A 262,459-nucleotide genomic window follows, 5' to 3' on the forward strand; every position below is an offset into this window, starting at 1 on the left:
CCAGCTTTTTTTTGTCATGTAACTTCTTGCTTCTTCTATTTTGTGCAGGAGAGCTTCCCTTAAATACTTATTTTTCCTCATCCAAATTCCTACATTAAGTACCTCCTTGTCTACAAAATCCTTGTAATTAAGTAGCTTGTCTCTTACAACTGTGCATGTATGATAATTGCCCTTCTCTTAGTTCTCCCTGTTGACTATGTGTTCATCTATCATCCCTTACCATCAGCTCAGATAGAGTTTGGAGAATTCTATTTTAGAATTTGAAGGACCTGCAGGTGCTACCACAAGGTAAATAGCTTAATAAGATCATTCCTAGGATACATTTCCCGAGTCTTCTAATATATTCAGCAAGGTTTATTACTCCTTTCTCAATACCAGTAAGCATTCTCTTACATATTAAAGAACTGTCTGCCTATGTCTGAGAATCTACAGACAAAATCCTTGAGACCACCCTTCCTATGGTTCAGGGGCTGGAAGGAGGGAAATGCTAGTTCTACTTCAGAGATAAAACTGATCCGCTCTGGCAAGTTGAGACCATCAGTAGAGACCACTGAAGATGGGTTCCTCAGTCACCTTCTGTTATGATCTACCCTTAAAATGATTTCCAAGCTGGCAAAGTGCTTGCAGTCATCACTACTTTCTCTTTCCATTAGTCAAGGGCTCCTTTTACATACAGAACTCTACTGTAAAATATAAAAAGAAAATAATAATATGGCTGCAACTTGAGCTTGATTTTTTTTTCCCCTCTGGTTGGTTTAAAAGCACCTCTATTATAAATGATCTAATATGTCCATTGGGTGGTATCATTAAAATATTATTTTAATCTCTATTACAATGTATTAGTACGTTCCCATAGAAACTTTGTTTAATGTAACAAAGTAACAAACGTAACAAGGAGGTTTTGTGGAAAAAAAATATGACTGACCATAGTTATGGTCTGTAATAAGTTTGTAATGTCTTCCTATTCTCAGGCTCCCCAGGAGGGGAAATCAGGATAGTGCATCTCAGCAGATGGGAGCATAAATCTGGCTAGGAAGAGAACACAAGTGAGAAGCGTGTTGAGTCAGTCTCCTTCAAAGATGCTCATCAAAATCTTAAGGTACAAAGTTGAGATGTTCCCAGTCCATAGAAAAAGCAAATAAAATAGAGCAGCAATAACTGTTCTTGCTCTTCCTCAGTTTTATGCCTCCCAGGGGCACAGACAATCAGGCAGATAAGTTGTATTTTTACACCACTTTGCACCAGCTGCACTTAACTAGTCTGATTTTTACCTGTCACTAATAACACCACAGAGAACTAAAATGAAAGAACTATTAAAAGCCTAATGTCTTTTTCATATGTAGGTTGTTTGCATTTTTCATGCTTATTTTGAGGCCTTACATGAAGCAAAAAGTGGGGGTGATAACTCATTACCATGCAAAATCTACAAATAGAATATGATGAAAATAGGATGTCTTCGAAAATACAGAATTTAATTCACAAGGCAATTTCAGCAAGAAGGTTCTTTGAGGAATTTTGAAAACAGTCCAAAATGAATCATACAGATTTTCAAAATAATGACAAAAAAGGGTTTTCAGAGAACACGAATTATCAAAGTTTATAGCACTTTAATAGGCCATCACCTTTAAGTTGATTCTTCCCCTTTTCCCTTCACGCATTATTTTTTTTAAATGAAAAGCTGCTTATTTTTCAAATTAATCTCTAAATCCTTCGGTCAATTAGTTGGCAATAGCAGAAAGGTGGAAAAGCATCTTATCTGGACAGACAAGGAGAATTTTAGTCAGAGAGGGGTTTTTTTGACCAAGTCTGTTTGTCTCTAAAAAAATTAATGTGCTCTACGGGGTGATTTTAGATTAAGAGTGTATATGACTATAGAAGATCAACCTTAACCCTAGGATTGAGAGGTAACTGTGAAATATATTTTCTTGTTTTACCTTAATTTCAAGGTAAGACATTTGTTAGACATTTGATTCAGGGATGTTGTAAAGCTTTGCAGCAGTGTAACAAAACAGGATGCCATCACCCACAGATCAACTGAGAGACAGCGTTCAATTTTTGCAAAGATGGTAAAAAGCAAGTACAATATGACATAGGGATCTGAGCTGGGGAAATAATTCTATATTTCTGCCTCTATTCACAATTATCTGAGAAGGCCTTTAAGGGGTGAAAGACCTTTCTGTGTATTTGTGCAGAGGATGAGGAGAACAGCTGGGACAAGACAGAGGGTGAAGTGTGAGCTGCCCGCAGGGCTGACGAGGGCCACAAAAGAGAGAGTGTGGGGAGTGATGCCAGGCAGGACCCTCTCCTGCAGCAAAGCTGCTGCCTCACACATGGCAGGAAAAGCGAAAGCTACAAAGGTGGAGGGAGAAAATGAGCTCTCCTGTCAGCTCATGCTGCTGAGTGCTGGCCTGCGGGGTAGCAGTGTGCTCTTTACATGCCTGCCTGCCTTGCCTGTGCCTGCTGTCACACTGGGTTTTCCATTAATTATTTTTGCTGCCTTTGATCACTGTTATTGCTGTGAAATTTTGTACCCTATTAAGCTCCTGATAAAATGCCTGTTTTTCTCAGTGCAACTGGATCTGGCCACTAAAAACTGTTTAGAAGTCACAGCACTTGTATCAAAGATTCACAGATGTGAAACTGAAATGGATTATGGGAATACCTGGGGTATTTTTTACTCAAAGCTGTGAACGGCTCTAAAATCTCATTCCTCATCATCCATACAGAAAATCTTGGTACCTGAGTTTGGTAAATTTCTAGACTATAGCCACAATGTAGTACTCCTTCACATGCCTGATTTTGCATGTAGTTAATGGACAATAAAATCTAGAATACAAATAATCCTTCACCTTTCCATCACCCATGTCTTTCCTGCTGTCTGAAGATACTGGGATTATATAAAGGAGACCTCTGGCATTCATCATTCACATATGGAGTTGTTCAAACTGATTAACACTGGCAAAAGTAATCCCTGGGTCCTCCTTGCTGCTTGACAAGAAGAGCACAATGGACTTCAGGCTACTCTATAGAAGCAGTACCAAAAGCATTCATGATTTCAAACAGGAAATAGATAATATTAAATGTATAATTTCACAGCAGCTTGTTTATCTGAGCATTCACTGGGCCAGTGCATCCATAATAGGAGCACACAAATAAGCCGTCCTATGCAGGCAAGGATGAGGAGCAGAATCCTGAATCCTCTCAGGTGCCTGCTAGGTGGTCAGCTGGGAACATGGAGTATGTTCTGAGAGCAACCACCTTCACTGTATTTTTCAGTGTACAAAATTACTTTGTAGCTATGAAATAAGGGCAGTGTTAGGGATAACACTGAGCTTGGCTGTGGGGCACAGTGGAAGCTGGATAGTGGGCTGGTACAGTGGTTTGCCTGATTCTGTTTCTTCTGTTAGATGCTTGCCAATGTTGCCTGATGAATAGTAGGGAGAAAAGAAATCTGAAAAAGCCCTAAACCAAGTGAAAAATTAGAATATTAGAGTATTTCTGCTGCCAGTTTGTCAGACAATCCATGGAGTTACTGCACAAGGTTTAAAAAGTAGAGAGAATTCTACATATAATTTTTAGTATGCAGATAACCTCTGAATCTAATAAAGCTTTTCACCAAAATGGGATGTTACATGCAGACTGTTTTGTTACATTTGCTTCTGCAGAAAGGCACCCAAAACCTGTGCTATTTGTGCTACTCTGTTTCTGTGGAAACTGGGTGTTGAAGCGAAATAGAAAAAACTGGGGAGAGAGAATGAGAGGTGAAATGTTTTTGGCTGAAGTCCCGTTGGCCAGTCACAGTTTGAGCTGGGGTAAGTCAGACAAGCCAGCCCTCAGTATTGAAGTCCAGAGTTTTCTTTCCTCCTCTTCTTAACTTGTGGTGAGGGAGGAGCCTGGTTCAACAGACACCATTCAGAAAGTAGTTGCTTAAGCAATTTATCTGGGTTTTCCCCTGATTTTTACTCATATTAAAGAAGTAATATTTACAAATATTTTATGCAACAATAATTTTAGTCAATCAGGAATGTTAGAGAATAGCTACCTAAAGCGGTAGAGCAAGATTTGCTCTGAAAGGAGCCTTCCATTGGTGGACATGTTGCACAGTCGCTGCTCTTCTGAAAAGCACCATCGTATCCTTGAAAGGGCAGTCTCCTCTTCCAGGACTGAAAAGATACCTTTTCATCTTTCTAGGGCTTCCAACACATGCATGTTTTTGATGAATTGCTATGAAAGACAGCCTTGACTAATAAACACGGCTCCTTATTTTCTGCTCCCGGATAACTGGTTCACTGCCAATCATACTGCTTTTCCCAAGAATAGAAACCTTTCTTTAAAATAATATCTAAATTAACATCTTTATATATTGTGATTTTTTTCTGTTGTTGACCAGGATTTGCTTGCTGCCTGTGGGTGTGGGTCCAGGTAAAAAATCTACAATGATACAGTTGGGACTGATGGCTTTATTCTGTAGAAATAGAAGCAGGGGTGGATCTGTTTCTACCACATACACACAAAAAATGACCAGACTATCATTGCAGTCTGGTGCTCCAGGTTGGAAAGCCTGGGCATCTTCCTGTCTAGCCTCAGTAAATGCTGCTACAGAAAATTAAATGGAAATGTGCAGCACATAACATTGTGTCCAAAGTAATTCTGGAACAGATTCCGCTGAAACAGATAAAGCAGTTTGGAAGAATGGAGATTCTGGAGGAAAAGTTAACTAAGAAACTGACATTACCTTTTCAAATTCAGGTATAAGTGTGTGAAGACCCAAAAATTTCAGAATAGTTTCTTACAGATAGAAGGGAAAAGGAAGGGCCAAACTCCCAGAGAGAGTACCTGTACATTTTCAGGTTTTTGCATGGAGCGATGAACATCTACTTCTTGCTCTGGTGCTGCTTCAGCTTCTTAGTAAGACCTTAAAATCTATTCCAGTCTCCTTCTAATCTCTATGCATGGGAGTTAGCAATCAAACATGAAGAGAGTTGACTGGAACAATTCAGGGAACCCTGTAGCTCTTTTCTTTTATATGCTTGTAGTGTGTTGCACTGTGCATGAAAGCAGCAGAAAGAGAGAAGAGAAAAAAGCAGAAAAGCAGGGAATTGTTACCAGGCACTGGTGCTGCCTTCATTCTTTTGTGTATTAATGTTTTCATAAACTACAGCTGAGTTGCAGGTCAACCTAACTTTTCAGTTTTATTTTACTTGTAAGCTATTCTGCATTTTAGAACAGTGTTTATTGTTTACAGTTGGCAGGCCTGATTGCACTTCTTTTTAGATTATTCAGGCTTTGAGTTTGACAGCTTAAGAAATATCTGTTTGTTGAACTGCTTACTGCTGTTCACTGATTTGTAATGAATAGGAAGTTCAGGCCACGCAAAGACATTATGGATACAGACAGAACATGCCAGAAACACAATACATTGAAGCAACACTCCATTAACCCAAGTTAGGTAGTGCAGAAAAGTGATCACATTTATATCAATATATGCTTTAGGAGACAAATTAGCCTTTTATTCGCTGTAATCCATAAAATTCTCCAGGCACAGAACAGAAGGCATTAATCAGCAGCTATTTGGCTCTACACACCACCTTACAATAGGGTCTGGAACGGCCTTTTACAAAGTGAGAAAGTGTGAAAAACTCTCTCCAGTGCAGTATGAAAGTCCCATTTGAAAATCACGATAGCTGAGCTAGGTATACAGCCTCCACAGAAACACTGTGCTCACTGCTGCACTGTCACACCACACAGCAGCCCTGTGTGGGCAGTTTCTGTACAGAGGCTTTCCAGAGACACACTCCTCTGTAGACAGAGTGTTCTTTCATAGGTCCATTAAGTTTTCATGCCACTGTTAGTCACTGCAGGTCTACAAATAATAATTCCACTCATTTTCTTGGTGCTAACTTTTCCCATTACAGAAATGCAGTTGAGGATAGAGTGGCAATTACAATGTGAATAATCATGTACAAATACATTGCATTTCCAGTGCTTTCTCTCTTGCTAATAACCATACAATCTAATAAACCACCAAAGCTTCTTAACACATTTTTGAAGCATCCCTCTACAGAGCTGTTCAATCACATACTTCCTTAGATACATTCAGAAGAGATCCCTTAAAAAAACCTTCCTAAGGGTGTATTTTTACAAAATGCATTTACATAGTGTGTGAACAGCATCTGCATCCTCTAACAATACAAAGTATTTGTCATTGATCTGATACTGAGAATAGATGCCCTACAACACACTGCAGACAGAGTTTTAGAAGGGTTTTGCTCCAGGTATCTGGAGCAGCTCCAGGTAGCTCAAGGTAACCAGCTCACAGCGCTGTACCAAGTTAAAAGAATTTAGGTTCAGGATTTTTCATAACTTTTAAAAAAACTGTAAAAATTACAAGGGCAAGTAGCTTGAATCCCCCCATGCTCAATAACAGCATATTGATAAAGGTATGCTCAGTTTTTGTCAGCAAGGCTTGCCAGATAAACACACACTCAACAAGCAGGCAGCTTGAGTCACTGCATGGCTGCAGCTGAGACAATGTGCCTTAAGCAAAGCTGCAGCTCAGGCTAACAAATCCATGATTTGCTTTAAAGAACAAGATGGTGAATTCTTATTTTCTGCTTTAAGTCTAGATGGTTCACATAACTGACATAGAGACAGGTGTACTTTTACAGTTAAGAATACCTACAAAAGATCTTCATTTATTTTACTTCAGATTTATTTGTACACATTGGTAAAAATATGAACAGATTTAGACGTTGGGAATAATGCAGTTCAGCTGGTCCGTGAGAAAGTGAACAAGATGATCTTGAACTTGGTGCAAATGAGAAAGTATTATCTTAGAATCCTAACTTTGCAATTTTTCTTGCGTCTCTCAATCAGAACAAAGGCATAAGATTCAATGTCCCTTTTGAAACCTCTCTTACATATAAATCACAATATGTTCATTAGCTGAAAATAATTTATCTGCAGATAGGTTCCATTAAAAATAAGACAATGCTGAACTATGAAACCACTACTGTGTTTCATGAATAGTAAATCCAGTGTAGGTTGGTTTTTGATAAATTTGTATTCTGTGTTCCTTACAACTTCCCACCATGATGCCGTCAAAATATTCTTCCAGTCTTTCTCTCTGCTTCCTGTACTTCCTTCCAATACCCTCAGCTCCCTTCTATATCTCAGATGCCTTCCCCCCACCTTGTAATTCTAGTAATTTGTACATGATTCTAGTCACTTGTACATCATCTGTACACCCTCTGCTTGCCTTTTCCCGGCTTGTTGCCTGGACCACAGTAGGCGAATGGGTTGACTCATTCAAATTCTGCCAAATAGAGTAGAAAGCTTCTCAGTTCTCCTTCATTTGCTGTCAAGAGACACATTAGTAGTGGCCATCCCTAGTGTCCTCACAGTAACTTTGAGACTTAATAACTGGCAGACTAACCCACTGCCAGCTTCATTTGAAATCAGGCAATTATTTAAAAATATATCAGAGGGAGACCAACTCTTCATACAAACCTTGTTTTCTTGGAAAATATGCATAAAAAATACTAATAGAAATACTACTAAAAATTAAAACAGGAATAAAAAACCAATTAAAGTAGTTTTATGGATGTTTCATGTGGATATTTTAATTAGCTTAGCATATAGGATTGCTTGCACTTAGTAGAAACAAATAATTTTCCACTTTAGGAAAAGAAATTAAGAAGGAGATTAAATGAGTTATGAGATGAATAAGTTATTTAGCGTGAAACCTCTAAAAACTTAACAAAAAATTTCTGGCTTTTCAAATGTTCTGGTGATAATATTTCTTGACATTTTAAAATTACTGTCTTGCGAGCTGTAGTACTTATTCAAACGAGAGCAATTTGACATATATCTCTGTTTAGGTTCCACACTTTTGGCCCTACAAAAGGATGATTTTCCAATTTAATTAAATGCTACTTGATTAAAGAACTGTGTCTGTGGTTAACTGAGTGTCTGTTCTTCATTAATAGATGTCTTTGTTGTATTGCTTAGGAAACAAACAAATGCATCACGACAACGAACAGGATACTTTTCAGATAGATTTTTTGCAAAGTCTTTGGACATTGCAAACAGAAGTTGGGAGTTAGGGTACCATAACCTCTTTAGTTAAACTTTCCTTAGAAGATGAGTGTAGTAAAAATAGAGATGTTTAGAGTCTAAGTGCTTAAATATAGAGGGTGAATTGTTGCTATATACAAAGAGGAATGATTATCCAGAGGTCAAACGAAGAAACCCCCCAAAAGGAACTCTTAAGAAACAGGAAATTAATGGTACACTACTTTAAGGAAAACAGGGAAAAAATCTAAAGTGTTTATGCTCTTTTACTGTCTGCTGAGGAAGCATGATTAAGCAGTGATTAAGTTTAGAAAAAAAACAGGTTTTTATACACACAGTATTCAACAAACACATTATTAATCTAAAACAGTCGAAACTTTCTCAAGTCCAGTCTAAACTGCAAAGTGTTGTGCTGCACAGTATAACGAAACTCTGGTTCATTAGTTCCTCCAGATCAGAGACCATACCACAGCACAGTATAGCTGCTTTCTGGCCTCATGCCCAATTCCTATTCCACCCTGTCCTGGGTTGCAGTGTATTCCATTACCATCCTCATGAGCTGTTGAAATCAGGTGGGGCAATGTTTCCTTGCCTCCTCCCCCCAGACTATCTTTCTGTTAATGGCCCATCATTGTCCTGCCGCATGACTCAGAGATAACTCCCTCTGGACTATCTTCTGTTAATGAGCCTCATCAACACTTGGCCTCATGACTCATTACCCCATTGTGAGATGCTCCACCCAGAGGGAGGAACCAAGCATCCCATCGTGGATATAATCTGAGACTGAACACCAGAGACAACCCTTTCCACTGGATTTCCAGAGGACCAGAGCTACACAGCCACCACTGGACCTTCTGAGGAAGAGCAGACCCCTTTACTACAGGATCACTGCTTCAGAGGACTGCAGCCACCATTCTACCAGACTGCTACCACCACCCTGACTAACAGGGACTCAGGTTGTATCTTGACTCTGTCAGTTTGAACCAGCGTTTTCTTTTACTTTTTTCCTTTTCTTTAATTTCCATTAAATTGTTATTCTGACTTGGTGCCTCCCACTGGTTTGTTTTCAAACTAGTACACACCCATGAAACCAGGTAGTGGACAAGGTCAAGCCTGGCTGGATTTCATTTCAGTGTAAGGCTGAGAAATAGCTGGGGATTCCGGGTCCTGAATTTCAGATCAACTCAGCGGTCTGCTGGCCAGTGAGACTGTAATGCATTGCTACATGGCAGAGTGTAATTCAAGGTCCAAGATCACAGATACTGTTCTCAGCTCTGTAGATCCTGAGTAACTACAGATTGTCCTAACAAATTTAAGCTAATTTTAACTTGTTGGCTTGCATTTATTCAGCAGTGTAGCCTGCTAATTTTCTAGGTTACTAGTTCATCAATTCACTAATTTAGCGCAGAGTAACCACAGGTTCCCAATAAAAAGCTGCTGCTATAGTACCCAGACTAGTTCATTTAGAGCTAACACAGACCTGCTTGTGCAAGTTGCACCTGGATCTTTGTCGGCAGAGGGCATTTAAAAAAATTCAGGAAGGCATGTTTGTTCCTGATAACAAAAACCTAAAATTACTATGATGAAACTCTGAACCATTTCTTCTCAGAGAGGGGAAAAGTTAAGAGTTACACAAAGCCACTGATGTCCAAAAATAGGACGGGAGAGGAAGCATGGCTTATACTTTTATACCTTGCAATCTCTTCCTGAAAAAGTCATATTCGGAAATGTTCTTGAGGTCCCCTGAGTCTAGTCTTATCTCCCTAGCTAAGCAGATAAAGTAACTTGATATCCATCCCACCTATTTAGTGGAGTGAACATCAATTGCAGCATGTGCACTGTGATACTATTCTGTGGCCTTGCACACTTCAAGACAATTTCTATTTCTGTCTGTCTGCTTACTCATTTTCCATGAGGGATCATATAGCAGTTTAAGTCCCTGTTTTCACATTACTTGCTCCATTTCTGTGCAGCTATTTCATTTAAACAATACAAAAAGAGAGTTCTGGGACAGCTGTGTCCAGGCATGCTGTGAGCTAGCTGGAGCTAGCACAACCTTCTAGTGGTCCTCTAGGGGGAGCACAGGAAAAAAGATAATTCAGGGTGCCAGACTCTTACAGATAAACACTTTCTGTAAGTTTGATAATGAAAGAATCAAGCAGGGAGTCATTCAATGCCAGAAAAAGAAAATAAAGTACATCAACTTGTCCATTCACATTGCACAGCTTTTGAGGCAGAACAATTTGTATCAGATTTTAGACTGGGGCAAAAAGGGCTGTACTGTAAGAAATTCCTGCAGCAGAGGTAGTGAAGTGGTAACTGAGATATGGAGCAGGTTTCAAAAACAACCAAATGGCCAGAGACCATGACATTACCAAAGGACAGACTGACACAGAAACAGAACTGATAACAGAGCCACTGCATAAAATGGATAGAATTAAACATCACCACAATATAACCTGTGCAGGTATTAATTAGTGTGGGGGATAACAGATGGCATAATATGACTGATCCTTTGGTTAAGAACAGGAGTTGTAAATTCTGTCTCCTTTTCCCCTTGGGACCCTTATTCTATTAGGTAGGTGCATGTAAAATCCAATATAAATTCCAACTGGTGAAAATTTACCGATGCAATTAACGATTTTCTCTCGGCATGGTTTAAATGGTAACTATTAAACTTACTCAAAGCTGGGATTAGATGCTTGGCGAGAACCAAGTGCCTGTATTTTTATCTACACCTGAATTCTGTGAGTGTCACACAAGTACTAGCATTAAAGCACTGTTACAGGGAGTGTCCATAATAAGTCCCACTTGCTTGAAGTGAAGAAATAATTTTGTATTTCCTGTGTCTGATCTCTTGTCTCCTTTAGTTCACAGGATGCCTTCCAGCCAAAAAGATAAGAATCAGATTTATTTTTAGCTAGACTTAGCATTATAATTCAGGATCCTTTTAATGTTCAACTGTGTATTTTCCTTGTTCTTGCTTGATGAGTCTTACAAATGAGTGAAATATGAGGAACATCACAGTAGTCAGTGAAATTGTTGTAGAGAACTCCCTGTATCTGTTCTACAGCTTACCATCTCTCTCCATTCAGTAGTTTGCTGATTGCCCTCTAGACTAAAATACTCTTCTGCCAGATACCGGGAAAAGTTGTTTTCTCTTCCAATCTAGTATCTCCAACTGATTAATATATTCTCATAGCACTGCTGTTTGAAACCTTAACTGGTAAACATCCCTTTTCTCTGACAGCTTCAGTCCCTCAGCAAGGGCCTCCCTAACCATCACAATCTCTGTGTAAGAGCACATTAATATGAAATACTATAGGCTCTGTACACAGGCAGCATGGGATACAACTGTTTCCGAACAGAAAAAAGAGATGAAATGAAAGCACAGTAAGGACATAAAATATTAATTTAAGGCTCAGCATGATACGAAGTGTTACAGGGTGACACTTTTTTTCCTTTCTTCTCTCTGTGGGCCAAATCAGATACGCATTTGGTGAAAGGTACCCTTATCCAGCAACAATTAAAAAACCCCAACAAAACCAAAACAACAAAGATTCAAGGATAACTTGCTGCAAATAAACCTTGGACATGGGCCTAATGTGCATCTTGAGTTCTACTGAAAAAGAAGATGGAACGAAGTAGTTGCCAATAGTTTAGAGAACAACTGGAAAGTTAAAAAACATATTACAAAATCAAGAACAGTTTCTTGAGTTGCTCTTTCCCCTCACATCCAATAAATTGTAGCACCCACGTTTTTACCCTGTTGTATATGATATACAGGGGACATGTATTTCACATAATCAGGTTCTTCAGCTGGTTAGGCAATTCCAGATTTTAAAGAGTAATAGCCAATCATTAACTCCTGAAATGAAAGACCATTTGGACATGTGTAATTCTTTCATATGAGGACTAGCCTGACTCTAGAGAAAAGGATAATAGTATGCTGGCAATGCAGACTTCCATTACAATGGAGATTGATTTCACTGCAAATAAGATTTTTGCATACTTTTTTTTTATTTGCAGGTAAATTCCCAGTACTATTTCATACAGTACTTTAGTTTGTAACAGAATTCTTAATCTTGAACTATGTATTATTTTGGGGAAAAGAAAGGACAAGGAGCCTCATTCAAAAATTTGATCAGGGCAAATAAAGATCATAGTCTCTTAGAACTGTTTAGGTTGGAAAAGACCTTTAAGATCATCAAGTCCAACCATTGTTGTTATAACCAGAACAGTCTTAGATAAATTGGTACGTACAAAAAACCACCAACATCATCGTATTTCCGCATGGATTTCAACTACAGTTCAAAGGAAGAGACAGAAAAGGCACTCTATTCTCCTGGGTTTTCAATGATAACAGGCATGCTGTGAGTGTATTGTGTTCACAGTATCATTTCTTGCTTCTGTTCCCATATAAATGGTCCAGTGCACTGTTCCACTGAATGCAAATAGTGCCAAGCATATTGGTAAACATGTTGATTTCGACGTATCATACCATCAACTAATCAGATGCACATTCTATCACCATTTTGCAATTGTTTCTTGTCATTCTGCTTTTTCTGCAGTTTTCTGCAATTTTCTGCTTACTTTAAGAATAATGCGTAAGTTAGGACAGAGGAGGAGGTTTTAGGAAATGGACTTATATGCCTATTGCAACTAGTGTTTGAAGAAAAGAAAAACCCTTATTTTCAAAACAAGTTAAAGTCAGGTATCTGAACAAAGAAGAAATCATTGTCCTACACTGGATTTCTTCCTGACTAGGAACTGATATAGCCACAATCCCTTAGTTTTGTGGTTTATCTGTACCAGGGCAGTCCAGCTAGTAAGGCACTGAGGGTTCTGGAAAATGGGTAAAAATCTTGATGGCTCAGAAGTTACTGTAAATAGACAGACTTATTGTGTGAATATATTTTAACAGTATAGTGATTTTAAAGGCCTGACTTAACAGTGCAATGAAGACATACTCTTTGGTGACAATATTTACGTTCTTAATGTTTATTATAATAGTTTGCAGCTCTGAAGGCAAAAGCATGTGAATTTTTCCTACCACAGTCATTTGTGTTACTACAATGAATGGCAAAGTAGGCGTAAAACATGATTAAATCAAACCCAAAAAATCAACCCCATGGAATTAATTTCCAAGAAACAATGCACAAGGCCAAATTGCAGTAGATTAATTCTCTGTGCTTTGAATGAACATAGCTGACTGTTTATAATATTCTCACTGTGACTTGATGTTACACATCTTACAGTAGGAGCATGGGGAATTTCCCATGCCTAGAGGTGGATAATCAGTCTTTCTTCAGTTCTTTGAAAATAATGAGGTTCATTCACGAGTGCTCTTTGTGAAGGCTAACAAGGTTGGCTAACAAGTTAAGCTATTCCTGCTTTTATTTTAACAACTAGCTGTAAGATTTTCTGCTTTTGAAAAAATTCATGTTGCTGTTTTACATGGTTTAGATATGTTATAGACCTATCCAGATGGAATGAAACTGAAAGGCTAGTTCATACCAGTTATGAACCAGGCTGGTAATGCCTATGACTCTTGAAGCTGGCTGACATTTTACTTTGTAAGATCCAGTTACTGTTAACTTTGTAAAACTTTAATCATATGGAATGAAATATCCCATGCCGAGTGATGAAATAATTCATATTTTTTAAAGAATGCTGTTTTGATAATATGAAAAGAATCCTCAGCCACTTCTCAGAAATGCCCCTCTAGCCCAGTAGCTCCTTGGATTCAGTATGCAATCAAAACTAATTAAGCAAAAGATGCAATGTTCTGTGCATTAATGGCAAACAATAATATACTGATAATTGTAGCTGCTAATGCACATTGCCTGTGTAACTGAGCCATCCTTTACCAAATGGTTGCTTCCTATTAAACAGGACAAGTTTACTCTGCTGTCAAGATGAAGCTCTGGAACTGTGTCCAGACAAACTTGTTTGGCCAGTGCTTCTTTACTGGCCATTCCCCTCACAAGAGTTTATTGCAGAATGCATTGTAATCCAGAAGTTTGTAAAGGAACACTGGTCTTCACTGAGTGGCAGCAGGGTAGTGGCTGTTAGTTTCCCAGACGGTGTTGGCGAGGGCGTTGTAGCGAGGTCACACTGCAGGATGTGTGAAGAAAGGACGTTTGGGGTACTACTGACATAACATGGCATCATCCTACTAGTCAGCTGGTGTCTGATTTTTCTGAAGGCTGTGAAAACATCTTGCATCAAGTAGAAGAACAGGGGAGCTTAAAGGGAAGAAAGAAGCTTTATTCTTCTCGAGAAAATTAGTCCATTGCTTCCTCTTACATGAAGCTTAAGCTTACGGTTTGTCCCTTATTGTTTTTGTGATTATTGTTTGTGTAGTCCAAGTCAAGAGAAAGCGAAACAGGGTAAGCCCTACATCTGATTTCTAATGGATTCTCATCTCACTCGTTGGCAATCCCTACCTTTGAGTAGGAGGCTGAGATTCATAGAAAGGGGCCTTAATATCAAAGACGTGCCATTGAAATCCTTATGAAAATCTGGTTAAATTTGGGCAAATTATGAGACTTTGTAAAACAGCATTTTGCACATGTTGGAGACATATGAGAGTTTAATACTTGTCTGAAAATATTCCATGCTTGCTTAGCAGATAAATCTCTCACATGCACGACCAGACTGCATAGCTGCCAATCAGAAAGAAATAGTAGGACTGAGTCCAAAACACCACTGCATCACTGCTGAAAAACTTTCCCTATAATTGCTTGTGTTGAGGTTGAACAGAAAACTGAAAGCAGCTGCTAATCTTTCAGTGATCCCTTCTTCCCTTGCTGACCTCTAATCAGCATGAAGGAAGAAACCATCCAATTTAAACAGAATTTCAGAAAAAACAGTGTATTTGAAAAAGGAGATGATGCAGGTCAAGATGAGAAGGGCAAGCTGGGTAAAGAGCTGGAAACCAGGGGTAGAGTCTAATGAAGAAATTTAAGACCAGGACCCAGGAAACTGGAGGTAGTTTAACTGAAGGGGTGTTTGGGAACCTGCTGGAAGTAATGGGGGAAGTTAGAATGAGTCATTCTGAAAACCTGAGTGCTTCAACACCAGAATAAATATTTTCATAAAAATATTTCCAGCCAGAGTCTGTTTTAATTCTATTTCAGATCTGAGTTAAGTCATGCCAGTTCATGCCCTATTTTAGACAACATTCAATACATATCTGGGTTGATGCAGCTATTTCTGGGCATAGGTTAGTCTCTAATTTCATGCCAAATTGGTGTTAAACCGGTCTGCTTCGTTCTTTGTCTTTCTTCTTTCATTAGTAATCCAAATTAACATGATAAACAAGAGTTCTCTACCAATGTAAACTCTCTGTAGCTGGCATGCACTGTACCATTTAAAGATGAAGAAAATTAGTCAGGTGAGTCATGTAATTTGCTTTAGGAAGGGCACAATGAATCAGTGAATGAGCCAGGAATCTAAACAGGAATTTCTGACCTCCTGGTTTTTTTTGGAAATCCCGACTCATGCTTCCTGCTATTTTTTCTCCTCACACTACCGAGATAAAAAATCCACTCTTCTTGTTTAATTTGTGCAATGCTCCTACTAATGTTAAGTGGGTATACTTAAGCACTGGTGAGCCAGTAGTCTTGACCTTACAAGAAACTCAGCTTGTTAGTTACTGTTGCTTAATCCTTCCTATCTGTAGGTTTGTTGTCTGTGTTGCTCAAAACCAAGCTGGGAATTGTCCTTTGCTTTGTTTACATACTAGAGGAGGAAAAAAAACCACTTCGGTAGACAGAAAATTCTTCAAGTGAGCAAGAAAAAGACAGACTCATTGTTTGTATGCGTACTTGGGTGTGTCATACCAAAAGAAATTCAGAATGGGGGTGGGAACTGAAGGAACAAGAGACAACAATGAAAGGCGAGAGGATGAGAAGGCTAGACTTGCATATTAATGAGGGCTCACCCGGTAATTGGGAATTTCCTTTCACTACATTTTTCTTTTTCCTTTTTCCACCACTTACCGTTTGGTTGGGTTTTTTTTCTTCCTCTGCCTCATGTGTTATTTCATGTTTGTTCCATTCTGTGCAAGAGCAGTGTGAAGTTGGCTCATATCCTGATTTCTGAGAAGTGCAGAAATAAGGATATGAGCCTGCGCTACTACACAGTGGGAAAAGCAGTGCTAAAAGGAACTGGTACAGAAATCAGGGCAAAATTTTCTAACATCCCTCTGCTGAAGGAAGAATTTTCAATTATTCTCAGAAGGATGACAGCATCATGTTTACAGGACTGCTGCTAGGTAACTTCTTATTCTGTACAAAATGAAAAGTTAATGTCTTCATGTGTAAGGGGCATATTTCAAAGCTAGGTCAAAAGGAAAAACCAAACATCTGTGGATATCAGGTGACTGCTCCAAATTATATTATAGGCAGGCAAAAATACCATTCCATAATTTGATACTTAATTCTCCTTCTCTCCTGATGTTTGCACATAAGATCACCTAAATCTGCTGTTGTCCCTCCTTTCTGCATAGGTCATATCACCTGAACCTCACCTTTCCCAGAGTGAATGAGCTCTATGGTAATCCCTGCAACAAAACAGACACTTGTTCCCATATAGTGTTCATAGAGAGGCAGATGCCTTATGGCTCAGTCCACCTTTATGTTGTACACTGATTTTGCAAATGCTGCTTTTTGCTGGTTAGTCTTGTCTTCTCTCTTGGCTCATCATTTCCATTAGAAAAATACATCTATTTAAATAAAGATGGGAAATTTCCCTGAAATGAGTGGATTCAAATAAACGGGCTAGATTCTTTCTTAACAAGCACATAAATAAAATTATTCTTGTAATTTTTTAAAAATTTCATTTACTATTTGTGCTCTCAGGGACTTAGTCTATTGAGTCTGAGAAATAGGGTGGGGGTTTTGGGTTTTTTTTCATTTTCTGAAATATATTTAGCCTCTGCTGACCTTAATTTACTTTCCAGTCAGTTAATTGCACATGGTAATCCTCTATACATAGAGAGTCTCAGTGATTTTTTTGCACTTCTGCATGATCATCCTCTGAGTGACTCTTGGCACGGTAGGGGAGGAAGAAAAGAACAAAACCCTGAAAGAATACAGTCCCAAAATATGTTTCCACTAGAATTGAATGAAATTGTGTGTGTAATATACACCCAGCTGGTCCTAACAATTCCTTTCTCTGTGTGCTGGCAGATTGTTCCCTTGTCCTGATTATGTTGTTGACTTTACGCTCGTGAGGGAAATTCCTTCCTGACTCCTGATCTGGTGGATTTATAATCCTGTTGATGTAAGCAAAGCTCCCTGTACTTATCTAAGACCCAATTGTCCAATAGTTCTACATATAAAACTCCTCTTAAAGTAAATAGGATGGCACACAAGTCGCTGAAAAGATGATCAGGACCCTGGTATGGTTTCTGCTCTAGAACCATAGCCACAAGATAACCTTAATGCAGCACTGCCCTGACAAAGAAAAAAAGCAAGTCTCACTGTTTTCTCCATCACCAGCTGCTTGTCTCTGTCATTCTCTACACAGGAACAAGTATTCATGCAGGCCCACAATTTACCCAGTGAAGTTAGAATTAGTCTGGAAACAATGAGTAAATACATAATCCGCTTTTTAAACTTTCAGCTATTATTAGTTTTCATGCACCTGAACTTTCTCGGCAGAAAGCCTTCAAAATTTCAATAAAGCCTTCTGTTACCTAACCTATCCCACTGAACTAAAAGGCTAACTACAGTAAGGGAGAAGTGTGACCTGCCAGTGTTGTGTATTACTGGCAGCAGAAATGTTTTTTTCCTGTGTACTTTTATGATGGAGGATGGGACACAGAAAATGTTTTGATTTAGAAATGCAGCTGGGATGTCTTATGAGAGCTGCAATTTAGAAACTTCATGGTCCTATTGTTTTCTGTTCACCAGGCTCTCTAGTCAGACAAAAAAGCATTATACAGTGTAGTGCCTCCTTTTTGGGTTGTCTAGCTTTATCTTTCTGTGGCTCTCCCCTTCCTAAGCTGAACTAACCAGACCTAGGGATTCAATCTTCTGTCTAGATGAAATCTCAATGATCCAATTACTTAAGACCAGCAATTACTGCTAGTTCCCTTCACTCTCACAATGCCTTGACTGCAGCTGCTTTCAGGATCTTCATCCTTATGGATTCTTTGTGTGGCCATTTAGAGAGGTGGTTCTGCCTCAAATTTGAATGACCGTCCTGTTACCTTTCAGTTACTATGCCTTGGAATTCCAGTCCCACGTGAAGATAAGCCAGACAAGCCTCACACTTAGACTGGAGTTTAGGATATTTAACGAGATCATAGTTGGCCCCGGGTATTAAGGTAGAGATGGCACAAAATTTCAGTCATAACACTGTCAAGCATTGAGCCACGCTGCGCACAGTAAGCAAGAAAGGACAGCGTTCAGGGGGTCATTATTATGCCAAATCTGAGCAGTGTCTGATACTATAGACAACAAGATGCCGTTGGCAGGAAAAAACCAATTGCCAAGACTTGTCCGTCATGATAATCAAACAACTTAGGGAGAATCAGAATTAAGGAAATCTAATTTCCCTGGATTTGACCATGAGGTTAATTGGTTCTGGCATCTCACCCCACAAAGGTTTCGGGACAAGCTAAAGCTCATCTCGCCCCAGCTGCTGCCGTGGAGAGAACATGACGCCTCTCTCCTCTGCCCCTTGCCACAGCTCCCAACGTGGCACAGCAACAGGGCGGAGCGCTCCGCTACTCCGACCAGGACCCAAAACTTGGCAAAATTAATTCCGATTTCGCTCGACAGACCGACGAAGCTCCTGGACGGCGGCCGCGGAGCCGCTCCCGCCCCAGGTGCGCTCGCCCGCCGCCACCTGCCGCGCCCCGCCCCGCCCCGCCCGCGCCTTTCCGGCCGCGGCCCCGCCGGCGCGCCCGCGCCTGCGCAGCGGCGGCGCGGGGCGGCGGTGCCGATGCTGCCGGACGGTGCCCGGCGCGCGGTCGCGGCTGGCGGCGGGGCCGGGAGCGGGGCCGGGCGAGCCGGGGAGCGGCGCGCCCGCCGAGCAGCGCCCGGCGCGGGGCGATGAACTCGCGGAAAGGTACCGCGCTGTGCCGCCGGGCGGGAGCGGGGTGTGGGGGGGCTGCGCGGCAGCCGCCGCTGCTCACGCCGGCTCCCGTCTGTTCTCTTCTCCCGGCAGTGCTGGCCCTGCAGGCCCGCAGGCGGCGGCCCAAGCAGTCCGCGGCGGCCGGCAGGAGGGACAAGCACCTGGCGAAAAAGTGAGTACGGGGACCCCCGACCCGCCGGGACGGAGCCTCCCCCCGCGACCCCTCCGTTGTCTGTGCGTCCCTCGCGCGTCGCTCCCAGCGCCCCGCAACGCCCCTGCAGGCGGTCCCGGCTGCCCGGTCCCGCCGCCCGCGGGACACACGGCGGCTCCCTCGGCAGGGCACTGCACCCGCCCGGGCCCGGCCCTCCCACGGGGGATGTCGCCATCCCCAGCCCGGGTGCCGGGCTCAGCATCCTTCGGGCAGGGCCTCCCAGTGCCCCCGTGGGAACCCGCGCCAGGCGCTCCGGCTGCCGGCCCTGAGAACCCCCGGTTTGTCGGGGATCTGCCCAGCCCACGTGTTCCTCTTGATTCTCTCTCCAGTTCTCTCATCTTTGTGGTCTCGTTTCTCAGTGCTTTCTGTTCCGAGGTTTCTTTCTGCAGCATTGTCCCATCTATAGACAGTCCTTTTCTCATCCTCTTCGGTACCATCAGGCTATTTCCCCTTCCCATATGTGTCTAATCGTCAGTGATGCTGATATCCGTATCCCTTTGGTTTGTTTTAAGTCTCTGTTAATCTTACAGATAGGAACAGAAGTCGCTCTCTGTTTCCCCCTCCTTGTCTTCTGCTAGCTCTTCATGTTCTTGTCACTGTCAATTGATCTTTTTTCATTCTCATGATACTTGTTTTCACTGAACCCCATAGGAACATTCTTCCATCTCTATCGTGTTCACACTTTGCTCTTTCCTAGGACAATGTGGCTTTGGACTATTTCATTTTTTCTCCTTGAAGGATTACATGCTTCTGTCACTAACTTTCACTGTGTTTTGTTCAGTGGGACTTTATTGGTGACTCATTAAGTTGCCAATTGGCTCTTGTCTTTGTTTTGGTACTTGGGGATCTAGTCTACCTGCTTTGTTCTGACAGGGAAATATGTCCTGTTGTCACTCATTCCCCTCTCCTCCTAGTTCGTCAGTCTTAGAACTGGAAAGCAGTGTATGGTGGATGGATATATATGTGGTGGGGAGAGATGTTGCTATGTGCTATGGCAAATGATTCAAGGGGCAAGGTCTTTTTCTTTATGACTTCTATTGGAAGAAATAATAATATATCTCTGATCATGAAGTGTCTGGTTTGTTTTTTTTTTTTTCTAGTTACAATGAATGGGTGCTTTTTTCCCCTTTAAGATGGGTAAAAATAACATCGGATGAGGTGCTGGTGTAGCAGTGATCAGACTTCAACAGCTAACTTTCGTTCACATCCTGTTCCACTAGTGCTATTTCCTCCAGCATTGTGTAAAAGCTGTGTTATGCTTTCAGTTGTTTGAATTTGGAGTTACTGCAATGGAAACAAACAAATGTTATGTGCAAGATATGCAGTAATTGATTCCCTTGTTTCCAGAAACCTTTTGGAAATTCAGTTGGTAGTGTTACATGGATTTGTTTTTTGCCAGTTTGAAAATGGAAATAGGTTAAATTTCATTGTAGCTCTAGGTTCAGAGTTATTTTTGAAATTTTCAGTTAAGTCTTAACCACAAGGTTGTTAATAAACTTCTATTCTTAGGTGATAGAACATTTAATACACTTCTTAGTGGAGCTGCTTTGGGATGTTTTGCTGAATGAGTTTGTTAAAAGTTTGCTTTCACAGACAATAAGTACAGAACTGGTAGTCTTTGTTTTTGCTGAAGAAACTGGCTGCTGTTAAGTCGGGGTGCACAGTCAGGAGCTGGCCATTTGCCTTACTGAGTCGGCATTTCTAGATGCAATGCTCCAATCTGGTCAGTTGCCTCATGAAACAAGTGGTTTTGCTGTAGTTGACAAGAGCCATCTTGTCAACTCTTCTGCTACGTATGTTTTCCTCTGCAAACCACTTTTATGCTCTGGAGGCCTTCTACTCTGTTTTATGCTTCTATATGAAAGCAAAACTCCTTTCAAGCTTTTAAGTCTCCTTGCAAATAGTTGAGGCCCCCAAAGTAAAGCCAGTATCAGATATTCTTTCAGTATCTCTTTTGTCCTCTTCCTAGCCTTGCTTTAAATTCCGCTGCTACAGCATATACTAGTGTTTTAGAGGAGTATGGTATCTGTGATGCACATCAAATGTACAGTATATGGAAATGAAAATATTGATTTGAGGGGTGGAGAATCTGTGGCATAAGTTCCTTGCAGTGAACTTGTTCACTACATGAAAATTGTGAATTAGTTTTGAATCCAATGCAGGTTTTTTAGGTTTTTGTTTTGTTTTCTTCTTCTTAACTGTGATTCTTAGGAACACTTTTCTCTGCCAGGTCATAGCTTTATGAAGTAACTTCCATTGATGCTGGTAACAATGTGCTTCAAAGGGAACTGCAGGAATCCTCCTGTAAAACTGGCTAGGAGAGTTATATCGTTTTGTTGCTTACTTGCAGGCTTTTGTTTGAAGAGTATTAGGATGATGACACAAGAAGAAAAAATTTTGGTACTCAGAATAGCTTTTTGTTTGTTATGACCTTATTTGCCAAAGAAGGCTGTGAGATTGGTCCTCAGTAGCTGCTCAGTGTTGACCCCCTAAGTCAGTGATGAGAACTGGTGGAGGTGAATCTGTATTTTTTTTGCAACAGGGTGGAAAAAAAAGAAAATAGAAGCTAAGTGTCTCATATTCTGAAGAGAAAGCACTTTGTCTTGAATCAAGACTATATCTATAGTTGCATGTAATAATAAAATTTACTTGATACGGCCTTACTTTGAAATCAAACATCCAGGCTATTGAAACAGAATATCTCACTGTATTAAGATAAGTTAGCACTTGATTTTGGTTGTAATAGATGGACTTGCATGAAGTGTGTGCAAACTACTTATGTATTTTTTTAGCTGGATAAAAGATTAATCAAAATTGTTAATTTGGGTCCTCTGCAATTTATTTCTCCTTGAAGTGGAGGTCTGTGTTGAGAGAGGTCTGTGAAATAGTGATTTTGACAGATGCCTGAGTCTGTTCAGAGAGAGATAAACGTGCTTACAGACAGACAAGCCTGTTTACTGTCCTTCACTTAGTGCAAACAGATGGCCTCAGGTATATTACCTTTTGCATTCAGCAGAATGGTAGGCTCTTTGTGTTCAGACTAGTGCTGCCTTCAACTGGGGTGAACTTCTACCTTGGATATTTTTTTTTGCTTGACTTTATTTCTAAGTGAATATGACAAAAACCAGTTAGAGTTGTCCTCTTTAGCACGTCAACTGTACATTTTTATCCGAAGTTAAAAGAAAGCATTTTGTAAGTAAGAAAAAATCCAGATGATGGTGTGTGGACCTATGGCGAGAGGATTATGTGTGCTGCATATTTTGATAGAAATATATAAATCCAAATACAAAGACTGATTTTGGTTTTGTTTTTAAGCAGCACTTTAGAACAGGTGATATAGACCATGTGATACTACTTTGTAGTGGTGCAGTATATCCATGTTGGTTAACATGGGAAGTGCCAGATTTCTGTACTATGAACTTCCAGATATCTAATTTCTTGAACCCACAAGTATTGTACAGCTATCAAGGTTTAGGATATATAACATTATTATGAAATCTTAAATGTGTAAAAGTAATTCGCTGCTTTTGTTTGTTAGTGTTCCTCTACCACAGTGTTTTTCAGCCTCTTTCAGTAAGTTTCTTTTCTTAGAAGCAGCATCTGTTAGGTAGTTCCTGTTCTCATGAGTATTGACTGAATGTATTCTGGGCCCTGACCAAAGGCTACAGATGAAGCTCTTGGCCTTTCTATGTGAGAATGACCATAAACTCTCACAGTCTGCAGTGGTGTTGTATCTGCCCCTCAAGTGTAATGTTTCTGAAGTTGTTGCTTGGTTTTTTCTTTTTCTTCTTGGGATGATTTACTGAAGAATGTCAGAGAAGCTAATGTTAAGTTTTTAAAAGCTTTTAAAGAGGAGGATTAGGAAAGATTGAGAAGGATAGAACCCAAAGTTATGCCAATATCTAATGAAAGCGAATGAGGTGACCTCAGTTATCTACAGAAGAAAGGGACAGGACTGATGAAAATGTAACTATATAGCAGTTGTATTCATAATTGATCCCTTCCCTTTTAGCAGTAATTGCTTTTGTTGTGATTCTACCAGATTGTTGTCTTTGCAATCTAACCTATAGTTTTATAATCAATAACTAATTCTGTTCTAATTGCCTATGGGGACTTTGGGAATGAGCAGTGTTCTACTAGGCTGCTTAAAAAAAATTAAAAATATTTATTAATATCTGAAGAAACAAAAAAATTGTCTCTCTACCTGTCATTACAGCTCCCAGTATTTGTGTTTTTAAAGTACTGCGTCTCATCCTTCATATATTTGAAGTTACAGCCCTCACTTTCCAGTTTTCATAGCAAGACTTCTTTTTTTTTCCCCTTCTCTACAACTCTTATCCTTGTTTTCTCATTTTTCACTTCTAATCTGTTAACAGTTACAGCACATGGTAAGTGTGAGAAGGATGGTCCTGTCTGAAGTTGGCAGAGCTTTGACAGCAGTCTTCTTGTGTCTGCTTTCTACCCCAGTAATACACCTTTTAGGATGAACTCTGCTTTTGGAAACTATTATGTTCGGATGGATTTCTGATAGTGTGCAGAAAGTATGTAGAGAAGTGGCTGGAAAAATAAGCCTGATATAATAAAGCACAAGTTACAGAACAGAATTGCAGCAGTCTGCATCTGAGCCTAAGGTAACTATAGAAGAAGTTTTTGTATTTAAAGGAAGATACTCTGAACAAGCTTTTTGGCTGGAAAAAGGTGGTCTAAGTTTCAAAGTGTACCTCTGTAAAGGTACTAACTTTTTTTGCATTTCTTGTGTACTGTTTTTATTTTAGGCTGTACATTGGGAAATCCTATGATTAAAATAGTGTGCATGTCTAAGTAACACATTCTGGTTTTATCCAGCAAAGCAGCTGGCAGACTTTTGACTTTTATATCGATGTCCTGCATAATGAAGTAATGTTCCGCTAAGGAAATGTCTCTGAATGTTAATGCTAAAGGAATCCTATCTTGAGCTTCTTGGTTAAAGGCAAACCACTGAATAGACTCTGGTGAAATAATGCTTCTTGACAGTATTGGTGCCTCACTGTTTTTCCTCATCAGAAGTTAGTCAATTAAAAGTCGATAATTTGAATGTAGGAGGTTAAAAGAATCAAGGGCTTCAGTTGCCCTGAGCTACTGTCAATGCTTAGTTTGCAGTTTTCTAAAATGCAAGGGAGTATTCCATAGTTAGGGGTCAATTATATTTTCCTATCCCTGAGGAAAAAAATTTTTATCTCTACTGTTCTTGTTGCAATGATAAAGGTCAGAGCTGTCTAGCTACAGCATATGTACCTTATATTCTGATGTTAAAATCAGTTGTTTGTTATTTTTCAAACTGTATTAAAATTGTATTGGTTTCATATTCATGTTTCTAAAGAAAGCTCTCTTGGGATGTATTTCTTCCCTTTGCTTTGCTCTGCCTTTTCTTGTCTCATGTTTCACCCCAGTAATTTCTCTGTGTAATAATTGTTTGTCTCCTGCTTGGTACCCTCCTGTTGTTGCTCACCTGTATGTGATGTTATTCCTTTATCACAGACTGGGACATAGATGTTTGTACAGAATCACTATAGAAGAGGTTCTTAGGTAGCTGCTTGGAGCCTGGAGATGGGTGTGATGGAATTGCTGTTTCTGTGACTGGTTGCCTGAAAGGTTGGTATAAGGTGAACAAATGCATGATTGAGGGGTATCTTCAAGAGAGAAGGTACAGTCAATAGAGAGGGTGACTCCTCCCTCTTCTAGAGTGGTTAGGAAAGAAACAATTCCATATTCCTTTCGTTGTTTGGGATTCATCCTGCTGCCAGGTGGGCAGTTACACAGGCTGCGCCCACTCTGTGTGCTTTAAGGCAGCTGGTTTTATTCCTTTCTCCTGCCAGAGTGGTCACTTAGCACCTTTGGAATTTGAGATCATGTGCCCTGTAGAAATAAAACCATAGGACACTGAATCCTAGGAAAAGAAAGCATAAGTTGTTAAAATCCACGTAGAAAGTAATTAAAAGAATGCCAGTTAAGTGCAGCTGAGACTTTAGTTAAGTAAGGTACTTAACTAAAAATGTAATAAATAAAGCCAACTTTTTTTAATGGCTATTTTAATGTTTGAAAGTTAAAGTTTTAAAATAAATAGTGTTTCTCTATAAATTGTGGTTTACATGTATGGTTGTTATGTAGTTCACATCTTACTGTTTCAAAAAAGATTATGGAGAACTAAAAACTGCTCAAAGAAGGAGATAGTAAAGGTGATTGAGGATATTGGGCAGCTTAATTTATGACTAGTAGTTTTCAGATATGTAAAGCTGCTTAAGGAATGTTTTGATATGCCTGAAAAATCATTACAGGTATAGAAGGGGAAGAAGAAATAACTTGCCTTTATTCATTACAAAACAGTGAATGACTTCAGTGGAAAAAAACTCCAACCCAACTTCTTTTTGTACAGTACAAAAAGCAGAATGTGGCTTTGCAATATGTTGTAGAGTCCAAGTTACAGGTGGGTTTAAGAAGGATAAGACTGGTAACTAGAACCATTAGTTTTTAAGAAGGCTATTGTCAGTGCAGTGTGATCTTCCAAGCCCCTGTTTGCTCAAGCCCTATCAAGTAAATTTGTCCTAATAGAGAGTGATCCACTTGTATACTCATCTCTAAGCATATGTTTCTGGCACCCACTGGTATAATACTGGCCTAGGTACTCGTTTGACCTAGATTAGTGTGGCAGCCCCTAGATTTTCAAGGCCACCTCTGTGGATCACTTGCAGCATCTGACAGTATGCACAAGCCTGACAGGATCTGTGAGCCTAGATCCAAGCAGGGTGATCTAATGTGTAGCACTTCTGTACCTGGCTCAAGAAGGAGCCGTAAAACTGGAGTTAGCTACTAAATCTGCACAGTCAATCAGTAGAGGTGTGTTTGAGAAGAGCTTTCATGCCCAAAACCAGTAAGGTAATGATGATGGTGGGGGAGGCTTTCCTAGGAGTGAAAAATAGTGAAGAAATGGGCATGCTTGAAATGCTACTTTCCTGTAGGCTTTGATGCCATCTGCAGGTCTGAGTTTGATGTCAAAATGAGCCTGGGATTGCTTTAAAGTTGTGAATCTAAGAATTCAGATTATTTCATCAGTAGCTGTGAAAAAGTAGCTCTATTTTAAGGTTTTGGTTCCCATGCTTATGTAATAGCTCAGTAGTTCACTCACTTGTGAAGTAAGAGTTAAGATGCCTGAGGAATTTCAAACTTCTTATTTCAACTTGCCATGTGCAAGTGTCAATCACAAGATAATAGGCCGTGCTAGGCTTCGGTGTGTAAGGGATGGCCAGTGGCTTTACCACCCTTCTGCAGAATAAATAAGAGCAACAGACTGATGGAGTTGGAAGGTGAGTGATGAAAAGGGAAGCGTTGCTATCAAGTTTCACTAATAAACAGGTATCAGCATGCTGCTTGACTGCTGCCAGGTAGCTCTGAGTTACAAAACAAACACATGGTGATTTGGTTAGAATGAGGCTGTATGGGTCATTAAATGATTTTTCTTTTTAGCACAGCGGTCCCAATTCATCATTTTTATGAAAGAGAGAGCCCTGAGGAGATCAGAGGCTTAAGCTTTCTTTCAAGTTCTCTTTCCTGGTGTCAGAAGGCACAGTATGACAGATCCCTTTTGCCAGAATCTATTCCCAGGTGAATGTTGTAAAGTGTCAGGGAAACCTGGATACAGCCAGGAGCTTCATGGTACTATTAGGAGTTCTGGCTCAAAAGAATAAAATCATCTTAAATGCTTTTTCAGATACTATTATCCATTTACTTTTTTTTTTTAAGGTCGTCTATTGCTTGGGGTGACCTGTTTTGTATATTAGTAACATGGTGTCCAGCACATGTTGGTGTCCAAGTCCGTGATGCTGGTCCCTAGACATCTAATTAAATTCCACTCAAATGCTTAGAGCATTGCCTCTCTTTTTAATGTTAATTAGAGATTTTAATGTTTATTTTTTTGTTTCCCAGAAATGTTTGCTATATGGCAACATGTAAGTTAGATTGTGTCAACAGTGTTGAGAAGTTGACACACAGCGATTTTGGTATTTGCTTCCACACTGTGCATTTCATAGAGACACTCTTCAATCAGGAATGAACAGTTCTGGGAATTGAGCGCTTTGTGATGAACTCAGCAATGCTGCTGTGGGCAAACATAATTTGGGCACACCAGCCAGTCAAGGCTCTTGAAGAAGCTGGATGTGAAAGCACATGTGAGTCTTGAGTGGGCTCAAAATGTGAAATAGAGTGGCTCAAAATGTGAAATAGAGCTATAAAGAACTATGCTGAAGCTACCAGTATATTTTAGATCACCAGATACCTGTTACATAGCTGCTTTGGTGTTTAGTATGGATCAGTTACTTTTAAGTGTTGTGTTCTCACTGCTAATCCAGGTTGCTTGTAAATCCGGAAAAAAACAAGGTTGAAACTATATATTCCAATAGACAATACCTATTTTTCTTCAATTGTCTAAAACAAGTGCTATTGAGAATTGATTTTTAGTTTATCTAAAAATATTGCAATAAAGTTTGACAAATTTTCGACATATTGTATAAGAAACATGGTGCAGGAAATAAAAATATTTATCCTGTTTCTATAGTTGAAAAGTAGTATATTTGTATTCTCTAGTGTTTATTTCTGAAGCCAGAAAATCAGTTTTGTGTAATGAGAATATTTGTCTTGGGAATAAAGATGTTACCCTTTTAAAATAATCATTTTGATCTAATTTTTTGTTTCCAGAATGACTCTCAGTAGCTTGTGTCTCACAGGGTGCCATATCTTGTCCTAATTGTAGCATTATGAAAGCTTGAGATAAAGTTTAAGTAGATCAGACTCCTTCTCTTCCACTTGTACCTTCTCTGCAGTAGCAGCTTGTCTTAATCCTTGCCTTGTGCTTCGCCATGCCAGTGAATACAGAGAATTTTTAATAGCTGCAACTAAAAGGAATGTTAAAATAAACCACAGCTGAATACATATATTGAAACAAAATCACAGATTTATTTTGAAAGTTTTGCTGTTTTCATTACAGTTTTTTCTATACATCAGTGTGTGGGTTTACTGTATGTATCAGTGTCTAATGAGCAGAATTCATATTGTAGTTAAAATTCTAGGGCTCTCTTAATGGCTTTGTCTGATATTCTGCCTTTGCTAATGATGAAAAAGGAATGTGCTAACTTGTAGTCTATACATGTAAAAAGGAATAATTCACTCTCCTAATTGTGCTGCAATCTAAATCAAACAATTTGACATATTTGCATTGCTATGCTGTCTTCTTTCCCACTTTAAAACAATCAAAATTTTAGACAAGTACGTCAAGTAGTAAAGCAACTTTAAAAATAAAACTATGAAACTGTAAAAGAAGGTCCTCTTATGATGGTTTTAACACCAGAAAGTTAAGTGTCAGCAAATAATTATCTTTTCAGTTTATTTGTGAGATGCATAGATTGCTAAAAATCACTTTATGTGATTTCTTCAATAAGTGGGAATTTTTATGGAGGACATACATTTAAGTAGAAGAATGTGACTGAGGTTTTAAATCAGAAAGTGGCATTATATATGTGTTGACAGTGTCTCTCAAATCTATACAGTATGTGTTTAATTATGGCAAAAATAATGAAAATAATGCAAGAGTTAGCAAAAACTTAAAAAAGCAAACCAAACCACATGGGACCTCTGAGAGTTGTTTCTTAGCATCAGGACCTGATGGGCAAAGTGCAGAGAACGTGCTTGTCTTGTTAGTTTATTCAGAGTGTTTTTAAGACACAGTGATGTTAATATGCAAGGACAATGGAACTGAATGTGTGCCAGCTTCTTCCTAATTACAGTTCACAGCCCGAGGTATTAAGTTGAATTGAAACTGTGCATGGTTTAAATTACTATGTTAAGCTCTGAACTGTGGTGCACCAGATGCTGGTATGTTTGATTTAGCAATGATTGTTGCAAAGCAGCAATCTCCAGCAAGAAGAATCGTAATTCTCACAGTCTGCTTTTCAAACTTTTTCTCAGATTTTGTTCTGTAGTGTATTTCAATTTTGATGCTGTGAAATTTACATTGGTAATAAAGGAGCTGGTTTAAAATAATACTGCAAAGCTAAGACAAAGATTTTATTGCTTTTCAGTGCTTGTATCTTTAGCCAATTTTTTTTCTCCACAGTTTATGCCAATACATTATACTTCGTATTTCACAGTTCATTTGCATTGGCATAAGTAATAAGCAATAGCTATGTATGTGTATGTACATAAAATACTGCCTTAACATAAGGAACTTAATTTGGGAGTCTTTAAATATCACTTAAACTCAGTAGATAAAGTCCCTTAGCACTCTACAGAGGTAATAGTCTCATAGCAGGGATGAAGTGTGTAATCTCTTAGTGTTCCAGGAGAGGCTAAAAACCACAAAGTAGAAAAATTGGTCTCTTCTCACTTCTTTGCGTAGTATTATCACCTTTGTTCTTGGGTTTGCTTCTTGTGGTGTTCCCATCAATGTAGGATGATATTATAAACAAGTGAAATAAAAAGGAGCAATCTGCCTTGTTTTTAAGATAATATAATTTCCTTCAAACTGAATTATTACAGATCATGTGGAAATAAAACCTAATCAAGAATTAAAAGCATGTTCAACCCATTTCACAGCATAGAATTTAATTTTGGCTTTTATCAGCAGTGATGGAAAGCAGCAAAGCTGTGATTTGCTGCCAGTAAATAGAATATACCTAGAATATCAGAATGAAACATCAGTGAGCATATAGTGACATTGCCTTATCTTAGCAGATACACATGAATATAAAGGGGGGGTGTTTGGAGAAAGGAAATAGAAGACAGGGCAGAAGCCAGAGTCAGGGGACTATTGCTTTAGCAGAAGATGGAAAGACTGATGTACAATGTAGGGTGTCACTGATGGGGAAAAAATGTGCATGTACTCCAGTTAATGTGAGCAGGCACCCAAAATGCTCTAATAATTCTGGGAAAATTGGAAATGGAGACTTAGTGAGGTGAAGAGAGAATGTCTGTGTGTTTGTATGTATAAATAAAATGGCCTGCTATATCCCCTCCTAGTAATACATTGTCCTATTTAGAGGATGATACATTAATTCTGAAACTCTCTCTTTTTATGGAGGCTGGGAAGGAGGAATCCAGTGACCATTCCAGCTGTGTCCTTTCTCATCCTGAAGTTCTTCACTGTTTATCTCCCACGTTTGCAGCATGATCTGCACCCACCAGCTGCTGAGGTATTCTATTAATGCAGCTTGGACCTGTATTTCTGTGCAGGTTAAATAGCTGCTAATGGATTCATCTGTATCTGCCCTTCCAAATCTTGGAGTCTCTCCTCACTGCTTTGTTGCACAGGTTTCAGAGAGGTTGCTATAGTCTTAAAGGGCCAATCAAATAATTATTGAGAGCTGAGTTACAGTGATATCAGCATTTGCTTCCAGTTGCTTACAGACAAAATGATACATACCCAAACTTTGTAGTACCTGCTCTTTCTCCAGTGCTATGCCTACTCTTCTGGGGTGGATGCTTTTATTTGGGAGAAGGGAGGGATATGGCCAGACATCAGCCTCCTGGCCCTGCTGAAAGGTCTGAGGTTGATGTTGGTAGCTTTTTACTCCTTATTCTGAAATCCACTTGAATAATTTTTGTGTGATTCTACATGTTGTTTCTGTGCTGCCTTGTAAATCCATGTTACAATGTATGTGAAGCCATCCAGATTTACTATATAGTGGTGTATTTTACATCAGTTTGATGCCTGTTCTTTGTTCCTTCTGTGAGTGGTTTTGCCCAGCTCACAGGTTGCAGTTCTGCAGCCAGCAGCTGACCACTGGTGAGATGTTTGTAGCCCCAAGTCTCTGTATCATCCTGTCACTTTCTAGTCCTCTGCAGTGGCTCCAGGTCTTGAATGCTTGATACTGCATTTTATTCCAGCATCTTAAATGGTTATTTACACAGAATAATTATTATTGCTATATTATGTATAACAATGGCTGCTACACGCACAACTGTAAAAGGTGAAGCAACAGCTGAAACAAAGTAGGTAATAGTCCTGTGATCAGTGGGCTGTTTCTGTTCAATGCTAAAACAAATCTCCAGGCAGGCCAAATCTTCAGACAGAGAGTGGTAAGTCCCAAGGCTCACCTTAACACAAAGTCTGTGGCCCATTACAAACAATGGCAGCAGTGTTTTTTATTGGCTCCATGGTCTTGCTTAGTGTGAACTGTGGTGAGCAGTCATCACTGTTCTCTGTTCAGGTAGCCTGGATGCAAATATGCTGAATACATAAAATTGCTGTTCTGGACTTGCATCTGCTCAGGTGATTTCAAAGCTGGCAAGAGGCAGTTAGGAAGTGACGAGGCATAAATTTAGTGTTGATCTGGTGATGGCTGAGTGAAGTGGCATTCTGGGCCTTTTTGCAGGAAGATGGATGATGTGGGAATTCAAAAGATGGTACTTAAATCAGCACATCTGAGAAAGTATTTGCAGAAAGTACAAGCAGAAATTTTATGAGGAAGGGAAGACCTATGAAGATTGGATCTTGTTGAAGTAGTATCTTTAAATATTGGTGGTTTGCAGAGTAGCTTTTGATTTATTTACATTTAACATGTAGTTATTCAGCACCTCATTAGAAAGCTGTTATTTCTTCTCACAATAGAACTTTTGTACCTGAAGTCATGAAAGAGGCTCTAAGGGCTTTGAGGTATAAGAAGACAAAACTATGTAGCATTGTGTATTGAATAAACATTTTAGCTAAATATTGAAAGGGCTTGAATGCATTTTCAAGGTATTATCTTCCTTCATTATAGAAATACTTAGTGTTCTAAAGTAGATCAGAAACATGGCGGCAAATAATGGAGAGATTTTTTGAGTATTTTAGAGAATGATATTATAAGCAAAAGACCTGGTCTGTGTATCTCCTCAAGGTTAAGGAAAAAAAAAAGCTTTTTTCTTTCCTGATTATGACATCAGTATAATTTTTATATAAAATGTGTAAAAAAAAAAAAAGTGGAGTAATAACCAGTCTTTCTCTATGTGTATGTGAATATATATATTTGTGGGCTGTACTATAATAATGCCATTGGCCTTCTTGGCCACCTGAGCATGCACTGGTTGATGTTCAGCTGCTGTAGACCAGCACTCCCAGGTCCTTTTCCACTGGGCTGCTTTCCAGCCACTGCCTGAAGCCTGTGCTGCTGTCTGGCCTTGTTGTGACCAAAGTGTAGGACCTGGCATTGGTCTTGTTGAACCTCATGCTGTAAAAAAAGCTTGGATGGATAGACACATGAAAATTATGTAGGTTTTTTTAAGCAGCAAGGTAAAAAGAAAGTCTTTGTCCATTAGAAATAGGGATGTAGAAGCAGAAAGGATGAAAATTACAGTCTTGTCAATTAGCTTTTACTAATGCTGCGTAATAAGCACCAATGTTTCCACAAGATACTGAAGATGGCTGTAGTCTGAACAGAGAGCAGGGTTATCTGTAACTGTAGGACTCTATTTTGTGTGTAGGTTTGGGTCACAATGAGCCTGTGTGTGCCTGGCTGGCCAAGAAGGCCAATGGCATCCTGGCTTGTACCAGCAATAGTGTGGCCATCAGGACCAGGCAGTGATTGTCCCTCTGTACTTGGCACTGGTGAGGCCGCACCTTGAATCCTGTGTTCATTTTTTTTTCAGTGCCTCACTATAAGAAGGACATTGAGGTGCTGGAACGAGTTCAGAGAAGGGAACAGAGCTGGGGAAGGGTCTGGAGCACAGGTCTGATGAGGAGCAGCTGAGGGAGCTGGGGGTGTTCAGCCGGAAGAAGAGGCTCCGGGGTGACCTTAATCACTCTCTACAACTGCCTGAAAGGAGGCTGCAGACAGGTGGGGGTTGGCTTCTCCCAGGGAACAAGTGACAGGACCAGAGGAAATGGCCTCAAGTTGCGCCGGGGAGGCTTAGGTTGGGTATTAGGAGAAATGCCTTCACTGAAGGGGTGGTCAGATTGCCAAAGGAATGGGCTGCCCAGTGAAAGAATGGAATTAGCATCTGTGGAAGCGTTCAAAAGGCATGTGGATGTGGGCCTTAGTGACATGGTTTAGTGGTGAACATGGTGATGCTAGGTTAATGGTTCCAGCTGATGATCTGAAAGGTCTTTTCCAACCTAAACAATTTTGTTATATGAAATAGCAATGGAAAAGCTGCATAAATACTAAGAACTTCTTGTCTAGTTTTTAGTTTCTTTTATAACTAAAATGCACTTGCCAGCAGAAGTGTTTTGAAAGTTGGTTTCCCTTATATTAGGACTTGTTCTGCATTTTGTTTTCTGTATTTAGGGTACTCACATCACCTTGACGTGAAACGTACAACAACAGACCTACAGTAAACTGAATACCAGAGAGATGGGAAATATGTTCCTCTTCTCTATTTTGTATTCAAGAAATTAAAAAAGGTAATCTTTATAAATAATTTCAGAGGAGAAGTACCACTACGAAAATCTATGTGTTTGGAGAGTTTTTCAATATTGCATTATTACATAACAAACCAAATGATTTTATGATGCTGTTTTATTCTGCCCATAGAAATAATTTTATTATAAGGAGTGTGTACTACCTTAGGCTTAGTTCTGTAAGTAGTCCTTGGGGATTTCCTTTGTTTTGGGTGGAAAGCACTATTAGATTTTTTTATACTGGTGAAATACTGTATCTGATGGGTTTTGGGAAACTTATTGTAGAAGTTGATGTTCTCCTGCTGGCTTTTATGATTATTCAATATTGTTGAAACAAGCCACTAGGTGGCAATATCAATTAAAAATTTTGCACGACGTGCAATTCAAGTTTTCATCTAAAATGGGGCACTAAGGAGTTTGATTAAAGTGAAAACATTACAATTTGTTGTATGCAAAATTTTCTTGATGTAGAGAGGAAGTGTTCTGCCAAAGCACTTGGTGTAGGTGATTGGTGACTGAGGACACCTGGGTGTATTTGCTTGGATAGAGAGGAAATGTGGTTTCCCCTTTTTGTATGTCTGCAATGTTTGTTAAACATTTGCAAAGGTGAACTATTATCATACTACTTCTTGATGAAACTTGTTTTAACCTACCAGTTAGAATCAGTTGGGTCGTATCAGTGTTACTTAAGAAACAAATCCTCACTGGTGTGAACATGAAACATTTAGAGCTAGTTAATTTAAAGTCAATACGAATTTACTTATGGCAAATTAGAGTGAATGAAATTATGAAATATTTAATTGTCTGTTACAAATAGACACTTATTAATGGATGTGCTGATTATATCTCTTTTGGTGTAGGTGCCGCTGCACTGCACAGCACACAGGCTGGGTTTGTATGTGAGAGAGAAGACTGAAGAGACTTGTCATTAAATAGCTTGTGAGCGCAGCTTAGCACGTATAGAAACCATATCCCGTGTCACAGGGCTTGTCTTAGTCTGGTCCTTTTATTTAGATATGTATATCCTTTTTCAGGAAGATGCTTTTGTTGGTGTTTCTGCTCAGGAACTGTTCAAGCTCCTGTTTGGGTTATTACTTTGGTAATATATATAATGAAATTGCTGGAATGCAGTAACAGTGGCATTTCTGCTTCAGTGTGGTTTCACTGGAGCTCCTGTCTGCCTGCTCCATCCTGCCTGTACCACTCCACATGCATTTTTGGAACATCTGTGTAGTATGCTGTTCTCTTGTTAGGCTTTCTTCCTGGGTGCTTTAGTTTTTTGAGGTTTATTTCCAATGCTTTGGCTTGTCAGTAATGGGCATGTCAGTAACCCTGCTGTGACCATTAGGTATTTTTGAAGAGGTAGTGCTGTCTATTACTTTAATACTTGGTCTTTATTTTGTTAGGATTTATAATCATTTTATCAGGCAGTGGCTAGACAAACTAATTTATCTTGGAGTGATTCATATTTTGCCTTTCTCTGTTCTGTTTGTCTGCCGTGTAATTAGGGTTTTGCAGTGACTCTGCTTCTCAGTCCTTATGTCATGCAATTTTTCCTGATCTATTTCTGGTGTGGTTGATACAGCACAAGCATTCCCGTCAAGTGCTGCTTTTCAAGTGGTGTTGAGAAATCTTGATTTGGTGGTCTTTGTGCCCAGTGAATTCTGTCATAGATCAGACTGGACTGCTTGTTAGAGAGGTTGTGAGTGGTGCTTCCTAAAGTCTGTGGTAGTGTTTCAGTAAGTACGTGTCTAGTATATGACATCTAGGCAATTAAGGATCATGCCCTTAAGGATTGGATTTTTTTGGGTTTTTTTGTTTGCTTGTTTAAGTTTCTTTGCAGGTTTAACTTCAGATTCTTTTCTATTTTCTTTTTAAGATAAGTAATGACATCATACACGGTGGTATTGTCACTGTAACTTGGTTCTGTGCGTGTGCTGCCTCTGTAATTGCAGGCAGTTTAATCTTACTCTATTACAGTAGACATTCAAACACTACTGGGATAAAAGGAAAATCTTTCCAAAACTTTATTTTGTGGTAAGACCTATGCCTGTAGAGTCTGCTGCTATTAAGGTTTTATTAAGTTTAATAATTTATAATTTATACACTATGCTGTCAGAGGCTGTGTAGAAAGTGCCTCATGGTTATGGGCTGTCTTAGGCATAAGGATCAGTAAAGCCACGTCAATATTATATCTGGGATAACTGAGCAGGGAATGTAAATGCTAAAATTCACTTAGCAGGCAAAATGCGTTGGCAAATGCTGTTAGAGGTTTTTAGACTCTGTCCCAGAGTCCAGTGCTGACTTTCTTGCTGTTTTACCTCTTACTGGTATTCATTGTTGCATGTTTCTGTAGGTGAAGTATCCTGGTTATGTTTGAGGCCTGTGTTAAGTGCAAGGCAGAAACTTGCCTGTATTATACATTAGGGTGTATTGTCTGTGATTGTGTCAATTTTGAATCCTGGTGGTATTTCTTTTGCTACAAAGAAACATACTATAATTCTCTTAGCTGTCCTTTTTCTCAGGGCGTATTGTAGCAAGAAATAATGTTAGTCATTTCTGCTTAACAGTTTTTCTTCCATGTGTGACATGTACTTTGCACAGCGTGTGTCCATGCCCACCTGGCATTCTTGTTCTGAGTGCTTTGCTTTCTGTGATGGTCTGGTGTCTGTGTTACCACAGGCTTACTGTATCTGAGTCTTTTCAAACGGGTCTCCTTTAACAGTTTTCTGACACTTTTCTGTGATTTTCTACCTTAGTGTTGCTCCCTTGCCTCTTCAGGCAGCTCCTGGTTTCTATAGGGACAAGGACAGCTGTGACACAACTTGAACATTCCTTGTACTTTAGTGTCTGTCATGCTTTCCTTGTTGTGATTTTTTTTTTCTGATATTTTAATGGTCCTTCATTAGAATTTTCTTTTTCTACTGAGGAATCCCATTAAGAATGAGTCCTGAATGCCTTTGTTCTTATAAAAGCTGGGTCTTCTTTTACTGGTTTCAGCTGGGTTAATCACTAAGCAGGTCCCTGATCACATTTATATCTGAGAGAGCTTTTTTCCTTTGGAAACAAGAATCCTTGAATAAGTTAAAAAAAGGCAAAAACGTAGCAAAAGTCAACAGATGGACTGCTTGAACTACCTGACTCAGCAAGTATCCTATCAGGACTTGTGCTCTGTAGACAGTCCTGTGCATTTCTTTAAGGCCATCAGAAAGTGAGATGCTTTGAGGGATCTCTGGTTTTTCTGTCTGCCTCACATGCTGCAAATGCTTTAATTCCCTTAATTTAAGGCAATTGTAACATTTTTTTTGCAGTGCTTTCCAGTTTGAAGTTTATAGATTGCACATGCTTTTTTCCCCTATGCAAATAACAGTTTTGTTATTTTACCTTCTGCTTCTTAAAGGCAGAGTAAATTCTGTAGGTGTGCCCTTGGTTTCTGTCTCCCAGTGATCCAGCAAAGCAGTACCTGGTTTTGTGTCTAGCAGCAATACAGCCCTGGGGAGCAGGGATTGCAGGCAGCTTCTGCAGTGAGGGAGATGTGGCTCCTGGGGAGGAGGAGATCCTTGAAAGCAGTTGAACACTCAGCACCCATGCTAATTGATCTGTTGTTTCTTTAAAATCACCAGAAGTGTGTAAAAGAGTTCACTGCTTCTTCCTGTACCTTACTGTTTGTTCTCAGGAGGTGCTACCAGTGTGTGTGTGTTTGTAGACCCTGAAATAAGAAGTGTTTCTGGTTCACCTGTGTTCTAGTGGCTCCTTAGTTGTGACCTGACAGGCAGGGAAAAATAATTTGCAGTGACTTTGCAGAACTACAATTAAACACAAAAGTTGACAGTGAGTTTTGGTGGTGGTCTGAGAAATTTTGGAGGATGGCAGTGGTCTTTGCTCCAAAATCATCTGAATCATCTGCTCCCTGTGTGGATTTTCATTCCTACTCAGTACTGCATGCTTTTGAGAAATGGGTTCAGCAAAGTATGGATCTATTTTTGATAGCTGCAATACAAAAACATTTCTTTGCGTGTAGCAGAATTATTTTCCTTACTTGTTTTTTTACTTTGAAAAAGAAAAGCAAATGTAATGCAGTTTGGCTACAGGGCTCATTTTGTAAAATCCTGAATAAAAACTAAAATAGTGTTTCTATTGTGTTGAGTTTTCTCCTGTCTTAGACAAATTATCCACGTAGCCTAGGCCCAAGATCTTGTCTTGAAAGATAATCAAGTTATATGCTACAGAATCTATTGTGTTCCCATTAAATTAAACTTTGTTTCCATGTGTGTCCCAAGTAATTATTTGTTTACAAGGTACATGTTGAATTTTACTTCATTTTTCCTGCAATAAAAGGTGACTGCTCTGTCAAACATGAATGAAGTTTGACATATAAAGAGCTGTGTAAATGGTAAGTCATGTTTACAGGGTTAAAATTGAAATTTTAGCTGGCAAAGCAGCCAGCTATCTGTGGGCTTACGAACAATTTGAACATAAACACAAATGCAAATAGTAAAGGGAAGTCAGTCTCACAACCACAAAAAAAAAAAAAGCTGCATCTTTTAGTACCCTTTAGTGCATTTTTTAAATTGGACCTTTTGTTTTTCTTTTTTTTTTCTTTATCCTCCCACAAAGGTTTGGCAGGTCTGTGGTAGCAAGCAGAATACTGGCCATCAGTCAGCTGCATGCTTGGGTTGACCTCTTTACTACTTTTGTTTGCATTGCATGACTGATAAAATCAGTCAAAAATGCACTATATAGAATGTTTTGCAGAATTAGGTATTTTGTAGTTTGTTACTAGGAGCATGGGGAGTATATAATAAAAATGCAACTGTCCTTGTAACTGCCATGATATAGTACACAGCCTGATTTTTTTCACTTTAAGAATGAGCAACTTAAGTAATGTGCTAGTCTGAGGTAGGTGAAAGGTTCCACCTGTTGTCCTGTTCAGATTTTCTGTGAGTTCTGTCCTCTTCTACAGTGAGGTTTTCTTTGAACAAAACTTTCCTTTTTATTCTTCAGCATAGAAATTACATTTGGCTTTGGTAGATTTAAGAGCCAGAGGACACTGGCTTATGCTTTTGTCTAGAATAGTCTGTGAAGTAAAAAGGGTCTCACATCTTTGTGCTGTGGTAGGTTTAAAATACAATTTTAATTTGCTTTAAACTGCATCAGCTAATGTAAGTAATCTCCACGTTAGCATGTTGAGGTGCTAAAATGAACTTTACATGCTAATAAATCCCTTGATGTGCATATAAATCAGTCCTAGACTGAAAATAGTAGCGAATGCTAAAATACCAATTTTTGTAACTTCTAAGGACAGGTAATATTCCAGAGAAGTTGCGTGTTTCAAAATCTTCCAGGTACCCAACAGGCTTTGCAAGCGAGAACTTCTTCTAGCCTAGTCTTAAAACCAAATCAGGAGATCTGGGTCTCAAAGACAAACCATGAAAATGCATTGGAATTGCCTGCTGGGCAGGGAGTGTTGAATTAGCACCTCTGGTTTGGGCAGGTGTCAGAGTTTTGCTGTCCTGTGTCAGGAAGGTGTATTTGAAGGGTGTTGGAGAAGCTTGCAGTAGCTGGAGTAAGAGAGTGGTGGGGAAAAAGGTTTTTAAATCATAGGAAATCAGGTTCTGGTTATTATGTAATTTGTTTATGACAGTGTTCTTGTGATTAGTTATTTCTGCAAGTATTTCTACACACCCCATTGAATTTATTTAGTGAACATATGCAAAATCTCAATATTTTAACAATTAAAAAATATAATCCAAATTTATCTTAATAAATATTACTAAATGTGAAAATTAGTGTGGGAAGGAAGCTGGAAAGGGTACTTCCATCTTATTTAAATTGTGTAGCTGGTTAAATTTTTCCTAAAATCACCATAAATACTAATCAGAATTGTCATTAAGAAAAAACACTCCTGGACAACCTTGTTATTTCATTTCCTGCTGTGGATTTACCTTGTGCTGGAGAGGGAGCTATGCTGCTGTGAAGATTTTTCTTGTGCTGTGCTGCTTTGGAAAATGGCTTTTGTGTTCTGCAAACCTGGAACTTGTGTCTGTGTGACTGTATTTGTGACTCACTGCCACGCTGTGCTGGAATGGCTGTAGAAAGCAAAGCTTATGGAAATCTCATCACTGTGGTTTTAAAACTGGAACTTTAAGCAAGAATTAGGTATTCCTATACTGCTTTATTTTGGTCTTTAGACTACAGGTCTATCTGCATATCTTAACTGCAGTGATCAGGAGTGTGGATATGGCTTTGAAGATGTGGTGTTTCAGGACAGCAATATGTGTTCTGGTCCACCAGGGTTATAATTTCAAAGAGCTGTGGTTGAATTCTATGCTGTTCTTTAGTTTGTGTGGTATTATTTAACAATGCATTAAGAAGTGACTAGTGTGAGTGAAGCTAATATTGTGTTATTTAGTTTTTTGAACACCATTAGGGTGATGTAACTGCCTTAGACGTGACATTTTGCACTTGTGCTGAGGTGAAAAGTATGGAGTGGGCAGAAATGGTTGAAAGGCTTTGTATTCAGTTGTGTGAGAAGAGCAATCAAAGTGCTATTTAATCTTACTATATCAAGTTAAAACACCAAAAACTACAATGGGACACAGCTTAATTTTAATACCAGAAGAACAGGGAGAGAAAGCTAATTTACTTTAAATAAATTAGATCACTAAGGAGGCTGCTTGGGAATTATTTAAAAAAAAGTAATCAGAGAAATTGGCATATTTAGTTTTTCTGGGTCAGATTTGGGGAATGAAGTTTTAAACCAGGCATTAGGGCATTTATTCATATTTGTGGAGGCTTCCATGGAAATATAAACCCAAAGCAAGTATGAATACTTAGCTATTTATTTAGACAGTGATGGGAGAAAAAAAAAATCTGACTTGTAAACAAAAACTGTACAGTAGCTGATAGCAGGCTGAAACATGAGTAATTAAAATGCTAAGTCAATGTGGATTATTCTAGGATGAGCCAGTGTGAATTTCCTTCAATATTTGAGTGTGCTGCTGCTGGTGATGAACTGAAATCAAGACCTTTGGTAATTTAATAAATCCATATAAGGAGATGAATATGATTAGATTTTTATAGTCTCAGTCTTGTAGTGATTTTTAGCTACTTGCAGCAATACATGTATTTGAATCAAGTGTTCTTGAATCATTATTTGAAAGGCATCCATAAACCCTTGAATCATTATTTGAAAGCCATCCATAAACCAGACAATTTTGTTTTTACATGAGGCCTACATTTAATTTTGTTTTGGGCTCTACATGTTGTTCATTTCTGATGTTACTTGTAGCACATTTGATATTCTAAATTTAACATAGTGGTGTTTTTTGTAGTAACTTAGGCTAGGTAAATTCAAAGCCTTTAGCAAAGGTCACGTAGGAATATAACCTCAAGATTCATGAAAGCGTCAAGCTTCTCCTTTAAGTGACATGCCAGAGGTCACTTGGAAAAACATCTTTTAGGCAGACAAAGGAGACCTTTCATTCACATCTCAGACATCAGCTGATGGGGCTCTCCAAACAAATTGTTTGTTTATGTGCATGTCATTTACAGTTATTAAATTACCAAATGAAAGTTAAATACTGTCTTAGGCACTCAGAATATTTGTACAGTCAGATGCTCCATCAAAGCAGGAATTACTTGTCAGATCTAAAGCAGATCAAAAATAAGAGGGTGGGTTCAACACTTGTGATGTTTTAAACAGAACAAATGTTATTTATTTTTTTATGCCTTCAAGTGATAGATCTGTGTACTGCAGAGTTTCCAAAGTAGAATTGTTTGTCAGACTTATTTGTGGATTGACAAAGCTTTTATTTATCTTCTGCTATATGTGTTTTAGAAATTATTTGCTCATTTTGCCTACTCTTGATACTTAGTTAGAGATGACTGAAGATGTTAGTTCTGCTGTATAGTAATATTTTTACATTAACTGTATAGTTATAAACCTGAAGCCCTAATACATCATAGGAGAAAGCAAGCTTTTCCAGTGCCTTGATAAGAAAATAACTAATAATAGCCTGTAAGTAAAGGGAAAAGATAAATTCCTATAAATGTTCTCAGGGTGTTTAAATTTGGAGCAGTATTTGATTTTTAGTCTGCCTTGCAAGGGAAAAATTTTGATTTGAACCTCATTACTTCAAAGTTTTTATCTGAAGGATTTCCCTGCTGGCATTGATTTCAGCTTTCAGAACACAGGCTACTGGTATAAGGAAGAGGCATTTGTACAGGGACTGCCAGGCAGGGTCATTCTAGAGCACAATGCACAGGGTTGCAGAGACACATTGAGCTATCATATTGTACATATGTTTCTTGTTGTAACATTGAGAGTGATGTCTTTTTTTTGTTTCATTTTTTTCCTATACCTGTATTTCATTTTGCAGGAGTTTAAAGCTGATGTAGTGACTTACCTTTCAGATAATGGGAAGCTCTGTAATTGTTTTCTGTAAATAATACTGAACATTGTGATAGCTCACCATATGCCAGCTCTCCAACAGAGAAAAAGACTTTGCATTCTCTAAAATTGCCCTCTTAGTAGGTTTTATATTCTTTCATTTGCCTCCTTCTTGAGAGAAATTATGGCTGAGGGCTCTTGAAGCCTGTTGGACATTTCTCACTCAGGGTAACTCATAAACTCCCTCATCAGTATCAGCAGTTCTGAATTTTGAGATGTGCCCTTCCCACAGGAAAAAATACCTCAAGCACAAACCCAAGTCTGGGGATTGCTTGTGATATCTTAGTTCAAAAAGAATGACAGTTTTTCTACATTATTGTATTCCTTGACTGTAATGATTAAATATACAATAGTCAATTTATTTTTAAGTAATTAGAGGAAGTATTGCTTTGAAAATGAATTCCCTTAAATGTGGCCTTCCATGCTTTGATTGATGATCTACAAATATTAAAGCATTATCCTGTGAAACCCTGTATCACTAGGTTTCAGAAGTTATATTTCTGCCTTTTTACTTACCTTCTTTATTTTTAATGGGATGTAGATTAAATGCACTGGTCAGTTAAGACCTCATTGAAGAGGCAGGACCTTCTGAGATTCAGGGTTGTATGCAGACTATGTGGACGTAAAGCCATTAGAATCTACATAAACCTTTTGACATAAATGTTGCAGATGTCCCTAACACTGATATCTCTGACAGCTGCACTGAAGACTCAGGGGTTTGAGTAATTTCATTCTATGTCATTTTTTTTGCTTCTAGATCTGTTCTCCTTGAACTTGTTTTAATTGATTGTCTTGATGGTAGAAAAGCAAGGACCTTGAACTGGTTTGTCCTGATGATACACACTCATCCATGTGTTGATGACTATTACAACTTGAAGTCTTCAGGGGCTCTTCTCAGTGAGCAGGTAGTGCTTATGACGGTGACAGTGCTATGAGATTGTTACATTTAATTAGCATAATTTGACTTAAAATAGGACTTTCTGCTCAAGAATGAGAAGAGAAGCAATCAATAGACAAAAAATTTTTGATCTTCGTTTATTAGCTGGTATTTTTTTCTAGAAAATCATTAGGTGTATGACCTTCGGGTTGTTTTTTTTTTTTTTTAAATAGGTATAGGTAAAGTTGTTTAACCTTTCTCTTGCATGATTTGGCTAGCCACATAGTTAGAAATTCTGCATGCCAAATTTGTCCTTGAAGTGATGCTTAGCACCTTCTTTGACAGAGGAGTTTATTTTAACATTGGATGTTGAGAGTAGATTCAGAGTGAAGGTTGGAGTGGGTGAAGGCTACTTTGATCTCTGTAGTTATTGAAGAATCTGGGAAAGAGACCCGTGATCATCTTTTGGAGAACTAGGTGAATAATTTAGCATCTTTTGTGGTTTGGGTTCAGCTGTAGAGAGGAAATGTTGACTGGTCATGCGACTGTTGATAATTACTAGCTGCCAGTGACACTGTGCAGTTGCCTACTTCATCATACAGAAGTGTGTGATTCAAGAAAAGCATTAGAATATAAATGAATGGTAGCAGTTTCTCCATATTGCTGCATACTTAGAGGCAAAAAGCAGACACAGTGTTAAATGTATGCACCGTTGTTTTAACGGTTAAATAATACTGAGATCCTACTATTCAGGCATATAATTAAGTGGATACAGAATTCAGTAGAGATTGAAAGAAATGCACATTTATTTAAGAAATCAATGTGTAGTCATTTTGTCATCTAGTGAAGTCGTAAAACCAGTAACAGGAAGGTATTTTAAAGTACATGGTTCTAGAAGACACAGTCATTTAATTCATAGTATTTTCATATTCCTGCTCTCAGAGGCATTGCAGCAAGATTATTACCAATCCCTTCTCCTTCAAATTTTGCATAACATTAATTCCATATGTTAAAGAACACTGTGCTGCTAAAGATACCATATTGCAGATGAAATTGTGTTAGACTGCCAGTTCATTCCACGTGAAGCTAGTATGGAATCATGAAAACTCTTAGAACAATTAAGAAAAACCCCAAAATCCCTGAAAAACCCCTGGAGTGTGTGATGTTGTGCTGTGACTTAAGATACAAAATGCGGAAGAGCATCTTAATTGAGGCTGGGAGCAGTATATCTATATACTAAAAGGCAGCTTCTCAAGTGCGTAGAATTTATGTGAGAGAGGAAATAAGTATGCCTTATCTACCAGCTTGATCACTGCAGGATCATGCCCATTAGTCCTTCCAAGAAGCATGCACAGTGAATTCTTTTGACTGAAGTATCCTTTTAAGATTTCTTCATCAACATTTGCTGCTAAGCTGATCCTGATTATTTTTTTCCTTGTTATCTACATTTGCCCACTGTGTTCCTCCCTCATGTGCAAATCTGATTGCATCATCTGTCTCTTCATATCTGTCAGCATTGTAAGCCTTCCCCACTCATTCCTTATCTCCTGTAGATGCTCCATTCTTCTTCCCATGGTATTCCTGTCCTATAAATACCCTTCATCACCAACATTTGTAGCTGCTGCACTCACCTTTTTCAACATCCTTAGCCATTTCTGCCATCCTAGCTATAAGGAGTTGAGGGATGATGGATATGGTTGGCAATTGCATTACTCTAATGATAAATGTTGCCTGTGTAGATGCACTTAAAAATGCTTTTATCTCACCATGCTTGCCTTCTCTTCCCCCATGGTATACTCCTTGTATTCTTAGCCCATAAGCTCTTGGTTCAGGGAATCAGTCTTGTCTCTAGGTTTTTATATGGAACAGTATGTTCTAACCCTAACTGAGGGTAATGTAATGTAAACTCTTATAAGAATACTTCATTATTATGTAAGATGTTTTGGCTGGTGTAAATGGGATCCTCAGTGTTTGCTGTGAATTGTGTTTGATGGCAGTGTTGGAGCTAAAATACGAAAAACTGGAGTCTTAGTAGGCTTTAAAGTCTGTCACAAATGCTCCATGGCTATAATGCTGAAGGAGATAAAAATAAGGACTTAGCATGAAAATGTATCTTAAAAAGGCTTTAATACTATAATGTAGGTAAGTATTTGGAGCGCACTTATCCTACCATTTCTTTGTGAAGGTACAGAAAGTACTTACTAATGTGTGAAGAAAAAGAAAGTGATTTTAATTGGAAGGTACTATAATAGTCCTCAAAAGGGAAACGTCTGGCATCTCCCTGACAGTTGACACTCTCCAGAATCACTGGAAAAATGTGCATTTTGGATTTTGAATGAATTTACACTACAGTGTTGTGTCAATAAAACACAAACGTATCCTGGTACTTATTGGGCATGACCGTGGCTTTTTGAGGAACTGTGTGCAGTACAGCTGTCTCTGAGATGAAAGGAAAGTGGTGCTTCAAGAACATAACCAGCGCCAAGTGTCCTCTGCAGCGTTTTGCTCACAAAGAGAGAGAAGGCAGTATTATAATCAGTCTGCCTTGAGGAATGCCGCAGGAAAAAGATGACTAATGATTTTTTTTTTAAACAGTAAAGCAAACTGCAAAGGAACAGGGATTACTAGAGGGATTTAAACATGGACTGTAATAAAATACTGATTTCAACGCCTTTTCCTCTCTGCCACACTAATGAAAGTTTTCATTGTACTTTGTCAAAATTGGTCTTACAGGGCAGAACTCAGGTCAGTGATGAACATGTCCTCCTCTTCCAGAGAGCCAGTCTAGCTTTGTGGGTATAGCAAGACTGAAATGGTTCTTGTCTCAGCATTGGAAACCTGTGGTGAAACCTGCTGTGAGCTCTACACATGGAAAACACTGAACTGACCGACAGGGTCAGGTGAATTGAAGTGAATATTACTTAATCAGGAGCAGTATTTCAGGTAGCTGTGGGATATATAGCTTTGTGTTTAAAAATGGAAAACACAGCTATTCACCATGCTAGTTTTCCTCATTCATACATAACAATTTACATATTCTTTTCATATTCAGTAGAAGGTTGCTGCTTTTTGAGTCAGTCACAACAATGCCACCACATAACAAAACTATTTGAGAAAATGAACAATATAAAGGAGACTAGTAGTTTAAAATATGTTTTCTCTGAGCACATTCTCCCTGGGTAGATCTTAGGAGGTTAACACACAGCTTAAAATATATAGATAGTCTATTTGGTATACAAAAATAGTCTTAAGAACAAGGTAAAAAAAAAGAGGAGTCCTTGACATGATTCAAGACCACGTACTCACAATGAAGTTAGGAAAGAATGAAGTAAGGAAAGGAGTAAAGGCCTGCCAGAGGGCTTAAACTGGGATTGTGACTAATGATACCACTTGTGAGTAAATACATGCAGATCACAGGTTTGCTTTTGGAATGTGTTAGCAGCTAATGATATGCAGGATTTTATCTCTGCTAGTAACCCCCTAAGTGCAGTTACATTTCGGTCTCATACTTGTGCCAGTTTTAGCATCACCAAAACCTCCTTAACTGGCAAAGAGAGACAAATCTTGGCTGTAAAGTTTGAAAAACTTAAGGCAAAATTTGTGAAATTAGCAGCAGTCTTGAATATTTGATTGTTGTGGCTGTCCAAGGGCAAGAGGGAGGAGGCAAAAATAGGCTCTGCCCCAGTGGCACATACACCAGTGCTATACAAGGAGGGCCAAATTATCAAGTCAGGCATTTCTGGTGTTTTGTAATGACTTAAGTGACTTGCAATGACTGAAAATCCCACACCTATGTGAATCCTCTGCTCTTTCAGGCTGTTTTGCAAAACACTGATCCTCCCATCTCAGAGGAGAAGTTAAAAAAAAAATAACAGAAAAGAAAAAAAAAGAAGGAAACAAAATCATCCAGTTATCTTCCAGCTGACTAGTTTTTGTGGGTGCTGTGCCAGAAGTGCACAGAAAGTAGTTAGAGTATGGTTGTATTTTGTGTGTGTTTGTTTTTAACTCTGATTATCTCATGCAACTATTCTTGCTTGGACACTCAGTATGCGTATACTGTTGTCAGGAGTGTAATGGAGAGGTAATTTAAGCTGCTGTGGCACCAATCTGTATGCATGGCAGTATCCAGGTATGAGCCAACCTGTGCCATCACTAGATGGCCTCTCATTAGCTTCTTCAAAGATATTTCAGTGATCTGACACTGCAGGTTAATTGGCAGAATAAAATAATTTATACTTTGTGACATGGTTTAATAATAAAAGATAGCTACAATTTAGGTAGTATTTTCACTTTAATGATTGCACTCTTGGTTTGAATTCTAACTGTATCTTTATATTTTAAAATGTTGCATCATTTTTTTTAATATAAACTTTTATTACAAAAGTGTTAAGTCAGAGCAAAAACCACTACATGTCAGCACTCTGGGATAGATTTTGCTACACAGCAAAAGATGACATCTTTGTTGATTGACCTATTTCTCTTTTGCTTGTTACTTGGACTGTGGAAGATTCAATTTTATTCTATCATGCAGCTGCCTTCTAGTAGATTTGTTAAAACCTTAGTTCAGTGAATGGTTACAGGATTAGGTCTTCTATTGTTTAACTGTTCTGTTCAGACACTTTTCAACTGATGTTTACTAAAATGTGCCCTTTTATAAGATACTTTAGTCTTTCTGATGAGGATTCCTTGAACCTGCTGTGTGTTTAAAACCTTGTCTTCTGTCAGGAGTTCACATGCTCTATATATGTGAGCAGATAGTGTGGTATTAGCTTCAAAGTTTAAAAAAAAATGAAATGCACAACTGAGTCAAAAAGGGTCAGTAATGGTTGCTGTAACTGTGGCAGTATCCAGAGTTTTTCAGAGCCTGGCCCTGGCTGCAGAACACAGACTGGGGCCATACCTGTTCTGGAGCACTTGTGCTCTGGAAACAACACAGTGACTACATTGATGATTATGTTGTGCTGCCAACAGTAGCAATATATTTATCCCCCATGAAGTTTTATATTTTCTAGGACAGTAAATAAAAATACTGATTCTACAATGGCCTTTACTCTACCCATCACAGGGGGCAATTTGGGGGTGTTCCATATTTAAAAAATAAAGGTTTTAAAAAAATCACAGGTTTTAAAAATTTGGCTTGGTAACCAGAAGTTTCATATGTATAGGGATTAGGGGCATTATAGGTCTGAAAATGTTCTTACAGTCCTGTATGTGTCTCTTAATCCACAAATATATCTGCTTAGATTTATCCCATTTAACTTTATCAGCCTGAGTGCATTTCCATCAGTATTTAAATTTCCCTGTGCTGTTGTGTACTTCTTTGCCTATCTTGCCATAGTACTTAAAAAAAATCAAATACCCCTTTTGTTACTTTGCATAAATATAAGAATGATGATAAGGAAACACAACAGAAATTTCTTTGGTTTTCCCTGTCTGCTTTTTAAAAATTATTTTTTTCAGCCGACATGCCTATGCACTCTTCTTACAATTTTCTTTGAACTTTTATAAGCACTCCATTTTTTCTCCACTGATACTCTCCCTGGTTAGTTGTGCCTTTCCTGTCTTCAAACTTTGTCATATCCATGTTATTTTCTTTTTCAATGAAGATGAAATGTTAATGTGACTGATGACTTGTGTCTGTATAAGGATTTATGTGCTGGTGGAGGGATATTAGTACCTGTACTAATATTTATCATGTATGGATTGCAGTGAATAACAGTAATTTAAAAAATTACAGCTGAGTGACTCTACTGTTCAGCAAACTAAAAAACCATCCAAGCCGTAGCCTTCTTTCCCTGTTTATACCTTATAGAAGGAAAGTGAGTTGGTGTCATTAATACACAAAGATGGGTGATGTTGATTGATATTTTAATCCCATGTTAAATGACAACAGAATTTGGTAACTAAATGGGTGAAGATTATATGAATTGATACAACTACCTGAATCTGTACAGCAAAGGTGGGATCCACTTGATCTCATGTGGATATCTTCAGTGTAGGCATCCACATACAACCTGGTTACACAGACATCTTTATTGTTGGTGGAGAGATGCCGGCACCTGGGGGAAGTCAGCCTGTTTGGGATTAGATTAACCAAGTAATGAGTTGAACTCTGTCCAGAGTTTGCAGCAGTTTCCCTGCCTATGGTAAAAAGAGTTTGGTAACTCAGATGAAGACACTAATAGGCAGAATTAGTTCAATCTGTCTAAAAGTTAGTGGCTGAGAATTGTCATTATGCCTGTTCAGTCAGTGGAACAAGTAGAACTGCAGGAAAGCCATTTTTTATCTCTTAAAAATAATGCTGATATCCTCAATGATCTTGATAGTACACTAGGGATTTATACACCTGCACATCCTGGGTTTAGTAGCTTTTACAACTGTTCCAGCTAGATTTTTACGAGGATCTTTGGACATAGCCGAATGTAACGTAAAATAATTTAATTTACACTTCTTCTGGATCTGGCCTTTTCTTTATCTAGTCCCCTTATGTGCTTTCTCAAGCATATTAACAGAGGAATGAAATAATTGTAATAATTCTCCTAGAGGGATAAAGTCTGAATATTTTGTCACTTTCAATCACTTTTCCTAATGATATTTCTAAGAAAAAATAAACCAGGGCAATGTTAAGTCTTGCCTTTTTTTTATTCTTGTTGGAGGAGTGGTTTGCTGACTCATTTTGTTTGGAAGTTTTTCCAACTTTAACATAGCAATTTGGGGGTGTTCCATATTTAAAAAATAAAAAAAGCAAGCTCTTTTCCCTAGTCTTCTATATAATAAGCATGAAGAATAACTATATAATAAGCATGAAGAATAACTAATCAAAACTCTGAAGACGATCCAATTTTTAAATCTATGTTTTACTTCTTGTTTCCATGATGTTATTGTACTGCCTTATTCACAATGGGCAAAAGCTGAATTTCTAATGTAAAAAAAGCACATGCTGCAGGTTCTCTAAATACACTTTGTACTCTCTTAAAGTCAGGTTAAATTGTACTCAAGATACCATATTTTCCACTGTATAGAAATCTCCAAAACATGGTTTTAAATGTAAGGCGATGGGTGCAACTTGCGAATCTGCCATTTCCTGAGCTGCCCTTGTCATTGCTTAGTTGCTTGTTTGAGTAGAAGCAGCAGTGCAGGCATGGAGGGGGAGTAGTAATGTCCTTACTGTCATGTCCTTTTGGGGGGAAAGCAAGTGTTATTTTCCAGTACATATTCTGGGGTACTGTGTAGACTCTGCACAGAAACGCACACGTCAGTCTTCCTTAAAATATTCAAAATGCTGCTGTTGTCCTTCTCCTTAACGACCTCTTATCAGCTCACTTAAGTTGAACACATTTGCTGCATTTAGTGTTTTCCCTTGTAAGTTTTAGTCCTCATCTTTTTTTAGTTTGCTTTTCTTCCTACACTCTGCTGAGCTTTCTCATCCTTCTTTGTCTATTGTCTTCAGCTGTCTGTTTTCACCTTGGCAACATACCTTTTCTTTGTCAATGTTCCTTCTCTTTCTTCCAGAAATTTTGCTGTATTTTTCTCTTGCTTAATTTTTCTCTGCTCTCAGTGATTTCTGCCCATTTTATTTTACTCCATGTGTTTCCCAACTGTCTCTGTACTCTTTTTAATTTCTTTTCCTTCATGTAGTTACTAATTAACATTTGAAGCCATATTGGTGATTCTTATAACTTAACAAAATCACATTGTTTAGAATCAATTTGTTAGATGGTCTCTTCTTATGATGCTTATTCATAGTTTCTCATTATGGGTGTTAAATACCAGGAGCAAATAAAGATGATATAAATGTATTCACATTCCATGTTTCCCAAAGGTAGGAGGAAGTAGTAGTGGCATTTAAAAATACATAATCTTTGAAGTGTGTTTCCTTCCTTGTATGGGAGCCAGGGTGATCATCGGTGAGGTTTGTCTGGACTAGACTTGCCAGTCCTGTTGAAACTCGAGTGATCTGATTTTCATGCACATATCATCTGTGACTGTAAACTTAGATACTTTAGGGAATGGTGAACAGGATAGTGAAACTGGAAGAGAATTCAGATAATACAACTTTCCATGCTATTTCATCAGGTTTTTTATCTTATTTAACAAAGTTTTCAGTTTGTTCCCCTGTGTTTATATGAAGGGAAATGCTCTAAGGATGCACCCTTGCTCTGAGTCCTCAGCAAAACCTACAATAGTAGCTAGAGTGTTACCTGTCATTCTGTCTTCCCATTTTCTTTTTCCTTTTCATGTCTTTGTGATTATCTGCATTGGTCAGTTTCTAAAACAGTTTATTTTAGTTCAGTAGGGTTTTACTTTTATGGAAGATGTAACTGACACTATTGGCAGCCGTTCAACAGTATATTGTTTAGATGTTGCTCTAACAACTGCCAAACTTAGGACTGTGTTGTTGAAAACCTGTCTTGCCACCACTGAAGTCTGTGCCTCCTGTGCAGGGAAAGATGTGTAGAAGTCCTGAGTTCCTGGTTTGAAGATGCCATCAGCTGGGTATGAGCACATGGCAGTGATGCCATTTGCTGGCTCATTCATGGCAGCCACCAGCGCTGGGACCAGGAGTGGAGCGGCTGGGGGTGCAGGGGAGGCGAAGGCTGGGTGCCAGGCTGGGTGATGTCCTCCTGCACCTCTAGCAGCATGGCTCAATAAAATCTGCTTCATGCAATCTAGGAGAAGATGGGAGGTTCCAGAGGGCTATGACGTCGCCACACATTTGCAGAGTGGAGGGTGATTTCTTGCCACCTACATCACTGTCATACATGAAATCCCTATTTGTGCTTGGTCTTTGCATATTAAGTGCTTTAATTAATTAATTTTGAGTTAAATATTTTTAAATTGAGTCTTAAAATTAACCCATCAGCCCAGGTACAAAAATCCAGTTCCATTATCAGTGTTTTCTGTTGTTCAAAATAGTTTATTAAGAGAGTTGCACCCTTCCCAATTAAAAATTCCCCAGTTAAAAATTACTAACTTGCCCTTTTCAAACTTCAAACCACTGGTACACCATACGAGCTACCTTTCCTGTGTTTACTGTATACTTTTACAAGTGTTTTGAGGTGTGTTGGGTGTATTTTAATACTTTTTTTTGGTGTTTTCACTTGCATTTTGATTCCAAGGCCAAAAAAACCCCCATCCAGTCTAATAGCCAGCAGCTATTTTTAGCTACAGAGCCATTACTCTGCAGGCAAGCTCCATGGCAACCTGAATACCTGAATTTTAATGAAGGCATTGTAACTCCCTTATCTCGACCAATACCCCCCCCCCCCCCCCCCCGACAACGATGAGCCATTGGTGGACGGAGATGATCCATCAAAGGGAAAGCACCAATCGCTTTGGACCGAAGGGGCGGGCTGTGGGCGGGCTGTGGGCGGACTGGGGGCGGAGCAAAAACTATAAAAAAGACGAAGCGGAGAGGCGGTGTCACTTTTCCCCTCTTGCTCTGTCTAGGGTATGTGTGGGCGACATCGGTGCTGGGCATTAAAAGCCTTACCCCTTTTAAGGGGCTTTTAGTAATTTTTTTAAAGTCAGCCCAGCACTGCAAGTTCTTTTTCTCTACCTGAGGTCTAGTGCTGTCTCAGCCAGAAGATCTCACATCCCTGCGCTCCTGGGGCATACCATCTACTGAGCCATAGGATCCCAAATTTTTATATTTTTCTAATTCCTGTAATTTTTCAATTTTTCTGTTTTCAATAAGTTAATCTTTTTAAGAGTTGTCTCATTCCTCACAATCACTGTGTCTTCACTACAGAAGAAACTATTTGTAGCCAGCTTTTTAGGCAAGACAATAGCAGGTTTCTCATATGATTGCTGAATTAAGTGATGGGGAAGTCAGATGGAGAAGAGGAGAGGGTGTAAAAAGAAAAAAAGTAAAAAAGTAGAGCTAAAAAAAATAACCTTGAAAGTCTTAATGTTTAAGAGGTAGGTTTGCAGGCCAGCCAAGAACACTTGTAATTTTTCATCAGCAGTGGCTGATTATGATATAATGTAGATGAGATATTAATGAACAACAGGAAAAAAAAGGCAAGCAGCAGAGATGTAAATAGCCTTACCAATTGCAGGATCAGATCTCATCAGTTCTGGACAAACCTTTGCTTTATGTAAATACCTCCCTTCTTGGGGTTGCTTTCAACTCTCTTCTTTCCTATAAAAATATTTTGTCCTTAGTATCCAGAATTTTTTTCTGATCAGATTTTAAAAAATTTCTTCTTCCTTTTCTCATATCTTGCAGCAAAAATTTACAGATATTTCTCCAGTTTCCTTTTCAATCATTTATTGTTGTTGCATATGTATAATGTTTTTTTTTTTTTTTTAAATCATCCCATTTCTTTGAAGAACTGAGCAAAAACAAAGCAAGGGGATATTTTGACATGTATTTGAACGGATGTTGTATGTTTTATCTATAGAATTAAAAATATTCCTAATAGAAGTCCTTCAGGAGTAGAAGGCTTTCATAGCACTCCCTTACCTGGAAACACCTCATATTTTCTCATTCCATTTTTGTCAACATAGTATGTTCTTTTCAATATTTCCAATTACAGATATTCAGTACATGTATGTATTATGCTGTAATTACATTCAGACTTCACAAAGGCATCTGAAGAATTAACGGTATTTCCGTTCCTTACAAAGTGGGAAGTGTAAGCTGGCTGAATGCCAACTTATCAGTGTTGGGTTGTTTAACATTTGTATCAGTTTAAAGAAATACTTTCCTGTGTTACTGCTATGTCTACTGCACTAGAGAGAAGCCCACTAGAAAAATCCCCAGTATTTTCATGTTGCTATGTAAATCCAGAGCACTGGCCATTAAAGAGTGAAAATGGTATATGTGAGAAAAACACTTAAAATATAATTAGAAGGTTCCTCCTTTCGTGGGCACTGCATGCGTATTTAAAATTTGTCATCGGTACAATTTTATCTCCAGTAATAATTCTGAAATTTAATTTTTCTGTGTTACAGCTTTACTGATGATACTGTTTGCAAAAGATTAAACTTGATCAAGTTGTAATTTAAGAATAGGTAGATCCATTTACTTAACTAAAAATTTTAAAGTAATAAAATGATGCTATGTTAATGGAGAATCATATTTGTTCTCAGGTGTGATCATTACAGCTTTATCGTGGTTACTGGGGGTGTGTGTTACAGTAGACAGTGATTTCCTTCTATGCAGTGTCTCAGGGGTCTTTTTTGCTGTCAGTGGTCGTGGTTATGGCAGCAGGAAGGCACAACCATGTGCGAGAGGCAGGGATGGTTGCAGTCAGTGCACGTGCATTTCTAAAGACTGGAAAGCGGTGGTGCTTTCATGTTAAGTTTCTTCTGCCAGTTGTGTGCTTTACCTCAGAGATAGCAAAGGTATGAGCAGGTGCCACAGATCCAAAGCCTTTTCCTTGCAGTAATTGATGTTGGTCTGACAGGCTCTAGCAGGATTTCAGAGCTTGCTTTGGCCTTTCGGTTGTCTTTTCTACAAGAAACAAGCTGCAGAGAACATACTTGAAGGATGGCTGACTGGTCAGATACAGAATTTCGAGGTTTGTTTAATGTTGGGAAGGTTGCTGTGAGGCAAATCCTTTCTATTTCATTCAATGGTCACTGGTTCCAGAGCCTCTACGACTGAGTGGACGTGGTCAGGCTTATTTACACAGGAGTTGTACTATGTTCAAATGTAGGAACTAGAAGTAAAGCCAGGAGTATACGATGTTATTTGGTGAGTGTGGCATGGTACAGCTGGCATCATTATCTTGGTTTTGGCACTTTTAATGGCTGCTGAGGATGCTCCTCTTGCTCTTATTCCTTCATGTAAAGCCACTTTCTTTTTCCCTATTCTGCCCCTTGTTTCTATTATAAACAATATGGAACATTTAATGGGAAGTTTGACAGAGACAACTCTGTAACCTGTCCAGTGTTCCTCAAGACTTAAGACTTTGGGTAAGCTGATCACCATGTGGATCCATGTCCCAGTGGGACACAAGTCACTGCTAAAGTGGAAAGATTTTTGGCTTGCTTTGGGCTTGGAATAATGTGCTTTTTTGATGGAGCTTTTCCTGAGAAGTGCTTGTACTCTTATGAGGCCAGGAAGAGATGAAACAAGTCCTTCTCATGTCCTAGAGGAACAGAGCTGAGAATGTTTTTGCATCCGAAAATTCAAGGAGTATAAGAGCCCGATGATCTGCTGGATAAGAAATGTCAAAAACCTTGCAAGAATATTTGGAAAAACCAGTTGTGTAGATACTGTGATGATAATCACAATATAAAAAGTTATTGAAAAGCATTTGGTGAATATGCTAATTATTTTAATTTTAAAATATTTCTACTATAAGGATTCCTAGCTGTAAATTTTGTAACAAAAAGTAAAAATATAAAGCTTTTTAGAACAGTGTGAATGATTCTAAAAAATATGACTGAGAAGAAATTCTAACCTGAAGTTTAAGGTTATAACACGTATTCAATACTTGTGACCTCGTTTAATCCTTTTGGGTAAATCATGTAACTTCATCTCCTAGGAGAGGGAGGAATCAATGTGTGCGAGATTTTATGAGTCATTGCTTTAGTCATTGCTTTGTAAGGTTTTCTTTAAAACTGGAACTGTCATTCTGCTACATTAGAGCAATTTATTTTTTTTCTTGAATTTTGAAAAAAACCCCAAAAGCACATAATAACAAATGATGGAAAAATAATACTAATAATGCTAATTTTGGATTAGAAATCAGAAATCATTCACTCCATCCATTGAGTTAAGATAGTAAAGATAGTAGAAATGATGCAGTTTGAGGGTGTCTAACACTCATTTTGCTGGAAGTTGAATTTTTTTCAGCTTTGGCAGAAAAGCTGTCCATGTATGCTTGGCAAACCACTACCTCTAGACAAGCTTTGGAAAATACAGCAGATGACTTACTTTATTTTATCTAACAGAATAATAAGTTCTTAAATCACACTGTCTGTAGCTACCTTGTGTCCAGTTATTTCTGTATGGAAGTATTTTTTTTGCCTAGTAATAACTGACTGGCAGCTGATTTTTAAAGGACAGAGGATATGTTTTAACCTACTTACAATATTTTGTGTTGGATTGTTGTTGGTTTTTTTTTTTTAAACCCTAAAATGAATAAACTTGTAGGAATAAGCTTTTTGCTTTCTAGCGGCTCTAGGAAATGTCCTTAACTCTGTCCCTTCCAAACAAAATCTTTCTCATAAACCTTAACTACTTACAAATAATGAAGGTCAGTACATCAATAATTAGTAAATAACAAGCACAGATATATTTGGGGTTAATAGTGCTTTCCTTGGTGTGCTTACTGGTATTTAATCTGACAAGTAGTTATGCAAAATGAACATTTTTTTTTTCTTTGCAGAATGGCTTTCTGTAGAAGCACAGATTTTCAAAGAAACTTAAGTCAGAGTTGGTTATTGGCATGAGATGAGAGGAGGGAGGGAAAGAAATAACGTGGTGCTGGGCATACATCTGGTACAGCAAATGCTGCCAGACCCAGCAGAACTAGGAGAATGAAGAATTCCTCTTATTGTCACCTTTGTATTTCAGTAAGCACTTCATTAAAGAATATTACAGTCTGGCAATAGATAAAATGCCAGATTATGTCAACGAGGCTTAGTTATGTGGGTGACTAAAAGAAATTCAAATTAATAGTTAGCTTTAGCTAGTTAAATACAGTTAGGTAATTCTGCTTCCCTGTGTTCATAATGGGCCATTTATTGACTAATTGTAGCATGTTGTAATGCTTTTTGTCTTAAATATCTAATGCTTCCTCAAATTTATCTACAAACTTCCTCCAAAATTATTCTCTCATATATATATATATATGCGTGTATATATATGTATATTAAAACTGTAAAGCTATATTAAGACACTATTAAAAATTCTTCAGGGGTGTAACTTACGTGAATTATGTATATTTACGTATTTGGAAACTAATTATTTAAACGAGTAAAAAACAAATTCATCTGTGCATTTTGTGTGGTTTTTTCCCTTTTGGAGAAACAGAAACAAAGTTGACTGTATGGTGGATGTTCTCAAGCTTGTTTTCACTCTTGTGGTCTGCAGTGTGTATTTCCTTCCTACCATGTTTCACTCCTTTCTATATCCTGTGTTTGTCGGTGTCCTCCTCGCGGTGAAGATTCAGTAAAATGTTAAGTACTGGTGTTGCTATTTTTCTTGAGTAAAATACCATTGTTCTGTAAGTTCTCAGTAAACAGTCTTCCATTTTCTTCTGCAAAAACCAGGCATCAGCTACCATTAAATGTATCTACTGTCTTTCAGATCAGCTTTGGCCTCTATATCTGTTAAGGAGAATAGTGCTAGCAACTGTCAGTGTCATCTGGATATGAACGATGTCTGTCTTTAAGAATTAGGGTAGACTTAACTCTTGGGTGCTAACTGGGAGTAGCAGCCATTTTGAAAAAAGACAGGTTTTTCTCAGAATATTTTCTGAAAGTATTGTTTTTCAGCCACAGCTCATGTCTGGAAAACTGTTTAGAAGGATCACAGTGATATTACTATGAATATGAATATGTTTTTTAAAAGTACCTGAGCATGTGATTGCAGTAGTTTCAAGTATATCAGAAATGTAAAAAGCAGAGGCTCTGAGATCACTAAGAGAAGATCAGAAGCAAATACAGTTTCTCAAAAACCCCAAACGATACGGTACTATTAAGTCCAGTTAATGTACTTGTAGATACTGAGTAAATCCATCTTCCCCTTTATGCAAGGGAAAATGGAAGACTTAAAAAAAATTTCCTATTTATTTTTTCCTCTCATTAGATATTGACTCCTATTATGTATGTCTGCCAAGATGAGCATGAGTGGGACCCAGCTGTAGTTGAACTTGTGCAGTGTATAGAAAGAAAGGATCTGTACTTCCTGTTTTATCTTTTATCTGGTCCCTAAGACTTGTGTGTGGGATGAGGGAGTGTTTTTTCAAAACATACTTTACATTCAGAGCAGTAATTAAAACATGACTCTTACAAAAATGTTTAAAATTTAAAGTGCATTTCAATATTACTGACTTCTTCTTATACAGGTCTTTAGGAAAGGAGAGAGTTTGCTTTATCATTTTGAAGTAAACAGTTTCTTAAAATGGTGATTTTAATATTTCAAGTATGGCATAACCTTAAAAGTTCTATTGTAATTTCCTCATGCTCTGAGCAGAAATATTATTTAACATATTGAAGAGGAATAATACTAAGAATAGTAATGTAATCTCCTCAACAGGAGATTGCAAACAGCTGGTTTTCTGTCACTTACTCTTCAGTGAGGCAGTCACTGGCTTGTGTATCAGCATTGATGTGAATGTTATGCATGAAAGACCTGAAGAAGTCCATAAAGCTACTATTTTTTTCTTCACTTCAAAAGCTTAGTAATATCAGGAAGAACAATTTATTTTAGGGCAGTTATACTCATTATGGTTCCATACTACTCCATTTAGTATTCATATGCTTATCAAATTTAGGCATGCTCTGGATTTGTGCCATTTTGAAACCCCTGTTTCAACCACAGAGCTTGTGATTCTAGCAGTCTTTTAGAACTATTTATTTTAAAAGTACATGATCTAAAAGATATAAAGCAGTGAACCTCTCAAGCTGTGTGCAAATCTGTCTAATTTTGTCTGGTGTCCAGTGCTTCATCAGGGGAATTTAAATTTATTGCCTTCTTTTGTGTTGTTTAGCATGTCACTTGTTACAACAGTTATCCAAAGCTCAAAACATAGATCTGTCCACACCAAATCACGTTACTGATACCAAAGTTCTTAACGCATTTCATTACTTCAAGGCTGAAAAATTACTTAGAATAGGCAGTTTGATTAATTTGATTTGTTTAATAGTTTCAGATCTGTCTTCATAGATTCATTTGAGAAGCAGGACTATTTCTTTTAACAGTAACACTGGAAGTAGTCAACTTGCAGCAGGATGAGAGTTTTATAGGCAAACTGTAAGAGCCAAGCAGCTGTAGCTGTGATATAAGGATGGAAGATTCAGTGGAGAATAGACTAGGATGGATATTGATAAGGAAGTACATGTTTAAAGACAGTGTAGAAGAAAGGCTAAAATCACCTCAAGCTTGTGTCCCAACATACACACCACACAGAAAATGGAAGAAAAGCTCTGAACCTGCTAGTGTATGATCAGATTATACTAACAAAATGTGTGTGGATGAGCCTACCTATTAATTAAAAACGAAGTATCTTTTTCTTGCATCTGTTTAGTATAATATTTATTTTAAAAAGCATATATGGAAACTATGTATGGCAGGCTTTACACTGCAAAAAATTGAAGGTACTTATGTTTAGCTGCTACTTTGTCTCTTCCTTTGCACCCAAAAGGCATGGGGGTTGCGGGGGGAGAAAGCTGTATTAGTTGAGTTCTGCAACAGTGGATCTCTGCCCTGGATAAATTTAATACATGCACTGTCAGTAAGATATTTTAATCTTGACTGATGAACATGTTGTAGACCACTGAGATAATCTGTTTGTGGTAGACATGATTAAATTTTTAGTGAAACAGTGACTTCTGTCACTTGACTTTGAAATTGTGGTGACTCTGATAACTACCCATATGTCATAGGGAACAGTTTGTGCAGTGCCATATACCTTGTCCACACTTTTCCATCTGTGCTTCAACAGCAGCTAGGGTTTTTTATTTTCTTTGATTGTGGAGAGCTCTTGTGTGGTATTTTTATTGATAAAATAAATAAACAAAACTCCAGGCTAATTCTGCTCCTCTGATTTTCTTTTCCGTCTTATGTATATATTCCTCAGAGATTCCCAGTTCCCATATCAATTTTTTTTGTTCTTCTTTCACACCGTTGAAATAAAAAAATTTCTCTTCTTTAAGAGTTTCTTCCCTTCTGAAGTTTTTTGTTCTAGATTTGGTGGGGAAACTTCAGGTTGTTTGGAGCTTTTGGCATGATGCTCTCTGAAAATCCCCTGTGAGTTTACAAACTGCCAGCATCTCTTTCTAGGACTCCCCTCTCCATTTTTCCAAGCCTCTGGTCTCTTTATTTCTTGGCAAAGCAAATGATCTTTCTCTAAAAGGAGATTCCTTCCTGTTTTTACTTGATCTGTTGCCTTTTTCTCTGGTCCAACACAGAATTTGCACTTGAACGTATTGGAGGAGGCAAACATCTTGGCTAAAAAAGAAATAAAATTATCGTTAGTTTCTGCTTTGCTTTGGCTTGAAAAAATAAAAATCATCATGATTAGGAAGCCATTTTGGGCAGTGCAGAGCCTTTCTGGTTTTTGTTTTCATTCAATCACAGCTTGAATAGTATGGCTTTAGGAGACTTAGTGTATCTGCTTCTCTCAGGGCTTGGCTGACAGCCAGTTGTCTGGCACTTGATCTGTACACAGTGCAAAATTACGCAAAGTGGGCTGATGAAGTGCATGGAATGACTGAGGAGTTGGTGACAATGATACTACCCCATACCTGAACTTACTCTTATTTTGTAGCTGAAGAAATTTGCTGCATTAACTGCTGCTTTGAGATGTGCAAGCCCTAATTTTCATTCATCTTCAACTTTTTTTCAGTGTTATGATCTATTCTGGATGTGGTTCTATGTAGAGTGCTATCTTTTTTGTGGCCTCAGAAATTAGGACAACCCAAAACTCTTCAGTGAGGACATAAATGCTTGCTCACTAAGCAGAGGTTCACTGTACCTCTGGGTGCTGATCAGTCCAGTTATCTAATTAAGTCATGAAACCCATTAAAGGTGGTTCTTGGAATCTGTAACAGGTGTAGGTCCTGAACAGTCCAGCATTTGCCTTTGTGCCCCTTGTGTAATTGAGGTAAACTGAAGGTGGAACTGTTAGTTCTGTGCTGGGTTTGGAGGGTGTTGAACCAAGAAACCTCCAGGAAGAGCTGTTCAGTTGTAAAACTTTACTTTTTCCTCTCTTTTCTTTTTCTGTTACTTTGAGTTTAACAAATACTACTGTAATTTGCATTCTTCTGGTTGCAAAGGCTGGTAGAGTGGTGCTATGGTGACTGCAGTTTGAAGGGTTTTTTCTGTAGTTATTTGGACTTGGGATGCAAGTTCTAAGTTCTAATAAATTCTGTAATTGAGCCCAGATTTCTGGATATGTAATTTATAAATAATCAAAATAAATGAAACATTGCTATTTCCGCAGCCATTATTCTCTTATGGCCTATAGGCACTTAGTGTAAAACTCATCTGTTTTATTTTGCTGACATTATTCCCACAATCAGTTTTGATGAGGAGTGATAGTGATGTTATCAGCCTGACCTTACTGATGCAATATGTATGTGTAAAGGTACACATTTGCTTTTATGAATGAACAAAAGGGGTCCACTTGCAAAAATGTCAGGTAGCAGAGAAAAAAGATTGGTAAATCCCAAATAAGAAAATATTTCAAATTGACGGAAGAGAAACAGAGGAAAGAAAAACCCCAAAATCATGTGATGAAAGTTTTATCTAATTGTGGAGTAGAATGCTCATTAAGACATTAGAATTTTTTTTTCCTGTGAGGTCTCATTTTATTTAAATTCTTCTTGCAGCAATATTAAATAAGTCTTTGTTGTCACTTGGTTACTAAAAGTAAAATTAAATTATGTGCTATGATGCCATCATGGAGAAATGTCTGTGCATCTCTTAAGAGAATCCTGGGACTCAAAGTTTGCAGTGAAGTAACTTATATCTTGGGTTTGTTTTTAACATCTTGTAGCATACTGTTAGCAATAAAGTATTAGTGTAATAATCTCTAGACATCTATTGCAAAGCTTATGTGGAGACTTAATTATGGAATAGATCATTTGATCACTTCATCCCAAACTCTGGATTTTGTTTTGCTATAAAATCTTGCCTTGTTAATATCTGTTTATGTAATCAATTTTCAATTTTAAGCATCTTCAGAAGAAATTAAAAAACTTGTTGGACTTTGAGATTGAGGATCATATCTATTGGTGTCAGTTGGTGTCAAGGATCTGTGGTAGGGGAAATGAACTTCAGTTCATCCCTGCATTGGGATGTGAGTCTGGGTGTGCAGAGAAGTATCCCACTAGCTGTGATGGTAGGAACACTCGCTGCCTGGGATGGACAATGGTAAAAGACACTTTTTATGGTACTTGCAGTCATGCAGTGGAGCCAGTTGTGAACATACTGACATTTAACAGACATGTTTCCTAAGATCTGAGAGGCATCTACTTTGGATGTGAGAACTGAGATACTTTTGGAGGGTACTCTGAATAGTATGTTTTGGGAAGAGCAAGTGGCATATGCTTAAAGAAGTGATGATCACTTGCTAGCTTGCAAGCCTTCCACCAGAGCATGAGGGTGATAAACTCATTCAGATAGTAATAATATTTTTGTAACTTTGGTTGAAAAAAAAAAAAATTAATTAGTTATCCAGCTTCTCTTCTGTTTTCAGAAATTTCCGAGGCTTTGTACCTGAGATAGGTGTGAAGAGAGAAAGAAAATTCAGGTTGAAGGTCTTCCATTGTGGAATGGTTAATCCCAAACAGTTCGGGTTTACTGTGGCTGTAAACAAGTGGATGGAGTGTTGCTCAGGTCTTACCAGTATTACCATAGGTGGCACTACGGTCTCTGGCGAGGATATGATCTTACAATGATGCTCATGTCCCTGACTTTGTTCTTTGGGTTTTTTGGGTCACAAACCTCTCGACTCCAGAGCTGCTGGTGAATTCTCTTTTTAGCAGTCTCTGTTCTGCTTCGACAGGGTCTTGTGAAGTGAGTGGCAGGGTGCATCTCCCCTTGGTGACAGCACGCTGGGTGTCCGTGCCTGGGCGTGCTGCCAGCGTTTTGGTAATGAGGCACCAGCCCAGGCCTTACCAGTGCTGGATTGGTGATTACAGAATCACGGATGTGCTGAGTGGGAAGGGGCCCACCGCGATCATCAAGTCCAGCTCCTGGCCGTGCACAGCACCATCCCCAAGAGTCCCACCACGTGCTCAAGAGCATTGTCCAAACGCTTCTTGAACTCTGCCAGGCTGGGGCTGGGACCGCTGCCCTGGGGAGCTGTTCCAGTGCCCAACCACCCTCTGGGTGCAGTACCGGGTATTAAAAAAAAAAAAAAGAAAAATAAAGGAAAATGAAACACAACTTTTCAATGTATTTGGGGGACATTAGAGGCAGGCCCCTACAACCGAAATCCAGGTGTGCCTAACGTTTTCCGCGTCTGGTTTCTCACCCGTGTATGAAAGTAGTGATTTAATACCTCGCTCTTTGTGACAAAAATGATTCAAAGAGCCATATTTTTCAGGGCTTTTGATCTGGAGGCTTTCGCGGGTGTGCAGTACCTCTTTGCAAGGTACCCGGGAAGACGATCCGTGTCGGGAATCCTTTGTTTCGGCGTTTTTCCCCTCGGCAGGTCCCCCCACGTCCCCCCCGCCGGCGGCAGCGGTGGCGCGGCCCCCGCGGTGCCCGCGCGCGCTCGGGCGCGGAGCGGCGCCCCCCGCTCGGTGATGGTTCCGCCCGCCGTGCGCGGTCATGTGCGCGGGCCCGGCCCTCCGAGCGCGGCTGGGCGGCCTCGCACAGCGCCGCGTCCCGGGCCTCCGGCGGACAAAAGGGCGCAGGGAAGCGAGACCTCCGGAAGGCGAGGGCAGGCGGGGTCGGTGGTGAACGTTTTCTGATTTTTCCAGAAATCAAGCAGAAGACTGAGCTGCTGATGTCAGTTAACTCTGAGAAGTCGTCCTCTCCAGAAAGGTACGGCCGCATCCCCGTCCGCATGAACGCGGGGCTTCTCCCTCTGCCTCCGCGGGGCTGCTGGCATTGTCCGCGTGCTGCATGCTGGATCTCTCACCGTGCCCACCCAGCCTCTCGTCCTGGTCGAGCTTTGTGCGTTTTTGCCGAGGGTTCCGGGTCCCACCCTGTCCCCCGGAGCCCGGCGGGCTGCAGCATGCGGATCGCGGCGGGGCGGGCTGGGCTGGCTGGTGCAGACCCCGCGCCCGCGCCTGTCACGCGAGCGGCATCGCAGAGACCCCGCCGTTCTGCCGCGCTCCCCGCGCTCCTGCCGCTTCAGATGGGCAGGAAATAGAACTTGGCGAAGCGTTTCATGCCCTGTTATGTGGAAAAGGGAGTGTCCTTTGGAAAGTAGCTCAGGAATCGCAAATCCCCCTATTAGTCACATTTTGTAAGATAGATGTGATCCCTGTTCAAGTCTGTGCTAGGAAATGGAGCAGTCGCTGCATGCAGTAATGGTTCATGCCTGCAGGTAAGGACAAAATGACTCAGAAGTGTTCTTAAAGCAATTATTTTATCTGTCCATCAGATTAGTGCTATTTCAAGTAGCTGTTTCATTTTTAAAGAAATACTTAAAGGAACTAAATGTACATTTAAGTCTTCTGACGTGAAATAGCCTCCTAGTGATTTTTTTGTTGATTTCAGATAAACCAGCCCTGCTCACTTCTGTTTTGCTTGCAACTGAATTTTAGGGCATTTTTATTTTTGAAACTGCTTCAGTCTAGAGAAACATAATACCATTTCCCCCCCATTATTTACAGTAAACATTTTGGCTGTATGCAAAAGACCCTCTGAATGTTCTGTTTCTCCATTTTAATATTGGACCTTGGCAAAAAAAAATACTATTAATTTTAAGTTATCAAATTGTGTTAGGCTGAAATGATGGTCTGAAGTTTATTTTATTGAATGGCTCAGCACAGAGAGCCATGATAAGGCACTGAATGCTATCTTAAGGAAACAGGCTAAAAGACATCTTTCAAAATGAACGAGTGCTGTGTGGCATGGGTGGTTTGAAAAATCAAAATGAGCAATTCAATTTGACTTACAAGTATATTTATGTAAGGTATGTAGAAGTAAACTGCATTGCCTTTCACCAGCTGTAGTTATAACAAAATATCAGCAATGAGAGATACAGAAAATGGTGGGGGGGAATGGGATGTTAAGTCACCTTTCCAAAATGGAGAAATATAAGAAGAGCTTTGAGAGAAATTTTAGTATTTACTTGTTCAAAATGAAGAATGAGGAGAGAAAATGCAAATATTTATTTGGTAACCGTTATCCCACTCTTATGCCTAAAATTTTTAAGTACAAGACTCATAAAATGGTGGTGGTAACACGGAGGGTGATGGAGTGAAAATAGTAAAGGAAACAGGTGTTAACTCGAATTTTGGAAAGACTTTTGTTGGCATTGCTGTGTGGGAATTTGGTATGTAACACAGATATTTATTTTATCAAAATGAATGTTATGCAGCACCCAACATCTGATCAGTCTGGTTTTGAGCAGAACATGCTCATAGTTGAACTAATGGTAGTCCTAGATGAAGAGGTCCTTTAAAGGCTCATAACACACAATTAGAAAAAGATATATTTGTCTGAGAGTCATATGAATGTGATTTATTAAAAAGTAAGTTTTTTTAACAGCACGATGTGTTATCATGCAATAGAGATTAAAATGTGACTGTTGTATATGAACACAGATTTCTTTTGAGGATTTAAATATGTGGTACTGTTCACCTGGAGATTGATTTGACATATCAGCTGCATGGTCAGTTATAAATGAAAACATTGTTATACTTTATAGGAGAGTTTTTGTTTTCTGTTTTTTGGGGTTTTTTTTAAATAACCACATTCTTTTCACCTATCTAAAAATAGACTGAATTTTTTTGCAAGCTGTTATGAAACAGTGCTGTCTATCCTATTAGCTGCCAGTTCCTTTCAAGGCTCTTTGAAAATTAATATGTAAGATTTTTAAAAAATAAATAATTATAATACTGGGTGTCTGAACTGCTAAAGTGGCCTAATCTGCTCTGTAGAAAAAATGCGATGTGTGTTTATGCCATACAGACATAAGAATATGCATGTTCTTGAAAAACACAGAAAGGGAATTAATTCTTGCATATTTATTTATTGCTACTTTTTATCCTTGCTCCTAGTGGTTAGAGTTTTTGGAAGCTCGAGTTCTCCGTGTGGGAATGCTGTGTGGAAGATCTGAAAGAGTCCATGGCTTGTTTCTTGTTTTCCACGCTAGCAGAGGCTGCTAGACAGCGCTTGCATAGCCAGAGGGGAGGGGAGAGGAGGTGCTCTGCGCATTTACAGAGACTGATGAGATGGGCATAGAGAAGGAAGGAGAGAGAAGCCCATTACTTGCCTCCTTCTTTGGTTGGTCTTTGTTTTTACAAGACAGTTTAGTGTTTGTAGGTTTTCCTGCTCATTTGGCAAGTTCAACATGCTGTCACGTCTTACTGATGAGAAGAAAGCTGGAATATAATGGATGGTTTGGCTGTTGTGGAGGCTCAGCATTTTAGAAATCCTTCAGTGTTTTCTTAGGATAGTTGTTTGTTATAATTTTGGGAACCTTTTAGAAGACATTAGGAAGAAAGATGAACCTTTTTGTTGAGGAACATATGAGATGTTTAAAGACACTGGCAGCCTTGAAAAGTAAATTAATACAAACCTGAGACATTATTCATAGATTCCTTCCTTTCCCCTTACCTTCTCCTTAGAAAAACTGAAGTTGCAGAAGTGAGGTGATAAGATTAAGATACCTGTGTTTTGGTGTGCTATGGGATATTTCATTAGCAGACACAATCAGACAGCATCTCTGTGTCCTGAATTTCCGAGTAGTTAATGCTGCCTTTGGCCAAAGTCCTGGTTCCCTGTTGATAAGGTAACCCAGGTAACTGCGGATGCGTGTGTGCACATGGACTGGGCGGTGGATCAGGTAACCCGCTGCAGCTGGTGTTGCTGAATTGATTTGTTTGGTTGTCTGAGCCTTAAGGAGACCATGGATGTTTTCCTGCAGTGTGCTTACGATGTGACACTCACCTGATTTCATTATCTAATAAATAGTAATTAAACTACCACGTACCCTCATATTCTTTGTGTTTTCCTGGAGGCTGCATGAAGGTCCACGTCTTGCAAGTGTCATGAGGAAGCAAGTAGCAGCACCCAGATGGAGGAGAGATGGTCTTTCAGGAGCTCTCCAGGAAAGCCAAAATACTTTCATTTCTGTTGTATGAGTTATGCACTCTTCTCATCTACGTGTTCTCATCACAGTATAGTGAACCCTTTGAGTTGCACAGATTTTTTTTTTTTTTTTTTTTTGGCCTTTTTAGGGGCCATGTGGAACTCTTGGCACGTTTCTGGTTTTTTTTGAGAAAAGTTAATTCTTTCACCTGGATCACTTGATACTCTTAAAACTTCAAACCTAATGTATGTAGTATTCTTTTTCACATATTAAGACAAAGAACTTGTCATTTCTTTAGCTCTGATTTTGGATTCTAAATCTGTGTCAGCAATGCAGTTTGACCATGGAGCATTTTCTGATAAAGGTTCTTGGCAAGGCTGATCACTCTGAAGTGTTTGACCTGCTCTTTTTCCCTCATTCTGCAAAGGCTGCATATGCATGTTTCTTTGAAATGAGTTTCTGCTTCAACGTTTTTAAAAGAAGTTAATAGTGGGCACTCATGAACAGTCTTAAAGTAGGTAGCTGGTGTGTATATAATTCAATTTTCATGATTTTGAGGGGTTTTATAAATAACAGTAAAGGGAAGATACTTTCAAATGACGAGTTCGTGTTAATGGGTAGAAGTATTTGGGTTTATGGAACACTGGTGGTTTTGGTTTGGCTTTTTGTTGGGTTTTTTTTTTTGGGCCTTGGGCTATATGTACCCCCTCTATCTTTGTAATATATCTTTGAAGAGCAGATTAATGTATTTCTCACTGCTTTTACATGGTTTCTTCATCAGGTCATGCCATGGAGGTAGTCAGGGATAAAAGAAAGGAGGAAGAAATCTAAAATAATGAGAAGGAAGAAAAAGGATGGAGACTGAGTACTGTCTGCTTCCTTTTCTAAGAGACCTAATGTTAGTTATAAGAGGAGGCATTATGAAACAAGTTATGATGTTGAAAGATTGCTTCAGGTTTCGGAACATCAGGGAATTTTTTTTTTTCAGTTTTTGTCTGTGTGTTTCTCTTTTTTAATTTAATTGTGGGTGCACTCCTTCTAAGGCAGAAGTGTAACTTGTAATAAATATAGAAAAAATGTTTAAAAGTAGAAACCATCAGCTAACAACATGGGCTATAAGCTGATATTGCTGTGTGTCAGATAAATGGTTTGGAATAATTACTAGATAATAGGGCATTGTAAGATAATGATTCTATTATTTATGTAACTAACGTGGAAAGAAAAAATAGTTGTCAGAATAATGCAACTATTTAATCAGTTCCAGTAACTTTTAAACACATTTTCAAAATACTGTATTTTCTTCAGTTCTCTTCCTGCTTTACTTATTCTTTTTTATAGGATAAAAGAAGTATTGCACAACTTCTGCTTCAGGACAGTTCAAACCTATTTTTAGTAGTCATACAACTACAACTTCTGTGTTTTGTTTAATATATGGTAACAGTGAACAGTATATATTTTTCCCCCTTTTTCCCCCCAAATTACAAGCTGATTCTATTTGTTGTATTTTATCTCAGAAGTAGAAAGAAAATCATCCTATCTTAGTGTGGGCCCTAAGCTATTTGTCCAGGGAGGCACATGATTCCACCACCAATTCTGTTGGGTGAGAGTGTACCTGTATAGCTCTCTTACACTAGGTGCTTGATTTTAGATTAGCAGTCCTGGCCCAAAATAAATCATACGTTTTGTGTGGTTTTCCTATTAAAGGTTTCCTAGTCTCACTTGTTTTAGTGTGCAAGGCTTTTAAGTGAAGTATGAAAGGGATGTAGAGGCAAGGAATGTTGCACGTGCCATTGTCCTTGTGTAGGAAAAAAATGGAAATAGCCTGTATAGAAGCAGCCACTTGTGGAGCAAGTCTTTCACTTGAGGTGATATTTTTAGGGGATACTGTACTCTTTTTTGGAGCTGGGAGTGCCTCTATCAGTTTATCAGTTGGCTTTGAAAAGATGGAGAATTTGAAGTGTATTTTGGTTTTCGGGGATAGACTTGATTTATTTCTGTGTCTGTCTGGAATTTCATGCTGTAAGTAAAAAAATTGTGTACTTTGATATTTAATAACAAGTGAAATATGCTATTAGTATCCCTATTACTCAGATGGCCTGTGCACTACTTAATTTTTTTCTTTAATTTTTAAAAAAAAATTAAGAACTTATCATCATGCAGGTATTTGTGAGGTATTTATTACGGGGAAATTTCTAATATACCTTCTGAAAACTAAAATCTCAGATTTTGTCACTTCCTGTTGGAATGAAAATGGGAGAATTTTGTGAAAGAGAGAGATTGAAAGTTCTGGGGAGTTGTATGAGGTTTTCCTGTGTGAGAACTTTTCACTGGAAACTAACTCGAGCAATCCAATGCTGGTTTGAATAGAGTTATTTAATGGCTAAAAAAAAAAAAGTACGTCAAAAATTTGAAAACTGACTTGCAGAATATACTTTCCAAGGTATTCCAGTTCTATCCCAGGGTAAAATGTCTGGATAAAAGGAATGGAACATTTTAAGCAAAGCCTTTTGTATTACAGATTTACTCTGTTTCATGACTTGAAACTTTTTGCCTAATCACTTTCTTAGTCATGCCTTCACTAAAAGGTCCACTCCAGCCCCATGGTGGATGGTAAAGGAATGTTACTTGATAGTGCATAAAACAATGTGTACCTATGCCCAGTGTTTGCGTTTCTGTTGTTGCTGTAGTGTACTTATTCATATTTTATACTTACAAATCAATAATAAAATGTTTAGACTTCCATGTAATTCGGTGAATTTACTGTGTTGTGATACATGTATTTTCATTGATCCGGAATTGATGTAGTTACTGAGGGATGCTAGCAACAGATTAAACAAATGTATGCAAATTTAAGCATTCCATTTTGTTGCATATTTTTTGTTACAAGAATATTATCAGGAAATTGTGGCATCTCTCAGCTTTTGACTTGATGAGAATCCTACTATACAGTTTGGAGGACATCTAAACTTTCCAGTGGACTGAAAAATACTTTTTCTGTCCAAAGGATGTTGTGACCAGAAGGTCTTTTACTAGTTCTGTCTTCAGGAATTTACACTTCCTGAACCAGTGTCTGCCTTAGGTGCTTCTGTATTGTCTTCAAAACTCACCTTTACTCTTGGGTAAACCCTGACAAAACCTAAACAGTCACTGTTACCTTAAAAACAGATCTGAAATTTCTCATCTAGGATGTCTGCCAAACTCATGCTGATATTTGTGACTAGATGGATAGTAAGGTGCGATTTCCTTTTTTTTTCTGCTTCACTCTCTCTTTTTTTATTCTTTAAAGCTTCAGTTTCAAAAGAAATGTGTGCAGCTCCAAGCTGTGCCTATGTTCTTCACCAAGTTTATCTACACAGCTTTCCTTGTCTAGTTATAGCTTTAGGTCAGTCAGGCTGGTTGATTGCTTCTCTTTCCTGATTGGACAGTGTTCAAAGCCAGAACCACATCCCATGTAGATGTTCTATTTGTGTGAAGTTTTGACCATTGTGTTTAATAAAGGCACTTTAAATAACCTCTCTGTATTAATAAAAGTGTCCTAATTTTATCTTGATATCTGCTAAATGGCCATAAATTCGTCATCCCTCATTTACTAAAATACCGTATTTTCTTCTCTTGAGAGGATGTGAAACATTTGTATTTTACTGTTGGGCTGGTTAGTCTTCCAGACCTTTTTCCCCCAAACTTGGAGCAGCCTAATTCCATGGAAGGGAGAATTTCTTGAACCTACTTCTTACTTGGTAAAATGTCATTGGAGTAACATGAAACCTTTTAAGAATTCAGTGCCTTATTTTCATGAAGCAACTTCCTATGCCACAAATCTGCTGAAATGGTCACAGCCTTTCTAAGAAGGCAAGGACTCATCCTTACTTCTGTTGCTCAGTACAACTGTACATGGCAATAGTGTGTATCTTTTCTGGGGGCAAAGAAAGTCATATTATTGCAACAGAAAGTCCTATTAAGCTTCATTTCTGTCCTGTGTTGTCAAAGCTTAACTTGTAATAGTTCTGGCAGAAACTTGGAGAATTGTTTTTTCATTAATACTACTAGAAAGAGTATTTTTTTCTCTTGCAACTGCTATATCAGAACATCCAGCAATGATTTTTTTTTTTTTTTTTTTTTTTGTGGAGATGGAAAGGTGGTTTGAAATTTCTGTGGGTTTCAGTGGACAGCTCTTCTGTTATTCTGTATCCAGCATCAGGACCTACAGATTCTCATTGTTGTCTTCAGCTGCTGCAGCCACTGTCCACAGAAGCATTCAGTTCCTGCTATGCCCACATACCAGCCACGTATCCACCTCTGTTTATTTCATGCCATGAACTAGAATGGAAGATGTTTGGAATTAGCCCTGCTCTTTATGAATCCTTCTATAAAAGGATTACCTTGCCCTTAGCAGACCACGTTTCCTCTGAGTGGTGCTTTGTCATCCCCAGTATGACAGTGTAAAGCCTTTCTGACAGCTCCTGTTGCGTATGTGACAAGAATCAGGAATTTCCACTGCTGCTTGGTGTCTTAGCTATGAGAAGTGCCAGCTTCCGAGAAGACTAATACAGCTTTGGACCAAGACTTCCCTAAGGTATGAAAAAGATCATCAGCCACAGTGATTCTGAAGTACATTTTTATCAATTAAAACCTTTCATTCTGTTGAAAGTAAGAGTACAGTCTTCATGGACTTAGTTAGAAATCTCACTTGGCTGCTTTCCAGGTAATTAATGTTTCAGAGTATTAGTCTAGAAAGCCACATAAAGCCATCCTCAGAATGCTTGTGTTCCACAACAGAAGTAAAAGAATGAACTTAAAAAGAAATTGGTGATCAAGTTAAAACTCTTCTCTTTCTCTCAAGAACTCTTGATATTTGTGAGTGAATTACTGACATGATGAATTAGCTTAGACCCTATTCCTTGGGCATCCCAACTATGGTATGCTGCCAGTGAATGCATGTTTTTTTTGTGCAGACCATTAATATTTAAAAGTGGTAGTGTTCTTTATGGAAATCTCTTCACAGGTTTCTCTGAGGCAATCTTATTAAATATGTTCCTGTAGTTTAATTTATATCTACTTTGTTTCACCTGTATGTTTGCTTTATTTATGTTACTTTTCTGTTAAATGAATCCTGGCTTGAAAAGAAAACATACAGGAAAGAACTGGTCAAGATTCTTTTCAAATGTGTTTAGCACATAGGAATTTCAAGGGCTATTAAAAGAACCAGAAGTCATCCAGTTGAACCAGAACAGTGTCTGAGAATGCCAATACATTTTTTTACTACAATTTAAATACGCCGTGCTTTAAAAAGTGCCTTAGCAAAACTGCATGAAGTGTGTTCCAGCAGATGCCAGGACAGCTTAAGCAGTCTGCAACTAAAAGTCTTAAAGACTACCCAAACTCAAATCTAAGGCAGATGTAGACACTTCACCTTCAAAGTGTTACTGATAGCTTTGCTAAGAAACTTGTAGAAGTATGTGTCCTTTTAGCCATGCCAGCTGTTAGAGGTAGCCAAGCATGGAGGGCTCTGTGTCCCAGGGGCAATATCTCCTGTCGTAGCTAAATAGGTAAGTGCAGGACTGCTGTGTCCCCAGGGCCAGCCAGTGAGGAACGTGTATTCCCCACAGGTGTGTGTGCGTGCACTCGCTCACGTACAGAAAATGCACACACAGCTGGCCATGCAGGGCAGCAGAAACTTAAACCAGGGTTTTTACTGGCACCCACATAAACGCGTACACACGCACACAGAGCATTGTAGCAAAAACTGCGCGGACAGCCCCGTCCTTTTCCTCCTTTCCAGCTCCTCACAATGGAAGTCCAGTGGAATTTTTGCAGAAACTCATACACAAGCTCTCTGTGCTCCCCCAGCCAATTCTAAATGGTCTGTGTAGTTTCTGGCCCCTAAACCCATGAACCCCCAAAATTCATGTTCTCACTCCAATTGCTGGCACTTGGACCTTATTTACTTGATAGCCAGTCTGACTTGAAATTGGCTTGAGTTGACACAAACTCAAAATAGAAAGTGCATTCACAAAGAAGACAGGTATAGGGTTTAGTGACAATATAGGATGGACTGTCATGATCAAGGGCAGGGCTTAGTCAGGCAAGTGCCCTGACCAGATGCCCATTTGCACTGGACCTGCCCCATTTATCTATTTTCCCTTACTTATTTCTCCCTTACCCACTTCTATACCAGTCTTTCTCCACATCTAATGCCTTCCCCTAAGCATTTCGTAGCATCCTGCTTATTCTCACAGTACTGTGCTAAGTTTTACACAATCCCAAAATGTTCTTCCTCCCTACATCCCTTAGTAAGTCCCATACCCCTTAAGGCAATAACCTTTAGTTTTCAAGGTGTTTTTTGGGAAGACTTTCTTCTTTGAGTCATCATGATAGGTTTCACACTGGGGGAATAAAGTCTAATTGACAGTCGTAGGAGTAGCTGATTCACATGCTCCATTTTCATTGTTGGGGTTGTTAGGGTTGACCTGTTGTTTTGCTTCTGATCCTTGCTGGATCTGTTTTTCTATTATGATTAGCTTTTAATCAGATAACCTAACACCGGTCTCCCAGGGTGTCATAGGTTAGCAAGCATAGTCCCGGAAGGGATGTCCTTGCCAAGGGGTGCTTACAGCTTCCTCTGTGACCTGACAGAACCTATCAGCTGGCCAGTTTGAATATGGACAATTCTTTGAGCCACTTAAAATTGTGACTGCCTCTGTGATCCACACTTAAGAGTAGACAAACTCCCCCCCAAGCTCTCTCTCGTTTCCGGTGCTGGGACAGGTGGCTGCAGGCCCCGTGTGGGGGCCAGCGGGCCCGGCCAGGCCCTGCTTGGGCCAGGCCGGGCCGGGCCACGGCCATCCTGGAGCCATGGACCTGTTCCACCCGCGGAACTCCCCCACAGCCCTGCTGTGGGCAGCTGGAGTGGCTCGGCTCCCCCTCTCCAGTGCGGCCAAGATTCAGCCAAAAGCTGCTTACCTGCCCAAAAGCTGCTCACCTGCCCAAAAGCTGCCCACCTGCCCACCGCTGTCCAGCAGAGATCATGGGACCAACAGCGATAAGCTTCATTCCAGCTGCAAGGCCTGGGTGAGATTAACCCTTTTAGTGCTGTGAAGAGCTGAAAACCTGAGGGGGAAGAAAGAGGAGATGCTTAAAGCTGAAATTCTGCTGTAAAGCTATGATGTATCAGAGTACCTGTTGTAATTTCACGAAGGCGTGGGGGGTGGAGTGTTCAACGTGTACTTGTGAGCAAAAGCACCTGCGCTGAGATAGGCAGATGCTGATGCAGCTGTAATTTAATGAGAAGTTTGAACAGGGAGAGATGGAAGTGATGAGGACTTTTGCTCCAAATGGAAAAGGAGAAAACCTCAATTCCTAGAGATGCTCCCAGAAATAGTCCTAGAGATGAAGATGATGAAGACCCTTTGCTCCCAGGGAAGGAGAAGGGCCTCTGTTCTTAGAGATGAAATGCTCCCAGAGATGGGTGAAGAGAACTTTTGTTTCTGAACGGCTCAACCTTAAAATTGTACTCCAGTAATTCGAGAGTGGACCCTCAAAAGCAGTTGTGGGTAAAGCTGCAAGTCGTGGGAAGAGACTCGCATGCGAGCAGAGAACCAACCTGGGCAGCTGCCTCGTTGTGATAATGTTTTCATAGCATGGGCAAGAGAGACTCCTCTTCCTAAATGGACTGAACAAGGTTATTATGGAAGTGGTAAACAGACTTGAACATCTCAAGGGTTGTCTTTTTACATTGTCAGTGGGAGAAGGGAGAAAGGTGGGGGGGGGAGAAGTGTTCTGAAGGTGTGGTATGATTTTTTTTTTTTTTTTCTTCTTTTAGGTCTATTAATAAGCTTCTTTATATTCTTTCAAGGTTGGTGCCTGCTTTGCGTTTCTCCTAATTCTTATCTCACAGAAGGTAAAGAGTAATGAGTATTTTGGACCAAACCACTACACAGGGGTTTAGTAGGACCTGTCAAAACTGGATCTAGGTCTGTTTGGATTTTTGGCCGTATAATGTGAGCATCCAAAAGATTGAAATTAGCTGAGGATGTGAAATGCACAGATGTTTTGCTACTACTTCTCAGTCTCCTGGAAGTTTGCTGTTACAGAGTTTTGTCTACTATGTAACTCCTATTCAGTTTTTGGACCTATGTTTCTGGAAAGGAAGAGTGATGTATATTCTTACCATGTGTAGATACATACTCTGTGCTTCGAACTTATGCTGCTGGGTGTGTCGGGCTTATACATCTTGTGAAGGCAAAGCTCAGGCATGACCAAAAGCAAGTAGTGAATGCTACTGACTCTGCTGAACTGGTATCTGTGCTTGTTACAAAATCCATTTGAGGTAGCGCAGCACAGCTGTGGGAGCCCAGAGTGCGGAGAATATTTCTCTGCCTGTTTTGAGGGGTTTCACCCCCCTGAACAACACAGCTTTTGACCTCTGTCTGTGGAAAAAACTGCCTACTATTAGAGAAGAACTAGAAATGACACTAGTGTAAATTAGGTGATAGACTACTATTGTAAGATTGTCACAGGGTGAAAAATTTAGAGGTTTTGGGTTTGTTAATGTAGTAAATAGATAAAAGCAAAACCCATCAAAATGGAGGATTGTTGTTGTTCTCCAAACCTTCTTCTTCTACTCCTCCATATTCTGCAGTAAAAGTAGTTTGGGATGATTGGACAAAGAATTCTGCAGTTCCTGGCTGTGTTACTAAATAATTGGTAGAAAAGTAAAAATAATGTACATTTTTAGTAACCATTGGTTGATTTACCTTTAAAAAGGCCGTGTGATCTTGATAATTAGGCTTTCTCCTGCATTCTCTGCTTTGTGCTGTGTCTGGATCACACTAGTGACTCCTTTTCTCTGATAAGACTTAATAAACAACTATCAAGAAGCAGCGAAGGCTGAGTCCCGTTTGTCTCTGGAACTCCTAGTAAGGACTTTAAAGATCTCTCCCACCAGGAGAGGCATAATTACGGCACGATCAGTGTCACACAGGGATGCATAATAATAGTTCTAATATAATAATAATAACAGCTCTAGAGCATAAACGGTCTCACATTCTACTTCTCTGTGTTCTGGTCCAGAAAAGGGATGTCTTGATAATAGCGGTCAAAAAGCGCCAGTTTAAAAAAGGCACAAAGAATCATATTACTCCCATTCTAAACAAGGCTGTGTCACCAAGGTAGACTGGAAGACCAGTTGTTAATCTGAGCCGCAGGCGTTGAGATACTGCTCAATTCCTCTGCAAGGTAGCTGAGCAGACAAAAGACACAGAGCCACAATGTGTGTTAGTCAGTATCTGGCTATCTGACATTGGTATTCGGAAAACCTGGCATGTATTATTTCTACTCTCAGAGCCCAGGAGAGAGCTAATGCTTGAGGCTTTGCCAAGTTGTTCTTCTCAGGAAGAGAAATAGATTATATTATTTGAAGGTTGTGAGTTTGTGTGTGTGTGTGTGCCGTGCTGTTTATTTACACAAAACATGTAAGCACAGTTCATTTGCTTGAGCAGAGTAGAAACAAAGTGCAACAAGCAGCTATTCTGCTGATGTTTTCAAGTCTGCCTGTCTAGCAAGTACTGTACTTAAAGAAATCCCTTAAAATTCAGAAAACAACACCCAAAAAACCCCACGCAACTCTCTCCTGAAATCACAGGCACAGCATTTTTTTGCTGGGGTTTTTTTTTCCTGCTTTTTCAGCTGTTGTGTAAAAGACCTAATGTTCCTTTTTTACTGAGACTGAAAGGAGGGTATTCAGCCCAACTCTCAGCCTTGATTGCAGCCAAATACTGAATGCTTAGAGAGTAGCTCAATCTTAGACATAAAATTGTAGGACAAAAATGCTATACCTAAAGTATAGCTTTAAAAAATGTCTTTATGTGCACTGCAATACCTTTATTAACTTTCTGGGCACTGCAGTTTGTTCCCAGGTCATGCTGTATGGCATCTGAGGACTCCTGCCCTTCACTGCAAATAGTTCTTGCCAGATCTTTTCCCATGGACAGGTGTGAGCTGGTTTAAGATCTGTTTTTCAAGGCTTCTGCCAGGTTTCCACTGGATTTCTTTGGGACAAGAGTGTTTAGATTAAGTCCATCCTGGGTTTTGGTTGTAGGTTTTTTCCCCCCTTCTAAATGATTGCTTTTCTTCTCTAGAAGGCTTCACTAGGTTTTCATCTGGTGCTTCATCACCCTGCTCCATTGGTCTAAACCTGTATGAGTCAGCTAGAGCTGGAAAAAACCTATCTTCCTTAAGTCCTGAAAGCTTCTGAGACTAACAGCTTCTTGGTTCTGTAAACTACTTCTAAGACCTTGTTGTTTTGTTCACAACTAGTAGTTCATGTGTGTACGGTTGCTTGCAAAGAGTAATCTGAGACTGAATTGCAGTGGAGTTCTACATGGAAATAATACAGTGGGGGATTTATCCTAGAGCTTTCCCTTTACCTCCCACTCCAGTCTTCATTCTTCTTGTCACTCCTTTTGCTGAGTTACCATCTGGTCACAGTCCTCTGTCATCAGTTTGTTTCATTACCTCATACCTTTGATTTTGTGCTAGTTATTTGAACATTTATTTTAAAGTATTGAAAGAGATGTGGAATATATGAAGTGAAAGTCAGAGACATGAAAATACTTCAGTTCTGTGTATATATATAAAGTTTGGTAACTCAATTATCAGCTTATAATGGCCAGAGTTCACAAGAGACATAGTAGAATGTGTTGTGATATAGCAAAAAAGTGGTCGAAGTATACTCCGTCACAACTCTGCCATTCAGCCAGTTCTCAGTCTACCTCACTGTCCCTTCATCTAACCCACACTTCATGAGCTTTCCTATGAGGATGTTACGGGATTCAGTGTCAAAAACCTTGTGGAAGTCAAGGTAGACAGCATCCACTGCTCTGTCCTTATCAACCCAAGCTGGGCATGCCATCGTAGCATGGTATCGTATTGGTCACACTTGATTTCCTCTTGGTGAATCCGTGTTGTTTCCTCCTGATAACCTTCTTTTCCTTTCAGTGCTTAGAGATGCTTTAGATACTGGTACACAAGGATTTACTTGTAAAATACACAGCACTGCATTTTTGTTAGGATAGGCACATTATAATAATTAGTGGGCTACAGCTATTTTTATTGAAATGTAAACCTTGGTGATTTATATTGTGCGTACTGCCATATGTAAATGAATTCTTGTGAGTAGTTTAATTGATTGGAGGAGGAATGTATTATCATAGAATCTTAGAAAATGCGGAGTTGGAAGGGACACATCAGGATCATCGAGCCCAGCTCCTGGACTTGCACAGGACACCCCAAGAGTTGCACCATGTGCCTGAGAATATTGGTCCAAGACTTCTTGAACTCTTGTCGGGCTTGCTGCTGTAACCACTTCCCTGGGGAGCCTGTTGCAGTGCCTGTCCACCCTCTGGGTGAAGAACCTTTTCCTGTTAGCCAGCCTAAACTTCCCCTGACAAAACTTTAGGCCATTCCGTTTAGTCCTGTCACTGGTCACAAGAGTGAAGAGATGGGTACCTCCCCCTCTGTTTCCCCTCATGAGGATGTTGAAGACTGAGTTCTCCCCTCAGTGTCCTTCAGCCTGAACAAACCAAGTGACCTCAGCCTCTCCTCATGTGGCTTTCCCTCCAGACCCTTCACTATCCTCATGGCCCTTCTTTGGAGGTGTTCAAGGCCAGGCTGGACAGGGTGCAGAGCAACCCCACCCAGTCAAAGGTGGCTCTGCCCGTGGCAGGGGAGTTGCGCTGGATGAGCTTCAGTGTCCCTTCCAACCCAAACAATTCTGTGATTCTATGATTCTGTGAAGTGCAGCAGATATAAGGCATTACAGGCAGCTACTATTTATTTACACAGTATTTTATAGGTGGAATTGGTTAAGAGCATAGTTAACCTTTTGTCCCAAAGCCATGAGCGTGATACATCTAATTTTATCTTTTGTTCCCAAGTAATTTAATTCTTTTTTAATCAAGTCCTCCAGAGCTGAAAATCAGAGTTTTGTAATTTAAATTACAAGAGAAGACTGGGAGTTTTCAAGTTTCTTTCTAATTATATTTTGGCACGTTTGTTGCTGCTGTTAGCATTCAGTCCCATAATTCCATAGCAATGCAAAAGTCTGCTTTTAATTAGAATGTTATTTCATGGAATGTAGCAGAAATTGTTAAAACTTTGGTGAAATTCAGACTGGTTTTAAATTGCTGTTTTGTAGTGGTGTGGGTGATGTCAGCAAAATGTCAGTGGAGGTGATTTGCTGGGAGTGAATCACTAACTGGATAGGAAGATGTAAAGTTGAGAGTTTATAAGTCATCTTATTTTGTATGTTGATTTTACTTCAAAATACCAATTACTAGAAACCATGAAATGCACTATTTATTTTACAAAAGGAAAAAAAATGAAATGTAAGGAAGAGTAATGTCTCGTGGAATGATAAGATGCGTTTGGTTGGGAGGGACCTTCAAGACCATCTAGTTCCAACTCCTCTGTCGTGGGCAGGGACACCTTCCACTTGAGACCAGGTTGCTCAAAGCTCCATCCAGCCTGGCCTTGAGCACTTCCAGGGATGGGGCAGCCAGAGCTTCTCTGGGCAACCTGTTCAGTGCTTCAGCACATTCACAGTAAAGAATTAACGTCTTTGGAATCTAAATCTTCCCTCTTTCAGTTTGAAGCTATTCGTCCTGCCACTCCATGTTCTTGAAAAAAGTCCCTCTTCAGCTTTCCTGTAGCTCCCTTTAGGTACTGAAAGGCGCTCTAAGGTGTTGCCAGAGGCCTTCTCTTCTCCAGGCTGAACAACAGCTCTCTCAGGCTGTCTTCATAGCAGAGGGGCTCTTCCAGCCCTCTGATCATCCTGGGGGCTACTCTGGACTCCTTCCAGCAAATCCATATCCTTCTAATTTTGGGGGCCCCAGATCTGGATGCAGTACTCCAGATAGGAGTACAGTAGTGGAGGGGGAGAATCACCTCGACTTGCTGGCTGTGCTGCTTTGGATGCAGCCCAGGACACAACAGGCTTTCTGAGCTGCAGGCACACATTGCTGAATTGTGTCAAGTCTCTCATTCACCAGCACCCCCAAATCCTTCTCTTCTTCTCACTCTGTTCTCCACCCAGCCTATGTTTGTGTTTCAGATTGCCTTGAGATTTGCTTCACAGGTGCAGCTCCTTGCACTCAGCTGTGTTGAACTTCTTGAGGTTCTCACAGACCCACTTCTCAAACCTGTTAAGGTCCCCCTGGATCCCTCCCTCCAGCATGACAACACCACACAGCGTGGTGTTGTTGCAAACGTGCCGAGGGTGCACTCGATCCCTGTCACTGGCAAAGGTGTGAAACAGCACCGGCCCCAGACTGACCCCTGAGGAACCCCAGCCCTCACTGCTCTCCTCTTGGACATCGAGCTGTTGGTCACAACTCTTGAGTGCATCCAGCCAGCCAGTTCCTTATCCACAAGTGATCTGTTTGTCAAACTCATGTCCCTCAAGTTTGAAGACAAGGATATTGTGTGGGACAGTGTCAAATGCCTTGCATGAGTCATCATGCTGTTGCAATATTTATTTGATTTGGCAGTGTAGTTTTCTAAGTTTTATGAGCTTCTTTCTAGTTAAATTTGGCAAATATGTCTAGATATTACTAATTACTGTTCCAATGTTGCCGATTTGAGTAGTGTAATTTTTCCAAAATCTGTTGAATATACTGTGTTTTGCATAGGTCATATTGTGTGCTTTTTTTTTTTTTTTAAGTTTTAGTCAACTGCAAGTGGTTGTATCTGCATACTTCAGGGCAATCCAGGCTCTTGTTGAGCTGGACTCCATAAACATAATTAAGATGATGATGATGATGTTGTGGTGTAATTAGGTTCATTAACAGTATAAACACGAAGGGAGTGTCTTATTCACAGGAGATGCTAGCATGTCTTCAATTGTATGACTCTGATTTGTCTATTTAGAACTTTCCTTTCAAGTGATTTGATTTTTCTTAAGGACTGGGATTCTTAGTATGAAAGATGCATATATATGTTTCTTCCAAACAAGTATGGAGAGACATAGTATGTGTATTGTCTGAAGAGAAGGATTTTTTTCTCCCAGTTTTCGTTTTTTCAGAAGGAATAGTATTTCAGTTTTGAGAAACTGTTTGAAATGTAAATACAAAGGCACATGTAAATGAAATATATCTTTTAAATTTTGTTATGTGTTTAACTTAGTTTAGTATCTCTTGCTTTTTTTTAAACAAAATTTAAAAATTCACCTGATCTTCTCTTGTGCTTGTTTTAAGTCAGTCCTAACACCTCAGCATTGTTTAGGTGTCTCTTTATCTTGTTCCCACTCTTGTTACACTTGCAGTTTGCAAACATTAAAGCATTAGCTAAAAGAAACAGATACTGACTGAGGGTAGCCAAACCCTGGTTTCTATGAGCAGCATTAATTTATGCCCACATTGATTGAAAGTACCTATGTCTATATAATACTCTTGTTTCTAGCTTACTTTTACCGGGCTGATGATTAGAACATCCTTGCCTGAGGGAAGCTTGATCTATCTTCCTCCAGGACTCATCAATGACTATATTTATTTGGATAGTCCTTAGGGTTTTAAGCAGAGCATCAAAAGTCATTACTGTCCTGCAGGATCTGATTGTGCTGTGGCTGAAATGATGCCTGCCTGTGACAGTCAAAGCAAAAGTCCTGTGTTTGGTTATCAAATGCTGTTGTATTCGTACTGCCTTAACTTGTAAGGTATTTTGATCATTCTTGCGGCCATTTTTATTGTCATTTTTATTTCTCCATGTTGTGTTATGCAGTTACAGATCAGCGAGGAACTAAGGCATGGTTGTGGTGATCCTCTACTGGGTTTAACATACTTTGATTTACCTTTTGATGAAGCTTGTGTTTTCTTGGATTTTTTGGTGTTACAGCAGGAAACAGCAGTTGTTCTGAAGCTTTTGGCAGGTGCTCTGTGTGTGTGCACACCCAACCCAAGCCGACCTTGCGAGTGTGAGGATTGCTTAGTTAATGCTGCTGCCCTTCTTGCATCTATGTAGGCTTGTTAGGGAACCAGTATCTGGTAGTACTGGGATTAATGATTAATGAATTATGGGTATAGTATTAGTTCCCTCTTCTGTTTACCTTCCTTCAGGAAGGCTGATTTCTGGAACAGAAACAAGTACCTAGAGAGCTGGTGATATCTTACACTGTCCCGGCTGTCTTTGAGGTGGATAGCTGCTGGATTTCCAGTTGGCAAATGCTGTAACAGGATTTTGGTGCTGGTGACATGACAGGCTTACCCAGATTCCGTATGCTTCCCACCAAACTACAAGGGATAAATAAATAACTTTTGTGTGTGGGTCTGTGAGAAGGGCTCACTGCAACCTAAGTATTTTGCAGCCCAAATGAGCGGTGCAGCTTTCCTCACTAGCACCAGCCTTCATGAAGTCCCCTTTGCCCCAACAAGTTTTCCACCACAATGAGCTGAGTTAGTTTGCTGGGGCATCAGGTAAGTGCCAGAGCCTGAATGCTGGATGGGAGCATAACATTTGTGTTTAGGTTTTAAAGCTTCACCTAGGATTCTTTTATTACTGTTCTAAGTCAGCCTTAGCGCTTCACTCTTATTTTGTGGATTTTTTTATTGCAGTCCTTGCCATTGTAACTGCAGTTGGCAAACATTAAAGCATTAGTGAAAAGAAAATGTTGCAATTGAAATTTTAGGATTTAACAGAAATTCTGGCATAAAAGAGTATGATGATCTAGATGAAAGCTCATTTAGTATTAAGTAAGAATATGGAATGTCTTCCAGCATATTGAATAATCAAATGCCTAATAAAGTTCGTGCATGGTTCCACATAACTGAGTTATTTAGTAATCAATCCTTCAATGTCTACCTGGTAAGTAGGCAGACATTTCTTTCATCTTAATGATTAGATAGTGCGATCTTCACCTTAGCATACTGCGTGGGTATTTTGGGTTCAAGGTACATTAAAATGAAACAGCAGGAAGAAAAACTACGAAATGTTCTTGGGTATATGGTTCCCACTCAGGAATTGCTAAGTCAGCCACTACTTGAAGGCTGATGTAGAAGAAGAGCTGACCTACAAAACACAGGTGCATTTGGTCTTGTAGAGCCTTATCACACAATTCCTTCCAGTATGGGGGGATGAAAGTTAAGACTTTCATGGGTGTTTTTTTCTGGATCCTGTTCCTCTTACAGGAGCATCATGAGTGTGACATTTTATCACTTCTCTCCAGAAGTGTCTAGGATAGCTGGCTATCTTTGCATTTTGATGGTTTCCGTTTTTACCACTTCTTTTCAGCATTAATTGATCCAGCATCTTCTAATTCACAGATCAACAGCAACAATTAATCTGTGTGGTATAAGGCATTTAATGTCTTGTCTCAGCAGTTCTTACTGGCAGCAGTGGAACTGTTGGACTTTTAAGGCATTCTGTTTCTGTTTGTTAAAGTTTTGACAATGTAGTCATACATGTTTAAAAAAGAAATGTGTAACAGTTTGACCTGCAAAGATTACATGTCGAGCACGTAATATTGCGGCTTTTTTTGACCAGTCTTTGAATGAAAAATGTTTCTAAATATTAACCCTGGTTCAACAGTAACACTTTTAAGAAAAGTTTTCTGAATTGTAAAAGAAAATCCCACCAAAATACCCTAGAGAATTACCTTTCGTGTTTTTGCCCATTTCAGTGATCTGGGTACGTCGGCCAGAAGCTGGAGATCTAAAAGCTGTCAAAGACCCATTTGAAACATGAAAGTAGCTGTTATAGACAGTAATAATGGCTTCAAGTTCACTGTCTCCAAAATGTTATGATTTTGTTGCAGGAAAAGTGTTAAGGCTTTAAAGTTAGAACAGTACATAGCTAGATCATGCTAGTATGAAAGGACATTTGATCTAAGGTTTAGTAACCCCAGGAGATGGGGCTGCCTTGTTGATAGCTCTTTATGGAGGTAGAATAAGAATATTTGCCAGTCACTGGGCTTTTGACGAGGTGACTTAGGGTGATGGCATTTGCTATCTCTGAAGCAGTTTAAAAGGAGGGATCTTCAAATACCAGTGACTAAAAATATTGCACGATTCAGTTTCATTCTGAGAAGAAAGGCAAGACCTGGCTAAGGAACCCTGTTAATATAGTAAAATGTAAGAGCTTTCTACCTCTAGTAAGTGTTTTGGCTCAAATACATATAATACCTATCATTATAAAATATTCATTCATGTATATACTCTCAACATTGTTGAAATCATTGTTCATCTGCTCAAAAATGCTGTGTTTCTTTATCATAGTTTACAATACAGAATGTTGAATTAGGTCAGTAAGACAGTTAAGATGATGCTGAAGTCTACATAGAATGCTAAAGATTTTCAATACAAGGCTATACTGTACAGATCAAGAGTATGAGAAGATTTGTGTATGTGCATTTATTTCAGTATCATTGGCAGGAGAAATGTTGGGGTGAATCACCCAGCTCACCTGAGTTTTGTTCTTGAGTCTGTAATGAACTATGTGTATTTACCCTTTAAGCCATTTGTACTCTATGTGTTACTGCATAGTTCTTAAGGTTCTGTGTAAAATTTCAGAGAAGATATTTCATACAGAAAAAACACAACAAGGCTGCTGTTTCACAGTTGGCTTAAGCCCACATTTAAAGTCTTGCCTTAGTCCCAGTGCTTGCTTCTTCTGTTTAGTGCTGGCACTGATGCTTTTTATGTAATCAGTTGGACGAAGGTTTGTTGAGCCTGAAAATCGCCACAGAGGATGGAAGCAGGTTTTTGTCCAGGTTAGGGAGCTATGGGGCATAGTGGTGTGAACACAAACACAGGCAGAGGAAGTGCCTGGAATTAAGCAGAAGTCCTTTTCACTGGAAGAATTGAGTTGGATGCAAGTGAATTGTGCAGATTGTAAAGTGGTAATTCTAATAAATACCACTAAGAAGATACACTGAATAACAGCAAATCCAAGACCTCATTACCATTGAAATAACTTATCCATCCTCTGTACAGTGTTGTCCACATCAGGTTATCCCTGCATTTGCACTTACTTTGCAAATTGCCCATTATGTTTCAGCTTGTTAGAACAGCTTCCAAAAGACATGAATAAAGGAGTACTAGAGCTGCTGCAGAGGGCAGAGCTGTATGCCCGTGGCTGTGAGAGAGAGGAGCAAACTGCCTCTTTCACAGCAACACTGAGTTCAGGTTGACCTCATATGTGTGACTGAGCCACAGATCCACGCTCAGCCCCAGGAAAGGAAAAGGGGAGATTAGTTCCTGCCATCAAAAATGGGAAGGAGAAGGGAAGGTGTTGATTCCGTCTTCTGGTGGTGTTTATTCTGTGCCCTATCTTGCTTCAGCTATGTCATTTGCAGCTCTTCTGTTCACTGCATTTAACCTGTAAGACAGAAAAGTTAGCCAGTTGGGTTTTGTTTTGGGGACTTTTTGGTGGATTTAGCAGGAGAGGAGGCAGGTAAAAAAAATTAAAGTAGGGAGTTTGACTTCCTGCACTTGTAGTGTTAGTACTAGTCATGCTGATACTGTCTGGATAGTAAAATTGAGGGATTACTGAAAAATTGCAGAAAAATGCTACAAGAGGGAAATAATGTGCCTAAGTGTGAGAAATGTGAAATGAAGCTCATGGGGGAAAAACCTTTTACATCTACGGATGGGATCTAGTGCAATTATTATCAGTGTTTGAGGAATGCTGGGTCCACAGAAGTCACAGCTCAGTGCTGTGAAAGGACTGTAAAGACTGTCAGGAAAGGAAGTAGTGAATAAGCACTGTCTCGTGCCTTTAATATGGTTTTCATCTCAGAAAGAATAAAATGATTGAGAGAAATTACATGGAAAGTATAAAATGGTGAGTGAAATGAAAAAAGTAAATAAATAATTTTTTTCCTTTGTTTCTTCCAACAGAGGAAGCTTGCATACAGTTTCTGAACAAACAAAAAGGAAATTATTCTTCAGATATGGGCAGTTAAGTGTGTAGAAGTTCTTGCCACAGGATGTTAAACTTTTATCAGTTCAAGGAGCAACTGAACAAGTTTTTAGAAAAATACTTCACTGAAGACTGATAAATACAAAGATTTTGTCTGTGGGCCACAGTGGCACATTGTTGCAGACTGGGCCAGTGTTTGGCTGTTGTTTGATCATTCCTGTATTCTTCCCAAGATGTCCACTTTCAGCCACTGCCAGGAGTAGGATAATGGACAAGGTAGATGCAACTTTGATGTGACTCAGTGTAACTGTTCTTCTGCTAGCAGAACTCAAAGTAGCTGCATGGATTGTCAAGATAAGTTTTGTTTTGGAGAAGATTAGTTATAATGTGTAAATGGCTCAAGTAAATCGAGACTTTTTCTTACTGAGCATTAATGGACCACACTTGACCCTGATAATTTCTGAACTCTTCAGGTAAGAAAAATGTTTTTTGAAGATAAAAATATGCAACTGTTGGTTACTATACCTCTACAGGTAGAATAACAGTTGTGCTGTTTTATATTAAATTTTAGAAGATGGGTTAAGTCACATATGCAAAGTGATTGACATACTCAGTACATAAAGTATGGAGTGTTGTAAATTCATGCTACGTTTTTGAAGACCTTGCTCAGTGTAGATCCCTGAATAAAGTCTTATATCTGTAGATAAGAAAAAATTAGTATGTGTGGGTTTGGAAGTGATCAGTAGTATATAGTAAAAATCACAAACTTCGTGGTTTTTTTCTAGAAAATATTTCTGTATTAGTCCTTTGTTGTGAAGACTGTTTTGAAATGGTGAGCAGTAAGTTGTTGAAGCCATTTCAGGTGCTATGCTAAAGGCCATAACTGTTCTCTCCCTAATGATTATTCACTTGGACATGCCATGTACAGAATAAGGAAGAAATAAACTTGTACCTTATCTTTGAAATGTATACAGAAGTTGTGAAGGTGTTCTGAAATGTTCCCCTCCTACTCTCAGAAATGTTTTTGATACTCATCCAGGTCTTTACATTTTTTAAATAAAATTTCTAGTCTGGTATATTCTCTCTTTTGCATGAGTCAGATGTGCATTAGTAGTTCCCACTGTTTTAATTAAAGTGGCAGAGTTGTTGAATCCTTATCAGCGCAGACTGAGGTGGAGAGGACAAAACAGAATAAAACCTCACATCTCATCTTGATTCTTAGGTTAATCATCTCTGAAGTCATAATCACATAATTCTTGTAACCACCTGCAGAATCTTCAAACATAGATGGTAGTTTTATGTTGAAGGTAAGAACAAGCAAGAAAAATATTTAAATTCCAAAAGGAAAATATAAAGGTTTTCAAGCTTCTTGCAAAAGGGACTTGCAAAAGGAGGGTATGTAATCCTACATCTTAACTGTGTTCTGAGTTGTTCTTTTTCAAGGGGGCATGTGTTTTTTAAGTAAAAAACGGTTGAGTGGATGCAACATAGTTTTTGATGACAATAACAATGTAACTACAGTATGTGTGAGATATATGCAGGGTGATGGGATTCACACAAAACTGGACAAACTCTTCCAGTACTTGCCTGGTTTTGAGGCTGCTTTAGATATGCGTGGTATACATTTTATATGTATTTTATAGAAATAGAAGAGCTGGGAGTACATACAGAATTAATGAAGAAGTCATGACAGTGTTTTGGAGTTCTTCTTAAGAGAACCAAAGCCAGAATTTTTCTGTTGCGAGAAGAGTACTAATTCTTGGAAAATTTCTGTTCTGTTGTCTTTCTATTTGTGTCATTTACTGAATTAACCTCGGGCCTTAATGGCTTTAGGTTGCAATCCTGATTTTAAGTTGGCTTAAAAATTTATATAAACTTTAAAAATTTAGAAGTTCTCTTCTAGTTTTAATTTTTTTTTTTGCTTCTGTTACAGTTGAGAAATTTCAAGCTACCCTATAGCCTGTTCGTACGGATGAATGGAGTCCATTTTAAATCTAAGTAGATTCAATTATTGCTTTCCTGTTTTCATAACTGGTGTACAAATTCCATTCTCTGATTCTTGCATATGGTAGCTGACATCTCATTCATCTTGTCACTTATGTGTGTTTCAGATCTGTTTTGATTTCCCAGTTTAGTTTCAGTCTCTTTCACAGAAATGTGACTACAGTCTTGCAAGTAACTTCAGTCTCTGTTTGCCATAGTACTGCCATACAGTTTTTAATTGCACCCACACGCTAATTTATTTACTGAAAGCTACAAGCCACTACAAGTGATGCAGTGTTTGTCCAGAGTTTTAGCAATGCTTTAAAATGCTAAAAATCATCTTTGTATAAAAATATGTTACACCACTGCTTTTTTGTAGTAATAGGAAAAGGCATTATTATAAGCTTATTTACAAGTAAACTTGTGAAGTTTTTTATAGATGTTAACAGTGCCTTATCAACTGCTGAATTCCCTTTCACCACTGTGTACGTGTAGCACATGCTGCCTGAATATTACACCCACTTGTCTATATTTTTTAAATTTTTTTTTTAATCTGAATGACAGTTCATGGGCAGTGCTGAAGAGTAAGATTGTACTCAGCCAGACCCATTTGCAGTTTTGAAGGCAAGTGGCGTACTCTGGATTTGGGTACTGTGTAAGCAGTGTGACTCTGGACTGCAGTTTCTTCCTTGTGCAAAAAGGGAGAAAAAAAATCCTCATAGAAACACAGTTAATTTGTTCTGTTTTGTTAGACTCTTTCTCACAAAATTCAAGGTTGTCTTTAGCCTGTTTTTTTACACAGACTGTTCTACAGTTTTGCTACAAAGAACCTCCTTTCTTAATCAGCCCATTGACTGTCAGGCACTTCCAGTGATGCTCAGTTTTATTTAAAAAGAACTCCTTTGTTTTTGGAAAGAGTGTAATATTTTGGCAAGTGACTTAAACTCCAGGCTTTGTTTTGATATAAGTGTACATTCAGTAATTGCAATGGAAATGCAATGATCCTGTTTCTTATGAGAACATTTTTTTAATCTTAAGTATAAAATGAGAGTCTGAATTGGATGCCTTCATGTTATATTTCTCTACTACAGCAATTTCTCTCCCCTCATACCATAATTTAATAGAGCAAAGAATCCATAATATAAGCAGTAAGTCCTTCAGAAGCACTCAGCTTTTTATGTTCAAAGGTGGCATCTCAATTTTTCTGCTAAAGCTCCCTGGTTGTGCCGATAAGGCTGCCATTATCTGTAGGTGTCCAACCTTACTGTGTGGGTAGAAGTGTAATGACAGGACTTCATGGGGACTGCAGAGAGCCGTGAGCCGAGCATCCCCTACTGTGCCTTCAGTGCCTTTGGAGTGCTCCCCAGGCAGGCTGTGCCTGGGGTACCTGTGCCTGGAGCTGCCTGTGCTCTTCAGTGTGTACCTGCTCTGGCACTTCTCACACTTACCGTGCTCTTCCCAAACTCCTTGGGACTCGGCGCCAGAGAGGAGTGTGGAGATCTCACCCTGCGGAAAGCCGGTGGATGTGCTGGGCAGCAGGACATGGAGCTGAACCCGAGGGCTTGGCAGCCAGCCTGCTGGAGAGGTCATCCTGTAGTGAACACACAGGTGTTGTTCTGCAGCAGCTGACACTGAGGAAGTGCTGAAAGGCACCTGCTGGAGAAATGAAGGCAAATCTGTGAGCCTTTATCTGAAGATTTCCGCATTGTCTGTGTGCAGAAGAATCATTGTTGCAACTACACATAACTGCTCCGTCCATCATCTGGACGGATACAGGCAAGAGTGTTTTTCTGAAATAACTTTGCAATGCAAACTGTTAAAATTACAGAATACCTTATGCTTTTATTACATGAAATTACGTGGAAAAAGTGAACATATCTTTGGGCTTAGAGCTTCTTCCTTAGCTCTAACAAGAACCGGCTTACTATCAGTCTGGTTGAATAACCCTGAGCCTGAATACTAGCCTGCTTATCATTCCCAGTATCAAGAACTGTTTATTAAAAGATTTTTGCTGTTCTTACCTTTAGGCTTTTACAGTTTTAACACCACCATGATGCACTTGCAGGTGAAGGCTGAGTCCTATAAAAAATACTGAATGACTTTATTTTGCATTTTGATGTTTGACTGTCCTTTTAAAGTTTTCATTAAATATTTCTTTATCCTATTATTCAGGATAACTTGTCCTTTTAAATTTATATAATTATTTACAATGTTTCCAAATTACTGTAGATTAGATTAGGTGTGAGGAGTAAAAGAGATAACAGCTTAAGAGCTGTTTGTGTTATGAGTTAGGTTTAAGTCTTTTTGAAGTATGGCTTACCATGGCAGAAGAGTGTGCCCACATTTATAAACTTTCAGTGTGGATTAGACCCTGTATTCAGACATGTTTTGATTTAGCTACAGGGCCTATCCTGGGAGAATTGAGGGCAGATTCTGTGGTTCTGAAAGCAGACTTCCAAAACTGTCACTTGCTGTTCTATTCATACACTCTCGCAGCAGTAATTTTTGAACTTTCCTGTCCTTTTTGCGTGTTTATTTTAGGAGGCTGGTTCTGCAAAACATGGCCTCCTTTGGTTTGAACTGGTTATTGAGCTGTAAAAATGGGACCTGCAAGAGTATATTTCTAAGAAAAAATACTTTTAAAGTTACTTGCTATTTTTGATTTTTTTCTCATTATTTTGATTTAGAGGAAAAATATGGAAGAACACATTGTTCATAGCCACATTCTCTCTTTGACCTTAAGCATTTAACTTCTTGCAGAGGAGTTTGTCCAGTCTTTGTGGGCACTAGTGCAGCAGCATACTTAATGACACAATCATTACATGCCTTTTTAATTTGATTTACAGTAATTTTTAGCTTGTAGAAGTTGAATTTACTAGTTTTATTTAGGGTCATGCAATTTTACAGTAAAAAAAAATTCTGTGAAGTTTTAAGCTGAGCAAATTATTGTGGGTCATTTGGGCGTAGTTCCTAATTGTTACTTGATCTGAGATAGAAGGAAGCAGGCAGAAGAATTGTTATTTTTGGCCATAGACTAAATAAAACGAGCATGTTTCAAATACCTATGCTTTTCAGGCTAAATAAAACCAGCATGTTTCGAATACCTATGCTTTTCAGGTAGATTGCTTGGTAAATCTGGGGTTTTTAACAGTTTGGGCAGTCTGTTCATTTTTAGAATTGATCTTTTCCAGCAGTGAATTACTTCCCACTAGTGAATTTCTTCCAGTATCTTTCAAAGAGCAATGTAATTTAAGTTAAAAAAACCAAAATGTCAGGAGTATTGCAGGAACTGTAGGGATTTCTCTTAAGTCTATATCCATAAACCTTTTTTAGGCGTGGAGTCATATGCTTGGTTGCTTAGCCTTGCAGAACTGTCAGAAGCTGAGAAAACCAAAATGTAGCAATTCATTTCATGTGTGTTGCCACATCAGTATTCTCGTCTGTATTAAAAAAAAGTATGGCTTTGCAGGCCCTACCCCTTCACTTGTTTCTGTCCTGGCTCCTCCACCTCTGGGAATGGAGACAGTCTGCAGCTGCCTTTCAGGTGATTAATTCAGTTTACAGTACCTGTATGAGTAGGAGAATGCTGTAGTTCGAGCTCTCTCTGAGGTGTAGTCACATGTAGCACTAAGAGTACATGCATCCTGGTTCTCATTTTCTCTAAAGAATTTAAAACCCCTAACTCTAAAATAATTAATTAAACAACAGTAAGTAGAGCATGGGAAGTAACAGTGCAGCAAACAAGTCATGTTTTCTAATCTTTTTACTTCTTCCTAAAGAACCATTCCTGTACAAACATGCAGCCTGACTGCTGTATTTCAGTTTTAAAAGAAAATCCTTACCAGGGCAGTTATAAATATACAATTGGTAGGTAATTGAAAGAAAATTGAAAGTTTTGAATTTCCCTCAAACCTGTTTTCAGATGATTTTCTGTGTTTCTTAGAGGACATCTGTAATAAAGTTTCTCACTATGATTCCTGAGGTCCTCACCCCCAGTATTTGTGTGACCTTGAAATCCTAGATTTGTTTTTTAAGGAGCAAATAATACTGTTTTATTTCACAATGTGTTTTGCACTGCACATTGACCGCAATGCAAATTATTGCCATTTTTAAGAAAAATTGTAACAGCAGTTTTGCTCACATTGTTTCTGGTTCCTGAGAATTTCCTCAACCTGAACAAAGTTTTCTTGCATAATTTTGTCATCTACAGAATCAGTATGATTATCTTTTGCTTTCGTTATATCTGACAGACTAAAAAACACCTGGAGCTTAGAAATTCTGTGGTGGCTGTGTATCAAATCTGTTTTTTAAAAAGGTAAAAAACCCCTCAAAATTATGTATCTTTTGAGGCATCTGTGTTGGTGTTGTGTGTGCATGTTCCTTTGCTTGTATATGTGTATATTCTTGACATTTTCATTTCACTGCAGTACCCAGAGTGATGATGCATTCTGGTCCTTCCTTTACATATCAGGGTTGAGAGTTTTAAGAACCATGTTTTGCAAATTAGTTTTGCATAGGCCCTTAAGCAGCCTATACTTTGCAGAAGGAGAGAGGGAGTGCTTAATTTTTGTCTACTCCTGACATTTTGTGACGAAGATTGTGGTTTACTTTCATGGAGATAATGTATCCCTTAACTGAATATTAAATATAATTACCAGAGATAAATGCCTAAAATAAATGGCAAAAAAGGAGGGGCCGAGGCTGAAGGGGCAAAACAAAGACGGGTTTTTTTGCCTCTCAACTGAAGTAAAATCTTTGTACCTACACACTCCTCTTGCTGTGATCTCCGCTCTTGAACCAAAACCCTTTCTTTTAGTGGACGCTGTGGTACCTGCAGTTCCAGTCACAGTTCAAAACCAGGCAGGAGAACATGAGCTAAGTCACATTTCTGATGTCTCTGTTTTTCTTTAATTGATCTAAACACTTAGCAGAGTCAGAAAATTTACAGGAAATAAATGAATGAATCTTCCTGTTTATATCTTACGACTGTTTTCTGCTCTTGCTGGGCTGGGTCAGCTGGAGGATCTGTGTGGAGAGGCTGGAGTGAGCAGAGCCTTGAAGATCAGCAAGGGAGTATTCCTTCACCTATCTTTGTCCTACCTTAGATTTGTATTTTACTCTACAGATGGAAAAAAAAGCCCCAAACAGACGTGAAATATCCACAGGGCTTAAGCCCCACTTTATAATAACAATTTTGCATCTGGTCATTGATTATTATGAAGTATTATTTGTAACCATTTCAACACCTTGTAATTGTGTGTTAGCACGTGAGGTAGTGTGGTGCTTTTTCCAGTGGGATCTGACAGAAAAAAATTTTAAGAAAGTCAGAGCAAGCTTCCTGAGGTTTACCATGAATTTTAAGTGCAAACTAGTATTTTATATTTAAAAAGCAGTTTTCATTTAAGGATTAATTCCTGTTAATTTAGTTGTATTTATTACCCGTGTATTTTGTATGTTTGTATTTTGCCCAGTTGCTCTTAAAATTCCTGATGGTACTGACAAATGTGTACGTTGTTCATGTGGAGTGGAAAGTACACCTTTTGTGGAAGGTACAGCTGAGAATGCTGCTGAATGTCAGACTGTGTGAACAAAGATCACTCTGGTGCTGGAGTTCTCATTTGCACGAAGAAGCAGCTGCTTTCAAACTAGTATTGGTTTTTTTATTCATTTTTATAGATCTTAATGATTCATAAAGATTTTTTACTTTTTCTTTAGTGATAGACATAGGTAAATAACAGGCATCTCTGAGAAAAGCAGTTTGTACAGAAATAGCTGAAGGGAAAATTTCTTTTTTATGTTATTGGATTAAGTTGCAGCTTGCTGTAATTTTGTAGGATCTTTATTTGGATATATTCCAGTCACCTGAAAAATAATAAATAACGTTATAAAGTCCAGGTCTCTTTGCGGTTGTAGTAATGAAATTAAAATAAAACATACTACACTGCAAAACTTAATAAAATTTTCAGTATATTGCCTTGCTACAAACACATGGATGACTTCTACTAATTTATAAATTGCCTGAAGAAACTGCTATCTTCTCTAGACTGCTAAGCAAAAATCTTCTTTAAGCTTGGAGCTGTCTGGCCTACACTGATCCTTGGCTTCTGTAAATAGCTAGCAATGAAGCCCAAATGATTGATTTTAAAATTGTTCTCAATTATCTTTACCTATTGTCACTAGGATTTTATTAATGCAGCTGTTTCCAGAGAAGTACAGTTTTTCTGATCAAAACTTGTGCCCTGTGTGGTTCATTTTATTCATATTCTGGGAGTGTAAACAGTTACCACCCGAATTTGGGTAGCCCTGTCTTTCAGTTGTTACACTCTCCCCATAAAAAAGCAAAATTATTTTTAATAAAGTTTATTCATTCATTAATATAGCACTCAGTCACTTGAAATTAAATGCCTATTTTTACTAGTCACCTAATGTGTAAATTGCCCTTTTTTTCTGTCATTGTTGTAGACAGTTGAAGTCAACTCGGTTTCTAAGTTCTAGTTTCTAGTCTCCTCACCTTTCTGAATTAGGTAGGTACATTTTATCTTCCTGGCATATGGCTTCAAAATTGTGATTATGAACACCATTCTCTTCTAATTTAGTCTGTACTACCTAGTATTTCATGTTGATACTTTCTTCCTGTCAATTATTTAATCTTTAAACTTGAATTTTTATGAATGTGATGACTGTTTTGAAGTCCCAGGTTATATTATAAATTGCATATGTTCTTTTCAAGAGAGATGACACCTGAGTAGTATCTTTGAGCCAAAGATAAAATTATTTTAGAGAATATGTCTTCTCTGCATTCTTTTGCAAAGCATATGTTTTTTGGGGCTGTCCAAAGTTAACTAAAGCAGAGCGGGAGTCTTTGTGTATGACTTTGGTCAATATTTTTAATTTCAGGTCTCTTACAATTCTAGAATCTTATTTATTTAAAATTCATGAGATACATAATTATTTTTATGTAAAATGATATTTTAAAAGGAAATGTCATTTCCTTTTAGAGCTACTGATTAATCTGCTTCTATTTAAAGATCTAATAACTCATACCGTAATCACACTCTCGTTAGAAAATAATTAGGTGGTTCTGGGGAGTCACAGTTATAAGAGCTAGTCATAGACCTGGGATGTTAGAAACAAACAAAAAACCAATCAAATCTTTGTTTTCCAGGAGATACAAAGAAACTTTTTTTGATTATATTATGTGATGGAAGTATGTGCATTTCTTCTTTTTCATTTTTGTCTTTGTGGATCTTGGTCAAAAAAGCTACATCAGCCCTGGTTCACCATACTCATACCAGCATTTTGGATGTCAAAATGGCAAATGAAATTCAGCCTAGATGAATGTTGAAGCAGTACACACTGAGAAATAATCGTAACTTTTCATATAAAATAAAGGATTCTGAGGTGATAATCATTATTTAGGGAACTACTGGTGAAATAGATGTTTCATTAAATCATCAGCTTTGTGCTCAGTAGTGATAAAAAGAGGCAAATACATGATTAGAAACAAAGGAGGAGACAACATCGTAGAAAATGTCATTGTACCAAAATACATACCCTCACACGTTGCCTGTGGAATATTGCTTACAAAGAGAATAGCATGACAGGGTTCAGGGAAGAGTGAAGGGTAGGATCTTGAATTGTAGAGCAGCTTTCCTGTGAGGAAAGACAAAATTGAGTAGGACTCTTCAAGGCTGACAAACAGATGGCAGAGGGTGTACAGTAGATGTCTCTTAAAATTGTGTGCCAGGGAGAAGGTGACTGCAGAATGAATGTTCGCAGGCTTTCAGGACAAGAATCAGAAGAAATCAGTTGAAGCTACGAGATGGCAGATACAGAGCAAACACAAGGTCATGATCTTTTGGAAAAGGTGTAAGTGTGCTCTGAAATTCCATGCCATGCGAGATGGATGTTAGAAGTTTCCATTTGCTCAGAGGGGAACTGGATAGATTTGCAGAGTAAACATCAGGTGGGAGTTACTAAATACACAGGAATCCCATCTGGTGGCCTCTGAGCTGCTATTTTCTGGAGACCATGAAACTGCTTATGGGAGGAAGGATCCCTGTGTGCTTAGTTTGCTCTTATGCTTTTCCTTTGACATCTGCATGTAGCTGTTTTTCTAAATATAGGTTATTGGTCTGTCTAGATCACTGAACTGACCTAGAATAGCCTTTTTAATAACATTGGACTCAAGTTCCTGGGTCTGCTCCTTTTTATGGGATTTCTGCCCTCAAGATAATTCATTCCAGTTAATGTTTGCAATTTTAAAGCATTTTGTTTGGAAGAAAGACGATAAAGGTGAGAAAGATGGTAAGACTTGACTCTAGTAATAGATTTTGGGTATTGGCTTTATGGTATAGGGAAGAACTAGCTACTTGAGGTAAAAATTACGTTTCTGATTGTGCAGATCAAGGATTTGAATCAGCTTTTGAGTCTTTCTCATGTTGTCTGCGCGTGGAGAGTATGTGTAGCCTCTGTGTCTCCCACTCTGATATTTCTAGTAATAAATACATCCAGACAAAAAAAAAAAATTGCTTGAGAGCAGTAGTTCTTTTCAAAACATGTTACCTTTGAAACAGTGTTCTAAGAGAGTCTAAGAGTGGTGAGAGAAATTAGACTTAGTTTTTTTACTTCTACGTGAAAGTCTTGGCAGCATTTACCACCCCTTTAAATAGTCTTGAAAGGTATTTTGTGTTAGTCGTTTTACAGTAAGCTGCCTAATAAAGTTGTTTTGGTATTGAAAATGTATTTTGGGCATCATTTAGTGGGTTGTTTGCTGTTTAGAAGTTTGACAGTGTCTCCTGATCTCATGCCTGGTGCTGAAAGATGAGCACCAGCATGGGTTGGTTGCCCGTGAGAGAGGTGGTAGAATCTCCATCCTTGGAGATATTCCAAGTAAGCCATCTGGAGATGGTTCTGGACAGCTGACTCTAGGTGGTTTGGCTGGAGCAGCAAGGATGTTGGACCAGATGATCTCCAGAGATCCCTTCTATGCTTGTGGACATAACACAGTTTGTGTTCAGAGGAAAAAACTGACGCCAAACCCCCACCAGAATTGTGGGGCAGTGTTTTTATGGCAATATTTTAGCAGGAAATTTTTTTAAAGGGGGTGGGGGGAAAGAGAAGAAAGACATGCCATCCTATTAAAAGAAGGGGAATGCTGAAGGTTAGGTTGGCTTTCCTTTGTTTCAGATTGTGTTACACAAAGTAGCCTTCATGGTCTCCTATCATGCCTTTTTTAGAGTAAGGCCCTTAAAGGAATAAATTAACTTCTAGTTTTTTCACAGGGCAATTGAAGAACACATGATTTTATTTACTGATGAAGTATGGAGCTTGTCTGTCTTTTTGATTAAAAGCAAGGAGAAAGGAATATACTGAATTCCACATACATGTGCATTTCCTATGCTGTGCTTTTGAGGCTAGTAATAAAAATGTACTTTGTATGTGTGATAGAAACTGTCTGAGAATACTTAAAGCTGCTTCAGCCAGTCTGGAGGCCTCCAATGAAATCTGAATGTTGTATATATGTTCTCTGTTGCATATTATATAAATATTACTTAAGCTCATTTCCTGCTTACATGGAAGCTATGTTGGCAGTCGAAATCAGGTCCAGTTTCCATGGCAACACAGTGGCACTGGGAGAAAGGCTGATGCTGTGCTGTGGTTGGTATTTTTATGCAAGGGAAGAGATGCAGACCTACATTTTTAGACAGGAAATGTATTTCAAGGCACAAAAGCATCTAGCAACTTTTATAAATTTGTTGGATAAGTAGATACATCTAATAATAGAAATTGAAACCTATTGTTTGCTGTTTGCAATAGAAAATAAATTTTTAGTTTTATCTAACATTACAGAAAGCCACTGTTAAATATATACACAATTATAACTGCTATATTTGCATGGAAATAGCAAGGAGACGTATGTATGTACTGAAGACAAAGGAGGTTTTGTACTGAGGCAAAACGGGCAAAACAGACTGAGGCATAGTTTCCTAGCCTTTTCATTCTAGTTTTCACCTTCTGAAATCCTTTCAAATCATTTTCACAAAGGTCTTTGCAGACTTAAAGAAAAATGCTTTTCTTTTTTTTCATGGTAGTCCTTTCACTCTAGTTTTCTTTACTATTTCTGTATTTCCAAAAGATAGTCCTTGCTTGTTTGTTCTTTCAGCCCTCTGTTATCCTTCAGCGGTACTTAGTAGTGGGACTCATTAAGGGCAGGGAGTTCTTAAGCCTGCAGTTTTGATGTGACTAGGGTGAAGCTTTGCTCATCTTGACTGTTGAGTGGGTGGTTGAGTCACCAACCCTGGAGGTGTCTAAAAGATGTGTAGATGTGGCACTTAGGGACCTGAGTTAGTGGTGGACTTGACAGTGCTGGGTTAATGGTTGGACATGATGACCTTAAAGGTCTTCTCTGACCTGGATGGTTCTACGATCTCTTCGACTTTCTGTATTCCTCCTACACGCAAAGTTCTTGCTCCACCTCAGGGAAGTGGGATGTTCTGAGAAGATGAACTGAACTGGAAGCAGTATTCTTTAGAAGTGTGAAGGGCTCTTTTCATCCCTGTGAATCATCATCTTTCTTTCCCAACCCTGGCACTATACAGTTAGTCTGTGTCTGATGTTGCCTAGCAACAATTCATCAAATGTCTAAAGGGAACTGATTTACCCTAGCTAGGACTCTTGTAGAAATCCAAGTAGATAAAATGTTTGTGGAAGAATATTAGCCTCTTCCTATGTCTGGCACCCACACTATCAATCAGGATTAAGCTCGATTTTACAGCTGTCCAAGGCTTGGCTGCCTTGTCACACTGATGATTTAAGGATGTCTCATTTTATAGTGGAATATCTCCATCCCATCCTACAATCAGCCTGTGCTTCAGCTATCATGTTTTCAGAGGCTTAGCAAATCAAAACTCTCAGTGATAGCCTGTGTGCACAGTGGCACTGACCGCATATACGCATCCTCATTTAGGAGGAGAAAACCAACTTTGCCTCTGCAGTAACTATGTGTACTTAAGGGGAGATGAACCTTCTATGCTTCCAGTTCTTAGCTTTGTCTTCTGAAACACAGTGATTCAACTCAGAGTTTCCTTCAGCTCTTTTCTATTCATTATTACTGAGAGTCTTCATAGCTTGAAGACTTCTCTGAGGCTTATTACTGAGCCAGTGGCAAAGAACACTTTAACTGCCTTTGACACTGTCTCAGTGAAAGTCATGGCAGTGGCACATCACAAACATGTAGTGTGTCATAGTTTTAGCACCAGTCAGATCAGAAGCTGTGTCACCAACATAAACCCTAAACATTTACATTTTCGATAGCAGTAAGCTTGCCATGTTCCTTGGACCTCAGTTTCTGCTTGTAAATGTCATGGGTTTGAAGTCATGCTGTCAGGGTCCTTTACTGCCATTAGAACTCAGCACCACAGTGTTTCTCATCTTTATTGTGCCTTGCCAATCATCCTGCTCATTTGACTTTTGAAACCTAGAATAGAAAAGTTGTTCAGTTTTTCAGACAGCTCTGTGTGGGATCAGGTGCAGCAGGCACCATTGTCCTTCCGAGAAACCCTGAGATAAGGTTACCCCTGGAAAAGAAGTGAACTGGAGGCTGTAGCCTCGTGGAAATAATAGTTGCTGTCCACTTCCTGTTGTAAACTGGGTCCAGAATTTAGCTTTACAAGGTGAGCTTCTTTTCCTGAGCTGTAGAGTTTACTGCCCTGGTGGAGGAAGCTTCAGGCACAGCGTTCTGGTAGCAAGGCACAGGATATGGAAAGATCTCACTCGCAGAGGCAGGTGCCTCTTGAAGAGTTGCATTTTCTCTACAAAGGAGACAGTTCATCTGGGATATCACGACAGCTGGGATTCCTTGAATGCTTTTCCACCATGGATGAGACTCTCTTTTGCTGTTGGAAGTAGGAATATTCCAGTAAGTGAGTCATCCAGCATCCATGCTGTGAGGTAAAGCATGCCAAGGCTGGGATGAGTCAGATGGTCTGATAACCCTTATTTCTCAGGCTTGCTGACACAAAATAGATTCTGAAAATCTCAACAGGAATTGTCACAGTATTTAGTATCCAAAATTGCCTCATTCAAGCCAGCTGGACGGTGCTCTGTAATACTGGGGTGACTTTCCTAACTGCTGAGTGGCTGCTTGCTTGTTGAAGATCCAGTCAAATGAAAGGTCCTTCACTTGCAAGCTGTAAAAATAATGGAAGGCTCTAAAATTGCTTCTACAGCCCCCAAGACAAATGGTTGATGGGCATAAGGGATAGAAAGGCATTTCCCTGGAAACATCTGGAAAGTCAAAGGGCTCATGGAGGAGCCTTAGAGACTGAGAATGATGACCTCTTCATTGGGGGAATGTGACAGGAGAGCATGCTGAATGCAGTGGCTTTTGGAAACAACATCTGCAAAAAATAAATAAAATATACCATGTTCTATGAGGTTGTTGGACAAGAGATCAACTTAAGTTTTGCATTAAGAAGTATGAAAAGTAAACTAACAGCAACAAAAAAGAATATCAGAGATCTAGTCACTTAAAAAAAGATACTTTTTAACCCAAGGAGCTTAAGTAACTGCTTTCCTAAAGATCCGTTTATCAAAGTTATGCAAATAAGAGTGTATTTTCATGTGTCTGAAGAGTAACAATTGTTACTGCCTCTATGAAGACAAGAAGACAGAAAGATTAAATGGTCATGAAGCTAAAACCAGCTGCTTGTTATTTATCTGTGTTGGTGAGAATGAGTTTTTGTGAAAAACATATCTGTGATTTTTCCATTTGCTTGCTTTTGACTGCAGCTGGACTTGGCAATCTTTTTGCTGCTTTTACTTACTTCTGTTAGGAAAATCAATGCTTAATTTAACATGAATGAGCAATATACAGAGAGAAACTCAAAGCAGACATTTCATATATTGTACTTATGACCACATGTACCAAAATGGAAGAATATAACTGACTATTGAACACTAGCAAAACGTTTTTGCATGATAGGCATTTTTCCAAATTTTGTCTAATAATTAAGTTAAAATGTTTTGAGTTGCATATTTAGCTTTCTTTTATCAGTTTTACTGATACTGCAGTGCAAGCTGGGTACTTTCATAAAATGCTAGTAGGAATTGCGAAGAGATTTATTAAAACTCTTGTTTTATAGAGGAAATGCTGCTGGAATTTGGAAGTTTTGGGAGAGGAGTTGTGTGTTTTTTGAAGGATTGAGATGAATTCTTTATTTTGAAAGAAAGCCTGTTAGTGAAAAGGAGTTATGATTGTTAATGTAAAGAGTTCATGTAAGATGCTTGTTTCAGCTTGTTGAAAGCAAGGTTAACAAGGAGAAGTTAGTTATCAGAGTTCCAACTGGTGCATTCAGAATTTATCACTGCAGTGAATGTTTGTATTTGCTGGAGACAGAGAGGTTCTTCTAATTGCTGACTTAGTCATGCAACCTTATTCCGTCCCTTTTCTCATTGCCTGAAGAACTGAGTTCCCAGACATAATCCAGAGTATGATGCATTCGCACTTAACAGGATGAATGGGTCTTTTAAACATTAAGTAAACATGGACATGAAAAATGCATTTTTGCACTGAGATGATCACATGAAGTCAGGATTACATTTTACCAGGGTGCTTTAGGGGTCAGGAAGAAACAGCCAACCGAAGGCAAGAGGTACTCTGCTGCTTGACTGCATTTGATATTAAGTGAAGGGTTACAATTTTACTGTTCCTATGAAATCTTTTCTACTAGGCCATTAAATAGGTAAAGAGGGTGTGAAACACTGCATTTATTGGTTTACTTCAGCTCATTTTGCTTCATTTGTCTTCAGTTATCTTCATATGGTTTATAACATAAAAATGGAATATATACTTCCTTGAAGGAATTACTGTCCTGTGATAAAGACTAAATCCCGTATTTTGTAATTTAGTTATGAGTTCATATTTCAGTCCATATTTGACCTCAAAGGGTCAGTTACTTAAGTGGTTTTGGTGCCAAATCAAGTTAAATCTGCTAACTACTCCAGGGTCAGTTAGGGCTGTTGGAGAGCAGAGGGTGCTTCTTCCCCCTCTCCTTCAAAACTTGTAAATTTGTTGCTAGTGGCAACTGTAGGATTACTGAAGCAACAACAGCATGTTTTCTGAATATATCTTATTAATAAAAAGACTAGAGACACTATAACATGCCAAAGAGAAAGGCAGAAATTAAATACTACAACATAACATGCCAGAAAGAGAGTAAAAAATTGATTTCCATTTATACACTTGTGAGTCATTCTGTTAAAAGTAATCCATCATGCGGCCATAGTGAGAGGAAAAAGAAGTCAAAATAGCGTCCATTTCTGTCACTGTCTGCCAGTGTTTTCTGTCAGGTCATCCTGTTGGTCAGAAGTGGAGGTTCCTGCACATAGATAGAGGAAGAAGCTGTGCAGCATGAGAAGAGACTCTTATTGCAAGAGGATTTGAAGAAGGTGAAGCTTCATGTGTGGTTTATGAGATTAGTTTATTTTTTAAGTAATTTTTTATCATTGCTTTGGAGTGGTATTCCATGTCTGACGTACTTCAGGTGGAGGTTTTATTTTGACATGTTAGGATGCACATATAAGGAACTGAATTCTCTGTTGATTAGTCCATGGTACATGGATTTATGACTGGTGTCTGTTTCTCCTCTTTGGCTCTTTGGAATTTCTTAATTTGTGGTAGCCAAAAGCTTTGGAATTTCTTAATTTGTAGCAGCCAAAAGCTCTTGTGGGACTTACTGATGAGACTTGGGTATTGCCAGAGCAGCGGTGGGAGATGGAAATGCAGTATAACCACCTCCATGCTTATGAAATGTAGCCCCTAGTGAGTGCAAGCAACCACAGTAGGCAAATAGGGCATGAAGAAAGGCTCCTCTCCATAGGAGGCCATTCCACTGGCAGAGTGAAAGAATCAAGTACATGTAACCCAGGCACCAGACCGTGACATCTGGGAGCTGCTAACAGAGGCAGTGGACAGACTCAGTAGTTGGTGCAGAAGGGCACAAAGAGGCACCCTGATCCCCAGTCTCAGTAGTGAACTCTTGCTCAGGGTCGGTCTGGTCATGCCTCAGAGCTCATTCCCCTGTAGCTGCTGGAGTCACTGCATGGAGTCACACCTGTGACAGGGACCTCCATCCAGACAAACCTGATGGTAGGTGTAGCTCTTTAGGTGTCAAGTTGCCCAGTGCGTGATGCTTCTCTGTGAAGCTGGGTCTGATAGTCACCTCTTCTGCAGAAGGTGTGTTACTGATCTCTTCACTCTCGTGATCAGTGACAGGACTTGGGGAAGTGGCGTGAAGTGAGTCAAGGGAGGTTTAGGTTGGATATTAGGAAAAAGTTCTTCACCCAGATAGTGGTTGGGCACTGGAACCCCATGGAAATGGTCCCAGCACCAAGCCTGACAGTGTTAAGAATCATTTGGATGAAATGTTCCAGCACATGATGTGATTTCTGGGGCTCTGAAGGACCAGGAGTTGGATTTGATGATGCTAGTTGGTTCCTTCCAACTCAAGGTATTCTATGATTTTAACATTCTCAGCCTTTATAACACTTTACTGGTGACCAGAAATACAGGTAAGGTGCTGAGTATCTATTCATATATTTTCTTTTTGTGCTGCCGGGTGGGTCTTTATTTTTTAATTAACTGTTGACTTTTTCTCTTTGCAAGTCTGTAATGAATGACTTGTCTGGAAAATACAACTCTGCGGGAAAAGCAGTATTTGAGGAAGAAAACACATGACTTTGGCAAGTCCAATTAAGCCTGAGGCTTTCTGGGTAGATTTGGCTTCTGGTTGACTGTCTTAGTAACAGTTTAACAGAATTGCATTTGTTTGACAGCAAAACTTCATTTGGGACTGACTTTCAGAGCTTGAAACCAGTTACTTCTGGGAACTTGCTGTAACTGTGTCAGAGAAAGGCCATAAGAGTTGCCTCCTCAGCTTGGCAGACTTTACTTCTTCATCCTAGGTGTGATTTGATGTAATGGTAGGCTGCTACTGGCTCCCTTCAGCTCTGCCCATGGTGATGTGCTCTTCCTGTGATGCTGGGCTGGGGTGGTGACGTGGTAAAACTGCAGTACTTGCTGCGTGAAATGGCATTTATTTATAGTAGCTGTTGTTTTGAACGGAAGAAGGCAGTGTTCCTTGGCATTTCACTTGGACTTTGAGTGTGCCCAAGGTGGCCTCCAAAAGACTAGTAAGCAAGATGGGAATGAAAAATTCATTCTGTGTTTCTGTTTGAGGTTATGAAAGCTACTGTGTCTCAGCCTGCTCCGTTCCGGGATGGATTTTTACTGGTGCTTCTGTTAATGTTTGATGGTAGGATAGTATCTTTGGAAGGAATGTTAACAGTCCCAGGAGGAATGATAATTTTGTTTGATAATGACCAGATGTAGAAACTGCTTAATGCTTATGACATACCAGCACTCTCTCTTTTTATGCATAAATTTGCTAGAATTGGAGATTGTAGTACAGTTTTGTACCACAGTAAGAATACAAATAGCGCTTTTCATACAAAGCAAAGCTGTCCCTGGGAGTTCACATCAACAGTTTCTTGGAGTTAGGTAAAAACACATCACCTTATGCCCTGTTTCCTTCTGGGTTTGTAGACTTTCTTTCTGAAAGCAGTAAGATGACCTCTGGCATAATTAAAAATAATGATTAAATTACAAATGATTTATCATAACTATTAAAATTTAAAAATATTCTGAATTACAATCCACTTAAAATCTTACTTAAAACATGCGACATAATTTTGTTCATTGAGTGATAACTTCAGAGTTATTTTGATATTTTTTATGGTTTTTGTTCTTTGTTTTATGTATGTGGATTTTTTTAGAAAGCCTCCATTTAAGGCTGTCTCCGGTTCAAAGAGCTCAGTGTTAGAAGGCACCTGTCTAATTAAGCTAAATTTGCATTTGGGAAAAAAGAGCAGGCAAGAATTCAGCTCATAAAGCAGACACCATTTGAACAAATGAGAAAGTGATCCAAATAGCTGAGTCTCTAAGGAATTAATAACAGCTGTAAGAAATTTGCGTATAAAGATTTCAGACTTTTAACTCTACAGAACGTTGAGAGCCTTTCCCAGGAGCACGAAAGCTATTGCCTTCTGGAGCTGGACAGAAGCATAGCTGGAGCTCCTTCCAGATGGACCCACACACACTAGTAGATTTCATAAAGCTCCCATCTCTTAGGAGGCTTACAGCATAATTCTTCTGATGCTCAGTCTCCCCCTTGCTTCCTCTTTTTACCTCTTCAGATTGAAATTCCCTGTAGAACCCCTGTGGACGTGTCAGAAGGTTCGTAACATTGTTAGAATATAGTTTATTCCATATTTTATTTTATTAGGTATATGAAGAAGTCATTTAACCTAATTTTAATTGCATTTTCTGTTAGCAAAAAAAAGTCTTTGGTTGTGTTCATCTGAAAATCTTATGGAAAGTTTTGTTTTCCCCTCAGATTGAGGTAGTTCTTAGCTTAATCTGACCAATTTCTGTCTCACAATTTTTTTTCATTTGGCACAGTCTGTTTCCTTCTGAAACATGCTTTCCTAAAGTTAGGAGAATCGGGTGCAGGTTTTAGTAGTCACCATGTGTGCAGTACAGTGTTTGTAGTGAAGGACTCCTGCTGTTGCATTCCTATTCCCCATGAGAACATGAGGATTTCTTCAGGTAGTCTTGTTCTATAGCAGTCTTGCCTGCAAGACATTCTTATCCACTACTTCATAATAAAAACATACTTTTTGTCTATGAGGGTTTTGGATAAAGAGGCCTGAAGTCTGCTTTGGTTTTGAGTAATGGAAATGATTCATTTGTTGAGGAAAAAATGAGGTGACTGCACAAGGACAGACCCAAGGTGCACCTACATTCCCTCTGGCCAGGAGCAGTTGCCTGGGGAGGAGTGCAGGGTTTGGGCCCCAGTGTGCTGAATACTGTTCTGCATCCAGCGGTCTCAGGCTGCTGGGCTTCACGAGCCAAAGGCACTCCTGGGTTAGCCATCAGTTGATTTTTCTTCCTTGAGTTTTTTTGAGCCCTATTTGAACTTAACTAACTTCTCTTATGCGTGATATCAAAGGGAAAAAAGTTCGCTTTAGTTTTTAACATCATATTGCATGAGTAATTTTTTTTTCTTTGCATTTTCTGTCACCTTGGCCCAATTTGTGTGGGATGAGGCAGTGGACAGCCATTTCCTATTGGCTTTCTCTGTATCTCTCAAGATTTTGTAGCACTCTTCCGTCTTGTTTTCCTGGCTGAAGAGTTCTGGTATGTTCAGATGCTTCCCATATGGAAGGCATTTTGTGATTTTAATCACTCTCACTGCTCTTGTTTTACCTTTTTCAGAACAGAAGAATAACAAATGAACCCACAACATCAACAACAGCAAAAAAATGAATGGATTTTTCTGGATTTCTCATAGTATAATTTTCTCAGCATTTTAAGGTCTGAATGTTAAGGAGATTGCTTTTACTGTTGGCTGTTACCCAGTGGGAGCATGAAGCAACATGTCCATGAGGGAGAATAATAAAATTAAGTTGTCGGAAATGTTGTGTTTCATAACAGTGGGCAGTTGGTTTTTTTGTGAGACTCCATGCAGGGTTTTGACGTATTTTGCTTCAAGTTCACTGCAGAGGAGAAATACTTCAGCTTTTCTTTTGTCTTTTCCTAAGTATTCCCTCTAACAGCAATTTAAAAATAGGTTTTAATTGTGTTTTTATTGGACTTTGCTGTAAATTTATTTTTGTCCACAGAAAAAGCAGTAATTAAAAGACAAAAAATGCTGGCTAGTGTTTGCTAATTGTTTGTAGTGTTTCTTTCAATACAATTATAAGGTTTGTCATTGTAGCCTGTGGAGATGGTCAGTTCTGGGCATACCTGCTGACAGAATACTGAGACTCTAGAATGGTGTGTCGTCTTCTTCTGTTAATTAAGTGTTTATGCTTGGATGGTGATGAGCAACCTAATAGTGGTAGACCACAGAGTACCAAGTGATTACTTCAGAAAAAAGAAAAGCAGGTTTAGTATTTATCTCTGCATGCATGTGCTACATAATGCACATTATTACAAAGCATTTTAGGAGTAAGAAAGAGTAATAACTTGAAATAATGGTTGTTGAATAGCTCTTGATGTTATGATAGTATTTGACAATTATATTTCTGAAAAGGAAATGGAGATTACAGACATGTTGGTGAGTCACAGCTTTCTAAATGGTTGGGTTTTTTAATGCCAATGATGTTTGAAAATCTACTCAAAAGAAAAATAATTTACATTTTAGCAGACTATACTGGAAAAAAAGAAATCTAAGCTGAATAAACTGTATATTCATGCCATAAATTGCAAATGAAGATGTTGTTAAAGCATTCATCATAACTTATCTTTGCAATTCGATAAAAGGCCTACTAAGAAATAGCAACATTGGAGTTCTCTCACTGATGTCCTTCCTAACACTGTGGAACTGTGAATTGGCAGAAGAGCTGGATTGGGGATGCCAGGATGAGTTACTCAACCTGTAGGCAGAATTTAAGCTGTCAAGTGAAGTGTTGAAGGCTTGATCTCTACATATACCCTAGAAAAGTAAAAGTGAACAAAACTAAAGAACAACAAGAATCTCTTGCTAAGAATTCTAAACTAGAGGAAAAAATTGCCAAAAATGCAGAATTAGCAGTCAGACTGATGTAACTCAGCATGTTGCTTTCCTTCCCTCATGTTTCTGTACTAATATTTGATTGCTCCAAAAGGTGCAAGCAAAGCTAAATGGACAAATCAAAGATCTTCCTCAGTTTAAAGCAGTGTTTTGTTATTTGCAGATAAAAATCATAAATCCAGAAGGAAATAAGGTAGTATTCTTCCTTTCTTCCTGGGGTCCACAAAGGACAGTAAGAAAGCAGTCCTGAATATAAAAATCAACTGGGATTGAAGACAGGAAAAATAACCCTTTTCAAACCAAAATCAAATACAGTAGCTTGAGAAAGACTCAGAGCCAACCCTGTTTTCTTAACCTGTTTCCCTAGGAATAAATTTATCTTGTGGTTTTTTTGAAATCCTGTGCTGGATACTTCTGTCTCTCTCAGAGGGAGATTCTTGGAATGGCTTAATATTTATTTGAAAATGACTGACAAAATGTGTGAATCTCAATTCCTGAAATGCTTCTGATTCTCTTTAAAATCTGTCATGTAAAGAAATAGAGCAAGTAGTTGTCATTTTAAAAACCAAAATCAGCACAATTTCAACGAATTTTTGAACTTACACCCCCATATTGCATTTCCCTACCCTACCCTGGGCTTTCTATAGTTGTACCATTTCATGTGACCAAAATAGTAACATGGAAACTTGTGGTCAGAACAAAGGAAGATGATGGTACCATCCAAAATAAGGAGTCCAGGCACTGATGGATGTGCCTCTGTTCCTGGCATGCTGCTTTCAGGTATATTGATGAAGTGCAGACTATTTCACTATGCGTTCTTTTTTGCTGCTTGTAGAATCATTTAGGCTGGAGAATACTTTTAAGGCCATCAAGTCCAACCATTGGTTTTTAATTTTTAAGAGTTCATAGCTCTTGATCTGTGTATCCAAAATGGTCCTGTGCCTAGCAGATGAAGTTTCAGGGTTTGTAATGTAGATCCTTATATGTATGATGGTTTGTTGGATTAAAGCTTTCAGGTCAGGTGTGGGAGCTGTCAGCTTGCTGACACTCTGAAACCTGGCTGGTTCATGAAACCAGGAGGGCCAGTAATCTGGTTTGTGGTAAGATTAGCTGGTCAGAGGATTTGCTGCACCTTGCATTTGCAGTTTACTTTCCTCTCAGTGTACCAGATAAAGACTTCTGTAGGGAGCCAGAAATGAAAGAGGGAGGCAAACAACCAACATAATTTAAGTAGGAGCATTGCAAATATATTTATTGTTTCTCCTACAAATGGATCCCTTCTTTCTCTTCTATTCTGTCTAGTTTCATGTGGTTAAAAATTACATAAATTTATTTACTTCGTTAGATTTCTCATCGTAACTTAAATCATTGATAAATTAGTTCAAAATACTCCTTTTAAAATCTGACCATTTATTGATTGAAGAATTTTATTATCTGAAAGGGGTAGCAGGCAGATAAATTTGGTATTCCATGCAGCTTGCAGTGATGTCCTATAAAGCAAAGGCGTAACAGCAGCTGCTGTGCAGGTGGTGAATGTTGCCATTGGAATTTGTTTCTGACCAACCATGTTCTCTTTGACACCAAGTGCTCTGTCTGTCTTGAACAATTGCAGTGTGTAAGAAGAAAAAGAAACTATGAGGAAGGGGACTTAGAAGTGGGATAAACATAAGTACAGTTTTTACTCATGATCAAGGAAGTATTCGGATCTTAATTCTGAAACATCAGCAAATTACAGATTTCTGGGTTTTTTATGACATGAAGGATAAAATACTGTTAATATGGTGTTTTTTAGATGTGGTTAATTTGAAATAGATATAAATGTAAGTTATAGCAGCTTTTGATGGCACAAATGCTTTTAGTTACTTTGAAATTGTATTTGGAAAGTATATACTTTTTATTTGTAAGAGGTATGAATACAAAAAATAACAGCACCAACCTGTTTGGGGAAGGCTTTCTTAGTTATATGACAAAGAGGTCATATCACTTCAACCCTGAACTTAAGTCTGTTGAAAATGCTCGATTTTGAAATGTGAGTAGTTCATAGTTGTACCTAGTATGGCTTTCTTCGGAACAGGATATAAAATATATTTCACTTTGGTTGTTTTTTTTTTTTAAATTGGAGCTGCAAAACAAGGAAAAAACCCATCTCTTGGTTGGTGGTGTCAGGCTTTGGTGATTTTGTTTTGGTTTTTTTAATTAATTAGTGCATATTAAAGCGTGTGATATGCTCTGGAATGAGAATCGTAGACTACCTAGGAAGATCAGTTTTTTTCTCTTACTTTCTAATAGATGTTTTCAGTATTTTGTATACTGATACAGCTTTCCATAGTGTTGGCAGCAGCTACAGAATGAGAAGTGCATTAAGATTTGGGTCAGTGTCTCTAGAAGATTGTTTCTTGCTGTCTATTCATGAGATCCTTCCTACTGCAGCTAGCAGGCAGGAGCTTCTGAATAACTTGATATTTTTTGAAAAAATACTTCCCAGTTGTGCTCAAGAAGATGGGTCTAACATCTCATTTGCTCTTCAGGAATTTCAAAAGCTTGTCTGTATCTGATTATGTATTTCATGTATCTTTTGCAAGCTCTTTCACTTGAGACCTGCTCTTGGTTTGGCCAGGTTCCTCTCTGTCCATGCCTCCCTAGTGTACCAAGGGAGATACAAAAGGTGACAATGAGAATGGAGATGCTTCACGGGATTTTTTTCATTTTTTATTTCCCACTGGTTTTTCATCCCCCCCGAAGGGCTGGGCTACCCTAGTGATGAGGCTCTTTACTAAGTGTGCTCTCTCTCCCATTTCCAGGCCAGAGCCTCAGCAGAAAGCTCCCTCTGCACCTCCGCCTCCACCCCCACCCCCGCCTCCGCCCCTGCCGGAGCCCGCCCCACCTGAGCCAGAGGAAGAGATTTTAGGGTCCGACGATGAGGAGCAAGAGGATCCTGCAGATTACTGTAAAGGTGTGTGCAATTCACCACTGGCGGTGAGGTAAACACTGTCATGCCAGTCTTGGCTCTTGTTCTTGAGGGATTTTTAAAGAGCTGATCTTTAATTATGGAATTTGCTTATGCAAGAACTAGGAACAACTCTTCATTTCAGGTCCCGACGCATAATTGTCTTCAGCTTTAATTTTTCACTTAGCCACAGCTTCTTTATACATTTTTCAATAAATATGGAAGTACTTCATCCCTGTATTCTTCCTGATGTCTTAGTTAGAAGAATAGAGAATAAACTTCCCTTGATTGACGTGAGTTGTAAGAGAAACAAAAACACCCAAACCAAGACAAACAACCCCTCTCACACTCCAAAAGGTTCTAAAATGCCTTAGTGCCTTTAACAGCATTACCTAAAATTATTTTTTAAACTGTATCTTTTTTTTTCCTTTCTTCTCACACTTGCACTAGCTTAAGGTGTTACATGCTTCTTTTCCACATGGTGTCTTCCACAGCTCTCAGCATTGTCTGAGGCTCTCTACATCCTCATTTTAACTCAATTTCCTTAATTTTTGTATTGGTTATATTCAGTTTTAAAATACTGTTAAATGTGTAAAAGCATGACTGCAGTACAGCCGTGTCAATACTTAAGTTTTTTTTAATGTCACTGCTAAAGTTGCAAGTCTGTTCCCATTAGGGTAGAATGTACACTGTACTTACATAAAAAATGATATATAACAGTTTTATCAACTGTGGGTTATCTATTGTAGTAGATTTCAAGAATACAAATATACTTACATCAGAGTTCTATCACTTCAGATTAGTATTTTTGAATAGTCAAAAAGCACTGTATGGACACTGACTATATCTGTTATTCTGTATTCCTCATACCAAGAAACACTTCCTGTGTCAAATATGATAATGTTGTCTTATCAGAAGTTTCTGTATAAGCCTGGGAATGTGCTATTTTAAGAATTCCCCTTCCCAGCCTGGAACAAGTGTTTAATGTTTTTAGATTTAACAATGGAAAGTGACTGTTTCATTTTGGTGTAAGGAGTTTTATTAGTATATTATATTTCAAATGTATAAGTGGCTTAGAAATGCCAGTAGTGAAAGCTAAAGAATGAACTCAAACTAAATGTCGAAGTCTGTGGCAGGGCAAAGAAAAACATGTTGCTAAACCATGCTCCGGTATTTTGGTTTTTTATTATTTTGTTAAAACACATTTGTTCCTTAAGATAACTCTTTCAGTGTCTTTAACATCTTCCATCAGTGAATAAGGATTTGTTTAAACATCTGTGTACTTGTAAACATCCGTATTTCCTTGAGATTAAGCATTTCAAAGCTCTCACTTAATTCTTTCCCGAAGTAAGGGCTGCATTTAATTTCAAACAATCCATTGTTGTCTGTTTTCCAATATCTCTTGCAAAAGTCACCATCTGCAGAAGCTAGATCACAAAACAAAAAAATAGTCTAAGTTGAGAGCCTGCTTATGAGTTACCTGTTTAACTGGAGCAGGTCAGTAGTGAGATCTGTATACTTTTAAAATAAACTACGTGTTACATTAAAAATACTTGCAGGCTTCCTGAAAAGTTAAAGGGAACTCCTGTATGCATACAGGTTCTTCTGAATTCTTCTGATCCTGAGGCTTTGAATTTTTGAAAGTATATTAAAGATGGTTCAAGATTTGGTCCATTTGGATGTCGTGATCATTACTTGTTTCTACAAGAGCAGTGCTTTTTTGCTTCAGTAGAGGATTTACTTATTTTGTGACCCTAATTTCCTGTAAGACTGAGCAGTGCATTTCCTTCTTTCAGTCTGCTGATGTGGAACTGAAGGGAAGGTCACCATAAGGATCTGAATTCCATGACCACATTGGGATTTGTTTATATGTTTTATATTCTATATAGGAAATGAATAAGTTATTTGGTAAAGAACTCCAGGAATGGCATTTAGATACATTTTCCATTTTTTTGAGAGATTTTTTTTTTTAGCTTGAATATCCTTTTCTGTTTTGAGTAGCCTAATCTGTATTTACAGAATGGAAGACAAAGATTTGGAAATTACTATTTATTACTGGAGTGTCTCTTTTATTCCTAACTTGGTCTTCAAAATGGCAGTCTTCCAGGATTTTTGACTGAGGCACAGAGCATACTTATCTCTTCTCAACCCCAATCTGAAATTTCATAGGAGGGAAATTTTGATGACGAGTATATAATTATTTTTTTCAGGAATTCAACATATGGCCTCTTAGCTGTACTTCCTGAGTATTTTTGTTACTGATTTTATTTTTAAGGTATGTTACTGTGTGCTGGGTTGCATCTTGACCACATTACATGGTGATTAGTAAATAGTCATAGTAGTATTTTTTAATGAGGAAAATGGATCAATTTGTATTAGCACCTGATGTGAAAGAGACTGACTAACAGCCGTCTGTGAAAAGCAGACTAACTTCTGTTCCCTGAGGGCTTCCTCCAGGGCCTGTTTAAATCTGTGACATTACTTCCATTTGTGTCACTTAATTTGCATAACATGCTTTTCAAATATTTATTTGTTTAAGGAATAGAAATACCAATAGTCCAACTGAATGATTTTTTCAAGGGGTACCTTATAAAGCTAGATTTTCTTCTTCTCTGAAAAGCCTTGAAACACTTGGAGATTTTTTTCAACAGTGTGTTGTGCCATGGGTGTAATTGGAATTTTTTGCTTCTCTGATCATCTTCTTTGCCCCCTGGAGATGTCTCCCATTCATCCAGTTCACAAAGGGAATAATTCCCTATACAAACATAGAACGAGCCAGCTACAATTACCAACACATTCAGGAGACATTCAGGAATAATGAACTCATTTTTCTGACCCTCTTTCTTGCATGCATGTAGCTAGCTAGCTGTGAGAGACACTTTTTTTTCTGTGTGTGCTGCAGTGAATAGTACAACAGGGTTTGGTTGGTTTTTTTTTTTTTTTTTTTGGTTACATTATCAGCAGTGCCACTTATACATTGTATATTTTCAAATGCCAGTATTGTTCTTCCAAAAGCACATAATTTTTATCAGCTTGTTAATTTTGCATGGATGCTTTCTTGTTACTAATATTTAGAAATACTTTTGTTACCATGGACGACTAAATGGTTACATTAATCATGGCATGACACCGTTTTTTAAAATACACATAACTAAGTGGGTTGTTACCTGGTTGTCCACAACGTGTACACGCATATGTTGCTGATATGAATAATCAGAGAATAACATGTAGAGGAGTGGTAACAGATTATTTCCAAAACTGCTCCTGTTGTGACTCAGGACAGTGGAAAGTATCTTGTGAAATATGTATACGTGTATGCTATATATGCTACCACTGTTGGCATCTGTCACATATGCTGATGTATTGCTATAATTAGTTATGACAGTGGTGTAGGGACCAAAATAACATGGTTTTTACATATATAGTATTGTTACGCTTCCAACACGTAGAATTTACTAAAATAACTTCTCAATCCCCAGTTTATTAACTTTGGAGTCTTTCTCTTTTTTCCCCTCTGCTGTTTTCTGTCTGTGATGGGAAGAAACTATCACAAGTTTTTGATTATTTTTGACCCTTTGAAACACAACTATGCCAAAAGCTATTTGTAGAGTCAGACTTAAAAGGCACTTGTTTGCCTAAACTATTTATAGGAATATATTTTTATCTGTGATGGTGTATTGTGTAGAAGTCTCATATAAATTTTGCAGGTCATCAGATTTGATTCACTTAACAAATGCAAACCTTTTCAGTAATGGAAAGGTAGAATTCCTGTATGTTCTCTTAAGTTTCCTCTGGCATCTATGACTTCATCATCTTGCATAGAATTTTGCGGGAAAAAAAATTACCAAGTAATTATATTTTTGTTTGTTTGTTTTGAACCAGTCAATAACTGTCTTAAATAATGATCATATTTATCCAGATTGTTAAACAGCTCCATCAGCTGTTACTAGAAGGATGCTTAAATAGACAAAATAAAATTTAGTTTTGTTTTTAGTTTTTATATTAGTACAGATTCATGTATTTGCATTTATTCAGCAAAATTTCTATAATAATGAAGCTGCAATAGACTTGGGATTCATATGTGGCTGATACTGTTGCTTTTTGTAAATGAACAGTATAATAGACAGCCCTTACTCTCAGTAAGTCCATGTCCCCCCTTCTCTCCTTGAGAGTAAATCCCATCAGGGGTTCCAAAAGTGATCTGGTTTTTGATTTGGAAATAAGGAGTTCCTGCTTGGCAGTGTGGGCATCCTTACTGAGGTTGGCACAACTCGGGAGTGGAAATGAAAGTATCATTTTAGTTTGCTGGGTGAGTTGTCCTGGCAGCTTTCAGGAATATTTCCTTCCCAGTGATGGGAGGGGTGGGGAGGTCTTCCCCAAGGGAAGGGTCTGCTGTTTGCTAAGCTTGCAGTTACACCTTAGCACATATGTATCAAAGCTGTGTGTGTTTTAGAGTTTGTTAGACATACCAACATCTAACGCAACACGTCATTTAAGCTTCTCCTGAGTATGTAATCTTTATAATTCTGTTGCACAGTTGTGTTAACTTTATTAATCTGCTCTGGCAGCATAAGAGAGTTCATAAAAAAACTGTTGAACTTCTGTTAAGGCAGAAGATGTTATTAACAAAAGAAAGAATATAAATATATCCAGATTGGACATCATTGTTCCCACAGATAAAAGGAGATAAGAGAGAAGTCCCTGTTTTAAATCCAAGGAATTAAGTTATAAATTCACGTTATTGTCTTAACCAGTTCTAACAAGATTTTCAGGGGATTCAAAACAGATACAGCAACTTACAGAAGTAGTCTGAGGTTTTAATGATTCAATAACTGAGGGTCCTGCCAAAGGACAGTTGGGCATGACATTGTGAAGGACCAGAAAGGGACAAAGAAGTGATTCCTTGAAAGCTGCTCTGAGTCTGCTGCTGGTGATGTCCTGGAGGGTTGCATGGTGCAGCTTTATTGTTTGCAATTTAGGTAGAATTGTGGATGTTACTGTTGGTGTGTTAAGGTCTGAACAAAAATCTTGGGTGTTCATTGTCTTCCCTGTGTTTAGCTAGGAGTAGGAATGTCTCCTAAAATACAAAGGAAATAAAAGGCTTCATTACACCTTCTAGAAACCTGAGCTTCAGCTTGCCCTCTCCTGTTGGCTTTTCTGCCTAATGGAGTTGTGGAGAACCTGTGTAGCGGTGTAAGTTTGGACTGCAGACTTTGGTAATGAAAAAGCAGTTTGGACAAAGCCCAGAGCTGCCTGCTTTCTCTTCTTCCTCCTCACTGTAAAACCTTGAGAGATGAGAAAAAGACATTGCTACTGTGGGTCAGGAGCCAAGTAGAAGAGTATCAATAAATCCTGCATTGTTCATAACATTTTCTCAGGAAGTATTTTATTGCTGCTTTTATTACTAGAAAGCAAATGGGAATTAAAACAATCTCTGCTGAGATTCTGCAATCATCCAAAATACATTGACTGGAGAGGCTTCAAATATGATAAAGAAATAATGTAGATATTTTCTGTCCTGTCTCTGAAGTGGAAGATAAGCCTGAGGAAATAGAGAACAGATGGTAATATTACCATAAATAAAAGCCATAAGAGAGAAGGGTGAATAAACTCTACAGTAGTTACAGGACATGATTTTTTTCCTTCCAGGCCAAGCAAGGCAGAATTTTTAACATTAAAGTTTTCTTTAGATTTCCTATTTATAGTACAGGACAATTTGAAGAGGAACATTTGTACTATGAGAGAATTACTTGAAAACCTGAAAATTATTGTTTGTTTTCTAAATATTCTTTTTTCTACTTATTTTTCATGAAAGGAGGCTATCATCCAGTGAAAATTGGTGATCTTTTCAATGGCCGGTATCATGTTATTAGAAAGTTAGGATGGGGACACTTCTCTACAGTGTGGCTATGCTGGGATATGCAGTAAGAAAACTATTTATTTCCATATACTTTTTTCATAATATGTTACTGTCTTTTGTGTGCAGTAACTTTTGTTTTATGTGCATGATAAAGTTATGTAACTGTTTACTATCATTTTGTGCAGAAAGATGCCTACAGTCTTATTTAGCTCTTGATTAGCGGTGTAGTTTATCAAAGCTCTCAGAAAGAAATGTAATTCTATTTTCTTTGACAAATTAGCTTTGTTTATTGAATTTGCATGTTGCCGTGAGCATGCAAGAATAAGCTAATATTTTTATTTCTGAGGTATCTTTAATGAAAAAATGTAATTACCTTCATTAAATGATAAAATGTGTAAGCAGATTCCTCTTTTAGAAACATTAGCATCAAGGAGACAAAATACTCAATAAATTAGGCTGTTAACAGAGTATTGCTAAAAGTTGTTGTTAAGTGTAATTTCAGCATTTTCTGTCAGGATGCATTAGACTATGAAATAGTCTATTTAAAATTTCCCAACCTTCAAAGTATGTTTGTTTTAGCTCAGCATATGTGTTGAAAATGTATCTTTTCTTTTCAAGGGGAAAAAGGTTTGTTGCAATGAAAGTTGTAAAAAGTGCCCAGCATTATACAGAGACAGCCTTGGATGAAATAAAGTTGCTCAAATGTGTAAGTATCACTATTGCAATACAGTGTTCAATAACAATAATAACAGTAATAATGGATTAAAAAGAACACAGAGAATTGGTTTTAGATTTTTTTTTTTTTTATATATTCTCCTCTAAACATCTGGCTTGTTATGTGTTACCATGTTTTCTGAAGCTCCAAAATACCGTTTATGTGGAAATCTAACTAATTAGTATTTTAAAGTGATTTTTTTCCTAAAATGTCAGTGTTTGCGTTCTTGGTTTAGGTTCGTGAAAGTGACCCTAATGATCCCAACAAGGATATGGTTGTACAGCTAATTGATGACTTCAAAATTTCTGGAATGAATGGAATTCATATCCTTTTAAGAACATGGCATTCTCATTAAAAATATTCTACTGAAATAAGTAAGCATTTGGTGCTGGATTTTTCTAGTTAATCTTACTTCACATTTACAAACTAGAAAGACTAAAATATATGTATATGCAAGGAGAAGTGCAGTGTTTAAGGCACTCTCTGGAGTGAAAGTAACTTAGCTTTTCTAAACACAGTGCAAAATTAAAAAACAAGTCACATGTATCCTGTCATAGACTGGTATAACTGGAGATAGTTTACTTAAAAACTAGAGTTTACTGAAAACATTTGTAGTAACTGAAGCTTAAAAGAAATATTTTTTTGTTCTAGATTGGTAAAGAGAAATTGTCAGTGTCATGAAAAAGCTGATTTCTGTTTTCTTGTGGGAAGTGTTAGGTCATGGAGATGCTTCTCTTGTTCATGTAATCATCTTTTGGCCAGGTATTAACCTTGTTTTTGGCAAAGGTTGTGAAGCTTCGCCTTCAAATGCTTCTTTTAAAAAAACAAAAGGGGGGAGGTAGAAAAGGAGGTGAAGTGAAATATAACTGACTTGTTCTCGGGGTAAATTTTGGGTCTGTAAATACATTTGATTTTAGAGTTGAGCTAAACTGAGTTATCCTTGCTAATTATATTAGGCATTTTAGCAGCTTATTATATTACTGTGCTTTCATTTACTGTTACTGCTGGATTTATGTATGAGCTCATTGTGTTTTGGAGCCCAGTAGCAGACCTCATTGTTCATGATGTCATATTGCCAGAAAGACAGTTCTTGCTCTAGAGAGCTTAATTATACATTGATTTCGATGATGTGCCTTCAGTCTTCAGCAGATGAGATTAAGGTACTTTTCACCAGCTCTCACCTTCTAGGAGAGGAGTATAGAAGGTGACTGTCAGTAAATGTGAATTTACTGAAATATGCTTTCACTAGAAAGCATCCTTCCAGAGAGAAGTGTGCAAGCACTTTTCATCCCATTCATCCATCTCTTGACGTTAGTTGTGGAGCCTTTGGGTATGTGGTGAGAATGAGAGTGTGGGGTCAAGTATTCTCAGTTACAGACTGGTGTCTTATCTCTTTTTCCTTTGCCCCATTTTTATTTGTTTCCTGGTTGCTTCAGTGGTCAGCTACTGTGGTAGAAGGATATGTTCTGCTTAGTATGGTCTGCTTTTGTCCTGGGTATTACCATCAAATTAAAAAGAATTGAAATAAACCGTATAGTTGCTAGTAGTCATTTAAAATATAAATGGTGATCAAGGAAATTGCGTAACACAGTGAGGCAAAGAACACTGGGTTGAGTTTCTTCATGCTGCTGTTGTGCTGCAAAAGATAGGTTTTTGTTTGAGCTGAGATGCTTATGAAGAAGTGTTATATAAATATCTGTATTTTGTCTGTGTTCACTAAAATACAATGCAACCAAAGCACTTCAGGTCTTCATCTGACAGTTGTACAATTGAAGAATAATTAAGTTGTTTTTAGAAACCAAAAATTTTGATCTACTGTTTTATTGTAAAACACTAATACGAAATACGGAGTAGGATAATGCATTAATAGCTATACATAGAAATAACTCTTATCGGTTTATCAGAGCAATTTCCCAATAATGTTCTTAAATTCTTGCTAAAATTCACGTGTATATATACAACTGTATTAAAGGTGAGGGCTGTTTCTAGGTGTGAAGAGTAAATTTTGTTAGTGATAATACTTTGAAAGCGTATCCAAACTTATTTCTTTTTGAAATATAGCACTTACATTGACAAAGCCAAAAGAGACCATGTGCTAGTGAAAAATAAGGGGTCAGGTAGCTTTGTGTTGGCAGATTAAAATTGGACAGCTGATGTTGATTTATTCTATTTCAGTTTTACCTTCATCTTGAAAACTGGCAGTACAGAAATTTTTATATGGAAAGCAAATGTTCCTGCCTTACTGAAAAGTACATTTTCCAGAAAAGTACAAATACATGCAGGATGGGCTGATAACTGGACTGAAATTTAAATTACAGCTGGAAGTCTGTCAAAGTCCTGACTGCCAGCAAAAATAGAACACCAGGTATCTTATGCTTAGAGTTTTCTTGTGAACAGCTTGTGCATCCTGGATTATTTGAGCAGCAGTTGGTTGCACTGATTATTTCATCAGCTCCTTTTTATCTTCTAGGGAAAATAATCTTTGGTGTAGGTTCTCTTAGGATGGAGAAGGTAATTGATTTTAATGTTTTGGTGCTGTTTGCTTTTTAAAACGCCCTATTAGTGCTACAATAGTGTCATTGAGTTGCACAGGTTTAGAGAAGTAGAGTAATTTGAGATTACTTCCATGCTTTGCTGTTTCCAGCTTCCTTTGGGCAAGTCACTAAATATCTGTTGCTTGACTATAAAATAAAACAACATGTGCTTCATAGAAGCTTGATTATTGGTCATGGAATGCATTTAAAAGCTAAAGCAAGACAGAAGAGAGGTGGGTGAATCCTTTGGATGGTTAATACCACAAAATGTCAAGGAGCTTCCAAACAGGGAAAATTGTCAAGAACCATGTAGAACAGAGCTGGGAATGTGCAGAGCCATTGGCCTGCACTGTGTGACTGCAAACTGTCATCTTTCTCTTAGGAGCTGTAGCAAGTGTTTATATACAGAGGAATTTTAATAATATGTTATGCTGCGCTAGGTTGATAATTTTTTAGCTACTTGTATATTTTACGTAGATTGCAATTATGACTTTCTCATGAAATAACAGAATGCATGAACTTGGGCACTTTGGTGTTTTCAGTAAGTGTAAATTACTATGTTTGTTTGCAGTGGACATTTATTAGAGACATAATAAATGTTCATTTGAGTATAGCAGTTTTTTAATGAAAGATTCAGATAATCACATAATGGAACAAGAGTTTGGAGAGACAAATGGAAAAAATAAAGAAGAAAACATTCCCACCAATCAGACATTACAATGATTGTAATAAATGTATCTCCAGAAAATATATAGAGTATTAATTAAATGCCATAGTGCCTAAATGCTGCCAATCCAAAAGCAACTGAGATGCATCCTAAAGACTTCAGTGATGGTGCTAGAGCTTAAGTAGCCTTTAACCTTTGTCATTTCTAAATGTTCGAGTAATGTGTATTTGTAGATAGATAGTTTACAGGTAGGATTTGAGTGAAGAAAGAACAGGTCTCAGAACTTAAGTCTGTCAGCTGGTTAATGTTACATTTGCTCTCACTTTTGCTGCTGTGCTTAGTTTCCCACTGGGAGACATCCCCCATGCTGCTTCAAAGAGCTTTTCACAAGAAGCATGTTTGCTGGGTGGGCTTCAGGGATTTTTTTGCTGCAGGACTTTTTGGACCTCCTCATCAGTCAGGTTATTGGCGCTGTAGGAGGATCCTGGGAATTGAAAGGCTGGTTTCCTAATAGTTAATGCACAGCTTTTCCCAAACTCTTTGTTCTGGACAGTCTGGCTTCAGGTTAATGTTTTTCAGATCAGGATAGTAAATCAGACAGCAGTCACATTTTTGCATACCTACTCCCAACACTGAGCCTGCTCTGTATCTTCTCCCCATTCCAGTTGTCTCTCCAGTATGGAGTGTCCCTTGAGTTTGTCCAAGTCCTCCCAGCAAAATGTTGCAATCTCTTTTTTTCAGGTAGGCATCACTTTCATGTGACCCTCCCTCTTTCTACCTGCCTCTGCCATTCCTCCTACATTTTCCTTCTTGGTGGCCTCCCCTTCCCTCTCACCTGTTTACTTCCTTACATCCCCTTTTCTTTTGGTTACTGGCAAGGCTTAACACTTCTGTAAGTGCAAGGAATGTCAGGAATGTGCATTGGAGAGTCTGCAGCAGCAGTGGTCTGAAGGACTGTGGGCGGGTGGCCTATATTTCATTTCTGAATGTTTCAGTGTCCTGCCTTTTTGAAATCTCTGTAGCTTTGCAGCTTGACTGTGTGGGCTCAGTTAAAAAGCCCTGCAGAACTGATGTGCTCTGCTCATCCTTTATGATGGCTGTATGCTCTACTAGTGACTACTGTTCATTGTGGGGTAAAGTAACCAAGACTGTTTCCTCTTCTGAATGGAACTGAGTTTTATAATGTTCTGAGTAGATTCAGTTGATGTGAGTGGGAAATTCAGTGTCTCCTCTAATACAGGAATTCAGGAATGTGATATGAGATGAACAGTTGGCAACAGTTGTGTTACAGTTCTTCACAGTGTGTTTTGACCAGTCTTAAGACCTTTTGCTGTTTGTGTAACTTCAGTATAGGGGATGTCGGTGTCAAAACTTGAGTTACCTTTATGTAGGTACCTGAGAAGAATATGTGTGATAAACTGACAGACAAGGTATGTCTCATTTTGACACAAGGCAGTGACTCTTAAGATCATTGCCAAGACTCTACTAAATAAAACTTAGAGAAGTTAGGTAAGATTTCTCTCCTAGCAGTGTAGTTCCATATGAATGGTCTCTGAGATAGTCTAATTCATTGAGATTTTCCTGCAGTATCCATCAATTAATACTCTGTTATTTGTATTACATTATTCTTTGCAAGGTTATAGTATCATGTAGTTAAGATTTTAATATCCTTTCTGATTTCCAGGTACATTAAGGTCATTCCCAGCTCATGTTTGAGGATTAATACAGTACAGTCTAGTTGTATATAACTTCTTGCCAGAACGATATGGATAGTGAAACTTTAGCTTCAATATATGAGGATTTTCTCAATAGAAAGATAGCATACCCAGGCATCTTAAGTGTCTCTTAACTTAGGAAGCCCTTGAACCACAAATCACAGAAAGTTCCTACATCTTGTTTTTTCCTAATAACCTGCCCTGGTAATTGACTGTTTGCCTCTTGTCAGTGGCCAGTAGTAAATGCTGTGTCAAATATTTTGTCATGGTGTTTTTTGCATGTTGCTTCTGAGTTCTGCATTTCTTTTGTTCTTGAGTTCTTTGGTAATTGCCATTATTCTCGGCAGTTAAAACTGCAGGTTTTAAGAGATCCATTCTCTTACTATGTTAGTATTTGTTGTCAAGTGACTATTGAGCTTAATAAAATAATGTTTATTATAGTTCATTTTCTAAAACATGGTTGCTGCACACTTTTGTTATTAAAACCTCCTATTCAGATAATTTAAAATTTATTAAAAACTAGAAATGATAGGCCAAATCAGTACTTTTAACTGTTTCAAAGAAAACAACAATGAATTAGTTACTTTTTACAATTACTTATTTTAATTATTCACCCTAATGCTGTTATTAACATGTAGAAATAATGGACAAGATTTGCTTAATTAAAATGTTTTATTTTAATTTGTTCTGCAGTTGAATACTGGTTTTGTATAATTGAAATGACGTACCAAAGCATTTACCATGCTCATTTTAGGGGAAACCGTTTTCCCTCTAAAGGGGGTGATGATTCCTTTAGCCAGAACAGAAGCAAACATTTTTGTTGATCTCATGAACAAGTTTATTTGGAAGTCATCCTTAATTAAATTCCAGATGTCTGCATGGTCTTTGAAGTACTTGGACATCATCTTCTAAAATGGATAATCAAGTCTAATTATCAAGGCCTTCCTATCCGTTGTGTAAAAAGCATAATTCGACAGGTAAGTTTTGTTAATATTTTCATTAGGTTTTTCCACCATTGTTTACAGTCTGAAGGTTAGAATAACAATATTTAAACTGAACTCTTACTAATATCTAAGATAAGATAATTTTATTTTCATCTCAGTGCGATTTGCAAGAGGATCTTAATGGGTAGCCTGCACTTCTGCATGCTGGGGTTTTTGGGGGGTTTGGGTTGTGTTTTTTAACCGAGGTTTCCCAATGACAGGGGAGTTTCCTGAGCTGCCTTAGAGAATAAAAAGTTGAAGGAATGACTCTTTTCCATAGGTGTGAATACTCATATTAAATTGCAGTTTTGGTTGACATGTCATGCTTCTTAATAAAATCTGGAAAGTAAATCATTGTAAGAGTAAGAAATAATACCATTAGCATGATGATAGTGATGAACAAAAATGGTATCTCTCTGAAAAATGAAAATAACCTGTTCTTTAAAAAAATTGCTGTCTGTCTGTATTTAAGTTTTTGTAGAGTCAGAGTGTTAGCAAGTTGAAAGACTTCAGAACATTTCACTGGGATGTGTTCTTTCAAAATATGTTCTTTTGCTATTCTATGAAAATAAAGTTGATGAGAGGCAATCATAAGGAGAAAGTGTTTCAGCAAGGAGAAAGCATATATATAACATATCATAGAATCATTCAGGGTGGAAAAGACCTGAAAGAGCTTAGATTCCAGCCATTAACCCAATGCCAAGTCTGCCACTAGACCATGTCCTTAAGTGCCACATCTGTACTTCTTTTAAATACCTCCAGGGGTGGTGGTTCCACCACTTCATGGGGCAACCTGTTGCCTTGGCAGCCTTACAACCCTTTCAGTGAAGAAATTTGTCCTAATATCCAATCTAAACCTCCCCTGGTGCAACTTGAAGATATTTACTCTGGTCCTGTCACTTGTTACCTTGGAGAACAGAGTGACCCCCCACCTGGCTGCAACCTCCTTTCAGGCAGTTTTAGAGAGTGATGAAGTCCCCCCTCAGCCTCCTTTTTTTTTTAAGAGACTAAACACCCCCAGCTCCCTCATCAGACTTGTGCTTCAAACCCCTCCCCAGCTCTGTTGCCCTTCCCAGCACATGCTCCAGCACCTCAGTTGTTGTAGTGAGGGGCCCAAAACTGAGCACAAGATTTGAGGTGTGGCCTCATCAGTGCTGAGTACAGAGGGACAATCACTGCCCTGGTCCTGCTGGCCACACTACTGCTTACACAAGCCAGTATGTCATTGGCCTTCCTGGCCAGCCGGGCACACACAGGCTCATGTTCAGCCACTATCAACCAGCATCCCCAGGTCCTTTTCCCCATGGCCTCTTTCCAACCACTCTGCCCCAGCCTGTGGTGCTGCCTGGGATTGTTGTGACCCAAGGGCAGGACCCAGCACTTGGCCTTGCTGAACCTGACACAACTGGCCTCAAGCCATCATCCAGCCTGTCCAGATGCCTCTGCAGAGCCTTCCTGCCCTCCAGCAAATCAGCACTCCTGCCCAACTTGGTGTCATCTGCAAACTCTGTGTGGATACATTCAGTACCCTTGTCCTGGTCATTGATAAAGGTATTAAACAGGGGTGGCCCTAGTACTGAGCCCTGGAGAACACCACTAGTGATGGCTACCAGCTGGATGTAACTCCATTCCTCACCAAGCTCTTGGGCCTGGTGTCCACTCAGGTTTTTACCCAGCCGACAGTGCACAGCCCAGCCAACTCTGCATTTGAGAGGTAGGTGGAAGTGAATTGGATGAAGGCTCTGAGCAGGCTGGTCTGATTCTGAGGTTGGATACAACTTTGAAGGTGGTATGACTTAGACGAAGGTTTGAGTCACACAGTCTTCCAACCTGAATTGCTTTTTGAATGTAGACAAACGTAAAAATTCCAAGTAATTGAAACAGTTCATACCTGAGAAAAGAGGAAGAGCTTAGTCCTGAAAGATTAAAAAGCTTTAATTTTTGTGAGACTGGAATTAACTGTTTGGACTAGTGAGAGTGGCATTGTTTGGTAAGGCTTTCAGGTTATTGGTAAGGCTTATTAAAGGTAATACAGATATTTTTTTCTTTTTCTCCTTGGACAAAACTTGTGCTATGCATGTTTTAAAAACTGATTTTTGAAAGTTGAGTATTAAGCAATTCAGTTATTGTACTGGTATTACTATGCATCCATTTTGTTTCATAAACTACTGTAATTCCATGCTGCAATGGAAAATTACGTTGTTATGCTATTACTTGGTACTATATTTTTTCCAATTTTTGCGTACTTTTGAGCATTGGGATAAAATCAGGCTTTTTTTTAAATGCAGCTGAAGGCTGAGTTTCTTAATAAATTTAATTGCAGTTTCAAGCAAATTTTTTGAAAATCCTGTTGTTATTAGGTACTTCAGGGTCTAGATTACCTACACAGCAAGTGCAAGATCATTCATACGGATATAAAACCAGAGAACATCTTGATGTGCGTGGATGATGCCTACGTGCGCAGGATGGCTGCTGAAGCTACCGAGTGGCAGAAAGCTGGTGCTCCTCCACCCTCTGGCTCAGCAGGTATGAACAAGATATTTAAATGCAATGTAGTAAATTACCATCAGTATATTATTGCTAACAGTATTTTGTTCAATGAAAATTCACATTTTAAATAATTGCATGTGAAAGATGCATGCCTGTTTAATTCTTATCCTGCTCTGGAAACTATCAGAGAAACGCTTTCCTACTGGTTTTGCACATTCAAGTTTTCAGGGTCACCCAATACAGAAAAAGATTTATTGATATAAACTTATTCCCCTCCCATCCCACAAGCTTCAATGCCTGGGTTTTAGTCACACTGGAAGCTTGCATGTCTGATATTGACAATAATTAATAATCTTATCTAAATTACGGGTAGTTCCGTTACAAGTTCATCAATGTCCTTGTGGAATTACCTGCCTTCTTGTCTGTTGTAACTTATTCTTAAGATGCAATGAAAAGTTTTACATTCATAGTTTTCACCCTTAAAAATGGAATTTATTGTACCTAACTGAACTTGCGGTAAGCCCGTTTTCCTAGTGGTATAAAATGTTTTATGTTAAGCTTGCTAAGAGTTTAGATAGGAACTGTACCTTATGTTTAGCTAGGAGAAATCAAGGTAAAGAAGTTCACAGCAATCAGCGAAGACAAGGAGGAAGTGTGGCTTTTCTAGTGATTTTTTTTTTAGTAGTATGCACTATGTATTTTTAGTACTATGGTTGCTACTAATTTGCCTGTTGAGCACATCAGCTACAGGCAAGGGAGCAATAACTCCCTTTGTAATATTGTCAGAAAATATATTGCAGATTAAAATCTCTGAGGTATGCTAAAAATAGTTTCTGTATCAGGAACAAATACAGTGGTCAGAATCCATTTCACAGCGTTATGTATTTTTAGATGAAAAATTGTTTAAATGGTGAATATATTATATTGAATTTTACATAATGTATAATCGCATAGCTAGAGATTGTATGTTATATGTGTGGGAAATAACTTGTTTTTGTTCATGCAGCTTTTATATTGCTTCCTGACATTAAAATAAATATTATTTTAAGTAACGGGGTTCTTACCACACTTTGTTCTTAGCAAATTGTAATTAAATATATGGCTGAAGATGTGTTTTCTTTACAGCACTGCAAGAATAAGTTGTGTATAATTTCCCTTTTTATAGCAGTGATGGTGCTGAGGTTTAATAACCTTTTCGAAAACCTTGCCCTTTCAGGGGTATTCAGGCAGGTTTTTCTCTGAGCTCAGCAGCAGGATCTCAACCTGTAAAGCAATGCTGTATTTTATTTTGCATTCCTTAACTGCCATAGGCCTGTGTGTCTGAAGAAGCTTGTGAGAAGTTCTCCCCCGTTCAGTTCCTCTTGCTCACTTTCACTTTGCTTCTGTCTCCCATGTTTGGTTATTTCTTTTGGTTTTGATCACTGGAGGGAGGTTTTGTGTGGCTTGTGGTGCTGTTCTGTGCATGTCGCAGGCAGCATTGCAATCTCATCAGACCCACTCACTGATGGAGTCTTACTCAGAGGTGCTCAGGAAGAGGTCTATGCTGGAGCTGATTTTTCTGTGATATGGTGTGTTTTTTGCCTTAGGCACTTCTTCATGCCTCCAGCCCTAGCAATCAAACTGCCTTGTTTCAGAATAAAAAACATGAATACTTGGCTTTTCTGTTGGGTACAACACAGTAGTTGTATCTTTGCTAATATTCCCTGAATTATTTAATCAGTCTCTACCTGCTCAGCCAGCTGACTATATCCATTTAATCTGTGACAGCTCAGCAGTCATTTGATGTTTTCTATCCACTCTTCATGGTTCAGACTTTTTTTTTGAAATTTCATAAACTGTTTGCCAGCTACAACACAGTGAACACAGATTGCTGTTAGCTTCTTTTAATTCCAGATGCTCTAATGGAGACATCAAATGATTTCAGGCAGCACGTACTTGTAAGGAGTAAAAAATCTGGCTAACAAAGTAAACTTAACACTGCCTTATTTATTTAAGAATATTTTAAAATTATTTCTACTAGTTTTTGCTTTTAGAGAGTTGTTTTTGAAAAAGAAAATCTTAATTTTATTTATAATTTTTTTTGTCTTTTTAGTGAGTACAGCTCCACAACAAAAGCCTGTAAGTATTGTTATATAACACAATTTAACTATCTTATTTTCTGTGTTTCTGTGGGTATTAGTAGATATTAGACTGTTAGTAGTCTCGACCCTTTTTAAAAGCTTCCTTTGAATAAAGCTTTTATCTTTCACAGAACATTTTTCTTTTCATGTCTCTGGCTTTACCAGTTCTAAGCACAGTATTTTTGTGATGGAAATCCTCACAGACATATAGTTCTATAGCTGTGTCAAACTAAGTTAAGCACTGCCATTTTATTCTCTTGAGGAATCATCCATTCGTTCAAATCCTGACAAAAATGGGTGAATGCACTAACTATTGTGCATTGCAGATATCTTAAGGGCATAAAGGCTTTAATCATCAAGGCCTTTAAGGAGAGGCAATTTTATGAGGTTTGAAAGATCTCTTTGCCATATGCATATAGCAAATGACCAGTGGTAATACAGCTGTTCAGAAATATCTCTGGTCAAGCCTGCTTTCTGTGTGCACAGTACATGTATCATTTCAATGGGCATGCAACATGGATGAAAATTAGCAGGGTTGTAAAACTGACGGTCTTGTTTAGACTATCCCTTGACTTCTTACAGAGAGAACAGGATTAACAGATAAACCTTTGAGGAAATGTTTCTCTCTGTTCCTTGGACTTAATTTTTTAATTATATGAGGTTTTCTTACTGTGATATCTAAACATTAATGAATGAAAATTGGATAGATCTTATTTATCAAGTAGTAAAAATAGAAGTCACAATTCAGTTAAAATGTAAGGGAGTGTTTCAATCTTAGCTCTGTTGTGTTCATTTTTCATTTCCTTGTTGTTGTACCTGAGTTTTTCAATCATTATGTTATATAAAATGAGAAACTTCATGATGGCCATCTGCTGTTTGTAATTCATATGTTTTGGGCCAGAAGGGAATAATAAAAATGCTTTCTTTTCACAAGAAAAAACCAGGTTTTGTTTAAAATTCACTATTTGCAGTCTCTTTAGTTTTCTCATGTCTTTTTTCTCAGAATACTTTTGCTGGTTATTACTTGCATTGTACACAGAGAGAAATTATGTATTAAATTTATATGCAAACAACTAATATGATACCAGATTATTTTCCACGTACAGTATCATCTATTAATCTGGATTGAAGTTTAGGATTATTATGCTTACTCAAGGTTATAGGATCATAGGAATTTTACTGTGGCATCTTAGATGTATAGGTGTATTTTGCTCTTCTGTCTAATAATGACCATATAAAAACATGATTAACTGTGTAAAATTTTGGTGGATTTTTGCCTTATATAACCCTATATCATTCTTGATTTGTAGTAAACTGGAAAAAGCAATATAATTACTATATTAGTTGGCATCTAGTATTTTCAAAAAAATGGTAATCAAACTGCAAATGAGTTTGGTGTGAGATGCCTTGAAAATAATTGTTTATGGGGTATTTTTTCTTTCTTTGGTATTAATGTTTCAGGTTGGAAAAATATCCAAAAACAAAAAGAAAAAACTGAAGAAAAAACAGAAGAGACAAGCTGAGCTGCTAGAAAAACGCCTGCAGGAAATAGAAGAGCTAGAGCGGGAAGCTGAAAGGAAAAAAATAGAAGAAAATGTAACCTCAGCTGTACCATCAAATGAACAAGAAGATGAGTACCACCCAGAGGTGAAACTAAAAACAGCTGATATAGAAGAAGTAGTAGATGAAGAACCTGGAAATGATGATGGTTAGTATTACTTTCTTTTATTGACTCTGAGTTTGCTGTTTCAGAGGGGAAAGTAATTGTGCAGTGTTGCATCTGGTGCAGTGAACAAAATCTCCCAAACTGTCTTAGATTATTAAGTTAGTTTTTTCCTGTAGGTAAAATTGTAACTACAAAACCTAAAAAGGTAAAGAAAAGTCAAACCTACTACAGAAGTGAAGAAAACCATCAATAGTAGCCTGTAGCTATAAACAACTCGAAAAAGCACATAGAAAACTCAACAGAACAGTCATCATGCCACATTAAGTGGAATAACTGAATATCCTGGTGAAGTAAAAGAACAATAAGATGTATTTGTTTTCTGTAATATTACTGTAGTAGTTGGAGTCATCATCGCTTTCCCCTTTTCTTCTTACAGTGTTTCTTTTAATGATCTGTCTGGTAGCGATGATTGCAGCTTCTTCACTAAAATTTTTGAGATGTCTTGTTAAAATTCCTGTTTAATCCTGGTGACTTAGACCATAATCATTATGGTCCAGCTCCATTCTGGCTTCCCTGACTTTCTTGTCAACTTTTCAGTCCTGATAAAGGTGTAACTACTGGGACTGTAGTTCAGTTTGGTTTGTTTTTGTTCTGCTCTTACTGAGAATTTTCCTACTTCTATGATGATTCCCTGCTGACACAGTTTGAGTTGTGGATTTTTAAATCTTGCTTTCAAGGCCTCATTCATCTTCTCTTCATAACATTATTCTCTTCTGGATTGTTCCCTCCTGATCCACTTCCCATTGTTTATTTTTCCAACAGCCTTATTAGTCCTTTCTTTTGCCTTTAATTTAGATTTTAAGGTTTGCATATTTCAGTGATATTCAGTGTTTCCTTGTGTGATATGTCAGAAGTCAAGTAGTTACTGAAGAGTTTAAAATGGTGAATGCCTAATTTTGGTCTGATTTATTGAGGTATGATGTAATGTGTTGCTCACTGAAATTTTTCAGGTGAAGCAGAAGATCAGGATGAAAAAGAAGACACAGAGAAGGAAAACACTGAAAAAGACGATGACGTTGAGCAGGAACTTGTCAACACTGACTCTACAGACCCTAAGTGGATAGAATCCCCCAAAACAAATGGCCATATTGTGAACGGCCCATTCCTATTGGAACAACAGATTGAAGATGAAGATGAGGAAGAGGAAGAATGTCCAAATCCAGAGGAGTATAATCTTGATGATCCAAATGCAAAAAGTGATTACTCTTATAGCAGCTCCTATGAACAGTTTAATGGTGAATTGCCAAATGGACGTCATAAAATTCCAGAGTCCCAGTTCTCTGAATTTTCAGCGTCGGTGTTCTCTGGGGCTCTAGAGTCTGTAGCTTGTGGTTCTGCTGTTTCTGAAGGATCAACTGTAACTGAAAGAGAGGAGAGCAGCCCATCTCATGACAGGAGCAGAACGGTTTCAGCTTCCAGCACTGGGGATTTGCCAAAAAGTAAGTGTTCCTCTTAGTGACTTTTGTCTAGTAGCATGGGGGCGTATTGTATTAAATACAAGAGGCAGGTAAATGGAATACAGAGGCAGTGGTTAGGTTAAGAAAAGATTGTTTAAATAAATTGCATGATTCTTCTTGCAGAACTGTGATTTATGGGTTATTTTCCACTCTAGAGCTTGTTTTTAAGGGGTATTAGATAAATTATCGTAGAATAAATATTTGCATTGACAAGTCAGTCTACCCAGGAAAGAGAAAAGGAAATCTATAGTTGCAAGGAAACATCATTCCTGTAGCTTAAAGGTAGAAGATGAGCATGAGCTTGTGTAACCTGACAACCTTTGATAACAAGTCAGTAATATGCCATCTGTTAAGCCCAGTAACCTTTACTGTTGGCTTATAACATATTTTTGAAAGAGATGCCTGCTCTTAAGTGGACAAATGAGATTATAATCTAGTGTGATTCAAGTGTGTTCCACTGCTTGATACTCTGAATTGTTTCAGAGGAGTAGTAGCAAGTTTGAATTTGTCTGGCTGCAGCTTCTATCTGTTACTTTTTGTCACATCTTTTCTGTCGTATTGAAAAATTCTGTAATATGCTGTGTTTTCATTCATTAATTATTCTTTCTGTGTCAAACAGTTCCTGTCTTAACCTGTTATTAAAACTCAACAGGGCATGTTGCCAACCCTCAAATCATTATGGCTTTTCTATATTCAGCATGGTTTTGGACATCTAAATTCTGGCCATCAATCCAAAACTTTTGCCTGTAAATCCTGTTTGCCTCTAAATCCATTTGAAGATATGGAAGGTGAAATCTTGGTGTCATTGCAGAGTTGGATTTTTGCCACTGAATTAAATAGCTTCAGGATATTACACACAGGTCTTACTTATAGTGCCAGTGGTTAAATGATAGATATATGCGTTTCAACTTTAATAAAGAAGATTCTGAGAGACTAAATCTGTAAGCAGATAGAAGAAAATGAGAGCTTAGGGAGAAGATCACCAAGCCTGCCATCACCATTGTCGCAGATGAAGTTACTAAATTTAGATAGAGCTGCATTGAAAAATGCAGTCAAGTGTATTTCTTGGTTTAAGACTTTAGAAGAGCAATTCACACAGTTTATTACAGGGTCTGACAGGTAAGGTAAGAAATATGAAATAAAGTACAGCTCAGTAGAACTGCATTTCTGGAAGATCCAGGCAAATAAGGCTTCTAGTCCATCTCCTGACAGTCTGAAGTCCCTGAAACAATGTACAGGAGGTTCCTAGATGCCTGGTAGTTTCTTTCATTCTGCCAGCTGTATATAGGCAGAAAGACTCTACTGCTGTTTACCTGGAGTGGTGTGTAAAATCCTCATGCCTCCAGAGATTAAAGCCAGTTTTGTCCTCATGGAAACAGCTTATCTCCATAAGCAAACCTACTTTACTCCTCCTTCTTGTTATCCCATCAGTTCACACACCTTTCGTGCAAAGAAAGACAGGCAGTAAATTCAGTGATAGTTCACTTTTTTTGCAGAAAGAAGAAAAGCTGAATGTTACAGATACTAAAGGCGTCAATAATAACATTGAGTATAACAGTAATAAAAGAGATGAAGGTATTTAGAAAGAAGATGCATACAGGAGTTAGAGGCTATTCAATATTTTTAAATGGTGCTACTACCCATTTTCCACCATATTTTAGTGCCCTTTTCTTGTACTGAAGTAGACTTTTATTTGTTCCTCTTTCTCTAGGCATGGCTATACATTATTAAGTGACATGGTCTCATTTTTGGGGGATACTTGCTTCATTCAGTGCACAAACCAATTTGTGTTCAGTGGATAAACAGTTTTTATCTTTTCCAAGTTTTCACTGCGTGACCAAATGCCCTGAAGATAGATCTGTAATTTCCTCACGACTCCCCTCCTCCTCCTTCCAGTGTTTGAATGTTTGCTAAGTACATTGTCATTCTGAGACTGTGAGAATTAAGGTGATATTTCTTAGTTTTTATGGAACTAGGACGCAGAAGTGCTCACTAATTTTGTGCACAGGTTAAGCTTCTTTGGATGCTTTTTTGTGAGTACTTTCTAAAAGATACACTTGTTCTGGCTTCACTTTCAGTTTTAAATGATCTGTGTTTGTCAGATACAGAATCCAAGAATTCATCTTTCGGAAGAGACAGGACATAAGCATCACAAATTTTTGAGAAAAACACAAAAGTGTAGGCACACTTTCGCCTATTACCTGCTCAGGTCCCTCTCAGAAAAGAGTTGAAGGAAGCTGTTGCCTAATGCCATATTCAGATGTCTTAGTCATGAGGCTTTTTTCCCCCCTCCTTCCTTCCACTTTATTTACTGCAGTCCTTCAACAAGACATGTGGGAAGGATTTATCTCTTGCTGGGGTGGTTTTTTTTTTTTTTTGGTTTGTTTGTTTTTGTTTTTATTTTTTTGCAAAGACTACTGAGCTGAGGTCCTGTTATTTCTTGAGTAATGCATGTGATTGTGTTAAAAAAATTACACTGTACTATGCAGCATGCTTTTAAGGGAATACTTTAATATTAAGCTTACTAGTCTTACTAGTTCCTGTCTTTTGAGTGTTTTACTTCTGTCCTTATGTTGGTGCTTTTTATAAACTTGAGTCTTGGACTCCATTCCAGCTCTTTTAGAGGGCTGTTTGTTGAGGTCACCACCCCCTCTTTTGCTATTTACTCCTGTATTTTCATTCCTTCTCTCCTCTGATGGATCCTGCCACTTTCTTTTCTGCTTGGCCACTATTCAGTGCTCTGATGACCCATTCAGGCTTCCCGTGCCAGCAGTTGAAGATCCCCATCTGATTTCAGTCACTCCTAATTCACCATTAGACCTCCAGTATTTTTTGTCCTTGTCCCATGTCTGGTGTATTTTCCTCTTCCAAGTCTTTTACCAGTTTAACAGATCATTGGGAGTCACAAGTTCTTTTTGGATCTTGTACCTCTTTCTTATCCTACCATCAATTTCCAATTTAGTCTTTGTAGCTGAGACCAGTCCTGTGCTGCCCTGTGATTTGTGATATCTGGTTCTGTTATCTGCTTTCTTTCCAGTGCAGTTTGGGATCTAGCAGGTGGTATGTCAAAACAGAGAAAAAAGCAGCACCTCCACCGGTCTGTGTTAAGGTTTCAGTGTCCCAAGAGCCTCTAAAGATTGCAAGATTAATTAGATTAATGTTCTGCCTTTTTAGTCTGGATCATAGTTGATGCAAATAGGACCTTCAGAGAACTTTGAATGCTGACTTATTTGTGAAAAGGATGACAGCCCCCTAGGCTCTCAAATTAGCCAGGTTTTGGTGAGTCTTTTACCCCTTGGGATAGGTTTTTAAAAAAAAAAAAGAAAAATCCAACCAGATTTTATTTACTGTAGCCAGGCATGGAAGTGCAAGATTTATTTTCTCAACCAAACTGTTCCAAGAGCGTATCTTTCATGCGTGTAGTGGGTGAGTTCTTGGAGTCTGAGTTCTCTAACAATTTCTGTCTGAATCTGTTCTGGGAAACATATACACTGGGTTTGCTTAGAAGCTCCTCTGGATATTCTAGTAATAGTCATTTGGCAGCTAAAGAATGCAAAAAATTTGCGCTTGAAGTGTATAAGGATATTTAGAAATCTGGGTAAGAAATCCTGTTTATGTTGCTTTAATTTCTTGTAACATTCAGCGAATTATTTTGATGTCTTCAGTGTATGACAACACTGAATGAAGTGTCAAGGCAAAACTGCTTAGAGATAATGAATAGTAGGCTTAACATACTAACTATTCTGCCTTTTGCTTGTGTTAGCAAAAACTCGTGCTGCTGACTTACTGGTGAATCCACTAGACCCAAGAAATGCAGATAAAATTAGAGTTAAAATTGCTGACCTGGGGAATGCCTGCTGGGTGGTAAGTGTGACTACATCATTTTAGCTTTCACTATTTAGAACAAGTTTTTTTATTGTCCTTTTTTTCCATTAATGTGGTTCTTTCTATTTTAGCATAAACACTTCACAGAAGACATCCAGACAAGACAATATAGATCCATAGAGGTTTTAATAGGAGCAGGTTACAGTACACCTGCTGATATCTGGAGTACAGCATGTATGGTAAGAGCAATACAATGTGTATTTTACAAGAGTAAACCTTCTAAAAACAGTTGTTATTCAGTGAGGAAACCTGATGCGGATGGTTCTGACATTTTGACTCAAATATATTATCATAAATTATGTTGTATCAGATAGCTGCTGCTGCTTTCTTTCCTTTCTTTCAATTTCTCAAGCCTTCTTAATCAAAAGGAAATAGTTTGGAGGCCACATCTAATTTTCATGTGATGCATTTTAAACTTGTAGTCAGAAACATGCAAGTTTAGAGAGAAAATATATGTCTATTTTGAATGACAAATTGTAACTGAAAAAGTACAGCTGCTTGTTTCATTCCAGTCATAGAACCTGTGCTACTGTTAGCTGTGATTACATCCCTTTTTCTTGTGTAAAGTAGCAAAACAGTGAAACACTTTAAATTGGTGCCAAGTGCAGTGAAAACATGGATTGAATTAGGATTAGTTCTAAACTTTCAAGAGAAGGAATTCAGTTTATTAGTGTAAAATATATGGTAAAATTCTGTAGAATTAGTTTTAACACAGAACTGAAATTACAGCTTTTTAAGAGTCTTTAGAGAACAGAAAAAGTGAAAACTTAATCATGCAGCTTTCTGAAACACTCTGTAATATCTCTTTGAGGATAAACAAGCTGCATACATCTTCTCATTAAAGATAGTACGTATTTCCAAAAAATAAATTTAGAAATACCTTTGCCTGTTTTAAAAGCAAAAACTTAATCAAGTCTTTATATTTTACAAATGCATGTCTGATAGGAGTAAATGTGTGAGGAGGAGGAGGAGAAGATTCAAATACTAGACACAGTTTGCAGGCGTGGGGGATGAGAAGAATTACGCAGCTTGGAGGGAGAGGAGGAGGAGGAGGATTGAAAGGAACATAAAATCCTGCAGATATTATAAGCTCAGCAGGCCATGTGTTGGAAGTAACTAACCCATAAGTTAAATTAAAGTATGTTTCCTCTGGAGTTTAATACTAGCTTTTCCTTTAGTACACAGAAAACCCATCCATTTCCAAATTTACTCTTCCATTTGGGGGCAAAATGGAGAATTTTTCTATTACATTGAAAATAAAGCATATAAAATATTTCACAGTTAGTTCTTTAATTCTTTTAATTACTCTTCTCTTAACTAACTAAAAAATTATTATAGAGACTATTTGCTCTGTTGCCTAGTATTTTGTAAACCTCAGTTGAGCTTGGTAACCTTTTATTTTATTGGACACCCTTTATTCATCTTTCTTTCAAGTTGTACCTATTGCTGCTAATTTTATAGTCTTTTATAGTCTTTTAGTCTTGTAGCTAAAGGCACATAAATCAGGCTGAAGTCTATCTAGAATTGTGTTTAAAGATAGTGGGGTACTTAATAGCAATATCACACCTAAGGAATATAATATTCATGCAGTACTCGGGGTTGCCCAGCCTATTACAACTTCTCCATGTTATATAAGGGTTACTGCTTTCTTCAGACTTAAGGAAAGAAAAAAGCCTAAAGCATCACTGTCACTGGAGGTATCTTAAATCAGATTCACAATTATGAATGAAATTTCAGTATTTTAATGAGAAAAATATATTTTTGCTTTTTTGTTACGTAAGCTTTGCAGGTAGTAAAAGCATTTGAGGCAGTAGTGCTGTAATTCTGCCTTGTGTCACACCCTCTAGGTTTTTGCCCCTAAGAACTGCAGTAGAAATTTACAGCCCTGACATACAGTTTTTGAATTCAGTTGTCATCATGGTATAGATGTGTAAAAAGTAGAGAGCAGCCTCTCAAGCTCATAGAAAAAATTCATTGTTGGAAAGCCCCCAGAATCTGCTTTCATTGCTGTGTGGCTGAGAAAATGGGTCAGAGCACTGTGGATGCTGATCCTGTATCAGATGGAAAACAGCACTGAGGTAGGGATTGCCTTGAAGACCTTAATACCTCTTTCTGCAGAGGACTTGTAACAGAGATTAACAGCCAGGAAAACATTCCTGATGTGGAACTGCAAACTCCCAGATAACTTACTTAGGCTGTCTTTGGAAATTATGATGTGAATCTCTCCAATCCCTAAAGCAGTCAAAAACTGTGAAATGAGGAAGTGTTTTAATGCCACTACAGCCCCACTCGCTTTCTAAAGTTTGGTTTCCTTGTTGTACCTAGATTTGGTTCAAAAAATGCCCTTCTAGGTTATCTTGCTCCTGTTTCGTATTTAATTCACTTTGTTCCATAGTGTTTACTGTGTTTTCAAAGGGATTGTCTGCTGGAGCAGGTGGTGTTTATTTTCAGCCAAAATAACAGCTCAGATATCCTGTTAGCCATGTTGTCCAGGACTCTCAAAGGGGAGCAGAGATTACTTTGCTTGTACAAGTCCAGAGTCATTAAGGGCATTTTTGGAAGCAGTACTGCGCAAAATGAGTGGTCCAGCAGTATTTCCATTACTTTTTCCTTGTCAAGTTTCCATCTATCCATACTTCACCTAATGTGACAGCACCAAGCACACATGAGTACTGCTTAGATTGCAAAATAGAAGATTTTCTCTGTATCCGCTCCTGTGTCAGATATTCTGGTTCACATCTCCATTTAAAAAATAGCAACAAAAAAGGCCTTTCTTGGAACTTAGTGTCCATAGGGTTTCTGTGTCAGAGATTTATGTGTCTATAAAACACACCTATCATTTTATGTGTCCTGGGTTTTATGAAGGATGACTCGGAATGCTTGGTACCAGGATTCACCTGGAGTCTTAACTTGGTCTTATGCTTTATAGATCTCCATTTGAGCCTAAGGTTTTCACTGCCTTTTGCTTGCTAATGAAATAATCTTGCTCACTGAGGGATAGCACTGACCATGAGTAGCCCAGCTGCTGGTTCTTGCATTGGCTTGTATTTATGGCATAAAGTGTGTTAAGCACAGAAGGTTGTGTTTGATCTCAGCAGCAGCAGAATGTCTTTTTTCATCATACCATTAGCCTGTCAATTTTACGCAGTTTTTAATAATAAGGATGAAGATGAGGTTATTAAACAAAAGCCTCTGATAAAAGGGCCCTGAGCATGCAAAGCATCTATGTTCCCGTATGTACAGCAACTTCCAGAATATCCCTGTACGAATCTCCTGGGACAGGGTATTTTGTGTCTGCATGGAGAACATTCCTTTCCTGGGCTCAGTTAGTTGAGATGGCTTCATCTAGCCAGGAGCTCGATGGTTTTGATGCAGCTTCCAGGAAAGAATAATCCTGTTTTATTTGTATTGACTTTAGTATGGGACTAGCCAGTTTCTGATCAGGATTACTTGTGCTGGAAGTGTACGTAATCAGAGCCAAGTAAGGACTTTACCCAAACAGCAAAAGAGGGCAGAATAACTCAGTGCTAATAACCTTACAGTGCTGTTTCTGTGGTGTTATGTCAGTGAATAAGTAGCATTGCAAGCCAGCAGCCTGTGAGCTGAATCTTCTAATTTTAGATAGTTTGACTTGGCCCAGTTCTTGTGCTCCAATCTTCTTTGAATCAGGCTTAAAGGATGAATGTGAATAGCCTCAGACCAGTACCAGTCCTCTGCTCAGGTGAGCTGAGTCGAAGTCTCTAGAAAAACAAATAAAGGAAGGGAAAAAAGAGGATGATGCATATCTTTGGAGGCCTATAATCAGTGCATGCATGAAGTGCTGTGAAGCCAGTGAAAGAGGTTAGATGTCAGTGGGCTTTTCCAGATCACAGTAGAGTTGTTTGCTTGTTCAGTGCTTGGCAAAGAATGCAACGAAATGTACCTTATTTTTTTTCCTAAACTTTGGTGACCTCTGTCTGAATGATTGTTGCTGTCATTTGCTGGACATTCCTAAGTTTGCTTAGGGAAATTGTACAGTGCCCTTTTATTTTTCTTTTAACAACATGGCCTATTTAAGTGGAATACTCAGGTGCTCTCATGGAAAGCTAGACACTGGGAATCTCTCCACATTTACTAAATTCTAGAAGGTGTTCCCGTGCTGTACTAAGCCCTAATTTAATTCGGCCAACAGGGAGATGCATCTCTCATTTTCACCCAAAAAAAGGAATAGATTTGGAACCAGCAGTACCTTTGACAGGATTGAAAACAGTGTTGATGATTTAATTGTATCGATTTGAATTTCCACATTAATAGTATTGAGAGGGTTGCTGTCTTTAGAGCAGAAACTGAACAGACACGGAGTGATTTAGCATTTTCTAAATCCCAGAAAACATGGAACACAGTACTCCACTGCTGCTGCCAGGAAATCCTGGCAAGATAAGAGAGTTAGTACTGGCAGACGGCATCCCTTTTGTATTGCTTCTGGAAATGACTGCAAGTGCCATGATTCCACTGCTTTTCCTTGTTACAATCTCCTTGGATTAGAAACAGGAAAAGCACCTGAAGTGATGAATCTCATCATCTGACTTCTGTTCATTACCTTTTTTTTGAGCTGTGGGGAAATAGGTGACTGTGTTACAGGCTGGGACGTGAACAAGACTTTTAAAGTTTTTAACACTTTTCTGAGGTGGCTTTTGTGGAGAGTTGTGATTCCTGCAATGTCTTCTCTTTGTAATAAGACCTAGCAAATAGATGACAGCTGTAGATCAGCAGGAAGTCAGAGAAGGTGTAAATTGTACTTGGTGTTTTATCTACCCAAAGAGAATACAGATGATTAAAGAAATCACTACCAGGTGTGAGGGAAAGGGGGACAGGCAAAGAGCTTTGAAAACAAGGGACATGCTACTACAAGACAAGCAAGTTTACAGCAGTGGGGTTTATTCATCGGCATTTCTGTTCATGTGAGAGAACTCAGAGGAACAGAATGAAGAACGAGCAAGATATGATGTTAAAATTAAACCTCCATGTAAGTGCCCTTACGTAAATTGCAGGCTTGCGCCCCCAATTTACTTCTTTGTATGATGTTCTCGAATGTGTAGTGGAGAGGTAACTGTCCTTAGCTACTCTTCCACTGTTGTAAGCAAGGAAAAAATGATCATGTCTCCATGGGATCATGAGTATCATTGTGTTAGTATGTGTGAGTGGCACATACCAAAGGTGTGATGACAAGCCTCAGTCTGCACAGAAGCAGTATTTTGAGGAAAAATGAAAAATCAAAAATGGAGTTTTGAGGGGAGAAAAAGCTGAAGTTGCCATGCACATATTTTTCAGTAGGCAGATACAGTACAGAATGCTGTTATTACTCGCTGTACCCCCTTTTTGAAGGTGGTGGGTGGACAACCTGAAATACTCAACAGAAAATGATTTCCGAGAGGGAGCTGACTTTCCAAGGCAACCACTCAGTATGTGCATGATTCCAAGATTGGAGTACAGCAAATAAAAGAACCCTGTTTCCTTTCCGAGCATCCCATGCAAGTCTCTTGTTTTGTATATCTGGCCTTTCTTACCAAGCACTAACCCTGCAAAATGCCTTTCATATTCTTCCCATTGCCTGGCTCTTCAGAGGGAGACGTCCATGGGAGAACAAACTGTCAGCTGGTGTGTGTATCTCAAAAAGCTTTTTGATCTTCTTTCCATGTTCCCACTGACCTGTGGAACAGTGTTCTTAAAACCAAGCCTACTTTTAAAGCAGTTACAGTCTTCCCATTCACATCTCTTCATTTCAGCTGGGGCAGAGAAGCTCTGGCCAAGAGCTACAGCTCATCTGTCAAAATAATAATTCTGGCCTATAGCTTGTTCTTTTTCAGCTGGGGCTTCAATTCAGGGAGGCTGATGCAGTCCAAGTGAATGTTCTTCCAGTCCTCTCCCAGACAGCTTTCCCTAGGCGTGCATCCATTTTTCAATCACCAGATTGAGTACACAGCTGTCACACAGTGAAAATGTAGCTATTTCCAGTTGTGTGGTTGGATATGGGTCCATTATATACAATAGTGATGCCACCCAGTTCTGTACTCTGGTAGGTTCGCATGCAGTCGTGTGGCAGGAAAGAAAAAGAGCCTCTTCAGAGCCTATAAAACAGCAGTGGAACCGTTCATATGAAAGGTTCACCATCTGCAGGTGGAGAAAAGCAGTCTAGACTGGTTTTCTGTGATAACCTTAGGAAAGTGGTAAGTAGAAATTGCCAGAACAGTCTGTAAGGATGGATGATTGCCTTGGGCTTCTGTGCCATATGTTGAGTGTGCTGTATCTCATTTTTTATCTCCACATAATAAATGAAATGCTGACTTCTCTTGGTAAATGTCAACATTAAGTAAAAAAAATCATGATATTTTAAAGTTGGAGTTTCATGGAGTCAAGAAACTAGCTTTTACAAATTAACACTTTAAAAGGGAAAGTAAGTAAATATGGTTAGTCTGTATTTGTAGCATCATGGAAATTATAGACGAAATCAGGTTTAAAGGGATCTCTGTTATCTGCCCCCTTCTTGAACAAGGGTTGTTGTCAAACTTGAACGAGGTCACTCAGAGGGGTGCACACCTGTCAGGATGGCATTTCCACAGCCTTTCTGAACAGCCTGTCCCACTACTCAGCCAGTCTCACCAAAGAATTTTTTTTCCTCATATTTGATTGGGATTTCCCATCTTGCTGCCTGTGTCTGCTCTCTGTTGTCCTTTCAATGGGAAGAGTGTATCTTGTTATTCTCTGCCACTGCCTTCAGACAGTGGAGTGCAGCAATTAAATCTCTCCTTCTCCCTTCTCCCACCTGAGCAAACCCAGCTCCACCAGCCTCCCCCTCCTCTATCTTCTGCTCAGCCTCCATAATGCCTGAGGCCAGGTCCTTCCTGGCTTTTCTCCACTTTGACACGGTCTCTCTCATGCTGGTGGCCCCAGACGGGTCACAGTTGGGCGAACCAGACCTGTGGTCACTGTGCCGCCCTTGGAGTCTTGGTCTCCTCATGTCGTCACAGTGTCAGTGACCTCCTGTATGGGGATTGGGGCACTGTATGTGCCTACAGCTGGATGTAAAGTGTGAGAGAGTACTGAGAACGCCCAGGAAGTTTAGAGCATCAGTGGTTCCACAGCCAGAGCTGTGGCTCTCAGTATCCAGCAGCAGAGAGCTGCTCTTCCAGTGGCACTGCGTCAGTAACAGCACAAGCTCTCCGGTGCACCACACCTTTGGATATGGGTTTAAAGAGAAAAAAAACTCTGACTGATACAACCCAGAGATGTCATTGTCGTTCTTACAGCTATTTATGTGTTCGTTATAGTATCTCTAACACTGATTCTTTATGATAGAAACCTAGGTCTGGGTTTTACTCTTCGTTAAATGAGGACAAATGAATTTCATTTATCTTGCACTGTGTAGCTAGTCTGTCCTGATAATACATGGGAACATACTACCAGGTTGCCACAGATGAACCTGTGAGACATTGTCCTCCTTGGGTGCTACGAACTATCATTACAAATACTTACCACAGCAACTGGTTCTGTGCATCCGAGTCAGTTTTTTTGTTCTTAGAGTCCTTTAGGGACAGCCAGAAAATCAAAGGCTGTGGCCCCAGCCCATCCTGGGCATGGAGTCAGAGCTATACAAAAAGGAAAAAAGAAGCATCATCATCATTCTGAAAAGCTTTAGTTTTTGTTCAGTGAGAGGGTGGTATAAATACTCCAAATCTATGAGAGCTTTCAGCTCTTGCGATACACAGACTGATCTCAAATTTAGAGTACCACAGCAGTATGCTTACCTCTTGTGCTTCTCTAGAAACACTTTTCACAGTTCTTCAGTTTCATCTTTTTAGTCCCACGCAGACATATCAAGCTATTAATACTTCAGTTTTGGGACAGGCGCTGTATTCTTGTGTAGTCTACCTTTGCGGCTAAATTCAGCTACGTTTCCATTCTTCTCCAGGGATCTGTGTTTCATAGCAGTGAATTTCTCAATGTCCTCAGGAATCAGCCCCATCAGTATGTGCTCTCCTGGGAAAGCTGGTCCAGCTCTTCCTAAGAATAAATATATTCCCATGAGATACAGAGAGGACACTTGGGTCTTCTCTGTCTCATCTCAGGAGAATAACAATGTTCTCTGTGTTGTGTTCAGAGATCTCTCCCAGTGATGACTTCTGGCTGCTCTTAACATTTATTTCAGTTTAGAAACCTGGTACTTTATGAAGTCCTTTAGATTTTTTTCAGCTGTAAAAAGAAACTGCCAATCTTGAGCTAAGAATAGAATAAGAAAATAGTGAATGACTGTTTGTAATGATGGTAACTTCAGAAGTTAAAGGCTTGTTCATAGGATCAACGGAAATGTCAACAAGGAGTGTTCTTGTTTTCTTGGCTGCTGTGTGTGATTGCAGTGAGTTATGTTGGCCGTAGCCCACTTGGATGACACTGCAGTTCACAGCTTGAAGAAGCCAAGTGCCCATAAATAGGTTAAATTTACAGGTGATTTAACAACTCCAGATTAAAAATTGGAACAGAAAAGTGTCTGTTTTCAGGAGACAAGTATTTTATAGTAAATCTTCTAATGGAGTGAAATCCCATCCTAGAATTGTGCCAGGAAGCTCTGCCTCATTTTTGGAATGCTTTTCTGGATCAGATGTCTTCCCATGTCTTGGACATGGAAAATAGTTTGATGTTTGAACCACCTGGAAAGAATTAGATTCCTGTGGCTGCTTGGGCAATTGGTGAGCCAGAGCTGAAAGAGAATAGTTTAACAAATTAGACCAGATGAATCCATGTCTGTACACAAGTAGGGGCTCTCATAGTTGCTTTGGTGCCTTGCAGCTTTTCATATTCATTAACCCATAAAGAGAAAGTCAGTTTTGCCCTCACCTAACACAGGATTAGCATCCAGTGGAAGCATTGCCTGCCCTGAGGGGATCTGATGTCCTGGTGTCTGTTCTGGATTCCCCATCAGTGTCAGTCTCACAGTTTATCCCATCATTGAGGTATTTAATTTGATGACATCTGATTCAACAAAAATGCATTTTAAAAAACTCAGATTTAGAGTCATCAAAGAAGCTTACCCTGTTGGCCAATTTCAAGTGTTTAATTATAGTCATGAGTGGATTTTACTTGGTATTCAGACTTTAATTCAGTCTCCAGCATGCAATCTGACAGGTAAATAGCCTTCAGATACATGTGTAGATTTTATTACGTATTTAGAAATACCTGACACGTGTTTAGAAATACTTGACTACAATCACCAGACTACGCACGAGTCTGTAAAGCCGTGTTTACCATCAGCTCAGTCCAGTGCAGCCGGCCTGTGGGGAGCCGCTCCCTCGGCAGCCTGGTGCTGCTCTGAGCTGGCAGCGCTGCCGGAATGCGGAATGTCCCGGGCCAGGTGCTGCGGGGAGGGGCTGCACTTCCAGCCCTGTGGGATTTCCTTCCTTCATCCCAGCTGGATGGGCAGCAGCACCTGGGGGGTGGGCACTCTGCTGGCGCCTCCGGCCCCAGGCGTGCGTGGGGCTGGGCACGAGGCTCTCTCCAGTGCCTGGGTTCGTGCTGCCTCTGCACTGCAGGAATGATGTCCCCAGGTAAGTGGCCTCTCCTCAGTCTTAGATCCAAGTCATAGGCCTTGAGCTTGGAATGTTAATTCCCTCTCGCTTCTGAGGTGGTTGTGATGTTTTGCTGACATCTTATGATGGAAAATGTTATTTTTGAAATACCCATAACCGTGTCTGTTACGTTATAGGCGTTTGAGCTAGCGACTGGAGATTACTTGTTTGAACCACACTCTGGTGAAGACTATTCCAGGGATGAAGGTATGACTCTCTTGAGATACTGTAAGAGTTTCTTCATATTTTCATTCTCCTTCTCTTAAATTTCCAGTGAGCTTACAGTGAGTTTTAAGTTTTGTATTTGAGTAGAACTGTTCATACACATTGTTTTCAGAATATAAATGTGATTTTTTTTCTTTTTAGTTTTAAGTTCCACCACTAGCAGTGGGTGGGCAAAAACTCCCTTCTGCAGATACTCATCTACTTAACAACTGCCTGAAGGATTTAAACTGCCCTTCTTGTAAGATTGCATATGTGTGGAAACCTGATTGAAAATAACAACATTTTAGTTTAGAAAAGAAACAACAAATTTGAACTTTATAGTATTTTCTCTTTATAAAAGAGTGACACTGGAATAATGTTTACATTGTGTATTTTTATTTTAATTAGACAGTTACTAATTACTTTTTTAAAATCAGAGTTAACTCCTGCTTCCATCTGTATACCTGTCCATTTTCATGCTTGTTTGCTTGTAAATGCTCTTTGCAGTGGTAATGTGGGCATCATTCATTGTTCCTAAATGCTACTAATGATGCCAGAGCTCTGCTGATCCTGGAAACCTCTGCATGGATTTGCTGCAAACATTGTTGATTTGAAACTATTTCTGATTTTTTACTAATTCCAGTTTCTTTCCTCTTCTTTTTTATCCCATCCTTTCCCTGCCCCTTCCACTCCCGTGTCCTTTTTTTCTCTCCCTCATAGACCACATAGCACACATCATAGAGCTGCTAGGCAATATCCCAAGGCACTTTGCTCTATCTGGAAAATATTCTCGGGAATTCTTCAATCGCAGAGGTAGTACCTCTTCTTTTTGAAAGGTGCCGTGATGCAGACAGAAGTGGAATTGCTGTTGCTGGTTGTAGCATGTCCCAGTGAGGAGCATTTCCTGAAATCACACAACAAAATTTTTCATTTTGAAAAGCAAACTTCCCAGGAATCTCTGACAATTTTTTTTTTACCCAAATGTTCTGAAAAATAACTGTTGGTACATTTAAAATTACATGGCAAAACTTGTTTGTGGCAGCTGACACTCAAACATTGTTTTGAGAAGGAAGTTTTGCTGAAAGCATCTTTGCAAAGTAGCCACTGAGCGAGCAGTGTGCACGTGTGTTTTTTACCAGGATCAATCTATTTCTGTCTGTACCGGGCCAGTGTTAGTGTGTGCATGCAATGTACTGATTAAACTGTTGTATGTTTCTGTTTTGCTGGCAATGTTCTCCAATGCAGACCACATAGCATTGATCATTGAACTGCTGGGAAAAATCCCTCGAAAATACGCTATGTTGGGGAAATATTCCAAGGAGTTTTTCACCAAAAAAGGTAACGGTATTTATGCAACACTAATTTAAAGCATAATACTATCCAAAAGGAGAATATGTTCATTTATGGGTACTGAAGAAATATATCCATTTAAATGGAGAGCTGTTATTAAAGAAGAACTTTGGTGTAAACTTGGCTTTCTGGGAAAAGCCACAATTTGCGGTGTTCTTTTCAGTATTTCATTTAAAATTCATTTGGGGATGTACTCAGCAAAGTGTGGATATTAACAAGTGTCTGTCTGAATCTGTTGTCTAATGTTCATGTAAGTGTGAGGACTCAAGTGTGTGGCTCATAACGTGGTGGAAGAACATCTGTCAGCAGCTGTGGTCCTAGATGGTGACCAGCAGGTGCTACTGGTAAGAAGTAATGGAGGTGGGAAGGGAATAACTGGCAGTGGACACTGAGCTGAGTGTGGTCACTGCACACTGGGGGAGCAGGCAGAGCAGATGGGTGTGTGCCAAGCGATGGAACTTTGTCTTTGCCCAGGCTGCTTTAAGAGGCAGGGTTTTGACACGTGGGGGATGTGGTGATGCCTCAAGTGTCTTCCATCCCCTCGAAGTACAAGACAGTGCTGTGCTGTATGGAGGGACAGGGTCTGTCAGGAGCATCCTGTTCTGCGGTAGGGGAACATCCAGGGCTGGCTGGCACAGCTGGGGAGGGCAGTCTTGCTGACCAGAGCTGTGGACTGCCCTGCTTGTGGCTCCATGTGCCTGAGCTGTGCCGTGGACTGGGCAGTGCAGCCCAACAGCTGCAGTGAGGTGTTGGTGTCAGGGGGCTGAGCTGGCAGTGCTGGGCTCTGGGAGCTCGTGAGGCTGGACACAATCAGTGATTGACCCTCCTGTGCACCAGGGCTGCGTGTTCTGTGCTGGATATTTCTGGTACAGCGGGGACCTCCATATGCCTCTGTGTCCTTAAGGAGGCTGGTGATGGCGTTGCAGTGCAGAGAAGGGCAGCAGTGATGATCTAGGAGGGAGCAGCTGCCCTTTAAAGGGGGGCTGAAATGCCTGGGGCTTTTGAGTGTGGAGCAGAGAGGGTTGCTGGAGGAATCAGAAAGGTTTACTTAATTAGGAAGTCAGTGGATAAGCTGACGACAGAACTGCTGTTTGCCAGCATCCACCATGTCAGAGCTGGGGGGAAGCCAGTGAAATTTGCAGAGGATGGCTTTAAAACAAGTGCTTCCCTGCACAGCAGGCAGTGAGCTTCAGGAGCTGGCTGCCATGGTGGGCAGAGAGAGAGAGACTGTGTCAGCAGGCTTCAAACAATCTCCTGGTAACTGAGATGTACAAACTTGAGGCCCACAAGTCTGTAAATGTATAAAGCAGTAAGAGGGCCGGGCACGAGATACCCTGTGGCACCTTCAGACAGCGATTGCAGCTGCTGTAGTGTATCTCACATTCCTAATTTTCACTTTACAGCAGACAGATTGGCATTTTCTAATGCCAAAGAACTGTAAAATGACCTAACAGTTACTCAGTAACTGCAGTGTTGGCAGTGCACAGGAGAGGGCAGTTTGTAAAATTCCTGTGATGTGGGGCGTCTCTGGTGCTTCCACGAGCATCTTATACTGCAGAGTGTCGCTGTTGTCCTCTAGGGCCTGAATATCAGTGACATTCCTCAGAGGCACTGGGGGTGCCTCTTAAAATCCACAGGGTGGGATTTAAGGTAGGATTAAAGGCTTGGTTCACCAACCACACAAAATACAAATGCAAGTTTGCTGTGGAAGATTAAGTAGACTGGATCCCACCTGTTTCTACTTAAACGAGAGAATCTCACATGCAAGACAAAGGAGTAACAAACCAAGCTGCATTTTCGGATCATACCAGTTACTCTACTGCTGCAAGTTGGGGAAACTGAAGTGCTTAGTGGAGGAAAAGGAGAGGTGGCAAGTGTCTTGCTTACTTGAGCATCTTTGCATTGGGCACCAGGTATCTTTTTTCTTTTCCCTGGCCACCCCAGTACTGCTGGCCTCTGGTGTCCCCAGCAGGGATTTGTGTGTGGTGGCCTGGCAGGGTATGAGGGGATAGGCTTCAGAGTCTGCCAGCAAGCTGCTGCATTTTGTACTCATCTGCTTGTGGCCTGAGCACCAGAGATCAGAAGCCTCGAGGTACAGGCCTGAGGCTCTTGTGAGAATTTCTTGCTGTGGTCTAAGGGTGGACTTAGAAATCCCACTGTGAGCTCCTGTTTGGCAAACATCAGTCTTGAGTGAAAATCAGGAAATCACCGTTTGAGTTTTGCTCCTGTCCATAAGCAAGTCTGACCTCAGAGAGATGCTTTAAACGTTTGAGTTGTGCTACTGAAGTCACAGGCACAAAAAGAAAAATGTTAGTAACTTAATGAGTTTACAGGATTGAGTCCTTTCTCAGTAATTGCCTGAGGCAGTTTGTGACACTCAAATAGGACGGTGCATTTAAAAGAGGAAAAGCATTTGTAAGTTACTTCTTATACTATAACACAAATGCTCACGTGTTTTTATAGGGTCTCATCTTGATTGAGCCCAGTAGTAACTCCAGGGAATCCTTTTCTCCAGTGTTGTCATGGGAGCTATTCTGACTGTAAAAATTATTAATATGTTTTGGCACTAAAAGATAAAACCCTTTTGTTTTTTCTAGACCATGGTCCCTTCTGTTGTTCTTCTGGTATTTGCTAGTCCTGTTTCCTTGTGAGCTAAACCTGTGCAAGATGCTAGCCAGGTGCTGGCTTTGCCCTTTGGAAGCTGAGCAATGAGAAGCACTGTTATGCTGCTCATTTAACCTCCTGGAAGGGAGGGAGGAAGGGCTGCCTCCAAGCTCCTCACTTCCAGCTGCTGTACCAGCAGTCCTTGCATTAGTTCTTGGGACCGTGTCGTAGGTGTGTAGCAGCAGATTATATCCCACTGCTGTTTCCCCAGTCCTTCACAGCATCCATGTCCTAGGGTTCAATAACCTTCCTCTTGCCTGGTGACACATCTTAAATTTGTCTTGGATGAATTTCATCGATGAGCGCTGGGTTTTTGTATTACGGTCAGCAGAGAAAGCTTTAAGTAGCATTTTAACCCCTGGTCCTTCAGAAATTTTCTTAGTAATTTCCTTCTGACTTAACAGTCCATTTTTCAGAGGGATCATTGCTGCCTCTGCTTTGGCAACAGGAGTTTTATGGCTCAGAAAACTCCCTTGTTCTCTGTGCATTATCTCCTGTGTGCTTCACTATCACAAATCCAAATAAAGAGCTTCTCTTAGGAAGTTCTCACAAAGAAGTCCATTTCTAGCACTTCCTTGAAAATTCATGCTAATGCCCTGAATACAGATGGTGTCAGACTGGTGGGGCCTGTGCTTTTTAAATTTCTCCCTTAAATATAGGTACAGCCTTGCTCTCCTCCAATGACATGGTACAAACTTCTTGAACTAGATGAAAATACGTGTTGGCAGACACCTTCATTTCCTGTGCTACTCTCATGCTTTAGGATGAAAATGAGAAGGACCCACATGAAAATTAATTCTTAGACTTTTTTGTGCACCTGAGTGGTGTTAATTGTCTTTCACTTACCCTATTTTTTTCCATAGTTAGCATCATGATCCTTACTGAAAATGGAAGCATTAGTCTAAGTGTGGCCCCATACAGATAATTTTTACTGTATCGTATCTTAAGCGCTTTTACAATCTTCACGGAATTTCTTGTGGAAAACTTCAGTCCATAGTGCTAAATACTTTGTTCCTCAGCAGAACTCTGCTGAATATTGTGCTGGCCTTAGCATGGGCTTTCACAAAATGAGGAGTATTCAAACAGCAAGAACTCGCCTTCCACTGTGGCACCAGCAGCCTCATCATGCAGTCGTACCTGATCAGATCTGAGGGAGGAAAGATGCTGGAAATGACAAAATGTGAGTGCAATGATGAAGATGGTGCTGGATGGGAACACACACCCACCCTCCCCCATAGCTAAGCCTAATTTGGTACATGATTACAGCAGCCCATGCAGTGAATGCTGGGAGCTGGAGAAGCCATGGACATGATATTTTTTTTTTTTTTTTGGTAATTTTTTTACTTGCAGTCAGTAACAACTCACTTTCCTGTTGTTTTTTGGCAGTATTTGAGTTGTGCATTCCTGTTACATAATTTACTACCTGTTCTTGTAAATAGTCACCAATACACTCTTTTGGAAACCTTCCAAAAGGTAAGATTTTTGGCAGTTAAATTGCAGAGTTGCACAAAAATTTAAAGGGCTGAGAGTGAGCATGGAAAAGAATATGCTGCTCCAAGATGTGCTGTCCTTCCTGTTATGTGGGGCAGCTGTGGGCCCAAGGCAGAGCCTTTTTGTGTCTTTGGGTACTGATGGGACATGCTTGGACATAAACCAGAACATGGCCTCTGCTGGCATTCCTTGCTGTGGGCAGCACACCTTGAGCTTCTGTTACCAGCAGGACTCTTCTTCAGCTTGTGGATGATGGATTGTTTGCACACTTGCTCTTGTGGGGACTTCGTGACAGCAGCTGAGAGCTGCTTTTTCAAGCACTACCTAGCAATTTCAAGCACTCAACCCAGCCTACTGCTGAGGGCTGAGGCAGCAGAAACTGCTGAGCTGAGCAGGGCCTGCTGAGCCTTTGGGGGTTTTAATCCATTGCATTGAGATGCTCAGCCTCTGGGGCAATCATACGGACACAGCTTACTTCTCCTGCCCTGGAACTTCTCTAGCCACAGGGATGCGCAGAAACTCTGAGCCATGAGCTGATGTCTGATGGCATTTTATGGGCAGTAGGTTACAGGCACGGACAAGCACCAAGCTGACAAATCACTTGGCTTACAAGTAGTATGGCCTGATGCCCCCATCCCAGGTGGTGCAGTGAGCTTGTGAAGCCTGCTCAGCCTCCAGTATTGGGTGAGACCCATTACTCTCCTCAGTGCAGAAGCGTCACTGGGGGCTCTCAAAAGGTTTTTGCAGTGTCCCATGGAGACTGTCTGGCACAGATATATGCCTGAGAAGAAGGGGGATGGCCATGGGTTGCATTAAGAGTACAGAAATTCAGCAGGAAACAACTGCCCTTGTGTTCCAGCTGGTCCCCAGAGATCAGAGGGGCTTGGTGTGGCAGAGCTTGATTACTGATTAGAGCAGATTGGCACTCTTAAGTCTGGTCACATTCAGGAAGAACTTTCACACACACAGATTCATGACTAGTGTAGTTCGTTGAAGCAAGGGGCCATAGATTCATTAGATTGTTGGTGATAAATGCACTGGATCTACAAAGTGTAAGTGTATAGCACTACATAGAAGTGTTCCTAGCTGTGGTCTGACACAGTCAGAAGGCAGATGTTACCAAAGAGATGCCCCTGCTTTGGGGAGGAGAGAGGAGCAAGCCTGTCGACTTGTCTGCAAGGTGGGGTCCTATTCTCATCCTCTCTGAGAAGGACTTCAAATGTCAGATATATTCTTTTGGGAGAAGTAAAGATGCAACTGTAGTCAAATACCCTGTTACTGCCATCATGAATGGTGAGGGGGCAGCCACATCACATATAAATGAGGGATATTGAGAGCCTGGATTTCAAAGGCTGTGGGTCGCATGCAAGGTGACACCTCAGTATCGCTCCCTCCTGCTGGCAGCAGTGAGGGTCATCTGGCCTGACAGCTGCTTGTCTCGCTCGTGCCCACGGTAATCCCTTCACCATGTACCTCATGGCACATCTCATGGCTTTGGGCCTCATTCCCACACAATGGAGGAACAGGAAACTGAAGAGTCTTCCCCATCATGTTGGATGACCCGTGGACAGACCTGGGTAGTGTTGCTGGTTTGAATTACAGAAGGGTTCTTGCCTGCTTTGTTTGGTCTGGGACACATTGCCAGGTTGGCAGAAGTCCCCTCTCTTTGGGGAAACTCAGTGCTGCAGCTGCTGCTACCGCTTGTGTTGGTGGTTGGTTGAAAGAGACTGGAGTGGCAGCAGGTGCTTCCCTCTCAGGAAGGATTCATACCAAGCTTCCTGGGGGTGTTTGCCTGAGAGATGGAGCAGAATCTCTGGAGCACCAAACCTCTGCTCGGCTTGGTTAGGAATGAATCAGTGCTCTGAATCAGTGCTCTGCTGCATTGCTGGCAAATGCCACATAGTGGGGCAAGGACCTGTGTTTCTGAGACCTCCATTTTGGGATTGGAGCAGATTCTGTGAAATTTGGATTCAGTGGCTGATTAAGAAGGAAAGGCCTGCAGTGTTGTTTGGCCATGGTGTGAGTGTGAATGAGTGCCTTTGTGCACGGGAGAGTGAAGACTGCAGGAAGAACCAGTGGAGTCCAGGTGTAACGTACTGACGGCCGTAGGAACAGTTTCTTGGCTTTGACATCGAACATACTCATCTCCTTTGAGGACCTCGAGCAAGCTTGGTGTGTGCTGCCTTTCCTAAACAATGATTCCCAGCCTGGTCAAGGTGCTGTGAATGCAGAGTGGGAGAAAAACGAAACAGGGATTAGTCATTGACCTGGGTAACAAGGTGTTCTTCTAATGCTGTTAATATTTCTGTTTGCAGGAGAACTCCGACACATCACCAAGTTGAAACCTTGGAGTCTTTTTGATGTGCTTGTGGAGAAGTACGGTTGGCCTCATGAAGATGCTGCACAGTTTACAGATTTCCTGATCCCCATGCTAGAAATGGTCCCAGAGAAACGTGCTTCAGCTGGAGAATGCCTTAGGCATCCGTGGCTGAATTCTTAGCAGAATCTTCCAGCTGTTTAAAAAAAAAAAAAAAAAAAAAAAAAAAAGCCAGCAACCACTTTCCAATGCGTTGGACCTAAATGGTGACTGTCACAAAATCTTTAGCAGGATCACACGTGAGCTGGCTTCAATCCTCAGACCTTTATTTTGCTTGAGGTACTGTTTGACATTTTGCTTTTTGTGCACTGTGTTCTTGGGGAAGGGTAGTCTTTTTGTCCTCAGCTAGTAGTTTACTCACCCACTTTCTTCAGAAAACACTTAACGTGTCTTTAAGCATTGTTTCTTGTGTTGTGTGACATTCAGATGTCAGATTTTTGAACAAAAGAAACTTCCCCCCCATGTGTTTTGGCAAGTTTTGTAACTATTTATGAAAAAAAAAATATTTTAGCTGATGCATATTATATAATTTACGAGTGTAAGAAATTTATCAAGTCAGAACTGAGTTACGGCGAGGAATTGTACAATTTTATCTTCTGGCAAAGGGATGTCATTCTTGTATTATAGTATATGTAAATGCACCCTGTAAATGTTTATTTCCATTTAAATATGGGACTGGGGACTCAATTTCAGAGTAAAGCGACTAAGTTTTAGAGAGCTTTATAGCAAACCAATTGCATGTAGTGGACTTTAAACTGCTTTAAGGAATTGTGTAAACTTTCTATTCTGTAGCAGTTCCTGTTCATTGGATTTTAAACGAAGTGGCTCTGGTTTACAGGATTTCATTCCCCAAACGGCACTTTAAAGGAAGGCTAGACTTCTTTCTAATAAAGTATGCATTATCATTTAGCATTCCCTTTTAGAACTTTTGCCTATTTTAAGTGCTTTTAAGAAAAGAAAAATAGCAATTTCCCTTACAATGTGATAGTGAAGACATGGTACCATATGGTGTTGCCTTTTTATAAGCACTGTAAGTTGTACTATACCTTAAGAAAAAGAAAAAAAATTAAAAGTAGAGCATGAGAACCACTCTCTGTGTAGAATTACTGATCTTTTATAATAAAAGTGTGTGCTTGGCATCAGTTAAGGAAGGATATAGCTGCAGATATTTACAGTGCAGTGGGTAAAATAATCCAAGAAGCAAGATCATGCTCATTCCATTCATAGCTTTACATGTTTCTAAAACAAATTGCACTAGCTTTATTCTTTCCCATCCGTAGACATACGACTGCCCATTGTAAGTTGCACGCAACAATTATGTGTTTCCTAGGAAAAAAAGCTGCATAGGCTGAAGCTTATAGGCAATACAGATTTTAGAATGTACAGTACGGAGGTGTGTTTGGGCCTCTTTTAGAAGTCAGTGGGATGAATGTAAGCTTACTCCTGATCTTCATGTAACTACAGTGCCACTTTTTTCTTGACTTTGTCCATAAAAAATTTATTCACATGCCTTTGCAATAACTAGATTGTGAGAAGATAGCCCCATGCTGTAACAATAACCAGTTGTTTGAGGTGCTTGCAGTTGTCTAATTAAAGTGTTTTGTTTTTTCAGACAGTGTTGCTGGTCATTGGAATCTTTGCCTAGCCACGACTCAGCTGTTGGGGTGCTGGAGGGGTGGGAGGTGGGGGCTGGCTTGTCCTGGTGAGAGAAAGGCAGCTTCCCGTGTTCATTTATGAAACACATCACCTGGTGTCAGTCAGAGCAACCCCACGGGTCCTGTGGCAGGAGGGGCTGGGTGGGCGTGGTTTGCTGGGTGAAATGTGACCAAAAAAAAGCGTCTTTCCACCAGCTGTTCTGTAACAAGTCCTGTAAACAAGGGAACGATTGTCCCATGCCGAGGGCTGGGGCAGCCACTCTTCCAGAGAACTGCCAAGGCACCGCAGTGCGACACACTCTGGTCCGGGGAAACTCGTCCAGTGCTGAGGCCCTGACTGCAGTTGGGTTTCAGGACCGTGTGCCTTCGTCCTCATCCCTGGAACTGCTTTTAGCGGCTGCAAGGACAACGCTGCTCAGAAGGATGGTGCCACAATGGACTCACACTGGAGGTAAAAATTATGTTCAGCTTCACACCCAGCCTAGCCCTGTAGTGCCTGGTTGCTGCAACCAGTTACAAAGGCGTTCTTGAATACACAGAAAATGCTGGCACTGGAAGAAGTGCCAGGGCCAGCCCAAGGCAGGTGAGCGAGCACTGGGCTGGCACAGCTCTGCCCCCGCCTGGCCTTGGTGCTGCAGCAGCACTGGGGAGCCCTGCCCAGGCCTCGTCCTGTTCTGCTCCCCAGTGCAGCAGCTCCCTGTACTGTACTAAGACCTTGCCAGTCACAGTTGGTATTTTATGTTCTCTTGTATTTGAAATGATGTTGTCACTTCCTGGAGCTATGGAAGAGGGGCAGAAAACCAGATCTGAGTGCTGAGCTATACAGGATGATGCACATATTTTCAAAATCAGTGTCTGAGCAACTACACAGAGGGTGGGTTGGGTTTTTCTGCTGTTTTTGCTAGCCTAATCCTGTCCTACACTACAGATGCTAGTGTAAAATGTGAACCTCCACAGTGTGTGTTCTGCAGAGCCAGTAGCTATTCAGGAAAGCATTTCTGGTGGATGATTTCAACTAGCAAGATTTTTCAGTAGTTATAAGCAAATCAGAATTTAAAGCTGCCTGCCCCCCTTTTTTTTTTCCTACATGTTTAAAAGAATTGCCACTTACTTTCAGGGGGGTAGGAGCAGCCACTTCCCCTCCTATTCTGTTTCAGCTTTCCTCTCACCCTGGGGTTCTCCTTTCTGGTCTGAGGTGGAGCCATTGAGCACCTTCCTGCTGTGTGAGCAGAACTGAGCAGTTACTGCTGTGATGGAAGGACACCCTCACCCATGACAGAGTAACTGCACTGATGAGCACAACAGCACCAGCTTAGCTGCCGCCTTCAGCAACAGGAATAAAATCACTTCCCTTACCAAAACCCCAAACTGCTACAGAGTTTGTAACATTCTGTACCCCATTACAGCACCACCCGCTCAGCTTCCCCCCTACACCCCAAGTGGAGGGCTTGAGGAAGCACGAGAAAAGGGAAACAGAAAGGTAGTGCAGCAGGCAGGTACTTCCCTGCTCTGTAACCAAGGTCAGAACACCTCTAGCATCAAAATACCCCATCAGTGCTCCTGATTACATGCGGAGTAAACTGACCCAAGACCCTAAACTGAGCAGGGGAAAGAATCCCCTCCTTGAGCTTGTTCCACATCTCTCTGGGCTACAGAAGTGAAGCCAGAGCTGGAGACTACAGGGAAGTGAAGCCTCACAGGGAGCAGGGGAGATCAGAGACCTAAAGCCACTTTCCTGCTGATACAGGACCCTTTCAGGACAAGTAGGTAAAACTGACGTAACTGTGATTTATTAACATGAATTAAAATGCCCAACCAGTGCTGCAATGTGACAGTATATTAAAAAAAAAATTAAAGATCATATACTGTACTACTATCACAAAGATCACACTTTTTTTTGCAAAAGACTTATTATATACAATACTATATCAAATGAAAGAAGCTTTAAGCAACTTTACAAGCGAAAGAAATACAGTATTTACAGCACTTGTCTGAGACATTAGAAACAGTCTATACATTAAATTACAATTTCTGCAAATAACGGATGAAACAAAAAGCCATGTCCACACCAAAACTATAAAAATCTGTATTGCATTGTTTCCTATCTCTATGCACACAAAAACTGTTGACAGAAAATGGAAAAAAAAATGTTAGTGCCATCACTTAGCCTGTGTACTTATTTAATTACATTTGTATAAAAGTAATATAGAAAACTTTCACTAAATGAATTTAACTGCAACAATAAAATTTTAAACATTATGCAGCATCAAACCTACTGCCAGAAAAAACAGCTGGAATGTCCACTTAGAAAATAAAAAGAAATACCTAATACTGGCTTAACAGCACATTTTCAGGAATTTTAAAAAGCAAAAAATGGAAAGGATACAATGGAAGAGCACTGGTGTTTGCTTTTATACAAAGTATCATGTACAAGCTTTAAAAAGTACCTTGAATAGGTACATATTAAATATACACGGTTTATATTACAGAACATTTTAAAAATGTTTATAACTAAAGGGATCTGTTTTAATGCCACCCTGACCCATGGTAATTGTTCTGAAAGGTGGGTGGCACCTGTGCTCTGTGAATGGGGATCTGTCCCGGCACGGGCGAGGCCTGCTGCTGCCCTTGCACTCCATGGGGAAGGGTCACGGAGCCGGGGTGAGGGCAGAACCCGGAAGCAGTAGGTGTTGCAATACTGTTTGGTCCTTGAGGTTGGATGTGAGGACCCTGACCAGGGAGTGGGCAATGAGGTCCTGTGCCAGCAGGCTGATGTTGAGGTCCAGGTCCTAATGCTGTGTGATGTGGGGCTTGCGAGGAATAGGAGGAGACGCTTGTGTGAGCACTGGAAGGGAAATGGGGGGGTCCTTGATGGGATGGATGGTGTAACCCTTGTGCTGATGCAGGGTGGTGCCCCGAGCCGATAACATTGGAGGGAGGGGGCGGCGGGGGAGGCGGTGCTGAGTTTACAACATGCTGGTGTTGTGCTTGCAAACCTTGGTGTCCTGTTGAAGGATGGGGAGGTTGGTGGTGGGGGAGAGGACCTGGTGGTGGAGGTGGTGGTGGCAAATGGTGACCAGCAGCTTGAGAATGAATGTGTGATCCAGGAGCCACTGCCATGGCATGAACTGGACCGACAACATGTGCTACAGAGTGCTGCTGATGAGTACTTTGCTGCTGGACAAGGTGAGGTCCTGGAGCAGGTGGTGGAGGAGGAGGAGGAGGAGCAGCAGATGCCGACGCCTGATGATGAATACTGGGGTTCTGAGAGGGCAAAAAATGCCCTGCGGCTATGTGGTGTCCCGGCACTGTTTGCTGACCTGCAGTGCCAGGAAGTGCTTGATTTGGTCCAGATGAAAACACAGTCTGTTGGGGTATGTTGCCCTTCAGCTGGCTGTAGCTCTGAAAGTTTCCAGAGGGCTGCTGGCTTTGATAGTAAGTAGAAGAAGGGGGTGGAGGGGGTGGTGGAGGTGGCGCGTTGCTGTTCAAATTTTGTTGGTTAAACTGGCTGTAGGAAGCTGAAGATTGTCCTGATGTTGTCTGAGTGAAGAGGGGGCCACTGGCCTGCGCCTGATTACTGGGCTGAAGGGTTGGTGCTGCCGGGTAGAAGTTTCTGTGTGTTTCCCTCTGGGGCGTTCCAACTTGAGGTGACTGTGGATGATGAGGTCTGTATGGAGATCCCAACTGCTGTGAGTGAGGCTTTGGTGAAAGGTAACCGTGCTGCACAGGTGCGTGAGGGGTAGAAGACTTGGGGGGATTTTCTACATGAGGTGAAGGGGGGCAATGCAGCTTCAAAGGTGCGGAAGGCAACTTCTGTGAATGTGAAAGTTGCTCAGCAGAGCTGCGCAGATGTGACTGAGATGGATGATTTTTTGAAAGTGCTTGGACATTGTTTGTCAGCTGTTTTTGTTGCAGCTCGGATTTTGGATGATTCGCACATTCAGTCTCAGGTGCATTAGCTGCAGTTTCCCAGTGCGAATCTGGTTTTGTGGGTGTTTTCCCAAGTGACTGTGCTGAGACTACAGGACTCGGTGAAGAGGGCTGGAATGAAAAGAAAGGCAGTCAGTGCTAAACGTTCAAAATATTCAACCATGCCTGCAATAAACAGAAAAGAACATCTCAGAACACTCTCCTCCTAGATTCTGAAAGAAAGTGCTGAGGCACAGGATGTCTATTTGATGTGAGAAAAACATCAGTAACAGAAAGAGTAAGCTTAAGAGGGCACTATTTTTAGCAAGTATATATATCAATAATTCTTCCAAGTCAAAGACTACTGAAGTGTATTTTAAAGTTGGAACAGAAATATGATCCATTAGGTCAAAGCCTGAATCCATTCTTTGTTAAAAGTTTTAGGTTTCTGAATCTGAAAAAGTAATTCCAGAGAAGATCATTTACAGAAATAAACAGTGATTTAACATTTTAAAGCTGGAGTAGTTCAAGCAAACAGACTAAATGAGACAACCTGAATTACTTCATTTAATATGGCAACTAGTCAAAATCCTTCTCCATATTATCAGAGCCCTGACTGCCAAACAGTGCCAAACCCTGGCACAGCAAGAGCAACCTCCTGTTAAGGGTAAATCACATCACTGCTGTCGGTTCTGAGTGCCAGTTCTTCAGCACTCACCCCTTAGACCAGCACTGATACTGAATCCAATGATACAATCTCTTCTCTGTCTAGAGAGTGTAAGATCATCCATAAACACACACAGCTACTGAAAGCACAGCATATAAACCCACTTTTTAGTGTATATGGACAAATATTCTTGCAAATGTTTACCTATGTGAAATTACTGCACAGACAGATGAACATGTGTGTATTCTCACCTAAGTAGTAAATCCTACAATTAACATTTTTAAAGATAATCAAGAGACGGATGAAACTATTCCTACGCTTATTGTGCAAACACCTTGCATTACCTTGCTTGCTTTTGATGGACTCTTACAAGTCCTTTGTGAAGTATCTGGGGACGGACATTCAGAAGTTGGCTCTGGGTTTTCAGAATCAGGTTCTACAGAAATAGAGATACATGTCAAAGTGGGAAAATCAAATCTTTTGCAGAGATCAGTAAGCACATTATATTTGAGTTTAAAAGAGCTATTAAAGCTGTTGTTAGAGACTACTGAATATGTCAAGTGTCATACAAGGTCATCTGCTTACTGACCTTCAGTAATTTCAGTGAAAGAAGGGACCTTAAGCTGCAACTGGGAAATGAGATTTGAATGAGATGGAGACTGAACATGAGACGGTGAGCATGGCCTACAAGGTGATTCTCCCCCTACAGATGAAGCAGACCCAAACACAGTATTAGAATGATTACGATTACCATGGGGAAACTGGTTAGATTTATGTATCTTCAACAATAAATCAACTCACCACTGTCCTTGTCTTTCCTATGATCACTGAGAAGTAAAGCTCTCTGATAACTTCGTTCTCTCACTTGTTCCACAGAGGTTGATGCAGTCCTGCAAGAGAAACACATTTTAAATGTAAGAGGATGTACTCCCAGGGACCAAATTTAGGACAATGTATATGCAAATACCGAGTCAGAGAAAGTTTACAGCATTGGCTGCTCATAACAACCAAAGAACTGGTTGTGCGTAAGGAACATTATTACTTAAGTGGTTTGTATCTATTTTCTCCCACTTCGAATACAGTGATTTCCTGCAACCTTGTTATATTACGAAAATTGGCATTTCCTCTTATTAAGGAAGTATCTGTAGATCTGTGGGTTTTTCCTTCTCTGAAAAACTGAAAAGTAAAAAAATAAAGGTCACAGTTACTGGTTCGTAGTCTCCATTTGTAGAAAACTGTCTTCTTCCAGAACTGGAAAGAGTTGTCTTGTTTGTTGGTTGTTAAGAATCTGCTCTTTAATAGAAGATGCGTAGCTGTAAATTGTGTACCACTACAAATCTCTCTCTGTTTAAGCTTCTACACTTAACTTGCCGGATTAGTGGGCATGCAGTGACAGTCCTACCTTCCCTCTTTTAATTGATTACATCTCTCAATCACAACCTGACCAAGAACATTGTAAGGGACAGCACTCCACAAAACTATTTTCCTTTCTGGCAAGGACATACGCCGTCACTCCACAATACTGCTGCACTGGAGTAAGTTTTGGTGCTGCTCTGCAGGGTTACTGCAAAATCTTAGTAGTAAATTCTTCCCTGTTTAGCCTGTTTCCACAGTCTTTGCTTACAATTTAGTGCAGTAGCTTCTGCAAAGTGAACTTAACAGCCACTTTTCAGTGGAACACTGAAGACTGCACTTATGTTCTCCCTTCAACTGGCTTTACAAAATCCTTCTATTCTGGAATAGCTAGAGCATCTGAGCAGAAGGATGTTCAACTACTAAGCCCATGGTTGTTCCCCACCACACTTAGGCCTTCACTACAGCATGAAAAATATCTGCAGGTTTATTCTGCACTAATAACATTTAGGAGACAGGGTCACCACAGTTGATCATCTGTTTTAAAGCTACCAAAAACTCAGTGGACAATTTGTGCAATGTTTTACACAGACTGAAGTTGCTCTATCTCCTCCCTATCCCTACTCCACCTCTCCTCAGGATCTTGGGTTGTTTGGAGTATCTGGCATTGCACACTCTGCCCATATAGTCGGGTCAGCAAACAAGGGAACCACTGAGCAATCAAGAACGATGCTGCGAGTGTCACCACATGCTCCCACCTGAGTGAGAGCCACTGGCCAGGCTGCATTCAGCCCTGCACCCGGGCAATTAAGCAACAGCAAACATCCCACACACATTCCAGCCACATGACTGAAAAACAGACCTTCGAAGGTCTCCCAGAAACCTTTGCTTATCAATACAGATTATTTTCCTGTTCCACCCTATGCCCTACAATACTTTTGGAAAAGCTTTGGATTTAACATGAAAAATTCTCTTCAGCCCACGGACAACACAGTGGAAATACAAGGACATAAATGCTCAAACCAATACCTATTTTGCTCTTAGAAAATAAAAAAGCAGGATTAAAATCATTTAACAAGTATCTTATGGGTAATCATTCATGTATTTTAATCATTATGAGGTATCTGCTGTATTTCTGAGGAAAAGGTAAGACAACTCTTTACTAAGCTGAAAGAAGGGCTTCCAGTCAGTAATCTGCAACAGCAACCTTAATGAAAACTAGATTTCAAATACCAAAAACTTAATTTACATAAGTAATTCTTCTGAACTTTAGTCCTATAGTTTTGTGGCTTACCACTGAACTTCTGGTTCACTCTTCTCACTGGAGGAAGATTCCTTAATTGCACAGTTGTTGCCAGTGTCTTCTGGCGCTGCATTATAAATAGTAGTTGGCAGTGGTAAAGGCAGGCTTGCAGTGTTATCAGTTTGCTCCCCATTTTCACCACTATTGTTGTACCCATCATTAGCACCACTGTTACTACTTGTATTTCCTCCACCAGCAGCATGAGGAGATACAGTAACCAGGGGGAAGTTGTCTGTCTTTGAGCCACTTTTTCGAGCTTCACGTTGCCTCTTACGGTATTCTAACAAGGACACCTAAAGGGAAAAAAAAACCCATGAAAAAACATTAGAAAGGAAGTTTTACCCATTTTCTTTCTCACAGTTTCTATTAAACGTACTATATTTCAGTAAGACATACCACATAAGTGGTTCTAAAAAAAGGGCAGAGATTAATTGAAGATATTTCACCACATCTGCAGTGAATTTACAGATTACTGAGCTACTACCAACTGTAAAGATGATAGTAAAAAAAATGCTTCTGCCAAGAGAAGGTATGTGTTCTGCCTCAGGGAAGAAGGGGATGACACAGGTCAGCACAAGGTCCACTGCTGAAGTCATTTTGTTGGCTGTAGTTACAAGGGACCCTACAGTTTTTCCTGTAACTGCAGAATTTCAAGATTATACTGATCTAGTAAAGCTAATTTCAAGAGATGTCACATTCTGCTCTCAAGACTTACTCTCTTGCATGAGAACCCAGTACCCTTCTGCTACACGTATCAAAGGATTCGCTAAGCTCTTCATACCTTTTCTTAACATACAGAATTTGGGACTTACTTTTCCCAGAGTTTACTTTGAATTTGTGTCTTTACTGCATTTTAAGAGAGACTGATTAAGAACACATTTTTAAGCTAATTATTATCACCAAAAATAATGACACATTGTTCCTATTCCATGTATTATGTATGTAGACTCACTACACCGACACTCCATAGAACAGAAACCAGTTTAAATGGTTAGTAAATTGCTTCCAGTGAAAAAAAATACATGTTCAAGTGTTTCCACTGTGAATCTTCAGGATTTGAAGTAGAAAACTGAAATACTGACCTTCAGACCTACTTTATTCATTAACTACTGAATAAAATTTAATGTCTATAAATTTTCTTCTAGTTACCAACATCCTGCTCTGAACCATACAGCATACAAACCAACAAACTGAAGTGCAATAATGAAAAAAAAATTAAATCTTTATCTGGCTTAGTCCTCAACAAAATTGGACATCCATTTCTACACACAGAGAGAAAAACCAAGGCAGCTGCTCTGTTTGCAGGCCCAAGGGGTTTTGTTTGTTTGCTTTCAAACAGACCTATTAGAGACCCATCCGTATGTCAGGGCAGAAACTGAAAAATATCTGATTTTGCAAAAAAAAGTTCAGGTTAAGAACTGATCTTACTTTCAAGCAATTTTGTAGTATTTCCATGTCATGTGACAGGGATCTCCTACAGAATACTGATTTAAAGAAAGCTTAAAATGTTAAGAAACCTATGTAGTGTGGCCACAATGTACAGGACTGTATTGATAAAGGACTTGTGCAATAGTAAGAGAAAACAGGAGCCAAGTGTCCACTGAAATGCAGAAATATGCAAAAACATCCTGCAAAGACCTACCTAAGGATATTGCTGTCTTAGGTGACCCTAGGGAAAAGGCTCTTATTAGTCTCCTACAAAATTCCTGAATTCTCACCTTTTACCTTAGGTGGGATCCAGCCCACCGCCTCTTTTTTTATACTGTCAAATGTTTCAAATTTTTGTGTGTGTGTCCTCAGAAACTTTAAAACCCCTTCTTTCAGGGGTACAATTTTCTCTGCTTGTTTCTTCAAACAGACTTCTAGACAGGAATCCTGTGATTGGGGGGCATCAGGGGGCAGCCGGCCCTTTTTTTATTTGAGTATTAGTGTAGCGTAAGCTCTCAGCAGCAACAACCTGGAAGAATCCTTGCCAGCAAGAGAGGTGGGGAGGGTTACTGAAGCACTAAGTGCTGCTGGGATTTGTGAAGACTAATTTAGCCTTCAGGAAAAGAATAATGTCAAGTTACCGAAATTTTAGCTTATGGGTTTTCTTTGGGTTTCCCAAAACAGAAGGGCTGCAGTAACACACACAAGATCTATCAAATTCTCAGGGCTGTCACCAGGTAAGAACAGAGATCCTGCAACGTTGCTCCATTTATGTCTCAGCTTGAAGCAAGTAAACAAAACTCCAGTTCTGATGGCAAACTGCTGAAGGTACACTCCTCACTGCTCCCCAGCAGGATGCCCCCAGAGGAGCAGGCATATACAAGGGGCTGCAGTGTGACCAAAAATACCCAAACCCCACTGCATGCACGTACACACGCAGGAAACAACCCCACCCTCCTAATCACTACTTCCATAAAGAAAATAAATCACACCTTTCAAACAAGAAAGATTACTAGAGTCTGTGGTGAGACAAAACAGGCAAGCTGGTACACTGGAGATTACTGCCTTTCATGTTTGTCATCCTTTCTGCAAAGGGAGTCAACCTGACAGTAAAATGCAGTCTATGAGTTATGCAAAGTAATTTCCAATCCTGGTTTGAGTTGCTCATGACTACTTCACTTACCTACATGAACTGTTTCATGACAGTAGAAAATTTAGATTGTACTTATTTTTCAAACAATATTTTAAAAAACCCAAACAAATTAAGCCAAGAAAAATACCTCTTGGAACTAAGGATGTCTGTGCAGTTCTAACTTTAAAGTCTGAGTAGCATAAATCTGTTGGTGCAATTTCTTGCAGTAATTCATAACAGATGCTCACAGTGTATGATCTCTATGATGCTAGTATATATTCTGTGTAACAGAATACTGTAACACTGGGTGGCATAAGGAACCATTTTCAAACCTGAAAAGCAGTTATTTATTGGGCAATTCATTTAAGAGTCATATGAAATAGAATTTGTATCTTTTACGCTGGAAAAATACATTTACTGATGGTTTTATGCAGCTTTTCTCTTTGCCCTTCATCATTTCACCTGAATGTCTACTACACCATAAGTATGAGCCACCAGTTGGTTTTTATTACACTGGGATTCTTTCTGTTATAGAAGTAACATTAGCAGACAATGGAAGACAGACCAAATGGTTCTTAAAGTTATAACCTTTTTCTTTTGTGGAGGGTTCTGGGGTGTGCAATTTCCATCCATCAAATTGTCATTATTGACAGTCCTTCCAAAGCCAGGTGCAATTCCATCTTCTGAAGTACAAAAAACAGATGCTTCCATGAACATGCCTCTTGCATCGTCTTGAATCAGGCACTTTGACTCGCTTATTCTGAATCCACCTCCTACCTCCAACTGATGTGAAGGGGTCAAGTCCCTCAAATTAGAATTCATTGAGAAATTTACACCTGTCCTGTCAGGACTTTTTACCCATGAAGAATAAATTGTGCCCCGTCCACAATGAGCAGTTTCTAATTGGCTGTTTGAATCAGTCCTATCATGTGTGGGGGCTTCCAGGTTTTTATGCAGTGCACTTTGCTCAACTACTTCGAGTCCCAGCTGGAGGTCTGACACAGATTCCATTTCTCCAGTGCACTGCCGTGTGACATCAGTCCTATTCCTTGGACTAGAATATCCAATAGTCTTTATTTCTTGCAGGCCCATTTCTGTCAGGTTGGAATTTCTGAAAGAATTCAGTGCTAGAATCGATGTTCTGTCATAACCCTGCATGAAGAAAAAGCATGTAACTATTTTTTCACGCTCCATCAAAATGGCAACTATTTGACATTCACATGTGCCTTTAAGTGGGATTGAAGGCCTTCCAGTACCATGAATTTATCTGTTTTTAAGAAACAATTCTACAGCCAGACACTTAGTTCTACTATTCCCATGTATTAGGTTAAAGCATTTTAATAAAATGTACATTAATCCAAGTAAAATAAACACTAAGTGCCAGGTTTTATTTATGACTGGCAGAGGAAGGGGAGGAGCTTCAAAAGGTGCAAGTCCCAGGCCAGGAAGCTACAAAGCACCTGCTTCAATATAAAATCAATCCTCCTCAGTATCAGAACACCCATTTCGAAGAGGGAGAAGGAAGGAGAAGTTTTTCCAAGACACTTCTGAAAGACACTTGATGAAGCCCCACAGCAGGACACATGCATCCTTGCAGGCTGGGAGTACCCAGGCATATTCCAACAGCACTTGCTCTTCAACTAATCCACCACCTATGCAGATTTACTAACTTTCTGTTCTGCTCTCTCACTCCGAGCGTAACTGGGATCAACAAAACTGGTAACAAGGAGAAATGTTAATCTGAATCTAACTGCAGCCTGGAAAGCAAAGTGTTCTTTTTCTGTTCCTGTCTATAAATTGCAGTAGTTACTCCTTTCCATTACAGGAGTTGATCCTTATCCAAATCAAAATTTTTAAGTGATACAAAGAGAAACCAGTTTAAAATGGAGAATATAATAGGTGAAGTGGAAATATAAAGCAGTAAGCAAATAAAACTAATGGGGAAGTTACCCTTTAAATTCTCAGAAACTTGCAATGGCTGGTGAAAAGCATTTGCTAAGAACAGAGCAGTCATACAGGTGAAATCAAGATACCATTTGCAGGTTTTGCAAGTTTCCTTACCTCTTGACTGTAAGCTCTCCTTTTTATTTCTGGGGAACTGTCAGGTGAGGAAATATTCTAAATAAATAAGAAGAAATTGCAAGTCAATTTATTTTTTAGCCTCCAGAAAGACCACCCCCCCAACATTTTGTAGCAGGAGTACAAATACTGATTTACACTGCAATGTCTGAACATTTTCTCCAAACACTCTACAACAATTCATTGTAAATCTCACCTCAAAGTGCATGGTATTTCCATGTATACATGGAGTTACAGGAGTAACTGGTGAATATATGGGTTTGTAACCATTTCGACAAGCTTCATCTTCTGATTTTACCCTTGGAGGAGTAGCAAACAACGATGGTTCAGAGGCAGTGATGTCAGCATGGGTTGGTGTGGCATAGGGAGAAGGAGTAGGTGTAGAGGTTTCTGAGAATGCAGACTCCAACAGCTGATACAGTCTTCGTTTTTTTAGTGGTGTGGTTAGATCTGTGTGTTAAAATTAGAAAAAAGTTAGAAGATTTCTAAATATAATAATCACTAACAGTTGTTTAAGTGCTTTATGTAATGAAATTGTAATTCCAAATTAAAGAATTCTAAGATTAAAAGAAAGTCTCTGAAGGGCAGGCTTCCTGAGAGATGAACTTTTAACAGCCTACAGACTTCCTGAAAAATAAACTCTTAACAGCCTACAGATACGTCAGTAACTGAATTCTGTGTGCTAGGATGCTGGGAAGAACTGTCTGTGTCTCCAGAAAAGGTAAAGTCAGCTTCTATGCATTTTTAAGACTGTTCAGCTAAAAGATAGAAATTCGAAATGCAGGACTGTAAACAGGAATCACCTGATAGGCCCTATATGCTTGTGGAAGGGTGTTGGTTTTAGTACACTTTGATTTTCTATTATGCCTACAAGATTACACAGCTTTTCCCCTGGTGCTACATTGACCTACTGAGTTTTAAAGGGATTCTAAGTATACAGAAAGCATAGAAAATTTAATTTGTAACCTGACCTCTTAATACTAATACCAAAACCATTAGTCTTTTGTTGACTGTAAATGCTAGGAAATACAGTGGTTTCTTAACTAATATACATTAAAGAGGGGAAAAACTCCCAACCACTATGAAACTAAGCATTTCTTTCAATGAAAGTACCAGGAAAACATGCGAACGCCCCTGGAATTTTCATCAACTGATCACTTTAAAAAACAGTGCTCCACAATCAGCTACTCTGATACAGCTCTTATGTAGTGTATTTATAAAAGCTTCACACCTGTTAAGGAACAGCTGTCATTCAGTAATAAAGGACTTTTATGTTCACCATTGATGGCCGGACTTCTAGATCTCTCTTGTGATGGTGAATTAAATCTATCAATCATTGTTGAATTTTCTTCTTCCAAAGCCTGCTTCAACCAACGCTGTAATACAACAAGTTCAAATTAGTGACTTAAAACTTTAATGACGAACATTTCAAAATGTGCAATACGACTGGTTTGCCAACCAGCCTTTTTTCTGCCTGAATTTATGCTAGTAAAGAAAAACTTCTTTTTAATTAATATGGGATAGAATACCATAATGAAGGGAAGCATTACCTTCTTACAAGAGCCAGTAATGTTTTCCACAGGTTCTTTTTTCCTCCTCTTTTCTGAAAGGAATGGAGAAGTAAAACGGATATAGTGCTTTGGAGTTGAATATACGTGTGGACTGTAAGTGAGTCCGGGTAAAGAATTCAGCTGAGTAGCTAGAACTTCAGGGTCGGTGGTTATGCGTAGAGGCCTTTCTGGCAGACTGTCCACAGGCTTCCCTGCTTTATCACTCTTTTCACTTAACCATTCACTAACCAAGTGCTAAACAGAGAGAGAGAAAAAACATAGTGTTTTATGAGTGTGTTTATCAGTGGCTTTTAAAAAGTGTTTAGTTCAATTATTCACCTAGTCAACTATTACACAAACCAGAAACAGTTTGTTTCCAGCCTCCAAGTTTAAACATACCTGGCAAAAATGAGGTCAGTTTTAGAGAAATCATGGGGACAGCAGAAGAAATCAGTACAGATTTGCTTACACGCCAGTTGGGGGGGAGGGGAGGGGGTAGTGTAATTATTTTTTTTTTGTTGTAAACTACATTTACTTCTGCATTCAATTCTGACTGAACATTACAATACAAGTTCTCAGATCAACTGTATTTACGATGTCAATTTAGTAACAGAATTCCAAACCAAAATTTAAACTTGCACCTGAACAGTGAGGCTGAGGAGAAATAGTGTAACATTAACAGAACAAAGTTAAAGAAACACCACATCAGATTTCCATACTGTCAAGACTGTGCCTCAGTCAACACATCACATAGCTGCCTTGAACACTCTTTAACTGTTAGTAAATGTGGTGTAATTTAATATGAAGACACACTGGTCCAAAAAGGGTATTCTTTCCTAGCTAGTTCAGTGTTTTTAAAAAACATGCCAGTGGATTTTTGTTTCTATTAATAGATAAACTAACCTCCTAGATTTTACAATGACTCAGAGTTAAGGACATGCAACATTAAAAAGTATTAATATGATATTAAGGCTTTAACACAAATTATCATAATATATTTAATTTTGAGTTGTCTTTTAGAAACCCATTTTTATTTAATTAATTTTTAAAGCAAGACCTTCTCTGCACTTAGGGTACACTGGGTGCAATGCAGAGGCATTTCACAGATACCGGAAACCTGAATTTTACTGCATTTTTTTTCTGTTTCATAGTATTAAGGATGCCTTCCTTCTTTTCTGCTATGCAACAGGCAAGAAAGAAAGAAAGATTCTAGCGTTCCCTCTCACAAGAATTTAACAGTGATGCAGTAAGCAGTGTTACAGAATGACTCAGGTACCTTTTGGAAAAAAAAAGGTAAGTTATGTTTGGGGGTTTAAGACAAAAAACCATCTTGAAATTGTTATTTTTCTATTGACAAGGAGTTTCAACCTATGACTTCCTCCCCCTTTTCCTCCACTGATGGAAATTTTCAGGACTTCTTGTACATCACACTACAAATACTTTTTAATGCATTCTGTGAATTTTAAAGCAGAGAGCTGTACTGCTTTAATTGCACTTGCAGATTTAAGGTTTTTGAGTGTCTTAATATTGTGCTGTTTCTTACAAGTTTCTCGCAATGCAGTCCAATGGAAAAAAATTAAAAAATGAAGCACTGAAGAGTAAAGAATCTTTCCCCCAAACATGCACATATACATTTGGGGTGTTTCTATCAATTCACTTCAGAACAGACATTCTGAGAAGTACTAGAAGTTAGTGATTTCCTTAGAGATATTGTTTGCTATCTGAAGCACACAATGAACAAAGGAAAGAAAGGCAACTTTTATTTCCTTGGGTTTTTCTTTAAATTAACAGCTTTAGTTATGTTTTGGTTATGTATATTATTTCAATCAATTTAGAAAATATTTTGTTCCAAAACTGCTCTGGACGATGTATTCTGGAAGTGTCTTAAATCCAAACTAACTTCCACCAAAGGACATTCATTACATGTATTTGAATCTATTACCAGTGAGTGATTATTTTTCAAGAAATGAGCGAACATATTAAAGAATACATACATGCAGTTGGATACTGATGAAGCAGCCTATAATTTTTTTAAAACTCTGTTAAGGTGCATCTTGTTTTCCCCATTCCTCAAGAGACTTACCTTCTTTGTTTTAGGATACTTAGTAGGGCATTTACTAAGTGCTGGAGCTTCTGTTTCAGTAACCATTTCTGTAACAACAGTTTCTGTTTCAGGCTCAGCTACCAGTGCAGCATTCTCAGTTTCGTTATGCTGTGAAGTGACTTCCACATCAGGAGAGGAGGGCTGGATATCTGAACACATGCTGACAGTCCTGTGTCGCCTGCGCTGCTGTCCAATGTGAGTTCTACTCCGGGAGAAGCTTTTTCTCTGTTTAGCTCTATTAACTTTGGCTGGGGTGGGCTTGGTGGCAGTTTCTTCTTTTGCCGGTTCCTGGGACAAGACAGATGTCTAGTACACAGATCCCACACACATTTAAGAACTACCTATCTTTCTTAAGGGGAAAAAAAAAGTCAGTTCCCTCTTCTTTTACAGGTCCAAAAAGCCTCAATCTCATTTTTGTTGTCAGAACTACAATACTTCTCTCCTTCTTGAAGGATGACAGGATTTCCTGTAGTTTCCTCCCAAGCACGTGCTGTATCATCAGCAGAGTATTCACACAAAACCATCACCAGTCAGATCATGACAGATTTGTGTAAGAACTGACATTCATTCATCCATAAGCTAGAAATCAACTGCTTATATGATGATGTCTTTCAGTCCAATATTCTTTTTGCAATTTATAGTTTACTAGGTGTTTAGCTTTGTCACAGAAGGTACTTAAAAGAATGCTGACACAAACTGCTCAGGGAAACCACCTGGACTGAGAATCATTATGTAAGTATTTGTAAACTAAGAAGCATCCATTAACAACAGAGTTAAAAACTGTTTATAAAACATTAAGTATCATCTGATGGAACTCAGAAAAAAAAATACACTTTACTAACTCATTTCCTTTAAAATAACAGAAAGATTATAGTATTGTATGTTCCTGAAAAACCCACTGAAGAAACTAATTGTTCTCCCCTAGTTACAGAGGGTGCCTAAGGAAAGTCACCTGTGACTAAATTCAGCATCAATAAATGCTTCTATCCTGAACTTCAAAGACAGACTGAATTACACAGCTGGTGTGTGTATGTTTGCATAAACTCATGTAAACTGAAATTCTTCATTAAAGAATTCTAAATGTATCTTATTTGGAAAAAAATCAGGAGCTAATAAAATACAATGTCAAAGAACCACATAGATTTTGGTCACATATATTTGAGTTCAGAAGAAAAAAAAATTCTTACATCTTAACATGCAGCTCACCATCCAAATTGACAAAATATGTGATGTTAAAAGCTAGCTTTAAAATAAAGCTCCAGATAACTACCTGAATAAATTCAGCATCATTGAGAATCTGTGCTTCCTTGCATTCTGATTTAACCTCTGTTTTTGCTGTGCTGATTCTTTCCAAAGCCTGTTCTCTTCTTTTTTCTCTTTTTTCCAGTCTGGCAAAAGCTTGCAGGATAGCTTCCATTTTCCGTTCTTCTCTTGTCTGATGGATTTAACAATAATCATGATCAGTTTTAGTAATAATCTTTCATATATATAAATATGTAATTACTCTATTTTTTAAGTACTTCAAAACATGTTCAATGTATGTTTGACATGAAGATGGAGTCCAGCAGAACCTCAGATTAAACTGACATGTTACAATCACTGCAAATACTAGACTTCTGAAGAAAGGCTTGCATCCGTACCAGCCTGACAAACAAGAGAATCCTATTTTGGATTTAAGAACTTGGTAAAATTTTTGAATACTTAACAAAAAAAAGCGTATTTTAAGATGTTACTTTTATTAGCACTGTTCTAACCAAATCTGAAAATTAGGATTTCTGAGACTGTTGACTTAAATTGGGAATTCAAATAAAATAGGCAAAAATCTAGATTCCCAATGCTATTTATAAAAATGACCATTACAAATAACAAGCAATAATAAAGAACAAATAATTAGATCTAAAAAAAACATTGCAGAAATCATCTAAAGACACGAAACAGATTATATACAATTGAAGATAAAAGCAGATTTTTGTCAGAAAGTAGTAATGAACCCAGATGATGTGTCCTCAAATAGCAAGCCTTGCATTTTAAGGATAAGTTCATGTAAGGATCTGACTTTGCACATGCTCAGATTCTACAAGCCCACAAAAAAGCAGCAATTAGCATGGGAAGAGCAGGTCTCACTAAGCCTTAGTGATGCCTTTTAGGCAACTACTTGCTTCCCAACTTACCATCTTCCTTTTCCTTTCTGCAATCTGCTCCTCTGATTCCATTTCTACTTCATTGCTAATGGGAGTTTTTTCTTCTAGATCATCAATAAAATCTGGCTCCTGGAAGATAGAAATGACTGTTTTACAGAAGTTCTACTCCTCTCATAAACTAGAGTGAACTAAAAGCTACACAGAGCTAAGAATCCTCAGATTGCTACATCAGAAGTAACCAAACCAAAAAAACAGGATGAAAGTGTTCCATCTCCGCTCCCCCATCCCACCAAGCAAAGAGAAGTATCAGAATTAAAACTTCAAAAAAACCAAAAGAAACTTTTGGACACTAACAATGCCCACTGCTCTAACCACTTAATAATCAGTTAAATAATTAGGAGCTTTATGTCATACACCCATAAAAATAGTATTAGTTTTAGTAAAATAGAATGAATGCCAAAGTAGATGTTAACCATTACACAGAAGTTTTTTTTTTCTCAGCTCAGAAGTGTATTCAACTGAAGTCACACTTTCCATTTAAACACTCACTATATAATCTAATGACAGTGCCATATCATATGGAAACACAAAAGTTATCTAACTAACAATGGTTTCCTGTTTTGAAAGAAAAACCAAGCATGAAAGCATAACTTTGAGATGAATTAAGTGTTCACTAGTCCTATATTTAATTTCACTTTTACATAAAAGACTAGACAAAGATTTATAGTTTATCTTAAAATGTATATCTAAATATAGAAACCAGTCAATTAGTAGCTTTTTTCCTGGGATGATATATATGATGCTACTGTAAAGAAAGTGTATGGGAAAATGTAAATGTACTTTTAACAGCTTTATTCTTCCCACAATTCCTACTCTTTAGTTTCGAAAAACAATAGAAGTTTTCCTGTTCTATATAAGCACTGTATATTACATTAGAAGATCGGGAGAAGGTTCCATATACCAGTTATCACTTCTTGGACACATGACACAAAACACAAAGCAAGTATCACTTAAGATGAGAAAGTTTAAATACTACCTCTCTGGAGGTGATAATTTGCAAGGCACGTGCATGCCTTCTGGACTTCCAAGCATTTTTAAGCTATTTAGCTACTAACACTCCAGAACAATTTATCATCTTAGGGAAACTGGGTGTCAACATGCTCATTTTTATCTTATTTCCTTCAGTCCTAAATGACGTTAAAAGAACTAGGAATTGCTCCCTCCCAGAATAACTCCCTTTTCTCAGCCCCTAAATCATCATCAAAAACCATCATATTAAAACAAAAAAACCCAAAAAAACAAACAAAAAAACCCCATCACCACCACCCCCAAAATGAAGAAATATAGGCAGTTACTAAGGTAACAATCTAATCATGTTAAATAGTTATCTTTAATAGGTGCTCTGCAAAATCAGTAATTTATGTCATGGACCCTTCCCAAGAGCTCTTTCAAATTGACACATTCAAAAAAAGACTAATTTAAAATTTACTATCACAGTACATTACCAGGTAGCTTTATCATTCTACCTACACATTTAGCTTCAAAACACACTTTCTTCCTCCCAACTGAGTTAAACATGGAGCTGCAGAGCTCTATTAAAAATGGAGCTGCAGTCAACACTCAGTATTCTGGGCTGGAGTTCTGTTTTAATAACAGGGCTACTTACTGCTACGTTTAAAATACTACTGAGTAACACAATTAACCAAAAGGCACTTCAGGACAGACTGGGAGCTCCTGAAACCATGACACGAGGCCTTCACATCAGAGAGTCACAAAGACATTCAGAGGAAAAAAAAATATACTTAAAACCGGTATACCAAACCAATATACTTTTAATTACAACCAAATATAAAGGAAAACTGAAAATAATATATAAAATTCTAAACAGCTTATCCATCATTCTGATTTTTGATAAATGTCCACATTGCTTTTCAGTGACTTGTTAAAATTCCTTAGTAGCTATAAAAAGAGAGTATCTGTATTTAAAAGTTCTTATTTCTGAGTATCCTTGTGTCAGTACCTGATTATTAGAAATGGACAGCCTGAGGGGAGAGAGCTTCCTCTGTTTATTATCTGCAATTTTCATTTTGGTGGCTGCTCCTTCACAATCCAATGTGATGTTCTGATTTTGAGTCTCCTTTTCTCTTGAAACATCTTTCTCTTTCTTTCCCTTTTTCCTTCTAGTTTCATATCCAGTATTGATGTTTTCTGTAGGCTCAGAACGTCTGAGAACTGGACACTCAGGGTTTTCTTTGAGGCAAGCACAATCCACTTTGTACTTACTGCAAGTAATTAAATGCAAGAAGGCATATTTGATTAGGCTGTACAGCAATGACACCCTCCAATACTAAATCACTGATATTTCACATTTAGCATCTGCTATAATGCAAACCAACCACCTTAAAACGCAGGTGACTCAAGTTTTCACCATAATATACAACACTACCGTAACTCAAAAACCTTATCTATTGGTTAAAACAAGTTTTGGCTTCTTTAGCTTTGCTACACAGAATTCTTTTGAACTCAAGGTTAGTATTTTACTTGAAAGACAAAAGACATCTAAAATCTGAGTATAATCCTAGGTGGAAATATAACCCACACAAAATAAACAGATGCATCAAAGTCATATGCAAAGATGGCAGACACAATTTACAGCATGAGCACACCAAACTCAGAGTCACTCTGCACAATTTTAAGCTCCCCTTGGATACACAGGAAATGTTACTCAAACACATTCAACTGAAACACGCTGTCAGCTACAGGTACTAAACACAACTACGATGTACTTTTAGAAGGAGTATGTCTACAACTCTTAACAGTACAGGGTATCTATCTCGAGGGAGTCTGAACCCATGCTGATTACCACACCTACTCGGTGGTCATACATAGCTCAGGTCAAGTAGCAAAGGCATGTCTGCACAGCACTGCACCCAAGCTGGCTTAAGAGCAGGCCACAGAAACGCAGTAATAAAAATACACAGCTGTACCCACGCACACACTGTTCATTGTAAATACAGTGCCTAAGGAGCCTTTTGTTACTAAAGCATGCAAGAAAGCAAACGATACAAAACCAAAGCCATTCTGAATTGCAAAGTAACTTAATGAGCATTTGATGTATTTTAGAACAGCATTCTCAAATACTTACCAATTTCCATAATCAAAATCAAATGCTATAGTAATCTCTGCTCCCTTTGGAATGTTATGGATGGAGTAAATATAAAGATGAATTGTTCCATCTTCAATTACATGCCTCACCTGTAGTCAAGAGAATGTTGTTATACTACCATGAATTACTTTCAAGTACTTGTATAAAAATTGTAGGGATTGCTCAAATTATCAGGAACCTCAAGGAAAAGGAGATTTTTAAGTAAATAAAACCTAGTTTAACTTTCTAAATGCGCTCACCTCCGCATTTGGCATACACGAACGCCTGATGAATCGAGCTTCATTTCCAAAAGTCCTTGCATCAACACACATTTCTAGCCCATGGAATTTGGAGTAGAACAAAACAAATGGGTATGGCCTGAAAAACACACAAGAAAACCATGAATTTCGTAGTTTTTATGATGCTCAATAGTGCTTGTTCTTATTAGTCAGCTTTGTAACATGATGCTTGGCACACTATACCAAACTTGGAGGTCAATCTAAGAATGATATGTTTAAGCTTCATGATTTTAACTGGTACATTCCCCAAATGTATTCTCAGAATACCTCAAGATGGAGGTACAGCCCTGTATCATCTGCATAGGATCTAAAGGGAGAACGCTAACAGAGCAAGCACTAGACATGGAAAATACCAAGCTTTTCAAATTTAAACTTTTCTTATGACAGGCCCCAAAATGAAACTCAGGTATTTATATGCCATGTAGAATCATTTAAGAAAAAGTAAGACCTCTACATCTGCCTAACAACTGCAGCATCACTAGCACCAACCCTCCTGAAGGAAAGGGGCCTCCAAAATACTTTGTGAAGCCATGCTTCAAGTTCTGCTATTCCAAATGCCAAGGAACCCTTCCATCTTTACTGAGCAAAAGCTGTGTGTTTTATCTCCTCCAACAGGCCTTTTTCAAATTCCCAAGTAGGTGTGCTCATGCAGTTAGTGGCAACCTTGAAAACAATTCACAGGAAGAAGGAAGCAGTCACACACAGCACAGTCAATTAACCAACTAGAGAACTCTAGCAGTAAAACGGCCCCAAGCTGACCTGTGTCCAATTTCATTCTCAGCCTGATGGACTTAAAATCCGTTTCTCTCACAAAAGATACAGCCTTTATCATTACCATATGAATTATTTTAGGATGGTAGAACCTGTCTATTTCCTAGTTTAAGGTGCACAACTACCCAACTGAGCATGCAGGAATCCTGTAATCAGGGAAGAACAAAAAAGAGAAAACTAGCTCCTAAACAACAGGATATCCAGAAGAGAAAGGGGCAGAAAAGATTCCAGTTGTCATTACTTTTAATCAGACAAAGTAAAATACAGACAAAGTAAAATACACTGCTGGTAACTAAGACCCATTTGTACTTAAAGCAACTGTTTGGCAAACAGCATTTTAACAATTACTTTACTAAAACATTAGGAATGAACAAACCTTTTAAAGAAATATCCATTAGCTTCAAATTGTTCTCTCAGCATGAACTTTCCTCTGTATTCAATAATAAGTGCATCAGGAGGCAAGTCTTTGGCAGCCTTTAAAATCTTCTTGTTTTTTTGCACATAACTCTGTAAAGACATAGATTCATTTATGAATTTTCACTTCCTACCATTTTTCCATTATTATTAACAGCAGATTATACTTTCACAACTACTAAACAATTTTGTATGAACTAAAAAAGCCCTCCTTTTTGTAGTTAAACCTCCAGACTGAACTGACCAAGCTGTCCTGCTCCCCTACCAATGCTGGTACTAATCAATTTAGACACAAGGAATGCTTCAGCCCTAGTTCTCCAGGACATGGCTGAAAACCAACATATCCATGTTCTCACAATTCAAGTACTATAGCCTTTACTGCACTTAACTTTCACCATGACTAGGATGAATTGCTGCACTGTTTTGCACAACACTTTCAAAAGGCTTCAATTCCTTTGAAGAAAACAAAACATGCAGACATAAAATGACATTCACAAACCATTCAAGGAAAAACAGAACAGGGAAAAAACATAATAATTAAAAAAATAGAATCCTGAGAGAGTTTCCAAATTCATTTTCATATCTTTAGATGGAAGGATGGCTTTAATTAAAAACCAATACATACCCTGGCAATTAGTGAACTCACACCTCTCATAACTGTCATCACCAATCAAAAAGGAAGTAGCCTCTATGTAGGCAAAAGGCTCTGTAAGTAGGGATATTCCTCTAAGGAGGGTGTCCCATATGCCATGATGGTCTTTGAGAAAAAGAAGCAAAGATGCTTCCATTAATCTGCTACAGTAACTACTCCTCAAGATTTCTGCTATAAAATGCTAAGTCTTTTACATGGCTCTGATTTTAAGCCTGTAAGTAACTGATAAATTCCTGATAAGTAAGGCTAGAAAAAGACATAGCACAATTTCTTCATAAACTAGAAATTACAGGATCACAAGGTTTAAAAAAAAGTCAGTATCAGAAACACCACCCATGAACATCCAGAACACTTACCACACCTTAAGAAAAATGTAGACAATGAACATCTTGATACACACAGTAGGGGGGAAAAAAAACAAATTCAGCTTCAATGATTGATTCTACTCTAACCACTCGAGATATCCCTCAGTAAGAAACAGCAGCAAAGTTGACTAAAGCTGACTGTGTGTCAAAAGACAGTCTAAGGACAATCCAGTGTTCAGGCTGAGACTAACACCTTAGCTACTGTTTAGGATAAATGATATGCAAGTGTAAACACAACCAGGGTGGTACAGAATGTATAAAAATCAGTTACAAATTCTGAAAATTATGTTAAAATGCTGATGCTTAGATCTGGTAAGACAAGGAACAGAAACTGAATGTGAAATCCCTTTTTTGTTGTGGTTTGGTTTTTTTTCCCCTCCTGTGTTTATTTTTGTTTGGGGTTTTTTTGGTTTGGTTTGGGGTTTTTTGGTTGTTTGGGTTTTTTTTAAGGCATCTAATATCATGGCACAAACAGCATGCAGTAACACAACAAGGCACAGCTCATTACCTCTACTGGAGGTTTGAAAAGCAGATTGCTGGTGCTGACTTCTTTTTTGTCATTTCCATTGCCTAATCTGAGAGCTATTTTTTGTGCCTCCCTCTGGACACCTTCACTGTATTGGTTATTATTTGCTTCTTCATAACGATCCATCCATGCCTTGATTTTAGTTTCCCATCCAAAGTTCGAACTGTCAGTAGGATCAATCTCTGGAGCTGAGCCCTAAAAATTAAAGTAAATGACCAGATATTAGAAGGTAAGATATTAAAATTAAAAAAAAAAAAAAAAGTCTACAACAAGACACAAAAGGATGGGAAAAGATATGCCACTGATTTAAAGTTTGGGTTTTTTTAGCAAGTCTGGTATAAAACTTTGCATTACTTAAAAACATTGAGTTAAATTCAGTCACTTTACATTTGTCCTTTCAAGAATTTTATTATTTACTAAATATCATCCAAGTTCAGGAATACTTTCCCTCCTCAACAGCGATTCCCACTCTTAGTGGGATGAGAATGGAGAATGACATTGTTTCTTCCCACAACTGCACTGCATCACAAATTTAAGTGCAGGAGTTGGAGGGTCAGATCTCCCTGCCCACTCAACTTTTGTGAACATATGCAAATATAGAGAACTCCAGCTTTTATCCTGTAACACACAGACTTGATTTTCCCCTTTCAACTTCAAAGATCATGCCTATCTTTTCTTCCGCTGCGTAACTTACTAAACTTTACTAATCGTACATCTGCTACATTAAGGTTGTAATTCTAATGTTACAGGCTTTGCACATAAATTTTTTCTCTCCTTATCTGCTCCTCGCTATACAATTTTCTTCTGCAGTGCTTCAGATCCTTTCACTTTTAAAGAAAGTGCCATTGTACCTCCAGACCTCACAAGCAGCAGCCAGGCTGCAGCCAACCAAAGCTCCTTACGGACAGCAGCAGCCAGCCAACGCTCCCTTTTCTATCCACCTGAGCAGAGACACTATTAAACATTAATAAAACACAAGTAGTTCAGCAATTCAAATCACCTGTTTACATTTCTTTTGTGCACGAAGAAAACCATACAGACAAACAGCATTTAAAAGGTGAGATGCTAAGACAACCATGAAAAAACAGTGGAACCTTACAAGCACCGTATTAAAAAAACCTCACAAAATTAGAGATTTTTTTCCCCCAATTCCATCTTCACAAGGCACATCTTACATATTTGAAGCATAAATTGCATCCCACTTGTTTTGATATATACCAAGCATGAATGAACTATGGAAATACCTAGTTCTCATACCATGGACGTTTTTATCTAACAGAAAATTAAAAGACTGCTGTAACACTTAGATCTTACAAAGCAGACATCCCAATATGATTCCCTCGGACTATGCCAGTACCAGTGAGTAAAATCCCACCAGACATCCCGGAGTCCCACCAGGTATAGATGGAGGTTTGACAAGAGCAGAACCACTAACTTAGCTTTCAAATGCAGTACAGCCATTTCATTATTTCGCTGCTTAACAGTTATGAAAAGCTGGAGCCACTAAGTTCGAATGAGGTGTTCACTCAATTTTACTCCCTTGCATAGCACACATGAGCCCCAATTCATCCCCTGGCTCTTGAAAACCACCTATTCTTGACAAAAATTTGCACTAATTATTTCAGTTAATTTCGCAGGACAAAGATGTAGTGCTCATTATCTTAATTTAAAATCACTGTGATGCTTATGTAATATATTAGTTACTAAGAAGAGAATATTGTAGTGCTTAGTGTATAGCCCAAATTACACTCTTGATGCTTAATATTTAAGTAATGTACAGTTAAGGTTTGAAACAAAACCCAAACAAAATCACATTACCTTTACTCTTGAAGATTTCCTGGATCCTTCTCGAAATGCCTGGAATAAAATTAGATATTTATAGTCACTGGAGGAAATACAAAATCTCTAAAGGAATTAACTTTTCAATTAAACATGCAAGATGAAAACAACAGAACAAGCTATGCTGAAATCTCAAGAAGGTAAGAGGTTACATCTCACAAAATGTATTTTAAAAACCAATTCAGCATTCCAACCTAAGTGCACAGTGGTCAGGTACCTCTACCTTTCTCCCTCCTTACAACTTGACTCTCTAGAATTTCAGAATCCGAGCCAAAATATCAGAGGTAACGGAAGAGTACACGGCAATAGATTTGTCTTGAGGATTGTTCAATCAAAGGAACATTTTACTAAAGATTTCCAAAAAGACATCAGTAACTTATTCTGACTTTCAAGTTTTAAAGGACAAAATTCTCATCCAAGCCAATGAAATTAACTATGAAAACCACTTGTTTAGGAAGTTCCATGTACTTTACTTCTTCACAAAGGTATTGTCTTCACATGTATCATACTGTTTATACACCCATAGCTAAACATTATAATGCCAGCATTTTAAAAATCTAATTAGTTTAGCAGCCAACTTTCTGACAGCATACTTCCACACAATTGCAACTCAAATAAATGAACATGGAGTCACATCAGGACAACAGACAGCAAACATTTCTGTGCTCAAAACCACCACAAATGAAGACTATCAAGGAATTCTCCTTTGGGTATCCCAAAGCTTGGTCTGTCCCACCTCTAAGTATTTCAAATAGTCATTTAAATTCAATTCCTGTGGTGAGACTCTGCCTCAATTATAAAACTGAACATTCCCAGCCAGGATACATTAACTTGAAGTAAGGAGGGGCCATGGGGGTCAGGCACCCAAGAAGACTATCATTTACTGCAGAGTGGTACATTTCAAGCTAAAACCAGGTAGTAAAACAGCTTGATTTTTAAATCAGTGTCTCTTGGTAAGAAATGTCACATAGCTGTAATTTCTAACACAGAATAATACGAGAAATTCACTTACTTTTTTACATTTTGCTATGTTCTGTTCTTTCTCTCCACTTTTTTTCCTCTTCTTATCATTGACTTTTGTAACTCTTGTAGGAGTTAAAGTAATTGTTGTTGGTGTATGCTGATAAGCAGTATACAGTTCCACAGGAACCTCATCACCACTCTCAGTCGCACTGGTATCCCCATCTTTAAAACAAAGAATATTCTGTAAATAATCAAGTCCTGCAGAAAGAACATTCACTAGTTACTCTACATCTGCTTTCAAAACACTGAAATTCATACTGACAAGTGCTCCAAGCACTCATATGCAAAATTCACCAACAGTTGCAACAGCATGAAAATGACGCACCAATGAGAAACTGGTAATTAAGAGAGGTTTATAATGTGAGGTAAGAAAAAGGTACCAGATTAAATTCCATTCCTTGAATGGAATTAATGACCATAGTCCATTATAAGCAGAATTAGAATCAGAACAAAAAAGGTAAAAAAACCCCAAAACAAACTGTTAACTTATTCACTTATATATAGCTTTTACTTGTAACAGGGCATTTGGATTCTCTCAGAAGACTGTATTCTAGAAGGGATTAAAATTAATGACTGACCAGCATTTCTAGTGAACCTCTATTAATTCATCACATGTAAGTCATAATCAACTATTTCAGCTGCAATTTGCACTGTCAAATGCCTTTTTCAGGGTTTATATGTCAATTTAGCCAAAAGCCTTTTGTACTCAAAATCCCCTAATATGACATTCTGCTACTTAAGGAAGAGAAAAGAGACCATCAGACACAAACTGACAGACATTTTTCTTTGTGCTGTGCTCTCACAGACCTAAAGGCCACAGCCTGAAATTTAGCACACATCAGCATTTATGTCAGACAAACACATATCCTGACCTGAAACAGGATTACCCTAGTTCTGTCAAGATGAAAGGCTGTGAAGGATGGGGAGGATTGGAAGAGAGATGATGCACACAGATAAGAGACTGCTGTTTGCATGTGCTCAGTACAGACTTCTCAGATTTTAGCAGTTTTTCCAAATAGTCTGCATTCAGTAAACACACTTCACACTAAGCAAAACTTTCTCATAAGGCACAGAAGCAGGCTTTACAAATACTTAATACGAGAACAGAGAAAACATTCCTTCTGATCTCAGAAGGATGTTGCTTTAATCAGTGCACTCAGCAGTCCTAATTCGCGAAACCTTCTTTACTAAATAAAGAACTGCAGCTACTGGTTACTCTGGATTTTTCCTGCTCACAACATTCCTTAACAGGATTCTTCTGTGCATAGCAAACAAACCCATTTTACCATCTTGGTCATTCTTTTGAACACTTTATCAGGCACGTAATTATACTTCATAAATTAGGAACTGATGATGTTTTCTCAATTTGTTTACTTCTCTGTGGAGAATATTTTCTAAATGAGCACAAAAAGCACACAGAAAGAAGAAATGTCTAATCAAAGAAGAAGTAGCAGAATAACCAACACCTGAGAAACAGAAACCCCAGGCCCTCTTGAAACTGTCAGCATCTGTAGTACATACAGTAGTGCCTACAGAATCATGACATCACAGCCACACACCTCTTCCCCTTGTCCCAAACCCCACAAAACACTGTCTTCCTTAGGGAAGCAACATTTCAATATTGTTGTCTACACTGTGCTCTAACTTACTGCAAAGAAAAATTACCTCAACTGAACATATAATTACATAGTGTTGTTTTGGGACACTCCTTCCTAACCTACATAACCTGCTTTCACTTTGAAGAGCCTTGGTAAAGCACACTAAGGAGAGATCTTGAATTTTCATGTCATAAGCAAGATACAAACTCTCCAAATTTCACAACAAGTTATGGGCCCAGATTAATTTACCCAGAAGCAGCAAGTGATCTTGACAGCATCAATTTCAAGGCCAAACAGCTTAAAGCAACATCCTTGTGTTGTACATCTAGATATTTTATCTTAAAAAATAAAAACAAACCAAACACAAACCCACCAATCAAACCCAAACCATCCAGTATACAACTAAGCACGGGCTTAACGAAGGTGCTTGCTTCACTGAACCATAGTAGGTAATCCAGTGCACAGTAAGATGCACCAGAACTGGACTTTTATACCAGAAACACAAAATCAACAACATCTCATGCAATGACAGGCCCCAGAACAACAGGCTAAAAATGTTGCCAGAAAGAAAGGTGATGTGGTTACATATAAAAGTTTAACACACACAATTTTCTACCATGTGAAATGTTCATTTAAAAGCTCTTTTCTTGAAACACACCAACTGATCTACTACTTTCTCCCCACTGCTTACCTTTGGATGAAACACAGCTAAGCCAGCAACTCTTTAGAAATCTTTACAACGAAAACATTATACTGTGAAGAATTCTCATATCTAAGTAAAAAGCCCTATATATATAGACTTATTCAAAGAGCACCCAAAATACGCACTTACATTTTATCAAATACCTGTAAACTAGTAATAATTAAGTTAAAAGTAACATTCTGCTCCTGTTGACTATCTAAAACATTGAAAAGATCCATTCAAATTGATGCCACTTTTGCTTTTCCTACTTGAAATCATCCATGAAAATTGCCCATTTTACTAATGTCTCACACAGTTTATACCCAAAATCACCAAGTCCAAATAACTGTACAGCAGTCAATACAATGTGCATTCAGCCAGGCTAAATGGAAATTAAGAGGTGTAAGCACAGACATTCAAGTTATGTATTAATAAATCACAATAATCAATATTGCACTTTGACCACATTTTAGATTAAAGAGGACCTGAATTTGCCTTTCTTTTTAACTCCATTTTGATACTTTTGCTTTACCATTTAGTATTTCCTTTCCTATTGAATGCATAACAGATTTAGAACACTGATCATCAAGACTGAGGAGGATTAAACACTAACTTCAAAGGTAAGATCTTGTCAGCTCCTCCTAAGATTTTTTATTTCTTTTCCCTTAAGTTTACAGTAAATGATCAGATAGTGTGCATACAAATCCTAAGAGACTGAATAGCTCAGATCATCAACTTCCCCTATTCTGTATGAAAATTCAAGTTCAACCTCACAATACTGTCAGACCACTTAGTGAACTCATTAACTCCAAGCGAGTTATAAATCTACTTGTTCTACTATTTTAATAGAATCAGCAAAAATAATTTTAAGTTCTAGAAATATTTAGAATTTAAATTTGGGTGACCAAGTCATCAACCAAAACGTTGTAAAATAAGCTTGGTTTTGTTGAAATGAAAACAGACAAAACAAAAAATGACTGTGTTTTTTTAAGTAGGTCATGAATGCCTTTAGGGGGCTTTAGGCAACTTAGTACCTGACAACACCAAGTGTCAATGGCATCAAGGACAGCTGTGCCGCATACCCCCAAATTTTCTGAAGCCGAAGAAGTGGGCAGCAGGACCATATCTACATGGTATTTTTAAAAGAAATCTTAAAACACACACACACACACACACACACACTCTCCACTGCTTCAGAGACGTGATCTGAAAGTAAAATATGTTACATTTAGGAGGATAACCTCCTCTCAAATTATTACTTTTGTAACAGAGCTTGAAAGCACCAGCTGCCAACCAAGAATTCTACAAAACACTTTGGTAATGGCCAGACAGAACTTCTGACGAGTTAGGCCAGATGAGTTTTAAAATCCCATGAACAGGTACAAGAACTACTTGCATAAAATACATAGATTGAAACGGGTACTTGCACTACACGCCATCTGGTTATCAAAGGTAAAAAACCCTCAAAGCATCGTTATAACCTACATTGTATTAACTCAGTTTAGCAACTTTTCCCATTGCCCAAACAAACCCAGAGCCATAACAAAACACCCAAGCTACATCCAACAAACCAGCACTTCCTCCCAAAACTTTTTTCCAGAAAGAAAGACTTAGAAACCCTCTCTCATACCAATAGAAGAAACTTGAAGCTTTTCCATCTTATTTTCAGCACCTTACTCAAAGGAGTTACAGTTATTAGAAAAGCAACACTGCTTATTATGAAACTTGAACATTGTTCAACAGATTGAATTATTCCGCACTGCTATAAAAAAAAGGCAGTGCTGAAAACCATTAATAAAGACATGTGGAACTACAACAATTCTGATGCGGTGTTATGTTGGTAAAATACAGTCAAGTAAAAGGCATTGATTTACTGAACCTTATATGCTGAAGACTGTCAAAACTGCAGGAACCATGTACGCACTCTTAAGTCTATATACGTAACTTATACTTATTTTATGACCTTTACTAAGGAAAGAGCTTTACATGTCACTCACCTGACATATTTTCCCTTTTCCTTCGTTGCAACAGCACTGCTCTTTCTTTATCTAAACTCCTGAAATTAGAAAATAAATCAGTATGTCTAAGTATTAAAACAGACCTCCAGCATTTACCATTGACTATTACAGAATAAACAGAAAAGTACCTGAATGTTCAGATACTTAGAAAACATCAGTTGTGCACTGTTCCATTCAGTTTTAGAGTTCAAAATCAACAAAACTACTTACCTGGGTTGGCAACGTTCACACAGATATATGTCAGGAATATGCTGTCTGTCAATCCCCATGCAGTCAATGTGCTGCCAGACACTACGAAAACACCAAAACAAAACCCCAACTTTAAAGTACACTTTTTAAAACAGTGGGCAGAACACACAGAGAAAGTAAGCTGTTCTTTTTTTTCATTGGCATCTTTACTCAGATTCAATACTGCCTGAAACTACATCTCAATCACTGTCTTTGCCACCACTCTGCTAGCTGACTCATTTCATCTCTTGGAAATTTTTCTCTAGCATCAGAAATAAAATGGCAAATTATCACAATAGACAATAAGATAGAGACAAATACCCTCAGCAACAAGACTTACGCTTTACGTAGAAACAAGTGGTTTGGTTTTAAACAAAAGGATTCAATTTCCTTTTAGAAACGGATACATAAAATATTTTTATACTGACAAATATACATTAAGATATGGTTTTATTTCCTTACATATTTTAAGAGAAAAATAAATACATATTTTTATACACCCTGTTATAAACTGGTAGTCTGTTGTGCAGCATAGAAAGAGCTTTAACTGATTCCCAGAGTCAGGGAAGAGACTGCTTGCTAGACTGAAGGCTAACCTAAAACAGTAGCTAACACTCATCCCTACACTGCTAGAAGGATGAGGGACACAAAAATAGTTATCTTCCCACTTGGAAAGAGTCGTGGTAAATTCACAACTCCTCACAGAAAATCTCTTCTTCGAAGGAAAAAACTCTACCTACTCCGGTGACTGCCTACAACTTTACTGCTGGAAGAACATCTTAATACATTTCAAAATAATGAGCAAGATTATCAGAATCAGGGACCATCAGAAATTACTAACAAGATTGTTAAATAAGCAGACAGAAGAATGGAGCTCAAATTAGTATTTTAATTAGCTATAACTATCATTTTATAAATACACAAAGATCGAAGAAATTCAGCAGCATTCATTAACCATACTGAATGTAAAAATACAGGCTAATATTGAGTAGAAACATGAGATTTGTCTTCTTCTCTTAAATATATCAGCTCTAAAAATTTCTGATTTTTTTTTTCCAACTTCAAGTATTTAACAGCAGTCTCTTATTATACTATGATCAAGTAGGTGCTTAAGCATAAACTCAGAAGTCTAAACATTTAACTTCAGCTTCTCCAATAAGAATCTAGGTTAGTCTTTTAATACTTATGAACTAAATCCTTTGAAAATTAAAGTTATCAGAAGGATCATGCACAGAGAAACCAATATTCGAGAAGTTTCTTTCACATTATTTTGCATCCTTCCAGTTCTTTGATTCACATATACACAATTCACCAAGACGCTTTATTACTCAGTACATGCAGATTAAGTAATGCCCAGGTCTTTATTTTACCATACTAACAAATAACTTGGGACAGAGTACCAGAGACATTATTTTTAGAGGGGGAAAAGGTATACCCTTAGTAAGCAGCAATGCACAAATGAAGGCATGACCAAACTAATGAGCAGTCAAGACTGACCAGAATAAATTATACAATATTCACTGGCCTTAACCGAGTACATTGCCTATGAGAAAACCACACAACCTTCAAGCGCTTTTCTGATGGTAGGAAATTTCTTGTGACTCAATGTAATTAAAACACCATTTAGTTACATTTACTTTCAGTGCAGCCGTAAGTTTTAAGTAATTTTTATTTTTTAATTTACTTTAATATTTATTACCTGCATTTGTCACAACAGATCATATATCCATCATCATGTGTAAAGCCACAAATGCATCTGGTAATATCTGTCCCATAGCTTCCATCCTCTGACGTACTGATGGTAGTAGCACTGGAGGTTTCATCGAAGTTGGGAGTGGTAAATATGCCTACTTCATTCTTGCTTATAAGCACTGATGGAGGAGGAGAAGCTGGAGGCGTTGGAGGAGGCCGAGCACCATAGTTATGGTCCTAGGATTTTGTTAAAAGCTTAAGTTATTGTAAATGTTCATACACCGATGGTTATTCAAGCCAACATGTAAGAATTGATTTGCCAAAGAACTTCAGGCTTCTTATTTTTGTAGTAAAAGGTTAAAATTTTAGTTATGTCACAATTCAATTCTAACTTCTCAACTATGTCATATATTTAAGTGCACTATATTCTGTATTTTGCTTCTAACTGACCATTTTTAGCCAACTTACCCAACTCCCAGTAAGATACAGAAATATAAGCACAAATCAGCTTTTCCAGATAAAACCAGCAGATTTTTACATAATATATTTTGTCCAGAATAGTTAGCACAAAACTTACTGCATAGGGCAAACCAATGTAACTGTGTGAATGCGAGCCACTGGTATACAACTGGTGTGGATAACTGTTCGATTTTTCAACTACCACAGGGCTAGCTTCTACAGATTCTGGTCTGCAAGGCAAAAGACAGATGAAGAACAAATGCAATTACTATGTAATTTATATCAATAAATTGGAGGTACTTGCAGCACAACTTCTAATTAATTTCCGGCTGATTCTGTTTAAAGGAGCACACGGAGGCAGGAACAAACTTGCAACCCCTCCAGCAGCCCCCTCATGCAGGAAACCCCCCCCCCCCCCCCCAAAAAAAAAAAAAAAATCGAGCAGTAACAGAAGCTGCCAGAAGGAATTCTGCCCAAGGACTGATGCTGATTCCGAGGGCTGCACAACAATAGAGCCCTGCAGCGACACACAGAGGCAGTGGCAGGGCACCACCTGCACTAACTGCTCCTACAACCAGAAATCCTAACTAGAGCAAATTATCTAAACAAGGTAGTTTCTATTGATTTATCTTTAAATAGAGGGAAAAAGGTGACAACAATTTGCAAGAGAATGTTTTGTATCAAAGGCAGTGCCTTCTTCAATATACAAACTATGGTAGATATGCACTAAACCACAATATGAAAGAAGATAAAGGAGTACTAAAACAGGAAGATCTATTTGAGCACAAAAAATTACATCTTCACGACCTTTCTCAAACAGTTACTCGTGTCTGCGTGACTGAGATAACTTGCAGGTTTTTTGTTGCACCATATGATTTAATCACACTAAGACAATTGAATCCAGGTTACCTACAGTAAAACTGAAGCGGACTTGACTCACATCATAAATCTAGTTTACTTTTCTAGTTTTATGTTTATTGTGCGTGAATTCCAGCTCCTATCACATATCTTATCAATTCCTTGAACTGATTTTTAAAATAAACTTGGTATTTCTGAATCTTAAATTAAAATAGATACTGACGGGATTTTTTTCTTCGACATTAAGATACCTGACAGAGGCTTTTTTGCGATGCCATGAAGCAATACTAGCTTGATTTAAAAGGACACCAACAACATTGGAAAAAATATAATTAATCATTAACTTTCTGAACAAAATGCAGTATTTTCACATCTATTTGAAAGTGTCCTACTTATGGGTTTGGTTGCCCATTTCTCCTTATGAGCTTTTTCCCATGTGAGGTTACCACATGATAAAACTGTTTAATAAGAAACTAGTTAAAAGCACTACTGGGGGAGGGCTTTAGTTTCTAGAGTCCAAAGAAAAAAATCTTTTTTTAAAAGATTATTGTCTCCAACAGTCATCAGCTGCCTTTTTTTGAGTGAACAAACATGTGAGCACACAAATCATGTGAAGTATTAATGTTAAAAATACAACTTCTGACTGGCATGAGACAAACCAACTCTGATAGCACTTGCTCTTTGTTACCTCATAAACCCAGAAAAATCCTCGCTTACTCTTACACCCCTTCACAACTTGAAAATACGATTTTATTTTGAGTTTGTTAGAATTAGCTTCTAGAAGCAGCTCAGAACTTTAGCTCATGACTAAAAGACAAAAATGAAAAAAACTGTGCCTTTCCAACCGATTTGCTTTTACCTATTCACCAACACATCTGTGCTGTAATCATACACCTCTTCTGCGATCCAGTAATCCTTCTGATGACCTAGCCAACTAAAATGCCAGTGAATGAGGCATTAGCTACACATTCCTCATGGCTAGGGCAGAAATTAGCTTCTCCAGTACAAATAAATCTTCATCACTGCATTGCTTCTACTACTACTACTCTTCACCATTTCCTGAATGGCACAAGTAATAACACGGGTACTCTTACCCACTCTGCATTCAATGCTCAACCCAGGTCTTGCTGGAAAATACTAAGTTTTCAGAGCAGGAAGGCTTACTAATAAAGGACAAGCAGGAGGGGATTCTGGTACAATCCATCCAGGATTAATTTAGCAGAGTTTCCTTCATTAAAAGTAAGTATTATTATGACCTAAATACCAGCTACTTAAACACAGAAACATTCAGTGAAACATACCAGAATGAAAGTGTCTTAAGAAAGAGAGGTTGTGTATTTCATCAACTGACTACAATAATCAGAAAGATACTCCAGGTCTCTTGCAAAATATGAGGAAAGACATCCCTACATCCATTTCTTACTTACTCTAACAATTTATAAACCATTTAAGAGAACAATACTTAGTATTTAGAGGCATAACAGTGGTGGGAAGCAGAAGTGTAAAGCCTCCAAAGCCATTCATTTATCACTATTTTAACACTCATAAAACAGATTCAGAGAACAATGTTAATACGAAAAAGGCATGTCATTACTTGAACAAGTAAAACCACAAAAATGGTGGGAGAAAAATCAGGTGATACAGAAAGGCAACTATTTAAGAAGTTGTAACATAAATACAAATTTGGAGCACAATCAGCTTTCAGTAAAACTTTTCTCAAATGCTCATCCAGGCACAGACACTACTTTCAATTGTAACAGGTGCTCACTAGAGCTCTGAATGTAACTGTTACTGTTCCATTTACCCACTGCACTGGGCTGGGGAAGTGTGGAAGAAACCAACAACTAGAGGAAGGAGCTCCAAAAGCATTCACTGAAGCTAGAAATTAACCTTCACAGGTTTCCTTTACAGTCAACAGAAAGGTGATACAGACCCCATAAGCAGTACAGAATGAGCGCCCTTTTTCCAGAGAGCCACAGACAGAATCAACTTTGGCAGATAGGTCACTGAATTCCTTGGTTTTGCCAACCATGCCCTATATAATACCGTCTGTTCAAAGGTCAAACCCTTCTTCTGAAATAGGCATCTCAGAGTTGGATAGCTTTGAGAAGGAATGCCTCTTGGAAAAATATTTAATTATACAGATGATTAAAGCATGAGATATCACCTAATTTAGAAATCAAGTTTTACATTTTTTTGGGACTCAAGTAGCAGGGCCCAAGCAGCAAGGCACTAACTACTGTGCTACAGACAAACACCCCCTAATCCCACCATTGGCATTTCTACAGGCATCCCAGCAAGTTTTCAGGAGGAAAAAGTGTAAGCATTCAGATCTGTGAGAACACTGTAAGGTTTTCCTTGCCTGTATTTTTGGACATTAGCCAGTTCTGTAAGACACTGAGATACTAAGCCTGTCAGCCTACTGATCATACCACATTTTTCAGCTTCACCTCAAACAACTTCAGTCTTACTGAAGAAAGATATTTATTGTATTTCTGGTTTTCATCAAAACTGCAATGTTTGCATTACAACACAGTATATATGAAGTTTGACCAAAACGTTAGTATTATTTCCTACATAAACAAACATTACTGGGATAAACTGACCATGTTATTTTGCTAAAATATCACATATACTCATTAAGCGTTGTGGTCAGCAATTCAAAACTGTGTGAAATGTTCACAGGGAACAAAACAAAAAGCTCCATAAAAAAGCTTTCTACATGCTCTTGGGCTGCAGTGATTTAAGACATACCTATACCTTGAAAACAGAAATACAGTATTTTCTCAAATCAATTATAAAAGCAGAGATGCTTATATATATATAAAAAAAAAACAAAAAACCTTGAGAGAATTTTCATTTAGCAAGTTAAACAACTACATGTTCTGAGTCATTTCCTACTGTTCATATCTAAAATGGAAACAAAATATTCTGCATGTTGCCAGCAGATGGCATTAGTGAGAAATTAAAGGAACACACGAGACCAGTTAATTTACCAAACCTCAGTCCCCAAACACTTATAGCTAACTTATATCAAGGGAGTCGACCGGCAGCGATTCAAAGAAAGTCAATTCGTCTCCAAAATGTGATCTCTCCACTCCACTCCTTTTAAATATTGTTTTGTTTCTGACCATTTAGCAATAAATTAAAAAAAAAAAGGGGGGGGGGGTAAAAGCAAAAAAAAGCACACTGTGTTTGACTAACACCCAAAATACAATCGATTAGAATTTGGGGCCATCAACCACTGGCATAAATACGTAGATATTCAAATGGGAAACAAAAATCTTATTAGAACTAAAAATGTTTCAAAGGCAGGTGCGGTATCCAAGCTTTAAGCTGTGAAAACCTAGCTAACAGTACTTCCTGAAAATGCACCTAAACTCCAAATTGCAACCTCAGCAACATCAATCTGCCACATCCAGGTTTGTTTCTGTTTATACCAGCACACCTGAACAGTATCTAGCTGAAGGCCATGTCAGATAAAAGAATACAATATATTTTGCATGAGAAACAAACATTTTCTATTTCAAGACACTTCTAACCAAACAACATTTGACAGGCTTCACTACCTAGACAACAAGAACCAAGGACTGCTTTCTCTACAACTGAGTGGGTTCTGCTACCCAAGCACCTTGTAGCAGGCCCTACAAGTATAGGCTGGTCGGATGTTATCTGTATTTAAGAATACACCAGTGTTCTTTTTCTCCTGGATACTGAACTCAATACAATGATCTGTACACTGTAATTGTGAAGTTTATTACACAGGCCTTCTCTCTAAAGAACATGTATAAATATTAAAACCAGAAAAGCAGTACCACCAATGGCATTTCCCAATGTGTAGCTTATACTTATGGTCTAAGCTACACTAGCACTCTCTGAAGCCAAGGAAGCACATTTTGAACCTTCAGAAATGGCTTGTTCTGCTTACTAATTACAAGGGACCTTACCACTAAAAAGTCACACATACTCATCTTTAGTAAGATCTATAAGTAAAGGCAAAATATGTGTGTTTTGGACTATGACAGCACTAAGATCTATCTGGAGACCCCACTTAAGTACACGTAATGTAAGAAACAGACCATCTCACCCAATTTTAAGGTGTTTTAAACATCTTAGTATGGTTATTCTATAGACAGCTATTTGCTACAATTATTAAAATATGTGGAACTATTAATCGTATAAACGACCCCCTTTTTTAATGGGCTTATGCCTTGGTTTGAAGCATAAAGAATAATCTTCCAGCACTAAGAGACTGCACTACACAAAGAGCTTTTTTCCGAAGCTGCTTCTCCTGCATAATCAAATTGCCACTCCCCCATTCTTGTGTTTGCTCATGCTTCAGCAACTGATGAAGCAATATCAGACCTGCCAGTCACAGTGGAAAAAATTCAGCTCCTCCCTCTTGGGAAAACCCCAGGAACGTGCTCAAAGACCCATCTATGACTGCTATTAATGCACTCTTATCTCCAACACACTACTCTCTGGAGGAAAATGTACAAGAACAAAAAGTAAAATCACATAGACAGTGACAGAAAAGGTTTACAACTGTGTAAGCTGGTAGGTTAGGGACACACCTTTGTGTCACACTTCTTGTGACAGGGACATGGCTTTTGAATCAGCGTACACCAATCATGCAGCTACACATATTTCAGCACGAGTATGGCAGAGATGACAAGAATTCATCTAACTGGTAACAGCCACTTAACATGTGAAGAAAAGCAGCTACTAATTGGGTCACTCTGCCACAGCATCAAGCAAGTGACACACTGTGAACCCTATCTTGTTTATACTGACAACTATTATTTATTTATTTTAATTTCAGCATGACATGCTGTGTCTGCAAGGAATGTCAGCAACCTCAGGAATCATGACCCTCTCTAAACATAAAAGAAAAGCACAGGAAAAGATAATGAAAAGATACATGAATGGTTTACTGAAGTTAAAAAATCTTCTGTACCAAGGTATATAGTGTTCATAATACGAAAAGATAAAACAACTTTAAAAATTTTATGTAACAAAAAACTTTGAATTGCAAATTCTTGGTTCTCTTCAAAGAAACGGTGCAAACCTGGAAGAGCCTCATATATAACTGGAAGCACAGGAGAGAAACATCCTTTAAAAAAGCCATTCTAGAGTTCACCTCAAACTTCCCTTCAAAGTTTGAGAAGAAAGTGGTTTTTCTTCCAAACATTTGACAGTCATGTTGATGCTACACACATGGAAAGATGTTTGACAAGAGAAGTATCCAGTCAGAGATCAACAATACCTAAACCTCAGCCAATCAATACTGTACAGGAGACTAGGGGGAAAAACACAGAAAGAACCACAACACAAAAAACCACACATGTACATGCACAACACCCCTCCCCCCCCCCCCCCAAACCTAACAAAAAACCCACAAGCCACCATCTTCATCCCCCAAAACCCAGAAACTCACTACACTACTTCATGCAAAGCCAGAGATACTGGAATGCATGATTCATTGGCTCTTTGTAATCACTTATACACAGTTACTAAATGAATTATTTTTCTACTAGGCTTTTACATACAGAAATAACTTTCTGAAGACATGGTATTGGCCATTTAAGCTAGGCCTTCAATTTCCATGAAGAAATGCACCCTTGTCTTAATTACTACTACTTTCTTGCAGTTTAATGCACCAAATTAATTTACCTTTGTAATGTGCAAAATCAAAAATATTTTTTACATGTAGTTAAAAAGGAAACTGAAATGGCAAAATATTTGAAGCATGAAAAGTAAACCAAGCAGCATCTTTACTTCTCAGTGTGATAAGCAAGAAAAATATGCATTTGTAGAAACATTTAGCTTCTCTCCTTTGCTCCCCCTGAAGTGGAAGAAACTGACATAAGAATAAAGTGGACAGTTATTAATTAACTAATTAAGATTCAAGAAAACTAAGCAGGACATTTTTTCTCCAATTGTATTCAAGGAAGAGTCATGAACGAATAAAAAGTAATTAAAAAATCAGTAAGAAAACTTACAAATTATGTTCAATACTTACTCTGAGCTGCAGCCATTTCCAAATAAGAAGTATCTGCTGTGTCAACCCCCAATGGGATCACTCTGCTCATGACGTTCGTTCTGATAAATTCGATTACTACGGAGTCCTATGCATTGGTATCCAAACACTGGGGCATGCCAGCCACAGTGCTCATTGCAAACATCTAAGTGCATCCACAAACCCTGTTAAAAAAACCCAAAACATGCAAAAGATTAAGGGAGTTCATTTTAAACCCAGGCAATTTTACCACCACGTATGTATTTTAATTTAAAACTGCACTTGTATCTGTCACAATTATTTCATTAATTTACACAAGCAAAGGAAAGGAAAACATTCAATCCTCTCTAAAAGTAACCGCCAAATAAACTTCTTTAAGGAGTGTGACGATCTTAACAACCGGAACCTGAAAATATTTACAAATGGACAATCACTCAAATTATTATTAAAAACCCCAGCACAATCAGGGAAGTGCCAAGGACTCACTTTATGGCAGACTTACTGAACATGAAATACTTTTGCTTATGCTCTGTGTGTCAAAGCCTAGTTGCTGTACCTTTCAACAGAAAACCTAGTTAGAGAATTTGCAACTTAGGGTCTCAGACAGCACTGTTCACTTTTGTTTCGCACTTAAAAAAAAAAATCTCATGTCTTAACTACCATTTAGGATTTTTTTAAAAGCAAAACCATTCTAACAATTCACAATAATGATAGGAAACATTTTCCATTTTAATAAATCACTGCTAGAAGATACAACGCCTGTTCAGTGCCACTTTTTGAAGTGATTTTTTTAAAGAAGTAAAATTAAAATAATCACTAGTAGCTTTTAACTGTAGAGCAAACTACAACCTGCTTGACTTCCATGAGTGCATAAAGCATCTGACCTGTCTGCCACTTACTACAAGTCCCCCACTTCCCTTACTGCATAGGGCAGAAGATCCAATCAAGTACAGGAGAAACGTAAACAGCTCTCAGCTATTCACTGATTAGTAAACTAATGCACTTTTATACACTAATACAGACCAGGTTTTACACAAATGACTACATAATTTAAGTAAAATAAGACCAGTATCTTCAGTACTTACATAACAAATAATTGCAAACTCTTTCCAAAATGTCAAAACTGCAAGACCACAGACCACTTTGCAATGAAGCACATACTGTGCCTAGTAAAGACACTCACACCACAAAATGTTGTATCTTAGCTGATGTCTACAAGAGCACAACAATTTTGAGATTAATGTATTTTCAAAGAATTACAGAATGTGCTCATTTGGAAGGAACCCACCAGGATGATCAAGACCAACTCCCAGCCCTGCACAGCACCATCCCCAAGAGTCATGCCATGTGCTCAAGAGCATTGTCCAAACGCTTCTTGAACTCTGTCAGGCTGGTGCTGTGACCGCTGCCCTGGGGAGCTGTTCCAGTGCCCAACCACCCTCTGGGCAAAGAACCTTTTTCTAATATCCAACCTAAACCTCCCCTGACACAACTTCAGGATGCTCCCTCAGGTACTGTCACGCTAGTCCATCAGAGCAAAGAGATCAGTGTCTGCCCCTCCTCCTCCCCCCACGAGGAAGTTGTAACTGCAATGAGGTCTCCCCTCAGTCTCCTGTTCTCTAGGCTGAACAGACCAAGTCACCTCAGTCGTTCCTCATAGCCCTTCCTCATAGTCGCTTCTCCTCAAGGCCCTTCACTGTCTTTGTTGCCCTCCTTTGGACACTCTCTATCAGTTTGATGTCTTTTTTATATTGTGGTGCCCAGAACTGCGCCCAGCACTCGAGGTGAGGCTGCCCCAGAGCAGAGCAGAGCTGGACAATCCCCTCCCTTGCCCGGCCGGCGATGCTGCGCCTGATGCCCCCCCGGACATGGCTGGCCTGCCTGGCTGCCAGGGCACTGCTGACTCAGGTTCAACTTTCCACTGACCAGGACCCCCAGGTTCCTTTCCATGGCGCTGCTTTCCAGCCTCTCATTCCCCAATCTCTCTGTACATCCAGGGTTGGACCACCCCAGGTGCAGAATCCCGCACTTCCCCCAGTTGAACTTCATCTTAACATCTTATCCTTGTCAAACACTATGATGGCAAAAAACCACAAGCCCCCAGTGAAAAATGGACTTCAGACAAACACTGTGGAATTAAATCTGAATTTCTTCTTTTATTGAATAGGTCAGCACTTTCAGGATGACAAAGTGGCATGTACAAGACATCTCTAAAGTACGAGATGGCAGCAAGTCTTCATCTAACTTCCTAAATTTTGTAATACTGAAGTTTGGCAATTAACATAAGAACATACCAAGATGCTTGAAGTGCCTAAACGTACAGTTCATTCTCCTTCTAGACAGCAAAAGGTGTGTTTTGGTCCTATTATACAGTGAACTGGAAAGCTATCGGGCCAAGCAGCCTTCAGAATATTTTGCTTTCCTCATTTAAATGCTGGCGTTTTCTTACTAAATACCACAAATAACAAACCGTATCACTAGCTATGCATAAAATTAAGAAAAAACATACTATTTTCAAGAATAAGTAGCAAGAAAAATATGTTAAACCAAAAGCAGGTATAGAGTACTTTCAGTAGAAGGCATGAAGAAAACCGTAAACCCCTCTAACAGTTTAAGTGAGCTCTCATTTTGCCGCCATACAGGTAACTCTACTTGTAGGGCAGAATCCTGAACAGCTGCACCTACAATTTACAGGAAACATCAAATCACCATTTAGTTCCCACCTTCTGAAAAAGTAAAAAAATTACCCAGTAACTGAAACCATGAATGTTTTAAATCCAGGTATATCGGCCAGCCCAGGGTTAATGGCTGTTCCATTACTCCCTGCAGTGTGACCTATGCTACCCAATCATTAGCAGAATGGACTTTTTACTTTATGCCTGTTACTAGGTAATTCTAAAAAAACAGTTTTAGTGGTTCAATGTAGGTCTAAAAGACATACTGGACACCACTGCCTGGGATCAAGATCCTCACTTAGGTATTTCTTGTACTTTAACTTGATTTTGGTGATGGTGCGGTTTTAAACACTTCTAACCAGGTAGAGCATCAGCTGTAAAATAATGCAGGCAAAAACACCCCCTGAGGTTACCCAATCATCATATGTTCAAGTGACCTCCACTGTCAACACAGAAAGAAGAGATTTGCTTACCAAATCTGATAATCAAGTGATATTTGGGGTGCTTTTTAAAATGTAATGCAGAAGAAGAGCTACACATATGTTTTTAGAGCTATGTATAGATTGAAAATCAGCGGCTAATGCATATCCCAATTAATGACAATCTCTGACAAAGCAAATACATCACCATTCTTGCTCAAAAACCACAACAACAAACAAACAAAAAACAAAACAAAGCAACAACAAAAAAACGGGGGGGGGGGAACGGGGGGGGACAAACAGCCAAAACAAACCTCCTATCCTATGGCAAGCTACTCAAATACAGCTCTGTCAGAATTCAGTCAGAAATTCTAATACCCTGATCTACACCGAATAAAATCAGAAACTTGAGGAATCAAATATTTTTTTTGCCTGAAGAGCAGTAAATAGATGTTGTGGCACCTAAACGGAAGTGGAACATGACTGCAATAGTAACTCACTGTTTTTTACCACCTTTTTCATCACACACACAAAACCCTCTAACGCTTTTCCTCTACCTACAGTTAAGTATGGAAGAATGGAGGCAGTCACTGGCTTGCAATACTTACACAGCCAAGTTAATTCAAACAAATACTGCTCATTATTTATGAGTAGCCATGCTCAACAAATGCCCATAATGGGAGTGGGGGGAGATGCAGGATAAATTAGTAACACTACACCCACTTATTAAACAAAACTGTGACCTTATATATAGGCCATCCAATAATGATTACTACAGTGATGTCAAATTTGGGATGATGGGAAATAATTATTTTCTGCCAACAGAAAGTAGGCTCACCAACAGAAACAGAAGCGTTGTCATGACATACTTATATTCCCAGTACTTTTATAAGTTCAGAAAGGAAATAACACAACCACTGGGGAATTTTATCTAAGAAGAGATTGCTTATCCTTTGAAGCAGAATATTCTCTGCTGTCATGATTTGGTACTTTCCAGTTTCTGCAAGCATCCATCTATTTCAAGTAATTATTCTTTCAGAACTCTGACAATCTGTCATCTGTGGCCTTTAAGAAACGGTTTTCATAGGTACACTCATTTCCACAACTTCCTGTTTAAGAAAGTCTTTCTTCAAGCAGTACATGAATTTTAAAGATAGGAAGACCACACTGGTTTGTCCAGTTAATTTCAGGGTCACAGAGTTAAAAGCCACTATATACAAACTGCTAGTCCAAAGTTCATTGATCAGCTCTTTACTGGACAAAATGGCTCATCTACTGTACCTTAATTAATAACAGTAGACGCCCTCCAATTTTGTTATAGTCCACTCTATTAGTGATAGTACACTCTAAGCTCTGAAAGAATTTTGGCAATGTCTTAGATTCACAAATTTTCTCATAATCACCCTACACCTTTATTACATGAAAAAAAACCATCCCCTATTAAAATAAATTTTGCTTTTATTTAGTTGCAGTAAGAAAGTTTCTCTTGCCCTAATAATAAAACGTCCATCTTATACCCAAACAAATTTCTGTTCTATCTGGTTAAAACATTTATCTTGTCCAAGATCAACCTCTTCACACCCATCACACTTCACTGCTCGTTCATACTGGTTTATACTTTTAATGGCACTTCGCGTCTCTACAGAATACAGAGGAGCTTTTTGACTCAACAGCCACATCAAGTCTAAAATATTTGAAGCCTCACCATACTTCTCACGATCCACTTTATGACACCAGAACCCTTTTTTAAAAAATTAATTGTATTCTAACAACAGCAGTATAAGAGCATAATACATTCCAAAATATTAATCTCTATGACTTTGTACAGAGAACATAATTTATGCATTAAAGAACAAAAAAACCCTTACATATTATCCCTGAGGTATTCCACTTACACAACATTATTCTGTGGTCTAACAAAGACCACATTTCCTTTCTGTCACATACCGCTAAGATCACTTGTGTCACATCAGAAGAAAAAATTTAACTTTTCCACTGGTACACAAAGGAGGCAAAAGCCCCAAACAGAGACAGCTCAGCTCCTGAATCAGAAGTTAAGTGGGTGATCTCCTGAAATTACATTAGTAGTTTTAAACCTGCTAAACCCTATGTTGTATGTCTAAGAATACTAAAGCTCTCATCTAGATGCAGAGATACAAAACTTTCCATAAAAATCAATTATAAGAGATGGTGGCAACACCAGTAACAACTTATTTGTCTTAAATATTAAAAAATCCTAAAGAGACTTTAATATATCAAGATAGTATTATTACTTATAATACTTAATGTTATTTATTACAATATGGTGTGGGTTTTTTGTTTGTTGGTGTTGTTTTTAACCATATTTACGTCTAATACTACAAAAACCAGAGGGGAAAAAAAAATTAATGAAAGCTGTTTTTACTATTCTTCTTCACATCTCTGACAGTTTTTTACACAGGGTTACTGTTCCTTGTTTTTCCCTTTCCATGAATCAATTTTCAGATTCTATTGTCATGTGACAAATACAAAAACCAAAAAGCATACAGAAGTTACAAAAAATACATTTACTATAGAAGTTAAGAACAAAGCAACTTGAGACTTAACATTTGTTTTCTAATTAAAAAAAGGACATCAGTGAAATAATGAATTAAGCTCACAATTAAATTATATCCTACCTCAAATATAATTTCCCACACACTGAAGACTACACTAAATTAAGTTGATTGCTAAATCAGTTCAAGTTTCTCACATCACTAGGCATTACAAAAATACTAATTCTTATTGTTACTGTTTTTATGACTTCAATATACATGTAAGTTCTTCAGTATTTTTTCTGCCAATTGCAGTTATCAGTAATCACCCATCAACAATTACAAGATTAAAAAAATAGTTATTAGATATTAGAATATTAGATATCTAATAACTATTAAGTAGTTATTAGATAGTTTCAAGATTTGGGAGATTTCATTACAGAATGCCTCTGCAAAGAGAATTACCAGGATCTCCCTAAACACAGAGGTTTAAGGAGGAAAACTTAATTCTAATTAGCCTATAATTAGGCTAAGTATTTCATTAGAGAAAACAGTGCTAGTTGAAGATAAATAATTATTTAGATTTTATACTGACGCATACAACTTCACCTTAAAGTCCTTAACTAATGTCACTACAGAAATATTAATATACTAACCAAATTACCATCTCTCTATCTACTCTGTATTTTCACAAGGTCCATATACAAAATCCACAGAACTAGAGTTGAAGAAAAATTAATCAAAACCTTCTAATCTATCTACATATGACAACTACCTTTACTTAAAAGCAGAATTATGTAACTTGAAATATGTACTACAAAATACATAAAAGGTAAAAGCGGTAATTTTCCCATATGTAGTAAATTGAGTAACTGAAATGGCCAAGAGTAATTAATTGTCAGGCCCGAACACCTAAAAAACTACACTGTTTCCCAACTTATCCCACAATGGACAGTTCACCTCATGTTCAAGTAGAGCTTATTTCCCCTGAACACAAGCACAGAAGAGGCTCTCCTTTGCTAAACTAAGAATACTGGTAAACCCCTTGCCTCACACCTTTAAATCCAGGCAAGAAATTAGTAACCATTTCCTGGAGCAGCACTAAGTATCAGAAAACACACATTAGTTATAAAGTATATAAAAAGGCTCATTTTCATGAGATGTGTACAAATCTTAAGGGAATTAACTTTAAGCAACAAATGAAATTGCTGAAACAGGCAATTTTCCACTCAAGCACTGACCAAGGGAAAAGAGAAAGGGTAGAAGAGTTATGAGACTAACAGATAAAAAAAAAAAAAAATCAGTGTTAAAACACAAACTACCTGCGTGACAGTCTTGAGCCAAGCAAAACCTTTCAGTTTAACCAGCTCACAATGCTAACCTGGTTGTAACTTCAAGTCAAGTTGATTGTAAAAGTGTTCTACACCACTAAGCCCAAACCAAAACTCTAACTTCCATTTGCTCCCAGCTGAAAATCCATGCTACTGTGAGTCCACGTTGGCTCCAAAATTACAAAGAATCACTACAAAACTAATTACTGTTTCTGATACCAATAAGGTCCTTCAGTCAAGATGTAAAGATTTCCAAGACTGTATTACTGCTTTCAGACCTCTGCTGACTCCTGCATATCTTATTGTTACTTGTTTATACAAAGTCATGTCAGGTAATAGACGACCAAAAGGTAGTATTCCGTTTTATTGTATGTTATTACCTCACCATGCATCTTCTACGCATAAGCTGGATTTATTGAGAATGCAATCTAAACATTCTCCTCCTCCCTCCAATTACATCATATGTGTACACACGTTTTGCAATCATGAGCAAAAGCAATTCTTGTCATACTTTCCTTCAGATTTACAGGCCAATAATTTTAACCCATGGTCATGGGAACCACCCTTGATCCCAAGAAATCCACAATAATGGAGCTAAGGAAAGCTGATACACCTATGCCCTAGCATGATCTATACAGGACAAATCTAATTAAAAATGCAACTACCAATAGTCTGGCAGAGTCCACAAATACAGTGTGAAAACTCATGTCCTGAACTGTCACAAAACCAACAAACTAAGCGTTACTACTTGGCTTTCCTACCTACAGGTTTTTCTCCTCTTTAGAATTTGTTTGCTTTTGGTTTGGAAGGTATGTGTGTGTTGGGCTCCGTTTTTTTCTTGGGTTTTTCTGTTTGTTTTTTTTTTAACTTTTTTTTAATGGGGGAAGGGAGAAGAGAGGAGATTTAAAGAGGATTTTACTAAATAAAATCACGCTTTTCTAAACTGCTTTCTACTAGTGCTCTGAGCATACAAGTCTAACAAGAATTAGGTTATTTTTAAAATTTGCAAGAGCAACTGGCATTTTAATGGTATACTCTAGATATCCTTCAAATAGTAAACTACACTATGCACATGTATATACGTATATGCATGTATCAACACACAAATGTGGAAAAAATATGCAGCATATATACACATACCATAAATAAATGTATAAAGTAATCAATATTTATTCATTGCTGTGTGTTTCTCAGAAGGTAACACATCTTTAATCAGACCTAGAAGCAGAATACATGAATAAATGACTAATCTTACATACAAGGAAGTTTTCTCTGTTTCCCCTAACATGCTCCATAACTGTATAGATTTTCCTAAGAGATCAGGATGGATATCCAACTTCCAGATGTTACACCACTGCAGGTGCAGTAAGAACTGTGCAGGCTTAGGAACAACTGTGAGTCCAATTTAAGACCTTTGCTACTGTTTGCTGCTTTCCATGGTAATGTAACAGATAAATTAGCAGCTTACTTCTAATTTGTGCTGAGACAAGTAAGAAAGGGGAGTAGGAAAAATATGACATAGTAGGCACACTCAAATACACAAATTAAGACCTATTAATGACCAACTCCTGCACATCATATAGAAGAAACAACATGTTCTAAAAGGAATCTGGTATTTGTAGTGTGTGCTCAAACATTCCCACTGACTTAATGTTCTCTATATCCCTCTCAGCAGTATCTTCCTCCCCACCACAGTATTAACTCTTCCAGCCTCACTCACAAGCCCCTCAAAAACCTCCTATGCTGTCCACTGTCACCTATACCTTGTCAGTACTTATGTCCCTCTAACCTCCTCCTCATGTGCCCTGTCAGACAAAAACCCAAAAAAGTACCTGCTATGGCTGGTTTGAAGTTAAGCATGACAGATAATGGCTAAAATTATTATGCTTTCTCTCCCTGTTTCTTGCAGGATACTGCTCATAGCTGCCCCCATCACCTTTTGAATTTTCAGTAAGCTTCAGAGAGCTCAAGGGTACTAAGCTCCTAGCCCTGTCAAATTTCTGTTTTATGACATTATTGGTTGTACTGACACAGACCTACCTGATGATTAGACCAACAGAAATACTGCTATTACAACTGACAAAGTAAGACTCCTCCTCCAACTTCGCTTTTAAAGTAGTGCAAATAAGCACGATTTACTAGCACAGAATCACAAAATGGCTTGGGTTGGAAGGGACCCGAAAGATCACCCAGTTCCAACAAGCCTGCCACGGGTAGGGACACCTTCTGCTACCAGGCTGTTTAGGGTCCCCATCCAACCTGGCCTTCAACACTTCCAGCAACGGGGCATCCACAACTTCTGTGGGCAAACTGTTTCTTTCGGCTTATGAACATCCTGAGACAAACACAGGATTTTACCTTCAACAAAGAGCACAGTCACATTTGGAATGGCAGCCAAACTTTATGAATTGGTCAGAGTTTAGTATCTCAAAGAAAGAAATGAAAACCCCTGTCTCCTTCATGGTATCCAAGATTTATGCATAAAAAAATTGAGTTTCTATCATGTAACAAGGTTTCCATCAGTACACAGGTCATAACATGCACTACACAGACTCTAGTCTGCACAGAGCAAGCCACACTTTTAAGTATAAACCAAGAGTAAGTCTGCCAGTTTACTCAAGTCTCTGCTATACAGCAAAGCTGCTTTCCACTGGACATAAGCCATTTTCCTTTACTATCTGGTCCAACAGTGCTGCTCTTGCTTATTCCCATGAGTGAAAGCAGTGTCTCTTACTCAAATATTTACATCAGTCCCTTAAAACATGAAGACTTGCCCTTACCTCCTCACTCTCTTCACTCCTTTTCTTCTCTCAGTGGAAGTTAGACAAAATATGGGACTAGGAAGAGAAAAAGAATGAGTGGTAGAAGGGAAATAAAGGTAACAGCAGTCACAGAAAGAGTAAGAATTAGTTTATTGAACAGAAATCTATCAAAGACACAGTAAGCAGAGATATTCAAACAAACACCATGCTTACAGATTTTGTTTTCTATTTGCAGAACTCAACCAAAATTGAAAATTAACTGCAAATTGCTTGATATCTCTAAGTTTACTAAACACCTGCTATACAACTGAAAGTAAGTCACACAAAAAAAGGCCTAGCCATTCAAAAACCATAAATTATTTGAGCTGGAGAGTCAAAGAACTGTAAACTACAAAACAAGTACAGCACATGAAGAGAAGTTAAGAGAAAAATTATTTTTTCATAGCAATATCACTTATTGCTTGAAGAAGTATATATATTAGCTACCTAACATTAGCCTGCTATGGTGTATCACAGAATGTAAAATGCCTTTAATGAAGAATTCAAAAGCTAAGAACACTAATAAAGTGATTTCCCAGTAAAAGTATCTTGGCTTTATGTCATTTTTTGTGTCAGCTATTTTACTGCAAATGCTTATTTCTCCATCTAGCACAAAATGATAAAAAGCAGTTGATTAAACTTAGACAAAATGCCTGTGACTTAGCAATTGCTCACCAAGAAAACATTACATCTGTTACCTTACGTTGTTACTCTTGACAAACATCCTAAAATATAAAGGCTTTCTGCAAGTAGATACAGTCCACATTCTGTAAGAATTCTAATTCATGTCTATAACTGTATGGGCTAAGTTTATTTATTTTTTATTAAATATAACAGTAATGGCAATTCAGTCACCAATATTCCTCCCAACAAGTACAGATTTTGGGATGGAAAAATATGTGGCTAAAAATAGATTACTGGTGTTGCCTTCAAACACTATAAACATTTTGCTGCTTCATGAAATCAAATAGACTAATTATTTTTTTTCTATGCTGCTTAGTAAGACTTGGGAGTCTACTGTAATTATTAGCTACCTACTACAGAAGAAGTAAATTCTTTTGACTTATTTCAAGTCTGACACCTTCAGCTAAACATATTTTGTTTTGATAAGTTTTCACTTATGTAGATTCCAAAAACTAGCTCCTCTTTTTAATCTGTGGCATTTGATTTACCTAACTAGATCAACAGTGCTTCTACTTCTACCCATGGAAGCAATTTGTAAGCATTCGCCCAACTGCTACACTTAGGCCTAGGAATCTAAACAGAAGCAAGTCAGAAAGTCACAGTCTTTCAAACACAAACTTTTAATTCTTTCTGGCAGTTAGAAGAACTCCTTTGTGTCATTTTAATTACAGTTCAACCTAGACTATATTTTTTGGTAACAAAAATATTCTTGGTAACAAAAATGTTCTTTACAAAAACTTGGGGAGGGTACTGGCAAGAAAAAATGAGGGAACAGATGGAGGGACTATATCATGTTCAAGGACACACACAAAAAAACCCGAAGTGTTAAGATCAAAAGATCTTTCCTACTTTCAAGAAAACAAACCCCAATTTATTTTCAATTGCAATTATCTTGCAAAACTGTATTATCTGGGTTAGGAAATTTAGATTCCATGCATTTTAACTCTATAGCTTTGTGCTTTCAAAGGAGGTTTCAGTATGTATTTTTGACTGTAGTAACAGAGATAGAAAATACCTAATCTTCAAGCACAAAGAAATTCTGCCCAGCAATGGAAGCTCAACACATGGCTTTTAATTTTCACTACTACTGCCACACAGAAGGAGACAAAAAGATGCAGTGTTTGGCTTTCATTTGTCTTTCAGCACAAAAGATATGACTGGAAAGTAAGACAGAGAACAAACATTTAGAAGAACCCCACAACACAGTCATGCATAAAAATCCTGCATAATATTAAAGGTATTAAAGATTCACATCAAACGTTCCTATTCTAAGCAAAAGAAATTAAAAAAAATCAGCTGAATTACTTGGTAAGGCATTTGAGGGAGGAACCTTACCCTTATCACCAGTAAAATAACTACTGTATTGTTTACGAATTATATATAAACTATTCATGTTTCTTCCACAGTTCTAGAATGATAGGTTTGGAAACCAAAGGAGACATGTAATCACTCTGTACCTTCCTCAAAAGCCATATATAAACTGCTGCAATTCTCAAGTCTTCAGTTTAACCAGAACTGACTAAAACCACTCCTTATTGGAAACGTTTCTTTAAATCAATAGTTAAAACAGGATTAACCATCTAGACTTGGAATATCATCTGTCTCGTGATACAGTTTTCAACCCAGCCCCGTTATAACCATTCTAATTAGAGGTTAGGTGCCTCTGTCTACTCAAGGCAACCTAAGAGCATCACCAACTGTTAAAAAGTATCTTTAGCCCCATCAATTTAGAAAAGTTAAGGAGTAATGAACACCAAACAAATTTAAGTATTCAGAACTCTTCAGGGTAAAAGACCCAAATCTACCATCCTGTATACAATTTTAAATTCTCAAGTGGCAAATACAGGCTGTTAGTTTCATCAGTTTCTATGACTGATAAATAACGGTTCTGCACAACATCCTTAACGCTAAAATGGAGAGACATGAATGTGATGGATGGACCATTTGGTGGATATGGAACTGGCTGCATGGTTGCATTCGCACAAGTTGCAAGATGTCAAGCTTGATGTTAAAGTGGAGACAAGTGATGAGCGTCATTCCTCATGAACTGGTATTGGGACCACAGCTGTTTAAAATCTTTGTTGGTGACATGGATTAAACAGTCTCAGAAAGTTTGTCAACAACATGAAGCTCTGTGGTGTGGCAACACTCTGGAGGGAAGGCATATCATCCAGAGGGACCCTGACATGCTTGAGAGGTGGGTCTGTGTGAACCTCTTGAAATTCAACACAGCCAAGTGCAAGGTGCTGCACCTGTGTCAGGGCAATCTGAAGCACAAGTACAAGCTGGGCAGAGAATGGGTGGAGAACAGCCCTGAGGAGCACAGAGGCTTGCAGGTGCTGGTTCACAAGCAGCACAACACAGTTCGGCAGCATGTGCTCACAGCCCAGAAAGCCAACCATGCCCTCGGCTGCATCAAAAGCAGCATGGGCAGAAGGTCAAGATTCTGCCCCTCTACTCCACTCTCAAGAAATCCCACCTGCAGTTCATAAAGCTCTGGGGTCCGCAACACAAGAAAGAAGTTGACTTGTTAGAGCAGATCCAGAGGAGGTCACAAAGATAATCCAGAGGGCTGAGCACCTCTCCTACAAAGACAGGCTGAGAGAACAGGTGTTATTCAGCCTGGAGACAAGAAGGCTCCGAACACCTCAATGAAGCCTTTCACTACCGAGATGGGGCTTATAAAAAAAGAGGGAGAGTGACATTTTACGTGAGTAGATAGTGATAGGACAAGGGGGAAAAGTTTTAAACCAAAAGATGAGAGATTTAGATTAGATGGTAGGAAGAAATTCTTTACTGTGAGAGTGCTGAAGCACTAGGAACAGGTTGCCCAGGGAAGCAGTGCATGTCCCATTCCTGGAAGTTCAAGGCCAGACTGGATGAGGCTTTGAACACCCCAGTCTAGTGGAAGGTGTCCCTGCCCATGGCAAGGGCATTGGAACAAGGTGATTTTCAAGGTCCTTTCCAACTCACACCATTCTGTGATAAGGGGGCCAGCAACAGATTATATGTCTTCCTTCTTAAATTGCAATATAGATTACAATAATGTAGTGAAAATTTAGTCTTATCATCTTGTCTTTGAACTTGATGGCAATTTTTTTTTGCGATGAAGATATAAAAGTGAATGATTACCTAGATTACAACGGTATCAAATACACAAAACGCAACTACAAATGAAAATAAAAATAAAAAAGCTTTCCTTAACCTGAGCCTGCAGTATGAAATTTTTATATCCACACTACCCAAGTGCTAACTTAAAACTAAACTGTAAAACTAGGAACAATACTATTTTGGCAAGTGCCTGATTTGCAAAATTGCTGGTCCCTTCCAAGTCTCAGTTAGGTTTTACAACACTGGATCTCCACCTAAGCAATGCATGAACTATCACATGAAACAAGAGATAGCACTCTTGTAATACAATATGCAAAAGTAACAAACACACTCTACTTGCACAGGGTGCAATCTGTGTGTTACTATAATATATTCCTCACATGCACTTTTGAAATACATAACTTGAATGGACACTGATTTACCATAGTTCTTACCCATATTTTAATTCTGAAAAATAATATACAGGGTCAGGCATGTTAAAAAAATACTCTGTGGAACAGAACTATCTTCAAAGGTTTACAGATAACCTTAATTACTAAAATTTTCTAACAACCAACACAGCTTAAAATCTTGCCTGTTTCATTAACACATTAAGATTTGCAAGAGGAAATAAAAATAATGTCATTTTCTCCTAGCAAGTATATGAAACCTTGAAAAGGTTTCTTTTAAGTACTTGTTTATTATGCCTTAAAGGTAACAGCAGTTTTTCTTTGAACACAACTACAGCAGGTTTTTTCTGTAATATGAAGGTCATGAGCAGAATTTTGGATCCTCAAAGAAATCAGGTTTTGTGGGTACAATCCTTTGGTTACTAAGAAAATGTGAACACTGAACTAGACAGAAATATCCATCTTGCACAATTCAAAAGTCCACTATAATTAATATTTTAAATAATCCAGAATTTGGAAGGATGGAATTGAGGGTTTTTTTCCTAATCCACGTTCCACATTTGCTGGAACCCTTTTTTCCCCCAGAGATGCCTTAAGTGTCACTCTCAGCAATAAATCAAAACTATTATTTGCACAGTGGAAACACTTGAACAGTGTACCTGTTGAAAAAACACTGTCCAACGAAATTTGCTTTTGAGAGATTCACAAATACTCATTTGTATGGAAGTCATGAGGCAAATAACATAGATGCATTTCTTTAGGATCTCTGCAGAAGTCTGAATTGGGTTCTATTTTATATCTTCACCCATCTATACCCCTCCTACTAAATTTTGTTAGAATGTCGCATGACAACAGCAAAATACTTTAATTAAACTTTCATTTACATTGATCTCGTCAGAACAATACCACGATTCCACAATTACATACACCACTCCTTAACTCAGTCCCACAAATAGTCCCTACTAAAATTAGTATTAGCATGCATGCAAAATTAAGACTGTCCTTAGTCAAACCAAGATCAGAACTGGAGAAACACCACGGCCTTCAGTGTGACACTGATTTCTGTATTTCTGCTGCTTTCCAACAGAACTTTAATAGTTGTGTGTGCTGAAACTGTGCAAGAGAAATCAGGAGCTGCATTACCTCAAAATAACCTGAACAGGTTACTTAGTCCTAAGAGAAACTTTCCCTAGATTTAGTCTAGAGTCAGTATTATTTCCCCTCTGGAATTTCCCAGACAGCAAAAACACTCACCCAAAAGGCTAAGTGACAGTTAAGCAAATTTTTCCTTCAGACACGAAAAGCTTCAAGATACATATATGGTTTCATAACTTCAATCCATACTACTGCATTTGTAACACAATATTTGTGGAACAGAGACATATCTTAAAAAAAAAAAAAAGAAATTTAGATTTCAAACCTTCCCCCTTTCAAGAGGTTTGTATTAGGTTGGGGGGGGGGAAGAGATATTTCATTCTTTATGAATATATAAATAAAAACATCAGTGGAGTTAAAAAATAAGAGTAGAATTTGTTTCATAGACTCATCATCTCCTTAAAAAAAATCACAGATCTGTTTTTACAAATGGAGAAACAAGAGTCACGAAGGCAAACTGACTCATTAAAACTCATACAGGAAAACTCTGGAAGATCCCTCTAAATTCCCAAGAGGTTCTTAGTGGAGAAAACAAGCTATAAAATTTGAAAATTTGTATTTTTTGGGTTATTTCATTACCCTCCCCCAAACACTTTTTGTGAAGTGTACAAAGTTATTTTCCTCTAACTGTGAATCAGATGTCTGCTTGAGAACATGACAGAGGCCATGAAGAGTTGCAGACTGTATAGCCCCCTAAGTCACAATGTCAGAAAAAAATCAAGAATAGGAGCTTTCAACTGAAGGAAAGAAAAAACGGAAAAAGGTTTCCATAAAGGCCCATATACTCTTTAGAGTTTTTTTCATGTACTTTTAAATAAAGAGAATAAGGCATGGTTTAGAAAAAAAAAAAAAAAAATCACATTTATATAAAGATGATGGGAGCATGCATTACTGGAGAATTAACGAAATCACTCAGCCTCTGGCCTCAAAACACACTAAAGGTATGCATTAACAACACCCTAAAAGTCTAACTGTCTTACTGTTTAACTTTAGGTATACCTTAAATCCCACATCAGTGTTTCTAAATGGTATCCAAATTAAAATTCATCAGAGATTGAAGATAGCTTTGCCACTTCAATACCTTCAATATCACTTCTGATTGCTTAAATCCAGAAGGTTCTAAAGCTATACTGGAAGAGGAATTAATATCTCATTAATTTAAAGGATGAGATTAAAGACAGGCACTAAAAAAAAAGTGAAAAATTATTTTTTGTTATTTTGGCTTAAAACATACAGTTTGCAGCCTCTATAGTATGCATCAGAGTACGCTACACCAACTACCAAATAATGAATCCTTGTGACCTCCCTTCCCCCCACTCAACCGTATTTATAGTGGTGATACTAAAAGGTTCATATTTCATTTAGGAAAAAAATTAGGGGTTACGAACTGCCCCTTCCCTCAGTATTTGTGCATGTATTACCACACATACAATTTATACAGCAATACACAAAATAAATTGAAAAAAAATTGTAATGCCAAGATTACATGGCAGCAAGAAATTTCACGTCTTTAAATAAAGTAACAAGTTATAATCTTGCATGCATTATTCCCTTAAATTCATTTCGTATTCTCCAACTACAAATAGATGGAATTACTACACTGATGTCCAGTGAAGGTATTTCCTGGAAGATGAACATGAGGTTCACAAATGTGTTTCCAGGAAGAATTTAGCTGACTGCCTCAGTGATCTTAATCTACTGCTCGTGTTGATAAATATTACCGATTTTATATCGTTAGTAAGACAGACACAGGACAGTACTGATCGCAAACGCAGCAGCTTTTCCAATTTACTAAACTGACATACATATTACCTTACAGCACCATATACACACCCCTCGAAGGAGCTGCTTGAGTCTGTTGCCTCTTTCCACCCCCCTTCTCCCCGACAGGAGTGGTCTCGTTCACTTGCCTTTCACACACATAACCAATAAAATTAATCAGCTGGAACACAGCATTTTTAAATCACAGTAAAGTCAAGAGGTGTTTTGTAAGTTATTTGAAGGGAACAGCCTTTTCATTTAAACATAGTAAGACACTAATATGCTGCAGACAAACGCACTGCATGGGGTGTGGAGGACCCGAGCTGATTAGATTACCACAACATCAGCCTGAGGCCGCCATTTTTAGAATCTCTAAAGGACAAAAGAGGGAAATTAATAAATTTGCTCCATATTTTTTTAAAAGTAACTTTAAAAGTATAGTGATGATAATCAATTAATCATGCATTGTAAGTACTGCCATGGATATCTCCTGCTTTTCTCTGATCTGAACCCTGAGTAACAGAAACGCTTCGTTATTATTCCTTTAAGGTATTGTAAATAAATGGACTAAAACATTCCTAAATCTAGATGCAGCACTGAACTTCTGCTTTTGACGACACGTAGTAGGTACCATTTTAGGGACCTCAGGGCTTTCAGACACCGCACATTCCCTAATAGACGAGTATGGGGGAATACAGGACCTTTATAATCAGACTATATTATGTTTCTCTACCCTATTTAGTAGTACACAGTGAACCGTTTGTTTCTCCTCCCCTATGTCTGCAGCAATACGGTCTAACCCACCAACACTTACTGCTTCAGGAAAAAGACTGAAATATGCCACCCAAGGAACACGAACACTGGCTGCAGAAACTAAAGCAAGAAAGGGGTGCACCACTGTAACTACTTACAACCTCGAGAAAGGGGGTGGGGAGAATGATCCCCTTTTAAATTGGCACAGAAACTCCTGGGGACAGCTCTCTGTTTGTCCAGGTTACACCACGAAGCGGAGATATTAACAGGGAGGCAGGCGGGGAGGCGGGGGTGTGGAAGGCAAAGAGATTAGGCCTATAACGAGCCATTTTAGTACCACAAAGCAAAAATATACAGGATGGAGGAAAAGAATAGGCTTCCCCAAGCTTCGTAAAACTCAATACGCAGTCCCAATAACGCACAAACCCGTTCTGAAAACCGTCAGCCCAAGAAAGCCTATGTTGTCACATAATAGCTCCTTTTGGCTCATTTTCCAAGCATAATGCATAAATCTGGCGTAACTGCCAAAAAATTCTCCTCAGCTCCTCCAGTTACAGTAACCCGCCATATTCATAAGATATAGCGACAGCCTGCCATTTTTAACCAAACCCCACAAAAGGATAAGCAAATTCAAGGCAACTTAAACAGAAATTAAACACATTTCAGGGTGGGAAGGAGTTATACTCGCACCGAAGCTAATGAGACGTTCCCGTCGCATTTCATTCCCTTTTTCCACCCCCCCCTCCCCCAAAACACCCACAACAGAATAACCAAAGACTCACCTGTAATGGTCACAGGCCAGGCAACAGGACCCCTCAGCTGAGCCCCTTCTCTATCCCAACCAAAACAATGCAACAGCCCACTGCGGATATCCCTACCCTAGGCAGGACTCAGCCCTCAGTAGGCTCCAGCAAAAGAAAGAAAAGGGCAAGAGGAGACCCCCCCTCCCCCCAAACCTAGCTCAGTGTGCAGAACCCTACAGGGACCAGCTCAAAAGCGCCTTTGCCCTGGGACCTGTGTACAAACCCCGCTGCTGCCGCCGCTGCTCCCGTGCCTCCCTCCCTCCAGCCTCCTACGCTCCCTTCTATGTCACTGCCTCTCTCTGGGAAAATGGCGTCCGCTCTCCCCTCCCTCCCCCTGCACGGGGCTCACCCGCCCCGCCTGACAGGGGCAGGGTTACCAAGGCGAAGCCAAACAGCCGCCATTTTGCTTACGGGCCGGGAGCGCAGCCCGCGCCCGCCGAGCCCTTAGAGTCCATTTTGCAACACGCTGAATGGCTCGGGGGTCTGGGCGCGGCCGCGGCACCAGACTGCGGCAGGGGCTGGGCAGGGGGGCCGTGAGGCGGGAAGTAGGGCAGCGGAGGAGGGGCGGCTGCAGCGGGGGCTGGCGCCGGGGGCGATCCGCAGCCCCGGCGGCGTAGCCCGCGCGGGAGGGGCGGGGGCTCCGTCCTGGCCTGTTGTGGGCCCGAGCGCGGGTGGGAGCAAGGGTGTCTGAGTCACAGCTGCATCCTCGGAGGAATAAGCGCAAAAACTCCCTCCTCGGCCTCTATCACACCCCCAACCTCCGGCTTCTTCCTCACGACCATCGATGCTCTCGGCATATGTGTTTTTTGTGAATCTCAAACAGCACATTTTCGGCCCAAACTGCGCGAAAAGCCGGGCAGACCCGCCGGATCTCACACACGCAGAAGAACTGAGGGGCGGGGAAGAGGGGACCGAGAAAGGAGCGGGAGTATTTGCAGACCTGCTCAGGAGGTTTTGACTGAAACTCTGACACTCGAGGTTGAGAATCTTCCCCGAAGCGCTTAGGACTCATATATAAGGCAAGTGGGAGAAAGCTTCTTTCCTTAAAGCGAGTGGGACAGCACTCGCTGAAGGCGTTTCTGTTCTGCAGGGAACGAGACAACCAGCGAACGAGCCTCGTTTGCCCTTTAAGGGACAGCGCTCGGGAAGCAGGAATGGCGCCCTTCCATCCCGACCAGCGGGCGCTGCCACAGCCAGGAACTCGCTCAGTCTTTCAGGGCAGACACAGCCTTTGCCATTCGTAAGGAGCCCCTCTTCCTGCTACCATATCTCCTCCCAGCTCCCGCTGTACCCGTACGCCGCCCTGCCTCCCTTGCCCGGCTTCAGCCCCTCCAGCGATACGGCTGACTGAGGGAGGGGAGGCGGCGGCTGGGGTTTCGTTCGACGCCCACCAGGGGCTGAGCGAGCCTCCTCCAGTGCGCAAACTCGGGGCACCAGATAAAAGCTGGGCTGGCAGCTCTTACTCTGCCTCGATGGAGCCGCCACATTCGGGTGATTGGAGAAGCAGTTAGCAGCAGCGTCATAGACTAGCGTCCCCCCACACCTTGGGCACAGAGAGTTTGGGGCTCTAAACAGCTGCTGCTGCGGCAGGAGGGAGCCGAGGTGAAGGGATCTGCTAGCTGGTTGGACGCAGAGGAGGCGGCTGTAATGGGGCATTAAGTCTGAGGGAGGAGGGGGGGTGATTAAACGTCTTGTGATCATGGCGGAGTCTATGGGTATTTTTTTCCTGTCTAACTCTTCTGTGCGTGTGTCTCTTGTTTCTTTCTCTCTCTCTCCTTAGGGCGCTTCGCTGGGGCTGCTCGCTCGGGTTCTGCCTGTTGTTGCGCGAAATGGCGGCTGGCGTCTTGGTGGGTTTGGTTGTCGGTTTTTTGTGTAGGGTTTTTTTTTTTTTTTTCCCCATTCCCCTCCCCGCACTTGTGCCTTGGCTGCGGCTCCGCAGCGAACCTCGGCGGAGGCCGAGTCAGGAGGGGGGCGGGAGCGGCGGCGCAGCCAATGGCCGGGCCGGCCGGGGTGGCCCGGCGCGCCCTGATTGGCTGGTGCTGACATCATCCTGCAGCAGGGGCAGCCGCAGCTGGGCAGGGTCGGGAGCTGCCGGGGGAGGCAAAGGGAGAAAACAGGCGCCATGATCCCAGCGTCAGGGAGGACTCCGCGGGCAGGGCGTCCCTGAAGAGCTGGCGAAAAGGAAAGCAGGACCAGGCCTGGGCTTTTCCTTCCCAAACAGTACCGGGGCTGTGCGGAGAGGAGTGGGGAACGAGCGAGAGGGGAGCAACTCGTGCCTGCCTTTGTAACTGCGTCAGTACAAGATGGCGCAGGGTGTCCCTGGAGAGGGAAGGGAGTTGCACGTCCGCCGGAGGTCATGTGACCGCGTTGCATTCCTGTGGGGTTTGGCTGCGGACCAAGCTGGCTTAGGCGGCGGCGGCGGCTGCCCGGGAGAGCCCGGGCTTCCCTCCCCCTCCTCCCGCACAACGTCGTCGGTCCCGCGCTGGTTCCCTTCCCCCATCAGACTTATATGCACGAGGGTGTAGCTGCTGCCGAGGAAGGTTCTCGCTTCTCTCCTTACTCTCCACCCACTTCCAGGGTGCAGCTGCTCATGGGGGAAGCTTTCCATTTCGCCCCCTCTCTGCGCAAGGCTTTACCCACCGCCAGGGAAAGTTCTCCCTGGGCGCCTGCTGGCTCCGCCCGAGTGTGGGAGCCGGGTGCGCTCACGGTAGTGCTGCCCGCTCGGTGCGAAGGCACTCTGCTCTAAGTTAAGTTCCCGGGGGTTATGAAGCGGTTCTTACCGGAACAGTCGTTTTAAGCGATGTCTAAATGACTTCATTAAAGCCGCTGAGGAAAACGCACAGGCTATGCGGAGTTGTTCTTCTGATGAGGAGGTCTTTGCTGTTCTAGTGTTGCTCTGCCGGGGGTACGGGATGGAGGGGCCAAGGGAAAATCTGCCCGGTGTTCATGACTTTATTCTGTTTGAATAGGAAAAACGGATCGCTGTTCTTTGTGTGTTGTTGATTCCTATTGCAGGAGTTGAGCAGCTTTCTGTGGAGTGATGGGTATATTCCTAAATCAGGCCGCATACGCCTGCGTCTTTAACATGGGAATTGATGTGGATGCTTAGCGCAAATGAAAAATACAGTCTGCGAATATGATGAACGTTCCCCATGTTGTACTTTGAGGTCCATAGGAAAATGAACTTGTTACACAGGTCTGGATAGGCCTGGAAGGTTGGCAAATCTATTTTCTGGGTGTCTTATTTCAATATTCGATGGATGGGAAGCAAAAAATGTATGTTTTCCAATCCTAACTCTTTTCTTAAAGGAGTGCAACTCCTCTTACTGTTTGGTTGAGGTTCTCGTGTTTTCAAAGCAGTTTAGTGCTGGTTCTCATGTCTTGTTCTTGTATGCCAGGGTGTAAATTTAGCCACTGCATCTAACCCTATGAACAAATTAACAGTTAAAATTGTTGATGGTTTAATATGCTGGTTTGTTCTATTTAGAAATGTTTTACTTTTTTTGTTCTTAGTCCGTCCCTAGGCAGATAGGATTTTTTTTTCTTTTTACCTCCACAGTAGTAACCTGATAGCCTGAATATTTCACGAATGTGCTGTTTGAGAACTACGGGAATTAAAGTAACTGACTGTATGACTAATATACAAGATTCCTGTGTAATAGATGCTCTTTATTATGCGTTACATAAGTAATATGGTGAGGTGGAGTTCAGTTACATAAGAACTGACTGGGGACTTGGGAGCTACTGTAAGTAGTTCATACTGGTCGCATATATAGCCTGCAGAGCATCCCTATATTGTGGGAGGAGGGGTAGAAAAACAGGATTAGAAGCATCTAACAGCACTACTTTTTCCTTTGTAGGTTTATAGAGGATACCAGTTAAGCATGACACAGTGTGAAGCTTTCAAAAGCCTGTAGTGTCATTTGAGCTTAGGTTTTAGGATGTAAGCTCTGGTTTCTGAAAGAGCAATCCCCCCTTTTTTGTGTCAGAAGGTGGCTGTCAGCATTGTGCCAGCTGACTTCTGTGCAGACTATAAAGTGCAAGATTCTTGAGTCCTAGAGATTGTGAGGCTGTGGTGGTTTTTTTCTTTTTTTTTTCTTTTTTTTTTTTTTTTTTTAATAAAAAGCTTACTGGAAATGGTGTTAGGAGGAGGCAGTTGGTTTGTTGATCAAACCTTAAAATGACTGGATTACTGATCCTTCTTGTGTAGGCATTGTATGACACAAGGTAAATACTCCCTTTGTAATGGAAGCTTCCAGGGATGCTTTCAGTGTACAGTGATTCTTTTAATACAGCACAGATTTATGTGGGACTTGACATTGTGACTACTTTGTTGCAGATGTGTTTAAGGAAGAACATTAATTTGAACTAAAGATGAGGGGGAATAAACCTTTTTGTTGCTACTTGCATTTAGGCATGTGTTCTATAATTATGAAACAGAGTAATTGCCTGCCTCACTGTAAAATAATTGTTTGAATGCTTATGTTAGAGAATGGTTTATATAGAAAATCAGCTAGAATTTTAATTCTTAAACCAGCCTTTTAGGTAACTCACTTTGATACAGATTTTGCTTGAAAACCCATAAATGAATTATTTTAAAAGTTCTCTGTGTAACTCACAGCTTATTGCAGCAGTACTTGAACGGAGGTGTGGCTGTGCTTATATGAAGCTATAGGCAAATTTTAATGAGCTGGTAGTAACTTCTTGTTTCAAGGTTGTTTTTATTAGCAGTTCTCAGGGAAGCAGTATTAGTTATCTTCAAAGAAGCAGTAGTTCCAGCAGTGTTGCAGTGCAGTCTCAAAACAATGTCTTATGGATTCTGAATTACTTGTGCTGCAGGAGATTAGTAAAAGCAAAATGTGCATATTTCTTTGAGACAGGGGATTTGCCCAACAGCCAGTCTGATGCAAGCTGTGTTTTAATCTCGAAGGAAAGAAAAGATCTGTAGGAGAGGGAGGCTGGGTAAAAAGTGGCGTGTAGTTTACATTTATGGTAGCTTACCAGGGAAACTAACAATTTCTATTGAACTACAATTTGTTCTTTAATGAGGATACTTCAATGGGCTGGATGTTCTCCAACAGTTAGACTTGTGGTTCTAACTTGCCATGATAGCCTGTCTGTGCACGTATGTGTGGTCTGAGCCCTTGCTAAGACCTGTTATTTAAACACCGTTGTTTACCTTTGGCCCTGCAAAGGGACTGACAGGAGTTCAAGGGTATTTAGGGGAGAAAGGAGAGAGATGCTGACAGTGTAATAGATCCGACTATGCATTAATGTCATAGTTGAGACAGTTGAAGTGCTCATGCTGAAAGATGATCCTGCACCTTTTTTCAGTTGTTCATTCTTCATGGGGGAAGTAGTAGTGAAGAATGGATCAAACATAAGCCTAATTGTAATGAATGGATGGTTCTCTAATGTGAATCTTCATTGTGTGGCTTGACAAACGGTCCTGTTTGTATGGAAGTAGACAGAAGCAGCTGCTGGGAAAATGGAGATGTGCAGGTTTTAATTGTTAGTGAAGTTAGGTGTGCTTTTTGTCAGGAAAGCTGTAGTTATTAGGGAGTTTTGAGGGGCATGTCTTAAGGGCTTTTGGCTAATGTAGCCAGAATCACTGAGTCAGGCACTCTCAAAAAATAATTCTGAACCTTGACTATATAAGTCATTGCTATATTGACCTCCAGTTGTGGGTGGCCAAAGCACTTCAGATTCACTGAAATTGTAGCCTGTAAAATTAAATGAAATGTTATTCTCAACTACAGGCTAGTTAGGTGTTCACAGGATTTTAGATTTAAGCATATTTTTTTTGGTACAGGGTAAAACTTGAAATAAGTTTGCTTCTTCCAGAAGTGGCTGATAATCTAATAGCTGGGGTATTCAGTGAAGAATTATTCCTACAGGATGAGTTCTTAGCTAATAGCAAAAAGTGATACCTGTGGGTCTCAGTAGTCACTAGTCAAATGAATTTGCATTATTTGCGAGGTAAAGGATTTCTAGTGACTGACAACTGATCAGTTTATCGACCTGGATGTGGAAGGACTGTTGAATGCTCAAACAGCAGCAGGACAGGAATTTCCTTTGCACACTGCTTCAGGCTTTGTGTTACAATGAGCCTTTCTGAAAAAGTTGAGATTAGTAAGGTTTTGCTTTAGGAGGAAAATAGGTTATTGGCTAGTTCTACAATTCTTAACAGTTGAGTTCCTCACTTAAAGAAGCAACTTTAAAGCTGTTGCGTGGCCTCCTAATCCTGGGATTAGTGGGAATTAGCACCAGGTTCACTGCTATCACCTTTGGATAGTGAAGTGGGGCAGTGGTTTTTCTCCTTCCAGCATGACCTTGTTACTTGAAGTAGAGTCTGATGAGCTCCTAGTTGCTTTGGAGAGCAGTATTAAGGTCCATGTAGCTACTTTCATGAGTGAGGTAGTGCTCAGACATGACTATAATGCAGCACTATCCCTGAAACACTTGTCAATAGCAGTTCTTTGATGAAGATGAAAATAACCAGTGATTGAATGGTTCCCGAGTAGTATATGCACAACGGTACTTTTTGAGGATCTTTAGGAAGAAAATGGGGGGAAATACTGCCAGTTTGGAGACTTGGACTGTGCCAGAGTTGGGAAATTACTGAACTGGAGACTTTAACATCCCAAAAGTACTGCTGAAGGTGGTCCTGTCACAGAAAGCAAGAGTTTGTGTTTCTTGTAAGCTCAGAAACCAAGGAAATCTTAGCTGCTGTGTTTTTGTGCTTATTACATGTTGGACAAAAGAAACCCTACTGAAACTTCTTACTGTGACTGCTCCATCTGTGAGCTTGTTAATGTGGCATGGTCATGCAGTAGATGTTACTCAGAAGTAGAAATGCAGCAGTATATCATGCCTCTCCAAAGGTTTAGCTTGTGAGGACTGCTGTAGTCCTACTCAGTGTGGTCTGTTAAGACTCAAACCAGAAATACTCAACAGGCTGAGAGAGCTGGAGTTTTTCAGCACAGAAAAAAGAAGGCTCTTGGGGAGACCTCACTGCAGCCTTCCTGTATTTAAAGGTGGCTTATGAAGAATACAGAGTGACTTTTTACATGGGCAGACAGTGATAGGAAATGGGTTTAAACTAAGATGAGAGATCTGGATTGGATGTTAGGAAGGGATGCTTAGAGGATAGTGAGGCACTGGAACAGGTTGTCTAGAGAAGTTGTGGATGTCCCATTCCTGAAAGTGCTCAGGGGGAGATTGGATGGGCCCTGAACAACCTGGTCTGGTGGAGCTGTCCATGCCCATGGTAGGGGCTGGGAACTAAATGATCTTGAAAGTCCTTTCCAACCCAAACCATTCTGTGATGTCTGACAGCAGAAGGGTGTGCTAAGAATGGGTACCTGTTTGACATAGAGTACCACTGGTTATAATAATGGATTTGTTTCTAGCAAGCTTCAGTAGATTGGTAACCCATGAAGCTTTCTTAGGTGGAGTTCAATTCTTAGTATTCTATTGACAGAAGTTAGTATCTTTCTGTCTAGTTGGCTGTTGTATATGGATGTTTGATAGCTGTTCGATCCAGTGCTAGTACAGCTGCTATAGATCAACTGAAAACAAGTCCAGAACTAGCTTGTGTGGCAGATATGAGGTGTTAGAACTAGTGTGGAGGGCACAAGAGCTTAAGCTGAAGAGGTAGCTGGGAAACAAGCATTAGCATCCAATTCTTGTGCCAAACTCCCTCCTTCCCTGTTCCTGCCTTTACTTAGCAGGTTAGCGGACTGCCATGTGATTCTCCAAATTTTAGTGAAGTAAGGTAAAAAGAATTGGAGGTGCAGAGCTGTGCCACTTCTAGTGCAGACAAAGCAATCCCTCAAAAAGACTGAGACTATAGCTGGTCATGATATTGAGATAGTGATTTAATCTCTAGCCTAAGAGGTGTTTTACCAGCTTTATTCCCCAGTACGTGCTAAACGATGGTTGTGCTGCTTCATTTTGGGCCACAGTGTTTGTGGTCCAATTTGTCACACTGATGATAGATTGTGCAGTGTGGTCTTATCTGTTGAGCCGGGGTAAGCGGTCTCAAATTCCATCCAGAACAACTGTGGGCCTTCTAATTAGAGAATTATTAAATATTACAAAATGTCTTTGTCACAAATATCCTGATTTAGAGGGCTACTCTTCATAAAATGAAACTATTGCTTTTATCAGAGTGGTACCGCTTCAAATTCATCTCCAAAGCTGTGCTCCATTACCCCAGCATACAAATGTTGGAACAAGCTCATAAGCTTGTAAAGGCATGCTGGGCAGTTGTCAGATCCTATTTTTAAACTGTTTCTGAGAAACACTTCTGCTTCCCTATCTCTGCACAGTCATAGGAAAGGCTATACTTCATGCAGGAGCCACAATGTCTGGGCTCAGCTAACAGTAATTTTTGAACTTGAGTGTCTCCTCTTCAGAGATAGTAAAATTGAGCTGCACTGACTTCTGTTGGGCAGGGGAGATGACAGATCACTAGGAAACAGTGGTAATGGACTATAGAGTCTTTGACTCTGGGTACCAACAATAAAAGATAACAGGTCTCTTCACTCCTGTGACCAGTGACAGGGCTTGAGGAAATGGTACGAAGCTGAGTCAGGGTAAGTGTAGGTTGGATATCAGGAAAAGTTTTTCAGCCAGAGAGTGGTTGAGCATTGGAATGGGCTCCCCCAGGGAAGTGGTCACAGCAGCAGCCTGTTTAAGTTCGAGAAGCATTCAGGCAATATTCTCACGCAGATGGTGTGGTTCTTGGGGTGTCCTGCATGTGGCCAGGAGTTGGACTCCATGATCCTAATGGATGCTTCCCAGTTTGGTATGGTCTTATGATTCTAGGTCTGTGGTGACAGTCTAGCCAAACTTTAATAGGAGTCCTGATGCGTAGTGCCAGAGCACCTGCTTTGCTATGTTCGGGAGAGTACAAGAAGAGTTGAGAGCTTTAAGTACCTTAAATGGTCTCTCTCCTGGTGAATCTGGAACATAGCAGGTTTGCTTAATCTGCTACTGATTTGCAGTAACCCACTTAACTATAACTGTGTGGCACTACTGTATGCCAGCTTTAAATTTTCACTAACACTGGAAAATTGCATAAAAATGCAACTGGGTTCTGCAGGGAAGTAGAACTAGTATTTTAAGGCTTTTTGTCCCTGTGTTTAACATTGCCTACTTTAGTCTAGGCCTGAAGTACAGACACTACATATGGGTGCTTACATATTCCTGTGCTGGAGAGGGAATTCCAAAATTGAAGGACTACTTCAGAGAATGTGTTACGTAGTTTGGGTCAAAAAATAAAGAATACCAATGAAGCATTTAGACTTTATTTTGTTTGTCTCTTAAATTTGGCAGGCAGGGATATTTCAAACTGGGGAAACTACTATGAACAGGAAGAAAAAAGTCATGCTGCTATAAAATGAATTATGCAGTGCAAAGTCAACATACTGAGTTCTATGTATCTTAGAACTCTTTCAGGGCACTCCTGGGACCCTGCAATTGCTAATGTAGACCTAAATGATGGGAGGGAATCATAATTTCAAAGCATTATTAGGACTGTAGCCTGAAGGCTGTAGCTAAGCCTGCTCTACTTCTAGGAGTTGACAGTGCAGGGTCTTCTCTTTTTCTAGAACAGGCAAGCTCTTCCTCCACGCTTCCTGTAGATTGTGTGCTACAAATATTGGTGGCCTTGTAAGTGCAGCTGTTAGTTTGTCTTGTCCTCTGTTTCAGTGGTATGACTACTTAATAATCCTGTTACCCTTTAAGTAACTTGAAGTAGTTAACAGAAATCAAGGAGAAGAGCAACTACCTAAATTTTGCCTTGTAGGCCAAGTGTTCCTGCTTACAGGAAGAAGAGGAACTTAACATCCGACCTATTTTAACTTCATCCTACAGGTAGCAAAGCAGGGTGATCTTTTTGAAGGGTATGATACCTTTTGTCTGTTTGCTTAAACATGCCCTTTAGTTTCAGTGATGTAATGACACTGAAATGGGCTATAGAACTGTTTCCTCATTTAAAACAAACCCCATAAATGCCACATACTTTTGTAACCTAACAAGAATATACTCATATACTTTCTGTTCAGTGTAATGGCTGTGCCTTACGTTTCAAATTTCTCCTATGAATGATCCTCACAGCCTTCCAATGTATTTTGTAGATAGCATATCACAAGTAAGAGGGCTTGAGCTGTCTACAAATGCTCGTCTATATAGAGGTGACTTGCTGAAAGGTACTTCTGTGTGTCTGTAGATGCTGCATTAAGCTTAGGTTTTTTTTTTTCCTGGAGCCCACCTATGTATTGAACAAAGTGTCTTGCTCTGTGTGCTTCTTTTTTGCTTGAATGGCATTGAGTCAGATTTATGTATTGATTGCACTTAGTAAAAGTAAATTCTACATTCTGTTCTGGATGTGTGTATTAATATGTGTAGAACATCTGTTGCATCTTTCTAGAAATAGCATGTTGCAGTCTTGGATCACATTTCACATCTGAAGCCTTTAAGGGATATCTGAAGTAAGTTTACGTAGTGGGTTTTTCTTACATGATGCAAGAATGAGTACTGTTTTAGAGCTGGTATTACTCTTCTGCATCATCAATCCCTACTATAGAAATAGATCAGCAAAGAGGAAAAAAAACCCACTGAACTGGGTGTCCAAAAAAGCAGGTCCTGTAGACGTTGTTTTTCTTTGTGTGTTTTTAAGATTCTTGGTTGAATCTGAATTTTGGATGTGCCCAGCTGGCACTGGAGTGAAGGAGAGGGTTTATTACTACTAAGAAACGCTTTTACTGTAGTTGATAGCTGAGATCTTGCTCTGTTTGTCATATTGTAAATAAAGATGAGATGTTTCATTAAGGTCATTTGCTTTTCTTTTACATGAGTCTAATGTAGGCATTTATTTTAATATGTGTTCTTGGGTCTCATTAAGCAGTAGCATGTCTTACATATGATATCTTTTTGAAACTCCCTTAGTTTTGATTTTCAGTTGGAAGTGTTTGAATGGAGACTCCTGGACCTTCTGGCTGTTCCAAGGAAAAATAAGAATTGGATATATTCTTCTGTAAACAGTGAGTATATACCCAAGGTCCATTTAGCCTGTTTAACTGTTCTTCAGCCTATGGAAGCCTAAACAGTGAAAGCACAGAATACCAGTATATGTGAATGACTGTGCTTGTGATTACAGATGGCCAAAGGGAGGATGATGGAGGCCTCTACTGGTAACTGCAGCACTTTAGAGGGGTGGGTAAAAAGGGTGTGTTCCTGATGTTAACCAGAGAACAGTTGCTGGAAAAGTATTTTTATCAGTATTTGTAGCTTTTCTAAGCTGCTGTTCACTTAGTATTTAAAAAAAGGGAACTGAAGAAAGCTTGAATTTGAATACATCATCAGTAGAGGGCTTGCCCCTAACTGCAGCAACAGGATGGACTGTAAGACGGAAACCTCACTGAAATCTGTCTGTCTTGGCTGAAAAATAAGCAGGCCTAAACCTGTAGTTCTTGAACAGTGTACAACTTTTAAGTAGCTCAAGGCTATGTATGTCTGTAATCTACTGATCATAGAAATTATGAAAACAGATGCATTATACGCAACTATAGAATTCTGAAAGACCAGTTTAGAGGGGATCTGCATGTGAGTAACATCCCTATTTCAAACAGTTACGCTACATCCTACATCACATTATTCCTAGCTGTTGTGCAACAGGAAAGCTGAGCTTTTTTCCATTCATCCTCTAGACCTCGTGGAGGGAAACACTGATTGGACTTGTATTTAACTATAACTTCCTTCCCTTTGGGAACTCACGTCTGAACTACTACGGATTTCTGGCCACGTGGTATACTTTGGTTTCCTGCCCATATGTGAAATTTGAGTAAGCTTTGGAGCCTCAGGATGGAGAGGGTGACTGGGAGACTTCTTTCTGTGGAAGTAGAAAGTCATTCCATGATTATCTCCTTCCCCAGTTTTCTGCATGTGTACAACTAGGCATACTCTCTGTCATGGTCAGCTGGTAGTATGTATGAGCTAACAATACAGCATGTAAGATTTATTTAAGCTTTCTTATTTTCAAACTTAAGGACTCCTTCAAAACTTAAGATAGTTTTGCTGTATCTGAATGAAATTGTTATTTCTAAATGTCAAAAGAAAATGCTGGGCTGAAGGCTAGCACAAAGAATGGCAATTTTATGCCTAAATTTTCACCTGCCAAACAGACTTGCCAAAATCAGCTTGTAGGTTTTCCATTCAGTGAACAGTTTGTGAGAAGTACGTAAAAAAATCATGGAAACTGGCTGAAGAATGAGAGATTGCAGTACAGAAAGGAAGGTGCTTATCCTTACCTAGATATGTGTTTTACTTTAAACCCTGTTTTGGAACTGGATGTTCATGCCCTATCTTTTGTAGCTTTTTGAAAGGGAGGAAGTTCAAACAACCAAATCAGTAGCCTTTTTAAATGCAGGAGAACTGGAGTAAGGAAGCCTTTGAGCATGCATGCCTCCAAAATCCTGCAAATGTTCTTTCACTTAAATTTGTCTGAATAGCATAATCAGTCTTGTGTTTTACAGTGCTCAGTTACTAGGAATTTAATTTCCATGTTTATACATAATGTTTTCTACCTATTCTGTAATGTATGCATTTTTTCTAGCAATTTTCGCATGCTGTTTAACTTCATTTTTTTTCCCGCAACATTGTACCCAACTTTATGATTGAGGTGTTTGTTTCCTTTGTTTTCTAATGTGAAAGAGAAACTGCTAAACCTGCAGATTTTAGTGCTCAAGTTCACAAATCAAAATAGGCTTGTAGCTTGTAGTTACAGCTTAACTGACTGGCAGGAAAAAAAGCTATAGTTTAAGAAGACAGCTGGCAACAGGATTATGTCTACCCTTAGAAAAGTAAACTTTCCTGCCACAATCTCCAGATCTGTTTGGATAATGATAAAAAGATACTGGGCAAAAAAGGAGTTCTGTGACTGTTTGCCCAGAGTATAAATATTTCAGGCTTTATTGAGTACTTCTGTGGTTTAAAAGTTGCAGAAAGCTGTCTTAGTTATTTTTAGGTTGGGGGAGCAGGAAGAGTGCTTGTTTCCTGTCTTCCCCTCCCCCAGGAACCTTGGGTACCTTAATGAGGAGAAGAAAAATAGCAACTCCTGAGTTGGTTTACCAGTTCCAATTGAACAAGGTCAGTACATTTCCTGACCGGCTTTGTGGAGGGGGTGGTACAGCCACACAGTGCTACATTGTAGCACTTCGACAGTATTCTCCCTTTTGAACCAAGCAAGGGCATCGAGAGTTGTAACTGAAACATGTCTGCACTTGATAGTAGCATATGAATAGTCTCCAAAGCAACGACTACTAAAGCTTATGACTAGAATTAGTCTTCCAGGTGCTGTTATGGGAACTTTGATGCTATGCACAGGCATGACTAACATGAGAAATCAGTGAAACCGAATACTCCAGTTCCCCTTAGTTATAATAACCTTAATATATTTAGGTAATAATCATTAATGTCTTCGCATTAGCTGTTGCTTCTCTTGTGCATAGCTATGAGTTCATCCTACTTGGAGGTGTTGGTACATACCCATGCTATAAAACAAAGGAATGTGGTAACTTGATAATAGTACTTGTCCAGTTCAAGCAATACGAGACTGCTTCACTTGGCAGTTCAGAGTTTTTTGTTACCTTGATCCATAGAAGCATAAAGAAAGCCACAGCAGTGTTTTGGATTTTTTTCCTAAGGGAGAGAGGCAAAAAATGCATATGGTCCTGGTTACTGGAAAAACTGTGTAAGACAATATAATTGCTTCTTTTCCTCTTGCATGAGTATTGGCAGCAGTACACAGGTGTTAACTTTGGGAGGAAAAGTGTCTGGGCCTATTGTATGAATCTCAGTATGTTTGGCATCGGTATGCGCATACACTTCATAAAAGCGATCAGTCTTCCTGACAAAAGCCAGTCTGCAGCAATCCACCTAGAAGCACAGAGCTTCTTGGCACTGTGAAGCATGTGCAGAACAGGCTTAGAATCACTCAGGCAAGAAGCAGATAAATACTGGTTTTGGCATGCAGAAGTGTCCCTGTGTGTGGAGCCAGGATAGAAACAGCAGGCTTGTCCTAGCATGCTCCTCCAGCAGCTACACAGAAATGTCACTACTATGTAGGGCTGCACTTTTTCTTCAGTCTCCTGTGTATTTTCCACTATGTGTTTTCTACTCATTTAGTGACAGTGGTGATGCTCTCTTTGGGGATATTGGTTTGCAGTTAGGTCTAGAGTTTTGTTTCATTTAAAGTTAGGAATTTAGAAAACTGAACAGATTGTGCTGCTTACTTTGATTTTTCCTGCTGAATTTTATGCTGGTATTAGCTGCTTTGGGAAACAAACTGTATATGAGAGGATACTAACTGAGAATACAATTTTCAATATCTTGAATTCTGGAGAAAATGGAGTGTCTGTTTACAGAGACTTGTAGCCTCTCTCATCACTAATTAGGCACAGGCAGTCAAATCTTAATCTCTTGATGTCTGAATTATACTAATTCAGTTAAAAAGACATAGCAGTATGTTTACTTGACTAGTGAGAAAGTTAAGCAATTCCAGTTGGCTTCAATTATATTTTTAAATTGCAGATGAAAAATAAAGAGTTTTGCTGCTAGTTAAACTTCTTTGTCGATAATTCTATGGACTTGTGTAGTTTGCTCTGTGGTTCAATCCAGGGGATTCCCATTTTCTAACAGTTTTATTTAATACAAAATGAATAATAAAACTGTGTGAACATGTAGCTAGTTGAATATTGGTAGGAGTATCCCTATCAAAAGATGAAAAGGAGCCTTTGTTATTAAACAGTATATAAATATAAGCTGAAGTGGCGAGTCACAAGAAGGATGGGCTTAAGTCAACATGCACTGCTTTCAGACAATAGGGTCTGCACACTGCAGGCAAGTCCTTTGTGGGTATTGAAGGGTCTGAATGTAAGCAGGGATGGTGCCTTCTCCTGTTCTTGATGAAGTTGTAGGTAATAGAATTGGGGCTGCAAGGTGAATCATGCTCCAGTTCTTGGTTTGATGCTTTAGAATAAAGCCTTTTGCTGCTTATTTGAGAACTCACCAAAAAAGTTGGCCAAGCTGTGAACCTCTCATGGGAAAAGAGTGTATCCATGTGGTGGAGGGGGATTGTGGGTTGGTGTGGTTAAAGAAGTTTGTGTTTCAAAATGAGCCTTTCACAATTCCTGATTCTGGACAGTTTATATATTCTTCACATGTGTGAAATAGATGTGACTTGGCTAGGTATAACGTAGCCTGTTTGCATGTATCCTTTGGAGGCTGAGAATAACATTATCTAGATACAGAAGACCTGGGATAAGTTCCTCATGTAATGGTCACCCTGAGGTGCTCTAATCTGTGTATGAGCATGTATTACTGGTAGTTATTATAACTGCACCAATGTCTGAGCAGAAAGGAAAGAAGAAAGCATGTGGTTATAGCTTTCTGGTGGTGTTGGAGTATTAATAATAGGATGCAAGCGGTAGATTGATATATGATATACATGGTAAGGCTAAAGGGGGTCCATTAAGATGAAATTTAAGGACTTCCAGGTAGGAAGACAGCACTGAAAGCTAGAGGAAAGGGGCTGGGGAAATTGATGAAGTGAGCTGATACCAAGGAGAAAAGTGTGGTGAGCTAATCCCGGAGTAAGAGAAGCGCCTATGGTGAAGGCAGCCATCTTTAGAAACAGTGAAAGGACAGGAAGCTTTACATGAGAACCTGCTGAAAGTTAATGTCTGTTAGCTAATGACACCTATCATCAAGGAGTCAGTGCAGAAGTCTGGAGTCATGGCATGGCCAAAACCAGCACTGAGACAGCTGGTGGGGTTGTTAGCTTGGCCTGTGGGCTGGAGGAGGAGTTACGGAGGTGTTGTAGGTGGTTGGACAAAAGACTGTAACTACTTGGGGGTTACTGGTGGTAACCCAGCTAAGTAAAAAGTGATTAGCAGTAGGGCCATGTTCATCAAGGTTACTGGAGTTCAACTCAACGTTTAAACACTGACAGCTTCTTAATGTGCCTGAACTAGGAAGTGTTAATTTGGGGTCAGTTGTGGATGCCAGAGGCAATCACAGCTTGGGATGTTCTCTTTAGTTGCTCTTTACCAGTCCTGTGGGCTGTTGTTCTGATACTACAGTGTAGTGCTCCATCACCTCAGTTGTTGATCATTTGTGGGACCATGCTGTGAACAAAGGACTGATGTGTTTAATAAGGAGATCACTTCCTCCTAACCTTGTATTCAAATTTTGAGTTGGGGCTGGCTGTGAACCCAAGATTAGTCAAAATAGATTTTGTATGATGTAAAACAGGATCCCTCCAGGACCATGCTACTGCAGAAACACCCTTCTCCTTTTTTTCACTGCGTAAACTGTGTGAGTGGCTTTCCAAAGCACATCAGAGCCTCATGTCAGGGGCACAGTTAACTAGAAACTATTGGGTTGAGGAAAAGGCAGAGATGGGGCAAAGTTTTGTTAAATATTACCACGAGATGCTCTTTAGCTGTAGTCTCATTATTTTGTCACAATTTAACAAAACTGTTCCTGCAGGAAATGAAGCAGCAATCTTTTACTGATGACAAGAAATAAATTAGGCAACAGTATACAGCCTATAATCACAAGCCATATAAAACGGATGTCAGTGGCCCAGGCAGTCTGTTCTGACTTTACTCAACTTTCCCCTGCTTGTTTTCATAATGTTGCAAAACAACAGAGATTAGTAGAACTGGATTTTCTGCAAGTGTGTGTCTTTGGAGCATCAAACACTTCTCATTTTCCTTTCATGGCTAAAACAATGCAATAAAACAGGTTTAATGACAGAGCAAGTCCTGCTTTTTCATAGACCTTTTTCTCCTATCCTCCCCTAGCCTTTCCGTGGTAACTCCGGTGCCTCATGAGTTACTAGGAATGCTGGCAGAGCCTAATGTTTACAATGCAGCCTGTTTTTTGAATACAGGCTTCAGTCTTCTCTAGCAAATTGAAACCAGATGGGAATAGCAGGGAACAGAATGGAATTTAATTCTCTTATGTGGCTTGTGATATTAAGAAAACTATTTGGGTATTTTTATTGTTACTTTGCCTAGAAAATGGCTTGTACCTTCCCTCTGTCCAGTCTCTGTAATGTGGAAGCCTACAGCACTTAGCCCAGCACACTGAAAGCCTTCACTGAGATGTTTTGCTTTACTTCCACCGCAGTGACAGACTTCGGTATAATCATATTACATTTTTTGTGGGGTGTTTTGGGTTTTTTTCAAGTGAAAGGATCAAAACTAGTTAATCCATCCAGAAATGTTTTTTCTGCACAGCTGATGGAGGTGAAATGCAGTTGTCTTGCAACATTTAACAAGCCTTTCTCTTTTCTCAAACTATCCTAGGTGAAAGTTTGCTAGAGGAAGACGTGTTGAAATCTGAAGAGGGAGACAGGCTCAGCCACTCAAAACTCCAGTGGTTCTAGGATCTGTAATGCAGACAGCATAAGGATTTTTTTCTGTGCAGTTATTGCTGTGCTTTTTATGCTGGTTTCTCAGAGGAAAAGACTCAACATGTTGAATCACAGAGACGTTGCTTCCTGCTGGGTTTTGGGATTTCCTTGCAGCTCTCCCCTCCATGGCTGCAGGAGCTGTTTTTGCATAATGCATGTTCTCAGGCAGGAAGTTGCTGGAGATGAAGACAGAAGCCAACCAGTTCCGTGCTGAATGTAATAGTTTCTGACTCAAATTGTGTGGTAATTGTCAAAATATCATAGGGTGTGGTAGGAACTGCTGTGTCTAACATGGTTGAGGATTTATTCCCTCATAATTTGCCTAAATGAGTATAATATGCTAATCTCAATTAACATATGAAAGTGGAGGGGAAGATTTCTTGATATTTTCTAGCCACTTGAAACCTGATTGTGTGCAAAAATAAATTTCAGTTTGCTGGTGTATTAATGTTTTTTTTCCACTTTGCTCAATCTTAACTCCCATTCTTTCTGATTCCCCCAGAAAGAAAAAAAAGCTACTTGCTATAGCTTCAAAAATACTAACTCAAAAAACTGTGAGCAGAGGAAATATGATAGAGCTTCAAATTACTGTGTAGTTTCACTAGGAATTAAAAACATGTAATCCTGGAAGTTACGGTAGTAAATTTATATCAAGTATTTTGACACACATACCTGCTTCATACAGCTGCTTTCCTTGTAGAATAGAAGTATTCCTAGCAGCTTGTTACAGTACTGAGTTTCAGTGTCAAATACAAGATTGGCACATTTACTGTGAAGACAAACTTTAGGAGAATTCGTATGAACTCCTTCAGCAATTGTTCTTGTTAAACCAGGACTTGCAGCTCCAAGAGGCAAACAGGAAAGGGATGGAGGGAGGGGTCGTAGTCAAATTATCAGGCAGATCAATTCCAATTGGAATTAAGCTCTCTGAATGTGGAGTAGTGTAAAACAGTGCAATACTCCTGTATGCTCTTTTTTCAAAAATTACTTGAGATCTGCTGTCTTTTTACCCTGCACTGCTAGAGGAAAGCTCTGGATGAAGCCATTTCTCTCTTGTGTTTAATCTCTGCTGTACTTTGTCCAGTCCTTGTTCAGCAAAGTTCCTTTAGGTGGTCTGTCCTCTGGTGCTGTTCAGAGAAAAGGGAGAGAGTTGATCTCTAGAAGAGTGTCTGAAATATGGGACTTCAAAGGACTGCCTGAAGTTGTTAAACCTAGTGTCTTTGAGCATCTAGAAAAGCTGCTTTATAGGATAATCCTTCCCAGCACATTCCATGATAATGTTTCCAGTGCCTTTGAGTTTTTGTCTCTGGGCTGTAATGATCCTAGAATGTGAACTGGCACCTAAAGCACTATCAGAAGTGCAACTTCTGACTTAATTTAAAATAAGTGAATCTTCCATCCCTAGATGTAGTTCTTGCTGGATCAAAAAAGGCTATATATTTTAATTAGGTAGGGTCTATGTGCCTAATTTGGCATAAAAAATGCTTGAAAAAATATTAATGAAAATTTTCCTTAATGGTGAATGACAGATGTGTAAACTACTGTTAGACTCTGTGTATGTGTGACTGTTTGTTAAAGGAAAAGCATGTTTTCAGAGTGTGGTTTTGGGACTTTCAGACAGATTACACAAACTCAAGGAGGCCCAGCCCACATCCTGTGTAGAAAACCAGCTCACAGAAATGCTCATTGTTTTTCAGGGTTATAAGTCACTGTATTTTGTGCCTCCTTTCTATTTCACAGTACTGTATGGAAAATCCTAATGCAAAGGAACCACAGCAGCTTAACAAGTGCTTGTTCCTGCCAGGTACTGAGCACTGTGCTCTTACCAAAAGACTGGGGGACTGGGATTAAAACATTAGGCTCCCTGGCTAGAGAACAAAGGGTTTGTGTTGGTAAAAGTAGCTGAGAGTATTTATCAGGTGAGTAAATCAATTGATAATTGACATACTTTCAACTGAAAAGCTGTTTGTATGCAGCCATGCCAATATTTACTATCTTGGAGTGCAAGTTACAGGATATGAAGTTTGCTTCAAGCAGGGTGAGTTCTCCCTGACACTGATTCACCTCTGCTCAGTCTTTACTGCAGAAAGAAAGAATGTGGCGTATCCAGATCTGATACCGCACAGAAAGATAGTGGTTAGTGTTTCTGAATCTACCCATGCTTATTGCTGAGTTGTGTTATTCCATCTGCAAGCTATTGGACCTATCTATAAAGGGAGCTATCAAGTAAAAATGGTAAACCTGTTCACTCTTCCCTTTTTTTTAACCTACATTATCATCTTGGAGTTATTTTTAAAAAGCTGAGGTGTTACATTTCATTTTTAATTTTCAAACAGGAAAAATGTTCCAATGTGAATTTTAAACCCCTTGTTTTTCTTACTTCAAAAAGCAACATCTTGTATTTTTTGCTAGAGTTCAGTACCCATTTAAGACCGAAATATTTATGATAATACACATGTAGCTAAGCAGAAGGCTGCTTTGAGAGTGTTTGAGGTTGTGTCCTGCTTTTCTACAGCCCTCTGAAAGGAGGACTTCAGTCCCTTCAGTCTCTGCCAGTCTCCTGACTGTGCAGCATTCCCAAAACATGTGGCCCATAAAATGGGATTACAGGGAAGGCATTCAAGTAAACAGAAGTTCCCTCGGGATGAGATTTGCTTTTTCATACTGAGCTCCTGTGTGCTGTAGCCTGGCGCTGCAGCTTCATTCTCTCACCAGGAATGAATTCTCTTCTTGGTGACCCCAAGGGTGAGAGAGCACCCAGGCCACCCCCATATTTTGGGGATAGTCTTCTCCTGGCTGGCACAATAAAGTCCCCCTTTGTAGTGTTTTTGAAAGGACACACCCAATTACAAGTTAAGGGCAAATAATCCTTTCTGTGTCTCTTCAGTGTCTCTATGTAACAATAAATGACCAGTCTCGTGATGTGGCTATAGCTGCCAAAAATCTGCAGTGAATGTACCGCTGTATCAGTCATTAATTGTGCAGTATTGCTGAAGCGGCGCAGTGCTTCTGTGAATTGTGTTCGGGTAAGTAGCTGCTTAAAGGTAAAAACCTTTGTGCTTCTATGAGCCCACAGTTCTCTTGGTAGACAATAGTGTATTTCTGTGATTGCATGGTCCTGTTGAGCCTGTTCTGTTGAAAGTATACAACCTGGGGCAGGCTCAGTCTGCAGTTCTAGTACTTTTGAGTTCTTTGTTAAGACTAAATGGTATTGGTCTCAGCAGGGAACATTTCCAGACCTGCTCCCTGCATCCATCCTGGCCTCAATAGCTCAGGCTGTCATTGCTGCTCCACAGGATGATGCTGTGTGGGATATCAGGGCACAGAGCCTTCAGACTTGTGTTCATTTAACTGCAGCTATGTTTTATATTTTGAAGGAACTTGCCACAAATGGATATTGTCCTTCTGCCTTTGCAGTGGCTGCTAGTCACCAGGGGAATGATTCAGTCAATAGTGTTCCCCTTATCATACTCCTAGAATGGTCTGGGTTGAAAGGGATCTTACAGATCATCTAGTTCTACCCCCCTGCCATGGACAGGGACACCTTCTCCTAGACCACATTACTCAGGGCCCCATCCAGCCTGGCCTTGCACACTTCCAGAGATGGGACATCACAGCTTCTCTGGACAGCCTGCTCCAGTGTCTCACCACTGTCAGTAAAATAATTCTTCCTGGTACCTAATGTAAACCTGCCTTCTTTCAACTTGAAGCCATTCCCCTTGTCCTATCACTACATGCCCTTGTAGAAAGTCCCTCTCTGGTTTTCCTGTAGGGTCGTTTTGTATTCTGGAAGGCTCCTTACTGCTGGTAGCAAGGCTTCAGGTGCTGGTGGCCTTGTCTTGGCTTCCTGGAGGTACTGCTCTGTACCACAGCATGGAGCAGGGAAAAGCTGCAATTGTAAATACTGTCCTTAAAACAGCAGGAATTCATACATTCCCTTAGGTGACTGTATTGCAGACATGGCCTGTGTTTGTCATGTCCTTGATGTGCTACTGGGCATTAGTGAGGAATATGATAAGAGATCCCTACAGACTGGAAGACTGCCCTCTGCATTTGGTCAGCACAGCCTTATTTGTACTGATTTTACCTTTCTTTAGAGGTGACTCTGAACAGAAACAGTTAAACTTCTTGTAATTGTGAAGCTTTGAAGCAATAGCAGTACTGAGAATTTTCAGTTATCTGAAGAAACGTACATCAGAAATTCTTGTTTTTTATTTCTGCACCTGGTACAAAGATGTAGAACAGCCCTGGGAACAGGCAAGGCAACCCAATTCCTGCCACTGTCAAAAGCAGCAAATCTATTCATTTGTGTACCTCCTATTGTAACCAAAGCAAAGAATTATTTGCTATGGGTTCTAAATCGGGAGTTGCTATTCTTTCTTGTTTGGTGTCTTTTGAAAGCCTTTACAATGGGGAGCATGCTTACAAAATCAAGGGAGGTAAACTTGGGGCCTGTATCTCACACCACAGGTGACTGCACTCAGGAGTAATGTCATTGTCACAGCTGCACACAGCTTTTGTTTCTAGACAGTCAGATTTTCTGGCCTCATCTATAGGGGGGGGTATGAATGAGACAAAGGCTGACTTAATTTGGTGGCAGACTATTGATAAGAGTAGTGTTTTTTTGAAGACTGCTTAATCCTATTTAAGGTTGGGATTTTTTGAAAAGGTCTCTGATTTATGGATGTATTTTATACAGAAGCCCATTTAAGAGCTAGGTCTGAATTAATCTCTCATTTGCTACATCTCCATTGGTATTTTCATAATATTTCAACTGCATGAGGGCTAAACAGGATTATTAAATAAAATTTTCTGAAGGTCAAGGAGATTAATTAATGTTTTTCATACCTGTAGGTTTTAGGAAAACTGATGCTGAATTATGAGGGGAAGTAACAACTTACTTAATAACTGTATTTTTCTAATAAATATAGGTGATATAGCTATAACTGCAGGGAACTGAAAGTGTCATATGAATAACAGTAACACCTGCTTGTATTTAATGTAGTTTCTATGTGGGATTGTTTATGTTGTAGAAAATGGCAGTTTATGAACAAGCTTTTGATGGGAATGATATGTTGCTAAGGCTGCAGTGTTTTGTATTGTACTGTACAGGTTCTGTATCATAACTCAAAGGATTTGTGAGCTTCCTTCCCTTCCCAGTCTGCTTGCTTACCAGCGCTGTCAGGAAGGTGAACTTGCAGTGAGCTGGGTCAGCAGGAGAAACCTCACTTTGCTTGCCGGGGTTGATCGATGCCAGCGTAGCTCTGTGAATGGCTCATTACAGAGCCAAGTAAGTGGCAGTGCAAGGGAAGCAGGAGGGAATCTCCTGTTTTGGCGGCAGTTGGCAATCAGATTTGCTTTATGGTTTCATAAAGTCCTATCTGTAAGTTATGCCCACATCTGTAACTGGAAAGCCGTGGTTGTTGAAGGCTTTGCTTCCCTACTGCCAAGTGCCACCTCTCTCCTGAGCACTGCCACTGTTTGTCAGCTGCTTGACAAAAAGGCAGGTAGGAGACACAAACTTGGCTGTCTGTGAGCTCCTAGGATCTGGTTAGAAATTTCTAGGACTGATGGAGAGAGAACTCTTACACATCAGGTTTAGATGGGCCTGTATGTTTACATTACAAGATTAAACAGGTCACTCACGAGTGACTATAAAGAAGCCTCAGCTCAGACCTGGGCAGCTGCAATTCTCTGGAAAATAAAGGAATCCACATAGTAGAAAGACAGACAGATGCAAGAATGGCTTACGAAGACCATTGGTAATGCACTAGTATAACTTGGAGGAAAAAAAAAAAAGGAAGGGGAGATTTAAAAATCCCGGTCAGTTTATCTGGATCATTATACTGCTGTCAAAGCACTGAAATTTGTGGACTGGGGTAAGATGGTAGAAGGTTACCATCACCTGGAAAAAAAGAGAAAAGGCCTCAAGTGGTGTCTTTCCAAGGTCATGGGTTTTTACTACCTACTGTTACAAGTGACACTAGAGCTTACTAAAACTGGAAGAAGTTAGATGAACCAAACCCTTTTCTTGTTTTCTGGTTAGTGCCATTGTTAGCATTCTTGGCAGAACTTCACAGACTCTTTCTGTGGCTTTTCTGCTTCGTTGCACTTCCTGTCTCATTTATTGGCATAATGATGTCATTGTCACACACCACTGGGGAGGAGCACAGTGGTGTGGTCTGCCCCAACCCCTGCAAGAAAGGCTTTCTTGTGTCCCTACAAGAAGACCTTGCTCCTGCTCTGATGGCTGAAATCCAAATGGAAGGTCCCTTTTTTGAGTCTCTGCTGGATGGAAGTGGGAAGCAGAGCAGAAGGAAGAGGCAGCAGGAGCAGTGCCATACCTCATGCCATCTTCAGTACGAAGCTACTTGCAGGACTGCCTGTGTTCCCTTAATGTGGGTGAGCATCTGGAGCCTGCGTAGCTCTGTGTGTTCCTCCATAGCCTGTGCGGAGCTGTAGAAGAGAAGGCAAGGGTAGGGAATATGCTTATTCCTAAGCAAACAAAGCAGTGAAAAGCAGGAATGGGAGCTTTATACACATCCCTGCTCCTCTGAGCAGGCAGCCCTGCTTATGGGAGGAAAGCACTAAGAAAGTCCTATTTGCCCATGCTCTTTCATAGACCAGAAGAGGAGCAGGGTTTCTCTGGTTCTCCTGCCTGTCCCAAGAAGGCAGCATGGATGGAGCAGTTTGTCCTTCGGGATGTTGCTGCAGGAGAGGGAGGAATGTGGCTTCAAGGGGGGAGCAGCCTGGGCCTGCTGCTTGGTGAGGTCTGTACCTGTGCACCAGGCCAGGCTCTGCTGTGTGAGTTGCAATTATGCAGGGAGCTTTAAAGTGGTAGAAATCAGTGTGTTAAAATGAACTTGGGAAAACCTAAATCTGGCTCAAAGGGGCTCTTCCAGCATGAGTCATCTGCAGCTGTGGAGTAGCCCTGGGCAGAGCTTTCCTCTCCTCTGCTGAAAGGACCTGTCAGGGTGCTGGGAGACAGGGCAGGGAGAAAAAATACCCAGTTCATTTCCTAATGAGGTTTGCATGGGAGAATTCCCCACAGGGACACCGGTGGGGGTTTGTGGCTTTGTGTTTTTCAATCCCTCAGTTCCACATAAGAACGTTGTGCAGCTTGGAGCTCTCACCTGGAGCACTGAAACACCCTGAGCCCATCCCCAGGAAGCAGACAATAGTGCTGATATGCCTCTTGCTGCAGAGGAAGTGGCTTCTGTTAAAACCAACAAGCAATCTGCCAAAGTCCATGGTTTGGCGGTTGCCAGAATAAATTTGACGTGAAATTATTTAGCCTCTTTGGCTTTTGTCTTGTCTGGAGATGTTTCTCTTCCACTCCTCCCTCCCCCCCAGTTAATACAGACTTTGGAATTGTTAATAGAGAATCCAGCATTTATTTAATAGATGATGAAAATATTCTTAAATGCCTTCAGTGGGGTAGCAGAACTGAAGGTAACCATATGTAGCTATGGCATTGCTTAGGGCTTTGTCATGCCATTGGAAATATGACATTATTGCCGAAAAGACTGTGGAAGTCGGACTTGAGGTGTTGGAGGTATCAGGCGCCCTCTTGTGCTGTTTCTCTGCGAGCTGCATAAGGTGAGCAGCTTCCCGGGAGCAGAGGCTGACCCCAGCTTCAACCTTGGTTTTAGTTTAGTTTGGGGGGTAAATGGTGTGTGCTTTGGCACCTAATCGTGATCCAGTGTGGTTGTGATGCGTAGGAGTTACTTGTTGATGGGTCCACAAACTTCACTCTAGCTATACAGTGTGGTCATTCAAAATGAAGCTTCAAACAGAAAAAATAGACTTAGACTTACATCTTCCAAAAGACAAAAATAAAATCTTTAGATTCACACAAAAGTAGCAGTGTTTGCTAAGTACTAGATTTTTCTAATGGGCTAGATTTTAAATTGACTTTCAGACTTCACTGACTGTTAATAATATGATGGAAGTTTAGATTTTTTTGTTTGTTTGTTCATTTAGATTGTGCTGTATGTTTATAATCATTCACCTCCGTGGGCTGTAATAGTATCAGGAAAATGTGCTGCATCTCCTTAGAAGTTAGTTGTGGGTCTAGTCAAATACTTTTTCATATCGCTCACTGCAACTGTCTGAAAATACCTAATTTCTCTAGATACCAGACCATAAGCAGAGGTGCAGACTCCAGAGTAAATGAGGTACATCAACTTGCAAAGTTAACTAAACATCTATGTCAGATCTGAAAACGTGAGTCTTTGGTGACTTGCTGCCTAAAGAAATAAGTTTCACCATTTTTTGGTATGCAGAAGTCAAAGTCATTCAAAGGACACAAATATCATTTTTCTGGCCTGATGCAAAGTCTGAAACTTACTGGTACCTCCAGGATGCAAACACAACTAAGCATAACATGTGCCTTGCCAGCACTTTTCTTCTGGCTGTTCAGAGATTAAAGATGTTGCTTATTTCAGGCTTATTGACGCAGAGCGGTTTTAGAGTGGGGTACCTGCCATTCTGTGACAACATTTATAGCAAAATAGTAATTTCTATCAAGTTTCTCTTTGGATGAAAGCTCTGAGGATTATGGCCATTTCACAGAGCAGCAGCTAGGATATAAAAGAAGAATGATTGTGCTGGGCCTGGCTGAGATCCATCTGTCTGATACTGATCCTTTCTGCAGCAGACACTGTAAGCAGGTGCCTTGATGAAAGCCTAAGAGAGCAGGTATAAATGCTTTTTCCTGGACTGCTGTCCCTGCTTCCAACAGTTTCCATGTCCTGAGCTGAATGTGGAGTTTGTGCATCTAGCAAACCTTGACAGATTTAATTCCCAAGATTTTTCTAGTCCTCCACTGAGCTAATACTAAACTTTTGCATTCACGGCAACCTTGTTGCACTGATGAACTTGGACCACTGTGAGCACTGACCATCTTGTCTCCTGTCTCCTATTTTTAACAATTATTTGCTGCAGAAGGACCATCTCATGACCATACCTGATGTTGTGTGAAAAATAATCCAGACTGACATTTGGGAATCTGTAGGGGGAGAGAGGGGGGCAAGTACCCTTCCTTTGCCCAGTGAAGTCTTTGTGCTCACACTTTCTCTCCATGAAGAGGATGGGGAAAGGCTTCAGAGAGAGATTAAGAAAGAAACAGTTTTTTTCTGAGTACAGCTTTTCTGGGTGTTTTGCGAAGTACTGGGTGAAGCTCTTCAAAAGGCACAGGACTTCACTTGTGTGGTTTGCATAGCTAAATAGATAATGTAAATGAATTCGGAGACAAATCTGCCTAGCAAAATCAGGCATTCCTGAGAACAGAATGTTGTCATTAATAATTTGAGCAAAATGTGTGGTCTTTGTTGCCTTTCGTTAACCCTGCCTACCTTAAAATATCAACAAAACGCTCCTTGTGCCTGCACAGCTTAACGTCAGTCTTTAAAAATTTTACAGTGCCAGGTCTGATGTAGCTGCTGGGGAAAGATCATTCACAGATTTACTCCTAAATTATCCAATGAAATGAAGCAAAATATGTGAAAGGGGAAAAAATGCTCAAACAAATCCAGCAACTTGGGAGTAAGTCATCCTCTTAGTTTTACTAAGCATCTGAATTACTGCTCAATGAGTAATGGAGTAACAATTTGCAGAAGACTGCCAGCTATACTGTAATGTTTTGACAAAACAAAGGAATGGACATATTAGCATAGGCCTGATAAGTCTGTGGATTCAAATGTCTGCACTGAGCATGTACAAGAACTGACGTTTCTGAAGTACAAGAGCAACACTTTGTAAAACACTGAATCCAAATTGGTGCTTCACATCCTGTTCTGCTGTTTCACAGTAGGTGTATATATATGCTTTTCCCTAAAATATACAATGTATTTGTATATGTAGGAGACAAAATGGTCAGTGCTCACAATGGACTGAGTTCCTTAGTGCACAACAAGGATGCTGTGAATGCAAAAGTTTAGTCTTACACAATTTATGACGTAACTGAAAAGTAGTATCTTGCATTTACAGGAAGAAGGGAGGGGGCAGGTAAGAGTGTGTGTAGCAGAGCTGCCAGCTTGCAGCAATCCTTATTCAGTATCGCAGCAGTTAACTCCTGCCTTTTAAAAAATGAATTGTTTAATTCCACGTAAAATACTTTCCTAGATGTGTCCAGGAGTCAACTCTGAGCTCTATTGCCATATTCTGTCCTTGCGTGTGAGATTATATTTCCAGATAAGCATGAATAGAGTTCAAATGAATCTATCAATAATCAGTGGAAAGGATGTCATAATGCGAAGTCTGATACTGTACAAAAATATACAAGTCCTTGAAAACATGTGTTTGGAAAGGAACTGCTTTATTCTTAACATAACTGCAGGTCTGGCAGCAACAGCTCATGAAGAGGTGTGGGAATTAGCTGAACAGACTCCCTGCTGGCAAGCAGAGCTAGGAGGCTGTATGCTACCGATAGGAGACTGACTCCTCATTTTTAAGTCCCTTTGGGTAAAGAAAGGTAAATTATTTTTCTTTGCTGATGAAAAGCCACAAATCGAGGGGGGGAAAAAAAGTGTTGAATGGTAATAAAATCTCTAAAGTTAAGTGAAATAAAGTATGTAAGATTTCGATTTCTTTTAGATTGTCATAATCTCTTAGATTCATCACAATGAATTCAGCTAAAAGATCATGTATGAGGAAGGTGGGGAAAGGAAGAGATGGCTGAAGATGAAACACATTTTTAATTGTTCCATTGCTAATTCTCTGATTTGGATCTGCTTATAATTAAGCTAAACTATTTCCAATGGAATTTTTCTTTGAAGTATTTGCAGCAATGCAGAGTATGTGTGGTACTGTGCTGAGTCTAAGAAAAGGGCAAACAGAAATATTCCCTTGTCCTGTGAATGCCATAGTCTCTCTAAGGACTCCCATGGCTATTAGCAGGCACTTTTCCCAAAATCTACTTTCTTACAGCATCATTTATATGGAATTTAAAAAGCACTCTGTAATGATGCCCTCTGGTGACTCCAAGAATTTTTACACTAGAATGAAATAAAAAACAAGATGGAATTTGGCCTGCTAAGTACTCTGGCAAGTTGGACTAGTCATTAAAGATTAATGAACAAATCAGAGCTCCTAGGGCTCAATCAGCCAATATATACAAGCAGTACAGATACAGAAGTCCAGGACCTCCTCCAAGTGTTGTAGTAGCAGAGCTGTAATGTGTAAGACAGTCTCTCACCCTACCATGCAAGTAATTTCTTGTACATTAACAATAAAAAGAAACCTGCCTTTTGGCACTGCAAACTGGTAATTTATTTTCTAGTGCTTAGAGAAAAGAAAATTAAAAGATGAAACAAAAAAAAAAGATCTTGAGCTTTTCTTGATGCAGAGAATGTGGAGGATGTTAATTGATTATATGAAATCTTAGAAATTAACCAGCTGTGCAAAGGAATGTCTCTTGTATACTCTACACTTAGTGTGGCTGCCACGAAGTCTCTGGAAAGCTGATTTCTTCCATGCACTGTTTCCTTTCCTGGATATTGCTTTTTATATGCACAATCTGTCTGCACCATCTAATGTCTCTACATTTGCTGCCCATCATTTCCCCACCATACAGGCATACATGACTAGTACTGTACTGACTTTGGAACTCGTGAGGTTCTTCCTCTGTTCTGGTTGAAAAGGACTCTTTTAGTTGCAGGGTTATATTATTTTACAGCCAGATCTATGTTGTATAGTGTCTGCAGACTAGTGCAGATGGAAGGAAACAAATAGTTGTGGCTGGGAATGGATGGAGTAGGTGTGGGCATCCCCTTCAGTATTGCTTCTGTTTTAAGTCATGGTTATGAAGCTATGTCCTGATCCATATGGATGCAACACTGGCAAGGTAATGAGATTATTGAACTCTAGGGCAGTTAGCCCAACAGAAAACCATCCACAAACAGATACAAGCAAGATAATGAATAGGGGATAAACCAAAAAAAAACACCCCGCCAAACCCCCCCCCCCCCAACTCTCCCACCCAAAACTGTGTTAATAACTTTGTATGAGATATGAAGTATTAACTAATTACTTCATCTTTATTAACTCAATTGTCAAATTAGGCTTTTACTCCAATAACTGTATCAGGCTAAGTAACTCCTCTGCTTTTAAGCACTATTCCCCCATGCCATGCTGGGAGAGGATGCATCTCTTCCCATTCATGTCCTTTGCAAAACAGCCCCTTAAGCACAGTGCAGATCAACTAGTTTTTATGCATATTTTCTCTAAGTAAAACTAAAGGAGTAAACAAAATATTTGTTCTGACAAGATGCCTACTTTGATCATAAATGTTAAGATCAGGAGGTACAAGTATGATTTTATTCTTACTTCCCAAACAATATAACCTGTAGAATCTTCTTTACTAACTTCTTCATTAAGTCAGTAATTTCCCTTTCAACTGCAGTTTGTATTTTAGGAAAATACCTTATCTTGATTTTACAGGCCATTTAGTATCTGTAGAGGAGTTTGTGATATCATTTTTAGGTCTGATAATACATCAGGGAAGGGCTGTTTTTCTGTGCTAGCAATTTGTATTATTTCAGTGTACATGTCTTACAGTCACACAGTGGTTTCTCCTGGCCTGAAGAGTTACCTGGGTTCTTTGAGGAGGGGAATAAGTCCATTGATAAACTCATACATCTTTAGTGCATGAATGTAGCACACCCAAATCAGTACTTTTCTTAGTGGCCATGCCCAGCCTTTCATTTCTAGCTAAGCTGATGTTTCAAAGAGCCTCCACTTCCTTCATGATTGAAATTGGAGTTGCTTACTCTGTCTGCTGGCCTGCTGATTCTTTCACAAAGGCTCATGTAGCTCAACCAGTTGTCTCCAAGCTTCTCTTTCCATTGCAAATTTATGTCCCACGTGGTGTATTTGGGCAGTGATACTTGCTGTGTCCAACCATCTTCCTCCATAAAGGAACTTCATTGCTCTTTGATTTAGCCTCAGTGAAGGGTAGCTGTCAGGCTCACTGCCCTGTCTTCATCAGCTGGGGGCTGATCAATGATACATGAGATGTCTTGTGCTTTCCACAGTCTGACAGCCTTTGAGATCATGAAAACAGCAGTAGAAGGAGACGTCGGTTTTGGTATGGTTGTATGACTGGTTGTAGAATATCGTCCATTTGTACATATCTTTTCAGCTGTATGGGAGGTCTGTTATGCAGTCTGCTATCACAACATGAGGAATGTGTAGAACAGAGCTGATTTGAGTACAATGCCTGTTAAGTGGTCTGCTTTTATATTTCCAGTCTTCTCCATCCATGAGTTATTGTGGTTTAGCAGCTGGAGTAAGACCTAAAAAGGAACATGTATTCTACAAGCATTTGGGGGACAGCTCTGAAACTCATAAGCTTTTGAATGTAAATGCACTTGTATCTTTCTTCTTATCCTATGTAGAGAGAACTCTAAGGCAACATTTTCAAGACTAGGCCTTTGGGTAAACTAGCGTAGGGAATGCTGGTATATAGCTAGCTCCTTAGGGGAGGCTGCTGAAGTGAGATTTTTGCCTCAGTTATGGTTCAGATAATTTGCCCTCTTACCTGTCTGTGTGTCCGTCCCCCCTCTCTTGTTACTTACCTGCTCTCCTTGTGGCTTGTATTTTTATGCTTGTTCATAGCAGAGTTGGGGCAGTTTTCACACAGGCTTTCACTGCACTGGGATGGTTTCTTACACAGGTGAAAGAGCTGCTCCTACAGATCATCATCCTGGGCAGGAGTGGCAGCAACTTACCCCAGGACAGGACATGAAACACCTCAGTTAGCTGAAGTTGCTGTGCAGAACAGGTCACCATATCCACTTCTCTCTGTGCTTTGTTTTGGTAGGTCTAGGAGTTTTGAACAGAGAGGTATTGGCTACAAGAGAGGGGTTGTAGAAATAGAGAACCATGCAGAGCTACAGAGAAGTTTCACACCTGAGGTACATGGAGAATTATCCTTTGATCTCATCGATGAGAGGGAGTCTCCACTCAGACAGTTCCTCCACTGATGTGTTGAGGCAAGTGACTCAGCTCTGCAGTGGAGAAGAATGTCCCCAGAGCAGCTTTCCCAGAAGCACCTTCACCTGGAGGTTTCTTGTTCAGGAATTAATTTGCTTGTGAAAACTCATCAGTTCACTGATGATGGGGTGACAGAGTTGTGGGCAGATTGCTCTCATGGGCATGAGGAGGCACAGCTGTAAGCAAGTCAAATTAAGGCCTCTGATGAACTTTCCAGTATAACTGCACCAGTAATTGTCAGGATCTATGAAGTAAATAAAGGTTAGTTTTTCTCTCAGTCCTGAGAGTTGCAGAAGTTTATAATTATCCTATCTTATCAATGAAATACATTGAGGCCTATTAAAGGAGGAAGCAGTTGCTATTCACTGGTGATTTGTTAACAAATAAAAGCTTTCAGAAATAGCACAAGATCAGTCTGGCAGCAGTCAACTGACCTGTAATTTTAAGATTGGGGAAACGATAAGAAAAAGGAAGCAGAGTGTAGCATAACTCATAGCCTGGTAATTCCCATGAGCTTATCTGGAGCTTGAGCTGCTATCACAAGTGAGACCCCAAGTATCTGAGTCTCCTGAACTGTACAGGTTTGTACTGCAAGTCACCCTTCTGGGAAAAAAAAAAGACATGAATGTTTCTGACAGAATAGTTTTGTGAGCGGCTTTTTCCCTTCCAAGACATCAGCCTTATAAATAGCACTGATACCAAGGTCTACGTACTCTCTATAGACATTATATCCTAGCCTTTTTTTTTATTTAAAAGTAATTTGTGGGGTATGCCCAGCCCCCGCCCTGGAGGGACGTCTGCTGAGATAAAGAGAGTGGTTAACCTCCCAGCAGGACTCCCTGGAAAGGCAGCCACTTTCAGTTACGGTGAGAAGAAGACAAACCCAGAATCCTCTGGGAGACCCTGTGCAGATCCTTTGTAGCCCATTGGCCTTTACCCTCTGACACCCACCCCCTGTATCCCTATAAAGCGAGCCCCCTGCCCCTGCGAGGGCAGAGAGATGCCCGTCCCCGGCTCCCCTTTGCTGGACCAATAAAGCTCCCTCGTGCGGAACAGCTACACGGGCCTCTCGTCTCTCTCTCTGGTCTGGCCTGGAGGCTGCCCTGCAGAGCTGAGCTGGAATCACGAGCTGACAATCACTAAAGAGCTGACAGCTTCTGCACGGGCCCTCCAGCCAGCAGCTGAGGGAAGACACCGGGCCCCGGGAAGACGATCTCTCTTGGGACCATCTCTCTGGACCGGTCACAGCTTCCTCGGTCAGAGCTACTGACCCCTCACCAGCTGCAATAGTAATTTGCTTGGAGAAGGTGATCATTGCAGGGAGAGGCTCAGTTATGAAGATACTGGGGCCAAATCTTCTGTAACTCCTGTAAACAAGTTTTGCTTGGTTCTGGCAGCACAAACCAGTTTTAAACCTGGTTTGAAATGGCTAGTGTTTATGGAAGTCCACTGCATATGGCAATGGACAGAAATGACAAGGGGCCATCCCAACAGCTACCTGCTATCAGAACACCAGTTAGCAAGCATTATGTAGGAGAAGCAGTCCAGAGTCAACATCTGAAAGCTGACTTTTCATGTGGAACAGGAAATTGTTGAATGTCTGGAGCATCTGCTTTATTTGCTGTCAGCTTTTCAATCTCCTAAAATCTCCTAGAGATAAATACAGTGACACATGGAGTTTGTGAGTCCCTGTGCTGGCATCGTGAACACTCTTCTGCATAGGAGAGGGTGGTGAAGCAGAATAATTAAGGCATCTCACTATGCAGCCAGATGTGCAAGTTTATGTCTTCATTTGCTAGCCCCTCACCAACGAAGGTGAAAGAGGTCTTTTGGGATCAGTTAAGTCCAAGGAAACCAGGTGGTATATTAACCTCTTTCTTCCAGGACAGGGTTAACTGCAGAAATGGAAGTGCCCTGGCCTTGTTCACCTGATAGATTACTCTGATCTATCAAACCTTTGAACTTTTCAGCCTGGATTCATTCAAACTCTTAGGTTGGAATTAAAAAAAAGAATCTGTTGCCATGTACCCTTAGGATGCAGCTTTACTTCCCAGGATCATCTGTCTTACAGTAATACTTTCAACATGGGCTTCAGAGTGAGGCACAAACCCAAAGTGGTTCACTGGCTATGTGACTGCAAAGGCACATTCCTCATTCCTGGCTCTGACATATATACCTTGGGGGATATATGATTGATGCATATGGTAAGATATCAGCATGCTTTGATTAAGTGTATTCAAAAAAGGGTGTTCAATTGCTATTGCATAAGGAAAAAAGTCAGCTTGTTCTTTTGAAATACCCTGGCGCTGTTTGGATTCAAAAATTTTTATTAGGGAGACTTTAAAGTAGAATGAAAGTAAGAAATCCTATGAGGAAAATTTGTTTGTTTCTTATATTTTCTCCACCCCTCCCTCACCCTTAACTGTTCAATATGGTTAGAAGGAAAGTCCTTTTCAAACCCTTTCCATCTAAAATATCATCAGATGGAGCAAAAGGAAAGCTGAACTTGCTTCAGAAGCCTTCCCACACTGAAATGTTAGATGCTCCATCTCCAGAGCTTGGGATACAAGGAAACTACAAGTAGCAAGATGTCCGTGCTGTTTGTGGAGAGGGGGATTGCAGAGTGTCTCATGCCTTGGACGCTTCAGGGAACAATTGGGCAGAGCAGAAGTCGTCCTTTAGTGTGGTGATGTAGCGACTCTGGTGGCAATACCAGCCTACAGACTTCTGTCTTGTTCTCTGTCCCTCCTTGTTTCTTTCCATGCCATGGGGCATAATATTTGTGGCTGGATTAAAGCAATTCCCTACAAACAACACTGAAGACCAAAACACTCGCGGGGCACGGTGGTGGTGTCCTTTGAAGCCCAGCACTGATTGGATTTACGGCACAACTCCACGAGCAGTTGCAAGCAGGTGATGGCCTCTCCCATCGCTGGGTCAGTAAGTGGTGCACTTGTGCACTGTGCTGAATAAGGTCCTTGCTTTAAGCTTGTAGGTATGTTCTAGAAGGCTCTGCTCCAGCTTCAACTCCATAAAACCATGATCCTGGGAAATACAACATCATAAAATAGAGCGTCCCTGTGCTTCAGAGCAGCTGAGGAGGCATAGGGAAGGTTCAGATGTAGGAAAAATCTATTGTCTGAGCTCCACCATAACTGCTCAGTACTGTCACAACACTGCATTCATTAACAGGACTTTGAGGAGAGTTTAAATTTAATAAAGGTGGAAATACAATCTACTAAACAGCTATAACTTTTTCTTGTCATACTGGACAGGAGAGGAGACAGAAACCATTTCAGATACTGCAAGATTAGGTGAGATAGAACTACCTCTAGTTTTGTAACACAAGTCTGGATTTCTAACAGCTTGCTAAGAAAAGAAAAAAGTTAGGCTCTTTCTCTTACTCTAGTCAACTATGAGTGCAAGCAATTACCTAAAAGCTTATTTTTCTATGACATTTATCATTACAAAGAAAATGAGAGAAACTGCATGCCAACATTTATTATAATTTTATTAGTATCCAAGTAGATCTAATTTATGTGGAGGTTCTGTTTCCAAGATGAGGATGAAATGAATCTCGTCTGACAGACAATTAAGTTAAAAAGGCTTCACATGAGAACTGTTCTCCAACAGAATGTAAGCAAGACATATTGATTAATAAGGTCAGACATACAATAGGGAGCTAAATTATGGCAGGACTCATCAGCCAGCAACACATGCTAGACCTTTTCAAGTGGTGCAAGTTAGCATGTAGTAAAGCAAAAGTTTTAAATTAACCCTAGTGTTTTACCCTCTGGGCAGTAGAACTAGAAGTTAGAGGAAATAAGTTTATAAACCGTAGAAGTAATATGACTCTCTGTGGCAAGTCGTAAAGACTTGAATTTCTCCTAAAGACTCACAGATTTTTAGTGTTAAATATCACTGTAATTATTAAATCTTGCATGAAAACCCCAAGGGGAAAAAAATGTAGCATAAATGTAACATCTGAGATTTAAAATTTATGTTCTGGGAACTGACTGAAACCGCACAAGCAGAAGATTTCATGTAGCAAAATGTTGAAAGGGCATCCCTGCTAAATGCCTTGCGGAAAGTGCTAAGCAAACTGGAATAGTTCCAAAATATGTAGGTGGGATTGCTCTTCACAATGCTGGGATTTACTCCATTATTGTCCAAGTGACTCAGCTGAAATTACCCACAATCTACTAGACATATTTTATTGTCAATACATTTTGCCCTGGCCTTTCCTCTCTGTGGCTACATGGTCTTAGTTCACCTAAATTTCTAAAATGGTGGTGCCAAGTAGTCCTGATAACAGCACTGCACTTTCCATATCCAAATACTATGTGGACTCATCTGCATGTTCAGAAGGACAGTGTGTCATTGCCTTGTATCAACATTTTCTTTGTTAATCTACTGCCAAGAGAAAGACACTGCCTTCCCTGCCTTTGGACTGAGCTCCTTCTCTTCTACGACATTGCCAGTTGCTAAATGACCTTGAAACTGATTCTCAAACACAGAAAAGCACTTATTTGAAGACGAGATGCTTGATTAAACAGTCAATCCATGAATCAGGTTTGCCCTTACTGTGGCAGAGCAAATAGGCCTTTCGTCATTCAAACATGGATTGGGCTAGATAGCTTTGTGCAGATAAAAACACAAGGTTTCCACTTCTGTATCTCACATCTGTATCTAGCAGGATGATATCCCCTGATGCTGTAGTCCACCACTCTTTTTGACAGAAAACAGGCTGTTCTTCCTGCCTTTTTTCCTGGAATACTGTTTGACTTAAATATTGGATCAGGATTTTTTCAGTCAATTCACAGCAGTTCATGTAATCTCAAGTGGAGATTAAAATCCAACCCAATGCATGGATTGCAGTATTTTGTTTTTAGGGCAGCCAGTGCCAGCTGCTTCAGCAGAAGGTTTAAGAAGCTCCTTAGAGGACAAATACCAAATATTCTTGAATTCTACCTCTGAGCATTTGAGGAACTGGGCTCTGAAGCATAGTGGTTTGTACCTCTAGCAATTTTTCAATCCTGTCTAAAAAATGTCAAACATCCTCATTACCCTCTTAACCCTCCAGTGATATTTTGGATCCTCTCAACAATACCTATTGACAGGGATTTTGTAGGTTGGCTCAAGGTGTCACCTTCCTCTGCTCTTTCAAATTTGCTATTTGTAATTGGCTTGCTTTCCATTTCACTGTGTTTCCCTTATTCACCTGTTGAACCAAGATAATACATACTGGAGCTCCTAAGCACTTTCCATCTTCTAGTATTTCACTCAGTAAATGAGATGCCTATGCACTAAATGTTCCCCTCCATCTCTCCTGGCTCCCCAGGGAAGGAAACCTAGGCATGTTGGCCACAAGGAAATGCTTTGGCCAGGTACCATGCAGGTCAGGACATCCAGTTCCCCTAAGTCTAGGCACAGCTCTGGTGCCTTTTCTCTATATTCTGTTTAAAGGAAGTTCTCTGTATGATTTTTAACATAAAATTCCCTATATTTTTCTCTGTTTTAATCAGTGAATTAATTCTAGTATAAATACCTTACTATACTCTTTGAGATTATGCAAAACGTACCATTGCTTTTTATTAAGTCTTAAGCACACTGGATATCCCATAATGCCAAAACTGTGCTCTTGATGTTGGATGAGGGCCACAGATCCTAAAAATTGTGAAAGCGCCTAATTACTTTAAAAAATTTAGGCACAAAAATAGATTGTAAGGTACTTGACCACGTCTGTAAATGCAGGCCAGAGCTCTTCTTTCCAAACAAAGTGTGCTGAAAATTGGTTCTTAGGTTGTGAATTTGCAAGACGAAACAAGATAACCTCTGTGTCTCACAAGGGTTCCTGTTCCTGGCCAGGATAAGGAAGAGGCCTTTCCTGGAGCAAGCAGCCAGGAAGAGACAGGGCTCAACAGCTAACAGGGAAAGAAACCTATAAATTGAACTCTGCTAGTGCTAGCAAGCCAAATTGTAGGGACTGTGGAGATGATGGGGGACTGCAGGAAGAAAACTAGTGGCTGAATTTTGAGGTATGTAAAGAAATTAAAAAAAAGAAGATCTGTATTTTATAGGATACTGAATGGCACAAAAGAACTATTGGACCCCAGGCTAACACTTTTCAAACCACTTTACTGACAACATGTCATAACCAGACCAGAACACAACTACAAATAACAGTAGGAAATCTACCTACATCATGCCAAGAGAGTGAGTCAGTGTTAGTCATTTGGTGCTTTTTTTAATAATTGGGGGTTTTGCCCAAGTACTACTGAAAATCACTCCTTTCCTCCTTCCTCTGTAGTACCAGAGGGTACTTGGTGTATATATACGTGTATATATTTTTTTCCTCAGATTCCATGCCATCACTTTGCCTGCCCAAAACATTTACCAAACTTCCTAGCATCCTTATTAAACTTGTTTATTAAAATAAATTCCCTTAGAAGTTTTCCAGCAAAGTGTCCAAGCCCTATGCAAAGCACAATTAGCACATGGGACAGAAAGCTGTGTGGAGAAAAGGGAGAACTTGTGCTGTTTTGGTGGCATTAATTCCCTTTGTCTTTATACCTGTGTAATCACTAGTATACAGAAAGGATGTTTAATACTGATCTGGCAGCTTCCTTTTTGTATTGAAATATTGCTGTGCACAGAACAGTGGAGACAGCCCTTCTTACATTCTTTGACTATTTTGTTTTTTATTTTCAGGCTTTTAAAGCACTTCTTTTGAGATTTATAATAACCGATTGAATAACTATCCATATATTTAATAATGCAACCCATTGTTACACTTAAGTATTTTAGTTTCTCAGCATTCGGTGCTTTGAAAGTATGTGCTACCATTCGAAACAAAATAGGAATAGCTCATTTAGAGGATTTTGCTAGAAGATCCATTGACCAACACTTGTAACTTACTTGAAATGATTTATCATGCCTCAATTAAAAACAGCCTTTCCTCATGGGCAACAGCTTTCTGTGGGGTTGATACTCCCTCTTCTGCAAGCAAAGTCACATATGCGGGGAGCTGCCTACGGGATGGAGCAGAGCCCAGGGGAACACAGGGCACCATGGGCCATTCTCAGATCTGTTGTGGCAGGTCTGCACTCCCAGGGACTAGTTTCTGGAGAACCTAAACAAGGTGTAAGTTAATAACATGCTTTATAGGTCAGCTGCAAGCCTCCTTTGTCCCAAATGTGGGGAGCACCAGGTGGGCTGTTTTATATGTAAAGAAGTATCTTATGAGGAAGGCAAGTTTGGTCACACTGATTAAATTGGAGTTTTTAAGACCAAGGTTGATCTGAGAAATCCACAAAGAACATACATCCATAGAGATGCCTTCTCTTCATTAAGGACAGTGAACTAAGAGGGTCACTGAATTCAGGGTCAAACCTCATCTCTATAGGTGTCACACTCCAGTAGGGAGGTAAGTTTGGTTGAAAAAAATGTCCTGTGCCAAACTAAGTACCATCAGAGAGCTTTTTTTTTTGTGGCATGGAGCTAAACCATCTATAGCAGTACAGTGGTTCCTAGGCTGGTTTTGGCCTGAGGCAAAGATGGTCACCCAGATGAGGCTGAGCTCAGATTTGGGAATTAGCATGTGCCAGGCTCCCTTTCCAGTGGGCAACCTGGGTGAAGCCATGCTGCTTTAGAGGCTAAGACTTCAATAGTAAGGGTGTGGGCCATTCTCTGCCAGAGAATGGTTTCAGACAAGTTTAATTTACTTTAATAAGTTAATTTTAATTTATATACATGGAACTGTGGAGTGTGGGTGAAACCTTGGAGGGACAGGAATTGCAGCTGCCTTGGCTCTTCTCCTGCCCCAAGGGATTCAGATCTCCTTGGTGTTCATGGATGCTCTGCTGCTGCACAGCAGGAGAGTGTCTCCTGCTCCCATCTTCGAGTAATTTGGTAGCAAATGGAGGTGTGAGGAAGCAGGGTGGCCATTGCAGGAGTAGTATCAATACCCAAATGCACCTGTGTTACCCTATGCTGTTGGTTTCCTGCCAGAGGCCCCAGCTACAGACCAGCTTCTGGGAGGGAAAGGAAACCTTTCCAAAAGGAATAGGACCTCATGTAGACACTTGCTGTCCTGTGTCTGTGCTGCTGGGGACCAGTTGTGGACCACATGTTGATGACTGATGAAGGTCACTCATGAGGCATATTTTAGCTTTACTTTCTGTGATAATCCCATCACTACTGACCCACACAGGTTGGCAGGATGGGAAAGGTTGTAGTGCCTATGGCTGCATATGTGCACGTAAGCACATGAACTGCTTGCCAGGTACAAAAAACCCCATCTACCTCCCACTGCTGTGCCTTTGCAGTGGCTGTTTTGAGTCAGGATGAAGAAATCTGCAGAGGACCAGCATCCCTTGTGTAAACAAACATGCTTGCAGGCGGGTACTGGGGCCCTATCAGAAAAGAAGATGATTGGAATGATAAAGTACCAGTATAGTCTTGAAGGAGCTGGGTTTGCGAAGAATGTGCAGCTTCATTAAGGAGTTTTTGTGGGTTAAAGCATGTTTGAGCTGGTAAAAGTAAATGAGGGGTAGGCCCTGATGCCCAGGCAAACACCCAAAATGGCTGCACTCCCAAGGCAAAATCTTGGAGCTGACAGAGTTCCTACAGGGTGAAACTGCTGAACAGAGAATGCTAAAATGCTTTAATTAAACCACAGAGGGAAGCAGAAGGCAGATATTTCTCAGGAAGGAGAACATATTGTGGTGTTTCCTCATGGGACTTGACTGCAGTGGATCAGAGAGAAGCCATTGCTTCAGACAGGAGCTCTGGCCCAAATGTCAGTCCTTGGCATCTTCCTGCAAAGAAGAATAAAGATGTAAAGGTGTTACAAAAAAACCTTCCCAGAGAAATGGGGTTGGGGGACTGGTACTGACCCCTCGCCATGGCAGCCCTCACTCCTGCCATGGCAGGGGCCTGGGTGGAGGGGTGTCCCCAGCACTTCCAGACCCTGCTCTCTTGGATATTTTTTGCGTGCTTAATTTCTTTGGAAGTGTTCAAATGATTTAAAGCACACATCAAGGTGACGCAAGAGCAAACAGGTTCTCCACAGAAATCACAATGAATTGTTGCTCAGCCATTCACTGTTGCAGGCAAAAGAGGCACCAGGAGATGCAAGAAGGAAATCTTCAAAGTTAATTATTTACTGGTTTATAGACTTTCAGCTTCTTCAGCCTGGCAGGTTTGATAAGGAGGCCTGGAGCTTCAGCAGAAGCAATTAGCATGACTTCTCTGAGATATTAGTGAGTAATTGTGCCATTGTTTATTTCCTGTAAAGCGACAGAGTACTAGAAAGGGTTTGTTTGCTGCTTGTAGATTATTTGTGTCAGGGTGGATGCATTCACCAGGAGAATGGCAAGTAGGAGTGAGAACACTACAAAGACTTTCCCCGTGACGGTACAAGGACATGCACTTCTCCCCATCTTGTTCACTGTCTAATACATTTTCTCTTGCTTTTATTCTGTGGTGTTAATAATGGTGATGATCCCCAGAGCCAGGTTTGTATTGGTATTAGCCCTGAGAAGACTCCAGGAGGGGAACAAGAGTGCCCTGAGTTAATGGATGCTGGGTAGGCAAAGGGACAAAGCATGGGGCAGATTTGTCTATCAGTCCTAGAAGACTAGCAAGAAGATGGAGGTGTCCTTGATAATCAATATTGAAGAAGACAGTGGAAGAAATAGCAAAGGTTGTTTTTCCCTCCACTTGCAAGTAGGTTTCCTTTTCCAGTTTATATTGTTTCCTGCCAGACATAAAATTGAACCCCTTTATAAGCAGGAATAATCCAGTTCACCTCAAACCAATTCAGTTCTGAAAATGATACATGAGAACTACTAAAAATAAGTGATAACAGGGCATGAAATAAATAATCTACTGCTTTGTCCAGGGAGAAATACTTTCTGACTTGGTCTTCAGCAAGTAATTATCCTTGCTGGAAATGGCTAAGAGGTTAACAAATCTAGAGTGCATAGCTGACCTTGTCTTGGGGAACATGGTGGCCTGGGATACTTTTTAAGGCCCTTTTCAGGTATGATTTTAAGAATAATGTTACATAAGTTATATAGAAAGCCTCTCTTTTCAGCAGGGAGTGATTTATAATTTGCCTTTATTTTTTTCTGGAACTCCTGAGCACTTGGACACTTCAGGAGTTCTCAAGGCCAATATTCAATTGTTACAACTTTTGGAAGCATTGTGAAAGATAAAGACCAATGAACTGAGGATGAATGGGAAATATACTTTCTAAAATGCTTTAGTCCAAATAAATACTTACAATCTGTGAATACCAATACAGCCAGAAAAGGAAGTAGAAAGGAAAATTTTGCACGCAAAATAGTGTTCAGCTTGATGTTGGGAAAAACTGATATTGGGAATCAGCAAAGCCATCTGAAACAAACAGGTTATCCCTTTGTGAGAATACCTAAAGTCCTTTGTAATGAAAAAAAGACACAGTAACTCTTAGGAGATCATGTAAGTTAATATGAACCACTAAAGACATTCCAAGGATGGGATACAAGTCAAAAAAAAAAGGGCTTCTCAAGGCACTTTTGAAGTGATGCAATTCTGCGTCAGTGAAACCAAGATTGCCACAGGCAGCACTGACCTTACAGTCAATTTCAATACTTGTACTTAGGACTTTTAATTCCAAGGTTTCTTGAAGGTTGAGTGGACTGAATGGCAAAAAACAAGTCTTGTTTGCACTCCCTCCCTGTGTGCTGAACCTCAGCTGGGCTAATTCTTTGCAGCTGCCCAGGCAGAGAGCCAGACCCTTCAGGTAGTGGATTATGGACAGAACAAGAGAAGGAGTTTTGGCATCCTCACAAACAGTGCACCCTTGGGCAGGGGAAAGCCCAGAAAATACCAAAGTGCCCAGTATTGCTCTCCCACATGGGCTTTTTAAGAGCCAAGATAAAGAGCATCCAGCAAAGCAGTATAATGTAGCAGTGGGACTCCAAAAGCCAGACCATGGAGAAGAGGAAGGGATGTAGGTCAACTCTGCTGTCTTCAATCAGGACACACGGTTTTACATATCTTACATAGGGACCTTTGATGCATGTGCACAGTAAAATTTGTGTGGATGTTAGAAACCTCTTCTGCACTATAGTCCTGTCATTCTGTCATCCCTCCGTCCTCCCTCCCTCATACTGACTAAACCTCTAATCCACCGTGGTTTGAGTTCTCCTCTTGATATTTTTTTTTCTGTTTGAAAATAGTTGGTACCCTCCTGATTTAATTGCTTTACTATTGTATTTCTCTTCAAATAATTGCCCTCTGTTGTAGTCAATCTTTGGCACAGCACCTCCCCTTCTCCTAACAGAAGCTGTCCCATAGAATCAAAGAATGGTTTGGGTTGGAAGCGATCTTAAAGGCCATCTATTTCCAACCCCCTTGCTATTGGTAGGGACACCTTCCACTAGACCTGGTTGCTTAGAGACCCATCCAGCCTGGCCTTGAACACTTCCAGGGGTGGGGTATCCACAACTTCTCTGGGCAACCTGTGCCAGTGTTTCACCACCCTGATTGTAAAAAATTTCTTCATTATATCTAGTCTAAATCTACCCTCTTTTAGTTTAAAACCATCACCCCTTGTCCTATCGCTACAGGTTATAAGAACACATACGTGAAATGTAGAGAATTTAGAAACAACTAAACAAAAAATCATTATCTATCACATTTGCCACAGAGCTACTGCTCTGCTGCTGTTTACTGGGATTCAGCTGGGATAATCTCTCTCCCAGTCTTAGCTTCAATGGCAACAGGACAGTTACAGTAGGTTGGACGAGATGACTTTTAGCAGTCCCTTCCAACCCAAACTATTGTATGATTCTGATTCAGACGGGGATGCTGATCAGCACTGGCCGACACCCAAACCCAGCCCCAGGGCAGGCAAGCTCCCTGCGTGGATGGCTGGGGCTGTGTGGCAGGAAGGAGCTGTTGTTTCCTGCTCGCTTTGCTAGCTGTTCCGCTTAAAATGTGAGGCCATAAAGAGAGATTGGGAAAGCAAAGTCTGGTTGGAAAGTTTCAAGTGTTCTCCTTGCTTATGAAGGGTTAACCTTGCCCCTGTCAAGCAAGTGACCTGGAGATTTATGTTAGCACCATCAGGACTGCTTGTCACCAGCCAAGGTCTGAGTGTTATTTCTTAAACAAAATCAAAAGCCTGTCCTCCTGCAGGGAGGGTTGGCACTCCCGGCTGTCTCCCTCAGCAGGCCGGAATCTGCCCATCGGTTGGGCCAGGCTGTGCTGGATTTGGGGAGGTAAGTAAGGTATGCAGGCTCTGGCTGAGGGCTGCAGGGTGAAAAGAACCTCCCTGGGAACTAGCCTGCCAAAATCTGTCTCTGATAAAACAGCCCAACCCATCCTGTAAAGACTTCTACTGAAAAATCTTGAAATAATCACAGAGGAAGTGACAGGAACTCAGCCCTCCCTTCCCGCCCTGGCCAGACACTCCCTGGCTTTTTCCCTCCCGGCAGCCTGACACGCCGTGTCCCTGGGGAAGGGCCAGGGCTCCAGCTGCAGCACGGCCAGACAGGCTGAGGCGGCAGGGAGGAGGGATTGCTGCGACGTGCTTCGTGCTGCACTCCTTGTAGGAGCATGGAAATGTAGGGTCAAGTTCAGGGATTGCAGCGGCAGGAGAGGGAGGAACAGAGCGATTCCTCTGGCCTTAGTGACATTTTGCTTATTTATACCAGCTGCAGATCTTATCTGAAATCTTGAGAGACTTTAGTGTGGCTTTCCTTATTTGCGTTAAAGAGGGCATTCAATTAACACAAGTGCCACATACTGAAATACCTGCTTTATGAGGGGGCAGGGTTGAACTTCTTAAAAATACATAGGACTTTGGATTATATTACTTCCTATGGAACAGTTTCCAGCTCTGCTGTCCCAGACCATGTATTTCTTCCCTTAAGCGTGGATGAGATATAAAGAAACCACTCCCATATTTTTATCAAGAAGGTGAGGCCATTGTGTTTGATTTTTTGCCTTGTGGTTTGTAACGTGTCAGATCCTGGTGAGACAGTCTGAATTAGTTTGGTACCTTTGTAAATTGCTGAACATCACAAGAGGATAATAAGGAATATGTTGTACATGCTCTACCTGCCGTCCATCCTGTCTGTCTTCCTTGGATGACCCCAAACCTTACTTTAAGTGCAACATCCCTCTGTTGCACAACTTTCCTTCAATGCTGGGTTTTTTTCTGGTGTGCACTAATGTATTCCTGTCCCAAAGCAGCTACAGAGGATCAATGTGTCAGCAGGCTGCAATGTTCATTGTCTCCGTTTTTGAGACAAAACTTCAAGAGGAAACACTCTGGAGTGTCTCCTCCAAAGGGAAAAGGGCCTCCTCTTTTCCTCTGTCAATGAGACAAATAGGTCACAAGAAGTGAAAGTGGGAAAAAGAAACCAAACTGTTTATTAACACAGAAACAAAACAGGGTAGAACAGGATAAAAAAACCCTCAAAACCTCAAAATTCCTGGGAGAGGGAACAGACACGTGGGCTTGGACCAGCCGGGGCCACCCTGTGGGCCTGCTGGGGCCACCCACAGGCTCCCCGGATCGGCGAGGAGAGAAGGGAGGCAGTGAGGCAAGGAGAAGGAAAAGGAAAAAAGAACAAGAAAAAAACCTTTTTCCAGCTATCCAGAATACAAAAGAAGCCCAAAAAGCAGCACAGCGCTCCCGGTGCACTCCCTCCCGAGCCCTGCCAAGACCCCCGAGCCCCCCGAGCCGTTGGGCTGAGCCGTTAAACTGCCCCGCACTTGGCCCCGTGGCCTCGACCCCGGGCCCATCTTAGAGGCACAGCGTCCTTGGGCATTGAGCGGATGGTTAAGGAATAAAGCGGCTTCATACCATCACCCCAGGACATTAATGCATGTGCATGCATGGTGGTCATCAGTCCACAGGTACAGTTCTGGGCTGAGGAAATTATGCTCTTAGGAGCTATGTTCCTAACTCCCCAAGATTCACCTGAAAAAAAACTCCAACTTTTAATTTGTGGAATTGCACAGACTGGTAACACAATCAGGAAACATGAGAAAACGGAGAAAAAAACCACAGAGATACTGCAAGGTTTGGTAGTAAGAAGGTTCCCCCTTCCCCAGGCTTCCTTCTGAAGGTTGCCACCATCACCTCCACTTGGTTGGCTTCACAGACTATCACCTCACATCCTGGATGGATGCAGCAGCCAGCAGGACATTTCCTGTACCTTTGCACAGCTCCAAGGTTTGTAAAGCTGCTCCAGACTCCAGAGAAAGTGTGTGAAGCCTGTTCAGCCTGTATGGAGAAGCTGATGTTGCCTCAAGGCAGGGAAGGGACATAGAAACCACCAAGTGATCCAGCCAGCCATGGGAAAAGTCACAGAAAGAAAGAAGTGAGCAGGCTTCACTCTGGTCTTTCGGCATCTGCAGTCGCTCTGAGGCTGCAAACCACTTGTGGCAGCAACTGTCATCTCCTGCAGGGCAGAGCGGGTTGTGTAGGCCACATAAAATGCATATGAATCCCAGTCCAGTCCAGACTGTAAAACTGGTTTAAATGAAAACAGACTCGGGCACTTCTTGGACTGTGAGCAGACATCATCTCTGGAATGTCACAGCTCCCTCCAGGCCTCTGTCAGTGGGTTGTCCTTTTGCTGCCTTGATGGAGCGTTGGCCTTCCTCCCATCCCATGGCACAACTCCCCATTTTTGTTCGTTCGGTGGGCGGCTGGAGAAGTGAGTGGCAGCAGCGTGGTGACCTCAGGCAGGGCATTGACAACTGGAATGAATGGGAATGAAAGCCTCCAGCTGGCACCACTCCCTGTGGAGTGCCGTCCTGTCTGCCACGATTTTGGTTGGTGCCTGACAAAGACATGAGCCCTTCTCAGCTGTTTGCTGCAGCTGCAATGCCAGGGATGCCCTCAGATCTGCGTTCAGGTCAGGACAGGCACTGCAGACTGCAGGCACTCGCTAATCCCCTCCAGGAAAGTTCCTGCGGTTTATTCCAAATACCCAGTTTGAACTGGTTAATCCAGCAGGTGGGCCGGTCTGACAGGCGCTGACACATGTGCTGCTGTGGGTGAAGGTCGGCTGCTGCCCCAGGGCAGTGACAAAGCGGCTGGTTCTGCCGTCCCCAGCCAGGCCTCTGCCTGCAGCCCTGAAAGCCTTTTGTCCAAATCCTCTGCAGTTCTGGGCCATTTCCCATGCAGTTTTTAGTGCTTTTTTATCCCTCCTTAGTTTAAAACAAGACTTCCGTTGCTTCTCTGGTGAGACTAGTAAAGGCTAGAAGGATATTCATCTTACATTTTCTCTGTACATCTTATTATACACCCGGGTCACAAAGTAATTTATCGTAAAGAAGCAGATGGTGTGAAAATATGACTGTTCCCAAATTCCACAGCATCCTAGCAGATGACATTTTAACCTTGACCTGTGTTTTGCTGTAGCCTGGTTTATCTGGCTCAGGAGAAATTTCAGGAAGTTGTGCAGAGCAAAAGGGTGCAGCTTGGTCTCTCATTGTTTTCACTGCTCCTGCTTGTGTATGGCACAGGAAAACAAGGGGAAAATATCCTTTTGCTGGGACTCAGTCCCTTGTTTCTTGTGAACCTTGAGTTCAATCAAGTTTTGATAAAATGGAAACTGAGGTCATGCAGAACACATTGAGGGAAGCATGGTGGTCAGTGCAGTGCATGCACTTCACATTTGGCCAAAGGTTGTTTGCTTCCCCTGCCTCCTTCAAGTAATTTCACTAGCATCTATACATAAGTAACTTGCCATGGCAAACATCAACTCTGAATCCACAACTCTATCTTTGCTCAGGAATATTCATCTAAAATTGTTTTTTTTTTCCTTATAAGCCTAATGAAACTTGGAAATACTTATTTTCCAGTCAAATAATGTTAATTATACTACATTCACTTAACATATATTATGTCAGCTGAAAGCCAGGCTGCTTTGTGAGTTGTTTGGAGGACTTTGGTAAATTAAATCAAGTAAGTGCCCTTCCTTCAGTTTAAGTTGCTTTTCCCAAGTCATGACTCCTCTCCTCCCTCCTAACTCTTTTGTGACTCTTCCCCTCCTTCCCAACTTCTCTGCTGGTATTAATGCTCTCAGAGGAGTCACTAGATGACCCTGTATACTCATCCTAATTGCCAGTTTCTAACAATCATGACTTTTTTTATCTAAGTGGCAAACTCCCTTCTGTGAGCCCCATGATAGGTTCAGCAAGCCCTGGCAGGGAGGTGCAGGGAAGAGCTAGGGGCAAGTCCTCCTTGAGCAACAGCAGGAAGATTTCCTAAAGCCTGTCTGTCAGGAGTGTCTGGGTTGTTGGGGAAGATGGAACAGGAAAACCTTGGAAATATGATTGCCTGACAAAAGATTTTGGGAATATGAAAACTACAGGCAACATCGAAATGAAAGCCACTTTTGAAATACCAGGTCTTAGTTACTGAACAACTAGAAAACAATGGTATGGCCACTGAAGTAATCCCCTCTTGATGGAACAATACCCTCTGCTTGCAAACAGGTCCAAGGGTCAGAGCAGACCCTACTAGCTCAGCAGAAGGGGTCCAAAGAGTAGTTTTTAGAAGTTAAGATGTAACACTCTATGGTAATATAAGAACTCTTATAGGCTGTATGTAAATGCTATAGGATTTGTATCTTGTATTAGATTGGTTAGTGACAATTAGAATATTCAGTACAGAAGATGATTTATTGTATTGTAACCAGGACTTCAGACACTTCTCTATTCCTCTCTTCCACTTCTACTCTTACTTCCACTCTTGCTCTTACACCCTCTCTCTCTCTCTCACCTGCTTACTCTCTTGGGCCTGCTCAGAGCTGAGTCAGGCAGCTCTGAGCAGTGCCCCAATACCCACGCCTTTACAATAAACCGACTGTGTCCCAAGACCTGCTTATAGAGATCTCTCCATCCGTCTCCGTCCCGACCGAACCCGCACGTAACCTACACTGGGTTTTCCATGCAGTGCTACACAGTCTCTGTACAGATACCACTGCACTCAGAAATGCCTCGATCAAGGCCAAATATTGCTTTGCTGAAAATCTTGATTCAAAACTTGAAATGGAGGCAGTTTTCTATGTACTAAAATTGAATGACCCTCCTACTTACACATTTTTGTCATATTTCTCTGAGTAGCTTCAACTTCCAAGTACATGGAAGGCTTTGTTGTCAGATTAAAAACCTCTGTAGTCAAAGTCATCTCTCTTCCTTGTCTTGGGTAGCATTTACGGCTGACTCATCTGTATCTGACTCACCTGATGCCACAGCAATTTCTTTCAGGACAGCCCTGAGAATGGACAGTCAACTACAGGTGGGAAATTTGGGAATCTGCAGGCAGAATCATGGGTGGAGGTGGTGTTGTCCTAGGAGGAGCTGCCCTTCCCATAGATAAATGAGAGATCCTGCTGTGTCTAGGGAGCAATGGGCACATTCAGCACATCCTGCTGAGTGGTCAGACTTGTCCAGGACAGTCTGTGCATATTCAGTGGTCTTGGTGGTCACACAGAGATGGACTTTACAGCAAGTGTCCTTTATGACTGGCACATGTGAGGTGTTTTGGACCACCTGTGTGAGTACTGAGTGGGTTGTCCAGTATATGCACAGTGTCACCAATGGGATCAGGATGCACCAGACTTACTCTGCACACACAGTCATTGTGCAGGGTGCTTGAACAAGATATGTCAATCCACTACAGACTTCCCTTTCAGTCCCCAAGCTGGTGCTCCTCAATGCATTTTGGCACTGATAATCATGTGGCCATAGAGTGGGTTGAACCAGCTCAGTGGTGCAGCTGACTGTGCACACAGATGAGCACCAGTATTGACACTGGAGAGGCAATGGGAATGTGCAGGGGAGGGCAGGGCTGCTCCTCTTGATAGCAGCTCACGCTTAGATTGACATGAACCAGCCATGGCACCACATTCTTAGTGATTCATCTCCGATTTTAACATGTTGGATAGCCCAGGTAAAAATATGGCTGAGGCTCATGCTTTGATGAAGCTGATGAAGTCTTGAGACCAGCAGACAAATTTCTGCTTCTGTCTCGTAAAGGGGACAGAACTGGGATACTGGGACAACTGGTAGTTCTGATGGAGCTGGCCTGGGCACAGGGTGGACTAATCCCTGCCACAAGAAAAGAGCCAGGATCACCAAGCCACGTGGCTGGACATATGTGGAGACAGAAATTGCGCCTGGTTTGAGTAATGCATCTGCTGATCTCCTCCAAGTTAAACTTTCTGACCAGTCCCAAGAAAAGGATCCTACTGATCTCTCACAGCTGTAGCATACAAGTACAGTTTTTTCTAGCAACATGTCTGGTCCTTAAGTCAGGCAGTGAAATCCTGGGTCATG

General features: G+C 39.6%; 2 protein-coding genes and 1 long non-coding RNA gene across 10 annotated transcripts; 2 read left to right on the forward strand and 1 right to left on the reverse strand.

Annotated features, from left to right (window-relative positions):
• The first annotated feature begins 19,077 nt into the window (after positions 1-19,077).
• On the forward strand, positions 19,078-153,932 carry SRPK2 (SRSF protein kinase 2). Of its 5 annotated transcripts, XM_032105833.1 has the most exons (17): positions 19,078-19,158; positions 19,258-19,336; positions 110,336-110,487; positions 116,297-116,405; positions 116,960-117,047; positions 117,292-117,379; positions 122,843-122,949; positions 125,316-125,481; positions 127,538-127,563; positions 129,027-129,273; positions 130,242-130,730; positions 134,512-134,612; positions 134,705-134,812; positions 144,370-144,439; positions 145,157-145,249; positions 145,682-145,774; positions 152,257-153,932. In XM_032105833.1, the coding sequence occupies exons 1-17, from the start codon at positions 19,143-19,145 to the stop codon at positions 152,439-152,441; spliced, it is 2,217 nt and encodes a 738-aa protein (XP_031961724.1). In that variant the 5' UTR covers positions 19,078-19,142; the 3' UTR covers positions 152,442-153,932. The 5 variants fall into 5 exon arrangements, with proteins under 5 accessions (XP_031961724.1, XP_031961726.1, XP_031961727.1 ...); XM_032105835.1 differs by lacking the exon at positions 145,682-145,774; XM_032105836.1 differs by lacking the exon at positions 145,157-145,249.
• Positions 153,933-155,741: 1,809 nt separating this feature from the next.
• Positions 155,742-212,916, reverse strand: KMT2E (lysine methyltransferase 2E). 4 transcript variants are annotated; one of them, XM_032105830.1, is made up of 27 exons: positions 212,602-212,913; positions 203,946-204,002; positions 194,231-194,412; positions 187,469-187,580; positions 186,899-187,128; positions 185,182-185,262; positions 184,951-185,009; positions 180,663-180,835; positions 179,630-179,668; positions 177,794-178,006; positions 176,231-176,361; positions 175,045-175,162; positions 174,785-174,894; positions 173,660-173,921; positions 171,670-171,768; positions 170,769-170,933; positions 169,478-169,786; positions 167,395-167,649; positions 167,076-167,220; positions 166,041-166,294; positions 165,827-165,883; positions 164,354-164,917; positions 161,197-161,498; positions 159,351-159,439; positions 159,139-159,252; positions 158,894-158,985; positions 155,742-158,014 (listed from the first exon to the last, which is right to left on the reverse strand). In XM_032105830.1, the coding sequence occupies exons 5-27, from the start codon at positions 186,919-186,921 to the stop codon at positions 156,500-156,502; spliced, it is 5,169 nt and encodes a 1,722-aa protein (XP_031961721.1). In that variant the 5' UTR covers positions 186,922-187,128; positions 187,469-187,580; positions 194,231-194,412; positions 203,946-204,002; positions 212,602-212,913; the 3' UTR covers positions 155,742-156,499. The 4 variants fall into 4 exon arrangements, with proteins under 4 accessions (XP_031961721.1, XP_031961720.1, XP_031961723.1 ...); XM_032105829.1 differs by lacking the exon at positions 203,946-204,002 and having other exon boundaries at positions 212,602-212,916; XM_032105832.1 differs by lacking the exon at positions 203,946-204,002 and having other exon boundaries at positions 194,227-194,412; positions 212,602-212,916.
• A 32,036-nt stretch (positions 212,917-244,952) lies between these two features.
• On the forward strand, positions 244,953-255,585 carry LOC116442645. Its single transcript, XR_004239608.1, has 3 exons — positions 244,953-244,965; positions 247,016-247,018; positions 255,460-255,585. It is a non-coding gene; the product is annotated as an uncharacterized LOC116442645 (long non-coding RNA).
• The last annotated feature ends 6,874 nt before the right edge of the window (positions 255,586-262,459 follow it).

The sequence above is a fragment of the Corvus moneduloides genome, chromosome 4 (genome assembly GCF_009650955.1).
Source record: "Corvus moneduloides isolate bCorMon1 chromosome 4, bCorMon1.pri, whole genome shotgun sequence".
Taxonomy (NCBI): domain Eukaryota; kingdom Metazoa; phylum Chordata; class Aves; order Passeriformes; family Corvidae; genus Corvus; species Corvus moneduloides.

Excerpts from the sequence above, each read along its gene's own strand:
- KMT2E (XM_032105832.1), bottom strand. The coding sequence starts at position 194,300 with ATGAGCAGAGTGATCCCATTGGGGGTTGACACAGCAGATACTTCTTAT. Across the intron at positions 185,010-185,181 it reads TGTGAACGTTGCCAACCCAG|GAGTTTAGATAAAGAAAGAG; the intron begins GTAAGTAGTTTT and ends TTCTAATTTCAG. Across the intron at positions 180,836-184,950 it reads GAAAAGGGAAAATATGTCAG|ATGGGGATACCAGTGCGACT; the intron begins GTGAGTGACATG and ends TTTGTTTTAAAG.
- SRPK2 (XM_032105833.1), top strand. Across the intron at positions 19,337-110,335 it reads GACAAGCACCTGGCGAAAAA|GCCAGAGCCTCAGCAGAAAG; the intron begins GTGAGTACGGGG and ends TCCCATTTCCAG. Across the intron at positions 125,482-127,537 it reads TCCACCCTCTGGCTCAGCAG|TGAGTACAGCTCCACAACAA; the intron begins GTATGAACAAGA and ends TTGTCTTTTTAG.